This window comes from Anomaloglossus baeobatrachus, chromosome 2, assembly GCF_048569485.1.
Source record: "Anomaloglossus baeobatrachus isolate aAnoBae1 chromosome 2, aAnoBae1.hap1, whole genome shotgun sequence".
Taxonomy (NCBI): domain Eukaryota; kingdom Metazoa; phylum Chordata; class Amphibia; order Anura; family Aromobatidae; genus Anomaloglossus; species Anomaloglossus baeobatrachus.
The window spans coordinates 474,076,037-474,364,394 of record NC_134354.1 but is presented as its reverse complement, the minus strand read 5'-3'; the positions used below and the strand labels follow the sequence as shown (position 1 = coordinate 474,364,394).

The following is a 288,358-nucleotide window of genomic DNA, read 5'->3' as shown; positions in this document are numbered from 1 at the left end:
GCGTCCCAACCAATAATGGACACCGAGAGCAGCAGAAACTCCGCTCTGGACCAAAGGACAGGGATAATGAGCAAATTGGTATTTTATAACAAAGTGAGCTGAAGATCTTCTGAAAAGGGACAACCCCTTCAATTACATGAAATCTCAGAGATTGACATATGCAAAGAAAAAAAACAGAGAATTAATGCTACGTACTGTGTGTGCTGCTGGACAGCGTGAGCCAGAGCTGGGTTGGTCTCGATTGAAGTGGTTACTAGTGACGTCAGTAGAGAAAGATACCAGATTGCGGATGCATCAGATACAGACACGGCCGACTTTTTTATCTTTTGGTAGCCAACGGCTCGGAGACCATGGATCCTCGTGTCACAGCCATCACTCAGACATCGCTTAATATTGATCTGTACATCTGCACACAGGTAAGAAAACATTTAAATGACGTTAGTTAGGATTAGGCATACATAAATGTGGTGAGCACAAACCAATATACACATATCTGGAAGGAAAGCTACCAAAGACATAAGAATACGGCCTAGTTTGCCCAAAGGACGCAGTGGTCTTTTTTTTTTTTTTTTTAAATTAAAAGGGAATCTGTCACCAGATTTGTGCCACCTAATCTAAGAACAGCATCATGTAGGGGCAGAAATCCTGATTCCAGTGGTGTGTCACTTACTGAGCAGCTTAATGTAATTTTGATAAAATCACTGTTTTATCAGCAGTAGATTATCATTACAGGACTACTTGGCCTGCTGCCAGGTAGTCAACCATATTCATGACCGCAGTATAACTGCTAGATCTGCAGCAGTGAATACATTGATTTTATCAAAATGACAGCATACAGCCCCGTAAGTGACACATGGCTGGAATCAGGGTCTCTGTCTCTACATTATGCTGCTCTCAGATGGGGGAGCGAAAACCTGGTGACAGAGTCCCTTTAAGCTGAATCAAGTCTTAACTTTTTTGGGGAATATTTTCTCTCTCATTGGTAGCATTTTAGGGTATATATACTTCTCTTATTAATATTTTCATATTTTTTTGCAAAGGAGAGAAAACACAGAGACCCTGAGTTCAGCAATGTGCCATTTACAGTAGTTTTTATAAAATCCCATTTTTCTCAACAGAAGATTATCACTTGGTGCCTGGTAGTCACGCATATTCGTGAGCTCTGTATAGCCCCACATCACTGTTTCGCAGCTTTCTGTGTTCACTGCAAGCAAAAATGTGCTAATCAAAAGGTGTGGGTGGGGATATACAGAGCTCAGCATTCAGAGAACTGCTAAATCTGTAGCAGATAAAAGTGTGATTTTAACTAAACTGCAGCAAGCAGCCTAGTTACTGATACACTACGTAAATCAGGGTCTCCGTCTGTACATTATGCTGCTCTCAGATGGGTTAGTAAAAATCTGTTGACAGATTCCCTTTAACCCCTTAACGACCTTGGACGTACTGAGTACGTCATGGTGACATGGTGCTAAACGACCCATGACGTACTCAGTACGTCATGGCGAAATCGCGGTCCCGGAGCCCCGGGGAGTGAAATTTATTTACTTAAACGGTAGATTCGGGAAGGAGGGGACCTCTGCCTGACCTCAGGAGGGGTGGTGCCTCCTCCCCGAACCTACAGAGGCTGTGATTGGCTGACGAACGCCGCTCAGCCAATTACAGCCACTGTAATGTTCCAGCCATTGAAAATGGCTGGAACATTGAAATCCAGCCCTGATCAGTGCTGCTGTAGCACTGGCCATTGGCTGGAGCTGGGTGATCGATGCTTCACCCGCCCCCAGCTCTGATTGGAGAGACCGGTCTTGTGACCGCTCTCTCCAATCAATGTGGATCTGCGGCCTGTGATCGTCCCTAGAAGCCGAGGAGAGCGGTAAGTTGTTGTCCCCGCCGCCCGCCCCTGTCCCCGATCACCCCGCCGCTCGCTCCTGTCCCCGATCGCCCCGCCGCTGCTCCCGCTTCACCGCTGTCCCCGCCGCTGCTCCCGCTTCACCGCCGCTGTCTCCGATCGCCCCGCCGCTGCTGCCGCTTCACCGCTGTCCCCGCCGCCATGCTCCCGATGCACCGCTGTCCCCGCCGCCATGCTCCCGCTGCACCGCTGTCCCCGCCGCCATGCTCCCGCTGCACCGCTGTCTCCGCCGCCATTCTCCCGCTCCACCGCTGTCCCCGCCGCCGCTCCCGATCCACCGCCGTCCCCGCCGCCATGCTCCCGCTGCACCGCTGTCTCCGCCGCCATGCTCCCGCTCCACCGCTGTCCCCGCCGCCGCTCCCGATCCACCGCCGTCCCCGCCGCCATGCTCCCGCTGCACCGCTGTCCCCGCCGCCGCTCCCGATCCACCGCCGTCCCCGCCGCCATGCTCCCGCTGCACCGCTGTCTCCGCCGCCATGCTCCCGTTCCACCGCTGTCCCCGCCGCCGCTCCCGATCCACCGCCGTCCCCGCCGCCATGCTCCCGCTGCACCGCTGTCTCCGCCGCCATGCTCCCGCTCCACCGCTGTCCCCGCCGCCGCTCCCGATCCACCGCCGTCCCCGCCGCCATGCTCGCCACTGTCCCCGCCGCCGTCGCACCCACCTTTTTCAGCCGCTGCTGCCACCGATCGGCGGCGGCGGCCGCCGCCGCCGCCTCCTTCATCGGCTGCCCCTTCTCCATCGCCACACCACCTATCCCTCCATGTGCTGCAAGCCACCCTCCCCCCACGTGGGGGGAGGGTGGCTGGCTTGCAGCACATGTGGGGGGAGGGTGGCTGGCTTGCAGCACATGTGGGGGGAGGGTGGCTGGCTTGCAGCACATGTGGGGGGAGGGTGGCTGGCTTGCAGCACATGTGGGGGGAGGGTGACTGGCTTGCAGCACATGTGGGGGGAGGGTGGCTGGCTTGCAGCACATGTGGGGGGAGGGTGGCTGGCTTGCAGCACATGTGCTGCAAGCCACCCTCCCCCTACATGTGCTGCAAGCCAGCCACCCTCCCCCTACATGTGCTGCAAGCCCCCCTCCCTCCCCCTACATGTGCTGCAAGCCCCCCTCCCTCCCCCTACATGTGCTGCAAGCCCCCCTCCCTCCCCCTACATGTGCTGCAAGCCCCCCTCCCTTCCCCTACATGTGCCATCTCTCTCTCGCATCAGACTCTGCCCCCCTCCCCGATCTGCTGCCTGCTCTCTCCCATTTTCCATCTACTGCCCCCTCTCACCCTCCTCGATCTGTTGCCTCCTTCATCTGCTGCCTCTTCTGTCTGCTGTGATCCTGCTGCCTAGATCCATCCTGTAAGGTAGGTATCCCCATCTCACCCCCCCCATCCACTGCCGCTCCTCCATCCGCTGCGCCATTTCCCATCCATCCGCTGCGCCATTTCCCATCATCCATCCGCTGCGCCCTTTCCCATCCTCTGCCGCTCCTCCATCCGCTGCGCCATTTCCCATCCATCCGCTGCGCCATTTCCCATCATCCATCCGCTGCGCCCTTTCCCATCCTCTGCCGCTCCTCCATCCGCTGCGCCATTTCCCATCCATCCGCTGCGCCATTTCCCATCATCCATCCGCTGCGCCCTTTCCCATCCTCTGCCGCTCCTCCATCCGCTGCGCCCTTTCCCATCTTCCATCCGCTGTGCCCTTTCTCATCTGCCGCCCCGCCCTCTCGCATCGCATTATCCAGCGCAGTTGCTCGCTTCCAGACTGCAGTGGATGATGCGATGCGAGACTCGTGCATTGCTCTCACGTTTGGCACTGGTCTTAGTGGCAGGCGCTCTTTTTTTTTTTTTTTTACTGATGTCTGTATTTTTTATTTCGCCAAACTAATTTTTTTTGTATGGGGGGGGGCTCTAGTTTCCAAAATGGGATCACATGTGGGGGAGCTCCATTGTTTAGGCACCTCAGGGGGTCTCCAAATGAAACATGGCGTCTGCTAATAATTCCAATCAATTTTACTGTGAAATGGCGCTCCTTCTCTTCTGAGCCCCGCCGTTCGCCCAAACAATTGATTTCCACCACATATGAGGTATCGTCGTACTCAGGAGAAATTGCACAATACATTTTATGGTGCATTTTTTTCTGATACCCTTGTGGAAAAAAAAGCTACCTGTTTGAAAAAACAATTTTGTGGTAAAAAAAAGAATAAAATTTTCACGGCTGAACATTACAAACGTTTGTGAAGCCTCCAGGGGTTCAAAGTGCTCACTAAACAGCTAGATAAATTCCATGAGGGGTCTAGTTTCCAAAATGGGGTCAATTGTGGGGGAGCTCCATTGTTTAGGCACTTCAGGGGGGTCTCCAAATGAAACATGGCGTCCGCTAATAATTCCAACCAATTTTGCTGTGAAATGGCGCTCCTTGCCTTCCGAGTCCTGCCGTGCGCCCAAACATTTGATTTCCACCACATATGGGGTATATGCGTACTCAGGAGAAAATGCACCATAAATTTTATGGTGCATTTTTTCATGATACCCTTGTGATAAAAAAAAGCTACCTGGTTGAAGCAACAGTTTTGTGGTAAAAAAAATTTTTTTTCTTTTCACGGCTCAACGTTATAAACTTCTGTGAAGCCCCCAGGGGTTCAAAGTGCACATCAAACATCTAGAAAAAATATTTGAGGGCTCTAGTTTCCAAAATGGGGTCATTTATGGGGGAGCTCCATTGTTTAGGCACCTCGGGGAGTCTTCAAACCCGACATGGCGTCCGCTAATGAGTGCAGCTAATTTTGCACTCAAAAATTCAAATGGCGCTCCTTGCCTTCCGAGTCCTGCTGTGTGCCCAAACATTTGATTACCACCACATATGGGGTATCTGCGTACTCAGGAGAAAATGCACGATACATTTTATGATGCATTTTTCCTGATACCCTTGTGAAAATACTAATTTTTATGGCTAAAGTAACATTTTTGTGTTAAAAAAGTAAAATTTTCATTTTTTCATCTACATTGCTTTGGTTGCTGTGAAGCTCCTAAAGGGTTAATAAACTTCTTGGATGTGGTTTTGAGCAGAGTGAGGGGTGCAGATTTTAGAATTGGGTCACTTTTGGGTATTTTCTGTCGCCTAGGTTTCTCAAATCACTCCAAATGTGATGTGGTACCTAAACAATTTTTTTTTGTAAATTTTGTTGGAAAAATGAGAAATTGGTGATGAACTTTGAACCCTTCTAACTTCCTAACGGAAATTTTTTTTTTTCAAAAATTGCGCTGGTGTTAAGTAGACATGTGGGAAATGTTATTTAGTAACTTTTTTGTGTGACATATCTCTCAGATTTATGGGCATAAAATTTCAAATTTTGAAAATTGCAAAATTTTCAAAATTTTCGCTAAATTTCCGAAATTTTCACAAATAAACGCAAAACATATCGGCCTAAATTTACCACTGACATGAAGTACAATATGTCACGAAAAAACAATCTCAGAATCGCCAGGATCCGTTGAAGTGTTCCAAAGTTATAACCTGTCAAAGTGACACTGGTCAGAATTGCAAAAAATGGCCGGGTCTTTAAGGTGAAAACAGGCTGGGGGCTGAAGGGGTTAATGGTACCATTTTATGGTGCATATAGCTCACTGATAAACTTTCATAGAAAAAAAAAAAATCAGGTGGTGAAGAAAAAAAAAAACACAAAATTCCAGTTTCACCTTTATTATATATTTTTGCATTATAAGTGAATTTAACTGAAAGTAGTTTTTATTTTAGCTTTCTTTATTGCTTTTTTTAAACTAAACTTGTTTTAGTCGCACCATGTGACTTTACTTTGCTATTCTATTGTCACTTATATGTCAAAACAATCACTGATCTCGGGGATCGGTGATTGTTTTGTCTTGTTGGTCTACTAGGCATTGTTCCCACCTGGCCAGAATCCTACTCCACACTGATGAGGGGCAATACCCCAAAACAGCTGTCTGTGGATGGATAGCTGGCCTTGGTATTTCCCTTCTTATATCTTTAAACTTGTCAAGAGCTGGATATTGACTTAACCCCTTCACGACCGGACGATTTTTCGCTTTCCGTTTTTTTTTTCGCCATTCTTTTTCTGAGAGACGTAACTTTTTTATTTTTCAGTCAATATGGTGATGTGAGGGCTCATTTTTTGCGGAACGAGCTGTACTTTTAAATGAAACCATAAGTTTTACCATATAGTGTACTGGAAAACGGCAAAAAAATTCCAAATGCAGAAAAACTGCAAAAAAAGTGCGATAGCACTATTGTTTTTGAGATATTTTATTCACTGTGTTCACTATATGGTAAAACTGATGTGTGGGTGTGATGCCTCACGTCAGTGCGAGTTCGTAGACACCAAACATGTATAGGTTTACTTTTATATAAGGGGTTAAAAAAAAAATCAGACGTTTGACCGAAAAGAAGGGAATTTTGTTTACTTACCGTAAATTCCTTTTCTTCTAGCTCCAATTGGGAGACCCAGACAATTGGGTGTATAGCTTATGCCTCCGGAGGCCACACAAAGTATTACACTAAAAGTGTAAAGCCCCTCCCCTTCAGCCTATACACCCCCCGTACTGCTACGGGCTCATCAGTTTTGGTGCAAAAGCCCGAAGGAGGAAAAAATTATAAACTGGTTTAAAGTAAATTCAATCCGAAGGAATATCGGAGAACTGAAACCATTTAACATGAACAACATGTGTTATACAAAAACAGGGGCGGGTGCTGGGTCTCCCAATTGGAGCTAGAAGAAAAGGAATTTACGGTAAGTAAACAAAATTCCCTTCTTCTTTGTCGCTCCTTATTGGGAGACCCAGACAATTGGGACGTCCAAAAGCAGTCCCTGGGTGGGTAAATAATACCTCATAATAGAGCCGTAACGGCTCCGTCCTACAGGTGGGCAACTGCCGCCTGAAGGACTCGCCTACCTAGGCTGGCATCTGCCGAAGCATAGGTATGCCCCTGATAGTGCTTCGTGAAAGTGTGCAGGCTCGACCAGGTAGCTGCCTGACACACCTGCTGAGCCGTAGCCTGGTGTCGCAAGGCCCAGGACGCTCCCACGGCCCTGGTAGAATGGGCCTTCAGTCCTGAGGGAACCGGAAGCCCCGAGGAACGGTAAGCTTCGAGAATTGGTTCCTTGATCCACCGAGCCAGGGTTGACTTGGAAGCTTGTGTCCCTTTACGCCGACCAGCGACAAGGACAAAGAGTGCATCCGAGCGGCGCAGGGGCGCCGTTCGAGAAATGTAGATCTTGGCGGACGTAGGTTTCCTAGCCTGTCTCATAGTGGCAATGACCTCTTGAGATAATCCTGAAGACGCTAGGATCCAGGACTCAATGGCCACACAGTCAGGTTGAGGGCCGCAGAATTCAGATGGAAAAACGGCCCTTGAGACAGCAAATCTGGTCGGTCTGGCAGTGCCCACGGTTGGCCGACCGTGAGATGCCACAGATCCGGGTACCACGACCTCCTCGGCCAGTCTGGAGCGACGAGGATGACGCGGTGGCAGTCGGCCCTGATCTTGCGTAACACTCTGGGCAACAGTGCCAGAGGAGGAAACACATAAGGAAGCCGAAACTGCGACCAATCCTGAACTAAGGCGTCTGCCGCCAGAGCTCTGTGATCTTGAGATCGAGCCATGAATGTTGGGACCTTGTTGTTGTGCCGTGACGCCATTAGGTCGACGTCCGGCATCCCCCAGCGGCAACAGATCTCCTGAAACACGTCCGGGTGAAGGGACCATTCCCCTGCGTCCATGCCCTGGCGACTGAGAAAGTCTGCTTCCCAGTTTTCTACGCCCGGGATGTGAACTGCGGATATGGTGGATGCTGTGGCTTCCAACCACAGCAGAATCCGACGAACTTCCTGGAAGGCTTGCCGACTGCGTGTCCCACCTTGGTGGTTGATGTAAGCCACCGCTGTGGAGTTGTCCGACTGAATTCGGATCTGCTTGCCTTCCAGCCACTGCTGGAACGCTTTTAGGGCAAGATACACTGCCCTGATCTCCAGAACATTGATCTGAAGTGAGGACTCTTGCTGAGACCACGTACCCTGAGCCCTGTGGTGGAGAAAAACTGCTCCCCACCCTGACAGACTCGCGTCCGTCGTGACCACCGCCCAGGATGGGGGTAGGAAGGATTTCCCCTTCGATAATGAGGTGGGAAGAAGCCACCACCGAAGGGAAGCTTTGGTTGCCTGAGAGAGGGAAACGTTCCTGTCTAGGGACGTCGGCATCCTGTCCCACTTGCGTAGGATGTCCCATTGAAGTGGACGCAGGTGAAACTGCGCGAAAGGGACTGCTTCCATTGCTGCCACCATCTTCCCCAGGAAGTGCATGAGGCGCCTCAAGGGGTGTGACCGACCTTGAAGGAGAGATTGCACCCCTGTCTGTAGTGAACGCTGTTTGTCCAGCGGAAGCTTCACTATTGCTGGAAGAGTTTGAAACTCCATGCCAAGATATGTCAGCGATTGGACCGGTGTCAGATTTGACTTTGGAAAATTGATGATCCACCCGAAACTCTGGAGAATCTCCAGAGTAACGTTGAGGCTGTGTTGGCATGCCTCTTGAGAGGGTGCCTTGACCAGCAGATCGTCTAAGTAAGGTATCACTGAGTGACCCTGAGAGTGGAGGACCGCAACTACTGTAGCCATGACCTTGGTGAAAACCCTTGGGGCTGTCGCCAGGCCGAACGGCAGTGCCGCGAACTGAAGGTGTTCGTCTCCTATGGCGAAGCGCAAGAAGCGCTGATGCTCTGGAGCAATTGGCACGTGGAGATAAGCATCCTTGATATCGATCAATGCTAGGAAATCTCCTTGGGACATTGAGGCGATGACGGAGCGGAGGGATTCCATCCGGAACCGCCTGGTCCTTACGTGTTTGTTGAGCAGTTTTAGGTCCAAAACAGGACGGAAGGACCCGTCCTTCTTTGGAACCACAAACAGGTTGGAGTAGAAACCGTGGCCCTGTTGCTGAAGAGGAACCGGGACCACCACTCCTTCTGCCTTCAGAATGCCCACCGCCTGTAGAAGAGCCTCGGCTCGCTCGGGAGGCGGAGATGTTCTGAAGAATCGAGACGGAGGACGAGAGCTGAACTCTATCCTGTAACCGTGAGACAAAATGTCTCTCACCCAACGGTCTTTTACTTGTGGCAGCCAGGTGTCGCAAAAGCGGGAGAGCCTGCCACCGACCGAGGATGCGGTGTGAGGAGGCCGTAAGTCATGAGGAAGCCGCCTTAGTAGCGGCACCTCCGGCGGTCTTTTTAGGGCGTGATTTAGACCGCCATGCGTCGGGAGTTCCTCTGATCCTTCTGAGGCCTTTTGGACGAGGAGAATTGGGACCTGCCCGCACCCCGAAAGGACCGAAACCTCGACTGTCGCCTCCTCTGTTGGGGTGTTTTTGGTTTGGCCTGGGGTAAGGATGTTTCCTTTCCCTTGGATTGTTTGATGATTTCATCCAATCTCTCACCAAACAAACGGTCGCCAGAAAATGGCAATCCAGTTAAGCACTTTTTGGAAGCCGAATCTGCCTTCCATTCCCGCAGCCACAAGGCCCTGCGTATTGCCACCGAATTGTCGGCTGCAACCGCCGTACGGCTCGCAGAGTCCAGGACAGCATTACTAGCGTAGGACGCAAATGCCGACGTTTGAGAGGTTATAGACGCCACCTGCGGCGCAGACGTACGTGTGAGTGCGTCAATTTGCGCCTGACCAGCTGAGATAGCTTGGAGTGCCCATACGGCTGCGAATGCTGGAGCAAAAGACGCGCCGATAGCTTCATAGATGGATTTCAACCAGAGCTCCATCTGTCTGTCAGTGGCATCCTTGAGTGAAGCTCCATCTTCCACTGCAACTATGGATCTAGCCGCAAGTCTGGAGATTGGAGGATCCACCTTGGGACACTGAGTCCAGCCCTTGACCACGTCAGGGGGGAAGGGGTAACGTGTATCCTTAAGGCGCTTGGAAAAACGCTTATCTGGACAAGCTCGGTGTTTCTAGACTGCCTCTCTGAAGTCAGAGTGGTCCAGAAACATACTCTTTGTACGCTTGGGAAACCTGAAACGGAATTTCTCCTGCTGAGAAGCTGACTCCTCCACTGGAGGAGCTGAGGGAGAAATATCCAACATTTCATTGATGGACGCAATAAGATCATTCACTATGGCGTCCCCATCAGGAGTATCAAGGTTGAGAGCGGCTTCAGGATCAGAATCCTGATCAGCTACCTCCACTTCATCATACAGAGAGTCCTCTCGCTGAGACCCTGAACATTGTGATGATGTCGAGGGGATATCATAGCGAGCTCGCTTAATCGGTCTGGGGCTGCGGTCCGTGTCAGAGACCTCACCCTGGGATCCATGAGACACCCCGGGAGGACATTGCTGTTCCAACTGAGGGGGACCAGGGGGCAATGATTCCACAGTGCCCCTGGCTTGAGATGCCGGCCTGGACTGCAAGGCTTCTAATATCTTAGCCATAGTCTCCGAAAGTCTTTCAGTAAAAACTGCAAACTCCGTCCCTGTCACCTGGACAGTGTTAACAGGTGGTTCTCCCTGGGCAGCCCTTAGCAGAGGCTCCGGCTGAGAAAGTGCCACAGGGGCCGAGCATTGCACACAATGAGGGTCAGTGGAACCTGCCGGCAGTATAGCCGTACATGCTGCACAGGCAGCATAGTAAGTCTGTGCTTTGGCACCCTTGCTATTTGTGGACGACATGCTGTTGTCTCCTCTGAGCAATACAGGAGGGTATATAGACAAAAATCAACAGTGCACCATACAGTGTAACGTATAGTCTATAATCATGTAATCTATAAGTACACTTCTGCACTAGTGGGGCCAGCACCACAGGTGCTGCTTACCGCCTTCGCAAAGCGGGTGTGTGGGCACCAGAAATCCTGCCTGGGTCTCCCTGAGCTTGTCTCTCCTCTCCAGCGTTAGCAGAGCTGAGAGGAATGGCTGCCGGCGTCCTGAGGAGAGGGAGCCGTGGGCGTGACCCAGAAAAGTGCGGGAACTGGTGCCCCACTGTGCAGAGTGAGGGGGGTGGAGTATGCAAAGCATGCTCCAGCCCTCAGTGCTGCCGTCCTGTACAGCGTCCCGCCCTTCCCCTGACTGGAAGGGCTGGGGGCGGGAAGAAAACGAGACTAGGCCGCAAAAGCCGGGGACTCGAGTTATAAGCGCGGCCGCCGTGTAAGCGCGGTCGGCGCGGAAGTCCCCGGCGCACTAACAGTCCCAGCCGCGCCGTAGTGATAACCACGGCAGCGGCGGTCAGAGCGGCAGTCCCCCTACACGAACACACTCAGCGACGCTGAAGTGTGTAATGGCACAAACGCAGTCAGCGCTGCTGTCCCCGGTGCACTAGCACACCCAGCAATGCTGGAGTGTTGCTGTGCGCGGTCCCCACGGGGACACAGAGTACCTCAAAGTAGCAGGGCCATGTCCCTGAACGATACTCGGCTCCTATCCAGCATGGTCCTCAGGAGCTGTGGATGGAGCACGGTCTCCTGTGCCTGGAGACCGAAAAGATCCCACTTCACCCAGAGCCCTAATTGAGGGATGGGGAAGGAAAGCAGCATGTGGGCTCCAGCCTCCGTACCCGCAATGGATACCTCAACCTTAACAACACCGCCGACAAGAGTGGGGTGAGAAGGGAGCATGCTGGGGGCCCTGTTATGGGCCCTCTTTTCTTCCATCCGACATAGTCAGCAGCTGCTGCTGACTAAGCTGTGGAGCTATGCGTGCATGTCTGACCTCCTTCGCACAAAGCATAAAAACTGATGAGCCCGTAGCAGTACGGGGGGTGTATAGGCTGAAGGGGAGGGGCTTTACACTTTTAGTGTAATACTTTGTGTGGCCTCCGGAGGCATAAGCTATACACCCAATTGTCTGGGTCTCCCAATAAGGAGCGACAAAGAAAAGTGGCGCACGTTTTACGCCATATTCCGTGACCCGTAGCGTTCTCATTTTTCGGGATCTATGGCTCAGCGACGGCTAATTTTTTGCATCTCGAGCTGACGTTTTTAACGGTACCATTTTTGCGCAGATGCTACGTTTTGATCGCCTCTTAGCATTTTGCGCAAAAGTTGTGGCGACAAAAAAAACTCGTTTTGGCGTTTGGAATTGTTTTGCCGCTACGCCGTATACTGAGCAGATTAATGGATTTTATATTTTGATAGATCGGGCGTTTCTGAACGCGGCGATACCAAATGTGTGTATATATTTTTTTTATTTTTTTTTTAATCCTTTAATTTTCAATGGGGCGAATAGGGGGTGATTTGAACTTTTAGGCTTTTTTGTTTTTTTTTTAATTTTTTAAAACTTTTTTTAACTTTTTTTTTATTTTATTAGTCCCCCTAGGGGGCTATTGCAATCAGCATTCCGATCGCTCTGCAGTATCTGCTGATCACAGCTACACAGCTGTAAACAGCAGATACGCTCTCTTTCTCTTTTGCTGTGCGTGAAAGCAATTCATGTGTAGTACAGGAGTCATCACATGACCCTGTGCTACCATGACAACTAACGGAAGTCACGTGATCGCGTCACGTGACTTCCGGTATCGGGCAGTAAGTAAAAGTTTACCGCGATCGCGCTTATAATGGCGCTGTCACATATTGACAGCGCCATTTAAGGGGTTAAACGGCACGAGCAGATAACGATTCTGCTTGTGCCTAGCAGGCACACATCTCAGCTGTGAAAATCACCTGAGATGTGCGCCGATCGCGGCATGCTGCCGCCAACAGACCGCTGGCAGTAACATTATGACCACTAGGACGTAATTTTACGGCCCGCGGTCGTTAAGGGGTTAAAGGGCCACTTAATATGGTGGTTATGGTGGTCTCCTAAAAAGAGCCACACTCTGGCTAGGTCCTTCCCGGAGGGATATCTGGCTATTTTCCGTGTTGAGACTCCTAATAGAGGCTCCACGGACCCTTTTGATTTGTATTGTCACTTATATGGCAATGCTAAGCTCCAGTGTTGTGACATATTGTTTATCATTGTTTTATTAAATGCCAACTTATGTTTTAGGTCCTGCCATCTGAGAAGCAGCAAATAAAGTGGAGGAAGAAGCCTGCAGCTGCCATAGCATCCCTCCGGCATCAGATTCTTAGGCTGCTTTCCCACATCCGGTTTATGCAGTGCGGCTCAATCCGGATCAAAAACCTATGCAACAGATTCGGCGAAAAAAACAGATCCGTTGCATACGTTTTTCCATGCGGCCCATCCGGTTTTTGACAGATGCGGCTTGATACTGAGCATGCGCAGTGCCAAAGACCGCATCTAGCGACCGGATGCGGTTTTTGCCGCAGGATGCCGCATCCGGCGTCCATAGGCTTGCATTGTAAATCGCGCCGGATGACGCGCGATGTGTTTTTTTCGCCGCTCAAAAAAACGTGCCAGGCAACGTTCCATCCGCCCGCCGCATGGGCTATATATGCCGCGTCCGGCAAAAAACGGACGCAACGCAAGGCCATGCGGCACAATACGGCGCTAATGCAAGTCTATGCAGAAAAAAAAGCAATTGGCGGCAAAAAAAACCGGTTGCGTTTTTTCTGCAAAGCGCCATATTGTGCCGCTCAGCAAAAACCGGATGTGTGAAAGCAGCCTTATTGTCAAAATTCGACTGTGTATGGGGGAGCGTCGCTGTCTTTCTCAAGTTCCCTAGATGCCACAAATATTACCGGTATTGATAACGTATATCCCAGCCATTAAAGCAGTTAGCTGCTAGCTACAGAAAGAATCCACTCCTGTGTCAACACCCTCACTTTGACGCAACAGCACAGCACGTCGGTTCAAGGAAACAACCCCTTGACCGGGTTGTACTACTATCACAGGGCAGAAAAGAGTTAACGTTAATCATATTGGAAGCAGCTTTTAGAAATGATATGGCTTTTTCTCTAGAAGTCAGGTAACCACAGTACACTAATGAGATCATCCAAGTGTAGCCATAATGGCTCATCAAGAATTCTGCTTCCTCACATTACCACAAGTAGAGAAGCGAATGTGAGCGCAGGATTTGTATAGAATTTACAGACATGATGGCATCAGATCCATTCCACAAGCAGAGCTGGAGTTCAGTGATCTAAATCACATTCATATGTAATAAATAACACAATGTTACAAGATAAAGCAATGCTTTGTGAACCCATTTAGGATGTGTCCAGATAGTCCTTGAGCATCCACTGGATATATCCATTCAAACCCGTACGCGCCAAGTGTGTTCTTTTCAATTTCCTCTGCATCCGCTACCCTTAGGCTATGTGCCCACGGGGAAAGTGTCCTGTGGATATATGGTATCTGCAGGACATTCCACAGGAGCTCCCGGAAAACTGCGCACAACTTTGTCTGTTTCCATGCTGCGGTTGTATTGCGGAATGTCCTGCGGATATGCTGCGAGCTTTCTGCATTGAGGATACAGTACCATGGCTTCGGCACTGCATCCTCAATGCAGAACAAGTGCTGGAGTGATCGGGGCGTTCATACTGACCTCCATCACGCAGCACGTCAGTTTCCGACAGTGTCTGCACTTTGCAGGAGAAGGTGGGCGGGCCTGAACTAGCTTCGGCTGTCACATGACCGCAGCTCGTGCAGGCCCCGCCCACCTCCTGGCTCCACCGCGCTCCTCTGCACTGGAGGAAGTGACTCCGGTGTATTCAATCAAGGCAGGTAAGTATAGAAATCGCGTGGAAAAATCCGCAGGAATAATTAACATGCTGCAGATTTTTCTGCAGGAAAATCCGCATTATTTCCGCTGCGGAAAAAAACGTAGCATGGGCACAGCACTTCCAAAATGCCATAGAAATGGCTGGGGACTAACTGTCCTGCGGATTTTTGAGAAATCCACGGAATTTCCGCAAAAAAATTGTGGCAAATTCCGCAAATTTTCAGCAGCGTGGGCACATAGCCTAAAAGAAACTGAAGCTACTTTTTTGCTATACTATACTTTGAAAAAGTATTAAAATGAATAAGAACAACAGTATATGAGATACAGATTCAAGACTGGCATTCTATACGGGGTGCTCCTTGTACTTTTACTTTACACCCCAACTTATTTACAAATAGCAAAGCAAGACAAGAAAACCCAAAGCAGTAGATTTACTGGACAGACTCACACATCTGATTTATGTTTGCATTTTCCAGCAATGTCACATAGCCTGTATTATGGCTGGTAATGTGGACCTCGCGAACCTCCTGCAGATTGCTGGGGTTTCGTCCCACTGCAACACCCACTTGCTGGGGCATGTAACTCTGATCTGCGGAGCACACAGCGATTGATAGGTGTCTCAATACTACATCGGGCTTCATTCGCAACCTGCGGGAAATTAGCAGAACTTAAAACATGAACAATTCAAGATGATCAAAATGTATAAAGACCAATATGAACCAAATATTGGATCATACACAACATGCAAGATGTGTTCCCACGTATAGTGTATCAATAAAAAGAGAATTTTGTTACTTACCGTAAATTCTTTTTCTTATAGTTCCGACATGGGAGACCCAGAGCATGGGTGTATAGCTTCTGCCTCCGGAGGACACACAAAGTACTACACTCAAACGTGTAGCTCCTCCCTCCTAGCATATACACCCCCTGGTAGCCAGTCCTAGCCAGTTTAGTGCAAAAGCTGAAGGAGGACATCCACCCACAAGTAGAGACAGAGCAAAACCCGGAACAACCGGAACCTCTGTCTACAACAACAACAGCCGGTGAAAACACACGGAACAAGAAACCTGCCAACAGGCAACAGGGAGGGTGCTGGGTCTCCCATGTCGGAACTATAAGAAAAAGAATTTACGGTAAGTAACAAAATTCTCTTTTTCTTCATCGTTCCTTATGGGAGACCCAGACCATGGGACGTTCCAAAGCAGTCCATGGGTGGGAAATAAACAGAAAACTGAGAAGTAGGCGAAACCTAACTTCACAAATGGGCGACAGCCGCCTGAAGGATGCGTCTGCCCAAGCTCGCATCTGCTGAAACATGAGCATGCACTTGGTAGTGCGTCGAAAAGGTATGCAGACTAATCCAAGTGGCAGTCTGACAGACCTGCTGAGCCGTAGCCTGGGCCTGAAAGCCTAAGAGGCACCGACAGCTCTGGTTAAGTGTGCCTTGATCCCCGGCGGGAGAGGCACTTGAGTACACTGGTAGGTATCAAAAATGGCCGACCTAATCCAACGAGCCAGGGTCGGCTTAGATGCCGAGAGGCCCTTACGCTGATCAGCACAAAAGAGAGGTGCACCGCCTAAGAACAGCGGTGCGAGACACATAGATCCGGAGCGCCCGCACCAGATCCAGAGTATGCAACGCCTTTTCAAAGCGATGAACAGGAGCCGGACAAAAGGAAGGCAGGGAAAATGCCCCGGTTAAGGTGGAAGCAGCAACCACCTTAGGGAGAAAGTCCGGAGACGGACGGAGAACCACCTTGTCTTGATGAAAAACCAAAAAAGGGGTGACTCCGAAGAGAGTGCAGCCAAAACAGAGACGAAACAAAGAAACCTCCCTAAGAGGCTCAAAGGGGGGTTTCCGGAAGCCGTGAGGACCGGATTAAGGTCCCAGGGCTCCAGGGGCCGCCGGTAAGGCGGAATGATGTGAGATGCGCCCTGCATGAAGGAGCGCACCTGAGCCAGCCGGGCGATACGCCGCTGGCACAACACTGACAGAGCCGAGACCTGTCCCTTAAGGGAATTGAGGGATAGTCCTAGCTGCATACCGGACTGTAGAAGGGACAGGAGGGTCGGCAAGGCCAAAAAGGCCAAAGGATACTTCCGAGCTCGAGTCATAGTGGAGATGACTTCAGGAGGGATACCAGAAGTCGTCAAGATCCAGGACTCAAAAGCCACGCCGTCAATCTGAGAGTCGCAGGATTCCGGCGGAAAGACGGACCTCGTGAGAGGAGGTCTGGACAGTCCGGGAGATGCCATGGCACCACTACGGACAGACTGAGCAGGTCAGGGTACCAAGCTTGCCTGGGTCAGTCTGGAGTAATGAGAATGACCCGACGGCCCTCCTTTCTGATCTTGCGCAGGACTCTGGGCAAGAACTAGAGGGTGAAACACGTAAGACAGACGAAGCTGGGACCAAACTTGAACCAGTGCGTCTGCCGCAAAAACCTGAGGATCGTGGAGCCACGGTTTGACGGCTGAGATAATCTGCCTCCCAGTTTTCCACGTCTGGGATGTGGGCTGCGGATATGGTGGACTAGGAGTCCTCCGTCCACTGAAGAATGCGATGAACCTCCAACATTGCCAGGCGGCTGAGTGTCCCGCCCTGGAGGTTGATGTAGGCAAACCCTGTAGCGTTGTCTGACTGGACTCGAATGTGCCTGGCCGCCAACAGATGGTGAAAGGCTTAGAGAGCTAGAAACACAGCTCTGATTTCCAGCACATTGATCCAGAGGGCTGATTCGGACAGAGTCCAAGTGCCCTGCGCTCCATGGTGGAGATATACTGCTCCCCAGCCAGATAGACTAGCATCCTGGTGAGGATCACCCGGGACGGGGCCAGGAAGGAGCGTCCCTGAGACAGAGGGGCCGAAGCCACCACTGAAACGAGCCCCTGGTCTGTGGCGAAGCCACCACCCCGTGGAAGGAGGAAGTCCGCTTGTTCCAACAGCGGAAAATATCCAGCCGCAGAGGACGCAGATGGAACTGGGCAAGGGAATCGCTTCCATTGACACCACCGTCTGATCCAGCACCTGTATTAGGTGCCTGATGGAACGACGTCGACCGCCAGCGGAGGGACTGCTGTTTGACTAAGGGCAGCGTCACAAGTGCCGACAGAGTCTCGAATTGCGTCCCTGGGTGAACTTCTGGGTCGAAGTCAGAGTGGACTTGGACAGAATGACAAGCCACCTGAATTGGTTAGAGTGGCGAGAGTGAGCGAGGCACTCCGCTAACAGTCTGCACTGGATGAAGCCCAGACTAGAAGGCCGTCCAGGACAAAAGGATCACTGCCAACCCCTAGAGGTGCAGGACCGCAATCACAGCTGCCCCGACCTTGAGAATACTCGAGGGGCCGTGGCTAACCCCAAGGGAAGAGCCACGAATTGGACCACTCTGATTGCAAAACGTAGCCAACGCTGGTGTGAAACTGCGATTGGCACATGCAGATAGGCATCTCTGATGTCGATGGATGCTAGGGAATCTCCTTGGGTCATTGATTGATCGCAGAGACTCCATGCGAAAATGCCGCACCTGAACATGCATGAGAAGCTTGAGATCCAGGTCGGAAGGCACCGCCCTCTTCGGGGACTAGGAATAGATTTAAGCAGAAATCTCAGAACCGTTCCCAGTCGGGAACCGGTACAATTACTCCATTGGCCTGCAAGAATGCCACAGCCTGTGAGAAGGCGGCGGCCTTGGAGCAGGGGGGAGTTGACAGAAAAAATCTGTTTGGCGGGCTGGATAGAATTCTATCCTGTAGCCGTGGGAGATAGTATCCCGTACCCACTGATCGGAGACGTGTTAAAACCATACGTCGCCAAAGTGGGAGAGCCTGCCACCGACCAAGGACGTTGCTGGCGTGGCCAGATAGCCAGAAGGAGGCTGACTTAATGGCAGCATCTCCTGCGGTCTTCTGAGGACGCGGCTTCGTGCGCCATTTGGGTTTACGATCCTTGGCTGAGATAGTGGACGAGGCCGAGGGCTTAGAGAACGATCAGATGGAGGAACGAAAAGAACGAAACCTCGACTGATTCCTGCCCTGGACAGGTTTGTGGCATGGAAGAACTCTTCCCGCCAAGAGCTTCCTTAATAATTTCATCCAGTTGTTCCCGAATAGTCTGGTCCCAGCAAAAGGGAGCCCAGCAAGGAACTTCTTTAGAAGCATCTGCCTTCCACTTCCGAAGCCACAGGAGCCTGCGGATAGCGAAGAAATTATCCGAGGCCACCGCAGTGCGGTGAGAGTCTCCAGGATGGCAGACATGGCATAGGATGAAAAGACCGAAGTCTGGAAGTTAAGGCAACCATTTCGGGCACAGAGTCCCTGTGAGGGAATGCATCTCCTCTAGAGAAGCAGAGATGGCTTTGAAAGCCCGCACTGCTGCAAAAGCTGGGGAGAACGAGGCCCCTGCCGCCTCCATAAAGATTTGGCCAGAAGGACAACCTGGCGGACAGCAAAACCTTAAGCGAGGAGCCATCAGCCACTGATACAGCGGTCCGGGCTGAGAGTCTAAACACCGGAGGGACCACCTTTGGTGAATGAGCCCACTCCTTGACCACCTCTGGTGGAAGGGGAAAACTGTCATCAGAACCACGCTTTGGGAAGCGTTTGTCAGAGCAGACCCTGGGCTTGGTCACAGTGGCCTGAAAACTGGAGTGGTTAAGGAACACACTCCTTGTTCTCTTATGCAAGGTAAACTGGTGCCTTTTTGCCAGAGAGGGTTGCTCCTCTGATACTGGCGGCTTGAGGTCCAGTACAGAATTAATGTACAGTGCGATCCTTAGAGAGGTGCCGTCAGCCACTGATACAACTATCCGGGCTGAAAGTCTAGACACCGGAGGGACCACCCTTGGTGAATGAGCCCACTCCTTGACCACCTCTGGTGGAAGGGGGAAACAGTCATCAGAACCACGCTTTGGGAGCGTCTGTCAGGATAGGCTCTGGGCTTGGTCACAGTGGGCTGAAAACTGGAGTGGTTAAGGAACAAACTCCTTGTTCTCTTTAAGGTATACTGATGCCTTTCTGCCAGAGGGGGATGCTCCCCTGATACAGGCGGATTGAGGTCCAGTACAAATATAATGGACGCAATCAAATCATTAGCATCTGCATCACCTTCGGACAGATCAATGGTACATGAAGTAGCGTCCGAGCCCCTAGTAAAGACATCCTCCTCGTCCAGTGAGTCAGCTCGTGAATCAGAGCTGCGGGACGGGGAAGGACAGGGGACCCTGCGTCTCCATTTTAGAAGGACGGGGTCTGAGACCAGATGAAGAGTTCCCTGTGAGCGTTGCTGAGCGAGCCGTAGCAGCAGAAGCGCCCTGAGAAGGGGGCTAATGCATGCTCAGCACCACCGGAGCAGCTGGAGGGACCACTGATGAGCCTCCAGGCTGAGTGTTTATGTGCTCGGTACAGGCAGTACGAATCTACATGCAGTGCATATTAAGAACAGCCTTGCAGTCTTGCTCTGATGTGAGACATGCTGCAGAAGTGGGGGCTCTGTCCAGAATGACCCCCAGCAGAGTATATAAACAGAGAATATAAGCAGCTGCACAACCGGAGGTTGTGGCTTGCCAGACCGTTTAACATACATTTCTGTGCCCTCCAGTCCCCCAGCCCAGGCCCCCATTTGTCACAATGTGGTATCTCTGTGCCTATGCAGACATTGAGAATGCTGAGAAAATGGCGACCGGAGCGAGGAGAGGGGGCGGGGCCTACTCTGAGAGCGGGCAAATGAGGTAGACAGGGGAGGGAATCTTTCCTCAGTGAGGAGTGTCCGTTCCCTGTGCTGAACAGCCGCTGGGCGGAGCCGCACTGTCCCTCTGCATGACTGACATGCAGGGGCAGTGAAAACCGAAACTAGGCCTCAGGCGAAGCCGGGGCCTAGATTTAAACATGTGGCCAGCGTGCAGGCACCATCGGCGCGGTTCTCCAGTGAAAACTGGAGAACCGGCCGGAAATGTTAACACAGTCATATAACACACTCTCCCCAATAAATAATGTACAAGGGACCCCTGGAAAGACCACTTTCTGTGGTAAAAATGTCTCAGTACTTAGCTTGTGAGACGCAGGTGCCAGGTCCCTGGGAGGTGAGCGCTCCGTCCGGCAGGATCCTGAAAGGGCTGCGGATGGAGACCGGTCTCCTGCAAAGCAGTGAGAACCGTGATGGCTCCCACTTCAAGCCAGAGCCCCAGGGGATGGTGAAGGAGCGCGGCATGTGAAGGCTCCAGCCTTGTAAAATCAACCTTAACAGCACCGCCGACACAGTGGGGTGAGAAGGGACATGCCGGGAGTCCAGACTGGACCCGCTTTTCTTCCAAATCTTTGAAATCCAAAAAATCAAAAATCAGAGAATGCATGTGTGTGTGTGACCTCCTGAACACAAAGCATTGAAACTGGCTAGGACTGGCTACCAGGGGGTGTATATGCTAGGAGGGAGGAGCTACACGTTTGAGTGTAGTACTTTGTGTGTCCTCCGGAGGCAGAAGCTATACACCCATGGTCTGGGTCTCCCATAAGGAACGATGAAGAAAATATATATGCGTATATGACCACTTTACAATATACAGTAAACAGAAAGAAAAGGCTAAAAAGGGGAAGAAAATCCTGTGAGGCTGGATTCATCTTTAACAAATACGCTGAGAAAAGCTGCCAATATACTACAAATAATATATACATATATAGTACTGCAATTGCAATCAGTAGTGAAGAAGGGAATTTTGTTTACTTACCGTAAATTCCTTTTCTTCTAGCTCCAATTGGGAGACCCAGACAATTGGGTGTATAGCTTCTGCCTCCGGAGGCCACACAAAGTATTACACTTAAAAGTGTAAAGCCCCTCCCCTTCTGCCTATACACCCCCCGTGCCTCACGGGCTCCTCAGTTTTGGTGCAAAAGCAAGAAGGAGGAAAAGTTATAATTGGTTTAAAGTAAATTCAATCCGAAGAAATTTCGGAGAACTGAAACCATTCAACATGAACAACATGTGTACACAAAGAACAACAGCCCGAAGGGAACAGGGGCGGGTGCTGGGTCTCCCAATTGGAGCTAGAAGAAAAGGAATTTACGGTAAGTAAACAAAATTCCCTTCTTTGTCGCTCCATTGGGAGACCCAGACAATTGGGACGTCCAAAAGCAGTCCCTGGGTGGGTAAAGTAAAACCTCGTAATAGAGCCGTAAAACGGCCTCTTCCTACAGGTGGGCAACCGCCGCCTGAAGGACTCGCCTACCTAGGCTGGCATCTGCCGAAGCATAGGTATGCACCTGATAGTGTTTCGTGAAAGTGTGCAGGCTCGACCAGGTAGCTGCCTGACACACCTGCTGAGCCGTAGCCTGGTGCCGCAAAGCCCAGGACGCACCCACGGCTCTGGTAGAATGGGCCCTCAGCCCTGAGGGAACCGGAAGCCCAGAAGATCGGTAAGCTTCGAGAATTGGTTCCTTGATCCACCGAGCCAGGGTTGATTTGGAAGCCTGTGACCCTTTACGCTGGCCAGCGACAAGGACAAAGAGCGCATCCGAGCGGCGCAGGGGCGCCGTACGAGAAATGTAGAGTCTGAGTGCTCTCACCAGATCTAACAAGTGCAAATCCCTTTCACATTGGTGAACTGGATGAGGACAAAAAGAGGGTAAGGAGATATCCTGATTGAGATGAAAGGGGGATACCACCTTAGGGAGAAATTCCGGAACCGGACGCAGAACCACCTTGTCCTGGTGAAACACCAGGAAGGGGACTTTGCATGACAGCGCTGCCAGCTCAGACACTCTCCGAAGTGAAGTGACTGCCCCTAGGAAAACCACTTTCTGCGAAAGGCGTGAGAGAGAAATATCCCTCATTGGCTCGAAAGGTGGTTTCTGAAGAGCCATCAGCACCCTGTTCAGATCCCAGGGTTCTAACGGCCTCTTGTAAGGAGGGACTATGTGACAAACCCCCTGCAGGAACGTGCGTACCTGTGGAAGTCTGGCTAGGCGCTACTGAAAAAACACAGAGCGCTGAGACTTGTCCCTGAAGGGAGCCGAGCGACAAACCTTTTTCCAATCCGGATTGAAGGAAGGAAAGAAAAGTGGGCAAGGCAAATGGCCAGGGAGAAAAACCCTGATCAGAGCACCAAGATAAGAATATCCTCCACGTCCTGTGGTAGATCTTGGCGGACGTTGGTTTCCTAGCCTGTCTCATAGTGGCAATGACCTCTTGAGATAACCCTGAAGACGCTAGGATCCAGGACTCAATGGCCACACAGTCAGGTTGAGGGCCGCAGAATTCAGATGGAAAAACGGCCCTTGAGACAGCAAGTCTGGTCGGTCTGGTAGTGCCCACGGTTGGCCCACCATGAGATGCCACAGATCCGGGTACCACGACCTCCTCGGCCAGTCTGGAGCGACGAGGATGGCGCGGCGGCAGTCGGACCTGATCTTGCGTAACACTCTGGGCAACAGTGCCAGAGGAGGAAACACATAAGGCAGTTGAAACTGCGACCAATCCTGAACTAAGGCGTCTGCCGCCAGAGCTCTGTGATCTTGAGACCGTGCCATGAATGTCGGGACCTTGTTGTTTTGCCGGGACGCCATTAGGTCGACGTCCGGCATCCCCCAGCGGCAACAGATCTCCTGAAACACGTCCGGATGAAGGGACCATTCCCCTGCGTCCATGCCCTGGCGACTGAGAAAGTCTGCTTCCCAGTTTTCTACGCCCGGGATGTGAACTGCGGATATGGTGGAGGCTGTGGCTTCCACCCATAGCAGAATCCGCCGGACTTCCTGGAAGGCTTGCCGACTGCGTGTTCCGCCTTGGTGGTTGATGTATGCCACCGCTGTGGAGTTGTCCGACTGAATTCGGATCTGCTTGCCTTCCAGCCACGGCTGGAACGCCTTTAGGGCAAGATACACTGCCCTTATCTCCAGAACATTGATCTGAAGGGAGGACTCTGGCTGAGTCCAAGTACCCTGAGCCCTGTGGTGGAGAAAGACCGCTCCCCACCCTGACAGGCTCGTGTCCGTCGTGACCACAGCCCAGGATGGGGGCAGGAAGGATTTCCCCTTCGACAGAGAAGTGGGAAGAAGCCACCACTGAAGGGAAGCCTTGGCTGCCCGAGAAGAAGGGAATTTTGTTTACTTACCGTAAATTCCTTTTCTTCTAGCTCTAATTGGGAGACCCAGACAATTGGGTGTATAGCTACTGCCTCCGGAGGCCACACAAAGTATTACACTTAAAAGTGTAAGGCCCCTCCCCTTCTGCCTATACACCCCCCGTGGGATCACGGGCTCCTCAGTTTTAGTGCAAAAGCAAGAAGGAGGAAAGCCAATAAACTGGTTTAAGCAAATTCAATCCGAAGGAATATCGGAGAACTGAAACCATTCAACATGAACAACATGTGTATACAAAAAAACAGGGGCGGGTGCTGGGTCTCCCAATTAGAGCTAGAAGAAAAGGAATTTACGGTAAGTAAACAAAATTCCCTTCTTCTTTGTCGCTCTATTGGGAGACCCAGACAATTGGGATGTCCAAAAGCAATCCCTGGGTGGGTAAAATAATACCTCGTAATAGAGCCGTAAAACGGCCCCTTTCTACAGGTGGGCAACCGCCGCCTGAAGGACTCTTCTACCTAGGCTGGCATCCGCCGAAGCATAGGTATGCACCTGACAGTGTTTCGTGAAAGTGTGGAGGCTGGACCAGGTAGCTGCCCGACACATCTGCTGAGCCGTAGCCTGGTGCCTCAAGCCCAGGACGCATCCACCGCTCTGGTAGAATGGAACTTCAGCCCTGAGGGAACCGTAAGCCCAGCAGCACGATAAGCTAGAGAATTGGTTCCTTGAACCACCGAGCCAGTCTTGATTTGGAAGCCTGCAACCCTTTATGCTGGCTAGCGACAAGGACAAGAGTGCTTCCGAGCGGCGCAGGGATGCCGTACGATCGATGAAGAGTCTGAGTGCTCTCACCAGATCGAATCAAGTGCAAATCCTTTTCACATTGGTGAACTGGATGAAGACAAACAGAGGGTACGGATACCCTGATTGAGATGAAAGGGGGGATTCCACCTTAGGGAGAAATTCCGGAACCGGACGCAGAACCCCTTGACCTGGTGAGACACCGGGAAGGGGACCTTGCACGACAATGCTGCCCCGACAGACACTCTCCGAAGTGAAGTGACTGCCCCTAGGAAAACCACTTTCTGCGAAAGGCGTGAGAGAGAAAAATCCCTCATAGGCTCGAATGGTGGTTTCTGCAGAACCATCAGCACCCTGTTCAAATCACAGGGTTCTAACAGTCGTTTGTAAGGAAGGACTAAGCGGCAAACCCCCTGCAGGAACGTGCGTACTTGAGGTAGTCTTGCTAGGCGCTTCTGAAAAAAATACAGAGAGCGCTGAGATTTGTCCCTTAAGGGAACCGAGCAACAAACCTTTTTCCAATCGAATTGCAGGAAGGAAAGAAAGTAGGCAAGGCAATTGGCCAGGGAGAAACTCCCTGAGCAGAGGACCAAGATAAGAATATCTTCCACGTTCTGTGGTAGATCTTGGCAGATGTGTGTTTTCTGGCCTGTCTCATAGTGGTAATGACCCCTTGAGATAACCCTGCAGATGCTAGGATCCAGGACTCAATTGCCACACAGTAAGGTTGAGGGTCGCAGAATTCAGAAGGAAAAAACGACCCTTGAGACAGCAAGTCTGGTCGGTCTGATAGTTCCCCCGGTTGGCCTACCGTGAGATGCCACAGATCCGGGTACCACGACCTCGTTGGCCATTTTGGAGCGACGAGGATGGCGCGGCGGCAGTCGGACCTGATCTTGCGTAACACTCTGGGCAACAGTGCCAGAGGAGGGAACGCATAAGGGAGTTGAAACTGCGACCAATCCTGAACGAAGGCGTCTGCCGCCAGAGCTCTGTGATCGTGAGACCGCGCCATGAATGCCGGGACCTTGTTGTTATGCTGAGACGCCATTAGGTCGACGTCCGGCATCCCCCAGCGGCAACAGATCTCCTGAAACACGTCCGGGTGAAGGGACCATTCCCCTGCATCCATGCCCTGGCGACTGAGAAAGTCTGCTTCCCAGTTTTCTACGCTCTGGATGTGAACTGTGGATATGGTGGGTGCTGTGGCTTCCACCCACAGCAGAATCCGCCGGACTTCCTGGAAGGCTTGCCGACTGCGTGTCCCACCTTGGTGGTTGATGTAAGCCACCGCTGTGGAGTTGTCCGACTGAATTCGGATCTGCCTGCCTTCCAGCCACTGCTGGAACGCTTTTAGGGCAAGATACACTGCCCTGATCTCCAGAACATTGATCTGAAGTGAGGACTCTTGCTGAGTCCACGTACCCTGAGCCCTGTGGTGGAGAAAGATCGCTCCCCACCCTGACAGACTCGCGTCCGTCGTGACCACCGCCCAGGACGGGGTTAGGCAAGATTTCCCTTTCGATAATTAGGTGGGAAGAAGCCACCACCGAAGGGAAGCTTTGGTTGCTTGAGAGAGGGAGACGTTCCTGTCTAGGGACGTCGGCATCCTGTCCCACTTGCGTAGGATGTCCCATTGAAGAGGACGCAGGTGAAACTGCGCGAAAGGGACTGCTTCCATTGCTGCCACCATCTTCCCCAGGAAGAGCATGAGGCGCCTCAAGGGGTGTGACCGACCTTGAAGGAGTGATTGTACCCCTGTCTGTAGTGAACGCTGTTTGTCCAGCAGAAGCTTCACTATCGCTGGAAGAGTAAGAAACTCCATGCCAAGATATGTCAGCGATTGGACCGGTGTCAGATTTGACTTTGGAAAATTGATGATCCACCTGAAACTCTGTAGAATCTCCAGAGTAACGTTGAGGCTGTGTTGGCATGCCTCTTGAGAGGGTGCCTTGACCAGCAGATCGTCTAAGTAGGGTATCACTGAGTGACCCTGAGAGTGGAGGACCGCAACTACTGTAGCCAAGACCTTGGTGAAAACCCTTGGGGCTGTCGCCAGGCCGAACGGCAGTGCCGCGAACTGAAGGTGTTCGTCTCCTATGGCGAAGCGCAAGAAGCGCTGATGCTCTGGAGCAATTGGTACGTGGAGATAAGCATCCTGATATCGATCGATGCTAGGAAATCTCCTTGGGACATTGAGGCGATGACGGAGCAGAGGGATTCCATCCGGAACCGCCTGGTCCTTACGTGTTTGTTGAGCAGTTTTAGGTCCAAAACAGGACAGAAGGACCTGTCCTTCTTTGGAACCACAAACAGGTTGGAGTAGAAACCGTGACCCTGTTGCTGAAGAGGAACCGGGACCACCACTCCTTCTGCCTTCAGAATGCCCACCGCCTGCAGCAGAGCCTTGGCTCTCTCGGGAGGCGGAGATGTTCTGAAGAATCGAGTCGGAGGACGAGAGCTGAACTCTATCCTGTAACCGTGAGACAAAATGTCTCTCACCCAACGGTCTTTTACTTGTGGCAGCCAGGTGTCGCAAAAGCGGGAGAGCCTGCCACCGACCGAGGATGCGGTGTGAGGAGGCCGTAAGTCATGAGGAAGCCGCCTTGGTAGCGGCGCCTCTGGCGGTCTTTTTAGGGCGGGATTTAGACCGCTACGCGTCGGAGTTCCTCTGATCCTTCTGAGGCCTTTTGGACGAGGAGAATTGGATCTGCCTGCGCCCCGCAAGGACCGAACCTCGACTGTCCCCTCCTCTGTTGGGGTATGATCGGTGTAGCCTGAGGAAAGGATGTATCCTTTCCCTTGGATTGTTTGATGATTTCATCCAGTCGCTCACCAAACAAGCGGTCGCCAGAGAATGGCAAACTGGTTAGGCACTTTTTTGGAAGCAGAATCTGCCTTCCATTCCCACAACCACAAGGCTCTGCGTATTACCACTGAATTGTCGGACGCAACCGCCTTCCGGCTCGCCGAGTCCAGGACAGCATTAATGGCGTATGACGCAAACGCTGACGTTTGAGACGTTAAAGACGCAGCCTGCGACGCAGACATACGTGTGACTGCCTCAATTTGCGCTTGAGCCGCTGAGACCGCTTGGAGCGCCCAGACGGCTGCGAAAGCTGGAGCAAAGACACGGCAATAGCTTCATAGATGGATTTCAACCAGAGCTCCATCTGTCTGTCAGTGGCATCTTTGAGTGAAGCCATATCTTCCACTGCAACTAAGGATTTAGCCGCTGGAGATAGGAGGTCCACATTGGAACACTGAACCCAGCCCTTGACAACGTCAAAAGGGAAGAGATAACGTGTATCCTTAAGGCGTTTTGAAAAAACGATATCTGGACAAGCCTGGTGGTTCTGGACTGCCTCCCTGAAGTCAGAGTGATCCAGAAAGCGTACTCCATGTACGCTTGGGGAACCTGAAACGGAACTTCTCCTGCTGAGAAGCTGACTCCTCAGGCGTAGGAGCTGAGGGAGAAATAACCAACATATGATTGATGGACGCCGTAAGATCGTTCACTACGGTGTCACAATCAGGTGTATCCAGGTAGAGAACGTTCTCAGGATCAGAATCCTGACCAGATACCTCCGCCTTATCATAGAGAGAGTCCCCATGCTGAGACCCTGAATGATGCGGTGACGTCGAGGGATGCTCCCAGCGAGGTCGCTTAGGGGGTCTGGGACTGCGGTCCGAGTCAGACCCCTCACCCTGGGATCCCTGAGACACTCCAGGAGCACCTTGTTGTACCAACTGGGGGGGGGGGACCAGGGGCAATGAATCAACAGAGCCCATGGTCTGAGGGACCGGTCTGGACTGCAAGGCTTCTAGTATGTTAGCCATAGTCTCAGAAAGTCTGAAGTAAATACTGCAAACTCCGTCCCCATCACCTGGACCATTAGCAGAGACTCCGGCTGAGTAAGTTCCACAAGGGCCGTGCATTGCATACAATTGGGGTCCGTGGAACCTGCCGGCAGTATAGCCGTACATGCTGTACAGGCTGCATAGAAAAACCTGTGCTTCTGCACCCTTGTTTTTCACAGACGATATGCTGTTATCTCCCCCGAACTCAAGGAGGGTATATAGCCAAAATACAAAAGTGCGACCGAACAGTGCAATGTATAGCGTACAAGCATATATCTATATGTGCATTTCGGCACTAGTGGGGTCAGCACCACAGGTGCTGCTTACCGCCCGGTCACAGCGGGTGTGTGACCACCAGAATCCCTGCCAGGGTCTTCCCAAACTTGTCTCTTTTCTCAGTCACAGAAAAAAACTGACATGAATGGCTGCCGGCGTCCTGTGTAGAGGAGGAGGCCGTGGGCGTGCCCCAGAAAGTGCGGGAATCCGGTTTCACACTGTGTACAGTGAGAGGGGTGGAGTATGCAAAGCATGCTCCATCTCTCAGCGCTGCCGTGCTGTGCAGCGTCACGCCCTTACCCTGACTGGCAGGCCAGTGGGCGGTAACGAAGTGAGAGTAGGCCGCAAAAGCCGGGGACTAGAGTGATAAGCGCGGCCCGGCATATAAGCCCTGGTCGGCGCGGAAGTCCCCGGCGCACCACAAGTCCCAGCCGCGCCTGAGATAAAAATGGCAGCGGCGGTTAGCGCGGCAGTCCCTCAATCCTCTAACACACCCAGCACGCTGTAGTGTGCGATGGCACCAGTGCGGGCAGCGCCGCCATCCCTGGCGCACTAACACACCCAGCAGTGCTGCCGTGTGTCTGTGCGCGGTCCCCTTCATGGGGACACAGAGTACCTCAGCGTAGCAGGGCCATGTCCCTGAGGATACTCGGCTCCTATCCAGCAGATTCCCAGGGGCTGTGGATGGAGCACGGCCTCAGTGCCTGGAGACCGATAAGATCCCACTTCACCCAGAGCCCTAAGGGGATGGGGAAGGAAAGCAGCATGTGGGCTCCAGCCTCCGTACCCGCAATGGGTACCTCAACCTTAACAAACACCGCCGACAAAAGTGGGGTGAGAAGGGAGCATGCTGGGGGCCCTAGTATGGGCCCTCTTTTCTTCCATCCGACATAGTCAGCAGCTGCTGCTGACTAAACAGTGGAGCTATGCGTGGATGTCTGACCTCCTTCGCACAAAGCATGAAAACTGAGGAGCCCGTGATCCCACGGGGGGTGTATAGGCAGAAGGGGAGGGGCCTTACACTTTTAAGTGTAATACTTTGTGTGGCCTCCGGAGGCAGTAGCTATACACCCAACTGTCTGGGTCTCCCAATAGAGCGACAAAGAAAGGGAGACGTTCCTGTCGAGGGACGTCGACTTCCTGTCCCATTTGCGGAGAATGTCCCATTGAAGTGGACGCAGATGAAACTGCGCAAAAGGAACTGCCTCCATTGCTGCTACCATCTTCCCTAAGAAGTGCATGAGGCGCCTCAAGGGGTGTGACTGGCCTTGAAGGAGAGATTGCACCCCTGTCTGTAGTGAACGCTGTTTGTCCAGCGGAAGCTTCACTATCGCTGAGAGAGTATGAAACTCCATGCCAAGATATGTCAGTGATTGGGCCGGTGTCAGATTTGACTTTGGAAAATTGATGATCCACCCGAAACTCTGGAGAGTCTCCAGAGCAATGTTCAGGCTGTGTTGGCATGCCACTTGAGAGGGTGCCTTGACAAGGAGATCGTCTAAGTAAGGGATCACCGAGTGTCCCTGAGAGTGCAGAACTGCTACTACTGTTGCCATGACCTTGGTGAAGACCCGTGGGGCTGTCGCCAGGCCGAAAGGCAGTGCCACGAACTGAAGGTGTTCGTCCCCTATGGCGAAACGCAGGAAGCGCTGATGCTCTGGAGCAATCGGTACGTGGAGATAAGCATCTTTGATGTCGATTGATGCTAGGAAATCTCCTTGGGACATTGAGGCGATGACGGAGCGGAGCGATTCCATCCGGAACCGCCTGGTTTTTACGTGTTTGTTGAGCAGTTTTAGGTCCAGAACAGGACGGAAGGATCCGTCCTTTTTCGGCACCACGAACAAGTTGGAGTAAAAACCGTGACCCTGTTGCTGAAAAGGAACAGGGATCACCACTCCTTCTGCCTTCAGAGTGCACACCGCCTGAAGAAGAGCATCGGCTCGCTCGGGGGGAGGAGATGTTCTGAAGAATCGAGTCGGAGGACGAGAGCTGAACTCTATCCTGTAACCGTGAGACAGAATGTCTCTCACCCAACGGTCTTTTACCTGTGGCAGCCAGGCGTCGCAAAAGCGGGAAAGCCTGCCACCGACCGAGGATGCGGTGTGAGGAGGCCGAAAGTCATGAGGAGGCCGCTTTGGGAGCGGTTCCTCCGGCGGTCTTTTTAGGACGTGACTTAGACCGCCATGAATCGGAGTTCCTCTGATCCTTCTGAGGCCTTTTGGACGAGGAGAATTGAGACCTGCCCGCGGACCGAAAGGACCGAAACCTCAATTGTACCTTCCGTGGTTGAGGTCTGTTTGGTTTGGACTGGGGTAAGAATGAGTCCTTTCCCTTGGATTGTTTAATGATTTCATCCAATCGCTCACCAAACAGGCGGTCGCCAGAAAATGGCAAACCGGTTAAGAACTTTTTGGAAGCAGAGTCTGCCTTCCATTCACGTAGCCACATGGCCCTGCGGACTGCCACCGAATTGGCGGATGCTACCGCCGTACGGCTCGCAGAGTCCAGGACAGCACTAATGGCGTAGGACGCAAACGCCGACGCCTGAGAGGTTAAGGACACCACTTGCGGAGCAGACGTACGTGTGACTGCATTAATCTGCGCATGACAAGCTGAGATAGCTTGGAGTGCCCATACGGCTGCGAATGCTGGAGCAAAAGACGCGCCGATAGCTTCATAGATGGATTTCAACCAGAGCTCCATCTGTCTGTCAGTGGCATCTTTGAGTGAAGCCCCATCTTCCACTGCAACTATGGATCTAGCCGCCAGTCTGGAGACTGGAGGATCCACCTTGGGACACTGAGCCCAGCCCTTGACAACGTCAGGGGGGAAGGGATAACGTGTATCCTTAAGGCGCTTGGAAAAGTAGGATTTTTGTGTACTCACCGTAAAATCTCTTTCTCTTAGTCTTCATTGGGGGACACAGGACCATGGGTTATGCTGCTGTCACTAGGAGGCTGACACTAAGTAAACAGAAAAAGTTAGCTCCTCCCCAGCAGTATAACCCCTGAGCCGGAGGCGGGCTCAATCAGTTTAGTGCACAAGCAGTAGGAGGAGAACCAACAATCCTGGATAAAACAAGGTAAAAAACTATGACGAACAGTCGTGTGACCAGTGACCTGGGAATATGGGCACTGGGGAAACAGGCATGTCATATATAACAAAAAACACAAGCAGGGTGGGTGCTGTGTCCCCCAATGAAGACTAAGAGAAAGAGATTTTACGGTGAGTACACAAAAATCCTACTTTCTCTGTCGTTTCATTGGGGGACACAGGACCATGGGACGTCCAAAAGCAGTCCCTGGGTGGGAAGAAAACCATCACCGGAGATAGGAAGGAAGTCGCTTCCCCTTGCCGGGCTGACCCGGACCTACAAGCGCCTACGTTGTTACAGGTGTGCCACTGCCACCCGCAAACCTTACACCAAGGCTGGCCTCTGCCGAAGCTTGAGTGAGAACCTGTTAGAAACTAGTAACGGTACGCCGACTAGATCGGGTGGCGGACCAGAGGACCTGGTTGACCGACGTCTGGAGCCCAATCGTTCAAGGGTGCCCCTTGCTCGGTAGACCGCGGCGGAAGTCCGACCTTCATGCGATAGTCTTCATATATGGAGGACAGGATCCATGTGATATTCAGGCCCTTGGCGCCGGCCTATGCTTCCTGGGAAAGGGTGGAAGGATGGACTGACAGTCGGTGTAACCGACAAAAAAATGGTGTCCTGCAGACACGAAAGACTGAGGGCTCGTACCAGCCCTAGAACGAACTATGCCTCTTTCAGGCTGAGAGGGGAGCCTAGAACCGACAAAAAACGAAACCTAAAGTCCTCTTCTGGAAGGAAAGCCGAGGTGTCTCGGACAGAAACGAAGGGTTCTGGCTGGAGCCCCCCCCTTATCCTGCTGGCGGAGCGGAAAAAGGGGGAGAAAAGACTACGAGAGGGCTGTCCGCCCTGATGCCGTCTGTAAAAACCAGATGGCCACGAGGAGCCCACCTATCAAAAACAGGTGGGAGCAGGGAAAAAAGGGGTACCTTGAGCAAACTCATCACTGGATTATGGTCCCACTTTTCTAGTGAACGATGAAAAACGCCGAGCCAGATGGACGTTTCTCTGAGCGAAGGCCCTGATTGATGGAAAGTGAAAAGTCTCTGAAGATGCGGTCCTCACACCACAGGGGGAGCTCTTTCCAAGTGGAAATAAATCTTCGAGGGAACTGGATTCCAGGCCCTCCTCAATGTCTGTCATCATCTTGTTCACAGACCTGACCGAGCCAGCATCCGGGATCCACTGGTGAGGCCATGGAACCTGGGACTTCTGAGTCCTGGTAGAATCTGGTGGTCTGGAAGGAGCCACGGGGCATCTGCGAGGAGATGAGTAAGTTATGCAAAACTATGCTCGCCTGGGCCACTCCCGAGCTATCGCCTGCCTAGGTCCCTCTTGAGAAACCTCGAGATCATGGAAAGCCGCGGGAAGATGCACGAGAGCCTGAACAGGCTACACGACCGGTCTAGGGCGTCGTCCTCTATTCCAGAGCAGGTGGCGTACTCGACGCACCATTGACTTGAGAGTTGGATCGGAAGGCCAAAAAGTCACGACTGGAGGTCTTCCTTCGCCAGAGATCTGGCTGTTGATATCCCTGTTGGAGCCCTTTACCTACGCGAGACCTATCCTACCGCGGAAATCGGCCGTCCAAACGTCCACGCTCGGGATGTGCTGCCGAGATTAGCGAATGAAAGAGCCCGTCCCAGAGCAAGAACCTCTTGGCCTCTTCCCTTGCCATGACGCTCCCTGCGTCTTCCTGGTGGATGATGCACATCACTGCTGTGGCATGGTCCGACTGGAACCTGACTGGACAATACGACCCAGAGAAGAAATTGTAACCGGGCTAACCGAATGGCTCTGAGTCCGGAATGTTGAAGGGGAGACGACACTCTAGGGGTGTCCCTCGGGACCGTGCCGAGGAATGGTGGGGTAGCATACCCTAGTACGGGAGGCTGGTGACGGTTGATAATAAGCTCCAGAGGAGGAAAGGGAAGCTTCTCAGGGATGGTTGCGAAGATTGGTCCTCTAGGAGGAGATTGGCCGGTCACCCTCGAAGACGGAACCTTCCTGACCCCGTTCTTCAGTGTGTTCCGTTGGAGAGTCTGGGATGAAATCTGGTATGTGCACCATCGCTAACACCGCCACAGACTGTCGAGGACTCGCATAGCAAAAAACCGAAGGGAAAAAACGGGAGCGGGAGGCAAAGAGCCGCGGGACCCTGTGCCAGGAGGGAAACTGCTCCTGCGTGAGGAGTAGCAACCCTTGAACGGCTCGAATACCGTGCCTGAGGAGTGATGGACCGGGCCGGGTCTGGGAGGACTCCTTCCTGTAGCTCAGCTACCCTAGTAGCGAAAGGTGATGATGATGATGGTCTAAACCTCAAGGCGAGGATCCTTGAAGGGAGACTCTGGGTCTCCCGGTCGTTCCTGGGCAGAGAGAGCCTGAGGATGCGTAGGGATCGTGATCCCTGCAAGCACTGTTAGAAAGCTGGGACGGTCTGCAGCCACGCAAGGCGGAGACGGCTGTTGTAGGGATAAAGGCTCCCTGACGAACCTAGCGTGAGGGAACGAGTCCTGGTGCATCAGGGCCGATGCCGGGAAAGGGATGTACCCTTCCCTTACGTAGCCAGTCTACCCTGACGTAGCCTAGGGGATAAACTGGACTCGCCTATCTCCGAAAGGGCGATCCCGAGAGCCGGAAAGGAAGTCAGCGACTTCCTAGATGTCGAATCTGCGTTCCCGATCCCGAGTCAGAGCTCTCGACGGGTAGGTACACTGATGTTAGAGGCTCAGGCCATGTAGCGGGCAGACACCAGATTTTGTGAAGAGAGGGTACTCACTGAAGCTGATAACCAGTCCTGGGACGGCATAGGTGGAGCGCGGACCGCTGCGTAGAGTGTCCGTGGAGTCCCTGCGGAGCGTCACGATAGGGACGAGAAGCCAGGAGGAACCCAGGCGGGTCAAGTACAGGATAGCGTGCCCCTTCATCACGGAGCCCTCTACGAGGAGGGGTAAGACAATATAAAGGACTTACCGCTGGTGAGAATTGTGCCCGGGGAATATCCGTGATCACGCCGTCACACGGCGAACTGGATGTCCACTGAAAACCTGCAGGGGCCCCCACCTTCTTGTCTGCAAGGTGCCATGCCCCCTCTCTCCAGAGCCCTCTGGGGGAATGATAATGACACTAACCCGACTTACCGCAGGTAAATGCCGTGTCTGGTTGTTGTCTGTGATCACTCAGCGACTCCAGTGTGGCATGCCCATTCTCACCGAGACCCATTTTTGGAGAAGGGAATAAAGACGATGACAAGACTTACCACTGGCAAACGTCGTGTCTGGCAGTTGACTGTGAGCACGCGGTAACTCAGCGAGCTCTGGATGTCTTCTGAGCACATCAAGGGTCCGCTCCAAATGACTTAAGGGGGACCTGCGTGCATGTAGATAAGAGGGCTGTCCGTAGCCTTACGGCCTGACTCACCAATTCCAGCAGGCCTTTAGTCATGCGCCAAAACATCCAGGTCCTGCTCGGAGTCCAGCAGAGGTGGAAAGCCTGGGCCATCACCCGAGAGGTCGGAAGACTGCCGGAGAAAAAGCAGTCTGGACCTGGGGAATAAGGTGGAAAACAGGGGGGCCACAAAAGACGAGACCTGTAGGGTCCGCTTCTAGCATAGGGAAAGGTCCCTGGTACGAGACTCACCTCCCCGAGGGGATTGCGCTAGACCTATGGAAGGTATAACCGAGTATTGGCCGGGGACGCAGCGCATGCGCGCGAAGCTGAGGGACGGCGGCGAGGGGATCTATGGCCTGAGACAGGGCATTAACCCGCCGGAGGGGACTAAACTAAAATCTCGAGCTGGGAGCGCGATATAAAAAAGGTGAAGCAAAACAAGTGCCCGAAAAGTACTGTAAGAGTTAAGGTGTAAAAAACTCATGTATGTAAAATTTTTAATAAAAATCGACCTAAAATAAAAAATACCCACTAAAGAAAAGTGTGTTTTATTTTCTCCCCCGGAAAAAGAAGGTGATGCTGCGGCCTCAGTAAACCCAGACTAGTAGTCTGGAATAACTCCCATTCTCTTCTCTTTTTTTTTTTTTTTTTTTTCTTTCTTTATTTAAAATGGACGCTGTGAGCGGGAAAAAAATATCCCCCACCCCCCAAGTGATGCCTGGAGCACGGCGGAGGGCGGGAACGGAGAGGCCGGCGTCCAATAGCGCCGTGCGGGAGGCGGGCCTGGGGACGCCGAGGACAGGGCCGAAGCCGGGGGCTAAATTTTGAAGGTGCCGGGGCGGGCAGAGGCCGCGCCGGCGGACCCGGCCGCAGGCGGCGGCGGAGAGGATCCTCGGCGCGCTGTGCGGGATGCGGCCTGGGCACGCCGAGGACGGGGCCTAAGCAGAGGTACCGTCGCGGGCAGAGGTAGCGCCGGGGGACCCGACCGCAGGCGGCGGCGAGGATCCTCGGCGCGCTGTGCGGTAGGCGGCCTGGGGGACCGAGGACAGTGGCCGAGCCGAGGTGCCGTTGCGGGCAGAGGCAGCGCCGGCGGACCCGACCTCAGGTGGCGGCGGCGTTTGAAGCCGTTAAAGGTACAGGGGCAGCGCCGGCGGACCCGGCCGCAAGCGGCGGCGCAGCAGCGATGCGGGGCCGCCCGACCTCGGAGTCGGCAGGGAGCTCCACGGACGCAGCGGGGGAGTCCGGCGAGTAGGCCCAGACCGGGGCCTAAATTTCTGCAGCCGTCCGAGGGGGGAGAAGGTAGGGGTCCTACCTGATCCGCGGCGCGCTGTCCAGTGTGCAGGCTGAGACTCTGCACATGCTCCTGTGTGCTCCGCTCAGCGAAGGAATGGCTGCGGGCACCAGGAAGCAGGCTGAAGAAGGCGGGGAGTTGGACGCCATTGGGGTGGAAGCCCCTAAATGTAGCAGCGTTGTCCCATCCAAAAAATCCAGATGCGCTGCGGAGGTCCAGTCCCTGCTGTATGCCCCTTGCGACCCTTTGGGGTGGTACCGCAGGGTGAATAGGGGTGCCCAGAAAAGTTCAGCCCCGCGTGCCAACCGGGGAGTGGTACCGTGGAATTGGACGGGGGAGAGGGCCCGACGACTCAAGCCTCTGCGACCCAGGGGAGTGGTACCCACACGGGCTGCGAGAGCTGAGGTAGAGAAAAGATACCTGCAGAAAAGAAAATTACCACAGATGAGAGCGACGAGCGTCGCCGAGAAAAAATGAAAAAATAACGCAAAAAATCAAGTGGCTGAAGGGGGCCCAGTCGGCCCACATCAGCCTCCTACGACACTAAGCAAAAAACTGATTGAGCCCGCCTCCGGCTCAGGGGTTATACTGCTGGGGAGGAGCTAACTTTTTCTGTTTACTTAGTGTCAGCCTCCTAGTGACAGCAGCATAACCCATGGTCCTGTGTCCCCCAATGAAACGACAGAGAAAAACGCTTATCTGGACAAGCTCGGTGTTTCTGGACTGCCTCTCTGAAGTCAGAGTGATCCAGAAACGTACTCAATGTACGCTTGGGAAACCTGAAACGGAATTTCTCCTGCTGAGAAGCTGACTCCTCAATTGGAGGAGCTGGGGGAGAAATATCCAACACCTGATTGATGGTCGCTATAAGGTCATTCACTATGGCGTCACCTTCAGGTGTATCTAGGTTGAGAGCGGCCTCAGGATCAGAATCCTGATCTGCTACCTCCGCTTCATCATCCGGAGAGTCCTCCTGCTGAGACCCTGAACAGTGTGATGAAGTCGAGGGAATTTCCCAGCGAGCCCGCTTAGGCGGCCTGGGACTGCGGTCCGTGTCAGAGACCTCACCCTGGGACCTATGAGTCACCCCAGGAGCACTTTGCTGCTCCAACTGATAGGGGCCTGGGGTCAATGATTCAACAGTGCCCGGGGCCTGAGTCACCGGCCTGGACTGTAAGGCTTCTAGTATCTTAGCAGACCATTTATCCATACTCTCAGACAGTTTGTCAGCAAATACTGCAAACTCCGTCCCTATCACCTGGACAGTGGTAGCAGGTGGTTCCACCTGGGCCACCAGTAGCAGAGGCTCCGGCTGAGTAAGTGCCACAGGGGCCGAGCATTGCACACAATGAGGGTCGGTGGAACCAGCCGGTAGTATAGCCGCACATGAGGTACAGGTTGCAAAGTAAGCCTGTGCTTTGGCACCCTTGCTTTTTGCGGACGACATGCTGTTGTCTCCTCTGAGTACAATCCAGGAGGGTATATAGCCAAAAATCAACAGTGCGACCGTACAGTGTAAATGTATAGCATATAAGCCTATATATATATATATGTACACTTCGGCACTCAGTGGGGCCAGCACCACAGGTGCTGCTTACCGACCGCTCAAAGCGGTTGTGTGATCACCAGATTCCCTGCCTGGGCCTCCCAGAGCCGTGTTGTCTCTCCTCTCCAGCGTCAGAAGTGCTGACAGGAATGGCTGCCGGTGTTCTGTGGGGAGGAGGGGGCCGTGGGCGTGCCCTAGAAAGTGCGGGAATCTGGTGCCCCACGGTGCTCAGTGAGGGGGGAGGAGGATACAAAGTATGCTCCAGCCCTCAGCGCTGAAGTCCTGTGCAGCGTCTTGCCCTTCCCCTGACTGGCAGGCCTGGGGGCGGGAATATGCGATACTAGGCCGCAAAAGCCGGGGACTAAAGTTATAAGCGCGGCCGGCAAATAAGCGCGGTCGGCGCGGTAGTCCCCGGCGCACTAACACACCCAGCAGTGCTGCAGTGTGTATGGCACAAGCGCTCCATGCGCGGTACCCAAGGGGACACAGAGTACCTCACAGTAGCAGGGCCTTGTCCCTGACGATACCCGGCTCCTGTCCAGCAGATTCCCCAGGGGCTGCGGAGGGAGCACGGTCCCAGTGCCTGGAGACCGATTAGGATCCCACTTCACCCAGAGCCCATTAAGGGATGGGGAAGGAAAACAGCATGTGGCTCCTGCCTATGTACCCGCAATGGGTACCTCAACCTTAACAACACCGCCGACCAGAGTGGGGTGAGAAGGGAGCATGCTGGGGGCCCTGTTATGGGCCCTCTTTTCTTCCATCCGACATAGTCAGCAGCTGCTGCTGACTAAGATGTGGAGCTATGCGTGGATGTCAGCCTCCTTCGCACAAAGCATAAAAACTGAGGAGCCCGTGAGGCACGGGGGGTGTATAGGCAGAAGGGGAGGGGCTTTACACTTTTAAGTGTAATACTTTGTGTGGCCTCCGGAGGCAGAAGCTATACACCCAATTGTCTGGGTCTCCCAATGGAGCGACAAAGAAATATGTATTTACGGTTATTTCCATAGGAGTGGCATAAAGCACTGCTGACAGCACGCTTATGGCCTCCACTTAAGCCTTTCCCGACTGGGAGAACAATTATTAGGCGAGTATTGGGATCATATCCTCATTTTCATGCAGATTTTCCAGCTCCACGCTGTATCAGATCAACAGTGTGGCCGCATTCTGAAAGGGGCCTGTCCGATTGAGACATCCCCTATATTTACTGCCATTTTGGTGCTTTGACTACAGTTTGCCTGTTATCTGGGGAACGTGCCAGCTGTTTCATGACGCCCAAACAACCTGCTCCGATACTGCAGCCACATATATTGTAATGTAAGACGCTGCAGCATTTCAGTGGAAATGTCATGTAAAATGCTGGCCAGGGAGGGGATGACGAGGATGACTAGCCACAGAAGTATGTCAGGTATGACAGGTCTCTCCCTATGCATACACCAGGGAGAAGCTGCCGGGGCCATACCTCTGACTACTCAGCACATCCCAGCTGCAATATCAAGTATGAGTGCTCTAAGCACTGCAGTGTTTCATTGTACAGTGGAACCTCGGTTAACGAGTAACCCAGTTAGCGAGTATTTCGCTTAATGAGCAAAGCTTGCTGTAAATTTGTAACTAACTTTACGACCAAGCTTTGCTGTACGAGCAAAATACTCACCGCACACACTTCCGGTTCCGTACATCCACCACACTGTGACCCACTCTTGCAGTCTGCACAAACACGCACATATTATGCTCACCTTACCTTCCGTTCCATCGTCGGCCTCCTGGATCTTGTAATTCGCCGCTACAGGATGTGTATCGGTAACCATCGCGATGATGGAGGATCTTCCGCTGTCAGCCGATACTCAAAGTCAGCGAGCTGACCAATCAGAGGCAAGCGGCTCCTGCCTTTGACGTCAGTGCCCTGGCAGCAAAAGTTCCTCCTTCGTCAAGATGGTTCCCAGATACACACCCTGTACCGGCGAACTACAGGAACCATGAGGCCGGCGATGGGACGGAAGGTAAGATGAGCATAATATGTGTGTGCGTGTGTGTTTGTGGAATGGTACAATAGGGGACCAGGATGGGACATTGAACAAGTTGTGGAGGATCGAATTGTCTGCATTGCAGTTATTTCCTATGGGAAATTTTGCTTTGCTAGACGAGTAACTTGGTTTACAAGCACACTCCCAGAACAGATTGTTCTCGTTAACCAAGGTTCCACTGTATAACATATGTGATGGCAATGTGCTCTATGCACGCCTCAGCTATGTGCATGTATACTACTAGGTGACCACAACCTCCATTAAGGATTGGATTGACTGGTTGCTTTATCAGTATTTCGCCCCTGTGCTGCCCCCGGCTTCATCATGGGGTCTGCTGCATTCTGAAATGCATTGATTTTATTAACTAGTGTTGGAAGTAAAGCTGACTTTTTCCATGATGTTTTATGACTGCCGTATGATTGTGCTGAGAGATGCCCTTTAAGGCTTCTTTTCCAAAACCTTCTCCGCAGCTCTCAGTTGTTACATACGTCTTTAATACATCATTAACCTTTGCGATGCTCTAACATATCTCCAAAATGACTTTCAAGCTGTCAATTTCTGAATGGCTGCCGTACCTGAAGAGCAACATTCATGAACTGGAAGGGGGGGAACCCATAGCTTACTGAAGAGAAACCGGCTTTGTTTTCCACTCTCCTTTAAATAATAGGTTGGGTAAGATTTTCTTAAGACAGGTAGCGCTGTAGTTAGACAATATCTTAAGCCAAAAAGGGCATACCGTATCCAGTGAGAGCGGGCACTGCCGTCTGACTGCCAGTAAGAAGCGGTCTCGCCGTTCGTCATCTTGTCTATATCTGATGAGTTAGATGAGGTTTCGATGCTGCTGTAACACTTTGTTACGGTTTTAAATTTCAGAGATTCATCACTGGCACTGAGAACAGCAGACGAGTCTGGAAAATAGGCAAATATTACAAGGATTGTTGAGGAACAGGAGAAAACGCTCCAACGTTACCCTTATCATGTACGTTCCTTACACTCTCAATGCTCGTCCAGTGAAACAACATTCCATATTATGCAAGGACAGGAGTATACGTTATTTGCAATGGATGACATAACACTACAGCATACAACCATGGGGGAAGTGATATCATTATGTAGGACATATCACTGCGTCATAGACCATGCACGGCGGTGTGAAGAGACAGGCGTTCTTCTGGTGTCATACTGTTTACACCCATAGCTCTCATACTGAGGGGCTCGTCTAAGTGGTCAATAGTGATGAGCAAGCATTGCCATGCTCCGTATTAGGAGCAAACAGTTGGATGCACGGATGGGTGAGACTCGAGTACCCCAGTATAATGGAAGCCAATGGAGATCGATCATTTTTCCGGGTAATCTTCCAGAAAAATGCTCAAGTCCCCCATTGACTTCCATTATACTCGGCACTCGAGTCGAGCCCGTTGAGTATCCAACTGCTTGTTCCGAGAACCTCGAGTGGTCAAGTCTCCATTAAGATCAGGTGTTCCTTAAGTGCATGAAATGATCAAATGCTGATTAATCCTAAGGGAAAATCTGATTCAGTGATATAATGGACTACTATACAAAAATGCTAAGAAGCCCTACTGTATACAATAAAAAAGATAGATCACAGGTGTCCTAGGTATACTTAGCCCACATTCAAAATGGCTCTTATGGGTCAAAGAGACCATGCATAGCTTCCAGTGTTAAATGTAACACTTAAAGAGGTTATCCTTAGGATAAGTCATCAATTTCAGATCGTCCAGGTCTGACACCCGACACCCACGTCTATCAGCTGTTCTTTGTGACGGCGGTGGCACCAAGCGCCGGAAATGCTCAGTTCCAAAGCTGTTCCCTCTTCTGATAGTGGCCGCCGCTGGGTACTACATATCCGCCTTCCATTGATCTGAATAGGAGGCGGATGTCCAGTACACAGCAGTGGCCTCTATCAGAAGACAGAGCAACTCCGGAACTGAGCACTTCCAGCTCCCACCACAGGGACTGAGAACAGCTGATCAGCGGGGTGCTGGGTGTCGGACCGCAGTTGATCTGACATTGAGGACTTATCCTAAGGATAGGCCATCAATGTAAAAAGAGTGGACAACCTCCTTAAGTAAAAATCTCCTTACCATATCTTTGCTTCAATAATACCAGTAATGTATACACACAAATTATATATTTATGCATGCATCTTCATTATTATTCAGACTATAAATTAAAGGACAGTAATGAAGTAAATGCTCACTTTATGCCCCTTTACATAGGGACAAAATGTAGAGCTGGTGGAGGAAGGTTGAACTAAATGGACCTAGGTCTTTTTTCAACCTAAGTAACTATGTAACATAGGCACTAAATGCCCAACTTCTGTGTGTATGAGAAAATAATATACTCACAATCAACTGAGAACAAATAAAATGGTGAAACACCAGAAAGCTCACCTTTCTCTTTTTTCAGAAGCCTTTCCAGATAATCCTTCAGTACAGAAGACCTCATGATACATATATTATTGCAGCATTCTAGTATGGGATAAGGGATCACAGTACTGGAAATACGGTTCCGATGCAAAAAGCGCAGAGTCTTTGAAGAATGTAAACTGAGACGATCTTTTGATTTGGAGAATATATCAATAAAGCCTAAAAAAATAATAATAGAGAAATCTAGAATAAATGCTACTTTTTGGTCTTCAAACTTGCATACCAAACTCATATCCCTCAAAAATTAAAAGGGGATTTTCCCATGAACAAAATTCATTGTAATCAATAAATCTTGGAATAATAAGTTCCACAATTAAATGTGTTTAAAAAATGTGTTCCTGTGCTGAGATAAACTTATATATGTTGCTCTGCTATGTACAGTGTAATGGCAGTGTCTGATTGTATAGGGACAGGTCTATATTCACACCACATCTCTTGGGCTGGGGAGGAAGTTAAAAAGTATATAGATATTACGCTTCGGATCACAGCTGATTCTTTTTGTGAGATAATATATATGTATTTTGGGGAAAAAAATTGTCTTGAAAGGTGGGCAACGTCGATAAGAAGGGCTAAAGCTGGCTATAACATGAGATACAGTAGCCGCTACTGGAACATTCACATCCCTATTCCGGACTGCCACATATACTACATGAGCTATTGACTTATCCGTGCAGTCATGTATTTTCAATGGGGAGAAATGACAGTGTAGTGGTTGTGGCTAATCTTGCCTGATAAACACCACCCCGAAAAAAAAAAAAATCACGCCTTGGAACATAACATCCGCCCATCTTTGTCCTGAAATCATGAAGTTGGGAAGTCCCATCTACATCTGATGGTTGTCCGGTCGAGCCACAAATCCTCCCAATTTCCTCTTATGTGAATGAGAACCTCAAGATCCCTCAGTTCTGGGCAACACTCATTCCAAAACAGCAGTGCGGCAGTATAGATTACACGCACTACAATCTTGGTATTGGAATACATACGGTATATGATGGACTAGAATAAGGAAATCATCAGCAATATGTAGGATATTTGTTTCTGAGATTACAGAAAAGCTTCTCAACCGTAGAGACTTTTCCCTCACGAAGCCTGCAAAGGCGATACACGTGGGGTCCTCACCCCTGGCACTACTACCTATTAGCTGTGTGCCTTTAGGAGCCTGGTCATTGGTAACTTATGGGCTCTGTACCCCGGTACTACTCCCTATTCCCTGTGTGCTTCTAGGAGCCTGGCTAATTGTAACTTGTGGGATAAGTGACAACTCTGTTGAGTGAGGGAGGACCCTAAAACTATCCTTATGGATGGCTCTACATAGATAGGGGATACCACATTCAATATCCCCTCTGCCACTTATTACTGGGTTTCCTCTGTACCCTAATAATATATTCTTACCAGGACCATATGCCTGAATCACAATTTATTGTGTTATATATTTTCTCTCAGGTTACAGGAACCAGGGCGGGTGCATAATATATGGTTGATTCCACCAGACATGATATGCACATTTGACCATAGATTTATATCTACCGCTATATACTTGTGATTTCAGTACAGGTTCACACACACTACATTATAATATAATATAATATTATATATATATATATATATATATATATATATATATATATATATATATATATATATATATATATATATATATATATATATATATATATATATATATATATATATATATATATATATAATATATATATATAAATAATAAAAAAAAAAATATAATATATATTCATTTTTTATTTTATTTTTTTTTTTGGTTAATAACTTTTTGTGCATTGTGTTTTCTTTTCGTTGTGTTTAAATGGATATATGCATATTAATGCACTTTTGTATAACCAGATGGTCGGTTTCATTTTGTGTGACAGGCTTATCTGATGCTACATCGATATCATGTATGTATTAGATTTTTCATGGCACATATCTCCGAGTTATTTCTTTTATGCAATGCTCTTTGGCTAATTTATGCGTATTTATCACGCACCCTTGATGACATTGGGAGTCATTGGTACTTGGGATAGTGTGTGTTGATTTTACTATTTTTCAATATTTTTTGTCAAAGTCCTTGTTACAATTTGATATATCAGGTGTGCTTGCAGATTATGCAGTGTCTTTTTCTCCCCTTTAACCGCAGGACTTTGATCATGCATGCTTATTTCAGTAAAGTCAGAAAGGAGCATACTGAATACATTATATCTATTTTAATGTTTCGGCTCTTGAAGTACAGTATAAAAATAGAGTATCAATATTACCCGGAGTGAGAGAACAAGCTTGCAGCTGTCGGATAACATGACTCAATTCCCCTTGAAGATTGGCACCACTGGAGGTCTTGATGGCTTCTAGCATGCTCTCCAAGTCTACCACCTCGTCGCCTTCAGCATCAAACTGTGCAAATGCCTGAAAGAGATGCCCATGGTTAATCCCACATGGAAAGTGTTCTCTGCAGAAAGTTAACAAACAGAAGCAAATGAGTCATAGAGAGGAAAGTTTGCTGAAGAACATTGCTGTATATTTGTAGGTTCCCGAGATCTTTCTGACTATACTTCAGAGCCTTGACGAAGTATGATAAAGAAACAACCACTGTACACATCCATACGGATGGGCAGGCATGTTTTCACAACAATCACACACATATAATACTGCTAAAAGAACTAAGCTTCTACAGTTCCCCTATAGTAGAGGCCGTCATTGTGCTTATTAATAGGTCAGCCTTCTTGATGGGACATTATTTAGCATAAACTGCAACCTCAATTCCCAAAAAGCTGGGACGCCGTGTAAGATATAAAGAAAACAAGAATACAAAGTGGAAATCTTTTACAGCCACATTGTATTCATAAAACATAGAACTCTGATCAGAAGGTGAAAGTTAGACATTCTTCCATTTCATTAGAAATTAACTCATCGAGAAATTGATGGTGAAAACATACCGTATTTTTCGGACCATAAGACGCACCCTGGTTTTAGGGAAGAAAATAGGAAAATAAAATTTTTAGCAAAAAATGTGGTCATGACACACTGTTATGGGGCGAGGATCGGCTGCTAACACTGTTATGGGGGTAATGTCCCCAAATTCTCTACTAAGGTACCCCAGCCCGGTAATGATCCTCCTGCCTTGTATATACAGTATGTCTCTCATCCTGGTATACCCCCATCCTGCTATATACCGTCATCCTGGCATATGGCCGCATCCTGCTATGTACTGGCATATGGCCGCATCCTTCTATATACCCCATCCTGGCATATGGCCCCATCCTGCTATATACCCCCATCCTGCTCATAATATACCCCCATCCTGCTGATAATATACACTCATCCTGCTATATTCCCTCATCCTGCTATATGCGCCATCCTGGTATACGGCCCGCATCCTGTAGCTCATAAAAAGAAAATAAACGTTCATACTCCCCTTACCTCACTCCCTGCAGCATCGCTCCTCCTCCCGTCTGTGTCATAAGCAGTGCCGCTGAGTGGAGCCGGCCACGATCCCTGCAGCATCGCGATGTCCTCCTGTCTGTGCCGGCGGCTGCGTGTGGACACGTGCACACAGCGATGACGTCATCGCTGTGCGCACCGATAGTCTCCACACACAGCCACCGGCACAGACAGGAGGACATCGCGATGCTGCAGGGATCGTGGCCAGTAAGTTATACTGATTCACTGAACCCCGCGCTGATGATGATGCACGGGGGGCAGTGAATACAGCCACACATGATCACTCTAGGCTGTAGTTGCCAGGGGTGATCACATGGGCCGGCTGTTTATCCCTCGCGCATCATCCCGCCCACCTGTCAGCGCCGGCTTCAGCGCTGCGGGATGATGGGCATGCATATTAAGTGAGCGGGGCCACGTGGTCATGGCAGGCACTGCTATAGCCTACTCTTGCCACCGATGACCCGCTCCACTACAGCACCCTCATCTCCCGCAGCCCTACATTCAGACTATAAGACGCACCCCCCACTTTCCCCTAACATTTGGGGGTGGGGGGAAAGTGCGTCTTATAGTCCAAAAAATACGGTCTCTCAAAAAAGTAAGGACAGGTCTAAGTCTAGCAGGTTGCAGCATCCCATGTTCTCGCCACGACAGTCTGTAAATGTCTGAGAAGTGACCAACTGATGGGGTTTTGGGACAGGAATGTTGTCGCATTTGTGTTGGATGTAGGATTTTAGCTGCTCCAGGGTCTGGGGTCTTGTTTGCTGAATTTTTTATTTCATAGTGCACCAATTCTTTTCTCTTAGTGAAAGGTCTGGACTGCAGGCAGGCAGATCATAACCTGAACTCTTCTGTCAATCCATGCTGTTGTGATGGATGCATGATGTAGTTCAGCATTGTCTTGCTGAAATATGCAAGGCCTTCCCTGAAATAGACATTGTCTGGATGGCAGCATGTGCCATTCTAAAACTTCTATATCAAGCTCAACAGGCCTTTCAAGTTGTGTAAGCTGCCCTTGCCATAGACACTAATGCAATCCCATACCATCAGAGATGCTGGCTTTAGAACCATGTGCCGATAACAAGCTGGATGGTTATCCCTCTCTTGAGTCCGCAGGACACTGCACCCGTGTTTTCATAAAGAATTACAAATTCTGATTAATCTGACCACAGAACAGTTTTCCATTTTACCTCTGTCCAATTTATTTGAGCTTTGCCCCAGAGACAATGACAGCGTTTCGGGATTGTGTTGATGTGACGCCCTGGGCAAGCCAGGGGTCACAGGTCACACACCACCACACCCTACACCCCAGTTAGGCACACCAAAGCTAACCAAAAATCCTTGTTGCCTTCCTCCAGAGGCTGATGTTCACACCAGGGGGTGGGCCAGGCGGTTGGCTCCGCCCACCGAGGAGGACACAGCTCTGGAGGCGGGAGAAACCAGGCAGATTAGCCCAGGCAGGGCTGGTGTGAGGAGCCCAGCTAGGGACAGAAAGGAGTAAACAGCTAAGTGAAAGTGAAGTGGTAAAGGAGAAGTGGAAGGAAGGTGAAAGGTGACAGAAAGAACGCCTGAAGTAGTCCAGCTGTGTGCAGGACAGAGTCAGCGAGGTCAGCAGCGGCGGTGACTGTCTGGACGGGGACTGTTTGGAAGTTCCTGGAAGGACCGCGGACGGGTAGTGGCCCGGCAGTCTGGAGCAGTGTACCAAAGGACAGTCAGCACCAGGGCAGGGGCCTCTCGGACCTCGGCAAGGCTAGGAGTCGCCATAATTTGCCAAATCCGTCAGTGAAGGGGACGTAGATCCCCCAACAACCAAGTCCCGATTGAAGGCAACAGTCCAACCATTTTTAGGAGAAGCACCGCCACCGCCAGGGCACCAGTTTCTCAGGGCCAGCGCCTGCGGGCAAAGAGTAGAGCTCCTCCGGTCCAGCTTGAAGCCGGGGAGCGGGTTACCGGTGGGGACCCATCGCAACCAACATAGAAACAAAGGTGCAAGGAAAAGGGACATCACCGTCACCTACTGGGAGAGCAAGTGCAGCCGTCCGTGGGAACCGTCTTTCCAGCCGTGTGGTTTACCGTAAAACTGTGTCAACGTCTCAGGCTGAGTGAGTACCACAGTGCCGCAAGGCACAGCGCTGCCCCCGCGTCCCTGCGCCCACCAGGCCCTGCATCTCCCGCCTCATCACCGGGCCCCGGGATCACCAACCCCTACCCACGGAGGGGCAACACAACACCTGGCTGCTCCGCATCACCATCCCCGGGATCCCCATATTGAGCAGCGGTGGTGAAATCACCACAACCGTGGGTGGCGTCACGGACAATAAACAATCCCCACACCCAACAACCCCCTTTCACTCACGGGCGAGGAGTGCCGCTCGAGAAACCCCCGGGATCCGGCCCACAGCTCGAGCCACCACTGAGCAGCAACCGCCGGACCCGAGCAGAAGAGGTGAGCGTAGTGTGCTGACACCCTCCTCCCCGCCCGCGACATTGACATATGGCTTCTTCTTTGTATGACAAAGCTTTACCTTGCATGTGTGTTTTGCACATCAAACTATGCTCAGAGACAATGATCTCTGGACGTTTTCCTGAGCTCATGCAGTGATTTGCACAACCGAATCTTGCCTGTTTTTAATGCATTGCAGCCTGAAGGCCCATAAATCAAGATCATTAAATATTGACCATCGGCCTTTTCCTTGTGCACATGGATTGCTCTAGAATCTCCAAATCTTTTCATATTATGTACTGTAGATGGTTAGATATTTGCAATTTTACATTGAGGAACATTTTTCTGAAATGGTTCCACAATTTTTAGGTGCAGTCATTCACATATTAATGAACCTGACCATCTTTGCTTCTGAGGGACTGTCTCTCTAACATGCACTTTTTATACAGTTATTTGACAGTTAAAAATGGTCCCTCAGCTGCTTTTCATGAGTACTGCAGTACTTATTTTCTAGTCTCTTGTTAATCCGGTCTAAACTTTGAGATGTGTTGCCGTCATCAATTTTAAAAGGAATTAATTTATTCAAAGGAAATGGATAAATGTCTAATATGTGGTTTATGTTTCATTGTGAATAAAACATGCCTATAATAGATTTCCAAATCATTGACTTCTTGTTTTCTTTTTACATAGCATACCAAGTTTTTGGGACTCGGGGGTTGTAGATCCTTCTTTATTGCAGGGCTGCGGAGTCGGAGCTCATTTTGGTGGAGTCGGTATAAAATGCTCCGACTCCTAAAATATATATAATAAATTGGGACAGCAGTGCAATGCAGAATGTGCTGAATATTTTTTCATATGAATTTGAGAAAGTTATGAATGTCCTATAAATGTCTGTTCTATTCCTGATCTAAGGCTACATTCACACACGGAGTTTTTGCTGCGTTCTTTGAGGATACGTTTTTCAGCTGCAAAAGCAGATCAGCTTTATAAAAAAAACGCATCACCTGAAAGGTTTTTGAGGTCATAAATAATGTTTTCGATAGCAAAAGCAGATTTGAAAAACACCACAAACTGACTGCTCATTCTTTGTGAGGATCTGTTTTTGAGGCCTCCAGTGTCTCCAGGCCTTAGTGGATAAAGTTCTGCAAGATTACAAACTCAAAAAAGAACAGGTTCTTGCCATTGTAACGGACAATGCTTCAAACATAAGTACAATTAAACTGATGAATGAGAGTAATGAACAACAGCTAGAAGAACATTTAGGATTCAGTATGTGTGAGATGGAGCCACAGCGCTGTTCATGTAATATCTGTTTGTTCCTCAGTTACAACAGAAGAACAGCAAAATGATACTTTAGGATTAGATGATCTTGTTAAAGCTGCTTCAAAACACTTTCATATTTATCACATGCGCTGTGTTGTGCACACGCTGCAGCTGCAAATAAGAGATAGTCTGATTGGAAAAGTGAGGAAATTGGTTATTGCCGCCAGAACCCCTAAAATTGATTCCATCTTGAAGAGACGTGCTGGGAAAGGGGCAATTGTCGATCAAGTCACTCGATAGGGCAGCACTTATTTAATGATTGAGCGATTGCTTGAACTAAAACCATTTCTTATAGATATGGCGAACCCTCAGGTAACCCTAAATGAAAGTCAATGGACACAGGTGGCTGAATTGAAGGAATTGATTAATCACCCATTTACCGTGACTAACAAATTAGAAGCTGAGGATTTAACTCCTGACATTTTCATAAGGGAGTGGAAAAACTTGCTATTTTGCCTGTCCCAAAGAGGAGATTTAATTGCAGATGGCATTTCTGCTTTAATGAAACAGAGAGAGGCACAGCTATTGGAAAATAACATTCTTCTGGCAGCTGTTTATGTGGACCCAAGTCATTGTATACTGCTTGATGATCAACAGCTCACTAAAGGAAAAGATGCTCTGACTGAGGTAGCAGTTAGGATGAGCGGCTACAGGACTGCCAGGCGCAGGAGGACTTGGGTTCTAAAGTTGTATTCCAATTTAATATAGATGTTCTGTTCTATCTAAATATCTTGATTATTGTATCATAAAAATGATTAAATGTCTGATGTTCACATTGTACTACCATATATTTTTCACTTAAATATAAGCAATATTTGTGGGAGTCAAAGTTGGAGTCGTGGAGTCTGAGTCGGTGCAAAGGAAACTGAAGAGTCATAGTCGCAGGTTTGGCTTACTGACTCCACAGCCCTGCTTTATTGGACATTATTATACACTAGATCTTCCTTTATAGGATATAATTCAACGTATACTATATCTTTCTTTATTGGACAATATTTAGCATATACTGGATGTCTGTTCCTTCATTCTACCCTCAAAATTGATATCAGCTGGAGTGCTGCCATAATAACAGCACTAAACATGTGATTACAATCCACCTAGATACAAGTGGCATCCCGCCATGTGCAATCAAGGATCAACCGTAGGTAAATTCTAAAGAATAAGTTCCCTGCGCCAAAACTGGTCAGTGTGCCAGACACAAAGTTTAAAGTACAGGGCAGGGTTATTTCCACCTTATCATATCTAATGTCTTGTAAATACATTTTACCCACATACAGGGTGTGGATAAGTAATAAACTGATGACTACAAAACATGTGATCATATTCAAAACTTTCATAAGGGAATATTCCCATATAGGTCATGTAGTGCAAACATTTCTGCAATTGCTCTATTTGCTTGACCACGTTTGCAAAAAGTGATGTAGAAGCTTGTAAAAAAAATAAAATAAAAAGTCCCATTAAGCCGGAAAAGATTTTGAGCTGCAAACCTTTTTGAACCTTTCCCCTTAGGCCCTCTTCACAGATCCGTGGCTCTGGTATGTGTGACGTCCATTTTCACAGGTACCAGAGACACAGATACACATAGACCCATTAAAGTCAATCGGTCTGCGCACGTCCGTATTTTGACATAGACTGTGTGTCAGTGTCCTCCACGCGGCGATATGTCCATTTGCTGCCGGCAGCATGGATGTCACACGGACCGCACACGGATGTAATGACATGCACCGGGGGAAAAAGAGGCGACATAAAAATAAAGAATTTTAATACTTACCGGTCTCCGGCGCTGCTGTATCTGCCTCTGCTGTTGCTTCCGGGTCAGCTCATTATGCTCATACATATAAAGAATTTTAATACTTACCTGTCGCCGGCGCTGCTGTCTCTGCCTCTGCTGTTGCTTCTGGGTCGGCTCATTATGCTCATACATATTCACCGCACTCACTGCGGACCCGGAAGTAACAGCAGCATCGGTGATAGGTAAGTATACAAGGTCATGCTGTCCATGTGCTATCCAGATGTCACACGGACAGTACAGGGACAGAACACAGACACACATACGTACCTTCACCACAGGCAGTGAAAAATGTTAGTGTTTTGCATGGACGTGAGAAGGAAGATTAAAACGGCTGGGAGGTCCATAAGGACAGACTAGTGTGCAAATTGTGATTTCAGAAGGGTTCTTTCCAAGCATATACCGTATTTTTCAGACCATAAGACGCACTTTTTTTCCCCCAAATGTTGGGGAAAGTTGGGGGTGCGTCTTATGGTCTGACTATAGGGCTGCGGCCGGGAATGAGGGTGCTGCAGGTCATCGGGGGCACGAGCAGGCAGCAGCAGCGCCTGCCGTGACCACGTGGGCCCGCTCATTACATATGCACGCCCATCCTCCCGCCCATCTCTCAGCGCTGAAGCCGGCACTGACAGGTGGGCGGGAGGACGAGCGGGGACGCGCGCATAGCAAAGAGCTGGCCGCATGATCACCCCTGGCAATTACAGCCTGGAGTGATCATGTGCGGCTGTATTCACTGCCCCCCGCGCGTCATTACCAGCCCGGGGTGCAGTGAATCAGTGTACTCACCCGTCCCCGTGTGTGGAGCCGCCCCCCTGCTGCACGCGATGTCTTCCTGTCTGTGCCGGTCAGCTGATCGGCACAGACAGGAAGACATCGCGTGCTGCAGGGGAACGGCTCCACACACACAGGTCAGCGTGCCAGAGAGGAAGATGTGATCGGTGCTGCAGGGAGTGAGGAAAAGGTGAGTATAAACGTTTATTTTTTTCTCTGTGCTATAGGATACAGGCCATATACCAGGATGGTATATGAGCACGATGGGGGCATATAGCAGGATGGGAGTATGTGAACAGGCTGGAAGGGGGGGAGGGGGTATGTGAACAGGCTGGATGGGGGGGGGGGGGGGTATGTGAACAGGCTGGATGGGGGGGGGGGGGTATGTGAACAGGCTGGATGGGGGGGGGGGGGGTATGTGAACAGGCTGGATGGGGGGGGGGGGTATGTGAACAGGCTGGATGGGGGGGGGGGGTATGTGAACAGGCTGGATGGGGGGGGGGGGTATGTGAACAGGCTGGATGGGGGGGGGGTATGTGAACAGGCTGGATGGGGGGGGGTATGTGAACAGGCTGGATGGGGGGGGGGTATGTGAACAGGCTGGATGGGGGGGGTATGTGAACAGGCTGGATGGGGGGGGGGGGGGGTATGTGAACAGGCTGGATGGGGGGGGGGGGTATGTGAACAGGCTGGATGGGGGGGGGGGTATGTGAACAGGCTGGATGGGGGGGGGGTATGTGAACAGGCTGGATGGGGGGGGGGTATGTGAACAGGCTGGATGGGGGGGGGGTATGTGAACAGGCTGGATGGGGGGGGTATGTGAACAGGCTGGATGGGGGGGGGGTATGTGAACAGGCTGGATGGGGGGGGGTATGTGAACAGGCTGGATGGGGGGGGGGGTATGTGAACAGGCTGGATGGGGGGGGGGTATGTGAACAGGCTGGATGGGGGGGGGGGGTATGTGAACAGGCTGGATGGGGGGGGGTATGTGAACAGGCTGGATGGGGGGGGGGTATGTGAACAGGCTGGATGGGGGGGGGGGGTATGTGAACAGGCTGGATGGGGGGGGGTATGTGAACAGGCTGGATGGGGGGGGGTATGTGAACAGGCTGGATGGGGGGGGGTATGTGAACAGGCTGGATGGGGGGGTATGTGACCAGGCTGGATGGGGGGGGGTATGTGACTAGGCTGGATGGGGGGGGTATGTGAACAGGCTGGATGGGGGGGTATGTGAACAGGCTGGATGGGGGGGTATGTGAACAGGCTGGATGGGGGTTTATAGCAGGATCATATACAAGGCAGGAGGATCATTACCAGGATGGGGTACCTTAGTAGAGAATTTGGGGACATTACCCCCATAACAGTGTCAGCAGCAGATCCTCGCCCCATAACAGTGTGTCATGACCACATTTTTTGCTTAAAGTTTTATTTTCCCATTTTCCTCCTCTAAAACCAGGGTGCGTCTTATAGTCCGGTGCGTCTTATAGTCCGAAAAATACGGTGCATTACTTCTCTGAGGATATAACCATTGTCAGAACCTCAGTTCCTCTGGTTTGTTCTCTTACGGTAACATTAAATATTGCAGCTCAGAGCGTCAATTACCAAGATAAAAATAGACTATTTGTGCAATGCTGACTGACCAGTCAACTTTTTCTTGAATATTAAGAAATTGCATTACCAACATTTCCCTAACACAGCTCTATAAAAGAAATGACTGCTATTAAGAGTAGGAGCAATTCAGGTAATAAGGGACCGCAGCCATAGGGATATGAAGAGCACTGCTGCTGTGCCAAAACCACCAGAATACAGACATGGTTAACATGAAGAGGGTGAAGAGAATTAGGCTATGTGCCCACGTTGCGTTCTGTCCCTGCAGAAATTTCTGCAGCGATATGAACAGCACACGTGCGTTTCAAATCGCTGCAGAAACTGATTTCATGCGCTCTGGATGCAGCCCCTCCCATAGACAGAGCGGGGGCTGCATGCAAAGCACACGAAAGAAGTGACATGTCACTTGTTAGAAGCGCTGCGTTCTAAGACGCCACGTGGGCATGGATAATGCACAATCTTCATAGATTGTGCAGGGGACGCGGGACGCATGCAGTTACGCTGCGGTGCAGAACGCAGCGTAACTGCATGAAAATACGCTACGTGGGCACAGAGCCTTAGAGCTGATGGCAAGTGACAATCTATCAGGACTTGCCGATTTCCTGGCACATTGGTGTTGCCATCGCCCAATGCATGGAGAGTGGTGAGCATGTGCCAGCTCAGGAGTGGCCGGCGTTCATAGGAGATTGTGATTGGTGTCATTCAAAAGTACTACTCATCCTGCAAACAACAAGCCCTCATACGGCTGTACTGACAGAAAATAAAGGTAATGGCACTTGGAATAAGGGGAAGAAAAAAACGAAAGCGCAAAGACGAAAAATCGCCTGGTCCGTAAGGGGTTAAGCTACATGTATACTGAAAGGTGAAAGAGTGTTCTTAAAGGGAATCTGTCACCAGGTTTTTGCCACCTAATTTGAGAGAAGCATAACTTTGGGGCAGAGATCCTGATTCCAGCGGTGTGTCACTTAATAGGCTGCTTAGTGTTATTTTCATAAAGTCACTGTTTAATCAGCAGGAGATTATCATTAGAGGTCTACTTGTCCTGCTGCCAGGTAGTCAAGCATATTCCTGAGCTCTGTGTAAGGCCGGTTTCAGATGCCTATATAAGTCATACATGTGTCACGCGTATGTCACACGTGTGACATCTGCGTTTGCATATGTCACATGTACTGGAGAAAACATGGGTCTTTTAAATAAACATATTCACCTGTATCCAGCGCTGTTTTCTTCGGCTCTGCCGTCTCCTGCTCCTGACCCCCGCTCATTATATTCATTGATTATTCACTGCAGTGAGGAGCTGGAAGCCGGAGCATTGAGATAACAGCACCAGGTACAGCACTGCAGGGACAGGTGAGTATTCACAAAGCAAGCAGTGTGTGTGTGAAGTGACGTCCAGGAGGTCATTGGAGTTTTCAATGAACTCTGATGACATCCTGATGACACCCCCGGGACACCCACGCTACAGCGGGAGTCACCACAGTGACTTCATGGGTTCAGCAGAGTTCATTGGGAACGCTGATGAGTCCTTGATGCTGTCCCCGCAATGTTCCGGCTTCCAGGTCCTCACCAACCACACACACACACACACACACACACACACACACACACACACACACACACACACACACACTGTATGTATACACACATAGCAGACACATGGATACACCAAGCACATACACACATAGCGCACATGCATGTATACACTGAACACACACACACACACACACTGTATGTATACACACATAGGAGACACATGGATACACCAAGCACATACACACATAGCGCACATGCATGTATACACTGAACACACACACACACACTGTATGTATACACACATAGCAGACACATGGATACACCAAGCACATACACACATAGCGCATATGCATGTATACACTGAACACACACACACACACTGTATGTATACACACATAGGAGACACATGGATACACCAAGCACATACACACATAGCGCACATGCATGTATACACTGAACACACACACACACTGTATGTATACACACATAGCAGAAACATGGATACACCAAGCACATACACACATAGCGCACATGCATGTATACACTGAACACACACACACACACACACACACACACACACTGTATGTATACACACATAGGAGACACATGGATACACCAAGCACATACACACATAGCGCACATGCATGTATACACTGAACACACACACACACACACACACACACACACACTGCTGTATACTCCCCAGTCTCCAGCGCTGCTCCGGCTTCCGGCTCCTCACTGCATTGAATAGTCAGTGAATATAATGAGCGGGGGTCAGGAGCGGGAGGCAGCAGAGTCAAAGACAGCACCGCTAGATACAGGTAAATATAGAAAATCTTTCTATTTAAAAGACCCCTGTTTTCTCCAGTACGTGTCACACTGATATCACACGGATCACAACAGTGTGCGATCCGTGTAACACCGTGCTGCCGGAGAAAAAAAACGGACATGTCTCTGCGTGTGAGTGCGGGGTCATGAGAGGTCACACGGTCCGTGTGAAAACACGGACATGTAAGTACAGCATAGAATAGCATGGGTACGTGTTGCAGCCGTGTTGAAAACAGATGTCACAGGTACCTGAAACACAGACATCTGAAATCAGCGTAACTGCTAGATCATCAGCAGGGAAAACATTGATTTTATCAAAATGACAGCAAACAGCTCAGTAAGTGACACATGGCTGGAATCAGGGACTCTGTCTCTACATTATGCTGCTCTCAGATAGGGGAGCAAAAACATGGTGACAGATTACTGGTAAAACCGCAAAATAATCTTTCAGTGTAAACAGGATGATGATCACCTGAGGAATAAGAAAAGTGCTTGCCCATCGGGTGAATGATATTTTGGGCAGTGCAAGAGATTATCCTTCCCAGTGGTGCATCGTCTTGTGTAAACACCACTAGTGTTGCCAAGAACAAAAGCAGCCTATGTGCACGGATATCTATTCTAATACGGATCGTTTGCTTTGGTCGCAGGCAAGAAATGACGGCCAAGAGCGAAGCCTTTGCCATTCGGAGGTCGTTCAGTGCCGCCCGTCGGCTCGTGTATACAGATCCCTACAGGGCTGTTGAGTGTAGCTGTGATAAAACCACTTTCATCAGCAGGAGATTATCACTAGCCCTGCAGGCAAGTAGTCCTCCATATTCATAAGCTCTGTATAGCCCCGCCCTAACAGATTGGCAGCTTTCTGCCTATGCACAGTGTACACAGAAAGCAGCCAATCAGTGGTGGTACAGAACTCAGCATTCAGAGCACTGATATATCTGCAGCAGATAAAACATTGATTTTATTAAAACTACAGCAAGCAGCCCAGTGATTAATGGAATCAGGGTCTCTGCCCCTACATTATGCTGCTCTCAGAGGGAACAGCAAAAACCTTGTGATGTGTATGACGGGATTCTTGCTTGCTCGATCTTTGAACCCTTGCAAGGTGGCAGAACAGTCTTATTAGGTTTGCAGAAGTTGCATAACAATATGGCAGTAATAAAAAGGGCCATGACATGTGGCGGTGTGACGGTACATACAAGGCTCATTTGTGGCATATTACAGTTACACAACTTTCTAATTGACTTATTGTATGAATCCTTCATGGTCTTGGAGCATATGCCATACATCGGCAGCTCCAGCACTATGCAGTTAGCCTCTGCTCCTGATGACGCTTTGCATATCCCAGCATACCCTGGGGTACTCAAACCAACCGTCATCAGATAGGAAACAGAAAAAAAAGTAGCTGTTAGATAGTGCAGTTATGGAATTGTTAATGCAACTATATTAGAAAGTCACCTAGCTCACCATCCTACATAGGCAGGAAGGAGGAGAGGGCTGCTTTGCTGTCAGACACCGCTCCTTTATAGAAATGTGACAAGTCATGGAGTCTGTCACCAGGGTAAATGGGAACACAACATAACACCTGCCTATCCCAAGGTACATGGAAAGCACTGATGTACTGTGTCACCGGGCACCCTGGGGCTCTGTCCGCTCCTCCTGTCACCGGGGCACCCAGGGGCTCTGTCCGCTCCTCCTGTCACCGGGGCACCCAGGGGCTCTGTCCGCTCCTCCTGTCACCGGGGCACCCAGGGGCTCTGTCCGCTCCTCCTGTCACCGGGGCACCCAGGGGCTCTGTCCGCTCCTCCTGTCACCGGGGCACCCTGGCGCTCTGTCCGCTCCTCCTGTCACCGGGGCACCCAGGGGCTCTGTCCGCTCCTCCTGTCACCGGGGCACCCTGGCGCTCTGTCCGCTCCTCCTGTCACCGGGGCACCCTGGGGCATGTCTGCTCCTCCTGTCACCGGGGCACCCTGGGGCTCTGTCCGCTCCTCCTGTCACCGGGGCACCCTGGCGCTCTGTCCGCTCCTCCTGTCACCGGGGCACCCTGGGGCTCTGGCCGCTCCTCCTGTCACCGGGGCACCCTGGGGCTATGTCCGCTCCTCCTGTCACCGGGGGCACCATGGGGCTCTGTCCGCTCCTCCTGTCACCGGGGCACCCTGGGGCATGTCTGCTCCTCCTGTCACCGGGGCACCCTGGGGCTCTGTCCGCTCCTCCTGTTACCGGGGCACCCTGGGGCTCTGTCCGCTCCTCCTGTCACCGGGGCACCCTGGCGCTCTGTCCGCTCCTCCTGTCACCGGGGCACCCTGGGGCTCTGGCCGCTCCTCCTGTCACCGGGGCACCCTGGGGCTATGTCCGCTCCTCCTGTCACCGGGGCACCATGGGGCTCTGTCCGCTCCTCCTGTCACCGGGGCACCCTGGGGCATGTCTGCTCCTCCTGTCACCGGGGGCACCCTGGGGCTCTGTCCGCTCCTCCTGTTACCGGGGCACCCTGGCGCTCTGTCCGCTCCTCCTGTCACCGGGGCACCCTGGGGCATGTCTGCTCCTCCTGTCACCGGGGCACCCTGGCGCTCTGTCCGCTCCTCCTGTCACCGGGGCACCCTGGGGCTATGTCTGCTCCTCCTGTCACCGGGGCACCCTGGCGCTCTGGCCGCTCCTCCTGTCACCGGGGCACCCTGGGGCTCTGGCCGCTCCTCCTGTCACCGGGGCACCCTGGGGCTCTGGCCGCTCCTCCTGTCACCGGGGCACCCTGGGGCTCTGGCCGCTCCTCCTGTCACCGGGGCACCCTGGGGCATGTCTGCTCCTCCTGTCACCGGGGCACCCTGGGGGCTCTGTCCGCTCCTCCTGTCACCGGGGCACCCTGGGGCTCTGTCCGCTCCTCCTGTCACCGGGGCACCCTGGGGCTCTGTCCGCTCCTCCTGTCACCGGGGCACCCTGGGGCTCTGGCCGCTCCTCCTGTCACCGGGGCACCCTGGGGCTCTGGCCGCTCCTCCTGTCACCGGGGCACCCTGGGGCTATGTCTGCTCCTCCTGTCACCGGGGCACCCTGGGGCTCTGTCTGCTCCTCCTGTCACCGGGGCACCCTGGGGCTCTGTCCGCTCCTCCTGTCACCGGGGCACCCTGGCGCTCTGTCCGCTCCTCCTGTCACCGGGGCACCCTGGGGCTCTGTCCGCTCCTCCTGTCACCGGGGCACCCTGGGGCATGTCTGCTCCTCCTGTCACCGGGGCACCCTGGGGCTCTGCCCGCTCCTCCTGTCACCGGGGCACCCTGGGGCTCTGCCCGCTCCTCCTGTCACCGGAGCACCCTGGGGCTCTGCCCGCTCCTCCTGTCACCGGGGCACCCTGGGGCTCTGTCCGCAGGGCACAGTCAGGCCTAGTGTCCCCCCGCCGCTCCGGGCACGTTACCTCCTCGCACTCCTCCCGGCCGCTCGCTCTGCTCTCCAGCATTTCTATGAACTGCTCCCGGGTCAGCGCCTCTTCTCCTCGGCTTAGTCTCTCCTCCAGCCAGCGGAGCAGGGCGCTCTGGTGCCGGGAAACCACCGACTCTGGGGCTCCGACCTCCCGCAGCCGGGCCGCAGCCTCCCGCAGCCGGGCCTGCTCCAGCAATACACCGGCGGAGGGCGGCAGCAGCGGCGGGGATGCAGGCCCGGGGACACCCAGAGGAGCCGGACTCTGCTGGCTCCCCGATCCCCCTGCGGCCGCGTCCCCGGCTGCTGTTCCGCTGTCCACCTGTTCCATCCCGGGCTCATCTTCGTCTCCGCTCCCGCCGCTCACCACATTCCCCATAATGATGGCGGCGCCGAGCAGAGTGTCCGTAGGGCCTGTGAGGCCCGAGCCACCCCCCGTCTACCCCGGCCTGGTCCCGCCCTGCAGCCCGCCCCGCACTGACAGCTCAGTCCTGACACCTGTCACCAGCAGCCTGGCCCAGCACCGAGACCCTCCCAGAATCACCGAGACCCTCCCGGAATCACCGAGACCCTCCCGGAATCACCGAGACCCGCCCGGAATCACCGAGACCCTCCCGGAATCACCGAGACCCGCCCGGAATCACCGAGACCCTCCCGGAATCACCGAGACCCGCCCGGGTGACTGTCCTGTGCAGAGGGGACTTCCTGATCCGGCCGGGAGGGAAACTGCAGGGCTACACCTCGTGCAGTCACATGGGGCTACTGTGTACTACTGTGTGTATGTATGTATGTATGTATGTATGTATATATATATATATATATATATATATATATATATATATATATATATATATATATATACATACATACAGTACACATACACTGCTACGGTATGGCGGAGTTACTGTATGTACTACTGTGTGTATGTATGTATGTATATATATATATATATATATATATATATATATACATACAGTACACATACACTGCTACGGTATGGCGGAGTTACTGTATGTACTACTGTGTGTATGTATGTATGTATGTATATATATATATATATATATATATATATATATATATATATATATATATATACATACAGTACACATACACTGCTACGGTATGGCGGAGTTACTGTATGTACTACTGTTGTGTGTGTAACTGTGTAATATATATACGTATATATATATTCCAGTTGAAAGCAGAAGTTTACCTCTTCTCTATAAAGACACATCTGCATGTTTTTCTCACTATCTGACATGAAATCAGAATAAACCTTTCCCGTTTTAAGTCACTTAGTAACCAAAATTATTTATATTTGCCAAATGCCAGAATAATGAGACGGAGAATGTTTTAAGGCATTTTTATTTCTGCAAAGTCAAAAGTTTACATACATTTGATTAATATTTGGTACCATTGCCCTTAAACTGTATGACTTGGTGTCAGTGGCGTAACTAGAGTTTGATGGGCCCTGATGCGAAATTTGGACCGGGGCCCCCCCCTCGATGTACCCCGACACTTAGGGTGCGGGATAATGACACTGACACTCGGGGTACAGGATAATGACGCTGACACTTGGCTTTTACCCTCAGCACCCAGGTTTCCCATGATCTGAAATTCCTCTATCAGCACCCAGCTTTGCTATGTTCTGATATCCATCTTGTCTTGTCTTGTCCATCTTGTCCTCTGCACCCAGCTTCCCCATGCTCTGCCATACATCTTACCTTCAGCACCCAGCTTTCCCATATCTGAGCATGGGAAAGCTGGGTGCTAAAAAAGATGTACAGCAGAGCATGGGGAAGCTGGGTGCTGAGGGAAAGAGCCTTTTTCCCAGTCACCACAAAAGATTACCATCCCCTGCTTGTATCTTTGTCCTCCCTTGTATATAGTTCTCCAAATACTATAATAGCCCCCACATAGCCTTCCATATAGTATAAAGGGTCCCACATAACCCTTCATATATTAGAATGCAGCTCCATAGTCCTCCATGTATTACAATGCATTTCCGATAGTTCTTGATGTATTATAATTCACCCCATAGTCCTCCATATTTTATACTGCACCACAGTTCTCCATGTTTTATAACGCACCCCCATAGTCCGTGTATAAGGTAGGCTCCATAGTCCTCCATATATTATAATGTAGCCCCCATAGTCCTATATGTATTATAATGCAGCCCCATAAATCTTCATATTGGATTATGCAGCCCCCATACACCTCCATGTATAATGCACCCCTATATTCCATGTATAAGGTGTCCTTCATTTTGTATAATGCAGCTTCATAGATCTCCATGTATAATGCACCCCTAGTCCATGTATAAGGTGTCCTTTATGTTTATTATGCAGTCCCATAGACCTCCATGTATCATGCAGCCGCCCCCCCAGGGCCTCCATGTGTCATGCAGCCAGCCCCCCCAGGTGTCATGCAGCCAGCCCCCCAAGGGCCTCCATGTGTCATGCAGCCAGCCCCCCCAGGTGTCATGCAACCAGCCCCCCTAGGGCCTCTATGTGTCATGCAGCTAGCCCCACCAGGGTTTCCATGTGTCATGCAGCCAGCCACCCCAGGTGTCATGCAGCCAACCCCACCAGGGCCTCCATGTGTCATGCAGCCAGCCCCCGCAGGTGTCATGCAGCCAGCCCCCTCAGTGCCTCAATGTGTCATGCAGCCAGCCCCCCCAGGGCCTCAATGTGTCATGCAGCCAGCCCCCCCCCCTGGGCCTCCATGTGTCATGAAGCCAGCCCCCGCAGGTGTCATGCAGCCAGCCCCCTCAGTGCCTCAATGTGTCATGCAGCCAGCCCCCCCAGGGCCTCAATGTGTCATGCAGCCAGCCCCCGCAGGTGTCATGCAGCCAGCCCCCTCAGTGCCTCAATGTGTCATGCAGCCAGCCCCCCCCAGGGCCTCCATGTGTCATGCAGCCAGCCCCCCCCAGGGCCTCCATGTGTCATGCAGCCAGCCCCCCCAGGGCCTCAATGTGGTCATGCAGCCAGCCCCCCCTGGGCCTCCATGTGTCATGAAACCAGCCCCCCCAGGTGTCATGCAGCCAGTCCCCCCAGGGCCTCTATGTGTTATGCAGCCAGCCCCACCAGGGTTTCCATGTGTCATGCAGCCAGCCCCCCTGGGCCTCTGTGTCATGCAGCCAGTCCCAACAGGGCCTCCATGTGTCATGCAGCCAGCCCCCAGGTGTCATGCAGCCAGCTCCCCAAGGGCCTCTATGTGTCATGCAGCCAGCCCCACCAGGGCCTCTATGTGTCATGCAGCCAGCCCCCCCCAGGGCCTCCATGTGTCATGCAGCCAGCCCCCCCCCAGGGCCTCCATGTGTCATGCAGCCAGCCCCCCCCCAGGGCCTCCATGTGTCATGCAGCCAGCCCCCCCCAGGGCCTCCATGTGTCATGCAGCCAGCCCCCCCCAGGGCCTCCATGTGTCATGCAGCCAGCCCCCGCCCAGGGCCTCCATGTGTCATGCAGCCAGCCCCCCCAGGGCCTCCATGTGTCATGCAGCCAGCCCCCCCCCAGGGCCTCTATGTATCTCCTTCCAACCCCTACGACCGCGGTAGTTACACCCCTGCCCCCATATGTCACACACCCAGCCTGCACCCTCATATCACACACACTACACCCTCATATGTCTCACACCCTGCCCCACATATCTCACCCTGCCTGTACCCCAACTTACCCCTCTCAAACACTCTGCACCCCTTCACATCCGTCTGTCAAAGTCTGCAGCCCTCATATGCCCCTCACCCTGCACCGCCCCCTCCCTCATGTCCTATCTTTTTCCATTACCAGTCATGTGTCCAAATCTCGTTCAGGAATCAGTATCTTCTGCTTTCTGCCGGCCTCCTGTGTCTCCTCCCACACAGTCACATGGGCGTGACATTATCGCAGGTCCTGGAAGGATGGATTCCGTGTGCTGTGCAGGAGCACTTCTGCTCTGCCGCAGGTCAGAGAGCCCCTCTCACAGGCCGGCCACTACACAGCGGCACTACACATAGGGGCCCGGCAGCCGGCTCTGCAGAGCGGCTGCCGGGCCCCTATAACCCTGCGGGCCCGGTCGCAGTGGCGACCTCTGCGACCGCGGTCGTTACGCCCCTGCTTGGTGTTACGGTTCAGGGTTCTGTTGTGCCTCGAATCGGTCCAGTCCCATCATTGACTCCCATATTGGGTTCGGTCAACTCCACAGCGCCACCTGGCCGTCGCTTGAGGCATCAGGTGGCTAGTTTTGTACTAGTGATGGGCAGTCTGGCTCTTTTTGGTGATCCGTTTCCCATGGCTCCACTCACCAAAAAGAGTCGGCTCATTCGGATCGTTCTCGGCTCCTTATTAAATATGTGTTCACCCCAGGTGAACACATATTTAAGATTATAGTGATGCCGCCTAAACCTTGCCCACCCGCGGCTAAACCCCGCCCACTTACAAGTGGCCAATTAGATTGCTGAGTGGGCGGAGTTTAGCTGCGGGGTGGGCGGGGTTTTGACGGTGAAAAGAGCCGTTTAGATATTTTAGTGGCTCACACTAGTGATCCGACTCCTGTCGTTCACAGCAGGGAGCCGGATCTTTGTGTCAGATCGTTCGCGACCGACACATCACTATTTTGTACCATCCTGAGCCTAAGTGCTCATGCAGCCATACTGAGCATGTGCGTGATGTCATCAATGACAAGGCGGCCACTGATTGGTTATCAGTGACATCAGCGATGAAGTGGCAACCGCTGATTAGTCATCATGACATCAGCAATGACGTGGCAGCCTCTGTATGGCTGCAGGTGATGCAATTACCACATGCCATGTGGCCTGGGCCAGGGAGGTGGCTATAAAAGGTCTGTTGCGCCGCCCATTGGCGCGCGAGTGTCATACTGCATGCTGACAGCTAAGGCTGCGATCCTGGCTGTTAGAGTGTTTGGGTTCCAGCGCCATTTTCCTACAGTGCTTGGGGCAGGTGTGTGTATGGATAAGGACAGTGACTACTTCAGGGCTAGGCGTCGGTGCAAGGTATTCGTATCTGTGCACACCTGTACCTTGAAAACCAATAGAAAATGTAGCCAAAGACAATACAATAGTAAAATATGAAATTTTATTAAAGATCATAATAAAACCAATAAACTGCAAGGGATAGTAATGAAAAAAAGTGCCGAGGCACCACAAGACTCAAACAGTGAATTGCAAACAGACAATAGATACACATTTATATTTCTTTATCGTTCCTATGGGAGACCCAGACCATGGGTGTTTAGCTTCTGCCTCCGGAGGACACACAAAGTACTACACTTAAAAGTGTAGCTCCTCCCTCTGAGCTTATACACCCCCTGGAGAACCAGATCTAGCCAGTTTATCGCTTTGTGTTCAGGAGGCATACATCCACACATGCATTCTCATCTGATTTTTTGATTTTTGGAAAGAGTTTGAAGAAAAGCGGGTCCAAGTCTGGACTCCCGGCATGTCCCTTCTCACCCCACTGTGTCGGCGGTGTTGTTAAGGTTGATTTCCAAGGCTGGAGCCTTACATGCCGCGCTCCTTCACCATCCCTCCTGGGCTCTGGCTTGAAGTGGGAGCCAGCACGGTCTCCATGCTTGGCAGGAGACCGGTCTCCATCCGCAGCCCTTCAGGACCCTGCTGGACCGGAGCACTCATCCCCAGGGACTTGGAACCCTGCGTCTCAGCAAGCTAAGTACCTGAGACGTTTATATATTGGGGGTCCCTGTACTTTATTGTTGTGGGAGAGTGTGCTGAGTGTGTTTTATGACATTTCCGACGGGTTCTCTGGCTGTCGCCTGAGAACCGCTCCGATGGTGCCTGCGCGCCGGCCGCGCTGCTCAAATTTAGGCCCCGGCTTCGCCGGAGGCCTAGTTTCGGTTTCACTGCCCTCGCATGTCACTCATGCAGAGGGACAGGCTCGGCTCCGCCCGGCGGCCGTTCTGCACAGGGGAGGGATACTCCCCACTGCTGGGGCGTCCCTCCTCCCCTGCAGGTCTCTATAGCCCTCCAGTTCCCGCTCCTCAGGCAAGTCCCGCCCCCTCTCTTCGCTCCGGCGGCCATTTTCTCAGCGTTCTCTCTGCAAGCGCTGGTCTGCAGCATCTCTGCTGAGTTGCTGTGCTTGGGGGTCCAGGCTTCGGGATCTGGAGGGAACACAACACCGCTCCAGTGGTCTGGTAAGCCACAACCGGGCTCCGGTTGTGGACCTCTGATTATACTCTCTGGGGTTCATTCTCTGGCAGAGCCCCCACTCCAGCAGCATGTCTCACACGAGGAGCAAGGCTCCAAAGCTGTATTCAGTATGCACTGCATTTAAGCTCCTGCTGCCTGAACCGAGCATATTCCCACATTGTGATGCCTGCTCTAACCTGGCGGTGCCTCAGCCTGGAGTCTCACCCCCAGTGGTCTCTCAGGCTGCCCCTGCTCCTGTGGCTGAACCCCCGGCTTGGGTAGAATCCTTATCTAGGTCTATCTCCCAGTCTTTTGCTGACTCCATGGGACTTCTGTCCAGGACTTTGCTGAACATGCATCAGCCCCTTTCACAGGGTGCCTCTGCTGCTAGGGGTCTCTCAGGACCGGAGCTCACAGAGGATTCATCATCTGGTCCCAGACCCCGTCCTTCGAAGAAGAGACGCAGGGTTCCCTCTCCTTCCTCGTCCCGCGGCTCTGATTCAGGAGCTGACTCGCAGGACGAGGAGGATGCCTTTACGGGGGGCTCGGAGGTTAAATCCATGTACCCCATTGATCTGTCCGAAAGTGACTCAGATGTTAGTGATTTGATTGCGTCCATTAATTCTGTACTGGATCTCAATCCGCCAGTATCAGAGGAGCAACCCTCTCTGGCAGAAAAGCACCAGTTTACCTCGCCTAAGAGAGCAAAGAGTGTGTTCTTTAACCACTCCAGTTTGCAGGCCGCTGTGACCAAGCCCAGGGCCTGTCCTGACAAACGCTTCCCAAAGCGTGGTTCTGATGACCGCTTTCCCTTTCCACCTGAGGTGGTCAAGGAGTGGGCTCATTCCCCAAAGGTAGACCCCCCGGTGTCTAGACTCTCAGCCCGGACCGTTGTATCGTTGGCTAATGGCACCTCTCTTAAGGATTCCACTGACCGCCAGATTGACCTTCTGGCCAAATCCGTATATGAAGCGGCGGGGGCTTCGTTCTCCCCGACTTTTGCAGCAGTGTGGGCTCTCAAAGCCATCTCTGCTTCTCTAGAGGGGATGCATTCCCTCACCAGGGAATCTATGCCCGAAATGGTTACCTTAACTTCCCAAGCTTCAGCTTTTTCATCCTATGCCATGTCTGCCATGCTGGAAGCTTCTCACCGCACTGCGGTGGCTTCGGCTAATTCCCTCGCTATCCGCAGGATCTTGTGGCTTCGAGAGTGGAAGGCAGATGCTTCTTCAAAGAAGTGCCTTGCTGGACTCCCTTTTGCTGGGTCCCGGCTGTTCGGTGAACAGCTGGATGAAATTATCAAGGAAGCTACTGGCGGGAAGAGTACTTCCATGCCACAAACCAAAACCAGGAAACCTGTCCAGGGCAGGAATCAGTCGAGGTTTCGTTCCTTTCGTTCCTCCAACTGGTCCTCCTCTAAGCCCTCGGCCTCGTCCACTAACTCAGCCAAGGACCAGAAATCCAACTGGCGCCCAAAAGCGCGTCCACAAAAGACCGCAGGAGGTGCTGCCACCAAGGCAGCCTCCTCGTGACTATCTGTCCGCGCCAGCAACGTCCTTAGTCGGTGGCAGGCTCTCCCACTTTGGCGACGCGTGGTTTCAACACGTCTCCGATCAGTGGGTAAGGAATATCATCTCCCACGGCTACAGGATAGAATTCTCTTCCAGCCCGCCAAACAGATTTTTTCTCTCAACTCCCCCCTGCTCCAAGGCCGCCGCCTTCTCACAGGCCGTGGCATCCTTGCAGGCCAACGGAGTAATTGTTCCGGTTCCCGCCCGGGAACGGTTCAGAGGTTTCTACTCAAATCTCTTCCTAGTCCCCAAAAAGGAAGGTTCCTTCCGGCCCATCCTGGATCTCAAGCTTCTCAACAAGCATGTTCAGGTGCGGCATTTTCGCATGGAGTCTCTGCGATCAGTCATTGCCTCAATGACCCAAGGGGATTTCCTGGCATCCATCGACATCAGAGATGCCTATCTGCATGTGCCAATTGCAGTTTCACACCAGCGTTGGCTACGTTTTGCAATCGGAGAGGAACATTTCCAATTCGTGGCTCTCCCCTTCGGGTTGGCCACAGCTCCTCGGGTATTCACCAAGGTCATGGCAGCAGTGATTGCGGTCCTGCACCTACAGGGGTTGGCAGTGATCCCTTACCTGGACGACCTTCTGGTAAAGGCTTCATCCAGCGTGGACTGTCAGCGGAGTGTCTCGCTCACTCTCGCCACTCTAGCCCAATTCGGGTGGCTTGTCAATCTTCCCAAGTCCACTCTGACTCCGACCCAGAGTCTCACGTATCTAGGGATGCAGTTCGAGACTTTGCCGGCACTTGTGAAGTTGCCCTTAGTCAAACAGCAGTCCCTCTAACTGGCTGTGTGCTCTCTGCTGAGGCCCCGCCGTTATTCCCTCAGGCGCCTGATGCAGGTGCTGGGTCAAATGGTGGCGTCAATGGAGGCTGTTCCCTTTGCCCAGTTCCATCTGCGTCCCCTGCAGCTGGACATTCTCCGCTGCTGGGACAAGCGGTCTTCCTCCTTGCACAGGTTAGTGGCTCTGTCGCCACAGACCAGGAGCTCTCTTCAGTGGTGGCTTCGGCCCCTCTCTCTGTCCCAGGGGCGCTCCTTTCTGGCTCCGTCCTGGGTGATCCTCACCACGGATGCCATTCTATCCGGCTGGGGAGCGGTATGTCTCCACCACCGAGCGCAGGGCACTTGGACTCCGTCCGAATCAGCCCTTTCGATCAATGTGCTGGAAACCAGAGCCGTGCTTCTGGCTCTCCTAGCTTTTCACCATCTGCTGGCGGGCAGGCACATCCGAGTCCAGTCGGACAACGCGACTAGCAATGTTGGAGGTACAACGCATCCTTCAATAGGCGGGGCACTCCAAGTCCACCATATCCACAGTCCACATCCCAGGCGTGGAAAACTGGGAGGCAGATTATCTCAGCCGTCAAATCGTGGACAGTGGCGAGTGGTCCCTGCGCCCGGCAGTTTTTCAGTCAATCTGCCGCAAATGGGGCAGTCCGGACGTGGACCTAATGGCATCCCGTCACAACAACAAAGTTCCCGTTTACGTGGCTCGCTCCCACGATCCTCAGGCATTCGCCGCGGACGCTCTGGTCCAAGACTGGTCCCAGTTTTGTCTGTCCTACGTGTTTCTTCCCCCTCTAGCTCTCTTGCCCAGAGTCCTGCGCAAGATCAGAATGGAGGGCCGTCGAGTCATTCTCATTGCTCCGGACTGGCCCAGGCGAGCTTGGTACCCAGACCTGCTCCTTCTGACTGTAGAGGTGCCGTGGCATCTTCCGGACCGTCCAGACCTTCTCTCACAAGGTCCGTTTTTCCGCCTGAATTCTGCGGCTCTCAAATTGACGGCGTGGCTCTTGAGTCCTGGATCTTGACGGCTTCTGGTATCCCTCCTGAAGTCATCTCCACTATGACTCGGGCCCGTAAGTCTTCCTCCGCCAAGATCTATCACAGGACTTGGAAAATTTTCCTGTCCTGGTGTCGCTCTTCCGGCCATCCTCCTTGGCCATTTTCCTTGCCGACCCTTCTGTCCTTTCTACAGTCCGGTCTGCAGCTGGGACTGTCCCTCAACTCTCTCAAGGGACAAGTCTCAGCTCTGTCAGTGCTGTTCCAGCGGCGTCTCGCCCGGCTGGCTCAGGTCCGCACCTTCATGCAGGGCGCATCTCACATCATTCCGCCTTACTGGCAGCCCTTGGATCCCTGGGACCTCAATTTGGTTCTCACGGTTTTGCAGAAACCCCCCTTTGAGCCTCTTAGGGAGGTTTCTTTGTTTCGGCTTTCACAGAAAGTGGTCTTTCTAGTGGCCATAACTTCCCTCAGGAGAGTCTCCGATTTGGTTGCGCTCTCTTCGGAGTCACCTTTTTTGGTTTTTCATCAAGACAAGGTGGTTCTCCATCCGACTCCGGACTTTCTTCCTAAGGTGGTCTCTCCTTTCCACCTTAACCAGGACATTACCCTACCTTCCTTTTGTCCGGCTCCTGTTCATCGCTTTGAAAAAGCGCTGCATACTCTGGATCTGGTGCGTGCTCTCCGGATCTATCTGTCTCGCACCGCTGCTCTTAGGCGGTGCACTTCTCTTTTTGTGCTAACCACAGGTCGGCGCAAGGGCCTCTCTGCTTCTAAGCCGACCTTAGCCCGTTGGATTAGGTCGACCATTTCGGACGCCTACCAGTGTTCTCAGGTGCCTCCCCCACCGGGGATCAAGGCACACTCGACCAAAGCTGTCGGTGCCTCTTGGGCTTTCAGGCACCAGGCTACGGCTCAACAAGTTTGTCAGGCTGCCACTTGGACTAGCCTGCATACCTTTTCGAAGCACTACCAAGTGCATGCTCATGCTTCGGCAGATGCGAGCTTGGGCAGACGCATCCTTCAGGCGGCTGTCGCCCATTTGTGAAGTTAGGTTCTGCCTACTTCTTAGTTTTTCTGTTTATTTCCCACCCATGGACTGCTTTGAGACGTCCCATGGTCTGGGTCTCCCATAGGAACAATAAAGAAAAAGAGAATTTTGTTTACTTACCGTAAATTCTTTTTCTTATAGTTCTGTATTGGGAGACCCAGCTCCCTCCCTGTTGCCTGTTGGCAATTTCTTGTTCCGCGTGTTTTCACCGGCTGTTGTTGTTGACAGAGTCTCCGGTTGTTCCGGTTTTTGCTCTGTTTTTACTTGTGGGTGGCTATTCTCCTTCAGCTTTTGCACTAAACTGGCTAGATCTGGTTCTCCAGGGGGTGTATAAGCTCAGAGGGAGGAGCTACACTTTTAAGTGTAGTACTTTGTGTGTCCTCCGGAGGCAGAAGCTAAACACCCATGGTCTGGGTCTCCCAATACGGCACTATAAGAAAAAGAATTTACGGTAAGTAAACAAAATTCTCTTTTTTTATAATCTATCACATTCCAATTATCTGTCCCCATCAAGGGTATAGCAATAATTGAAATAGATGTAAAACTTCAAAAAGCATATACTCTAATTAACTGTTTGCATATCACTAAAAGGCATGTATGCAGGCAAAAGGAGCCAAGGACAAATACCCAGGAGATCCCATTATAGGGGTTAATTACCTGTCGCCATTAGCCACTGCTGAGCCACACCAACACGTGTTTTGGCCGTAGCCTTCGTCAGGGAGGTGTGGTAGCCTACATTTTTTTTTCATTACTATCCCTTGCAGTTTATTGGTTTTATTATGATCTTTAATAAAATTTCATATTTTACTATTGTATTGTCTTTGGCTACATTTTCTATTGGTTTTGTTGGTGCAGTAGCTCGACTCCATTTTGGAGATTATTCATTTATTATTTATTATTAATTTTGTTTAATTGTGCATATCTCCTTGTGGCGACACAAATTGGTGCTTACACCTGTACCTTGGTACGGTGAGGGTCAACCATTGTCCTACCAGTGTATATGTGTTTTAGGGCTAGGCGCCAGTACCAGGTATTCGTATCTCAGTACAGCTGTGTCTTGGCACGGTGAGGGTCAGGGTCTACATGGTCTGATGTACCCCCTATGCACATGACCAGTCTGCAGTGTCAGTGGCAGACTTGTGAGTGTGTGTGCCAGGCCTGGGTACCCAGTGATGCTAACTGGGTAGCCTACTCAATCTGACATGCCCTCTATGCACGGTACTGATTCTTTTGTACCTGTACATGGTCTGACATGCCCCTGTACGCACATGACCGGTCCAGCGGTAATGTCCTAGGTTTCCCAGTGACGTTAACTGAGTTACCTCTCGGTCTGACGGGTTTCTACACACGTGACCGATACCTGTTGCGATTCCTTTTGGTTTTGACGTGTCCCTACACACGTGGCCATTACCCGTGTACCTGTGAGGTTAACAGGGACACGGTACACGTTGGGGTGTGCCCTTAAACATCCCCTTCGTTTCCTTTGGGTTTTTCTTAGTTGCTGTACTCGTTCTCCAGTCCCATAGAGGCCTTTTCATCTGCCCGGTGGACTTCGGGTGACTATTGGTTTCACATTATTTTATAACCAATCGTCCCCTCCATAATACTTGGGTCACATGTTTTGGATATCCTTCCACAAGCTTCTCACAATAGTTGGTAGGAATTTGGCCCATTCCTACTGACAGAACTGGTGTAACTGAGCCATATTTGTAGGTCGCCTTGCTTGCACCAGCCTTTTCAGCTTTGCCGATAAGTTTTCAATAGGATTGAGATCAGGGTTTTGTGATGGCCACTCCAAAACATTAACTTTGTTACCTTTAAGCCACTCTGTAACCAGTTTGGTAGTATGCTTCAGGTCATTGTCCATTTGGAAGACCCATTTCCGCCAAAGCTTTAAGTTCCTGGCTGATGTCTTGAGATGTTGCTTCAGTATTGCCACATAATCTTCACAATGCCATCTATTTTGGGAAGTGCACCAGTCCATCCTGCAGCAAAACAGCCCCACAACATGATGCCACCCGTATTTCACAGTTGGGATGGTGTTCTTAGGCTTCAAAGCTTCTCAATTTTTCCTCCAAACGTAACAATGGGCATTATGGCCAAACAGTTCAATTTTAGTTTTCCCTTCTCCACAACAGCAGCCAGGAGAGAGGGTCCTCCCATCCCGAAGGACAGAAAACCTACAGTTTTTAATAGGTGGAGCCTCTCTATACTCTTAAGTTGTTTCCTGTCTTTCAAGGGAGGGGGAGCCTACAGCACCCAGCGCTGCTGGGAGAAGAATTAAGACTAACCGGTTGTTGCGGTCGCCAAGGCATCTAGAAAGTTTGCCTTGCCATTTGAAGACAAGGGTTCATTGAAAGACCCATTAGATAAAAAAGTAGATCACTTCCTGAAAAAATACCTGTGAGGCTTCTGCCGGAGAACTGAGACCCGCCATTGCTGCTACCTGTACTGCTAGTGTCGCGGGCGGAGGGGCTGCGCTCGCTACGCTCGGGTCCGGGGCTGCTGCTGCTCGGTGGCTCGAGCGGTGGGCCGGACCCGGGGACTCGAGCAGCGCTCCTCGCCCACGAGTGAAAAGGGATGGTTTGTTTGGGGAGATAGTTCGTGACGCCACCCACGGGTCGTGGTGATAATGGGCACCACCGCTGTTGATGACGGGGATCCCGGGAGTGATGGCAGGGAGCAGCTAGGATGTTGGTTCCCCCTCCGTGGGTAGGGGTTGGTGATCCCGGGGCCCGGTGGCGGTACGGGGAGGCTGGATGGCCGGGGTGCAGGGGCAGTGCGGCGCGGTGCCAGATGGCACTGTTGTACTCACGCAGGCACAAATTCACAGAGTCTCACTGCCGGAGTCCGCAGCCTTTGGTACGGAGGGTGTTTAAGTCCCACACATGGTGCAGCAGACGCCTGTTCTTCCCCTGCAGCCAGGTGCCTCTTTCTCCACTCTTTCTCTTTCTTTCCTCCTCAGCCGGGAACGGGGAGTCCACTCCCCTGCAGTGATCTGGGATCTCTTTCGATACCGGCGGGCCACTACCCTGCCCCGGTCACCTCAAGTCCCTTCCTCACTAACAGCCTGTCCCGGCCCTTTTGGAGCATGCTTCTGTAGCAGCCCGGGAGCTACAACTCCGGGCTCCTCTCCCTCTCCCCACACACTCTGCTCCAGCCCCTCCCTCGCTGCTCTGTTTAGCTCTTACACTGGGGGGGGGTCTGTCCTGCTGCACTGGTGTGGGATCAGGTTACCAAGGAGGAGAATGACCTGCACTTTGTTGGATTTCTGCAGGTCTGTGACACCCTGGTTTTGCCAGGGCGTCACACTAGGTCACTGACAATATGGATCGATGAACTGGAAGACCAGTTTAGATCAGAGGCACCAAAGGAGGAAATTGCGTCGTCCCTTTCCAGATTGCGGGGAGCGGCGGCCTTCCTTGCGGATGCCTCAGCGTACTCCACTAAGTTGGCAGCAAAGTTAGCATCCCTCTCTAATGTCGCTAGAAGAGCACTTTGGTTAAAATGCTGGCCGGGGGATATGCAAACAAAATCTAAGCTTTGCAACATCCCTTGTCAAGGAGAATATCTATTTGGGCCGGTCCTGGATGACATCCTAGAAAAGGCTAGTGATAAGAAAAGTGGCTTTCCCTTTCCGTCCTTTCCATCTTAACGGTGGTCCTTTCAAAAGAAGCAAGTTCGTCGGAACGCCCCACAAAGGGATCGGAATACCTGGTCCGATAGAAAGAAGCCGGGAAATGGGTTCATGTTCAAGGGACCCTCTAAAGGCCAGAAAAAATCATCCCAGTGACTCGCTTTCCTAGGTCGTAAGGAGGCTCTCTCGTTTCCTTACGGCTTGGGAAAAGACATCGTCAAGTTCATGGATCCTGGGCCTAATAAGATCAGTAACAAACCTCAAGCCTGGATCCTCTCTCTACCATAAGGGTATCAGTCAACATAAACCATAAGAGCCCCTTATAAAATGTATATACTTTATTAATAATTATATAAACACAAGTGCAAGTTAAAACTATAGGTGCATGGATTATGGTTCAGGAGTGGGTCCCTGGGCTCGTTCCCTAGTCTCGCCGCATACTTTCTTTGGTGAAGAAGAACCCGTTCACAACATCAACTGAAATCCAGAACACTCTCAGTGAAGTAGGTGTATCTGTCTCTAAGTCAACAGTAAAGAGAAGACTCCATGAAAGTAAATACAAAGGGTTCACATCTAGATGCAAACCATTCATCAATTCCAAAAATAGACAGGCCAGAGTTAAATTTGCTGAAAAACACCTCATGAAGCCAGCTCAGTTCTGGAAAAGTATTCTATGCACAGATGAGACCAAGATCAACCTGTACCAGAATGATGGGAAGAAAAAAGTTTGGAGAAGAAAGGGAACGGCACATGATCCAAGGCACACCACATCCTCTGTAAAACATGGTGGAGGCAACGTGATGGCATGGGCATGCATGGCTTTCAATGGCACTGGGTCACTTGTGTTTATTGATGACATAACAGCAGACAAGAGTAGCCGGATGAATTCTGAAGTGTACCGGGATATACTTTCAGCCCAGATTCAGCCAAATGCCGCAAAGTTGATCGGACGGCGCTTCATAGTACAGATGGACAATGACCCCAAGCATACAGCCAAAGCTACCCAGGAGTTCATGAGTGCAAAAAAGTGGAACATTCTGCAATGGCCAAGTCAATCACCAGATCTTAGCCCAATTGAGCATGCATTTCACTTGCTCAAATCCAGACTTAAGACTGAAAGACCTACAAACAAGCAAGACCTGAAGGCTGCGGCTGTAAAGGCCTGGCAAAGCATTAAGAAGGAGGAAACCCAGCGTTTGGTGATGTCCATGGGTTCCAGACTTAAGGCAGTGATTGCCTCCAAAGGATTCGCAACAAAATATTGAAAATAAAAATATTTTGTTTGGGTTTGGTTTATTTGTCCAATTACTTTTGACCTCCTAAAATGTGGAGTGTTTGTAAAGAAATGTGTACAATTCCTACAATTTCTATCAGATATTTTTGTTCAAACCTTCAAATTAAACGTTACAATCTGCACTTGAATTCTGTTGTAGAGGTTTCATTTCAAATCCAATGTGGTGGCATGCAGAGCCCAACTCGCGAAAATTGTGTCACTGTCCAAATATTTCTGGACCTAACTGTATATGGTGATTCACACACATGACTCTCACAATACTATCCGTTTATATCAGGGATACTGACAGATCTGATATCAGATTCCCCCTTTTTTTTATATATATATATATATGTATATTCTCAATATAGCAGATATAAGGTACAGTTTTTTCAGATGAAGGGAACTAATCATGGGCACAGTCTTATTTCCTATGCAGCCTCATATGAATGTATCATCTGTAATAAATCAGCTCAATGGCCTGTCCTTTGCTGTCAACCGCGGCTCTCTGACCAACGCGTTTCCCCTCCAGGACTTCCAATCAAACGGAGGTTCCTCAGGGGCTGTCCATAATGGGGTCATAAACACGATGTACTGAAACAACAATTTGTCTTAATCAATAAGCGGTCTGGTCATCATTACACCTAGATTCTCGATTTTCTCCTTGATAAATCAGTACTCACATTTCGTTTACAACATCAAGAAGTAAAGTTGGTCCTTCAGTGAGGAGTTTCTTAATCACTGTGAACACACATATGGATATAAGTTTCACTGGTATCCCCTCCCTCTAAAGGAAAAGCTCCCCATAAATCAGACCGGGACCAAAGAATCCTTTGTGGCATTTGTGGAACATCTGCATACAAACAATTTGGGTCTTAAACTGACGTATGAGATAGAAGGGGACAAAATCCCATTTTTGGATATTTTCATCCAGAAGGATGCAAATGGGCGGCTAAAGACTGATATTTATAGGAAGCCCAACTGTACAAACAGTCTGCTACATTGGAAAAGCTACCACCCCCCCTCTGAAAAGAGGCATCCCCAAGGGACAGTTCCTGAGGTTGCGCAGGAACTGTTCCTTGGCTGATGACTTTGAGAAGCAGGCAAGGCATCTAAAAAATAGATTTCTACAGAGGGGATACCCTTTGGATACTATAAATAGGGCCCATAACCACGCATGGAACAGCCAGAGGACAGAATTGTTGGTCCCGAGACATAGGGGTGAAAGTGATGCCAAAACAAGGCTAATTGGCACATTCGATGACCAGAACAATAAAGTAATGGGAATCCTAAGAAAATATTGGGGGATACTGCTGAGTGACTCAGATATTAATGCCTCAATAACGGGTACCCCGTCAGTGACATACAGAAGGGGACGAACGATCGGGGATCAGGTGGTACACAGCTTTTATACATCCCCACACAAGGCAGGAACATGGTTAGATCATAGAGAAATGGGCACGTTTAAATGTGGAAAATGTTCCTTCTGCAAATATATAACCCCTTCGAGGGAATTCAGCAGTGTAAGCACGGGCAGAACATATAAAAACAGGAATTTTGCCAACTGCAGGACGGAAAGGGTACTTATGCACATGTACCTGCCCATTGAACTATGTGGGCAAAACGAAGAGAACTAAGGACTAGAATCAGTGAACACCTGGGAGATGTAAGGAATAATGCCTGCTTTACACGCTTCAATAAATCTTTCAATCCGTCGTTGGGGTCAACTTGTAAGTGACGCACATCCGGCATCGTTCGTGACGTACTTGCGTGTGACACCTATGTGCAATCAAGATTGAACGAAAATACGGTGATCGCATACACGTCGTTTATTCCTCATACATTGGACGTTTTGTTGTATGAACCTAGTCAATTGAAACGTGTGACATCCCTCATACGATTTTGGTGTCTGAGGCTATGTGCGCAGGTGTGCGCTCTGCACCGCAGCCTAAAAAAGGTCTGCTTCAGAGCACAGCTGAAAAGCTGCGTTCTGAAGCGCCTCACAATGTCTGTCATTCACTAATCTCTGTCAGTCGGTCACTATCTCTGTCCCTCTCTCTCTGTCCATGTCAGTCTATCCCTCTTAGCCCCTCTCTCATACTCACCGATCTCCGATCCCCGGCCCGGCTCTGCACGGCATTCACACTGCTCCGGCGGCTTTTACTGTTTTGAAAAAGCCGGCCGCTCATTAAACAATCTCGTATTCCCTGCTTTCCCCGCCCACCGGCGCCTATGATTGGTTACAGTGAGACACGCCCCCACGCTGAGTGACAGGTGTCACACTGCACCCAATCACAGCAGCCGGTGGGCGTGTCTATACTGTGCACTGAAATAAATAATTACATAATTTAAAAAAACGGCGTGCGGTCCCCCCCAATTTTAAAACCAGCCAGATAAAGCCATACGGCTGAAGGCTGGTATTCTCAGGATGGGGAGCTCCACTTTATGGGGAGCCCCCCAGCCTAACAATATCAGCCAACAGCCGCCCAGAATTGCCGCATACATTAGATGCGACAGTTCTGGGACTGTACCCGGCTCTTCCCGATTTGCCCTGGTGCGTTGGCAAATCGGGGTAATAAGGAGTTATTGGCAGCCCATAGCTGCCAATAAGTCCTAGATTAATCATGTCAGGCGTCTCCCCGAGAAACCTTCCATGATTAATCTGTAAGTGACAGTAAATAAACACACACACGCCCGAAAAAATCCTTTATTAGAAATAAAATACACAAACATATACCCTGGTTAACCACTTTAATCAGCCCCAAAAAGCCCTCCATGTCCGGCGTACTCCAGGATGGTCCAGCGTCGCATCCAGCGCTGCTGCATGGAGGTGACCGGAGCTGCAGAATACACAGCCGCTCCGGTCACCTCCACACAGCAACTGAAGACAGCCGCGCGATCAGCTGAGCTGTCACTGAGGTTACCCGCTGTCACTGGATCCAGCGGTGGATGCAGCGGTGGCCGCGGGTAACCTCAGTGACAGCTCACCTGATCGCGCTACTCACCTCAGTTGCTGCGTGGAGGTGAGAGGAGCGGCGGTGAGTAGCGCGATCAGCTGAGCTGTCACTGAGGTTACCCGCGGCCACCGCTGCATCCACCGCTGGATCCAGTGACAGCGGGTAACCTCAGTGACAGCTCAGCTGATCGCGCGGCTGTCTTCATTAGCTGTGTGGAGGTGACAGGAGCGGCTGTGTCTGCTGCAGCTCCGGTCACCTCCATGCAGCAGCGCTGGAAGCGACGCTGCATCATCCTGGATTACGCCGGACATGGAGGGCTTTTTTGGGCTGATTAAAGTGGTGAACCAGTGTATATGTTTGTGTTTTTTATTTATAATAAAGGATTTTTTCGGGCGTGTGTGTGTATTTACTGTAATTTACAGATTAATCATGGAAGGTGTCTCATAGACACCTGACATGATTAATCTAGGACTTATTGGCAGCTATGGGCTGCAAATAACTCCTTATTACCCCGATTTGCCAACGCACCAGGGCAAATCGGGAAGAGCCGGGTACAGTCCCAGAACTGTCGCATCTAATGTATGCGGCAATTCTGGGCGGCTGTTGGCTGATATTGTTAGGCTGGGGGTCTCCCCATAACGTGGAGCTCCCCATCCTGAGAATACCAGCCTTCAGCCGTATGGCTTTATCTGGCTGGTTTTAAAATTGGGGGGGGGCGCACGCCGTTTGTTTTAATTATTTAATTATTTATTTCACTGCACAGTATAGACACGCCCACCGGCTGCTGTGATTGGGTGCAGTGTGACACCTGTCACTCAGCGTGGGGGCGTGTCTCACTGTAACCAATCATAGGCGCCGGTGGGTGGGGAAAGCAGGGAATACGAGATTGTTTAATGGGCGGCCGGCTTTATTAAAATAGTAAAAGCCGCCGGAGCAGTGTGAATTCCGTGCAGCGCCGGTGATCGGGGATCGGTGAGTATATGAGAGAGGGCTGCTCAATTCACTTACTCAGGAGTTTAGCGGTCACCGGTGAGTCCTTCATAGGTGACCGCTAATCAGGACGCGACACAGACAGAGCCGCAGCATGACAATGAAGTCGGGTGAGGTTCACCCGAGTTCATTCTGACAGTGCGGCTCTGTCTGTGTCTGCTGTCATCTGCCATTCAGCTCTGCTACACGGCTGTCTGTGTCTGCTGTTAGCGGCCATGTAGCAGAGCTGAATGGCAGATGACATAGTAAAAACGCATCTCTACACATTACACACGCTTGGCAAGTCAATAAATAAAAAAAAAAAAAAGGTGCCCAATGCATACGTCACAGAACACATGATCTAAAGGATCGCACATAAAATTGATCAATTTAACATAGACTACTAACGCACGTGTGCCAGCAAATGAACGACCTACGTGCAATCTCATAAGATCCCGTATGCAACCTGGGCGTGTCACATCGCAAATGCGATTGTACAACTAATTGCAACGTGTAAAGCAGGCTTTAGAGGGATACCCCCATCGCCCGCCATGTGAATAATTGTCATGGTGGGGATGTAGGATCCCTTTCCTTTAGAAGTATTGAGACAATTCCGAAATCTATAAGAAGAGGTGACTGGGACAAATCCATCATACAAAGAGAGACACGATGGATTTTCTGGTTACAATCGACCCACCCTAAAGGGCTAAATGAGCAGCTCAGTTTTGTGAGCTTCATTTGAGATTAATCATCATACAGGAATTTTTCAGCAGACACAGAGAGCACCTTCTAAGGAAGGGGAGTGTCACTTTAATAAAAGGCCGCTGTATAAAAGTAGCCATGATATTATAAACAACTTTTAACTATTAGGCTATGTGCGCACGTTGCGCAAATACATGCAGTTACGCTGCGCTTTGTAGCACAGCGTAACTGCATGCGTCCTGCGTCCCCTGCACAGTCTATGGAGATTGTGCAGGGGCCGTGCGCACGTGGCGTTTTAGAGCGCAGCGCTTCGGCTACTGCCGAAGCGCTGCGTAAAAAGAAGTGACATGTCACTTCTTTCCTGTGCTTTGCCGGCAGCTCCTGCTCTGTCTATGGCAGGAGCTGCAAGCAGAGCGCATGGAATCGGCTTCACTACGGACATTTTCTGCATCGATTAGAAGCGCACATGTGCTCTTCAGATCGCTGCAGAAATTTCTGCAGTGAACTGTACGCAACGTGCGCACATAGCCTCAGATGAAAGAGTGTAGGTTGGAACCTATTTATAATATACCCCACACCTGGTCTAGTTACGCCATGGCTCTTGGTTTTCTCCCCCCAAACACCCCCCCCCATCTCTTAACAACTACCCCTTTAATAACGGCTGGATACTGAAGTATAATACTGGCTTATTAACTAAGCCTTAGTAGGAAATACCTGTTAGTGATATTCATTCACTTTCTAAACTGATACAGAAAACAGAAATCCCTATATTTAGGCTGTGTTACTATCAAACCAAAAAAATGGCCACGAATGGGGGCAGAGTTATAAGTCACCCCCCATGGCATAAGCAGTCCTATTGGCTGCAGGAATGCCCCGGTTTCCGGATGTAAAAGGGCATTGCATGACGTCTTCCGCCTATAACATGCACCAGATGACTGCTGGCATAGGAAGTGACGAATCGCTAATTCCCATAGTAACAGAAGCGTGCAGGGACCGGAAATGACGTATCGCGATGCTCACATAGAAGCAATAGTGGGAAACCGGATATGAGGTGATTGAGCTTGTCATATGATTCCTCCTACAGCCTGATTGGCTGGTTGGAGTGACAATCAGGCATCCACAACGTCCAAGACCGGAAATGATTTAATAAGACGCCTAGATTGAGGGATATTTAAACCCCAGAGTGGCGATAATGAAAAAACCCTATAGCCTTTAGCGGGAGTTGCCATGGTCGCACAGGCATTTTCATGATTGTAGTTTTAAACAATGAGGGTGTGTAAATGGTTAATTCATTTATTTACAGTGAGGTAAGGTGACGTAATGTGGACAGCTGAGTGAGCCGGTTTAAACCAGCTGTTGCGCGCCTTTTTTCCTTTGAATATGATTGGCTGTTAATATTTTTATGCGGGAAATTCAAGTATAAATGTGAGTGACTGACCTGTCAGCTGGCAGTCCAGCTAATGAAGATTGAAGAGACAAGACATGGAAGATCTCCTACAGCAGCTGTTAAGAAGAGCCGGAGAACGAGGCGGCGAGGAGTGGCTGAAAACATGCCTGGAAGTCGCAGCTCCATCGGCATCGTCAGAGTCGGCTGAAGCGGAGCGGCCGGCGGAGGAGCCGCCGGTCGTCAATACAGGGTCGGCAGCGGAGGAGTTGGCTGACAAGAGTCTACGGAGGAAGAGGAGAAGAAAGGAGGCATACTCACCTTCAGCGGCGTCATCGCAGAAGAGCGCAGCAGAGCGGAAGAAGACGCCCGGACCCAAGTCTCACGTGGCGGCATCGCGAGATCAACAACGTCATCGCTCCGGGATGGGCGCCGCTACAGGAAGTGGCGCCGGGTCAGCTGATCCGAAGGACAGGAAGAAGATGGCGGCGCCCATGGAACGGGGGCGCAGCAGAGGCCGGAGTGTTCAGCCGCTGCCCAGTCAAAAGAGCAATTCTAGGGCAGCGGCGGCGCTCGGGGCCTGGGTGGGCGGAATGCCTACTCCAGCGGCAGGGCAGGAAGAGGAGCCGATTGTTCGGAGTTGCCCCGAAGAAGAGCCGTATGCTGTCGGGACTGGATCCAGCGATGAGGGGTCGGATGGAAGCCTCCAGCATCAGGACGTCAGGAGGGGTGAGAAGCCTTCTACCCCTTTCCCTGCGCATAACATTTTCCCGAATAACATTAGAGATGCAGTGTTCAGTACATTAAGGGACATTTACAAGGTAATAGTCAGGAGTTACGTTTAGTAAACTCATTGGGCAGTAATAGAGTTCAAGGGATTCCTGATTCTTTCCTTAAGGAGGCTATCACATGTGATTTATCGCCACTTGGCTTTCATTTGAGTGTTGCTGTTAAGGAAAGAATTTGGAATGGGGAGTTTATTGATGTATTCACATTGTTACCAGTTACTAGGGAACAGCAGCATAGATTGGATAGGAAGAATGACAAGCAGGAGAATGAGGATAGAAAAAAGCCTTTTAGGTCTTTTAATAATTGGATCCAATCCTTTTCTATATATGCTGCTGTTCTGGGGGAAAGGAGATCGGACTTATGTAGTGGTTTCTTTCAGACGTAGACATCATACTGGAAGCCTACCGAAATTTTGGGGGCACGGCATGGCTGATCTACGACGAATCGTTTAGGCAAAAAATGGCAGTACACTCTCACATTAAATGGGGGTTGAAGGATGTGAGGCTCTGGTTGAATTTGATGCTCCCACAGAGAAATACCACGGTCAGACATAACACTCAGGGTTTGAAAAAAGGGGTGTATTTCGCATATAATGAGACGTCATGTAAATGGTTAAACAATTGTCGTTTTCGACACGAGTGCTCATTTTGTGGGGGAACACATCCCATGGCTAAATGCTTTAAAAAGAATGCCCAATCTAGTGCTCAGGGATCTTCACTCAAAGAGCAGCTTAATAAAAGCATTGACGCCAGTGAAGGTGGAAAAAATGCGTCCATGGCTCGTCCTTTTCCCAGACAAGGCGAAGCGTGAGTTGGTCTTAAAGGGTTTTACGGAGGGTTTTTGTGCCAGAATTTAAAGGGTTAGGTTGTAGTATGTTTGAAAATTTGGTTTCAGTTAAAGAGTTTCCTGAGGTTGTTGTAAGGGAGAAAATTGAGAAGGAAGTTGAGGCCGGCAGAGTTGCTGGACCATTTAGTTCTCCTCCTTTTGATAATTTCAGAGTGTCCCCATTAGGTTTGGTACCCAAAAAAGAGGTCGGCAGTTACAGACTTATCCATCATTTGTCACACCCAGTAGGTGGGTCATTAAATGATGAGATTGTCCTTGCCAGTACGTCTGTGAAATACGCGTCCTTTGATATGGCAGTTAATTTGCTAAGACGGTTTGGTAGGAATGCCTTATTATCGAAAGCTGATATTAAGGCGGCTTTTCGGCTGTTGCCGGTGAATCCAGCAGGTTATAATTCGTTAGGTTTTTGTTTTGAAGTTTTATTTTGACATGTGTTTACCGATGGGTTTTTCGTTGTCCTGTTTATATTTTGAAGCTTTTTCCTCCTTTTTGCAGTGGGTGTTAGAATTTGAGTTACAGGTAGGTGGTGTTATTCATTATTTAGATGATTTTTTGTTTGTTGGTTTTAGTCAGTCTTCAGTTTGTATGGATTTGTTATTAAAATTTATGGATTTGGCTCAGTTGTTCGGTGTCCCATTAGCATCTGAGAAGACGGTGTATCCGTGTTGTAGGTTAGAATTCCTCGGGATTGTTATTGACTCTACTAGAATGGAATGTATGTTACCGGAAGAGAAGGTCATAAAATTAAAATGCTTGATTGGTGAGATGTTATTAAAGGAGAAGACAGTTTTGAAAGATTTGCAATCGTTGCTTGGATCATTGAACTTCGCACTCAGGATCATTCCAATGGGCCGGGTGTTTTCCAGAAGCCTTTATGATGCGACAAAAGGGGTTAAGTCTCCTTGGTCTCATATTAGGCTTACTGTAGGCATGAAGGAAGACTTGGCTATTTGGTTTGAATTTCTCCAAGATTTTAATGGTATTACTTGTTGGCAAGAGGACTTTCGGTCAACAGAGTCTCTATCCTTCTTTATAGGTGTGGATTGTTTGCGTGGTTTTGGGTTAGTCCTTTTTAACCGTTGGTCTGCTGGTGTCTGGTCAGAGTCATGGGTACTGAGTAGGGTAACAAAAAGCAAGATAGTGTTAGAATTGTTTTCAATTCTGGTTTCAGTGGTACTCTGGGGTCCAATTTTGGCTAATAAAAGGATAATTTTTCTTTCTGACAATCAGGGGTTGGTTTTTTCTATCAACACATTGTCCTCAAAATGTGTGTGGTCAGCAAAAATTTTGAGACATTTAGTATTAATGTACTTAAAGTTTAATATATGGTTAAAAACAGCACTTGATAGGAATAAGAGTAAGAGCACTGTGGCTGAATGTCTTTCTCGCCAGCAGTGGTTGCAGTTGCGGCATCTTTTTCCAGATGCCGACCAAGACGGAGCACCTTGCCCTCCTCACCTTTGGGATATTCTAGGGGTTTGATTGGTGGGGCAATCAAGAATTCAGTGGCTAAATAGAACATGGGTTGGCTATTCAGTTGCATGGAAGAGATGGTGTGATTTTTGTGAAGCTAGGAACTCAAGGTTTTCTGAAATTAATAGGGAGGTTGCTTTATTATTCATAGAGGGTTTATTAAATGAGAATATTAGATATGCTTCACTTGCAAGGATTATTGCTGGGGTTTCATTTTTTCTGAAGCTGCATGGCAGCCCCCCATTGAATAGTTACTTTGCAGTGAAACAAGTGTTAAAAGGATTAAAAAGATCAGGTTGCTGCCCAGACAAGCGTTGTCCAATTTCTTTTCCTTTACTTGAGAAGTTATGAAAAACACTACCACTTGTATGTTATGATCCTTTGGAAACATGTTTATTCCAAACAGGTTTTGTGCTTATGTTTTTTGGTGCATTAAGGATCAGCGAGTTGGTAGCTATTAACAAGAAACAGTTGTCTGGTTTAGCTGTCAGTGATGTAGTCGTTTCAAATGATCAATTATTGATCACTATTCGGAAATCCAAAACGGATCAATTGGGCAAGGGTCGGGTCATTTCATTAAATAAAGTGCTGGGTTTGGAGGTATGTCCGGTGAGTAATGTAAATAGTTGGCTTCATTGCCGCCCTATGGTACCTGGTTCCTTTTTGATACATGCTAATGGGGATCCAGTTACCATATTCCAGTTTAATAGCGTGTTAAGAAAATGCCTTTTGGAGTTGAACATAAGTACCCCAAAAATCTCTTCTCACTCATTCAGGATTGGACCTGCCACTGAAGCGGCAATGCTCAGGCTAGGCGATGACACAATAAAGTGCATTGGCCGTTGGAAATCAAGGAGGTTTAAGACATATATTCGGCCTAACTTATTGTTTTAATCATTTTAATTTTAGGACCTTTGACGGTATGGATTGTAGGACATTCCTTTATTTTTTGGGCTCAGAAGATAGCTAGGCACAGGAACTACACTGAGAATCTGTCATTTCAACGGGAATCTATTAACATTTTTTGGTTTGGGTACAGGGGCCTTAGGTGGTTAGACCTGGGTGAGGTGCTGAACGATTTGAATTCCAGAGCACCTTTCCCTGATTTAATCATTATTATACATGTGGGTGGGAATGATATTGGGAAAATTAATACGCTTGAAATGATATTTAGGATGCGTAGAGATGTGTTTAATATTAAAACCAGGTTCCCTAAATCTACATTGGTATATTCTGAGATGATATCTCGTTTAGTTTGGAACATCGATGGTTGTTCTTTTATGAACAAGATCAAAAAGAGGATTAATAGGGAGATGGACAAAATGTTTAAAGCCATCGGTGGTTTTTCTTACCGACACATAGATTTGGAGGATTTTTCTCCGGGGTTATTCAGACAGGACTGGGTTAATCTGTCTGACATAGGTTTAGATATTTTTAATGTAGGGTTACAGTCTGTGGTGGAGAGGTGGCTGTGTGGTTTGGGGAGGGCCACGACTTGTTAGTCGTGTCCTTGTGGGAAAAATCACCCAGGCTCCCTGGGTGGATTTGCTTGGTAATGGTGTAGTAGTGGTTGCATGATGGTGTAACATCATGCATTTACAATTTTAAATATGTTGATGAGTTTATTGGTAATTTTTGTGTTGATTAATGGATGTATTGGTTACTCTTAATAAACCATCACGGCCACTTTTCTTCCACACACTGTCTGTGTCTATTTATTTCATTAATTTATTAAATGGTTAAGTATGTGGTTTTTGAATATGCCTTGTGCTACCATGGGCAGGCGTCCACCATCTACTTACCTTATCGCCAGACGTCCAGCACACACATCCATGCAGTCGGACCTGCAAGTAAGTACTCTAATGAAAGGGGAGTTGTATCTAGATGATGAGGGGAATATTGTTACGTCCGGGTGGTGGAAGCACTGGACCGTACACCGATTTCCCCTGAGGAGGCAGCCAGGCTGGTCACCCCGCCAGAGGGTCCTGATGCACGGCAGCCGGAGCACTATAGGTAGCTGGACAGTCCGTAGAGAAGCAGGAAAGGTGGATGATGCTGAACCCATGGAGTTCTGGACGGTAGTCCGGGTGACGAGGCTCAGGGTCCGAGGCCGGGTTGTAGGGTCAGGCGGGATCCGGAACCTGCTGAGCGATGGAACGGGTCACCGAACGGAGCCAGGGACTGGAGACTGGCGGAGCTGCAGAGGTGGTGGGACATCCGCCGAAGTCACCGTCAGGGTCCAGGGATGGACTTGGTTCGGAACGACTGGCGTGGCAGGATAGGCTCTACGAGACAGGACAGGGTTAATACAAGGCAAAGCACAGGGCAAAGCAATAGGGGACCTGAACACTAGCTTGCTAAACACGTAGAACAGGCCCCGCCCACCAGGAAAGAGAAACCTTATATACCCTGTACCTGTCTATGCAATATCCTGTTTCTGGGTGCTGGCCCTTTAAGAAAGGGTCAATGACCGCGCGCGCGCCCTAATGCGCATGCGCGAGGCCCGTGTGCCAGAAGCCAGTCCAGGAAGCGGTGAGGAGGAAGCAGGAGCGCCCGGCTGGGAGTCCCACGTCGCAGAGGAGCGCCGGGAGCGGGGAGCTGGACGCATGGAGGCCGCAGGCGGGGAAGAGGAGGCCGGGACCAGAGTGGTAAGCAGGGGACGCCGCCGGGGAGCGGGGAGCGGGCCACGGGGACCGGAGAACGGAACCAGGGGACCGGGAAGCGTGACAGTACCCCCTCCCCCAGGCCCCCCCCCGCAAGCGGGACAGGAAGGCACGAATCAGAGGAGTGCCAACATTCTCCCGGGGCTCCCAGGACCGATCCTCGGGACCATAACCCGCCCAGTCTACCAAGAAGTACTGCCGACCTCGCACGGTCTTCATGGCCACGATATCCCTTACCGCATAGATGTCATCGTCAGCAATAGGAGGGGGAGCAGCACCGACCTCAGCGGAGAAGGGACCAAGGACAACAGGCTTGAGTAAGGAGACATGGAAGGAGTTGGGTATCCGCATCGTGGCCGGGAGCTGCAGCTTGTAGGAGACTGCATTGATCTTGCTGATGATCTTAAACGGCCCGATGTAGCGAGGACCCAACTTGTACGAGGGTAACTTCAATCGGACATATCTGGATGCAAGCCAGACCAGATCACCTGGGGAGAAACACGGGGGATCCAGGCGCCTCTTGTCCGCATGTCTCTTCATCCGCAATGAAGCACGTTCTAGGGACGACTTGACAGAGTTCTATATAGCTGAAAAGTCCCGAACCAGAGCATCTGCTGCGGGGACATCGGAAGCCGAGGATACTGGCAACGGGACAGAAGGCTGCAGTCCATACACGATCTGAAAAGGAGAGCTGGAGGTGGACTCACTGATGTGTTGGTTATGGGAGAACTCAGCCCAAGGTAGGAGCGTGGACCAATCGTCATGATGGATGTTGACGTAGTGGCGCAGGAAGGAGGTCAGGATCTGATTTACCCGTTCCACTTGGCCATTCGACTGAGGATGGTAGGCCGAAGAAAAGTCCAAGGACACTCCCAGATGTTTGCAGAGAGCCCTCCAGAAGCGCGAGGTAAACTGAGTTCCTCTGTCAGACACTATGTGTGCGGGGAAGCCATGCAATCGGAATATGTGCTGTATGAAGGAGTCAGCTAGCTCCTGGGCAGAGGGCAGTCCAGCCATGGGAACGAAGTGGGCCATCTTTGAGAAGCGATCCACCACAACCCATATGACCGTATGTCCTGAGGATAAGGGTAAGTCCGTGATAAAGTCCATTGCGATATGTTGCCACGGAACGGAAGGAATGGGCAGAGGCAGAAGACTTCCATAAGGTAGGTGCTTGGGTGTCTTGTTCCGGGCACAGGATGGACAGGCTGAGACGAAGGTTGCGACGTCTTTATGGAGGGACGGCCACCAGTAGTGACGGACAATCATGCTCCAAGTTTTCTTCTGACCAGCATGGCCGGCGATCTTAGAAGCATGGCCCCAGTGCAGGACTCTCTGTCTGTCAGTATCTGAGACAAAGGTTTTCCCAAGGGGTATCTGAGTTAGAGCGACAGGAGTCACCGGAATGACTTTACTGGGGTTGATGATGGGCTGGTATGTCTCCTCCTCCAACTCCACGAGCACGAAGGATCTGGACAGAGCGTCTGCCCGCACGTTCTTATCCGCAGGCCGAAAATGGAGTTGGAAATCAAATCGAGCAAAGAACAAGGACCAGCGGGCTTGTCGTGGATTTAGTCTTTGGGCAGACCGCAGGTACTCCAGATTCTTGTGGTCCGTGTATATGATTACAGGGTATACAGCTCCCTCCAAGAGGTAGCGCCATTCCTCCAAGGCCAGCTTCACGGCCAGTAGCTCCCGATCCCCAATGGTGTAGTTGCGTTCGGGTGCCGAGAAGCTCTTGGAGAAGAATCCACATGTGACCATCTTTCCGGAGGGGGAGTTCTGCATCAACACTGCCCCGGCTCCTGAGGAGGAGGCATCCACCTCTAAGGTGAACTGTCGGTTCAATTCAGGGCGATGGAGAACCGAGGAAGAAGCAAACGCCTGTTTCAAGGAGCAGAACGCGGCATCGGCCGCCGGGGACCAGTCCTTAGGATTAGCTCCTTTTTTAGTCAAGGCAGAGAGAGGTGCAGTCAAGGCAGAGAAATGCGGGATGAACTGACGGTAGTAGTTCGCAAAGCCGAGAAAGCGTTGGATAGCCTTCAGTCCGGAAGGAGGAGGCCAGTTGATGATGGCAGACACTTTCTCTGGGTCCATCTGCAGGCCAGTGTCCGAGATTACATAACCCAGGAAGGGAAGAGATGACTTTTCGAAGATGCATTTCTCGAACTTGACGTACAGACGATTCTCTCTAAGCCTCTGGAGGACTAGCTGCACTTTCTCTCGGTGGGTTTGTAGATCCGGAGAGAAGACCAGGATGTCATCCAGATACACCACGACACAGATATAGAGGAGATCTCTGAACACGTCGTTCACCAGTTCTTGGAAGACGGCCGGAGCGTTACACAGACCAAAGGGCATGACACAATACTCGTAGTGCCCATCCCGAGTGTTGAATGCAGTTTTCCATTCGTCTCCAGAGCGAATGCGAACCAGGTTATAGGCCCCACGAAGGTCCAACTTGGTGAATACACGGGCTCCTCGGAGCCGATCGAATAGTTCGGGGATAAGCGGCAGAGGGTATTTGTTCTTTACGGTGATCTGGTTTAATCCCCGGTAGTCAATGCAAGGGCGCAGATCACCTTCCTTCTTCTTGACGAAGAAAAACCCTGCTCCTGCAGGGGACGAGGACCTCCGAATGAACCCCTTAGCTAGGCTCTCGGTGATATAGGCAGACATAGCTCGTGTTTCAGCAGGGGACAAGGGGTATATCCGTCCTCGAGGAGGCGTAGTTCCTGGCAGTAACTCGATAGCACAGTCGTAGGGACGATGAGGCGGTAACACCTCTGACTCCTTTTTATCAAACACGTCCGTGAAGGACCAGTAGGCAGAAGGCAGTCCTGGTAGAGACTCTGGAACCGGAGGGCATCGGACAGGCTGGATGGATTTCAGACATCTCTCGTGACACGAGGAGCCCCATCGGGTGATTTCACCTCTACTCCAGCTGACCGATGGTTCGTGTGTCCGTAACCATGGAAGTCCCAGCAGGATCTGATGAGACATGCATGGGAGGACGTAGAAGGTGATCTTCTCGGTGTGTAGAGCACCGATCCGTACTTCCACAGGCTTGGTGAGCAGTGAGACGGTGTCAGAGAGGGGTTTCCCATCAACAGAGGCAATCACCAGCGGTTTCTCTAGTGGGAGGATAGGCACCTGGTACTTATCCACCGTGGCCTGCTGGATGAAGTTGCCTGCTGCTCCGGAATCGAGATACGCCTCTGCCGTGAACAGGGTCTCTTCTGTAGTGACTTGAATAGTCCAGGTAACGGAGTCTGAGAGAGTCCCAGCACCTAGGGTGGCCTCTCCTACCAAGCCTAGGCTTTGGAGTTTCCCGGCTTCTCGGGACAAGAGCGTAGCAGGTGTGTGCCATCACCGCAGTAGAAGCAGAGACCCTTTGCTAGTCGTTCTGCTCGGCGTTGTTCCGACTGGTTCAGGCAGTCAATCTGCATGGGCTCGGAGGTAGACACGTGTTAGGGCCAGGTGGACGGGCAGACCCAGGAGGTGGATCCGCTGGGCCGAACTCCTTGATGATGGTAAGAGGTCCGGTAGCTGGAGCACTACAGGTAGCAGGACAGTCCGTGCACAAGAGCAGAATGGAGAAGTCCCTGGGACCACGGAGTCACTGATGGTAGTCCGGGTGACGGAGCTCAGGTTCGGAAGCCGAGATGTTGTCAGGCGGAGTCCGGAACCGATGGAGCGAGATGACGGGTCACCGCAGGGATCAGAGATGGTACGGACTGTCAGGATGGCAGATAGGCAGCGTTCGGGGTGCGGGATTCGGCAGGACCGGATGGCAAGGCAGGGTCGGCTCTAGAAGAGAGAGAGGTGAGTATCTCAGAAGAACACAAGGAGACCTGACTCCTAGCTTGGGAAACACGAAGAACAGGCCCCGCCCACTTGGACACTAACCCCCATTATACCCTGTACCTGTGTGCTTCATTTCCTGTCAGTGGACGCTGGCCCTTTAAGAAAGGGTCAATGACCGCGCGCGCGCCCTAATGCGCATGCGCGAGTCCCGGGTGCCAGAAGCCAGAGCAGGAAGCGGTGAGGAGGAAGCAGCAGAGCCGGGCTGGGGCTGAGAAGCCGACGGGCGCCGGGAGCGGAGACCAGGACGCCTGGGAAGCGCAGGCAATGGAGGCTGGAGACCGGGGAGCGACGCAGGGAAGCCGGGGAGCGTGGCAGGTGAGCCGGGGAGCAGGGCAGGGGACCCGGGGAGCGTGACAGTACCCCCCCACGCCCCCCTCCCCGCAACCGGGACAGGAAGGCACGGATCAGAGGAGTGCCCACATTCTCCCGGGGCTCCCAGGACCTATCCTCAGGACCATACCCTGCCCAGTCCACCAGGAAGAACTGTCGACCCCGTATGGTCTTCATGGCCACGATATCCCTTACCGCATAGATGTCGTCATCGGCAATAGGAGGAGGAGCCGAACTGGCAGCAGCGGAGAAGGGACCAAGGACAACCGGCTTGAGCAGGGAGACGTGGAAGGAGTTGGGTATCCTCATCGTGACCGGGAGCTGAAGCTTGTAGGAGACCTCATTGATCTTGCTGAGAACTTTAAACGGCCCGATGTAGCGAGGTCCCAGCTTGTAGGATGGTAGCTTCAATCGGACGTACTTGGAAGCAAGCCACACGAGATCTCCAGGAGAGAAACACGGAGGGTCCAGACGTCTCTTGTCTGCGTGTCTCTTCATCCGCAGGGAGGCACGTGCAAGGGACGCCTTAACAGAGTCCCAAATGGTTGTAAAGTCACGGGCTACAGCATCAGCAGCAGGGACATCCGAGGAAGAGGATACAGGCAATGGGATGGAAGGCTGAAGTCCGTAAACGACATGGAAGGGAGAGCTGGAGGAGGACTCACTGACGTGGTGGTTATGGGAGAATTCAGCCCAAGGAAGAAGCGTGGACCAGTCGTCATGATGGGCGTTGACGTAGTGACGTAAGAAGGAGGTCAAGATCTGGTTGACCCGTTCCACTTGGCCGTTCGACTGAGGATGGTAGGCTGAAGAAAAGTCCAGAGTCACTCCCAGATGTTTGCAGAGAGCCCTCCAGAAGCGGGAGGTGAACTGAGTTCCTCTGTCGGACACAATGTGTGATGGATAGCCATGCAAGGGGAAGATGTGATGTATATAGGCGTCAGCGAGTTCCTGGGCAGAGGGCAGTCCAGCCATAGGGACGAGCCATTTTAGAGAACCGATCCACCACGACCCATATGACTGTGTGTCCGGAGGACAAAGGTAAGTCCGTAATAAAGTCCATCGCAATGTGTTGCCACGGAACTGAGGGTATAGGCAGAGGCAGAAGACGGCCATATGGCAGGTGTTTGGGCGTCTTATTCCTGGCACAAGAGGAGCAGGCAGAGACAAAAGAAGCGACGTCCGTGCGAAGGGATGGCCACCAGTAATGACGTACAATAGCACTCCATGTTCTCTTCTGACCAGCATGACCGGCTGTTTTAGAGGCATGGCCCCAGTGTAACACTTTTTGCCTGTCAGTCTCAGAGACATAGGTCTTCCCGGGCGGTATCTGGGCCAGGGTGACAGGGGCCACCGGAATGATTTTACTAGGACAGATGATGGGTTGGGATGTCTCCTCCTCCTGCTCCATGGGCATGAAAGACCTGGAGAAGGCATCAGCGCGTACATTCTTGTCCGCGGGTCGGAAATGGAGCTGGAAATCGAATCTGGCAAAGAACAAGGACCACCTGGCTTGCCGTGGGTTCAGTCGCTGAGCAGACCGCAGGTATTCCAGGTTCTTGTGGTCCGTGTAAATAATAACGGGGTACACTGCTCCTTCCAGAAGGTAGCGCCATTCCTCCAGAGCCAGTTTGACTGCCAATAGCTCTCGGTCACCGATGGTGTAGTTGCGTTCAGGCGGTGAGAAGCTCTTGGAGAAGAAACCGCAAGTCACCATCTTCCCGGAGGAGGACTTCTGCATGAGCACTGCTCCGGCTCCCGAGGAGGAGGCATCCACCTCCAAGGTGAACTGTCGGTTTAACTCCGGACGGTGGAGTGCAGGAGAGGAGGCAAATGCCCGCTTCAGAGAGCCAAACGCGGCGTCGGCCGCAGGTGACCAGTCCTTTGGATTAGCCCCCTTCTTGGTCAAGGCGGAGAGAGGAGCAGTCAGAGCAGAGAAGTGAGGGATGAACTGGCGGTAATAGTTGGCGAATCCCAGAAAGCGTTGGATTGCCTTCAGTCCAGAAGGAGGAGGCCAGTTGAGAATGGAGGAGACCTTCTTTGGATCCATCTGCAGTCCGGTATCAGAGATGATGTAACCCAGGAAGGGGAGAGAAGACTGCTCAAAGACACACTTCTCGTACTTGGCGTACAGACGATTCTCTCTCAGTCTTTGTAGAACCAGCTGCACGTTCTCTCTGTGGGTCTGGAGGTCCGGAGAGAAGACAAGGATATCATCCAGATACACCACCACACAGACGTAGAGAAGGTCCCGGAAAACGTCGTTCACCAATTCCTGAAAGACTGCTGGTGCGTTACACAGGCCGAAGGGCATCACACAGTATTCATAGTGCCCATCGCGAGTATTGAACGCGGTCTTCCATTCGTCCCCAGAGCGGATGCGGACCAGGTTGTAGGCACCCCGAAGATCCAACTTGGTGAACACACAAGCTCCTCTAAGCCGATCAAACAATTCGGGGATGAGCGGCAGGGGGTACTTGTTTTTTACGGTGATTTGGTTCAATCCCCGGTAGTCTATGCATGGGCGTAAGTCGCCTTCTTCTTAACGAAGAAGAAGCCTGCTCCAGCAGGAGAGGAGGATCTCCGAATGAATCCCCTTGCCAGGATTTCTGTGATGTAAGTAGACATGGCCCTTGTTTCGGCTGGAGACAGTGGATATATCCGTCCTCGAGGTGGTGTAGTTCCCGGGAGCAGGTCGATGGCACAATCGTAAGGACGATGTGGCGGAAGTACCTCTGACTCCTTTTCGTCAAAGACGTCCGCGAAGGACCAATAGGCCGAGGGCAGTCCCGGTAGGGACTCTGGAACCGGAGGTCGTCGGATGGGTTGTATGGTCTTCAAACATTTCTCATGGCAAGAAGAGCCCCATCGGGTGATTTCACCAGTGCCCCAGCTGACTGATGGTTCGTGTGTCCGTAACCAGTGAAGTCCCAGCAGGATTTGATGGGACATGTGTGGAAGGACGTAGAGAGCGATGTTCTCGGTGTGTAGGGCACCGATACGCAGTTCGACCGGCCTGGTGATCCAGGAGATGGTGTCAGAGAGGGGTCTCCCATCCACAGAGGCAATCACGAGGGGTTTGTCGAGTGGAGTAACAGGCACCTGGTACTTGTCCACCGTGGCCTGCTGGATGAAATTGCCTGCTGCCCCAGAATCGAGGTACGCCTCAGCCGTGAACCGCGTCTCTCCCGTTGTCACTTGCACAGTCCACATAACCGGGTCTGAGAGAGTCCCAGCACCTAGGGTGGCCTCTCCTACCAACCCTAGGCTTTGGAGTTTCCCGGCCTCTCTGGACAGGAGCGTAGCAGGTGTGTGCCCTCTCCGCAGTAGAAGCAGAGGCCCTTGGCGAGCCGCTCTGCTCGACGTTGTTCAGACTGCCGCACACGGTCGATCTGCATGGGCTCGTGGACAGAGACACCAGATGCCGTTGACTAAAGTACGGCGGGCTTCTGCGGGGGAGAGGAATGCCGTACCGGACGTCTCTCACGGGACACCTCTTTGGATCGCTCCTGAAAGCGAATGTCCACTCGAGTCGCTAGGGTAATCAGGGCATCCAGGGTGGACGGTACGTCCCGACCAGCCAGCTCATCTTTAATTCAACCCGAGAGTCCTTCCCAGAAGGCGGCGGTGAGGGCCTCGTTGTTCCACCCGAGTTCCGAAGCCAAGGTGCGAAAACGTATGGCGTATTGACCCACCGTCAGAATCCCCTGACGTAACCGGAGAAGAGATGAGGCAGACGCGGAGGCGCGTCCGGGCTCGTCAAAGGTGCCACGAAATGCCTGCAGGAACTCCTGGATGTTCGTGGTCACAGGATCCTCCCTTTCCCACAAGGGGTTCATCCACGCCAGTGCCTCACCCTCTAGACGGGACATGATGAAGGCGACCTTGGCTTGGTCGGAGGCAAACAAATGCGGCAGCTGCGTGAAATGGAGGGAGCATTGGTTTATGAATCCCCTGCAGGTCTTGGGATCTCCGGCGTACCGGGGTGGTGAGGCCAAACGAAGTCTGGAAGCATCCGAAGAGGCTGCCACAGGAGCTGGAGCCGTGGATTGTCTAGTGGAAGCCCGAGATGCTGAAGATGTAACTGACGCTTGTAGCGTGTTCAGGCGGGCGTCCACAGAAGACATGAATTGCAGCATGCGAGTCCGTGTCTCACGCTGGCGTGAGAGTTCCTCCTGCAAGGCTGCTAGTGCTTCAGCGGGATCCATGGCCTGTTCTTACTGTTAGGGCCAGGTGGACGGGCAGACCCAGGAGGTGGATCCGCTGGGCCGAACTCCTTGATGATGGTAAGGGGTCCGGTAGCTGGAGCACTACAGGTAGCAGGACAGTCCGTGCACAAGAGCAGAATGGAGAAGTCCCTGGGACCACGGAGTCACTGATGGTAGTCCGGGTGACGGAGCTCAGGTTCGGAAGCCGAGATGTTGTCAGGCGGAGTCCGGAACCGATGGAGCGAGATGACGGGTCACCGCAGGGATCAGAGATGGTACGGACTGTCAGGATGGCAGATAGGCAGCGTTCGGGGTGCGGGATTCGGCAGGACCGGATGGCAAGGCAGGGTCGGCTCTAGAAGAGAGAGAGGTGAGTATCTCAGAAGAACACAAGGAGACCTGACTCCTAGCTTGGGAAACACGAAGAACAGGCCCCGCCCACTTGGACACTAACCCCCTTTATACCCTGTACCTGTGTGCTTCATTTCCTGTCAGTGGACGCTGGCCCTTTAAGAAAGGGTCAATGACCGCGCGCGCGCCCTAATGCGCATGCGCGAGTCCCGGGTGCCAGAAGCCAGAGCAGGAAGCGGTGAGGAGGAAGCAGCAGAGCCGGGCTGGGGCTGAGAAGCCGACGGGCGCCGGGAGCGGAGACCAGGACGCCTGGGAAGCGCAGGCAATGGAGGCTGGAGACCGGGGAGCGACGCAGGGAAGCCGGGGAGCGTGGCAGGTGAGCCGGGGAGCAGGGCAGGGGACCCGGGGAGCGTGACAACACGCCAGGTGACGCCAACTGGGGAGCGATGGACTTCTGTGGTGGGGAGGAGTGCCGTATCGGACGCCTCTCGCGGGACACTTCTTTGGATCGTTCCTGAAAGCGAAGATCCACTCGAGTCGCTAGGGCAATCAGGGCATCCAGGGTGGAAGGCACGTCACGACCAGCCAGCTCATCTTTAATACGACCCGAGAGTCCTTCCCAGAAGGCGGCGGTTAGAGCCTCATTGTTCCACCCGAGTTCCGAAGCCAAGGTGCGAAAACGGATGGCATATTGGCCCACCGTCAGAGTCCCCTGACGTAGCCGGAGGAGAGATGAGGCAGACGCGGAGGCGCGTCCGGGCTCGTCAAAGGTGCCACGAAATGCCTGCAGGAATTCCTGGATGTTGGTGGTTACCGGATCCTCCTTCTCCCACAAGGGGTTCATCCAGGCCAGTGCCTCTCCCTCTAGATGGGACATCATGAACGCGACCTTGGCTTGGTCAGAGGCAAAAAGGTGCGGCAGCAGCTTGAAATGGAGAGAGCATTGATTGATGAATCCCCTTCAGGTCTTGGGATCTCCGGCGTACCGGGGTGGTGAGGCCAAACGAAGTCTGGAAGCATCCGAGGAGGCTGCCACGGGAGTTGTGGCCGTGGATTGTACAGTGGAAACCTGAGATGCCAAGGATGTGGCCGTCGCTTGTAGCGTGTTCAGGCGGGTATCCACAGAAGACATGAAGTTCAGCATGCGGGTCTGGGTCTCACGCTGGCGTGTGAGTTCCTGCTGCAAGGCCGCTAGTACTTCGGTGGGATCCATGGCCTGTTCTAGCTGTTACGTCCGGGTGGTGGAAGCACTGGACCGTACACCGATTTCCCCTGAGGAGGCAGCCAGGCTGGTCACCCCGCCAGAGGGTCCTGATGCACGGCAGCCGGAGCACTATAGGTAGCTGGACAGTCCGTAGAGAAGCAGGAAAGGTGGATGATGCTGAACCCACGGAGTTCTGGACGGTAGTCCGGGTGACAAGGCTCAGGGTCCGAGGCCGGGTTGTAGGGTCAGGCGGGATCCGGAACCTGCTGAGCGATGGAACGGGTCACCGAACGGAGCCAGGGACTGGAGACTGGCGGAGCTGCAGAGGTGGTGGGACATCCGCCGAAGTCACTGTCAGGGTCCAGGGATGGACTTGGTTCGGAGCGACTGGCGTGGCAGGATAGGCTCTACGAGACAGGACAGGGTTAATACAAGGCAAAGCACAGGGCAAAGCAATAGGTGACCTGAACACTAGCTTGCTAAACACGTAGAACAGGCCCCGCCCACTAGGAAAGAGAAACCTTATATACCCTGTACCTGTCTATGCAATATCCTGTTTCTGGGTGCTGGCCCTTTAAGAAAGGGTCAATGACCGCGCGCGCGCCCTAATGCGCATGCGCGAGGCCCGTGTGCCAGAAGCCAGTCCAGGAAGCGGTGAGGAGGAAGCAGGAGCGCCCGGCTGGGAGTCCCACGTCGCAGAGGAGCGCCGGGAGCGGGGAGCTGGACGCATGGAGGCCGCAGGCGGGGAAGAGGAGGCCGGGACCGGAGTGGTAAGCAGGGGACGCCGCCGGGGAGTGGGGAGCGGGCCACGGGGACCGGAGAACGGAACCAGGGGACCGGGAAGCATGACAAATATCTAGTACTTATGCCTATGCATTATAATAACAGGAAGGCGAAAATCATCCCCTGCAGCATTGGCAGACGCCCAGCAAATGCATCTTTGCAGGCTTTATCGGCTAGTAAGTACTCTGATTTATGGGGAGCTTTTCCTTTAGAGGGAGGGGATACCAGTGAAACTTATATCCATATATGTGTGTTCACAGTGATTAAGAAACTCCTCACTGAAGGACCAATTTTACTTCTTGATGTTGTAAACGAAATGTGAGTACTGATTTATCAGGGAGAAAATTGAGAATCTAGGTGTAATGATGACCAGACCGCTTATTGATTAAGACAAATTGTTGTTTCAGTATATCGTGTTTATGACCCCATTATGGACAGCCCCTGAGTAACCTCCGTTTGATTGGAAGTCCTGGAGGGGAAACGCGTTGGGCAGAGAGCTGCGGTTGACGGCAAAGGACAGGCCATTGAGCTGATTTATTACAGATGATACATTCATATGAGGCTGCATAGGAAATAAGACTGTGCCCATGATTAGTTCCCTTCATCTGAAAAAACTGTACCTTATATCTGCTATATTGAGATTATACATATATATATATATATATATACAGTCAGGGCCAGAAATGTTTGGACAGTGACACAAGTTTTGTTATTTTAGCTGTTTACAAAAACATGTTCAGAAATACAATTATATATATAATATGGGCTGAAAGTGCACACTCCCAGCTGCAATATGAGAGTTTTCACATCCAAATCGGAGAAAGAGTTTAGGAATCATAGCTCTGTAATGCATAGCCTCCTCTTTTTCAAGGACCAAAAGTAATTGGACAAGGGACTCTAAGGGCTGCAATTAACTCTGAAGGCGTCTCCCTCGTTAACCTGTAATCAATGAAGTAGTTAAAAGGTCTGGGGTTGATTACAGGTGTGTGGTTTTGCATTTGGAAGTTGTTGCTGTGACCAGACAACATGCGGTCTAAGGAACTCTCAATTGAGGTGAAGCAGGACATCCTGAGGCTGAAAAAAAAGAAAAAATCCATCAGAGAGATAGCAGACATGCTTGGAGTAGCAAAATCAACAGTCGGGTACATTTTGAGAAAAAAGGAATTGACTGGTGAGCTTGGGAACTCAAAAAGGCCTGGGCATCCACGGATGACAACAGTGGTGGATGATCGCCGCATACTTTCTTTGGTGAAGAAGAACCCGTTCACAACATCAACTGAAGTCCAGAACACTCTCAGTGAAGTAGGTGCATCTGTCTCTAAGTCAACAGTAAAGAGAAGACTCCATGAAAGTAAATACAAAGGGTTCACATCTAGATGCAAACCATTCATCAATTCCAAAAATAGACAGGCCAGAGTTAAATTTGCTGAAAAACACCTCATGAAGCCAGCTCAGTTCTGGAAAAGTATTCTATGGACAGATGAGACAAAGATCAACCTGTACCAGAATGATGGGAAGAAAAAAGTTTGGAGAAGAAAGGGAACGGCACATGATCCAAGGCACACCACATCCTCTGTAAAACATGGTGGAGGCAACGTGATGGCATGGGCATGCATGGCTTTCAATGGCACTGGGTCACTTGTGTTTATTGATGACATAACAGCAGACAAGAGTAGCCGGATGAATTCTGAAGTGTACCGGGATATACTTTCAGCCCAGATTCAGCCAAATGTCGCAAAGTTGATCAGACGGCGCTTCATAGTACAGATGGAAAATGACCCCAAGCATACAGCCAAAGCTACCCAGGAGTTCATGAGTGCAAAAAAGTGGAACATTCTGCAATGGCCAAGTCAATCACCAGATCTTAACCCAATTGAGCATGCATTTCACTTGCTCAAATCCAGACTTAAGACGGAAAGACCCACAAACAAGCAAGACCTGAAGGCTGCGGCTGTAAAGGCCTGGCAAAGCATTAAGAAGGAGGAAACCCAGCGTTTGGTGATGTCCATGGGTTCCAGACTTAAGGCAGTGATTGCCTCCAAAGGATTCGCAACAAAATATTGAAAATAAAAATATTTTGTTTGGGTTTGGTTTATTTGTCCAATTACTTTTGACCTCCTAAAATGTGGAGTGTTTGTAAAGAAATGTGTACAATTCCTACAATTTCTATCAGATATTTTTGTTCAAACCTTCAAATTAAACGTTACAATCTGCACTTGAATTCTGTTGTAGAGGTTTCATTTCTAATCCAATGTGGTGGCATGCAGAGCCCAACTCGCGAAAATTGTGTCAATGTCCAAATATTTCTGGACCTAACTGTATTTCATCTCCAAAGTCACCTTCTGCCAATAGTGATGACTCCGACTTGCATAGCCCTTCTAAGCATAAGCAAAGATTGGATACTATTTATTGCAATCCATTGCCGGTAGAGCCGAAAATGTTCACGCTTACTGAGACATGGCGAAACTCGGGTCAATTTGACTTGGAATTGTACTTGAACAAACTGATGGAAAATATCAATATTAATATCAATATAGCCTTTGAGAAACAAACAAGACATATTCAGGATACGTTTGACGCCATAAATAATAAATATATGATAAAATAAATAAATAATAAAAAAATGGATTCTAACACATTGAGGATCCAAGAAGTGGAAGATCAGACTACCTACCTACTGTTCTTTTCTCTTTTTGACTCTCTACAAATTTCACTTTATCAGTCTGGATTTCATTCTATCAGTCTGGATTTTTTTCCATCTGGGGACTATTCTACTAAACACTATTTTCAGGACATTGTACACCTATAAACTGGAATTTATAGTATCACCTATTTAAAGGTTATTGATGTGGTGCAGTTGGATTTTCTTGTTTTTTTTTTCCTTGCATTGGAATTTATTTTATCTTTTGTTGACAAGGAAATTAACCTTTCCTTCCACGAACTTATAGCCTCACACAAAGAGAGTCTACCTGATCCCCTCTTTTTTGTTGGGGAGGTAAGGCAGCCCTCTTGTAGAACTGAGCTTTGTGTTCTTCCTTTTTGGTATTTGGTTTATTGTTTTTATTTTTAATACATTTTTGCATTCCTGGATACTTCATATGGACCATTTCTGCTACCCTTCGTTGTCATTCATCTTGGTGATCCTGTTGCATATATCATCTATGCTCATGTCATGCATTCAACACCATGATCTTTTCATATACATTGGTTTTGACTTCTGCTTACAATGTATAACTTATATAGCATGTAACTTTTATGTGTAGCCATTATAAGAGCTAATTGTTATCTGCTGATATTATGCTTCAGGGTGTTTTTTCTACCTTGTCTGAGTTATTTTGTTCATTTCATTTCTCTGCTCCTTCTGTCTGGGATTTGTGCACCTGTGCGTGCTCGTCTTCATGCCTTCTGCCGGGCCGCGGCATTTCTATGATGTCTGCACACACGCGCAGGGGCCTTAGCAACCAGTTTTGGCTGCCGCGCATGTGCTTATTCACCATGACTGCCGGGGTTATGTCACGGGGATGTCTGACGCACTCGCACATGCGCCACTCCTTTCCCGGGCTTTTTGGACTCGTTACCCCGGAAGGTTGTGCTTCCGGGGAACTATTTAACGGCTGGACCCTGGACTGGGTGCATCGCTGACTACTACATTCCCCCTTGATGAAGCGGCCGGCGAATTGCTGAGGGCTGCGAAACATACGTTGGGGTATCTTCACCCTACAAATTCTGGTAATGGTTTCTTTATATGTTTAATAGGAGCGTCTCAATTGCTTATGCAATTTTGATAATGACTTTGTGACTATTTTTTCCTTATGGTATCTTATACATGGCATATTGCAGTCATTTATTTGACTAACTGTGGGCTCTTTTAGGATTGAAACTCTGCAATTGACACTTTATTATAAGTATATTGAGCTGCACTTTATTTACAATTTTGAATCTGCTATGCCTGCTACCATATTTTGGTGAACCTTTCAATCCTGATTCACCGGTCTTTGCATTATACTTTGCCATTATCTGTACATCCTTGACAACTTTTTCTGCCCCTTCCTTCTTGTTTTACATTCATTTGCCAATTCCGGTGATTTGTACCAGATCCATTTTCTCCCATCCTCTTTTTTTGCTTCTTCATCTGTATGTCTATTGGTCCTATTTACAGTGCACTGTGCACTTTTGAAAATATTAATAAATATTGTTCTTTATCAGCTTTTTTTGCTTGTGTTTTCATTCATTTAATTGTTTGTACTTGCGTATAATTGGTTGTACAGATGAACAAGGCACCTTCAGGTATCTGGAAATTGCACCCAAAGATGAACCAGACTTGTGCAAGTCCACAATTCTCTTCCTGAGATATTGCCCGATTTCTTTTGACTTTCCCATGATGCTACACAAAGAAGCAATGGGTTTCACGTGTGCATTAAAATATAGGCACAAATGTGTCTCTAATTAACTCAGATGTTGCCAATAAACCCATCAGAAGCAATCAAAGACCTGACATGATCATATGGGCTGTCCCATATTATTTAAAGGCATAGTACTTTTAGTGTATATAAACGTTTGACTTTACAGAAAGTAACAAAAATGCCTTAAAACTTTCTCTCTCGCTCGCTCGCTCATTATTCTGGCATTTGGTAAATATAAATATTTTTTGTAATCCTAATTGACCAAAAACAAGAAAGGTTTATTTTAATTTCATGTCAGATAGTGAGAAAAACATACATACTGTATATGTCTTTTTAGATAGTGTATGTAAACTTCTGGTTTCAGCTGTATATACCCCAGGCCCTGCTGTGATATGTATTCCCCAGCATCTCCAGTGATGTATATGCACCAGCCTCTCCAGTGATGTATAGATGCCCCAGCCCCTCCTGCAATGTATGTGCCCCAGCCCTTCCTGTGGTGTATATGCCCGCAGTGTCTCTTGGGTTGTCTATGCCCCCAGTGTCTTCTGTGATGTGTATATACCCCAGCATCTTCTGTGACGTACATGCCCCCAGCGTCTCCTGTGACGTATATGCCCCCAGCGTCTCCTGTGACGTATATGCCCCAGCATCTCTTGTGATGTATATGCCCCAGCTTATCCTGTGATGTATATACTCCAGCCCCTCCTGTGATGTACAACCCCTCCTATGATGTATATTCCCCCAGCATCTCCTGTGATGTATACGTAGCACCCACGGAGCAAGGGTTTAAAATACTTGTCGCTGGGCTGGTGATGTCGGGTCTGGGATGTCACGGGTAGCCCTGCGTGGCCCCGAGGTGTACACCAAAAGGGTAATGGATGATGGGATGAGGATGGGTGATGAGGATGGATGATGATGAGGATGTTGATAGTTGTCCTGTGATGCCACCTCCGGTGTGCGGCCAGGGGTTAGCCGCCGCTGCAGACACAGTCCCCTGGGGTGGCTGGTGTCGCAGCTAGGATAGTTCAGCTTCCTGCAGGTGAAGCTAGGCCCCAGGGAGGATGATAATGGTGGTAGTGGCCATTGGCGCCGGTGCACGGGGTGACAGCAAAGATGGGCTGACACCGGGGTTGCAGTTCAAGGTCTTTTACTCACAGTTCATGGGCTGCCCGGAGGTACCGGTCTCCGCTGTGATGGGCTCCAGCCGATCCCGGGTAACTCAAAGGTCAGAACCGGTGGGGTAGTCTGTGGGCCCTTTTTTCTTGCACTTTTTTTAGTGTGGATCCCCGTGACCTCTATGTTGCTACTGTGCTCCATGATCTTGTGGTGGCCAGAGAGACATAAAATCCCCCTGTCCGGCAGATTCTAGTGGCGCAACCTAAAGTATGCACCACCCTAGGGCTCTGCACCCTGAACAGCGCCGGTTCCAAGGGAGCAACAAAGCTCTCCCCTCAGCAACCGTGTTACTCCTACATCCCACAGGAGCTACCGGTAACCCAGCTCCTCCACTGGTTGCCTCCTGCTCCTTCCTGTCTGCCCGGTCCTAACTGTGGAAGCTCTGAAGCACTCTCCACAGCGATCGTGTTGTTCTGAGTCTCAGACTATTCTGAGGTAAAAACTGTATGTTCTCTCACTTCCCCTGTGCTGCCCCCACCTTCCTGATGACTCACTGGTGGCTGGGAAAAGCCTGTTGTTATGTTGACCACCTTTATCCCAATTACAGTGGGAAAGAACCTGAGCTATGTGTGTTGTGTAAGTGAAAACCAGCGGTTAACCTCTTCCTTACCCGGGATGAGTACTGCACCTTAAGTGAGATGCAACACCCTGTGGCGACTGAGCCTCAGGGGTGCCACATATATATTCTTACAGCCCCTCCTGTAATTTATATATGCCCAAGCCCCTTCTGTGATGTATGTGCCCCAGCATCTCCTATATGATGTATACGCTGCAGCCCCCATGTTTACTGTGATATACAGTTAGGTCCAGAAATATTTGGACAGTGACACAAGTTTTGTTATTTTAGCTGTTTACAAAAACATGTTCAGAAATACAATTATATATATAATATGGGCTGAAAGTGCACACTCCCAGCTGCAATATGAGAGTTTTCACATCCAAATCGGAGAAAGGGTTTAGGAATCATAGCTCTGTAATGCATAGCCTCCTCTTTTTCAAGGGACCAAAAGTAATTGGACAAGGGACTCTAAGGGCTGCAATTAACTCTGAAGGCGTCTCCCTCGTTAACCTGTAATCAATGAAGTAGTTAAAAGGTCTGGGGTTGATTACAGGTGTGTGGTTTTGCATTTGGAAGCTGTTGCTGTGACCAGACAACATGCGGTCTAAGGAACTCTCAATTGAGGTGAAGCAGAACATCCTGAGGCTGAAAAAAAAGAAAAAATCCATCAGAGAGACATGCAGACATGCTTGGAGTAGCAAAATCAACAGTCGGGTACATTCTGAGAAAAAAGGAATTGACTGGTGAGCTTAGGAACTCAAAAAGGCCTGGGCGTCCACGGATGACAACAGTGGTGGATGATTGCCGCATACTTTCTTTGGTGAAGAAGAACCCGTTCACAACATCAACTGAAGTCCAGAACACTCTCAGTGAAGTAGGTGTATCTGTCTCTAAGTCAACAGTAAAGAGAAGACTCCATGAAAGTAAATACAAAGGGTTCACATCTAGATGCAAACCATTCAATTCCAAAAATAGTCAGGCCAGAGTTAAATTTGCTGAAATACACCTCATGAAGCCAGCCCAGTTCTGGAAAAGTATTCTATGGACAGATAAGACCAAGATCAACCTGTACCAGAATGATGGGAAGAAAAAAGTTTGGAGAAGAAAGGGAACGGCACATGATCCAAGGCACACCACATCCTCTGTAAAACATGGTGGAGGCAACGTGATGGCATGGGCATGCATGGCTTTCAATGGCACTGGGTCACTTGTGTTTATTGATGACATAACAGCAGACAAGAGTAGCCGGATGAATTCTGAAGTGTACCAGGATATACTTTCAGCCCAGATTCAGCCAAATGCGGCAAAGTTGATCGGACGGCGCTTCATAGTACAGATGGAAAATGACCCCAAGCATACAGCTAAAGCTACCCAGGAGTTCATGAGTGCAAAAAAGTGGAACATTCTGCAATGGCCAAGTCAATCACCAGATCTTAACCCATGCATTTCACTTGCTCAAATCCAGACTTAAGACGGAAAGACCCACAAACAAGCAAGACCTGAAGGCTGCGGCTGTAAAGGCCTGGCAAAGCATTAAGAAGGAGGAAACCCAGCGTTTGGTGATGTCCATGGGTTCCAGACTTAAGGCAGTGATTGCCTCCAAAGAATTCACAACAAAATATTGAAAATAAAAAAATTTTTTTTGGGTTTGGTTTATTTGTCCAATTACTTTTGACCTCCTAAAATGTGGAGTGTTTGTAAAGAAATGTGTACAATTCCTACAATTTCTATCAGATATTTTTGTTCAAACCTCCAAATTAAACGTTACAATCTGCACTTGAATTCTGTTGTAGAGGTTTCATTTCAAATCCAATGTGGTGGCATGCAGAGCCCAACTCGTGAAAATTGTGTCACTGTCCAAATATTTCTGGACCTAACTGTAAAAACAACAGTCCCAGCGTCTCCTATGTGATGTATATACAGCAGTCCCAGCATCTCCCATGTGATTTTTGTACCACAGTACCAGAATCTACTATGTGATGTATATGATTTGCAAAACTTATTACCACGAAGAGCTGACTGCACTCCAGACAGAGACAAACCTGGAAAAGCAGTTGTGAGATGCAACATGATCAATATCACTGAACAACACAGCCACACCAAAGAGAAGCAGCTCCGGCCACCACAGTAGGGATGAGTTAATTAATTGTTTGACCAAATATAGCGGGGTCATTTTCAAGTTAGTAATTTTGTTCAGCCCCCGAAGGTTGGTAGAAATGTTCAAATGGCCCCCAGCAGTAAAAAGGTTCCCCACCCCTGATTTATTCAGTGCTATGAATATAACATGCCGCTCAATCCCTGCATATAATTATGAATAGTGGATTACAACCAACCAGGGTTAATACTGAAGTTGTTGGAGAACACAATAGTTTGGTAATCAGGGCTGAGACGGTGAGACTTTTCTGCTACCCGAAAACAAACTTTCACAACATATTACTAGCTCCATACATATATTGTCTACATATAGAGGTAAAGTAAAATTGTCATATATAGGCCCATAAAATTAACATGAAGTTCTCAAATAATACCTCTATTCTACACCTAAACATTACAAATATGTTTATCCCGCATGAGTTCCATAATATGCAGTCATTTCTTTGCAAACATAGAACCAACACAGTGGCAGTAGTGGGAAATATATTTGTGACGCCCTGGGCAAGCCAGGGGTCACAGGCAATGACATCACCACACCCTACACCCCGGTTAGGCTGCTTTCACACTACGTCTTTTTAACATGCGTCCTGAACGTTCTTTTAACGCAAAAACGGATCCAAATGCGTTTTTATTTCAATGCATTTGCAATGGACTCGCGTCAACATGCGTTCACCGGCGTTTGCGTGCGTTATAGTGAGGATCCAGCGACTTGCAGTTTTTTAACATCTTTCAAAAACGCTACATGTAGCGTTTTTGAGCTGCGTCCAAATTCTGCAAATTGCTGGATCCTGACTAAACAGCATGCAAATGCAGGTGAACGCTGGCATACTGATAGGCAGGATCCTGCTTGCTCTACTGAGCATGCCCAGAAACCAGCCCCGTGATCAGTCTCTCTCTCTCCTAACTTTCTGTCTCTCCCCCTCCCTCTCCTCCACCTGAGAGCTGCGGACACTCGTAACCAAGGTAAATATCGGGTAACCACTTATCTTAGTTACCCGATGTTTACGTTGGTTACGTGTGCAGGGAGCCCGGCTCCTAGCAGCTGCAGACGCTCGTAACCAAAGTAAATATCGGGTATCCAAGCAAGTTACCCGATGTTTACCTTGGTTACGAACCTCCGCAGTTGTAAGAAGCCCAGTCTGGCACGTTTAGTTCCCATCACTCCCGATCACATGACTCCAATGCCCACCCCTAAACATCCAGTGACAGGATCCTGCAAAGTAACACATGCGTTTGCATGCGTTTTTTGCTGTAAAAGCAGGATCCGCTTTTGCAGCAAAAAAACGTTCATGACGCATGTTAAAAAAACATAGTGTGAAAGCAGCCTTAGGCACATCAAAGCTAGACCAGAAATCCTTGTTGCCTTCCTCCAGGGGCTGATGTCCACACCAGGGGGTGGAGCCAGGCGGTTGGACTCCGCCCACCAAGGAGTTCACAGTCCTGGAGGCAGGAAAACACAGGCAGTTAGAGTTTGGAGGAGGAAGTGAGAGGAGAGTTAGAGTTTGGAGGAGGAAGCGAGAGTTTGGAGTTTAAAGTAGAAGGAGGGAAAGTAGTGAAAGGAAAAAGTGACAGTTTGAAAGCCTGAAGTTGGTCCGGGTGTGTGCCCCGGACTGAAACAGCAAGGTTAGCAGACGGCGGTGACCGTCTGCAGTGGAGGCTGATCGGAGTTGCCGTGAGGACCGTGGACGGGTGGTGGCCCGGCGGTACCGGACCGGTACACAAGGAGAAGCCAGCACCATTGGCAGGGGCCTTTCGGATCCCGGCAAGGCTAGGAGTCGCCGTGAATTTGCCAAATCCGTCAGTGAAGGGGACCTCCGGGTCTCCAAACAACTAAGTCCCGATTGAAGGCAACCGTCCAACCATATGAGAGAGACACCGCCACTGCCAAGGCACCAGTTTCTCAGGGCCAGCGCCTGCGGGCAAAGAGGGGCTCCTCCGGCTCATATCCAAGTCGGGGAGCGGGTAACCGGTGGGAACCCATTGCTACCAACATTGAACATAGGTGCAGGGAAAAGAGACAGTCACCGTTAACTAACGGGGAAAAGCAACAGCAGCCGTCCGTGGGAACCGTCCTTCCAGCCGTGTGTTTTACCGAGAACTGTGTCAACGTCTCAGGCTGAGTGAGTACCACCGTGCCGTGAGGCACAGCGCTGCCCCCGCGACCCTGCACCTCACCAGGCCCCGCACCCGGCCTGCCATCCACCCCTACCCCATCACCGGGCCCCGGGACAACCAACCCCCTACCCACGGAGGGGAGAAATAACAACAAAGCTGCTCCCTGTCACCGCTCCCGGGATCCCCATACAGAGCAGCGGTGGTGTCCACACAATCACCACAACCGTGGGTGGCGTCACGGACAATAAATTCCCAAAACCAAACCCCCCTTTTCACTCACGGGCGAGGAGCGCCGCTCGAGTCCCCGGGATCCGGCCCATCGCTCGAGCCACCAAGCAGCAGCGGCCGCAGCAGCAGCGGCAGCCGGACCCGAGCAGTGGGAGAGCGCAGCGTCCCCTCCTTCGCCCGCGACATATTTCTTGATAAAGTACGGTAAGACTGCATTGAGGACCGCAGGGCTCCCATTTTCCCCATATGTACGTACTATTTTGCTTACCAAAGTGAACAAGAAAACCATTTACACAGTATAATGTTGCAATCTACATGATTTAAAGGGGGTTTAATTGCAAGGGAATTATAGGAGTACTCAATGCTCATAAGTGGGATTGTCCACGACTTAGGATAGGTCGTCAATATCAGATCTGTGGTGGTGCGAGCAGCACCCTACAGCTCAGCTGTTTGCAGGTCTCACGGTGGCTGGCAGCAAAAAGTAAATGGAGCGGAGCATCACAGTTCTGTACAATGTGTAATGGTAGTTTTTGAGGCATCCAGCTCAGTTGCGATTGAAGTGAATATGATCTGAGCTGTAGTACTCTGGAACGGCCACTACACAGTGTATGGAGAGGTGCTCATCCATTTCTGTACAATGTCAACAGGCGGCCACTGAGGGCATTTATAATAGCTGATCCGCTATGGTGTCAAGTGTCTGACCCCTAAGGATCTCATATTGATGATCTGTCCTAAAGTTAAGTCATCAATATCTAAGCACTGGACTGGACAACCACTTTAGTCAGTATAAGACTATGGTGCCAAGTCATCATAAGTAAGCGCCATCTCGCACCAATGTGATTACAGAAGAGGCTGCAAATACACAGCTCTCTCCATTCACTTCTATGGGCATTTCGACAATAGGCTGCTCTCCAATACCCGGCTGCTTTCAGACTGTCCATAAAAGTGAGTAAAGATACCCCTTAATGCCAGCTGCTTGACTCTATACATGCCTGTCCATTTTCAATTCTGCAAGATCAGTGCCCACTCTGGAGACTCCCAGAAGTGCCATAATATTTTTGGTAGGGAATAGAGTACCCTTTTAAGGGGTTATAAAAATGGGGCTTTTTTATAGTAGTTTAAAGTAATATGGTTCTGACTGTGGGAAATAACAATATTATGAGGATCCTTGACACAGCTTATGTGCGTTAGAAAGAAACTGATACCTCATGTTTATGCCTTCTAGCCATTACAAAAATGAACTTACATTTTTGCTCACTTTATCTTTTACCAAATGTGTTGGGCATGATTTTGTGGCACTTACGAATACATAAGTATTACAGGTTCTCCTTGTGTCACAGATGTGTCATGGCCTGTCATGGAGGTATCACTGCCAGCCGAAAATCCAGTGGCAGCGGGTGCTAGAAGATCACAGAGATTGGCAGTACGTGTTGTTATCAGACAGTTCCTTGTTTCTGCTGCAGGCGGACTATATGACCCTGGAGAACTGTTGTCCTGCCTCTCAGTTGTTATCCACTGACTTCCTTTATTAACCTCACCCTTAGGTGGTTTGGGTGTGGTTTATAATTTCTTCCTTGCTGAGGTCTTCTGTTGCTCCAGAGACTTCTGTGGTTACAACTCCTCAGATAAGTGTTTGTCTTTTGCTATCTACCAGGGTTCTGGTGAATGCAGTATTGTTTCCCCTGTATTGTTCCCTTGTGTCTTCTTTTAGAGTTATTAGTGTTGACTTAGTGCTCATACCCTCCATCCTTACATAGGGCCCATTTGCCAGGGTAAGACAGGGCCCCAGGTTTCCAGCTCGGCAACAGGTGTGGAGCCTTTATAGCATGGGTCCCCAATTCCAGTCCTCAAGGGCCGCCAACAGTGCATGTTTTCAGGATTTCCTTAGTATTGCACATGTGATAATTTAATCACCTGCACAGTTGATGATTCCAACACCCATGCAATGCTAAGGAAATCCTGAAAACATGCACTGTTGGCGGCCCTCGAGGACTGGAGTTGGGGAACCCTGCTTTATAGGGTCGGTGAGGGCAGTGAAGGTGAGCTGCAGGTTGTTGTCAGTGGTCACCACTTACCCCTCTCCCTAGCTATAAAGAATTCCTTCCCCCTTCCTTTGTGTTGTGCTATATGGCTGGTGTAGCCTTTTTCCCCTGCCGTGACACCTTGTCATTGCAGTCTTCCTCACAGACTGTACAGTTATCCAGACCATAAAATGGCTGCTGGTGGAGGAACTTAGGGTCAGACTGGTCCATAAGCCTTCTCCAATTGTAAATCACCTCACATGGGGAAGCTGCTTTTCTATTGGAGGAGGCCGATGGACAGGTCTGGTTACATGCTCCTCAATCAGCAGCCATTTTGAGAATAGGATAGCTGTGCAGTCTGTAAGACGGCAATAAGTGCGGCAATAAGTGCGGGAGAAGAACCTATAAGGCGCCTTTCACACTGCGTTTTTTCCTGTGTTCAGTGGTCCCAATGGGGCTTATGTCCGAACCACCTTCAAAACGGGATTCAGAAATATTGACTATAATGGTGTGATGGGGTTACTGTTTGCTTTGTCGTCCACCATTTTCGGTCGTATACATCTACTGGAGGTGGACACCCAGACGAGGAAATTGAATATAATGGTGCAGACGGTGTTACCGTGCGCTTTGTTGCGCACTATGTTTGGGCGTATATGCCTAATGGAAGCAAACACACAGACTACTATGTCTAGGTGTCTGCCTCCAATAGGTATATATGCCTGAAAATGGTGCACAGCAGAGCACACAATGACTCCGTCTGCACCATTATAGTCAGTGGCTCAGTCGTCACATATGTCCGAATCCAGTTTGCGGAGTTTGGACGTAAGCCCTGAAGGGACCACTGAACGTGGAGAAGAACGCAGTGTGAAAAGGGTCCAATACTTATATATTACTAAGTGCTCAAAAATAATGTAACAAACAAATTTGGTAAAGATGGACAACACCTTTTAGTTCACAGCAAAATCTAAAGCAACTGGTGCACCACAGCACTAGGTCGGTCACATGGATGGCATAAGATGGGGATCTCATGGGCTCCAATGAAAAATCTCCAATAAAGCCCCCAACTATTGAAGGTCCTTTGGGCCCCCTAGGTTGCAGGTTCCAGGGCTCAGGTGTGATTGAAACCCCAGCACCTATTATAGGTATGCCCCTGTATATGACTCAGGAACACACTGCATGTGGCACAGCGAAAAGCCCAGCGTGTAATACCCAGTGGCGGAACTGTAACTGGTTGTGTCTGCACTTGGCGGGAACAGCGGATCGCTGGTACATAGACAACCTGGACCGATAGAGATCAAAATATCAGCTGCCATAGTGCTAACTATAACTGCAGTGATACAGATGAGCTTAGGATTGTTATTAACATTGGTTTCACTCACTAATCATGCGTTTCCTATATTTTATTGCAGAATTTCTCAAAATACAAACAGCCCTTCAATAATATGAACCCAGATACCATAAAGCAGGGTTCCAGTGGTGGGGGTAAATAATGCAGAGCCCCCAGCAATGAGCAGTGATGCTTGGACTTGTTTCCTTTCCCCAGAATTATTGATGAATGTGGGGTTGATGCAGCTGTAATCCGTATTGTTACCACTAGATGGCAGTGTGATGACTGTATTGGTTCATTAGGACACATTAGCTCCTCCCTCTAGGGCTCCCGGAACAAGCATTGTGCCTGGAAGGTGCAGCGTCTGTGCAGTGCCCAGTTGTGCCCATGCTCGGGTACCTGGCAGCCGCAGCTCTGTGCCCGGAGGGTGCAGCGTTGGTGTAGTGCCCATGCTCGGGTACCTGGCAGCCGCAGCTCTGTGCCTGGCGGCACTGCTGGTCATGCGGACGGATCCATGGTCCTTCGTTGGGATCCCCGGGCTGACCTCTCTCTTTCCCGAGACGTGCGGTGTGATGCCAGGACGGCTGCTGAGTAAGGGGGAGCTGTCCAGCTATCACGGGGGGCACGGCAGCCCTGGCTTGTACCTGGCAGTGCTGGGGCAGGTGTTTGATGTGCAGAAGGGGATCAAGCATTATGGTCCTGGGGGCTCCTACAGCTTCTTTGCAGGTACAAACCCTGATTTCTGACCAGTTATAAGGGGGCACTTTGCCATATAAATGCCACTCACTATACAGACCCTAATTTCTGACCAGTTAGAAGGAGGCACTCTGCCATATAAATGCCACTCACTATACAGACTGTAATGTCTGACCAGTTATAAGGGGTCACTCTGCCATATAAATGCCACTCACTATACAGACTAATGTCTGACCAGTTATAAGGGGGCACTCTGCCATATAAATGCCACTCACTATACAGACTGTAATGTCTGACCAGTTATAAGGGGGCACTCTGCCATATAAATACCACCTACTATACAGACTGTAATGTCTGACCAGTTATAAGGGGGCACTCTGCCATATAAATACCACTCACTATACAGACTGTAATGTCTGACCAGTTAGAAGGGGGCACTCTGCCATATAAATACCACTCACTATACAGACTGTAATGTCTGACCAGTTAGAAGGGGGCACTCTGCCATATAAATACCACTCACTATACAGACTGTAATGTCTGACCAGTTATAAGGGGGCACTCTGCCATATAAATGCCACTCACTCACTCACACAGACGCACGAGCTTGCACTCTCTCCATCCCCTTATGAGGCCATGTGTACAACAACGACTGCCCCGAATCACAACATTTCAGTTATATACAAATTGCTGGTCTCCGGGGGCTTGGATGATCTCCCCCCCTTTTGCGGAGCATGGGAGGGGGAGCTCAACCAAACATTCTCTAGAGAACAATGGGGGCGATGCTTCCACTTGTCACACAAGTCGGTGACTGCTACTAAGTCCCAGGAGACCAGTTATAAAATTATATCACGATGGTATCGGGTCCCTTCCCTCCTGCATCGGTGGTGGCCTGAGACCCCAGACAGTTGTTGGAGGTGCGGAAGCCAGGGGGGCACCATGACGCATATATGGTGGTCGTGCTTAGCCTTGCAGTCCTTTTGGGAGGGGGTGCTAGAGGCGATCAAAGAGGTTTCAGGAGTGACCGTGCCTAGACACCCTGAGGCAGTTCTGCTTTACATGTTCCCTATGCCGCAGGCTGCGTACAAAAAATCTGTTCTGCGACACCTCCTACAGGCGGCCAAGACGGTTATACCCCGTCACTGGAAGAAGGCAGACTCTCCAACCCTGGAAGAGTGGACGGACGAGGTGAATGCAATATACCGGATGGAGAGGGTTCTGGCCCAGTCGCGGGGGGATGCAGAGTCTGTGGTCACAAAATGGTCCCACTGGGAGTCTTATTTGGCAGGATCTGGCTCAAACCCATGACATGACCCAAATCCCCTTTTTGATCGGAACCTTTTACCTCCTTACATAAACATGGCGGGCAGGTGAAGGCCCCATGGCACCCTCTTTCGATACTCTTTCTCCCTTTCTGTCTTCTTCCCTTTCTCTTTCCACTTTCTGACCTTTCTTTTTAGGAGTTTCTTTTATGGTAAGTTTCCTTTAGGAGGGTGAGAGACGGGTGGAAGGGGGACTCTGTGCGCCAGGAGCTTTTCTAGGTGTTGTAGTGGATAATTGTCACAATAGCGCCTGTGTGCATTGCCCTCCAGCCCCCTCTCTCCCCTTCTTTCCTTCACCTGTTGGACCTCATGGTCCTGGTTCTCATAGTTGTTATGCAATATGTATCTGTATGACATGACCCGTTTTGTTGTCCTTTTTTTCATGAAAACCAATAAAACACTTAAATTGAAAAATGCCACTCACTATACAGACCCTAATTTCTGACCAGTTATAAGGGGGCACTCTGCCATATAAATGCCACTCACTATACAGACTGTAATGTCTGACCAGTTATAAGGGGGCACTCTGCCATATAAATACCACCTACTATACAGACCCTAATTTCTGACCAGTTATAAGGGGGCACTCTGCCATATAAATGCCACTCACTATACAGACTGTAATGTCTGACCAGTTATAAGGGGGCACTCTGCCATATAAATACCACTCACTATACAGACTGTAATGTCTGACCAGTTAGAAGGGGGCACTCTGCCATATTAATGCCACCTACTATACAGACTGTAATGTCTGACCAGTTATAAGGGGGCACTCTGCCATATAAATGCCACTCACTATACAGACTGTAATGTCTGACCAGTTAGAAGGGGGCACTCTGCCATATAAATGCCACTCGCCACAGAGGACAATTGAAGGGCTTTACTAAATTGGTGCTTATGGAATTCCATTCCTGACATCTGATATTCCTCATAAAAATAATTCTGGGGTAACTCTTAAGCGGGCTTTACACGCTACGATATTGCTAGCAATTGCTAGCGATATCGTACGCGAAAGCACCCGCCCCCGTCGTGCATGTGAACATTATCGCTACGGCAGCGTCACGCACTTACCTGGTCGTCGGCGTCGCTGTGACTGCCGAACAATCCCTCCCTCAAGGGGGAGGGACGTTCGGCATCACCACGACATCACTAAGCGGCCGGCCAATCAAAGCGGAGGGGCAGAGATGAGCGGGACGTAACATCCCACCCACCTCCTTCCGCATTGCGGCCGGCGGCAGGTAAGGAGACGTTCCTCGCTCCTGCGGTGTCACACACAGCGATGTGTGCTGCTGCAGAGCGACAAACAACATTGAATCAACCATTACCGATTTTTGGTTTTGGGATGACCTCTCCATGGTGAACAATTTTCATCATTTTTGAGGTCGCTGGTAAGTGTCAAATGCTGCGATATCGTTAATGACGCCGGATGTGCAGCACTAACAACGTGACCCCGACGATAAAACATTAACGATATCGTAGTGTGTAAAGCCCCCTTTAGGCTATGTGCGCACTAGAAAAGTGATTTATCTCAAGAAAATTTCTTGAGAAACTTCTGGGAGTTGAAGATTACCGCACCTGCAGTAAAAAAACGCACCAAAACCGCGGGAAAAACACATGCGTTTTTGCCACGATTTTGCCGCGTTTTTTCCGCAGGTTGGTCCCTGCGGTTTTTTTATGCTGAACTGCAATAAATAATATAGATAATAGATTAGATAACACTGGGGAACAATTTGAAAAAAAAAATTCTGTTGAGTTAGGTTTTTGAGCTGATTTATACTAAAATTGGCATGCTGATTCCAAAAATGTAGTCAGTTTTTTTCTATCACGTCAAGTTTTTCCTCCTCAACTTACCTGCCATAGAAGCACAATTGCACTGATTTCTGTAATAAGACTTGTTATCTGAGTACAATTCGACTCATATAGAGCTACGTGGCAACTTGTAAGAGTAGTCACAACTGAGACAGTGCCTATTTCTTATATATTTCATTTTTTTGTTCATATTTGTACTATTTAAAAAAAACAAAACAAAACACTTTTTAGGTACAGTAGTTTACATATTTTTGAGAAGACAAAAATCCTATAGTTCAAAAACTTGACGTGATAGAGAAAAACTGAGATCATTTCTGGATTCAGCATCCAAAAATTAATTAAGAACAGTTGTCTGACCTAACTCCTAAAAAATTGCGTTCCCCAGTGTAATCGATAGATAATGGGTAGAGGGAAAGATAGATAGATGAATAGATAGAGAGAGAGAGATAGATAGATAGATAGATGAGAAAGACCTATATAATGTTCCACCCCCATGCATATTCTAAGCTGGCACCCTTTAGTGACTTTCATGTGGCACTAAAGGGTGCCTAGCCTTGTATTTAGCCAAAAAACTAAATAATTAAAAAAAAAAAAATGATGTGAGGTCCCCCCATCTTTTGTAGCCAGCTAGGGTAAAGCAGACGGTTGCAGCCTGCAGACCACAGCTGGCAGCTTCACCTTGGCTGGTAATCCAAAACAGAGGGCACCCCACGCTGTTATTTTACATTAAATAAATAATTTAAAACAAAAAACGTGGGGTCCCCCCATATTGGAACACCAGCCAAGGTAAAGCGGACAGCTGGGGTCTGATATTCTCAGACTAGGGAGGTCCACTGTTATTGGACCCTCCCCAGCCTAAAAATAGCAGGCTACAGCCGCCCCAGAAGTGGCGCATCCATTAGACGTGCCAATCATGGCGCTTCGCCCCAACGCATGCCCTGTTGCCCTAGTGCGGTGGCAAACAGGGTAATATATGGGGTTGATGCCAGATGTGTAATGTCACCTGGCATCAAGCCCTGGGGTTAGTGATGTCACGCGTCTATCAGATACCTGACATCACCAACCCAGTCAGTAAGAAATAAAAAAATAGACAACAAAAAAAGTTTTATTTGAAAAAACACTCCCCACATTCCCTCTTTCACCAATTTATTGACAAGAACAATCAAATCCGGGTCCGGCGTAATCCAATAAGGAAGGGGGGTCCCACGACGATCCATACCATAGTCACTGTCCCAGTAATTGAAGAACAGAAGGTTCCCCATTGGCTGGGAGAGTAATGCAGTGACCTGAGCTAACATCAATAGGTCAGCCCAGGTCACTGCAGGGGATGACCAACGCTGACTTCAGGAGGTTAGATGAGATCATTACCTGCGCTGTCACTGCCTTCTATTCCCGCCGCGTTGTCAGCAGTATCGTGAGAGCCCGTGACGTCACCTCTAGTGACAGTCTCGGGCCGCTCGCGAGACGCGCATAGACGGCAGTGACAGCGGTGACGTCAGGAGGCAGGAGATCGTCACATCAGGTAATGATCTCATCTCACCTCCTGACAGCAGCGCTCGGCATCCCCGCGGCTGCAAGAACTGCTGCGTGTCAGTGTCTGCCTGCGCTGCAGGCTGACAAGCTGCTGACATTGCGAGCAGACACTGACACACTGCAGGGCAGGCAGCCGCGGGGCCGGAGCGGGACACAGACTGCACGGGCACCCGCCGGAGGTCACACGGAAGTGCTTCCGTGCGGCGTCCAGGGAGTGTGACATCTGTGTTTACTCTGCTTCGCTTCCTCTTCCTGGATAATGACATCGCTTCCTGCAAAACCGCAGGCAGCGATGAACATTACCGCAGGTAAATCGCGGCTATACCGGGGTATACCGCACATCATTTGCTACCTGCGGTATACCCCCGGAATTTCGCAATTACATTACAGTGAATGGAGTGAAATACCGGGGGTATACCGCAAGTACCTACGGAAAAGAAGTGACATGCATATTTTCTCAAGAAAATCTTCACAAAGAATTTTCTTGAGAAAAAAAATGCAGCGTTTTTTTCCATAGGTTTTGCTGGGAAATGACTGCAGAAAGATTTCAAACATTTCTCAAGAAATTTCCGCAGCAAAACCGCGGGTAAATCCGCGGATAAAACGGCCTAGTGCGCACATAGCCTTAGACTTCTGCACTGTGTTGTTCCTCTGTTATTCCTCTTGGCATTGTATAAATAAAGTGATAACAGGGGGTTACCTAGTCTTCCAATTCTCCTGCAACACTTAGGAGATTCCCAGAAAGCTGTCCGACTCCAGGAAGAGTTATCTAGTCTCCTGAGCATCATACAAACCCTCCTAGATCCCTCAGCGTTCCCCAGGATGTGGCATCATCTCACTACATTAGAGTCTGTGATGCTGGCATACTGGTATTAAGGCTATGTGCGCACTATGACGTTTTTGCACTTCTCAAAAACGCATGCGTTTTTACCGCGTTTCGGTGCCTTTTTTGCTGCGTTTTTGATCTTTGCGTTTTTCCAATGCATTGCTTGGGTGAAAAATGCAATAAAACGCAGGAAAGAATTGACATGTTCATTTTTGTTTTTAGTTAAAAAAAAAAACGCAGCTATTTTTTAGCTGCGTTCAGCAAAGTCTATGACTTTTCATTTTTGTTGTCCGCACACAGCTTTTTTTTTTAAAAGCTGTGTGCGGACAACAAAAATGAAAAGTCATAGACTTTGCTGGGGAAAGCAAAGTCATGAAGTTTTGAGTTCAAAAACACACCCGAAAAACGTGCGAGAACGCTGCGAAAAACGCTCAGTGCGTACTGCATGCTATCCCTGCCGCTCCCATTACTTGCTGCGGACTTGCCACAGATTTAACCACTATATATCAACGTGATAATCTGCTGCAGAACGACTATGCAGGAAATGTGTGCTATAAGTGGACGGTAGGGACTTACACAGCTGCTATTGAGTAGTCCGTATGATATTTGGAGTGATCTGTGTCGCTTACTTAAGTAAGTTTTCTGAAATGAATACGGTACATCTTTATAGAAAACCTGCTTAAGGAGTCAAATTAAAAAAAACTATATTTTCTGTTTCTTTTGCAAAGCAAGAGACGCCTCTCGAGCCTACGTGACCGGGGACTTCACAGAAGGTGGATTGGTAGATGATGTGTCCGAATTGTCACCAGCGCAGATGTTGCACCTCCACAATTGGCTTGGTTTTTATGAGAAGAATTATGCAGCGGTTGGTATGTTTTTAGTTATCCCCACTGAGACAGTGGTGCTGATACCGCTGGTTTATTACGCTGGTTACCGCTCATGGAGAGAAGCATATATCAAGAAGACAGTACTTACCATATTTTTTGTTTTTTCTTTTTTCCTTCTTTAAGGTAAGCTCATAGGACACTTTTATGATGAAGAAGGAAATCCTACAAAAGCTTTAGAAGATGCATTAGCAGTAATTGATATTGGGGTGAAGTTAAAAGAGCAGAGAGTTGAGGAGAATAAGCAATTTCCACCATGTAACTCTGAATTTAGCTCTGGTGCCAGCAGAGTTTGGTGCTCCAAAAACAGGTGAGTATGAGCCTGAGGCCAGTTTTACATTAGCGTATGAAGATAACTTTCTTAACGCTAGCTCCAGCTGATTTATCATTGTTTGTCTTTGTAGTGGTGGAATACAAAGAGATTGGGTCGGTGTCCCCAGAAAATTGTATCTAGTTGGATATGACGGATATCGCTGTGTATGTGTCAGGACTACTGGTCCTCCATCAGAAAATCCGGAGTCTATAGAACACGACAACCACGGAGATCTAGATAATCCTTCCCTGAAGGAATATAAAGACTGCAACCCTCTGTTTGACTGGTGCTTGCTTAAAGAATAAATGATATACTGTATCTGTAATTTAAAGAAGTTGTCCTAAAAACAAAGTACATTTTAATTAGTGGATCTTGTAATAAAAATAAGTTCCACAATTGGATATGTTTAAAAAAAATGTTCCTGAGCTGAGATAATCTTATATACCGTATTCGGACTATAAGACACACTTTTTTGCCCCCAAATGTTGGAGGGAAGTGGGGGGTGCGTCCTTATAGTCTGAATGTAGGGCATGGCTGCGAGGAATTAGGGTGCTGCGGTGGCACGGGCCATCGGCAGCACGAGCAGGCGACAGCAGCACCTGCCGTGACCACATGGGCCCGCTCATTTCATATGCATGCCCATCATCTCTAAGCGCTGAAGCCAGCGCTGACAGGTAGGCGGGATAATGGGCGGGGGATGCGTGCATACTAAACAGCCATCCTGCATGATCACCCCTGGCAACTACAGCCTGGAGTGATCATGTGCGGCTGTATCCACTGTCCCCCGCGTATCATCATCAACGCGGGGAGAAAGTTAATCAGTATACTCACCAGCCACAATCCCTACAGCATCGCTCGTCCTCCTGTCTGTGCCAGCCATGGCTGTGTGCGGAGATTAGCGGTGCGCACAACGATGACATCATCGCTGTGCGCACGTGTCCACACACATAGCCTTGGCCGGCACAGACAGGAGGATGAGCGATGCTTCAGGGATCGTGGCCGGCTCCACACAGGTCAGCGACGCTGCTGCTGGCACGGAATGGAAGACGAGCGATGCTTCATGGAGCGAGGAAAGGTGAGTATGAACATTTTTTTTATGTGCCACAGAATGCGGCCATAAACCACGATAGGGGTATATAGCAGGATGCGGCCATATGCCAGGATGGGGTATATAGCAGGATGCGGCCATACACCAGGATGGGGTATATTATGAGCAGGATGAGGGCATATAGCAGGATGGGGTAAATAGCAGGATGCGGCCATATTCCAGGATGAGCACATTTTTTGCTTAAAATTTTATTTTCCTATTTTCCTTCTCTAAAACCAGGGTGCGTCTTATAGTCCGGTGCGTCTTATAGTCCGAAAAATACAGTATGTGCCACTGCTATGTACTGTGTAATGGCCATGTCTGACCGTACAGAGACATGGTCTGATCATACCACAGATACTGGGCAGGGGAGGAAGTAAAAAATGTACAGATATCATGGCATGGGATCGCAGATGCTGCTTTCTGTGAAGTAGTTTTTAAAAACGGGTAGAGAAATGTTCTACGTCAAATAAAGCTCAACCTGGGATCAAGCTGATTCTATCTGTATACTCTCTTTTACTTCCTCCCCAGCCCAGAAGATGTGGTATGAGGAGACCATGTCCCTGTACGGTCAGACACGGCCATTACACAGTACATAGCAGAGGCACATATATAAGATTATCTCAGCACAAAAACATTTTTTTTAAACTCCTCCAATTGTTTAACTATTATTATTTCAAGATCTATTGAGTTAAGACACACTTTGTTCGTGGGGAAAATCCCTTTAAACATAATGGATGGATACTTGTAACAAAGATTTTTGGGATGATAGTCTAGCAGACATGAGCCCTGTGAACCTCCTCCTACCTGCCGGTATCCTCAGTGACTTTTTTTGATAATAGTCTGAGCATGACATCATCATTACAGTATGACACTAGCATGACGTTATGCCAACAATATGTATTAAATTCAAATACGAAGTGCTATTCTTGATAAAGTATCATAGTATCATAGTTTGTAAGGTTGAAGGGAGACTCTAAGTCCATCTAGTTCAACCCGTAGCCTAACATGTTGATCCAGAGGAAGGCAAAAAAACCCCCAATGTGGCAAACAAGTTCCAATGGGGAAAAAATTTCCTTCCTGACTCCACATACGGCAATCAGACTAGTTCCCTGGATCAATACCCTGTCATAAAATCTAATATACATAACTGGTAATATTAAATTTTTCAAGAAAGGCATCCAGGCTCTGCTTAAATGTTAGTAGTGAATCACTCATTACAACATCATGCGGCAGAGAGTTCCATAGTCTCACTGCTCGTACAGTAAAGAATCCTCGTCTGTGATTATGATTAAACCTTCTTTCCTCAAGACGTAGCGGATGCCCCTGTGTTCCAGTCGCAGGCCTAGGTGTAAAAAGATCTTTGGAAAGGTCTCTGTACTGTCCCCTCATATATTTATACATTGTGATTAGATCCCCCCCTAAGCCTTCGTTTTTCCAAACTAAATAACCCCAAGTTTAATAACCTGTCTTGGTATTGCAGCCCACCCATTCCTCTAATAATCTTGGTGGCTCTTCTCTGCACCCTCTCCAGTTCAGCTATGTCCTTCTTATATATCGGTGACCAGAATTGTACACAGTATTCTAAGTGCGGTCGCACTAGTGACTTGTACAGAGGTAGAACTATATTTTTTTCATGAACACTTATACCTCTTTTAATACATCCCATTATTTTATTAGCCCTGGCAGCAGTTGCCTGACACTGTCCACTAAAGTGAAGTTTACCATCCACCCATACACCCAAGTCTTTTTCTGTGTCTGTTTTACCCAGTGTTCTACAATTAAGTACATAATAATAAATGTTATTTCCTCTACCCAAGTGCATGACCTTACATTTATCTACATTAAACTTCAATTGCCACTTCTCAGCCCAATCCTCCAATTTACATAAATCTCCCTGTAATATAAAATTATCCTCCTCTGTATTGATTACCCTGCCGAGTTTAGTATCATCTGCAAATATTGAAATTCTACTCCGCATGCCCCCAACAAGGTCATTTATAAATATGTTGAAAAGAAGCGGGCCCAATACTGACCCCTGTGGTACCCCACTATGAACTGAGACCCAGTCCGAGTACGTACCATTAATAACCACCCTTTGTTTCCTATCACTGAGCCAGTTTTTAACCCAAAGATGCTTAAGTCCATCTTTATTTTTTTAAATAAAGATGGACTTAAGCAGACCCCATCACTGATATATGGTTCTGGTAAAATTGGGATACCTACAAATTATGATTTCACATTGCAAAAACACTGGGACATGTATTAGTTATTGGTGCATCATACAGTTTGTTCTATAGATTTATCAACAGGATGCGTGACAGTTTCAATATTCTCACCTAGGAGAAAACAATGGCAGGGTGCCTGTCGTTTTCCCCTTGAGCTGCAAAGCTGATTTAAAGGGGTGGATCACCCGTTTTCATTACTGGCCACATCGATATTATGTTGAGAAACAAGGTTTCTCTCAAATACCTTGTGTCAGTAATAGTGCCTGTAAGCGGCGCTATTGCGGTCCGTTCACCCCCTTCGCGTGAACCCCGGGCTCCGTGACCTCTGATGTCCGGTGATGTCACGTGAACTGAGGCGGGCCGCAGTCTTCCTGAGTGACTGGGCTGTGGGCAGCGCTTCACCGCTTGTCACAGCCCAGCATCTCGCGTGCGCTTTCCTTTGCTGCAGAGCGGTGAAGCGCTGCCCACAGCCCAGTCACTCAAGAAGACTGTGGCCTGTCTCAGTTGACGTGACATCACCGGACATCAGAGGTCATGGAGCCCGGGGGTCACGTGAAGGGGTGAGCAGACTGCAATAGGGCCACTCACAGGCACTATTGGCAACACAAGGTATTTGAGAGAAACCTTGTTTCTCAACATAATATCGATGTGGCCAGTAATGAAAATGGGTGAACCACCCCTTTAATGGTTTTTGTATTTACAAGCTCCTTGCTGTATAGCATTCACTGATACCTTTCCAGTAAGGTCTCATGTAGGGGCCCATACAGTGGCATGTGCGACTTTAGGAATAACCTCACCAACAGTTATCTAATATATAAAGCTCAGTGTATGTATATGTATGTATGTATGTCCGCTAAAGGAATCCGCACAGTCGCATTTACAATCATGAAATTTTGCACAGACGCCCCATGTGACTCAGGGAACGTCATAGACTATGTTTTGACAGGAAAATTAAACCCCGCGCTTTACAGTTACTCTCAAAAAAACATGTCTCCATTAAACTGAATGGAGGTGGGAGCTACAGGCTATTAATAGTAACTGTCAGTGGTTGCTATAGGAACAAAATAAACTGTTAGTATAAGAAGCTTATGTGTGAGGTAATAAGATGTCGGTGGAGAGACGGATAGAGAGAGACAGTATGAGACAGACAAACAGACGGAGACAGCCTGGGAAAAGAGACAGACCGACACAGAGAAAGAGAGATACAGATAGAGAGAGACAGACAGAGAAACGGATACAGACAGAGACAGACAGAAACTCGAAGAGAGACAGTTACTATCCCGGGCAACAGCTCGGGTACTACAGCTAGCTATTAAATAAATGTGAATTCTTCAGAAAGTGATTCGTAAGCTCGATCACCATACTTGCTATACCATAAATATGTAGCTCTCCTGATATTGGTAATTCTGCAACATCTTTTCTTAGTGCTCTAGACTGTATTTTTGCTCTGTATTTCTATCTACAAGTAATTAATAACAAACCAAGAGTGGCAAAAAATATATTGGTGAAACATAGAGAGGAGGTTTGGGCCTCCCAAACCGATATGCCTATTACCATGATAGTATACTCAAAATGAGCCAAAGATGGCTGCAGGAAAATGACAGATTTTCATGGTTGAAAATCGAAGAGTTCTTGAATAAAAACAAATCTCTACAAGCCTTAATTATCTCACATTTAATAGATAAAAAGAAACCTGTTCCCAAAAATGAATTATTAAAAACCACTATTCTATCATGGAAATACTTGTTAAACCTGCTTGATAAGATTCAGGATAAAATGTCTTTAAAATATATACCACTAGAAGTCTTGGAACTTATTAGACCAGGATTTAACCTGGGGGAGTGGAAAATACAAGGGATTGGTAATCTTATTGGAATCATAGAAGAGCATATTTTAGCCCCTTTTCAGACAATACAGTCTAAGTATAAAATCCCCAACTCAGAAATTATAAACTGGGAAAATATTAACCCCTTAACGACCGCCGATACGCCTTTTAACGGCGACAAATTAGGGTACTTCTTCCGATCCGCCGCTTTTTAACGGCGGTCGGAAAAAAGGGTCTAGCGCCCCCCAGAGTCAGAAAATTTCCGGGGTCTCAGCTGCCGGGGGTAGCCGAGACCCTGGAGATCATAATTCTGGCCGGTTTTTCCAGTCCCCGCTCACCTGATGACCGGTATACACCGTATACCGATGATCAGGTTACAGTAAATGACCGCGTCGGTAAAAAATAATTTATCTCCCATCTGGCATAAACAAACATGTCAGATGGGAGATAAATCTCATCCCCCGGTCCTCTCCGGTCCCCCGGTGTCGCCAAAGTGTCCCCCCACCCCTCCTTCCTCCCAAAAATCCAACATACCGGCGCGCACAGCAGCACGCCGGCCGCATTTCCCCCTTTCCTATGGTTTCTGTCGCATGTACTATGACACATACGACAGAAACCTCCCCAGGCCCTGCCAGGTCACCCCCTATTCCCACCCCGGTGTCCCCCATACCTGTCAGCTCTGATCCCCGCGGCCCCCTCCTCCTTCACAGTGCACGCCGGTCACACTGCAGAGCGCGGCTGTCAGCTTCCTGTGTCTGACTCAGAGACGCTGGCTGCTGCTGCTGCTGCTCGGCAGTTTGCAGCTGTGACCCGGGGAGGGTGGGTGCAAATTCTTTGCACCCACTCTCCTCAAATGGAGGGTCTGCACTCCTAGAAAATAGGGGATACGTTCCCTGAACGTGCCCCCCATATTCTAGAAGGTCCAGAATCGCCGCGGGACTTTCACAATGGATTACAGCAGGGACCCGATTTTTTTTTTCTTTTCAATAAATTGGCCAAAGAGGGAATGTTTTTGGGGAGTGTTTTTTCAAACAAATTTTTTTTTTGTCAATTTTTTTTTTTTATTACTGTCAATTAGTTATGTCTGGTATCCAATAGACGCTGTGACATAGCTAATTGCTGGGTTTGATGCCAGGTGACATTACACATTGGTATCAACCCCATTTATTACCCCGTTTGCCACCGCATCAGGGCAATGGGATGAGTTGGGGCGAAGCGCCAGGATTGGCGCATCTAATGGATGCGCCACTTCTGGGGCTGTTGCGGCCTGCTATTTTTAGGCTGGGAAGAGTCCAATAACCATGGCTCTTCCCACCCTGAGAATACCAGATCCCAGCTGTCAGCTTCACCTTGGCTGGTGATCTAATTTGGGTGGACCCTATGTTTGTTTGTTTTTTTAATTATTTATAAATTAAAAAAAACAGCTTGGGGAGCCCTCCAAATTGATCACCAGCCAAGGTGAAGCTGTCAGCTGTGGTTTGCAGGCTACAGCTGTCTGCTTTACCCTAGCTGACTATCAAAAATAGGGGGGACCCCACGTCATTTATTTTAATTATTTTTTTTCTTTTTGGGCTAAATACTAAAGGCTAGGCACCCTTTAGTGCCACATGAAAGGCACTAAAGGGCGCCAGCTTAGAATATACAGGGGATGGGACGTTATATATGTTTGACATCTATCTATTCATCCATTGTAGCATTTTAGGCTATGTGCCCACAATCAGGGTTTGCAGCGTTTTGGGCGCAGAGTGTTTTCCCTGCGTCCATAACGCTGCATTGTGCAGTTGAAGCACAGTGGAAGGATTTTTAGAAATCCCATGCCCACTGGGCTTCTTTTCTCCGCAGCATAAACCGACCTGTGGTGCAGCTTCCCAAGCCTCAGCATGTCAATTTATGCTGCGGAGAGGAGTGTTCTTTGCAGGTAGAATAGAGCAAGTCCACAGCAGCCTGAACCCAAATCGTGGGCATGGGCAGCTGCGTTCTCCCGTGGACAACACTCACATCTCTGCAGGAAGGCTGACACTGTGTACTAGACGCTGTGTCGCTGGATCATGGCCACATAGCCTAACAGTGAGAAATTTGTTGCACAGCAACATTTTTGTGAAGTACCTGTGGATTCAAAATGCTTACTATACTCCTGAATAAAATCCTTGAGGGGTCCAGTTTCCAAAATGGAGTCACTTGTGGGGGGTTTCTAATATATAGGTACCCAAGAGGCCCTGCTAATGTGACATGGTGTGCGCAATTTATTTCAACTTTTCCAAAATTCAAATGGTGCTCCCTCCATTCCAAGCCCTCCCATTAATCCAAACAGAGGTTTTTGGCCACATATGGGGTATCCCTGCGCTCACAAGAAATTGGATAACAACCTGTGGGGTCCACGTTTTGTTGTTGCCTCTTGAAAAAGTGAGGAATGTGATGCTAAAGAAACATTTTTGTGAAAAAAATGAAAATTTTCAATATGGCAACCTAAGCTTATCAAATTCTGTGAAGTATTCGTGGATTCAAAATGCTCAATATACACCTAGATAAAAGCCTTAAGGTGTCTTGTTTCCAGAATGGGGTCACTTGTGGGGGACCTCCACTGTTTAGGCACTTTAGGGGCTTTCCAAATGCGACATAGCGTCCACTAATTATTCCAGCCAAATGTTCAGTCAAATGGCACTTTTTCCCTTCCGAGCCCTGCTGTGCACCCAAACAGTTGATTTCCACCACACATAAGGTATCAGCATACTCAGGAGAAATTGCACAATACATTTGATGCTCCTTTTTTTCCTTTTACTCTTGTTAAAAAAAAAAACTATGTGGTTGAAGTAACAATTTTGTGGTAAAAATGTATTTTTTTTATTTTCACAGCTCAACATTATAAACTTCTGTGAAGCACCTGGGGGTTCAGGGTACTCACCAAACATCTACATAAATTCCTTGAGGGGTCTATTTTCCAGAATGGGGTCACTTGTGGGGGACCTCCACTGCTTAGGCACCTCAGGGGCTCTCCTAATGCAACATGGTGTCCGCTATGGATTCCAGCCAATTTTGCAGTCAAATTGCACTCCTTCCCTTCCAAGACCTGCCGTGTGCCCAAACAGTTGATTTCCACCACATATAAGATATCACCAAACTCAGGAGAAATTGCACAATAAATTTCATGGTGATTTTTTTTCCTGTTACCCTTGTGAAAAAAAGCTACCTGGTTGAAGTAACAATTTTGTGGTAAAATTTTATTATTTTATTTTCATGGCTCAACGTTATAAACTTCTGTGAAGCACCTGGGGGTTCAGGGTACTCACCGTACATCTAGATAAATTCCTTGAGAGGCCTAGTTTAAAATATGGGGTCACTTGTGGTGTTTTTTTGCTGTTTACGTACCTTAGGGGTCCTCCAAATGCGACATGGTGCCCGCAATCTTTTTCAGCCAAATTTCCTTTCCAAAATTCAAATATTGCTCCTTTCGTTCCAAGCACTCCCATTTGTCCATACAAAGGTTTCAGACCACATGTGAGGTATCACCGCGCTCATAAAAAAGTGGGTAACAAACATTTGGGTCAAATTTTTGAAATTACCTCTTGAAAAAGTGAGAGAATTGATGCTAAAGCAACATTTTTGAGAAAAAAATGACAATTTTCAATATGACAACGTAACGTTATCAAAATCTGTGAAGTACCTGTGGGTCCAAAATGCTCAGTATACCCCTCGATAGAAGCCTTAAGGGGTCTAGTTTCCAAAATGGAGTCACTTGAGGGGGGTTCCTGCTGTTTAGGTACCTTAGGGGATCTGTAAATGCAACATGGTGCCCGCAATCTGTTTCAGCCAACTTTGCTTTCCAAAATTCAAATATTGCTCCTTTCATTCCAAGCTCTCCCATTTACCCAAACAAAGGTTTCTGACCACATGTGGGGTATCGGCGCGCTCATAAGAAAGTGGGTAACAAAGTGTGAGGTCCAATTTTTGGTGTTACCTCTTGAAAAAGTAAGAAAATTAGTGCTAAAGCAACATTTTTAGGTAAAATGTTAATTTTTATTTTCTTTCATTCCACATTACTTTAGTTCCTGTGAAGCACCTAAAGGGTTAATAAACTTCTTGAATGTGGTTTTGAGTACCTTGAGGGGTGCAGGTTTTAGAATGGTGTCACTTTTGGGTATTTTCTGTCACCCAGGCCTCTCAAAGTCACTTCAAATGGGATGTGGGTCCCTAAAAAAATGGTTTTGTAAATTTTGTTGAAAAAATGGGAAATTGCTGATGAACTTTGAACCCTTCTAACTTCCTAACCCCAAAAAATTTTGTTTCAAAAATTGCGCTGATCTAAAGTAAACAAGTGGGAAATGTTATTTATTAACTATTTTGTGTGACATAACTCTCTGGTTTATGGGCATAAAAATTAAAAGTTTGAATATTGCAAAACTTTTAATTTTTTTGTCAAATTTCAGATTTTTTCATAAATAAAATAAAAAAATATCATCCTAAATTTACCTCTAACATGAAGCCCAATATGTCACGAAAAAACAATCTCAGAATCACCGGGATCCATTGAAGCGTTCCAGAGTTAGAACCTTATAAAGTGACACTGGTCAAAATTGCAAAAAATGGCCTGGGCATTAAGTACAAATCTGGCTTCGTTCTTAAGGTGTTAATCACTATTTAATAAAAGAGAAAATTACTTTTACACTCCCTATAGACATAACCAACCTCCTAAATAATCCCTCAAGTCTTTTATTCTGGAAAACAAATAATATATTTAATGAGGACATGGGAATTAACAAAGGCATAAACATAATAGCATGGGAAAATGAGCTCAATATTATACTTGATAAGGATCAGCTTCGGAAAGCATTAGAAATAACTTACTCAAATTCGCTTTGTATCACTCTCCAAGAGACTCATTACAAGGTACTTTCAAGATGGTATCTTACTCCCTATAAATTAAACATAATAAACCCCAATTGTTCATCATACTGTTGGAGAAATTGCGGCGAGATAGGTAATCTGTCGCACATATTTTGTTCCTGTAAGAAACACCTTTAAGCGGGCCCTAAGAACGCATTTCTTTAGACTAGCCTATCACCTCACTGCCCTGATCTAATCTAGTCCCTTTCTGCCCTTCAAAAAAATTTACTTCCAGTTCTCGTCCCCTGTACCTGTATAAATTCTCACCGACGGGTTCATGCAGCAGCTTTTGAATACCCTATTAAATCGATGGCTGGACCATATATAACAGGCTTTTCTCCCACCCATTCACCTTTTGTGTCTCCCCTATTTCCTCATAGACTGTAAGCTGACGAGCTTGGCCCTCACTCCTCCTGGTATCTTAATTTTGTTATTTTGTATTGTCTCATATTGTCTGTACATGTCCCCTCTGAATTGTAAAGCGCTGCGGAATATGTTGGCGCTATAGAAATAAAACTTATTATTATTATTAACTTGACCTTCTTTGGAGTCAAGTCCCAGTCAAATTCAGACATATAATTTGCCACATCTTGTTAACAACCAAACTAGCCATCGCTTCAAAATGGAAACAAACTCAAGTGCCCTCTATAAATGATATCATAGACAGAGTGTCCTTGCATAACACGTACAAATATAACTTGGCATTAAGAGGAAAACAAATAGGAAAATATAACACAAGATGGAAACCTTGGACTGATATCTTCACGAGTCCATTGTAACTAAAAAACATCTAGAATGATTGTTCTCTTTTCTCAGGTAATTAAGCATGGGGAAAATATTTAGTAAAACTTAGTAAATTGTTTTAAAATGTGATCATTATGTAAACTGTTCATTCCTTTCCCCTTACTGTCCTCCCCCCTTTTTTTCCCCAAAATCTTTCCCAGGTTTTCCCAATAAAGTTAACTTTCCTAAACCTCCCCCCCCCTTAAATGTTGGTTCATAAACTTTGAAAATCAAATAAAAACACTTTGTATACAAGTTAAATAATTGACATGTGTGCAACACCATAAGATGTGTCCCGCCCCACTATCGCTGTCCAATCAGTGTTAACCGCATCAGCCATTAGACACTCTCCCATCTGAAGAGAAACCGTGCCACCCAGTTGTCAATTTATTCATACATCTTCAGGCAAGAACAGGATTGGCATAAGACTAAATAATGTCCAATGAGGTATCTATCAGATCATTGCTGGAACTGCCGATTATCTCTTCTAGCTTTGATTATATGCATAAGGGTCAATCGATAAATATGGAAACACAATTTTAATTGCATCTTCCACATGAGCATCGGATGGCTGTAACTGAAGTACAAGGCTTTAGAGAAATACACGATTTACAGCTGTATGAGCTAGGACAAAAAATTACAATAAAGAGTTGTTTGACGTGGTTTTTGATGCAATTATTTGGGTGTTTTTATAGCAAGATAATCAATTGGGTAGCTATTCTTGGCTTATTAATGTGTTCTAATTAAAGGCGTTCTCCAGAAGTAGAACAAAATAAAGAAAATGTCATTATAAAATAATCACTAAATACATTTAATTAGCAAATCAAAATAGTTTTGTCTACAGAGATAATCAAGATAGAAATAAAATAGCCGCTGCATTGTTTCACCAAGAGAAAGCTGTCCTAGAATATTAGGACAGGTGCCTGTGAGCATGTGCAGTAGTAAGCTCTGTCCTCTAGATGCAAGAAGATGTGCTTCACTAATACTACTGGAGATACCAGAGATGCTGAGGTAAGAAGAGGCTGCTCACACTGCTGTCCACCCTGTCTCTTTGAATAATATGCATCTCCAGGTCTCTACTGCACATACTCCCAGGCATCTGTCCTAACATTCTAGAACAGGTTTCTGTCAGTATAACAAGGTGACGGACATTTTAATTCTATAGAGACAACCTAGAATAAAAACAAATGAGCAAATACCCTGTAGTAAGTAATTAGTAATATTACATGTAAATAACATAGGGTCCTTAATTGGCATTATATGATGAAAAGAGTATAAAAGCCATCCAACCGTGACACGCTGTACCCAATCGGGACAGTCCTATCGCTAATATTATACCTTGCTATGTTCCCATCATACTATCTATCCAAAAGTGGTATCAAAACGTTTCACCCTGCAAAAAAATAAGCCATGCTACATTGAAAAATGCAAACTTCTGATTTTTTCCACCACTAAAATAAATGAAAAAACTTGACATCTGGTATCACCGTAATCATACTGTTGAGGAGAATCTTACTGCCAGGTCATTTTTACCATAAAATGTACACCGTAAAAATAATTCTTGAAAAAAGTCAAAGTTGTGTTTTTTTTTCACAATTTCTCCTCATTTGGAGATTTATTTTCTCCTTTTTTCTATTTTTCAGTACACTATATGGTAAAATGATTATTATTCAAAAGTACAACTCGCCATGCAAAAAACAAGCCTTCATATGTCTATATGGACAGAAAAATAAAAAAACGTTATGGCTCTAAGAAGGGAAGGGAAAAACAAAAGCAAAAATGAAAATTGGCTCCATCATGAAGGGGTTAGTACTGCTGTACGCTTATTAGGGCTTCCCAATACCTGCACATTCCAGCTAATTAAAGAAATTCTATTAGCCATTTCTAGGATTGACAAATAAATGACCCGTGCCAATAAATTGTAGCTTATATTCAGATATACGTATAGATATTATGACTCTATACCAAATAAGGCGATGCAATGAAAAAGCAAAAATCTTACAAAACCTACTAAACCAGAACATAAAAAAAGTGAAGTCATATGAACTTGTATCACCTATTTGGCAAGACAAGCGGAATAACCAGTCCTCCAATGACCAGAGCTTTGTTACCACTCCAGCAACTGGCAATATTGAACATTGAGACTCTTTAATCCAGATAAAGAAAAAAAGTACTTGTGATTCCAAACCCAGAAACTAAAGTATATCTTGAACTCAATATTAAAACTTCTAAATATGGAGTTTAAAGGGATGGTCCAAAGTCAAACTAAATTTCCATCTAAAGCCCTATCTACTTAGAGCGGTAATCTAAGCTATTTTCCGATATACTTGTATTAAAAATTCACTACCGTTCCCTAACTACACTATCTAAATGCTATTATATTTTTTTTTCCTATTTCCTGTCTGATGACGCTTTGTTTGAGATTCCCAGTGCATGCTGGGATACTCAAATCATCATCATAGCAGATAGGCAGAAGCTACTGTCACAGCCTCTGCCCCCTCCCTGGAATGAAGTGTCATCAGTGATGCTCATATCAGGGGCTGTTCTGTCCCTCCCTGTGCAGACCCGGGTCTCCCTGTGCAGACCCGGTGCAATCTGCATAGTGACAGCGTCCACACTGTTGTCAGCTCAGATCAGTAATAATCAGACAACAGAGTGGAGTCAGAATACTCTGCATTCAGGTGTCTAGCACCACCCCCAGTTGTGATGTAACTTGTCTCTGCCAGGTATTGACACTGCTCTGTTGCTGGTTAATTATTACTGATCTGAGCAGACAACAGAGCGGACGCTGTCACTGTGCAGACTGCATAGTGCACAGCCCATGAAACAAAAGTCACGGATGACGCTTCATTTCACGGAGGGGGCAGGGGTTGTGGCAGTGACAGCAGCCTTTGCCCCCTGCTCTGACGCTTTGTTTGATTATCCAAGCATGCACTGAGATTCTCCAACGAAGCGTCACCAGACAGGAAATAGGAAAAAAAAATAGAACAGCATTTAGATAGTTTAGTTAGGGAATGGTAGTGAATTTTTAATACAAGTATATTAGAAAATAGCTTAGATTACCACCCTAGGTAGAAAGGGCTTTAGATGAAAATTAAGTTTGATGTTGGACCATACCTTTAAATCACTGGTGGTTGTTTCGCCTTAATTGTTGCTCATGCTGATCCATCCAGTCCATGGCATTCTGGGGAGTAATCAAAAAAACTGTATAGATCCCAATGCAGCCAGACCCAATTTGCTGGGTATAGCACTTGACTACTGAACATCTGTTGCCCTCAAACGCCTCTTAACATCATAGAATTGGAACCTCCTTTTTTGAATTTCCGCAGAGTTATCAGAATAGAAGGATATGTTCTCACCATTGATAGAAATTTTTGAATTATTTGGAGCTGAGCGGAGAATAGTATCTCTGTCTATAATGCAGCAATTTGATCAGAACAGCTCTAGGAGATGCACCCGGTGGCATAGGGCAAGTTGGGACTCTGTGTGTTCTTGTTCCACTGCATATATTGGAGATAGGTTTTGGTCTAGATATTCTATTATTATTATTATATTATTAATGCAGGACTATTCAGGGGGGTTCGCACGCTCCACCTTTTCTGGAACTCTCACAAAAGTCTAACATTATTTCTTCTTGAGGAATTCTCCATATCATCTGCATTTGCAAGTAATAAAACAATCTGATTATCAGGTCTTCATGTGTCTTTATTTAGACCTAGCTGTTTGTCCTCAATATCCCTGATCCTGCTTTCTACTTCCACTATTTATTAATTTACTTTCCTTAGATCCGGTCTCTTAAATTGGACGTATATATACATCTTAGGGTTTCCCTTTGGTAACCGCGGGCTCTGCAGGAGAGCCCACTGTAATCCTCTTATATGTCTGCTGATCCGATCACAGAAATGTGCGGCTAACAGGCGCGGGTGGATGAGAGATCCACGCGTTCCTGCGTAACCACGTAGATTGCGCTGTCAAAATCTAACAGCGTGATTTAAATGGCCACGGCGGGAATCACCCCATTCCCCGCCGCCATTGACGGCCTCGTGACGTGATCATAAGGCGTCATGGTGTTGCCATAGTAGTGTGGGGTCAGCTGATGACCCTGATGCTACCATGATGTATTTCCTGTGAGAGCTGACAGAGCGCCGGCACTCAAAGTAACACTGCATTTTCGCTGGTCAGAGCAATGCTGCTGCATTGCTCCTATTACACAAAGTGATTGCAGTGTGCAGTTATAAAGTCCCCTAGGGGGACTAGTAAAATCAATAAAACTAAGTTTAAAAAAAATATCTGAAAAAATTAAAAAAAACTAAAAAGTTCAAATCACCCACCTTTTGCCCCATAAAAAAATACATATATTTGGTATAACCATGTTCAGAAATGCCCGATCTATCAAAATATAAAATCAAATCTGATCGGTACACGGCGTAGCGATAAATAAAAATTCAAATGGTAAAATTACATTTTTTTGGTCTCTGCAACATTGCATTAAAATTCAATTACAGGCAATCAAAGAGTATCTACACAAAAATGGTATAATTAAAAATGCCAGATGAAGACTCAAAAAAATAAGCCATCTCTGAGCCCAAGATCCCCAAAAATTAGAACTCTATGGGTATATGGAAATGGTGACAAAAGCGCCTTCTGAATTTTTTTTTACCCCTTAGAAAAGAAGTAGACATGTTTGGTATCTACGAAGTTGTACGGACGTGAGGCCCCAAAACATCAGTTTTACCACATTGTGAACGTGGTAAATAAGACACCAAAACAATCGTGCAATTGCAGGTTTTTTTTTTTACATTTCACCGAGCTTGGATGTTTTTAGTCATAGGTACGTACAACTAAGAACCGATGCCTGAAACGCATCCATGTCCTGAGTTTGATCATGTTTTAAAAGAATGAAATAAATGAGCGTTTTATATACCTTGGTGCTGGATACAAACCTTTCCTTCCCTGCTTGAGGTTGGGAAGAGCAGAGTTACAATTTGTGATTGCTTTAAAGACATCACTTAGTCAGTTTATCATTTTGAGAGCCATAGTCTACTAAATTCTGTGGTTTAAAGGGAACCTGTCGCCAGTTTTTTAGCGTACGAGTTAATTGAACCAACTTCCTTAGTACCTAGGCTGCATTCTAAGAAGTGCTGTATTATGCCTTGACCCCCCTGCATATCGCCAAAAAACCTTTAAGAAAACCTCCCGCGCAGTATGCAAATTCAACCATTCCAGTCCGATGGGTATCTTTGCAGGGACTCCTGTCTCTCCTCTCCACTGGTAATCATTATCCTACCGATGTGATTGAAGTGGATGACGCATCCTGTGTCATTCACATAGCCGGACATAATCTCATGCCTGTGGGAGATTGCAGTTTGCACAGGTGCACTTTGCTCTGCACTGCTGCCAACGCATGCGCAGTTAGGCCCACAGCAAGACAAAACATATTGCATCAGCGCGAACCGTTATGTCTCTGCACAGGCGCAAGATTATTTCCGGCTATGTGAATGACAGAGGATGTATCATTCACATCAATCACATCGGGAGGACAGCGATTACCAGCGGAGAGAAGGGACAGGAGCCGCTGCAATGACAGCAATCTGAACGGTTGCATTTGCATACAGTGCGGGAGTTATTCAAAAGGCTTTTTGAGAGATATGCAGGTGGGGGGGTCAGGGCATAATATATCACTTTTTAGAATGCAGCATAGGTGCTAAGGGAGGTGGTGGGATTAGCTCATTCACTAAAAAACTGATGACAGGTTCCCTATGAAACCACCTCCTTATACGATGATTGGTGCATTGTTGCATGAGGCTTCACTTTCTCCTAAGTCATTCCTCTTTTCCCGATCAGAGGAACTCACCGCGTATTGACAGTCTGCGCTGTCTGCAGATCTAGCAAAATTTGCTAGCTTTGCCACTATTTTTCGCTGCCATTTTTCTTCCCCCTGTATGTGTTATGTGCCAAAGAGCCTGAGGAGCAGCAATGATCCCGCTCACGCATACCCGCCAGCACCTCTAGTCATGTTGCTTTGTACCAACCAGTGCACTCCTCTTCACCAGGAAGGAACACCATTCAATCCAGCCGCTGAGCATCAACTTTCCCTAGTGCTCCAGTTACCCACCGGCCCTGTAGTTTGTGGACACTAGGCAGGTGACTGAGTTGGTCTGGTATCTTAAACGATTCCACAGGCCAGTCTCTAATGCCCGATCCTGGCACTCTTCTCTCCACAGTCACAAGGTAATGCCTTTAGGCTGTACTAGTATGCAGGCTGCCACTCTTTACCTGTGTCCCACTTACATAGAGAGACTGTAATAAACTGGATCAGATACAGGCAGTCGCCCCCACCACCTTCTTCTATAATTATTATATATATATATATATATATATATATATATATATATATATATATATATATATATATATATATATATATCAGTTCAGTTTAGTTAAGGAGAGCCTATAGGCAGGTTTTCTCTATGTAATCTGAGGACAGCGTGCCGTAGTAGTAACACAGAATTCAGAGAGGTGACTTATCAAGGTACATTCTATTGTTCACTTTCAGAGGACCTTATCGTTGTTTGGAATACTTACGCACGAGCCTTAGGGTCCCGTCACACGTAGCGACGCACCAACGATCCCACCAGCGATCCGACCTGGCAGGGATCGTTGCTGCATCGCTACATGGTCGCTGGTGAGCGGTCAATCAGGCAGATCTCACCAGCGACTCGTATAATGATGCTGCACTTGGTAACCTGGGTAAATATCAGATAACTAAGCAAAGCGCTTTGCTTAGTTACCCGATATTTACCCTAGTTACCAGCGTACGCTGCTTACAAAGAGTCGGTGCTCGTTGGTCTCCCGCAGTCAAACACGTTGATGCGTGCTGCACAACGGGAGACAAACGATCAAAAAAAGGTCCTGATCGTTTTGTAACGATCAGCAACCTCGCAGCAGGGGCCCACTCGCTGCTACGTGTCACACATAGCGACATCGCTGGCGAGGTCGCTGATACATCACAAAACCTGTGACGTTTCAGCGATATCGCTATGTGTGACGGGGGCTTAAGTCTGACACAGATCTCACTATCTATTGGCCTGGTGTGGGTGAGATTAGCTTTCTAAGCTCTACTGCATGCGAAATCTAAAAACTTTGTCACAACTGCTTCACCCAGTAAACTAAGTGATACAATGTTAGAATCAGTCTTTTTTCCTACATTATGCAACTCTCAGATGAGGTAGCAAAAACCTGTTGATAGATTCCCTTTAAAGCATTAGTTCCTTTAAAGGCAATACAACAGTGCAGACCTGAAAAATTATAATTTTAGAGTTCTTAGAACCTCCAGTAATATCCCCCACTCAGAGGAACCAGAAACATTCAGGCAGTATATGTTACAGTCTATGTATTATTTTCTTTAGTGCTTGTACGTTAATATATTATAATAAGATAGGTGTATGGATAAACCTTGGAGATATTGAGAGGTTTCCTATTTGACTACTGTCACTGTAGGATCCAAATGTTGATGATCCCTTCAGCATTGGTTGCTGCCAGGTAAGGATTAAGAATTAACTCTGTTCCGGTATCAGTTAATACTGGCAGTGAGGAAAATCGCTTACTACAAAACTGCAGTCATGTATAGAGAACTGAAGCTGAAAAGTATTACCAACTGCACCACATCTATTTAATGGCCACGACGTATGTGCAAATTAAGATGGCGAAGGGGAAGCTACACAGCTCCTAGCCAGTGTTGAATCACTCTTTACTCACCCCCACCCCAGCCAAGGAACAAGGGTCTCCAAAGGGCAAAAACAACACACTGCAACTTACACTTATGAGTGTTTGTGCACAGCAGTCATAAGAGGCACAGACTTTGTCTCAGCCCAAGTCCCTTCACGGTCAGCTCCTCAACCTCTTCCGGAGGTGGCGGCTGAATAAGAGATGAAAGCCTGCCACCACCAAACTGAGCAAGTATTTGTCAGGGCTACTCTTCGCCCCACTTTTATGCCAGATATGAATGGCAATGAATGGAGCAGGGCCAGGTGACTTTGGCTGTTTATTTCTGCTGCAGACTGCAGTACGGCAAAGTGTTCAGATTCCGGGCTTTGTAGTCGAATGCAGAAACTCCAGGTCTCAAAATCGTCTGGTCTCCGGTGGTAAACCCTCCATGGCCTCAAATTGGAACAAAGTGTTTTGTGGTGTGGTGAAAAAAAAAAAATGTAATGCCCTCAACATCCAGAACTTCTGCGATGCATGTCCGCCCCGGTTAAGGTGCAGGACACACCCCAGTTTAATAGTTTTCTTTGGAAAAGATACCTCAAAAGAGTGTTGAAGACATATAATGAAGCTAAGGTTACAAAGATAAAGAACAACTTATTCCAATTTCCAAACTTATTGAGGAAAAACAAAAAAAAAAAAATCAGACTCTTCACTACCTTTGATAATGGGGCTCTGGTAGTCCAGGACATTTAGATAATATTGTCTCATCCTTGAGAGGAACAACGGGTGCTTTGGGTCCCTACTGGACCTACAATAACCTACAGGAGAGGTAGATCAGTATGTCAGTATTTCAGCAATTCAAAACCTCCGATGTGGCTATCCTCTAAAATTACAGGCTAGGTGATGTTCATTTATATATATATATATATATAAAAAAAAAATCTTTCTCGAGAATAGTTACAGTATGTGTGAGCAATTGAACAATGTTTTTATTCATTATAGGACCCTAGGTTTGACATTCAGTACCATAGACATATGTGGCTTTAAGAGGTGGGAAAGGACAAACAGGAAAAGAATCAGTGATCACATTTTAGATATCAATAATAAAGAAGGAGACTCCTCACTGTCTGAATGAGCATTTAAAAAGGATGAGCAGTTATTTTGATATGTAATCTGACAGCAGCGGGATGATGGACATAAACCCAGCGATGTATCAGTTAGTTTACTGCGTTTACTAGAGATAAAAGGCTAGTTAGTGATGAGCGGACCCGTGGAAGTTCGGTTGGTTCAGCCTGACTTTATCTAAAGTTCAGTTTGGGACCTGTACTTGACCTGAACCCCAAAGCAAGTCACTAATTGTGAGGTTCGGTCTCCACCCCCACATGCTGCAAGCTATTAACAGAACGCTTACGGAGTAGATTGGGTGAGATTTTTCCCCTTTTTTTGCTATACACACTACATCCGTTGTTGTTGTTACCCTCAGTGCGAGCCGATCAGATGCTGCAAGCGGCTCACACTGGGCTGAGCACCGAGCGTACCCGAGCACAGAGATGCTTGTGAGAGTGGTCAGCATACGTAAAGCAGCCGAACTCTAAATTTGAACTTTGTTGTTTTTTTTCTTTTGTAAAGTCTGTGTTTGGTACGAACACCGAACTTCGGGTTCGCTCATCTCACTTAAGGCCCTTATACACAAAAGACTATAGCAGCTGAGCCAACCAATACTGATGGCTTCAGGATGGTCCAATGTGTATTAGAGTGTCAGCCGAATAATGGTCAGGAAAGATGTCAATCATGCATGTCTAATTTCGGACTGCCAATTGCATTGTCCTCCCTGGGATAAGCAGCTAGACTAGTTGGTGGCTTTTTCATTACTTTGCCCTTGAGGAAGTCACTACGTGACGATACACGTGGGGCTTGGATCACCAGGAGCACTAAGTATGGACTTGGGTCCTCTCTATTAGGAATCTTATCCTCGGGCATTTAACCACATTGTGGAGATATTTTTACTGTGTTTCTCTGGACTCCTAGAGATTTTTCCTCTGTGCATTTGTAAGACCTTGCTTGATTCATTTATCTTGACTTATTGTCATGAACCTACTTATGGGGATAGAGGACTCAGTTTATTCATTTTGGTAAACATCAGACCATTTATTTAAACCCTAATTTTTATGTGTGGGTGTATTTCTATCTCTGCCAACTGATATAACCTGCTCAGTTGATTATATCATTGTATCCTATATACTGTGTTTCAATAGATATTTTGATTACCCAGTCCTGTATTATACTTGGTTGTTTTGTATTGACATTCTGGTGGTCCAAATGTGTGTGTTTTTAAATGTTTTTAATTGTATATGTTCATTGTCTGGGCTTCCTTGACACCGGGTCTGGTGTGTGTTTTTTGCAAACATCAATAAAAAACGTTTTTGATACACTTCTACATATTGTGCCTGGTTGATCCCTCATTCTATGGCTCTCTTGCTTTTCACTTGCCATGTTTTGTGCCAGGGGTGATCCCAGAGGTAGTTGTGCCCTCCGCATACTTCTTTCCTGGCTTTTTCATTAAGACACAGAAGTCAGCTGAGAAAGCTATTGGCTGAAAAATTGACTGAAGCATTGTTCAGCCGATAACCTTGCCCTGTATAATGATTGATGATGCCATCTAAATATCGGGCAACATCATACAGGGTAAAAGTAAACGTCCACATAGAAGAGTCTCTTAACACCCCAACCTTGTTCGAAGTGTCCGGTCTTATGGGAGAGAATGATCAGATAGACATTAGGCTATTTAATGTTATGAATAAGCAAAGGCCAACTGCACATCACCAACGTATCATCTCTCATTGTTCACAATCCCTCACTCTTATTTTTACTGTAACATACAACATTTACCCTGTGTTTACAGATTAACAAATATATATGACTTTTTGGCGAGATCCATCACTAATAGGTTAAAAAAAAATACAATAGTCAAATCATGTCCATGTAGCTTGGATATTTAATTTGTATAACAAATGATTAGGCTCGACATCTTTTCTTATGACATGTTAGTGTTTAAGTGTTAACTCTATTACATGGAGCACTTGGTATTAGGAACAAATGAGAAACATGGTAGGATTAAATTATCAGGAAAGATAATGACAAAATTATAGAGGCCTTTGTAATAATGATGTTGAAACCAGTTCTTATGATATGGGCATACTAAATGAGAAAGGTGCTAGAAAGATTTCATTATAATGTTGGTTATACAGCTTCTATTTTAAGGCCACAAATTTATTGGCTTTCCTCAAAACTAAACCCTGTTTTATAAAAAACTCCTCCTTTATATTCACCCACAGTTTATGGGGACACACCGCACACATTTTACAAGCAGAAGACATTATTTTAAGATCATGTAAATGAGTGGTAGTCGGAAGAGATCCCAAGAGGAAGTTACTGTAGATGTGAGACATTGATCTTCAGACCAAACTGTGAAGCCAGATCAACGTTGTATCTTCCCAAACTAGTACATATTTCTCAAGGAGTCCAGTTAGTATCTAGCAAAGCCTATACACGTACAATCAATTATTTATACTGGAATATATCATAATATGGTCCTTTGTCCGTGATGAAGTGCAAACATCTGCAGCTCAAACCAACAGCCTTTTATGCTGCCGTCCTTCATGTGGCAAGAATATGCCGCTAAGTGTACTAAGACACTCCACCCAAAGTCAAAACATCAAAGCATATGTTGCAAACTCGAACTGGTTTATTCAAGTCAAACTTGATAATGGGAATCTCCTTTGTTGAGCACTTATGACACAGGAGTCGTCCACAATGCCGACTGTAGGATGAGAAAGAAAAAAAAAATAAATTAAACATGACAATAATAGACATTACTTAAAGAAAAAAAAATTATGTTAGCAATGGGAGAACTAATTTGTTTTGGTAGCATGACAATTTTTTTTGTTTTTGGTTAGGGTTCTACTTTAATTTCTTGATTGCTGCAATACCAGACACAGCCACCAGCAGATATAAGCACAATTTTGTTCACTGTATTGCAGGGTAGGGAAAAAAAGTGTGGCCTACAGGCTCATCTGGCTGTTCCACTCCGGCTTGTGGACAGACAGACAAAGGGCTGAAAACAGTTGGTACAGGCTGCACCATGCCCTTGCCCGCATCCCGATGTCACCTCCATCTGCATCCTCCGGATGCAGGCAGAGGTTAATACACTAGTGGAAGATTGCGCTGCTGGATGCCAAAATTAAACAATCAGTGTGTGAGGCAGCAGATGTGATGACTTCACATCACTGTGTGTGCAGTACAGAGAGACAGTGCACCAGACACAGGAGAAGAGCGTCAGGAGAATGGAAGCGAGGTATGTGGTTTATTTTCCATATGTATATGGGAGGCTATGTGGGGGATCATACAGTAAATAGGGTGTTATGTGGGAACTCACTGTATATAGAGAGGCTAAGTGGGAGCTCACACTGTATATAGGGGGCTATGTGGGGGCTCATACTGTACACTGGGTGCAGAATTATTAGGTAAATGAGTATTTTGATCACATGATACTTTTTATACATGTCCTACTCCAAGCTGTATAAGCTTGAGAGCCAACTACCAATTAAGTAAATCAGGTGATGAGCATCTCTGTAATGAGGAGGGGTGTGGTGCAATGACACCAACACCCTATATAAGGTGTGCTTAATTATTAGGCAACTTCCTTTCCTTTGGCAAAAAGGGTCAGAAGAGAGATTTGACTGGCTCTGAAAAGTCCAAAATTGTGAGATGTCTTGCAGAGGGATGCAGCAGTCTTGAAATTGCCAAAATTTTAAAGTGTGATCACCGAACAATCAAGCGTTTCATGGCAAATAACCAACAGGGTCGCAAGAAGTGTGTTGGGCAAAAAAGACGCAAAATAATTGCCTATGAATTGAGGAAAATCAAGCGTGAAGCTGCCAAGATGCCATTTGCCACCAGTTTGGCCATATTTCAGAGCTGCAACGTTACTGGAGTATCAAAAAGCACAAGGTGTGCCATACTCAGGGACATGACCAAGGTAAGGAAGGCTGAAAAACGACCACCTTTGAACAAAAAACTTAAGATAAAACATCAAAACTGGGCCAAGAAAGATCTTAAGACTGATTTTTCAAAGGTTTTATGGACTGATGAAATGAGAGTGACTCTTGATGGGCCGGATGGATGAGCCAGAGGCTGGATCAGTAAAAAGAGCAGAGAGCTCCACTCCGACTCAGACGCCAGCAAGGTGGAGGTGGGGTACTGGTATGGGCTGGTATCATCAAAGATGAACTTGTGGGACCTTTTTGGGTTGAGGATTGAGTGAAGCTCAACTCCCAGACCTACTGCCAGTTTCTGGAAGATAACTTCTTCAAGCAGTGGTACAAGAAGAAGTCGTTATCGTACAAGAAAAACATGATTTTCTAGCAGGACAATGCTCCATCACATGCATCCAACTTCTCCACAGCGTGGCTGGCCAATAAAGGTCTAAAAGATGAAAAAATAATGACATGACCCCCTAGTTCACCTGATCTGAACCCCATAGAGAACCTGTGGTCCCTCATAAAATGGAAGATCTACAGGGAGGGAAAACAGTACACCTCTCGGAACAGTTTCTGGGAGGCCGGGGTGGCTGCTGCACTTAATGTTGATCGTAAACAGATCAAGCAACTGATAGAATATATGGATGGTAGGCTGTTGAGTGTCATCATAAAGAAAGGTGGCTATATTGGTCACTATTTTTTGGGGGTTTTGTTTTTGCATGTCAGAAATGTTTATTTCTAAATTTTGTGCAGTTATATTGGTTTACCTGGTAAAAAATAAACAAATGAGATGGGAATATATTTGGTTTTTATTAAGTTGCCTAATAATTCTGCACAGTAATAGTTACCTGCACAAACAGATATCCTCCTAACATACTCCAACTTCCAAAAATATTAAGCTTTGATATTTATGAGTCTTTTGGGTTGATTGAAAACATAGTTGTTGATCAATAATAAAAAAACCCCTCTAAAATACAACTTGCCTAATAATTCTGCACACAGTGTATATAGGTGGCCATGTGGGGGCTCACATTGTATACAGGGCCTATTTAGGGGCTCATACTGTATATAGAGAGGCTATCAGGTAGTTGGTAAAGTATATAGGGGCAATCTGTGGCTCATACTGTATATCGAAGTAATGTGGGAGCGCATACTGTATATCGGGGCTTTGTGGGCGCTCATACTGTGTATAGGAGGATGTCAGCATACATATAGTTTTGCTCAATTTTAATATAAAATAATAATTAATATATGTTAATATTTATATTAAACAGAATAAGTTTCAACCCATTGATTTGGTCCTCCACGACAGTTATGGCCTCTCGTGTGGCCCCTCTGGAAAATTGCCCACCCCCTCCTCTATTGTGCTTCAACTGTTATACTGGGCACAATCACTATAACATGCATGGTCCTGTGCCAAGATAACAGTAAAGGAGAGCATACTAAGTCATTCATATAGCTGATTGTTGGAGTGTCAGAATTAGGATGTAACACTGATAACCAAGCCCATCCATTCTTAACATCGTCTTGTTTCATGACCCCATGGTATGGGTGGTATTGCACCGCTTCAGGAGCAGAACCTGCATCAGCTAAGGCTGTGATCATGGGTGCTATGGGTCCCCATGGCAGACAACGGCACAAAGTTTATGCTCTTGTGAAGCTGCATGGCAACAACTCTCAGAGAAGTTGTGTGACTAAAAATATATGTGTAACTTGTCTATCACTTGTGTTCACAAGTCTATTTCAGAGCTCTATGTTTGCTGTAGAAAAAAAATAACCAAATCATTAATCAATCGCAGCCAAATGAGAATTAGAGTGAAGTCTACGGCCAGTGAGTTGTGTGTGACTTGCGACAGAGAATCTCAAACACATTTGTAACAATTCGTTGCAGTCACAGGTGGTCAGAAAGAGACAACATAGGAGATAATTTCATGCAATGTCACGTGAAACTGTGATTTCATGATCAAAACGACACGTTGACATGTAGCCCTTAAGGCTAGGTTCACATTTCCGTTGTTTTGAATCAGTCACATGCGTTGCTTCACGCTTGTGACTGATGCATTGTACAATGGATGACAAGTATTGGATGAGAAAGCGGATTTCGTCCAGCTATTGTGAACGATCAGCTGATCGCTGTCAAAAGCTGGCAGCCGGGAGATCAGCTGATCACTCTCAAAAGCTGGCGGCCGGGAGATCAGCTGATCGCTCTCATTAGCCGGCCGCCGGGAGATCAGCTGATTGCTCTCATTAGCCGGCCGCCGGGAGATCAGCTGATCGCTCTCATTAGCCGGCCGCCGGGAGATCAGGTGATCGCTCTCATTAGCCGGCCGCCGGGAGGAGATCAGCTGATCGCTCTCATTAGCCGGCCGCCGGGAGATCAGCTGATCGCTCACAGAAGCCGGCCGCCGGCTTGTGAGAGCGATCAGCTGATCGTTCATAATAGCCGGTGGACGGGCGATCAGCTGATCGTTCGGCCGCCGATGAGCATGCGCAGTGAAAACATACGGATTGCGCTGCTCAAAAAACGTTACAGGCTGCGTTCCTGCCACCCGACGGTCAGTCGTTCCACGACTGATCAGTCGGGCAGAGGATGCAACGCAGCATCATCAGTCACAATCCGCCGCTCATGCAAGTCTATGGGAAACAACGGAATCTGCCAAACGGATTCCGTTGTTAACCAGAGCCGTGGATTGTGACTGATACAAATTGACGGAAGTGTGAACCTAGCCTAAGAGATACAGTAGTGTTTAATATAAGAATTCATACAATACAAACGTTCAAACAATTGCAGTCCTTTGATCGATAAAAAAAATTGCAAATTTGACATCTGCCACCTACTTACAGTAAGCTAAAACTGATCAGCTTGGCGGGTGCACCCTAATGAAGAGGAGCCAACCTTTTTGCCTAGTGTTAGACCTTTAGTGGCAGCATACACACTTAGTTTCCAGTGTCCCTCGCCCAATGAAGTGACAGAGAAAACTGAGTTAATATATACAATAGTTCAGCACACAAAAGCCCTCATACAGGTAAAGAAATAAAGGGTCTCAGGAAAGGGTGAAAAAAATTCACTTTTTTTTTTAAGCCACTAAAATAACAAAAACTGCAGAAATGTCATATTACTGTACTGGAATTGTGAAGAATCATTTTGCCAAGTCTTTTTTTTTTACTGCAAAATGAACACCACAGAAACAAATGTAGAATGGCAGGTTTTTTTCCCCCATCATTTCATCATACTTGGAATTTTTCCCTGTTTTTCAGTAATGATGTCATTCAAAACTATAACTAATCCCACAAAAAAACAAGCCCTCATAAGGCTATGCTGGCAGAAAAATAAAAAAAACTGTATGACTCTTAGAAGAAGAAACAAAAGTGCAAAACTAAAACGGGCAGCATCCTTAAAGGGTTAAAACAGAATGTGGGTTATTTTAATGTAAGAAAAGTGATCCATCTCACCAGTGGTGCTTTCGTGTTGTAACGCCAAACTTGGCAGCACACTCATAGCAATTGGAACCATCGCACCATGGAGGTTCCTGAGTTAACATATCTGGAAAAAGAAGAAGATAGTTAAGTAAATGTATGACACGTTTACCACTAGTTTAAACTGACATTATCGTACTAGTATGACTTGCCTAAAAGTCGAAACAAAAGCTGCTTGGTAGCGACTTGATAGTTAAATATGTTGATCCCTTGGTTGTTGTTTACTCCGAGTCTGGCACCAGCCTTCACAATAGCGCGGCAGAGGTTGGCATTTCCTTTCATGTAGGCCAACAGAAGAACTAGAAGAAAAAAAAAATATCAATGACCATCATTTGCTACCAATAGTTAGCAATAATAAGCATATATGAAGACATGAACAACAGTATGGTGTTCACCTCACAGCCATTTCTCTTGTATGTCTATTGGGGTACTGGCTGACGGTGTGGCAGAGGGGGCTACAAAAGGAATTAAGAGAATAGGTTTGTCAGCTAACCTGCTCAGATTACTGACTTTGTGGTACATAATTCGTCATTGTGTGGCACGTAAGCCACTTTAAAACTACAACTACCAGAGTGATCTGACAAGAAATAGCTAAAAGCTGTGCACTAGAGCTGGTGACACATCAATACAAACCTTTCCATTCCAAAATTTGGCTGTTGGGCTAAGGGGTATTTTGCACGTTGCGACATCGCTACTGCGATATCGTCGGGGTGAAATAGAAAGTGAGAAAAACCAGCGCCGGTAACGACGTTGCAACGTGTAAAGCCTAGATGCGCCGATAACCGATCGCAAAAGCGTTGTAAATCGGTGATCTGTGCAGCGTCGGACATTTTCAAAATGTCGCACCAATAGGAGATAAGAGGTTGTTCCTCGTTCCTGCGGCAGCACACATCGCTGTGTGTGAAGCCGCAGCAGCGAGGAACATCTCCTTAACTGCCTCCACCGCCAATGTGGAAGGAAGGAGGTGGGCGGGATGTTTACGTCCCGCTCATCTCCGCCCCTCTGCTTCTATTGGCCGCCTGCCGTGTGACGTCGCTGTGATGCCGCACGGCCCTCCCCCTTAGGAAGGAGGCGGGTCGCCGGCCAGAGTGACGTCGCAGGGCAGGTAAGCGCGTGTGAAGCTGCCGTAGCGATAATGTTCGCTACGGCAGCTATCACAGGATATCGCATGTGCGACGGGGGCGGGGACTATCGCGCTCGGCATCGCTAGCATCGGCTAGCGATGTCTCAGTGTGCAAGGTACCCCTAACACCTTTAAATATTCTAAACTCACTTATATAATCCCTCCTGTGCTATTGGTCAGACAACGATTAGGTCACATCCATCATTCATGTGACTGCTGCAGCCCAGCCACTGATTAGCTGCAGTGCTCATGTGAATGATAGAAACATCATCATCACTGTGGGACCATTGGGGTCACAGGGGATTACATAGATAAGTAATATTTTTTGTTATTTTAAATCTTTTTCTAGCTGTTAGCCAGATGTAAAAAAATAAAAACATAAAACAAATTAAAAAAAATAAAATCTCAGATTAACCCTTCAATTAGCAATACTAAATCTCCTGAAAGGTAAATGGCTACAGTATGCCTCCCACAGATTGTTAGAAAATGTAGGCTTAAATACTATTCATGAATAATGAAAGCATATGGAATTTAACAAACACTACACATATATTAAAACAACACAAATATGAGAAGATTGAGGGCACTGATGGGCAGTAAACAAGTCATTACCTGTGTTTCCCTCTGAATCTGGTTTATCGAGTGGGTATTCTGGCATACATTCCAGGAAGAGTTCAAAGATAGCAGCGGCATTTTCCTTCCCATACTGCCCTAAAATGTGTATTGGCGATTGGCCCCTGTCAGAATGAATATGTTATTAGGTAAATGCAGTGTGAAAAAAAAAAAAATCGCCATTACAAGCCCCTAACACTAAACATCTGCAGTGTCCTGACCCAACGCCCCATTAAGATAAGCACATATTGTGAAACTAGCCACCAAATTACTTTCCAAAGTAATAAGTATGGTGCCTGGCTCATGGCTCTTTTCCTTGCGAATAAATGACATTCACTTCTTAGGCTAAGTTCACATTTCCGTTGATTTGTATCAGTCACATGCGTCGCTTGACGCATGTGACTGATGCGCTGTTCAACGCTGTACAACGGATGACAAAGAACAGAATTCTTTGTCGGATTCCGTTGTGTGCGGGGGGCGGAGTTCGGGGGCAGAGCCGAGCGGGGGCCGGGGCCAGGCGCTGAGGATGTCAGTAGAAGTGCTGCGGTCTGCATGGCTGGGGACAGGTGAGTATCTGTGAGTGAGCGAGTGTGTGTATGTGCATGTATGTATGTATGTGTGTGCACATGCAAAGTGCGGGAGGGGGCGGAGCCGAGCGGGGGGCGGGGCCAGGCGCTGAGGATGTCAGTAGAAGTGCTGCGGTCTGCATGGCTGGGGACAGGTGAGTGTATGTGTGAATGAGTGTGTGTATGTGCATGTATGTATGTGTGTGTGTGTGCACATGCAAAGTGCGGGAGGGGGCGGAGCCGAGCAGGGGGCGGGGCCAGACGAGGGTGTCAGTGCTTGTCTGCATGGCTGGGGACAGGTGTGTGTGTGTGTGTGTGTGTGTGTGTGTGTGTGTGTGTGTGTGTACATACATGTGCGGAGTGCGGGAGGGGGCGGGGCCGAGCGGGGAAGTGTCGGCCTCCCTGCACACGTAACCAGCCTAAATATCGGGTAACAGCAAAGCACCCGATGTTTACCTTGGTTACCCGATATTTACCTTGGTTACGGGCCTACACCGCTTAGCGCTGGCTCCTTGCACCGTAACCAGGGTAAACATCGGGTAACCAACCAAAGCTGGTGACGTGTGCAGGGAGCCAGAGAGCATGCGCAGCGAAATCCGACGGATCTCGCTGCTCAAAAAACGTTACATGCTGCGTTCCTCCCGCCCGGCGGTCAGTCGTTCCACGACTGATCAGTCGGGCGGAGGGTGCAACGCAGCATCATCAGTCACAATCCGCTGCTCATACAAGTCTATGGGAGCAGCGGAATCCGCTAAACGGATTCCGCTGTTTACAAGAGCAGCGGATTGTGACTGATAGATTTTAGCGGAAATGTGAACTTAGCCTTAAAGGGAATCTGCCAGTAGGATTTCACCTCAAACTACTCATATTCACATGTAGCTCTTTCAAAGACAAGTCCAGCAATACAATTAGGCTCCGTGCCCACGTGTGCGTATTGCATGCAGTTACGCTGCGATCTGCACTGCAGCGTAACTGCATGCGTCATGCGTCCCCTATACAATCTATGAAGATTATGCATAATCCATGCCCACGTGGCGTATTAGAACGCAGTGATTTGCATGCTGCCAAAATCGCTGCGTTCTAAAAAGCAACATGTCACTTCTTTAGTGCGCTTTGCATGCTGTCTCCATTCTGTCTTTAGGGAGAGGCAGCATCCAGAGCGCACGAATTCTGCAGTCACCGAAGCTTCAGAACGGAGCTTTTCAGCTGCGCTCTGAAGCGGACATGCAGTAACGTTACGCTGCTGTGTAGAGCGCACACACGTGGGCACATAGCCTACCAAGGCCAATGCGTTCCTCCATTACTGAGCAAACAGCACTTGTATGTCTGAAGCCTTGGTCACTCAAGCTCCACTCAAGCTTGCTCCTGCTTGATTGACAGCCTCTGCTGTGTGACTTCAGGCAAAGGAGCCATCAGTTTAGCAGGTGCTGGGTGGAGAAAAGAGCTGGAGTGACAGAGGCTTCAGATTTACATTAGCTCTGTGGCCTCATTTGCATATACATTCAATCAAGGATTTATCAGTAACGGAGGTGAGGACTGGTCATGTAAAGTTATTGCTGGATTTGGCTTTGCAAGAGATACGGGGATACTGCTGACAACTTCCCTATAAAATTAGTGTTTTAAAACATTTGTTTCATAAATCTTTATTGCCACCATGGACAGTAACACGGTCCATAGCCACAGGAAACTCCTCAGCTTCCAAGGACAAAGTTGTTTTTCAGTGCTTGGAAAACTCATGTGCTATGTAATGAAAGACTATTGCATAGTGTTGGAAACTTTCCATATACGCACATTAAATATATAATTATGAATAAATACTATATATTTTTTGACATACTGTATACATACACTAATATATATATATTAAAAAAAAAAAATTATATATATATACATATATATATATATATATATATTTTATTTATTTATATTTTTTCTAGCTGTTGTGCCCGGGCATCGCCCGAGATAGTAACTGTTTCTCTGTCTCTCTCCCAGTCTCTGTCTATCTGCCTCTTTCCCTCAAAAAAAAAAAGGCGGATGCCCAGCACAAAGAACGTCCATAGAAACTTGAAATAAAGTTAAAATTTTATTTTAAACCAATAATTGTTATAAAAGGGGGAAGAAGGCATAAAACATAACTCCTCCGATCTACGCGTTTCAGACGCGATTGTCCTTAGTCATTTTTTTTATTGACTACAGCATTCTTGACCCACGAGCACCGTCCGGATTTTCCTTCCTGGAATGACTACATGGTGTTGAACTGATTCACTTTTTTATGATCATTGGATCTGCCTCTTTCCCTGTCTGCCTCTCAGTCTGTGTCTCTCTATCCGTCTCCCCACCGACGACATATTACCTCACACATAAGCTTCTTATACTATGAATGTCCTTTGTTCCTATAGCAACCACTCACAACTGCTATTAATAGGCCGTAACTCACAGCTCCATTCACTTTAATGGAGGCAGGTTTTTTGGAGAGTAACAGTAAAGCGCCGGGCTAAATTTTCCTGTCAAAACATAGCCTATGACATTCCCTGAGTCACATGTGGTGTCTGAGCAAAATGTTGTGACTGTATCTATATTATATATATCTATCTCTCTCTCTCTATATATCTATCTCTATATATATATCTCTCTCTCTCTATATATAATCTATCTCTCTCTCTATATATCTATATTATATCTATCTATATCTCTCTCTCTCATATATATATATCTCACACGTACACTACATACACTCATACATGCAGTATTTTTTCTATAACAAACTAAAACATCTAGGTGAGAAAAAGAACCTTTACATTTTCAATTTCATTCACTTTCAAGAGAAGTAGAAATTACAATCTGATTTGTTGCCACTGAGTTATAAATTTGTATATAGGACGCCTGGTCTCTGTGTGAGTATTCTGCCCACTGTAGACCTTAGTGTATACATTTTTGCAAAAAGGTAAAAAGCTGTCTCACCTCGTCACGGTGTACCCATCTGAGACAGTCCCTAACCTACTGAAGTTAAAAACATTATCAATACCTGACTTGTGTCATGTCAAACTCCAATATGAATGGTGGCAAGTGGTCAGCTGTGTCCCAGTACACCGTGATGAGGTAGGACAGCTTTTTACCTTTTTGCAAAAATGTATACACTAAGTACCCTGTTATTAAGCACTTGCAATTTATTTATTTATAGTCAGGGTATTTTTCATGCAATTTTTCTCTTTGGTTTTTTTCTAGTCTTGAGGCTGCAATTCACATGCTTAATGTTGCATGTTTACTGAACATTGTTTCAGCTCAGGTTTTTTGTGTTTTTTGTATGTTATCTTGCTTTTTTGCAAGTTGGGGGCGCAGCCCTCCTAATACTGAGACTGAACAACTAATTGCGTCTCACTTCACTGTGTATTTAATCTGGGACACAGCTGACCACTTGCCACCATTCATATTGGAGTTTGACATGACACAAGTCAGGTATTGATAATGTTTTTAACTTCAGTAGGTTAGGGACTGTCTCAGATGGGTACACCGTGACGAGGTGGGACAGCTTTTTACCTTTTTGCAAAAATGTATACACTAAGTACCCTGTTATTAAGCACTTGCAATTTATTTATTTATAGTCAGGGTATTTTTCATGCAATTTTTCTCTTTGTTTTTTTCCACTGTAGACCTTGTAGAATGGCATATGTGCCACATGTAATTTATAATTAGGCATAGTATTAAATTCACCACAAACCCATAGAAGGAAAACACCGCATAATGCTAGTCAATACATTCTTATTTACAACTTACCTCAAGTTAAGTGCCTCTGCATCAACATTACATTCTGTTAAAAGACAGCGAATATTGTTCAGGCGGCCATGCATTACTGCCAGATGAAGTGCTGGAAAGGTGAAAAAAAACAAGTCACCTCTATGATGAGACTACTGTAACCTATGAATGTGTTTTCTTAACAGGTTATAAATAATTTAGTACATTTTTCATGCTACCTTACAAGGGTTGGCAAACAAATTATCATCTATCTACAGAATAGTTCCTAAGTGTCTAATTGTGAGACCCCATTAGCCTTATAAATATGGCTCTAGAGTACCTCTTTTAAATGGAGCAATATTCACGCATGTGCATCAGCACTCTATTCACTGTCTATGGGACAGACTAAGGCTACAAAGTGCTCTACATGGTTGTTGGACCCAAAGCTAATCAACAGATCAGTGTAAAACAGGCGTGACTATTGTTCGATTCAAACAGGGCACACAGACCCCCCCCCGTTCTAGGAACCAGGTGGGATCACAGTGGTCAAACCCCCCCCAAGAACAGATACATATCACCTATCCTATTGTCGTATGTTAAGTGGTTATGGTTGACCAGTACCTTAAAAAAAATTATATAACATTTTTTTTTACAGTTATCACATCGAAGCATTATTTGTGTTATGTGATATGTGTATGTAAATTAACGGTTTGTTTTGCAGAATTGTAAGAACACTGATGAGAACCTGATACCAATGGCAGACCTCTCGGATTTTCAAAGAGGCCAAATTGTTGGTGCTCGTATGGCAGGCGCTAGTGTAACAGAAAGTGCCCGAATGCTTGGCGTGTCAAGAGGTAGTGTCTCCAAAGTAATGACTGCGTTTGAAAGAGAAGGAAAAACGTCCGCAGCAAAGCACAGGTCCGGCCGAAAGTCGAAGTTGACAGAGAGACAGTCTGACTCTAAAGCGAATTGTGAGAGCATCGCAAGACCACGGCTCCGAAAATCACTGCGGAGCTTGATGAACACCTACAGAACCCAGTTTCCACGAAAACTGTTCGTCGGGAGCTGTACAAATCTGGATTCCACGGAAGAGCTGTAATTAGAAAACCGCTGCTCTCAATGACAAATGTGTCCAAGCGTTTAGAGTGGTGTAGAAAGAAACCTCCAGAATTGGTCCCTCGAGCAGTGGAAACATGTGATATTCTCAGACGAATCATCGTTTACCCTTTTTCCGACCGAGTGTACGATTGGAGACAGCCGACAGAAGTATTCTATCCAGACTGCCTTCTCCCAACCGCAAAACATGGCGGAGGTTCTGTGATGATATCTGGGGTGCTATTTCGTGGAGATCCGCCGGGCCAATGATATCCCTTCATGGACAAATTACCAGCCGAGATTATTTAGGCATTTTGGGCGACCAAGTGCATCCCACGATTCAAGCACTGTTCCAGAGGGGAACGCCATCTTTCAGGATGATAATGCACCAATTCATACAGCTAGAATCGTTAAAGCATGGCACGAGGAACATTCTAATGAAGTTGAGCATCTCATCTGGCCCCCACAATCCCTAGACCTCAGTAATATTGAGCATTTACGGTCGATTTTAGAGATTCAAGTTAGACGTCGATTTCCACCACCATCGTCGCTCAAAGAACTGGAGGGTGTTTTAACTGCAGAATGGGCTAAAATTCCTTTGGAAACAAATCACACCTTGTATGAATCCATATCTTGGAGAATTGAGGCTGTAACCGCCGCAAAAGGTGGACCTACACCATATTAAACTAATTGTTGTTGATGTTTTCAGGGGTTTCCATTATTTTGTCCAACCCCTGTATATACTAGATGGTGGCCCGATTCTAGCGCATCGGGTATTCTAGAATATTACTCCCTCAGCAACACCCACATCCAATCCGGAGGCAGCTGAGAAGATAGGTGGGCGGGACATGCCGAGGAGGAAATAGGAAGCAGCCGCATCTCCCAACCTGCAGGGCCAGCGAGGGGAGGGAGAAAGTACTACAGAGTATGAAAATAGAAAAAAGTGCAAGGTGAGTAGAATCGTGCTGGAGGCTGCTGCTGTGGTGTATATAGAGGCTTTGGCTTGTGGGGTGTATATGCAGGCTGCCGGGGTGTATATGCTGGGGTGTATATGCAGGCTGCTGTGGTGTATATAGAGGCTTCTGTGTGCGACGAATCAGTGAAGCGTGGATGAAATCCCACGCTAATTCGCGGCCGGACTGCGCCTGTTGCTGAGTGGTCGCGGGCGGCTGGCGCGACCAATCAGCGACGCTGGATTTCCGTTACAGACAGAATTAGATATATATCCCACCAAGGACACCATCTGCAAGGAGTTTGTATGTTCTCCCAGTGTTTGCGTGGGTTTCCTCCAGGTACTCCGGTTTCCTCCCACACTCCAAAGACATACAGATAGGGACTCTAGATTGTGAGCCCCAAAGGGGACACTGTTGCCAATGTATGTAAAGCGCTGTGGAATTAATAGCGCTATATAAATGAATACAATTATTAATTATATTATTTATTTTTTTATTTCTCTTTTACATAGTTAGATAGAATTATTAATGAAACTGAATATAAATACGAGATAGTCCCTTTAAGGGGTGTTGTACCATGTGAACACCCTTATCCATATGTGCTTTAGTTTAATCAGAGCACAGAGACATCATAAGGATAGACCCTATCTATAAGACAGCATGGAGAAGCGTTAAGTAAGAGTCGCTCTCTCGTTAGACCTGTCCCACCCATATATTACATGTGTTACATAGCTGGAGGCAACTTCCTTTGATAATGACTTGTTATTCAACTGATTGATAGGGTTCTGACTTTAAAGAGAATCTGTCAATAGATTTTTGCTATGTAATCTGAAAACACCATGATGTAGGGATAGAAACCCAGATTACAGCCATGTTTCACTTACTGGACTGTATTTTACGGTTTCAATACAAAATTAGTGTTTTATTAGCAGGAGATCACTAAAGGAAAATTGACCTTGTGAATCCTAGTCCAAATGATGGCCCAAGCACTGATTAGCAGCTCTTAGGGTATGTGCGCACGTTGCTTTTTACCTGCTTTTTACCTGCTTTTTTGCTGCTTTTTCTTCTGCGCTGTTTAATGCCAAAATGGATGTGTTCTTCTATTCAAGCAAAGTCTATGGGAATTTGGGTTTCTTGTTCACACTATGTTGTTCAAAATGCTGCCTTTTTGTGGCAGAACTTTGGTCAAAAACTCAGCTTTTCAAAGAAGCAACATGTCAATTGTTTTTGCCATTTGGGTTTTGCACTGCAAAGCTGAGTTTTTGACCAAAGTTCTGCCACAAAAAGGCAGCATTTTGAACAACATAGTGTGAACAAGAAACCCAAATTCCCATAGACTTTGCTTGAATAGAAGAACACATCCATTTTGGCATTAAACAGCGCAGAAGAAAAAGCAGGTAAAAAGCAGGTAAAAAGCAACGTGCGCACATACTCATACAATGTACACAAAAAGCTGTAGTGTGGGCGGGGTTATACAAAGTTCAACAACTGAGCTCTGGTAGATCTGAAGCAGACCTTAGAATAACTGCTGTACCCAGCAAAGTGATACATTGCTGGAATCGGAGTATCTGCCCATACATCATGGTCCTCTCAGATTACATGGAAAAAACGATTGGTAACATATTCTCTTTAAAAACAGTGTCCTATCAATCTGTTCAAAAACAAGTAAAAAGGATTCTCTTCAAAAACTACCAATTAACTACTGTCATTACCATTGTTCCCATTTTCATCTGCAGCCCCAAATTCCACACTATTCTCCAGGAGTACAGAACAGATAGTGGGGAGATCTTGCTGTGCTGCGAGGTGAAGGGCAGTCTGGCGATGTTTTGTAAGCTCATTTACTTTGGCACCTGCAAGAAGCTAAAAACAGCAAGGAAATTATTGATGTAAACACCAACAAAACGAGAGCATACAACGTCTTGTGTTTGCAGACATGGGATGTTATTTATGCCTTGTAGAGCAAACAGTACAATCCCCTCCTAAAATATTTGAGAAACCATTGTGTAGATCAGGGGTCACAAACTCAGCTGAGTAGATGTGCTGCACATAGAAAAAAAATTTGAGGGGGGGGGGCGGGGCGCATTCTTTGCAGCACAAAGTGACATTTTCATTGATTCTGGTTTTTCTTAGATACACATTTGGATCACTTTTTTGAACATTTTTTTTTGCTTGTTTATTATAACAAACCTGCACTTTATTGTTGAGTACCTCAGGAAGGCTACTTGTTTGATATTGTAGCCGAAACGCGTTGTGTTTTTATGTGGACCTACAGATGTAAAAGGCTTTTTACCTTTTTCAAATAAATAAAACTCTGAAAGAATAAAGATTGAGAAATAATTCTGGGAGCCCCAGGCTAACAAATCGGGATTTTTCTTCATGGGATTTATTATCGTTCAGTGAAGAGACTAAAATATATTATATATATTATATACAGTGGAACCTTGGTTAACGAGAACAATCCGTTCTGGGACTGTGCTTGTTAACCAAGTTACTCGTTCAGCAAAGCAAGATTTCCCATAGGAAATAATGCAAGCTCAGACAATTGGTTCCACAACTTGTTAAATGTCCCATCCTGGTCCCCTATTGTGTCATTCCACACATGCACAAACACGCACACAAACACACACAAATACACAAGCACGCACGCACACGCACATATTATGCTCACCTTACCTTCCATCGCTGGTCTCCTGGGACTTGCTGTTCGCTAGTACGGGCTGTGTATCGGGTTACCATAACGACGAGGGAGGAACTTCCCCTGCCAGAGCGCTGACGTCAAAGGCATGAGACGCTTGCCTCTGATTGGCCAGCGCGCTGCCTTTGAGTAGCGGTGACAGGAAGTTCCTGCTTCGTCGCTATGGTTGCCGATTCACAGCCTGGAGTGGAGCGGCGAACTACAGGACCCAGGAGGCCGGCGATGGAACTGAAGGTACACATATTATGCTCACGTTACCTTCCGTTCCATCGCCGGCCTCCTGGGTCTTGTAGTTTGCCGCGAGGACGTCGCAATGTACCCGGGAACAAACTACAACAACCATGAGGCCGGCGGTGGAACAGAAGGTAAGGTGAGCATAATACTATATTTGCGTGCGTGCGGGCGTATGTGTTTGTGCGTGCATGTGTGTGTTTGTGTGGACTGCAAGTGCGGGTCAGAGCGCCGTGGATGTACGGAACCGAAGTGTGCGCGGTGAGTATTTGCTCGTCCTGCAAAGCTTTCTCGTAAACAGAGTTACAAATTTATAGAAAGCTTTGCTTGTTAAGCGAAATTCTCGTTAAGTGGGTTACTCATTAAGCGAGGTTCCACCAATATATAATACATATACATATATATATATATACATATACATATACATATATATGCACATACATACACATATATATATATATATATATATATAAAAATTTTAATGGCAACAAAGCAACAAAGTCATGCTTTATTTTTATTTAGAATTTTTGTCTTTTTACATTCTATCACTTTCTTGTAATATTGTTTTACAATTAGCAGCATCATATAGTAATCTTAGCCACCATCTTGTAGTAATGTCCCCCATCCTTGTGCCCTGTAGTAATGTCCCCCATCTGGTAGTAATATCTAGAAATCCTGTACCCACTGTGCATATGTGGCCTGCAGCAAATACTGACCTGCGGTGCGGCTTTCAAAGGCCGCAGCATGTCAACTGTTTGCTGCGGAGTCGCACACATCCTCAGTAGAGTGAAGACAACGAGGAGACCGCAGCACACCGAACTCTGATTGCTGGCACGGGCAGCAGCGGTCTCCTGAAGAAGAGACTCGCAGCTCCACAGGTCAGGACCCGCCGTGTCGAAGATGCAACGGGTCCGGATCAAGGTCTCCTTGCTTGTTGCGACCTGCAGACCCCATGACAATCACAGCCCTATGCAGAGAGTCGGGGCCGGTGGGGCTTTATTTACTTTGAATCATTTGCGGTGCAGAGCAGAGAAGCTCTGTGCACTATAGCAATGGCTGCGCCAGCAGCCACTGGTATAGTGGACAGAGCTCCTCTGAGCGGCACCGCAAATGATTTAACGCTAGTAAAGCCCTGCCGGACCCTGCCCCCTGCATAGGTCTGTGATTGTCACGGGATCTGTGGGCCGCAATAAGCAGTCTCAGGGGCCACGTGTTTGAGACCTGTGGTGTAGATATCACCTACATTACTGCGTAATGTGTACTATTACATACCAGGTTACGGACAATAATTTCAGATCCAGCCTGCACCGCCAGGTGAAGAGGAGTCAACTTGGAAGCATCCTGCACTCTTGAATTGACATTAGCTTGCACACTGATCAGGAATAACACGCTCTCAATATCTGAGTTCTGCACGGCCACGTGCAGAAAATTCCTTCCTTTGTTATCTACCTAGAAAGAAAAGAAAAAAAAAAAAACTAAAGTGAACCAACAACAGATGTTAATAAATTTAAGTGATACAAAGAAAAGTCCAAAATCCAAGTTACATCTAAAAGAGATAAAGAAAAATTAGTCAAAACTTTTCGGGACATTGTGACAACTGTGATGTTATGGTCTCATGTTGCTTAACCCTTTAGTGACGGAGCTAATTTTCACCTTAATGACCAGACCAAATTTTGCAATTCTGACCAGTGTCACTTCATGAGGTTATAACTCTGGAGCGCTTCAACGGATCCCGGTGATTCTGAGATTGTTTTTTCGTCACATATTGGACTTCATGTTAGTACCAAATTTAGGACAATATTTTTTGCGTTTATTTATGAAAAAAATTGAATTTTGGCAAAAATTTTGAAAATTTAGCAATTTTCAACTTTTGAATTTTTATACCGTTAAACCAGAGATTTCTGTGACACAAAATAGTTAATAAATAATATTTCCCACTTGTCTACTTTACATCAGCACAATTTTGGAAACAAAATTTTTTTTTGTTAGGAAGTTAGAGGGGTTCAAAGTTTATCAGCGATTTCTCATTTTTACATCAAAATTTACAAAACCATTTTTTTTAGGGACCACATCACATTTGAAGTGACTTCAATAGGCCTAGATGACAGAAAATACCCAAAAGTGACACCATTATAAAAACTGCACCCCCCAAAGTACTCAAAACCACATTCAAAAAGTTTATTAACCCTTCAGGTGCTTCACTTGAACAAAAGCAATGTGGAATGAAAAAAAGCAAAAATTAAATTTTACCTAAAAATGTTGCTCTAACCCAAATTTATTCACTTTTAGAAGAAATAACACAACAAAATGGACCCCAAAACTTGTTCCCCACTTTCTTATGAGTGCGCCGATACCCCACATATGGTCAGAAACCTCTGTTTGGACAAATGGGAGGGCTCGGAACAGAAGGAGCAATATTTGAATTTTGGAAAGCAAATTTGGCTGAAATAGATTGCGGGCACCATGTTGCATTTACAGGTCCGCTAAGGTACCTAAACAGAAGAAATCCCTCACAAGTGACACCATTTTGGAAACTAGACCCCTCAAGGCTTCTATCTAGGGGTATAGTGAGCATTTTAGATCCACAGGTACTTCACAGATTTTGTTAACGTTACGTTGTCATATTGAAAATTTTAATAATTTTCTCAAAAATGTTGCTTTAGCATCAATTTTCTCACTTTTTCAAGAGGTAATTCCAAAAATGTGACCTCAAGGTTTGTTAACCACTTTTTTATGAGCGCGGTGATACCTCACATCTGGTCTGAAACCTTTGTTTGGACAAATGGGAGGGCTTGGAACGAAAGGAGCAATATTTGAATTTTGGAAAGGAAATTTGGCTGAAAAAGATTGCGGGCACCATGTCACATTTGGAGGACCCCTAAGGTACCTAAACAGCAGAAATCCCGCACAAGTGACCCCATTTTGGAAACTAGGCCCCTCAAGGAATGTATCTAGATGTTTGGTGAGTACCCTGAACCCCCAGGTGCTTCACAGAATTTTATAACGTTGAGCCATGAAAAAAAAAAAATAAAATTTTACCACAAAATTGTTATTTTAACCAGGTAGCTTTTTTTTTTTACAAGAGTAAAAGGAAAAAATTCAGCATAACATTTATTGTGCAATTTCTCCTGAGTTTGGCAATACCTTATATGTGGTGGAAATCAACTGTTTGGGCGCATGGCAGGGCTCGGAAGGGAAGGAGTGCCATTTGACTGCAAAATTGCCTGGAATCAATAGCGGACGCCAGGTTGCATTTGGAGAGCCCCTGAGGTGCCTAAACAGTGGCTGTCCCCCACAAGTGACTCCATTCTGGAAACAAGACACCTCAAGGCTTTTATCTAGGTGTATAGTGAGCAGTTTGAATCCACAAATACTTCACAGAATTTGATAAGCTTAGGTTGCCATATTGAAAATTTTCATTTTTTTCACAAAAATGTTGCTTCAGCATCAAATTTCTCACTTTTTCAAGAGACAACAACAAACCGTGGACCCAACAGGTTGTTATCCAATGTGTTATGAGCACAGGGATACCCCACATGTGGCCAAAAACCTCTGTTTGGATAAATGGGAGGGCTTGGAATGGAAGGAGTACCATTTGAATTCTGGAAAAGTTGAGATAAATTGCGGGCACCATGTCACATTTGCAGGGCCCCTTGGGTACCTATACATTAGAAACCCCCCACAAGTGACTCCATTTTGGAAACTGGATTTTATTCAGGAGTATAGTAAGCATTTTGAATCCACAGGTACTTCACAAAAATGTTGCTGTAGCAACAAATTTCTCACTTTTAGGCTATGTGGCCATGATCCAGCGACACGGCGTCTAGTACACAGTGTCAGCCTTCCTGCAGAGATGTGAGTGTTGTCCATGGGAGAACGCAGCTGCCCATGCCCACGATTTGGGTTCAGGCTGCTGTGGAGCTCTATGCTACCTGCAGAGAACACTCATCTCCGCAGCATAAATTGACATGCTGAGGCTCGGGAAGCTGCACCACAGGTCAGTGTATGCTGCGGAGAAAAGAAGCACAGTGGGCACGGGATTTCTAAAAATCCTTCCACTGTGCTTCTACTGCACAACGCAGCGCTATGGACGCAGGGAAAACACTCTGCGCCCAAAACGCTGCAAATCCCGATTGTGGGCGCACAGCCTAAAATGCTACAATGGATGAATGGATAGATGTCAAACAAATATAACGTCCCACCCCCTGCATATTCTAAGCTGGCGCCCTTTAGTGCCTTTCATGTGGCACTAAACGGTGCCTAGCCTTGTATTTAGCCCCCCAAAAAATTATTAATTAAAATAAACGACGTGGGGTCCCCCCTATTTTTGATAGCCAGCTAGGGTAAAGCAGACAGCTGTAGCCTGCAAACCACAGCTGACAGCTTCACCTTGGCTGGTGATCAATTTGGAGGGCTCCCCAGGCGTTTTTAAAAAAAAAAAACCAAAAAAAAACGTGGGGTCCCCCCCCAAATTAGATCACCAGCCAAGGTGAAGCGGACAGCTGGGGTCTGGTATTCTCAGGGTGGGAAGAGCCATGGTTATTGGACTCTTCCCAGCCTAAAAATAGCAGGCCGCAGCCGCCCCAGAAGTGGCGCATCCATTAGATGCGCCAATCCTGGCGCTTCGCTCCAGCTCATCCCGCGCCCTGGTGCGGTGGTAAACGGGGTAATATACGGGGTTGATACCAGCTGTAATGTCACCTGGCATCACCCCTCTGTCTTTTTTACAGTCCGGTCTGCAGCTAGGACTGTCCCTCAACTCTCTCAAGGGACAAGTCTCAGCTCTATCAGTGCTGTTCCAGCGGCGTCTCGCCCGACTGGCTCAGGTCTGCACCTTCATGCAAGGTGCGTCTCACATCATTCCGCCTTATCGGCGGCCCTTGGATCCCTGGGACCTTAACTTGGACCTCACGGTATTGCAGAAACCCCCTTTCGAGCCCCTTAGGGAGGTTTCTTTGTATCGTCTTTCTCAAAAGGTGGCCTTTCTAGTTGCCATAACTTCTCTCAGGAGAGTCTCTGATTTGGCTGCGCTCTCCTTTGAGTCACCTTTTTTGGTTTTTCACCAAGACAAGGTAGTTCTCCGTCCGACCCCGGACTTTCTTCCTAAGGTGGTCTCTCCCTTCCACCTTAACCAGGATATTTCCTTGCCTTCCTTCTGTCCGGCCCCTGTTCATCGCTTTGAGAAAGCGCTGCATACTCTAGATCTGGTGCGTGCTCTCCGGATCTATGTGTCTCGCACCGCTGCGCTTAGGCGGTGCACCTCTCTTTTTGTGCTAACCACAGGGCGGCGCAAGGGTCTCTCTGCTTCTAAGCCGACCTTGGCCCGTTGGATTAGATCGACCATTTCGGACGCCTACCAGAGTACTCAGGTGCCTCCCCCGCCGAGGATCAAAGCACACTCGACCAGAGCTGTCGGTGCCTCTTGGGCTTTCAGGCACCAGGCTACGGCTCAGCAAGTCTGTCAGGCTGCCACTTGGACTAGCCTACATACCTTTTTGAAGCACTACCAAGTGCATGCTCATGCTTCGGCAGATGCGAGCTTGGGCAGACGCATCCTTCAGGCGGCTGTCGCCCACTTGTGAAGTTAGGCTCCGCCTACTTCTTAGTTTTTTCTGTTTATTCCCACCCAGGGACAGCTTTGGAACGTCCCATGGTCTGGGTCTCCCAAAGGAACGATAAAGAAAAAGAATTTTGTTACTTACCGTAAATTCTTTTTCTTATAGTTCCGTATTGGGAGACCCAGCTCCCTCCCTGTTGCCTGTTGGCAATTTTCTTGTTCCATGTGTTATCAACGGCTGTTGTCGTGGACAGAGTCTCCGGTTGTTCCGGTTCTTACTCGGTTCTACTTGTGGGTGGCTATTCTCCTTCAGCTTTTGCACTAAACTGGCTAGGACTGGCTACCAGGGGGTGTATAAGCTCAGAGGGAGGAGCTACACTTTTAAGTGTAGTACTTTGTGTGTCCTCCGGAGGCAGAAGCTAAACACCCATGGTCTGGGTCTCCCAAAGGAACGATAAAGAAAGTGTCCATTTCACCTGCAGGGCCAACACAAGAGAAGAAGGGAATTTTGTTTACTTACCGTAAATTCCTTTTCTTCTAGCTCCAATTGGGAGACCCAGACAATTGGGTGTATAGCTACTGCCTCCGGAGGCCGCACAAAGTACTACACTTAAAAGTGTAAGGCCCCTCCCCTTCTGGCTATACACCCCCCCGTGGGAGCACGGGTCCCTCAGTTTTAGTGCAAAAGCAAGAAGGAGGAAAGCCAATAACTGTTTCAAAAACAAATTCAATCCGATAGACAATATCGGAGAACACAACTTATCAACATGAACAACATGTGCACCCGAAAAACAAATACCCTAAGAAAAAACAGGGCGGGTGCTGGGTCTCCCAATTGGAGCTAGAAGAAAAGGAATTTACGGTAAGTAAACAAAATTCCCTTCTTTTTCGCTCCTAATTGGGAGACCCAGACAATTGGGACGTCCAAAAGCAGTCCCTGGGTGGGTAAAAGAATACCTCGTGATAGGGCTGTCAAGCAGCCCTTTCTTACAGGTGGGCCACCGCCGCCTGAAGGACTTGTCTACCTAGGCTGGCATCCGCCGAAGCGTAGGTATGCACCTGATAATGCTTGGTAAAAGTGTGCAGACTCGACCAGGTAGCCGCCTGGCACACCTGCTGAGCCGTAGCCTGATGCCGTAATGCCCAGGACGCACCCACGGCTCTGGTAGAATGGGCCTTCAGTCCAGAAGGAGTCGGAAGCCCAGCAGAACGGTAGGTGTGAAGAATTGGTTCCTTGATCCACCGCGCAAGGGTGGATTTGGAAGCTTGCGACCCTTTATGCTGACCAGCGACCAGGATAAAGAGTGCATCCGAACGGCGCATAGGCGCCGTGCGGGAAATGTAGATCCTGAGTGCTCTCACCAGGTCCAACAGATGCAAACCCTTTTCAAATTGGTGAACTGGATGCGGACACAAAGATGGTAAAGTGATATCCTGATTGAGATGAAAGGAAGATACCACCTTGGGAAGAAACTCTGGAATTGGACGCAGAACTACCTTATCTTGGTGAAACACCAGGAAGGGAGATATGCAAGATAACGCCGCCAGCTCTGACACTCTCCGAAGAGACGTGACCGCCACTAGAAAAGCCACTTTCTGTGAAAGCCGAGAAAAAGAAATCTCCTTCATAGGCTCGAAAGGCGGCTTCTGGAGAGCAATTAGAACCTTGTTCAGATCCCAGGGTTCCAATGGCCGTTTGTAAGGGGGAACGATATGACAAACCCCTTGCAGGAACGTGCGTACCTTAGGAAGTCGCGCTAGGCGTTTCTGAAAAAATACGGATAGCGCGGAAACTTGACCTTTAAGGGAGCTAAGCGACAAACCTTTTTCCAACCCAGACTGCAGGAAGGAAAGAAAAATAGGCAATGCAAATGGCCAGGGAGAAACTCCCTGGGCAGAGCACCAAGATAGGAATATCTTCCACGTCCTGTGGTAGATCTTGGCGGAGGATGGTTTCCTAGCCTGTCTCATGGTGGCAACAACTTCATGAGATAAACCTGAGGTCCCTAGGATCCAGGACTCAATGGCCACACAGTCAGGTTCAGGGCCGCGGAATTCAGATGGAAAAACGGCCCTTGAGACAGCAAGTCTGGACGGTCTGGTAGCGCCCACGGTTGGCCTACTGTGAGATGCCACAGATCCGGGTACCACGACCTCCTTGGCCAGTCTGGAGCGACGAGAATGGCGCGGCGGCAGTCGGACCTGATTTTGCGGAGCACTCTGGGCAACAATGCCAGAGGTGGGAACACATAAGGTAGCTGGAACTGCGACCAATCTTGAACTAAGGCGTCTGCCGCCAGAGCTCGGTGATCGTGAGACCGTGCCATGAAAACCGGGACCTTGTTGTTGTGCCGTGACGCCATCAGGTCGACGTCCGGCATCCCCCAGCGGCGACAGATCTCCTGAAACACGTCCGGGTGGAGGGACCATTCTCCTGCGTCCATGACCTGGCGACTTAGAAAGTCTGCTTCCCAGTTTTCCACGCCTGGGATGTGAACTGCGGATATGGTGGATGCTGTGTCTTCCACCCACGTCAGAATCCGCCGGACTTCCTGGAAGGCTTGCCGACTGCGTGTTCCCCCTTGGTGGTTGATGTACGCCACCGCTGTGGAATTGTCCGACTGAATCCGGATCTGCTTGCCTGCCAGCCACTGTTGGAAGGCTCGCAGGGCAAGAAAAATTGCTCTGATTTCCAGAACATTGATCTGAAGGGTGGACTCTTTCTGAGTCCACGTACCCTGAGCCCTGTGGTGAAGAAACACTGCTCCCCACCCTGATAGGCTCGCATCTGTCGTGACCACCGCCCAGGATGGGGGTAGAAACGACCTTCCTTTTGACAATGAGGTGGGAAGAAGCCACCACCGGAGAGAGTCCTTGGCTGTCTGAGAGAGGGAGACATCCCTGTCGAGGGACGTCGACTTCCCGTCCCATTGGCGGAGATTGTCCCATTGTAGAGGGCGCAGATGAAACTGCGCGAAAGGGACTGCTTCCATTGCTGCCACCATTTTCCCTAGGAAATGCATGAGGCGCCTCAAGGAGTGCGACTGGCTCTGAAGAAGAGATTGCACCCCTGTCTGCAGCGAGCACTGCTTGTCCAGTGGAAGTTTCACTATCGCTGAGAGAGTATGAAACTCCATGCCAAGATATGTTAGTGATTGGGTCGGGGTTAGATTTGACTTTGAAAAGTTGACAATCCACCCGAACCTCTGGAGAGTCTTCAGTGCCACGTTCAGACTGTGTTGGCATGCCTCTTGAGAGGGTGCCTTTATCAGCAGATCGTCCAGATACGGGATCACAGAGTGACCCTGTGAGTGCAGGACTGCTACTACTGCTGCCATGACCTTGGTGAAGACCCGAGGGGCTGTTGCCAGCCCGAAAGGAAGCGCTACGAACTGCAGGTGTTCGCTTCCTATAACGAAGCGTAGAAAACGCTGATGCTCTGGCGCAATCGGTACGTGGAGATAAGCATCTTTGATGTCTATTGATGCTAGGAAATCTCCTTGAGACATTGAGGCGATGACGGAGCGGAGAGATTCCATCCGGAATCTCCTGGTTTTTACGTGTTTGTTGAGCAACTTTAGATCCAGGACGGGACGAAACGACCCGTCCTTCTTTGGCACCACAAACAAATTGGAGTAAAAACCGTGACCTTGTTCCTGAAGAGGAACGGAAGTCACCACTCCTTCCGCCTTTAGAGCGGCCACCGCCTGCAGCAGAGCATCGGCCCGGTCGGGCGGTGGAGAAGTTCTGAAGAAACGAGTTGGAGGACGAGAGCTGAACTCTATCCTGTACCCGTGAGACAGAATGTCCCTCACCCAACGGTCTTTGACCTGTGACAGCCAAATGTCGCCAAAGCGGGAGAGCCTGCCACCGACCGAGGATGTGCCTTCCATTCTCTCAACCATAGGGCTCTGCGTAAAACCACGGAGTTGGCTGACGCCACCGCCGTACGGCTCGTAGAGTCTAGGACAGCATTAATCGCGTAAGACGCGAATGCAGACATTTGAGAGGTCAATGGTGCCACCTGCGGAGCAGATGTACGTGTGACTGAGTAGACTTGCGTAAGCCCAGCTGAAATAGCTTGGAGTGCCCATACGGCTGCGAATGCTGGCGCCAACGACGCTCCAATAGCTTCATAGATGGATTTCAACCAGAGCTCCATCTGTCTATCAGTGGCATCTTTAAGTGCCGCTCCATCTTCTACTGCAACTAAGGATCTAGCTGCAAGCCTGGAGATTGGAGGATCCACCTTGGGACACTGGGTCCAGCCCTTGACCACGTCAGGGGGGAAAGGATAGCGTGTATCTTTAAGCCGTTTGGAAAACCGCTTATCAGGATAAGCGTGGTGTTTCTGGATTGCGTCTCTAAAGTCAGCGTGGTCCAGAAAAGAGCTTAATTTACGCTTGGGATATCTGAAATGGAATTTCTCATGCTGTGAAGCTGACTCCTCCGCAGGAGGAGCTGGCGGAGAAATATCTAACATCTTATTGATGGACGCTATAAGATCATTCACTATGGCGTCACCATCCGGTGTATCCAGATTGAGAGCGGTCCCAGGATCAGAATCCTGGTCAGTTACATCCGCCTCATCACCCATAGATTCATCCCGCTGGGATCCTGACCAGTGAGACGAAGTTGAGGGCCCCTCATAGCGAGCCCGTTTAGGGTGTCTGGGACTGTCGTCCGAGTCAGAGACGTCACCCTGGGGTGCGTGTGACACCCCCGGAGCACGGAAGTGTTCCAGCTGAGGGGGACCAGGGAGCAATGATTCAACAGTGTCCGTGGTCTGAGTTACTGGTCTAGACTGCAATGTTTCAAGAATTTTTGACATAGTCATAGACAATCTGTCAGCAAAAGCTGCAAACTCCGTTCCTGTCACCTGGACAGCATTCACAGGTGGTACACCCTGGGTCACGTCTAGCAGAGGCCCCGGCTGTGCAAGTGTCACAGGGGCCGAGCACTGCACACAATGGGGGTCAGTGGAACCTGCCGGTAGAGCAGCCCCACATGCGGTACAGGCAGCATATAACGTCTGTGCCTTGGCACCCTTGCGTTTTGCGGACGACATGCTGTTGCCTCCTTGTAATCTAGGAGGGTATATAGCCGAGAACACCAGCGACCGTACAGTGTCAGTATTTGCAAACACAAAATACCAGGTACACAAACGGCACAAGTGGGGGAGAGCCCTTGAGGGCTGCTTACCGCCCGCTGAACAGCGGGTATGAGGCCGTAGAATCCCGTGTCTGGGTCTCCCCGTCTCCCCTCTGCAGCTCAGCGTGCAGGCAGGAATGGCTGCCGGCGTCCTGTGAAGAGGGGCGGACCGTGGGCGTGCCACAGACAAAAGTGCGGGAAACTGCGTCCCCCTGTGCCTAGTGTGAGGGCTGGAGTATGTAAAAAAGACTCCAGCCCTCAGCGCTGATGCTCTGTACAGCGTCCCGCCCTCCTCCTGACTGGCAGGTGCGGAGGCGGGTACGAGACGAACTAGGCCGCAAAAGCCGGGGACTGTAGTAATAAGCGCGGCCGAGATATATGCATGGCCAGCGCGGAAGTCCCCGGCGCACCACAAGTCCCAGCCGTGTCACAGTGCGACTGACCCCAGCGGCCGGCCCGACCGTTCGCCCTGGTCTACCCACTCAGCCGAGCTGTAGTGAGGAAATGGCACAAGCGCAGCAGCGCTGATGTCCCCGGCGCACTAACACACCCAGCAATGCTGCGGTGTGCGCGCGTATGCACGGGGACACAGAGTACCTTGACGGAGCAGGGCCATGTCCCTGACGATACTCAGCTCCATATCCAGCGGCTTCTCCAGGGGCTGCGGATGGAGCACGGTCTCCTGTGCCTGGAGACCGGTAAAGTCCCACTTCACCCAGAGCCCTAATGGGGGTGGGGAAGGAATCAGCATGCGGGCTCCAGCCTCCGTACCCACAATGGGTACCTCAACCTTAACAAACACCGCCGACAGAAAGTGGGGTGAGAAGGGAGCATGCTGGGGGCCCTAGTATGGGCCCTCTTTTCTTCCATCCGACATAGTCAGCAGCTGCTGCTGACTAAACAGTGGAGCTATGCGTGCGTGTCTGACCTCCTTCGCACAAAGCAAAAAACTGAGGGACCCGTGCTCCCACGGGGGGGTGTATAGCCAGAAGGGGAGGGGCCTTACACTTTTAAGTGTAGTACTTTGTGCGGCCTCCGGAGGCAGTAGCTATACACCCAATTGTCTGGGTCTCCCAATTAGGAGCGAAAAAGAAATGGAGCATTCTGCAATAACCATGGAAATCTCCCATTTGTATATTGTGTGGAAGTGTTGGGGATCAATAACATGTGTAAATACAAGATTCCCACTTTGTCTACCGGCAGGTGCACGGTCATTCAAATGTGCGATAAAAAGTAATAAGACCTGCACTCCATCTCCATAGCATAAAATCATCTTCACTTTATTTCAAAAACATAAGTGCAGACCAACATACCCCACCATTTATCAAACGCATGTTAACCCCGTCACCCCCGGGCGATTGTCCGGTTTTTTTTTTGCTCTCCCTCTTCCGAGAGCCGTTACTTTTTCATTTTTCCATCAATCTTGCCATATAAGGGATTGTTTTTTGCGGGACAAGTTGTAATTTTAAAATGAAACTATAAAAAAGTTTAGGTGTACAGGAAAATGGCAAACAAATTTTAAGTGCGGAATAATTGCAAAACAAGTGCGATTCCATGATTGTGAGATATTTTATTCACAGTGTTCACTACATGGTAAAACTGATCTGTGGGTGTTATGTCTGAGGTCGGTACAAGTTCATAGACACCAAACATGAATAGGTTTACTTTTATTTAAGGGGTTAAAAAAATAATCGGAAGTTTGTTCAAAGTGGCCACTTTTTTCTGCGCCATTTTCCACGACCTGTAGCTTTCTCAATTTTCAGGATCTATGGCTCAGCAACAGCTTATTTTTTACATCTCGAGCTATTGTTTTTAACGTTAACATTTTTGCGCAGATGATACGTTTTGATCGCCTGTTATTGCATTTTGCGCAAAATTTGTGGCGACCAGAAAATGTAATTTTGGAGTTTGGTAAACTACGTAGCAGCAAGAAAAATCCAATCAGATTAATTGATTTTATTTTTTGATAGATCGGGAGTTTCTGAATGTAGCGATACCAAATGTGTGTATATTTTTTATTTTTTTTACCCTTTCATTTTCAATGGGGCGAATGGGGGGGTGTGATTTGAATTTTTAGATTTTTAAAACTTTTTTTTTTTTACCAGCTTCCCTATGGGACTATAAAAATTAGCAGTCTGATAGCTCATTGAATTGCTGCTAATCACAGCTACACAGCTGAGAACAGCAGAAACACTAACCTTTTGTCACTGACAGCGGCCGGCTGAGTGAAACAGGAAGTGACTCATGCTAGCTACAGGAGTCATGACATGACCCTGTGCTACCATGCCAACCATCAGCTCACATGAACACGGTGACATTTTCACAGCATAATTTAAGGGGTTAACAGGCATGGGCGGAACGTGGATCCACGCATGCCTGTCAGGAACACATATCAGCTGTACAAATCAGCTGACATGTGCACGGATCCCCACCGGCTGCCGGCAGCAGCTGGTGGGGATTACACTATGGTAGTTTATAATGTAATATTACTGCTGGTAGTTAAGGGATTAACTTATCAGTTAACTAATGCTACTAGTTAAAAGCGGCTACCAGTGATTATGATTAAGGGCGACAGGTTGACACACATTGAATAAATGCTGGGAGTTATTATCCAGTCCTGATGCATTTCAAATAAAGTGAAGAAAAATTTATGCTGCTGTGATTGAGTGCTGGACTTTTTGCTTTTGATCTTTAATAAAACTCATAAACCATCAAATATCAAAAACAAAAAGTCGTTGTATATGTAAAGCTCCTATAGCAATAAAAAAACAACAGCATCCAAATTCTTTAAGCTGCAATGAAAATTGTATTTACTATTGACCCAAGTACAACATTTTGTTTTAATAACGCCTGGATGCTGCAGCTTCTTATTTTGCTATAAGATCAGAGAAAGGATTACCAAGCAATCAGCCAATCTCCACAACTGCTTTGAAATCATGGCAAAAGTATGATAAAACAGGAGCTGCCCACTACTTTTATATTGCGACCTATCCCTAGGGCAAGTCAACAATATGAGATCGGTGGGAGTCTGGCACCTAGCATTCCCCATTGATCAACTGTTACCTATCCCCAGGGCAGGTCAACAATATGAGATCAGTGGGGGGCTGGCACCCAGTATTCTCCACTGATCAGCTGTTACCTATGCCTAGGGCAGGTCAACAATATGAGATCGGTGGGGGTCTGGCACCTAGCATTCCACACTGATCAGCTGTTACCTATCCTTGGGGCAGGTCAACAATATGAGATCGTTGTGGGTCTGGCACCCAGTATTCGCCACTCATCAGCTGTTACCTATCCCTGGGGCAGGTCAATTATATGAGATCAGTGGGGGTCTGGCACCCAGTATTCCCCACTGATCAACGGTTACCTATCCCTGGGGCAGGTCAACAATATGAGATCGATGGGAGTCTGGCACCCAGTATTCTCCACTGATCAGCCGTTACCTATCCCTGGGGCAGGTCAATAATATGAGATCAGTTCATACCGAGTAGATCTACGGCGAAAAAAAAGAGAATTTTGTTTACTTACCGTAAATTCTTTTTCTTATAGTTCCGTATTGGGAGACCCAGACATTTGGTGTATACCTTCTGCCTCCGGAGGACACACAAAGTACTACACTAAAAAGTGTAGCTCCTCCCTCTGAGCATATACACCCCCTGGATAACCAGATCTAGCCAGTTTAGTGCAAAAGCTGAAGGAGAATAGCCACCCACAAGTAAAGACAGAGCAAGAACCGGAACAACCGGAGCCTCTGTCTACGACAACAGCCGGTGATAACACGCGGAACAAGAAACTGCCAACAGGCAACAGGGAGGGTGCTGGGTCTCCCAATACGGAACTATAAGAAAAAGAATTTACAGTAAGTAAACAAAATTCTCTTTTTCTTTATCGTTCCTATGGGAGACCCAGACATTGGGACGTCTCAAAGCAGTCCATGGGTGGGAATAAACAGAAAAACTGAGAAGTAGGCGGAGCCTAACTTCACAAATGGGTGACAGCCGCCTGAAGGATGCGTCTGCCCAAGCTCGCATCTGCCGAAGCATGAGCATGCACTTGGTAGTGCTTTGAAAAGGTATGCAGGCTAGTCCAAGTGGCAGCCTGACAGACTTGCTGAGCCGTAGCCTGGTGCCTGAAAGCCCAAGAGGCACCGACAGCTCTGGTCGAGTGTGCCTTGATCCCCGGCGGGGGAGGCACCTGAGTACACTGGTAGGCATCGGAAATGGCCGACCTAATCCAACGAGCTAAGGTCGGCTTAGAAGCCGAGAGGCCCTTACGCCGACCTGTGGGTAGCACAAAAAGAGAGGTGCACCGCCTAAGAACAGCGGGGCGAGACACATAGATCCGGAGCGCCTGCACCAGATCCAGAGTATGCAACGCTTTTTCAAAGCGATGAACAGGAGCCGGACAAAAGGAAGGCAGGGAAATGTCCTGGTTAAGGTGGAAAGGAGAAACCACCTTAGGGAGAAAGTCCGGAGTCGGACGGAGAACCACCTTGTCTTGATGAAAAAAACAAAAAAGGTGACTCTGAAGAGAGCGCAGCCAAATCAGAGACTCTCCTGAGGGAAGTTATGGCCACTAGAAAGACCACTTTCTGTGAAAGACGAGACAAAGAAACCTCCCTAAGAGGCTCAAAGGGGGGTTTCTGCAAGGCCGTGAGGACCAGATTGAGGTCCCAGGGATCCAAGGGCCGCCGGTAAGGCGGAATGATGTGAGACGCGCCCTGTATGAAGGTGCGCACCTGAGCCAGCCGGGCGATACGCCGCTGGAACAACACTGACAGAGCCGAGACTTGTCCCTTGAGGGAATTGAGGGATAGTCCCAGCTGCAGACCGGACTGTAGAAAGGACAGAAGGGTCGGCAAGGAAAAAGGCCAAGGAGCATAGCCGGAAGAGCGACACCAGGACAGGAAAATTCTCCAGGTCCTGTGATAGATTTTGGCCGAGGAAGACTTCCGAGCCCGAGTCATAGTGGAGATGACTTCAGGAGGAATACCAGAAGCCGTCAAGATCCAGGACTCAAGAGCCACACCGTCAATCTGAGAGCCGCAGAATTCTGGCGGAAAAACGGGCCTTGTGAGAGAAGGTCTGGACGGTCCAGAAGATGCCACGGCACCTCTACGGACAGATGGAGCAGGTCTGGGTACCAAGCTCGCCTGGGCCAGTCCGGAGCAATGAGGATGACCCGACGGCCCTCCATTCTGATCTTGCGCAGGACTCTGGGCAAGAGAGCTAGAAGGGGAAACACGTAGGACAGACGAAACTGGGACCAGTCTTGAACCAGAGCGTCCGCTGCAAAAGCCTGAGGATCGTGGGAGCAAGCCACGTAAACCGGAACCTTGTTGTTGTGCCGGGATGCCATTAGATCCACTTCCGGAGTGCCCCACTTGCGGCAGATTGACTGAAACACTGCCGGATGCAGGGACCACTCGCCACTGTCCACGGTTTGACGGCTGAGATAATCTGCTTCCCAGTTTTCCACGCCTGGGATGTGGACTGCGGATATGGTGGACTTGGAGTCCTCCGTCCATTGAAGGATGCGTTGAACCTCCAACATTGCCAGGCGGCTGCGTGTCCCGCCTTGGTGATTTATGTAGGCAACCGCTGTCGCGTTGTCTGACTGGACTCGGATGTGCTTGCCCGCCAAAAGGTGGTGAAAGGCTAGGAGAGCTAGAAGCACAGCTCTGGTTTCCAGCACATTGATCGAGAGGGCTGATTCGGACGGAGTCCAAGTGCCCTGTGCTCGGTGGTGGAGACATACCGCTCCCCAGCCGGATAGACTGGCATCCGTGGTGAGGATCACCCAGGACGGGGCCAGGAAGGAGCGTCCCTGAGACAGAGAGAGGGGCCGAAGCCACCACTGAAGTGAGCCCCTGGTCTGTGGCGACAGAGCCACTAGCCTGTGCAAGGAGGAAGTCCGCTTGTCCCAACAGCGGAGAATGTCCAGCTGTAGAGGACGCAGATGGAACTGGGCAAAGGGAACAGCCTCCATTGATGCCACCATCTGACCCAGCACCTGCATTAGGTGCCTGATGGAATGACGGCGGGGCCTCAGCAGAGAGCGCACCGCCAGATGGAGGGACTGCTGTTTGACTAAGGGCAGCTTCACAAGTGCCGGCAGAGTCTCGAACTGCATCTCTAGGTACGTGAGCCTCTGGGTCGGAGTCAGAGTGGATTTGGGCAGATTGACAAGCCACCCGAATTGGGCTAGAGTGGCGAGAGTGAGCGAGACACTCCGCTTACAGTCTGCGCTGGATGAAGCCTTGACTAGAAGGTCGTCCAGGTAAGGAATCACTGCCAACCCCTGGAGGTGCAGAACCGCAACCACTGCTGCCATGACCTTGGTGAATACTCGAGGGGCCGTGGCTAACCCGAAGGGGAGAGCCACGAATTGGAAATGTTCCTCTCCGATTGCAAAACGTAGCCAACGCTGGTGTGAAACTGCAATTGGCACATGCAGATAGGCATCTCTGATGTCGATGGATGCCAGGAAATCTCCTTGGGTCATTGAGGCAATGACTGATCGCAGAGACTCCATGCGAAAATGCCGCACCTGAACATGCTTGTTGAGAAGCTTGAGATCCAGGATGGGCCGGAAGGAACAGTCCTTTTTGGGGACTAGGAAGAGATTTGAGTAGAAACCTCTGAACCGTTCCCGGGCGGGAACCGGAACAATTACTCCGTTGGCCTGCAAGGATGCCACGGCCTGAGAGAAGGCGGCGGCCTTGGAGCAGGGGGGAGTTGACATAAAAAATCTGTTTGGCGGGCTGGAAGAGAATTCTATCCTGTAGCCGTGGGAGATGATATCCCGCACCCACTGATCGGAGACGTGTTGAAACCACACGTCGCCAAAGTGGGAGAGCCTGCCACCGACTAAAGACGTTGCTGGCGCGGCCAGATAGTCAAGAGGAGGCTGCCTTAGTGGCAGCAGCTCCTGCGGTCTTTTGTGGACGCGCCTTTGTGCGCCAGTTGGGTTTTTGGTCCTTGGCTGAGTTAGTGGCCGAGGCCGAGGGATTAGAGGATGACTAGTTGGAGGAACGAAAGGAACGAAACCTCGACTGGTTCCTAGCCTGGGCAGGTTTCCTGGTTTTGGTTTGTGGCATGGAAGTACTCTTCCCGCCAGTAGCTTCCTTAATAATTTCATCCAGTTGTTCACCGAATAGCCTGGATCCAGCAAAAGGGAGCCCAGCAAGGTACTTCTTTGAAGAAACATCTGCCTTCCACTCTCGAAGCCACAAGATCCTGCGGATAGCGAGGGAATTAGCCGAAGCCACCGCAGTGCGGTGAGAAGCCTCCAGCATGGCAGACATGGCATAGGATGAAAAGGCTGAAGCTTGGGAAGTCAAGGCAACCATTTCGGGCATAGATTCCCTGGTGAGGGAATGCATCTCCTCTAGAGAAGCAGAGATGGCTTTGAGAGCCCACACTGCTGCAAAAGATGGGGAGAACGAGGCCCCTGCCGCCTGATATACAGATTTGGCCAGAAGGTCAACCTGGCGGTCAGTGGAATCCTTAAGAGAGGTGCCATCAGCCACTGATACAACGGTCCGGGCTGAGAGTCTAGACACCGGAGGGTCTACCTTTGGTGAATGAGCCCACTCCTTGACCACCTCAGGTGGAAAGGGAAAACGGTCATCAGAACCACGCTTTGGGAAGCGTTTGTCAGGACAGGCCCTAGGCTTGGTCATAGTGGCCTGAAAACTGGAGTGGTTAAAGAACACACTCTTTGTCCTTTTAGGCAAGGTAAACTGGTGCTTTTCTGCCAGAGAGGGTTGCTCCTCTGATACTGGCGGATTGAGGTCCAGTACAGAATTAATGGACGCAATCAAATCACTAACATCTGAGTCACTTTCGGACAGATCAATGGGGCACATGGAGGTAGCTTCTGAGCCCCCCGTAAAGGCATCCTCCTCGTCCTGCGAGTCAGCTCTTGAATCAGAGCCGCGGGACGAGGAAGGAGAGGGGACCCTGCATCTCCTTTTAGGAGGACGGGGTCTGGGACCAGATGAAGAATCCTCTGTGAGCTCCGCTGAGAGAGCCCTAGCAGCAGAGGCGCCCTGAGAAGGGGGCTGATGCATGTTCAGCAAAGTCCGGGACAGCTGTCCCATGGAGTCGGCAAAAGACTGGGAGATTGACCTAGAGAAGGATTCTACCCAAGCCGGGGGTTCAGCCACCGGAGCCGGAGCAGCCGGAGGGACCACTGTGGGTGCGATTCCAGGCTGAGGCATTGAGCATCACAATGTGGATATGTGCTCGGTTCAGGCAGCACGAGCTTACATGCAGTGCATATTGAGTACAGCCTTGCAGCCTTGCTCCTCGTGTGAGACATGCTGCTGAAGTGGGGGCTCTGAGCCAGAATGACCCCCAGAGAGTATATAAGAAGGTCCAAAACCGGAGGTTGTGGCTTACCAGACCGTTTGTGTGCCCTCCAGATCCCACAGCCCGGACCCCCAAGCAGCTTAGCAGGGATGCTGCAGCCAGCGCTGATCCAGAGAAAAACGCTGAGAAAATGGCGCCGGAGCGAGGAGAGGGGGCGGGACCTGCTCTGAGAGCGGGATCTGGAGGGCCAAGGAGATTTACAGGGGAGGGGACATGTACTCAGAGAGGAGTGTCCCTCCCCTGTGCCGAACGGCCGCTGGGCGGAGCCGCACTGTCCCTCTGCATGACTGACATGCGAGGGCAGTGAAATCGAAAGTAGGCCTCCGGCAAAGCCGGGGCTTAAATTTAAGTGATGCGGCCGGCGCGCAGGCACCATCGGCGCGGTTCTCAGGCGACAACCAGAGAACCGGCCGGAAATGTCAGAAAAGTTACACAGCACACTCTCCCACCATAATAAAGTACAGGGACCTTCCCAATATAAACGTCTCAGGTACTTAGCTTGCTGAGACGCAGGGTTCCAAGTCCCTGGGGATGAGTGCTCCGTCCAGCAGGATCCTGAAGGGCTGCGGATGGAGACCGGTCTCCTGCAAAGCATGGAGAACCGTGCTGGCTCCCACTTCAAGCCAGAGCCCGAGGGATGGTGAAGGAGCGCGGCATGTAAGGCTCCAGCCTTGGAATCAACCTTAACAGCACCGCCGACACAGTGGGGTGAGAAGAAACATGCCGGGAGTCCAGGCTTGGACCCGCTTTTCTTCAAAAACTTTCCAAAAATGAAAAATCAGATGAGAATGCATGTGTGGATGTATGCCTCCTGAACACAAAGCAATGAACTGGCTAGATCTGGTTATCCAGGGGGTGTATATGCTCAGAGGGAGGAGCTACACTTTTTAGTGTAGTACTTTGTGTGTCCTCCGGAGGCAGAAGCTATACACCCAATGTCTGGGTCTCCCATAGGAACGATAAAGAATTATACGAAGATTATACCTTATCATGCAGCTACCGGTGGACAATCCGGTACAGAGGGTGATAGCTTAGATAGCTGCTCATAAGGCATTTGACAGTGTGGAATGGGGGTAGCTGTGGGAAGTGCTAAGACATATGGGATTTGGCCCTAACTTTATATCTTGGATACAGCTGTTATATACTAGACCAGTGGCTAAAGTGAGAATTAATGGAATGTTGTCACACACATTGGACTTACAAAGGGGTACTCGTCAGGGTTGCCCGCCCTCGCCTCTCCTTTTTGCTCTGGCGGTGGAACCACTGGCGACTGCTATACGGCAGAACAGAGATATAGGGATTTGTATATGGCCCTCTAGAAGAAAAGATAGCCCTCTATGCAGACGACATTCTGTTATTTTTGGGAGACGCGGGAGCATCATTGAGCCATGCCATGCGGGTGATCGAACAGTTCGGAAGGATCTCTGGACCGACTATAAATTGGACCAAATTAAACCTATTCCAGGTGGACGCGGAAATAGACTGGTCAACCTCGGGTGATGAGGTCAACAGATTGCGGGTTGTGGATCAGTTTAGATATCTGGACATTCAAGTATCCTTACCGATTGGGAATTACATCACTATTAATCTAGTCCCTTTGCTAAAGCAACTGCGTAGTAAGAAATAAAGCTTATTCCAAGCAGTTATATCAGTAATAGGATGGATTAACCTTATGAAAATGGTACTTATTGCCCAAGATACTCTACGTGATGCATAATACTACTATCTGGATCCCTCAGAGTCACTTTAAGGAGATTGATTCTATGTTCCGTGCTCGAATATGGAAGAGCAAACAAGCCAGACTCAAACTTGAAACGTTGCAGAGACCAAAGGATGAGGGAGGGTTAGCATTACCCAATCCGGGAATATATTATCTAGCAGCTCAGAGTCAACATTTCAGGGGATGGGCGGATTTAGTGGTGATGGATCCAGCATCCAGATTGTTGGGGCATGTGTTACATCGATGACCATTGGTGCTAGGATTGGAAGACGGATCATTTGGGAAGCTAGGGAAAACAAGCCCCACACTTAATTTGATGAACAGAATCTGGAGAAAGATCAAGTAGATGAGGGGGATTACAGCAATAACTGAATTCACTCCGGTGTGGGAAAATGATAACTGCTCTGAGATATACAAGATAGGCAAAATTAAGGAATGAGCACGTAAAAGGTATATGGTATATGTGGCAAATTCTAGACCAGGGATATTTGAAGCCGTTTACACAAATACAAGATGAATTTGGGGTATCTCCATCCAGGTGGTACCACTATAAACGAATGGCGAATGGCACATGCTGTAACGGCTCAGGGGGTTAAGCAATCATTGCTGGTTCAGGCAGACCTAGTATTGAATGAAGTATGTGTGTAGTGGCGGACCTACAAGAGGAATCATATCAACTACATATAGGGATCTATTTCATACATATTTGCTTAACCACCCAGTAAGAACTAGAACTAAATGGGAGGGAGAAATAGATGGGATCACTGATCAGGTGTGGGAAAGTGTCCTGGAATACATACCGAAATTATTAATGAGTGAACCAGCAAGATTATCCTACCTTTATGTGGTGCATAGGGCATATAGATCCCCGCTAATTATGTGTAAAATGGGACTGAGGAGTAACTCTGACTGTCCTAGGTGTAATGGAGACGATGCCGGCATCTTCCATATGATGTGGACGTGCCCCAGGTTGACGTCTTTCTGGATAACTGTTCTAAACAAAATAGAAGGGGCTTATAGATGTGAACTTCCCAGACAACCTTTGGTATGTCTGGTAGGTTATGTGGAGGAAGAAGGGAATTTTGTTTACTTACCGTAAATTCCTTTTCTTCTAGCTCCTATTGGGAGACCCAGACAATTGGCTGTATAGCTTCTGCCTCCGGAGGCCACACAAAGTATTACACTTTAAAAAGTGTAACCCCTCCCCTCTGCCTATACACCCTCCCGTGGATCACGGGCTCCTCAGTTTTGGTGCAAAAGCAGGAAGGAGAAAACTTATGAATTGGTCTAGGGTAAATTCAATCCGAAGGATGTTCGGAGAACTGAACCATGAACCAAAAGAACAATTCAACATGAACAACATGTGTACACAAAAGAACAACCAGCCCGAAGGGAACAGGGGCGGGTGCTGGGTCTCCCAATAGGAGCTAGAAGAAAAGGAATTTACGGTAAGTAAACAAAATTCCCTTCTTCTTTGTCGCTCCATTGGGAGACCCAGACAATTGGGACGCCCAAGAGCAGTCCCTGGGTGGGTAAAAGAATACCTCAATAAAAAGAGCCGAAACGGCCCTCCTCTTACAGGTGGGCAACCGCCGCCTGAAGGACTCGCCTACCTAGACTGGCGTCTGCCGAAGCATAGGTATGCACTTGATAGTGTTTCGTGAAAGTGTGCAGACTAGACCACGTAGCTGCCTGACACACCTGCTGAGCCGTAGCCCGGTGCCGCAATGCCCAGGACGCACCCACGGCGTCCTGGTAGAATGGGCTTTCAGCCCTGAAGGAAGCGGAAGCCCAGAAGAACGGTAGGCTTCGAGAATCGGTTCCTTGATCCACCGAGCGAAGGTTGACTTGGAAGCCTGCAAACCCTTACGCTGGCCAGCGACAAGGACAAAGAGCGCATCTGAACGGCGCAGGGGCGCCGTGCGAGACACGTAGAGCCGGAGTGCTCTCACCAGATCCAAAGAGTGCAAATCCTTTTCACATTGGTGAATTGGATTAGGGCAAAATGAAGGTAAGGAGATATCCTGATTGAGATGAAAAGGAGATACCACCTTAGGGAGAAATTCCGGGACCGGACGCAGAACCACCTTTATCCTGGTGAAACACCAGGAAGGGGGCTTTGCATGACAGCGCTGCAAGCTCAGACACTCTCCGGAGTGATGTAACTGCCACTAGAAAGGCCACCTTTTGCGAAAGACGTGATAAAGAGACATCCCGCAGCGGCTCGAAAGGTGGTTTCTGAAGAGCCGTTAGCACCCTGTTAAGATCCCAGGGTTCCAGCGGACGCTTGTAAGGTGGGACTATGTGGCAAACTCCCTGCAGGAACGTGCGGACCTGCGGAAGCCTGGCTAGGCGCTTTTGAAAAAATACGGAGAGCGCCGATACTTGGCCCTTGAGAGAGCCGAGTGACAAACCCTTGTCCATTCCGGATTGAAGGAATGAAAGAAAAGTGGGTAAGGCAAACGGCCATGGAGGAAAACCGTTATCAGAGCACCAGGATAAGAAGATTTGCCAAGACCTGTAATAGATCTTGGCGGACGTTGGCTTCCTGGCCTGTCTCATGGTGGCAATGACATCCTGAGATAACCCTGAAGACGCTAGGAGCCAGGACTCAATGGCCACACAGTCAGGTTGAGGGCCACAGAATTCAGATGGAAAAATGGCCCTTGTGACAGCAAGTCTGGGCGGTCTGGAAGCGCCCACGGTTGACCCACCGTGAGATGCCACAGATCCGGGTACCACGACCGCCTCGGCCAGTCTGGAGCGACGAGAATGGCGCGACGGCAGTCGGACCTGATCTTGCGTAACACTCTGGGCAGGATCGCCAGAGGAGGAAACACATAAGGCAGTCGAAACTGCGACCAGTCCTGAACTAACGCGTCCGCCGCCAGAGCTCTGTGATCCTGAGACCGTGCCATGAATGCCGGGACTTTGTTGTTGTGCCGTGACGCCATGAGATCGACGTCCGGCGTTCCCCAGCGGCGACAGGTCTCTCGAAACACTTCTGGGTGCAGAGACCATTCCCCCGCATCCATGCCCTGACGACTGAGAAAATCTGCTTCCCAGTTTTCTACACCCGGGATGTGAACTGCGGAGATGGTGGAGGCTGTGGCTTCCACCCACTGCAGAATCCGCCGGACTTCCTGGAAGGCTTGACGACTGCGAGTGCCGCCTTGGTGGTTGATGTATGCGACGGCAGTGGGGTTGTCCGACTGGATACGGATCTGCCTGCCCTCCAGCCACCGATGGAAAGCCAATAGGGCTAGATACACTGCCCTTATCTCCAGAACATTGATCTGAAGGGAAGACTATCGGAGTCCAGGTTCCCTGAGCCCTGTGGTGGAGAAAAACCGCTCCCCACCCTGACAGGCTCGCGTCCGTGGTGACCACAGCCCAGGTTGGGGGTAGGAAGGATTTTCCCTGCGATAGAGAATTGGGAAGGAGCCACCACTGAAGTGACGTCTTGGTTGCAAGGGAAAGAGAGACGTTCCTGTCGAGAGAAGCCGACCTCCTGTCCCATTTGCGGAGAATGTCCCATTGGAGTGGCCGTAGATGGAATTGCGCGAACGGCACTGCCTCCATCGCTGCCACCATTTTCCCCAGGAAGTGCATGAGGCGCCTTAAGGGGTGTGACTGACCCCGAAGAAGTGATTGCACCCCTGCCTGCAGAGAAAGCTGTTTGTCCCGCGGTAGCTTGACTACCGCTGACTGTGTATGAAACTCCATCCCGAGGTAAGTCAGTGATTGGGTCGGTGTCAACTTGGATTTTGGGAAGTTGATGATCCACCCGAACTGCTGGAGAGTCGCCAGAGCGACGGTAAGGCTGTGTTGACACGCCACCCGAGAAGGGGCCCTGACTAGGAGATCGTCTAAGTAGGGAATCACCGAGTGGCCCAGAGAGTGTAGGACCGCCACGACGGATGCCATGACTTTGGTGAAAACCCGTGGGGCTGTCGCCAGGCCGAAAGGCAATGCCACGAACTGAAGGTGTTCGTCCCCAATGGCGAAACGCAAGAAGCGTTGATGTTCAGGTGCGATCGGCACATGGAGATAAGCATCCTTGATGTCGATCGATGCTAGGAAGTCTCCTTGTGACATCGAGGCGATGACCGAGCGGAGAGATTCCATCCGAAACCGTCTGGTTCTCACATGTCTGTTGAGCAGCTTGAGGTCCAGAACGGGACGGAATGATCCGTCCTTTTTTGGCACCATGAACAAGTTGGAGTAAAAGCCGCGACCACGTTCCTGAAGGGGAACGGAGGTCACAACTCCTTCTGTCTTCAGAGCGTCCACTGCCTGAAAAAGTGCGTCGGCCTGAGCGGGGGGCGGAGAGGTTCTGAAGAAACGAGCCGCAGGACGGGAGTGTAACTCTATCCTGTAACCGTGAGACAGAATGTCTCTCACCCATCGGTCTTGAACATGTGGCCACCAGGCGTCGCCAAAGCGGGAGAGCCTGCCACCGACCGAGGATGCGGTTAGGGGATGCCGAGAGTCATGAGGAGGCCGCCTTGGAGGCAGTGCCTCCTGCGGCCTTTTGGGGGCGTGACTTGGACCGCCACGCATAGGAGTTCCTCTGGCCTTTCTCCGGCCTGCTGGACGAAGAGGATTGGGGCTTGGCGGAGGGACGAAAGGACCGAAACCTCGATTGTATTTTCCGTTGCTGAGGTCTCTTAGGTTTGGACTGGGGTAAGGAGGAGTCCTTTCCCTTGGATTCCTTAATAATCTCATCCAATCGTTCGCCAAACAAGCGTTCGCCAGAAAACGGCAAACCGGTTAAGAACCTCTTGGAGGCCGAGTCTGCCTTCCATTCGCGCAGCCACATGGCCCTGCGGACTGCCACAGAGTTAGCGGATGCCACAGCTGTACGGCTAGCAGAGTCTAGGACTGCGTTCATGGCGTAGGAAGAAAAAGCTGACGCTTGAGAAGTCAAAGACGCAACTTGCGGAGCAGAATTACGTGTGACAGCATTAATCTCAGCCAGACAAGCTGAGATAGCTTGGAGTGCCCACACGGCTGCAAAGGCCGGGGCAAAAGACGCGCCCGTGGCCTTATAGATGGACTTCACCAGGAGCTCTATCTGCCTGTCAGTGGCATCCTTTAGCGATGAGCCATCTGCAACCGATACCACAGATCTAGCCGCCAATCTAGAGACTGGAGGATCCACCTTGGGACATTGAGCCCAACCCTTAACGACTTCAGAGGGGAAGGGGTAACGCGTGTCCGTGAGGCGCTTAGTAAAGCGCTTGTCCGGAACCGCTCTGGGCTTCTGGACAGCGTCTCTGAAGTTATAGTGATCGAAAAACGCACTACGTGTACGTTTGGGGAACCGAAACTGGTGTTTCTCCTGCTGAGACGCCGACTCCTCTACAGTAGGAGGCGGGGGAGAGAGATCCAACACTAATGCGTCCCCCTCAGGTGTATCAAGGTTAAGGGCGACGTCAGGGTCAGATCCCTGAACTGCGACGTCCGCCTCGTCCTCCAGAGAGTCCTCAAGCTGGGAACCCGAGCAGCGTGAAGACGTCGGGGAAGATTCCCAGCGAGCCCGCTTAGCCTGTCTAGGACTGTGGTCCGGGCAGGAGTCCTCCGCGTGGGACCTAGGGCCCAACCTGGGAGCGCGCTGCGGCTCGGACCGAGAGGGGCCTGGAGGCGACGATCCAACAGGGGCCGGGGCCTGTGAAAGGACCGGTCTGGACTGCAAAGCTTCTAGCAGCTTGGCAGACCATTTGTCCATAGACTGAGCCATGGATTGTGAAAGTGACTCAGAGAGTTTCTCAGCAAAAGAGGCGAACTCTGTCCCTGCCGCCTGGACAGGGGGAGCAGGGGGGTCTACATGAGCCGAGGGGCCCACTAGTGACCGAGGCTCCGGCTGAGCAAGCGAAACAGGGGTCGAGCATTGCTCACAGTGAGGGTAGGTGGAACCCGCAGGTAACAAAACCCCACAAGAGGTACAGGCCGCAAAAAAAAACTGTGCCTTAACAGCTTTGCTCCTTGTGGACGACATGCTGTTGTCTCCTAGGAGAATGATCACTGAGGGTATATGGGCAAAAAAGGGTATACAGCCCGACCGAACAGAAATATATATATAAATACGTATCTATTCCGGCACCCTAGGGGGGACCAGCACCGGGTGACCGGTGTGGCTTACCGACCGCTAACAAGCGGAGCGTGTGTGTCCTCCAGATTCCTAGCCTTAGGTCCCCCGGAGCTGCAGAGCTGTTCCTGAGAATCCTCCACCGGCAGAATGCCCAAAAAATGGCTGCCGGAGCTCTCAGGGGAGGAGTGGAGCCGTGGGCGGCGCCAGGAAAGTGCGGGAATCTGGGGTCCCCACAGTGATCAGTGAGGGGGGAGGAAACATGCAGGATGCTCCAGCCCTCACATCCGACGTCAGGTCGGCAGTCCCGCCCTTACCCCTGACAGGCAGGCCCGGGGGCGGGATTTTTGCGACTAGGCCGCGATGAAGCCGGGGACTAAATTTGAGACCGCGCCCGACAAGCAGGCACGGTCGGCGCGGAAGTCCGCCGGCCTTCTCAATTCAGCAGCTGCCGCAGCGTCCGGGAAGAAGGTGCGCTCCTGTACAGTCCCCAATGGGGACACAGAGTACCTTAGAGTTGCAGGGCCCGGTCCCTGAGGTTGAATAGACTCCGGTCCGGCAGATTCCCACAGGGGCTGCGGAGGGAGCACGGTCCCAGCAAATGGATGACCGCTCAGGATCCCACTTCTCCCAGAGCCGCTAAGGGATGGTGAAGGAGACGGCATGAGGCCCCGGCCTTTGTACCCGCAATGGGTACCTCAACCTTAACAACACCGCCGACGTAGTGGGGTGAGAAGGGAACATGCTGGGGGCCCGGTGGGGGCCCTCTTTTCTTCCAACCGACATAACTAATATGAGAATGCATGAGTGGATGTGTGCCTCCTTCCACACAAAGCATAAAAACTGAGGAGCCCGTGATCCACGGGAGGGTGTATAGGCAGAGGGGAGGGGTTACACTTTTTAAAGTGTAATACTTTGTGTGGCCTCCGGAGGCAGAAGCTATACACCCAATTGTCTGGGTCTCCCAATGGAGCGACAAAGAAATCAGAGTAGACAACATTTTTAAAATAGTGATAGCCAGACTGCTGTATGCGGCAAGGAAAGTAATTGCCAAACACTGGATGCAGGGGGACCCACCGACTAGAGGGGAATTTGTCGCATATGTTAGTCATACTGCTCGGATGGAGAGAAGCATATATGGGAAAAGGAAACAACTTGCACTTTTTGATAGACTATGGAATCCGTGGTTGCAGTATGGATAAATATTAGGGCTGGGAGATGTTGGTTTTTGAGCAGGGATAAATGGTTCTACACATTCCAATATATGTCACTGAAGGGCACAAATGTGAGCTCTTTTATATAGATGTGGGTAATATGTACGCTGAGGGGGAGGGGTGGTTGGGGAGGGAAAGTTTGTAGTTATGTTTCTTGCTGAAAATTTGACATTGGCTTTGTATATTTAATGAAAAATAAAAAATATTTGATTAAAAAAAAATATAATATGAGATCGGTGGGGGTCTGGCACCCAGTATTCTCCACTGATCAGCTGTTACCTCTCCCTGGGGCAGGTCAACAATATGAGATCGGTGGGGGTCTGGCACCCAGTATTCTCCACTGATCAGCCGTTACCTCTCCCTGGGGCAGGTCAACAATATGAGATCGGTGGGGGTCTGGCACCCAGTATTCTCCACTGATCAGCTGTTACCTATCCCTGGGGTAGGTCAACAATATGAGATCGGTGGGGGTCTGGCACCCAGTATTCCCCACTGCTCAGCTGTTATTAGCCCCTCTGGCTGCTGGATAGAAACAATGTACACAGCTCCGGTCACTGTATAGGTGCTGCTGCTGCCATGAACTTCAGATCACTTCCTTTTTTCTTGTATGAGCAGAGATGCAGTACCCAGCAGCAGCCACTACACAGTTTACAGTGCTGCGGTCTTCCTGCTCCGTTCACTGTTTACCTCTAGCCACTGTTTTGGGTAATGACGGCTGATAGTCTTAGTATAGATCATCAATACCAAGTCATAAATATAAAAAGTAGTGAATAACCCCTTTTAACAACCTCAATATTAATGCTCCTTTAAAAGGGATGTAAGAAGCTCAGGGCTTCATGGTTGAGATCGGTATAACTGTGTCCTGGTGTCAGCAACATGAGATGGGACAACAATCAGAACCATTTGTGGCTGAGCTGTACCCTTTCCGTAACTCCCATAGAATAACTGCTCAGTACCTGCTCAGCTGCTCCTGGTTCCCGTTTTAAGATGGCCTCCGCAGCTTTATTATTTTTGAATGTCATGGCACATGCGAAGGGGGTCATACCCTGTCTGTCCCTCACATTCAGCCTGATTTCAGGGTGTGAGATCATTAATTGGATAATCACACGGTGCTGGTTGCTGATGGCGACATGTATTGGAGTTCTTCCTTCTGCATCCTATAATACACATACAGGAAATTGAATTTTGATTTGATAGCTATAGTTGCCATATTTAATAAATGGACATAGCATTTTATAAGTCTTCAGGGCAATCTGCACAGATTCCTAATCTTGCACAACAGCAGCTGATAATAAATCGCCATACCTGTGAATTCACATTGGCACCAAACTCCAAAAGGCACTGAACTACTTCGTCTAATCCCCAGCTTGCTGCCAAGTGCAGAGGTGTCTGTCCATCTCTGGCCTCCTCTTCCCCTTCTCCATTTGGTCCTGGTTTTCTAGGACTGTTCACGTCACAGCCACTGAAAGAACAAGAAATGCAATGCCATGTTACTCACATTCTTACTGCTTACGGCTAATTGTATGGAATTGTAGAAAGAGCTAAGAACTATGATTAAGTAAAATGAAATTCCTTAGCAGGAGTCAGTCAGCACAAAATGCCAAGAATAGGTGCTTTGTGGTCCTTGGCGCAGTGGAGCAATTCAGTTCACTTCTCCACCTTTTTTTTTTTCATCTACAGTGGAACCTTGGTTAACGAGAACAATCCGTTCTGGGACTGTGCTTGTTAACCAAGTTACTCGTTCAGCAAAGCAAGATTTCCCATAGGAATCATTGCAATGCAGACAATTCGTTCCACAACTTGTTAAATATCCCATCCTAGTCCCCTATTGTATCATTCCACACATGCACAAAAACGTACAAACACGCACAAACACGCACAAACACGCACGCACAAACACGAACGCACATGCACGAACGCACATGCACGCACATGCACGCAAACATATTATGCTCACCTTACCTTTTGTTCGCCGGTCTCCTGGGACTTGCTGTTCTATGGTACGGGCTGTGTATCGGGTTACCATAACGACGAGGGAGGAACTTCCGCTGCCAGAGTGCTAACGTCAAAGGCAGGAGACGCTTGCCTCTGATTGGCCAGAGGGCTGCCTTTGAGTAGCGTGACAGGACCCAGGAGGCCAGCGATGGAACTGAAGGTACACATATTATGCTCACCTTACCGTCCGTTCCATCGCCGGCCTCCCTCCTGGGTCTTGTAGTTCGTCGCGAGGACGTCGCGATGTACCCGGGAACTACAAGAACCATGAGGCTGGCGGTGGAACGGAAAGTAAGGTGAGCATAATACTGAATGTGCGTGCTTGCGTGAGTCGTATGTGTTTGTATGTGTTTGTGCATGCTTGTGTGTGTTTGTGTGGACTGCAAGTGCGGGTCAGAGCGCGGTGGATGTACAGAACTGGAAGTGTGTGCGATGAGGATTTTGCTCATACAGCAAAGCTTTCTCGTAAATTGAGTTACAAATTTACAGCAAGCTTTGCTTGTTAAGCAAAATTCTCGTTAAGTGGGTTACTCGTTAAGCGAAGTTCCACTGTATCTCCATCCTTCTTTGACGCCTGTAAAGCCAAAGTTGTGAATCATGGAAGGCAGAGATAGATAGTAATCAAGTAGGTGGAAAGATCCTCTGAAGCTCTTGGCCCCAGGGGGTTAGTGGATACCTGTGCTGATTTTGAACAGTTATTTTGTCCTGACAGCCTCCCTTTAAAGATCTAAATTTCCATTTTTCACAGTCTATGAACAATTAGTGTAAGCGTAATAGAAGAAATGCCACCAAAAGCAAAGTGGTAAAGAATCCATGGCTCCAACCTGCGTACAAGGAAGCAAGCAACCTGCTCTTTGTTCTCATCTATGGCTCTGTGTAGAAGAGTCTGTAGACAGCCACTTGGGCCTGGTCCCCAAAATGTTGCATCACATCCATGTCTTACCTGGGACAGGAAAATATAGAATGAACATTTCATTGGCTGAGTCAATCAAAACAAAAAGGCAAAACCATATAATATTGTGGAACAGTGTTATCTTACCAATGTGGATGCAATATCCTCTAGTTCGTTTTCCAGAGCAATCCACAGAGGAGGGTTCCCTTGTTCATCCGTAACAGACATGTCGGCCCCTCGTGTGCAAATAGCATCAACCACTAAGGGGAGCTGATTTTTAATGGCTAACTGAAGTGCAGTCTCCCCATCTTGGGTCCTAGAGAAGACATTAGATTATAGTCATTGTTTTCTTCTCTGAATGTGTTGCACCAATAAATAACTTAAATGTACATTTCTGTATATGTGCTCTCATTGTAACAGCTTTAAACAAGCAAAAGAACAGATGTCAAGAACTTAAATGTAACAGACAAGACAGACTTAAAGATGGACTTTATAATATTAGTAATGTAATAAAAGGGTAACAGGGCTAGGAGATTTCCAAGGCATTGTCTTATAAGACAGATCAAAGGTGCATCAAACATAAATAATAAGACATTTTCATTATCACTAGGGTAATCATACCTGATATTAATATCGGCTTGGTGTTCCAGTAGGAAAAGCGCACTTTTACTGTCTTGTCTTCGTATTGCCATGTGCAGCAGGGTCTGTCCATCTGACATTATGTCATTGATTGAGGCGCCAGATCCAAGCAATTGTGCAGCAATGACGTGCATACCTAAAGATAGCGTCAGGATCGTCAGTGCCGTTCAGTGGTAGTCATTCATAAACAAGTCTATAGGGGATCTTATATGTATAGTATATGCAATAGCATCTAATAAAAGCCCACACAAGCAAGCAAAAGAAAGACACCCTTATAGTCTGATTTAAAGGGACTCGGTCAGCAAGTTTCTATTATATAATCTGAAGACAGCATGCTGAAATGGTTAAAACACAATTTCAGTGATTCCTCTCTTATCAAGGTGCATACTGCTGTTTACCTGCAATGATTGTTTTAGGACCAGGAGATTATCATTGCTAGACTTCATTGCCTTGTGCTTTGTAGTCCAACACTTCCCCTGCTGTGATTAGCAGCTCACTATCCAGAGACATTGTACATACTGAGCCTGGTGTGGGAGGGGGAAACCTTCTCGGCTCTGCTGCTTTGCTAAATCTAAAAGCTTCGAGTCAGAACTGCTGCACCCATTAAACTGATAGATCATTGGATTCAGGGTCTCTTTGCCTACATCAGGCTGCTCTCAAATGATGTAGCAAAAAACAACTGACAAATTCCCTTTAACAACATTTAACCCCTTTAGCCCCCGGGCGGTTTACGTTTTTGCGGGGGTTTTTTTTTTGCTCCCTTTCTTTAGAGAGCCGTAACTTTTTTATTTTTCTGTCAATCTTGCCATATGAGGGCTTGTTTTTTGCAGGACGAGTTGTAAATTAAATCATAAATTTACCATATAGTGTACTGGAAAACAGCAAAAAAATTCCAAGTGTGGAAAAACTGCAAAAAAAGTGTGATCGCACAATAGTTTTTGGGATATTTTATTCACCGTGTTCACTATATGATAAAACTGATGTGTGGGTATGATGCCTGAAATCGGTGCGAGTTTGTAGACACCAAACATGTATAGTTTACTTGTATCTAAGGGGTTAAAAAAAATTCACAAGTTTGTCCAATAAAAGTGGCGCACGATTTGCGCCATTTTTCGAAACTCGTAGCAAAGCGTTCTCATTTTTCAGGATCTATGGCTCAGTGATAGCTCGAGACGTAAAAAATAAGCCGACGTTTCTAATGGTACCATTTTTGCACAGATGCTACGTTTTGATCGCCTGTCATTGCATTTTGCGCAAAACTTGTGGCAACCAAAAAACCGTAATTTTAGCGTGTTTTTTGCCGCTACGCCGGTTACTGATCAGATTAATTGATTTTACAGTTTCATATATCAGGCATTTCTGAACGCGGCAGTACCAAATATGTGTATATTCTTTATTTTTTTTAACCCTTTAATTTTCAATGGGGTGAAAGGGGGGTGATTTGAACTTTTAGGTTTGTTTGGTTTTGGGTTTTTTTTTAAAAAACTTTTTTACTTTTTTTTTTATTTTATTAGTCCCCCAGAGGGCTATATGGATCAACAATCTGATCGCTCTGCCTTATCTGTAGATCTCAGCTACAGAGCAGAGATATGCAGATATGCTACTTTACTCTCCGTGCTGGCACTATGGCGGCACTAACAGAAAGTGACTCATGTTAGCTACAGGCGTCATCACATGACCCTGTGCTACCATGGCAACCACCGACAGTCACGTGATCATGCATGTGACTTCCGGTGGGGGCGGCGGTAAGTGAAAGTAATGGCTGCGCGCATATACATCTCGCTGCCAGACTGGCAGCGAGATGTAAGGGGTTAAAAGTTGCGGGTGGAATGCGATTCCACTCGTAACATGCAGGCACACGCGTCAGCTGTTCAAAACAGCTGGTATGTGCGCGGATCGCCACGACCTGCTCACGGCAGGGGGCGGGGATTAACCTCACACGATCCATAACAGATGTATACGTCATGGGTCGTCAAGGTGTTAAATGGGTGTTGGGAACATTTGCTGCTGCACACTTGATGAGTGTTCTTGTTAATATAACAAAATGAATTTAAAAAAAGAAAATCTTACCTGTCCATAATGCCAACGCCAATACGGTTTGTTCCTTTGAATCCTTTAGGCTGAAGTCAGGAATGATTTGAAGATTATTTGTTGCATGCAGAGCATTTGCTTTAAGGAAAATAAAATAGGTATTATATGGTAAACACATCAATGGGAAAAAAAAAAAGACAGGGAAGAAGGGAATTTTGTTTACTTAACGTAAATTCCTTTTCTTCTAGCTCCTATTGGGAGACCCAGACAATTGGGTGTATAGCTACTGCCTCCGGAGGCCACACAAAGTATTACACTTTAAAAAGTGTAACCCCTCCCCTCTGCCTATACACCCTCCCGTGCATCACGGGCCCATCAGTTTTGGTGCCAAAGCAGGAAGGAGGAAACTATATAAATTGGTCTAAGGTAAATTCAATCCGAAGGATGTTCGGAGAACTGAAACCATGAACCAAAAGAACAATTCAACATGAACAACATGTGTACACAAAAGAACAACAGCCCGAAGGGAACAGGGGCGGGTGCTGGGTCTCCCAATAGGAGCTAGAAGAAAAGGAATTTACGGTAAGTAAACAAAATTCCCTTCTTCTTTGTCGCTCCATTGGGAGACCCAGACAATTGGGATGTCCAAAAGCAATCCCTGGGTGGGTAAAAGAATACCTCGATAAAAAGAGCCGAAAAACGGCCCCCTCTTACAGGTGGGCAACCGCCGCCTGAAGGAGTCGCCTACCTAGGCTGGCATCTGCCGCAGCATAGGCATGCACCTGATAGTGTTTCGTGAAAGTGTTTCGTGAAAGTGTGCAGACTCGACCAGGTAGCCGCCTGACACACCTGCTGAGCCGTAGCCTGGTGCCGCCATGCCCAGGATGTACCTACGGCTCTGATAGAATGGGCTTTCAGCCCTAAAGGAATCGGAAGTCCAGAAGAGCGGTAGGCTTCAAGAATCAGTTCCTTGATCCACCGAGCCAAGGTTGACTTGGAAGCCTGCGACCCCTTACGCTGGCCAGCGACAAGGACAAAGAGCGCATCAGAACGGCGCAGGGGCGCCGTGCGCGAAATGTAGAGCCGGAGTGCTCTCACGAGATCTAACAAGTGCAAATCCTTTTCACATTGGTGAACTGGATGAGGGTCAAAAAAGGTAAGGAGATATCCTGATTGAGATGAAAATGAGATCCCACCTTAGGTAGAATTCCGAGACCGGACGCAGAACCACCTTATCCTGGTGAAACACCAGGAAGGGGGCTTTGCATGACAGTGCTGCTAGCTCAGACACTCTCCGAAGTGATGTGACTGCCACTAGGAAGGCCACCTTCTGCGAAGGGCGTGATAGAGATAACCCTGAGGACGCTAAGAGCCAGGACTCAATGGCCACACAGTTAGGTTGAGGGCCGCAGAATTCAGATGGAAAAATGGTCCTTGAGACAGCATATCTGGTCGGTCTGGGAGTGCCCATGGTTGACCCACCGTGAGGTGCCACATATCCGGGTACCACGACCTCCTCGGCCAGTCCGGAGCGACGAGGATGGCGCGGCGGCAGACGGACCTGATCTTGCGTAAAACTCTGGGCAGCAGTGCCAGAGGAGGAAATACATAAGGCAGTCGAAACTGCGACCAGTCCTGAACTAATGCGTCCGCCGCCAGCGCTCTGTGCTGGTGGTTAATGAACGCGACCGCCGTGGCGTTGTCCAACTGTATTCGGATCTGCCTGCCGTCCAGCCACCTCTGGAACGCCTTTAGGGCTAGATACACTGCCCTCATCTCCAGAACATTGATCTGAAGGGAGGACTCTGTCGGAGTCCAGGCTCTCTGAGCCCTGTGGTGGAGGAAGACCGCTCCCCACCCTGACAGACTCGCGTCCGTCGTGACCACCGCCCAGGATGGGGGCCGGACGGATTTTCCCTTCGACAAAGAAGTGGGAGGAAGCCACCACTGAAGAGAGGTTTTGGCTGTCAGTGAAAGAGAGACGTTCCTGTCCCATTTGCGGAGAATGTCCCCTTGAGTTGGACGCAGATGAAACTGCGCAAAGGGAACTGCCTCCATTGCTGCCACCATCTTCCCTAGGAAGTGCATGAGACGTCTCAAGTGGTGTGACTGGACCCGAATGAGAGAGTGCACCCCTGTCTGCAGCGAACGCTGTTTGTCCAGCGTAAGCTTCACTATCGCTGAGAGAGTATGAAACTCCATCCCGAGGTAAGTCAGTGATTGGGTCGGTGTCAATTTTGAGTTTGGGAAATTGATGATCCACCCGAACCTCTGGAGAGTCTCCAGAGCAATGGTCAGGCAGTGTTGACATGCCACCCGGGAGGATGCCTTGACTAGGAGATCGCCTAAGTACTGAAGCCTAAGGACCGCCACCACTGATGCCGTCACCTTGGTGAAGACCCGTGGGGCCGTCGCCAGGCCGAAAGACAGTGCCACGAACTGAAGGTGTTCGTCCCAGATGGTGAAACGCAGGAAGCGTTGATGCTCTGGTGCAATCGGCACATGGAGATAAGCATCCCTGATGTCGATTGATGCTAGGAAGTCTCCTTGGGACATCGAGACGATGACAGAGCGGAGAGATTCCATCCGGAACCGTCTGGTTCTGACGTGTCCGCTGAGCAGTTTGAGGTCCAGAACGGGACGGAATGATCCGTCCCTTTTTGGCACCCCGAACAAGTTGGAGTAAACACCGCGACCACGTTCTTGAAGGGGAACGGGGATCACAACTCCTTCTGCCTTCAGAGTGTTCTCTGAAAAAGTGCATCGGCTCGCTCGTGGGGCGGAGATGATCTGAAGAAACGAGTCGGAGGACGAGAACTGAGCTCTATCCTGTAACCGTGAGACAGAATGTCTCTCACCCATCGGTCTTGGACATGTGGCCCCCAGGCGTCGCAAAAGCGGGAGAACCTGCCACCGACCGAGGATGCGGTTTGGTGATGCCGAAAGTCATGAGGAGGCCGCCTTGGAGACGGTTCCTCCGGCGGTCTTTGTAGGACATGACTTAGACCGCCATGCAGAAGAGTCCTTCTGGCCCTTCGCTGACCTGTTGGACGTGGAGGAACGGGACTTGGCTGAGGGCCGAAAGGACCGAAACCTCGATTGTATTTTTCGTTGCTGAGGTCTGTTTGGTTTGGACTGGGGTAAGGACGAGTCCTTTCCCTTGGACTGTTTAATAATTTCGTCCAATTGCTCGCCAAACAAACGGTCGCCAGAAAATGGCAAACCGGTTAAGAACTTCTTGGAAGCAGAGTCTGCATTCCATTCGCGTAGCCACATGGCCCTGCGAACTGCCACCGAATTGGCGGATGCTACCGCTGTACGGCTCGCAGAGTCCAGGACGGCGTTCATGGCGTAGGACAAGAAGGCTGACGCCTGAGAAGTCAAAGACACAACTTGCGGAGCAGAGGTACGTGTGACCGCATTAATCTCAGACAGACAGGCTGAGATAGCGTGGAGTGCCCACACGGCTGCAAAGGCCGGAGCAAAAGACGCGCCTATGGCTTCATAGATGGATTTCATCAGGAGCTCTATTTGCCTGTCAGTGGCATCCTTGAGCGATGAACCATCTGCCACTGCTACTACGGATCTAGCCGCCAGTCTAGAGACTGGAGGATCTACCTTGGGACACTGCACCCAACCCTTAACTACGTCAGGGGGGAAAGGGTAACGTGTGTCATTAAGGCGCTTAGTAAAGCGCTTGTCCGGAAATGCTCTGTGCTTCTGGACAGCATCTCTGAAGTTAGAGTGATCGAAAAACGCACTCCGTGTACGTTTGGGAAACCTAAACTGGTGTTTCTCCTGCTGAGACGCCGACTCCTCTATAGGTGGAGTTGGGGGAGAAAGATCTAGCACCTGGTTGATGGACGCTATAAGGTCATTTACTATGGCGTCCCCTTCAGGTGTATCCAGAATGAGAGCAACGTCAGGATCAGAGCCCTGAGCTGCGACCTCCGCTTCATCCTCCAGAGAGTCCGCATGCTGAGACCCCGAACCGCGTTATGAAGTCGGGGAAGGTTCCCAGCAAGCCCGCTTAGCCTGTCTGAGGCTGCGGTCTGTGTCGGAGTTCTCACCGTGGGATCTGGGTGCCACCCCAGGAGCCCTTTGCTGTACCGACCGAGAGGGGCCTGGGGGCGAAGAACTCACAGTGCCCTAGCCCTGTGTTACCGGTCTGGACTGCCAAGCTTCTAGTACCTTAGCCGACCATCTGTCCATAGACTGAGCCATGGAATGTGAGGCGACTCAGAGTTTCTCAGTCAAAAATGTAAACTCTGTCCCTTCCATCTGTGCAGTGGAAACCGGCGGTACCACCTGAGCCGAGGGTCCCACCAGTGCCGGAGGCTCCGGCTGAGTGAGTGCCACGGGGGCCGAGCATTGTCACAATGAGGGTAGGTGGAACCTGCAGGTAACATAGCCGCACAAGAGGTACAGGTTGCAAAATAAGCCTGTGCCTTGGCCCCCTTGCTTTCTGCGGACGACATGCTGTTGTCTCCTCTTAGAGATATAGCCAAAAGCAATAATGCTGCCGAATAGAGAAAATGCATACAATATATATACATATATATACATATATATATACATATATATATATATATATATATATATATATATATATATATTATATATATATATATACACATACACACACTTCTGTACCCAAGGGGGGCCAGCACCTGACAACTGGTGTGGCTTACCAACCGCCCCAAGCGGTGGTGCGTCCGCCAGATTCCCTGCCTGGGACTCCCAGAGCTGCAGAGCTCATTCTGAAATCCTCCACCGGCAGAAGAGATTATAACAATGGCTGCCAGCGTTCTGAGGGGAGGAGGGAGCCATGGGAGTGCCTAATAAAGTGCGGGCATCTGGTGCCCCACAGTGTTCAGTGAGGGGGGAGGAGGATACCAAAGCATGCTCCAGCCCTCACTGCCGACGTCCAGTCGGCCGTCCCGCCCCCACCTCTGACTGGCAGGCCCGGGGGCGGGAGTACCTGGTACTAGGCCGCAAAAGCCGGGGACTAAAGTTAAAAGCGCGGCCGGCCAACAGGCGCGGTCGGCGCGGTAGTCCCGGCTCACAAACCCCACAGCAGCCGCTGCGGCGTCTGTAACACCGACGCTGCCTGCACCGTCCCTAATGGGACACAGAGTACCTCATGGATGCAGGGCCCTGTCCCTGATGATATCCAGCCTCCTGTCCGTCAGATTCCCCCAGGGGCTGCGGAGGGAGCCCGGTCCCAGTGCGACCGGTTAGGAACCCACTACTCCCAGAACTGCGGAGCTCGTTCTGAAATCCCCCACCGGCAGCAGTGATTATAACAATGGCTGCCAGCGTTCTGAGGGGAGGATGGAGCCGTGGGCGTGCCTAATAAAGTGCGGGAAACTAGTGCCCCACAGTGCTCAGTGAGGGGGGAGGAGGATACCAAAGTATGCTCCAGCCCTCACTGCCGACGTCCAGTCGGCCGTCCCGCCCTTACCCCTGACTGGCAGGCCCGGGGGCGGGAGTATATGGTACTAGGCCGTAAAGGCCGGGGACTAAAGTTAAAAACGCGGCCGGCAAACAAGCGCGGTCGGCGCGGTAGTCCCGGTCTCACAAACCACACAGGAGCCGCTGCGGCGTCTGCAACACAGGCGCTGCATGCGCCGTCCCTCAGGGGACACAGAGTACCTTATGGATACAGGGCCCTGTCCCTGATGATATCCAGGCTCCTGTCCGTCAGATTCCCACAGGGGCTGCGGATGGAGCTCGGTCCCAGTGAATGGTGACCGGTTAGGATCCCACTTCTCCCAGAGCCTCTAAGGGATGGGGAAGGAAAACGGCATGTGGGCTCCAGCCTCTGTACCCGCAATGGATACCTCGACCTTAACAGCACCGCCGACTTAGTGGGGTGAGAAGGGAGCATGCCGGGGGCCCCGTGGGGGTCCTCTTTTCTTCCATCCGATATAATCAGCAGCTGCTGCTGACTAAAATGTGGAGCTCGTTTGCATGTGTGCCTCCTTCAACACAAAGCAATAAAACTGATGGGCCCGTGATGCACGGGAGGGTGTATAGGCAGAGGGGAGGGGTTACACTTTTTAAAGTGTAATACTTTGTGTGGCCTCCGGAGGCAGTAGCTATACACCCAATTGTCTGGGTCTCCCAATGGAGCGACAAAGAAATCAATTTTTATATATATATACAGTAGAACCTTGGTTTAAGAGTAACTTGGTTTGAGAGCATTTTGCAAGACAAGCAAAGCTTTTTACAAATTTGTAACTTGGTTTAAGAGCAATGCTTTGCAATAAGAGCAAATACTCACCATACACACTTCTGGTTCTGTCCTTTCACCACGCACTGACCTGCTCTAGAGGTAACTTTCTGTCCATATGTACTGTATACTGTATACAGTATACTATTGTACAGTGCAGTATATACTATACAGCAGGTCTATCAATTTGTATTTGTGGATACAGTATTGTATTTTCTTTTTGTTAACCAGTACAGCACGTTGCTAATACTGTACCTCTCGCACACCAATAATTCTATTGTAAGCTAAAGTGCAGTTTAATTAGTTTTTTTTTTTGGAACGAATTGTCTGTGTTTCAATTATTTCCTATGGGAAAATTCGCTTTGCTATAAGAGTAACTTAGCTTAAGAGCACACTGCCGAAACCAATTATGCTCATAATCCAAGGTTCCACTGTGTGTATATATATATTATATATATATATATATATATATATATATATATATATATATATATATATATATATATATATATATATATATATATATATATATATATATATATATATATATAATAAAAAAAAAGTAGAGGCAATGTGTGCAATGTACTTTATGCTCACCACAAGGTGGAGCCCTCACCTTTCTGTTCTAATATGACGGTCACTACGTCTGGATGATTATAAGCTATTGCCATGTGCAGTGGCGTCTGTAAATATGTGCTGGAGGACGGGCTGGTTGGTGGAGATCCTTTGGGAGCAGGGATGGCTTCTTGTGTCTGTAGGTTTGGATTGGCCCCTTGTTGTAAAAGTTCTGTAGTAAGGTTGGAAAGCCCATGGCGGCAAGCGGTGTGCAATGGTGTCTCCCCCTAGGATGAGAACATAGCCACAAAAAAAGATCCTGTTAACATTTGCTTTGTTGGCATTTTTGTTGGATTTTAAGATGGGAATATTTGCAATATTTTAACTATGAGAATAATGGAACGACAATACAACCCAGAAGACTACACTATAAACACCAATGAGGCTTGTCGTATGACAGATCTGTCACAGCATTATGGCTTTCATAATAAATAGGAACCATGATGGAGACGTGAGCACAGCCGTAACCTCAAAGGGGAACTTCATAAACCTTTGAAGAGAAATATGGTAATCTTGAGGGAACATATAAGACATTTGTCCAGTCTGCAATATAACTGGTGATGGCCGGCCCCGGACTGTAAAAGTCTAGATGCGCATGGGATCAAAAGCACCTGTGCACTGACCTCCGATGCCCGAAGTTCTTAGGGAACTCTGGGTACTGATCCGGATCCGGCCGCCTGGGTAATTAACCCCCTTCACCCCAGGGCGATTATTTTTTTTTTCTTTTTTGCTCCCCTTCTTCCGAGATCCGTAACTTTTTCATTTTTCCATCAATCTTGCCATATGTGAACTTAAGTTTTGCGTTGTACTTTTGAATGAAACAATTAGTTTTCCCATATAGTGTATTTGAAAACGGGAAAAAAATTTTTAAGTACGATGAAATTGCAAAAAAAAAAAAAAAAGAAGTGCAATTGCACGATTGCTTTAAGGGCATTTTATTCACCACGATCAGTGTGACTTCGCAGATTGGTACGAGTTCGTAGACACCAAACATTTATACTTTTATCTAATGGGTTAAAAAAAAATTCAGAAATTTGTCCGAAAAAAAAAAGAATTGCGTTTTTGGCACCAGTTTCCACGACCCATAGCATTCTCATTTTTCGGTATCTGGGGCTCGGTGACGGCTTACTTTTTGTGTCTTGAGCTGATGATTTTAATTACTGTACTCCATTTTTGCGCAGATGCTATGTTTTAATTGCCTGTTATTGCATGTTTTAAAAAAATTGAGGTGACCAAAAAACATAATTATGTTTGGAATGTTTTTCTCGCCATGCCGTGTACCGATCAGATTGATTTTATATTTTAATAAAATTGGGCATTTCTGAATGCGACAATACCAACTATGTGTATATTTTTTTAACTGTATTTTCAATGGGGCGAATGGGGGTTGATTTGAACTTTGTTGTCTTTATTTTTTTCATATATTTTTAAAAACTTTTTTACATTTTGTTTATTTTACTAGTCTTCCTAGGGGACTTTATTGGTCAGCAGTCTGATTGCATGTGCATTTCTGTTGATCATAGCTGCACAGCTCTGATCAGCAAAAATGCACTGTTCCTTTAAGAACCGCCACTCTGTTGGCTCTTAGAGGAAGTACGTCATGATAGTGACAGGGGTCATCACGACACGTCGTTACCATGGCAACAGTCAGCTCCTCGTGATTGTGTCACAGGGCTACCGATGGCGGTGGGAAACGGCGCGATCCCCGCCGTGGCTATTTAAATTGCATTGTCACATTTCGACAGCATGATCTAAGTGGCAAACAAGCGCAGAGGATCACAGACCCACCCGCGCCTGTTAGCCCACTGTTCAAATAAGCAGACATGTGCGGGAATCACCGCAGCAGCTGGTGGTGATTATCGCTACATGACCGATGAAGTACAACTGTCATCGATTGTGAAGGGGGTATAAGAAAAAATAAATAAATAAAAGGGGGGGAGCAAGCACAATATACTTACCAGTGTCCTGCACGCCTGTAACGTTACTTCCATGGCCACACATACTACTTCCGGGGCCACTCATTATCCCTCATGCACATGCACTGCTTCCCCAACCCACTTACAGTCCTGGCGTCTGATTGATTGCAGTCCGACGCACCCCTACCCAGCGTGTCTGACTCCTTTCAATTAAAGATGCAGTCTGTGTGTTTAGAGTGTAAAAATAAGTAAAAAAAAAAAAAAAACTGGCGTAGGGTCCCCCATATTATGATACGCAGCACAGATAAAACATATGGCTGCAGGCTGCAGCCCCCAGCTATGCACTTATATTGGTTGTGTATCAAAGTAAGAGGGAATGAATGCAGCTTTTTTTATAATATTAAAACAAAAAAAAAAAAAAAAATAAATGGCGTGCGTTCTCTCCTCAATTTTGATATCTAGCTTAAAAAACAGACAGCTTGGGATTGGTGTTCTCAGGCTGGGGAGACCCATGGCTATTGGGCCCTCCACAGCCTAAAAATAGCAGTCTGCAGCCACCCAGAATTGTTTCAACCAACCTTATTGAGACAAAAATGCATGTAACAAAATATGCATTTAACAAAAGAAAGCATGTGCCAAACAACGCAAGATAAAACCAAAAGTAAACTAAAAAAAAAAAAAAAAAAAAAAAAGATTGTGAGAATGTACCCCAGCAGTTGCCTTCCGTACACATTTTTAAAAATACAGGACTCACCCATTTATTTTTATGATTGACTTTAGCCCCATGAGTTGCCAAAAAGAGAGCAGCAGCTTCATTCCCTGTCCCGGAAGCTCTTTGTAACAAGCAGTTACCTAGGAAGAACGTGCAGATAACAGTTTATTATACATGATCGAGTTTATGTAAAACAGCAATATGCTTTGATTATGTTAAGACTTTCTAGTCCGTTATCAGTCATGATAGGTTAGAACTAGATCTAGGCAACAAATATTTTCTTAAAACTAAAACATTTTCATGCAGTTGTCTGTAATATATTTAAGAGTTTAACACATATTCCTTATTAGCGGCTCCAATTCTGGCAGACTCGCACACTATTGTCACACACTGGAGAGTTCAGTATTAGATGAAGATATAATATTGGTGTTTCTTCACTATTTACAACAATTCCATCATTAGACTTGACCGCATTATAAATCTTTTATAGACCTCCATGATATCTCCAGCCAAATAGTTCTTCTCCTTTGCACTGATGAGGGGCAAAAATGCTAGAAACAAGTCTGCAAATGGAGCTTTATGTTTGGCTTCCTATCCAAAGTCACTTTAATGCAGTGTTTCTCAACTCCAGTCCTCAAGACCCCCCAACAGATCATGTTTTCAGGTTTTCCTCAATCAGGTTTCTAGCATTTCCTTAATGTTGCACAGGTGGTGGAATTATTCCCTGTCTAATATTGAGGAAAACCTAAAAACATGATCTGTTGGTGGGTCTTGAGGACTGGAGTTGAGAAACACTGCTGTAATGGGTTCAAATTGATTTAAGAATGGCACCTTTTTTATTGCTTGATAAAGAGCCATTTTCAGATTTATGTTTCCAGGGGAGCATTGGATGGTTTCTCCTCAAGAAGAAACTTTACCCGATAGACACCCTATATCTGGAGCCATAGTCTTCCAGTATATGCTATGTGGAAGCTTGAAATCTAGATCACATGTCATGGAGCCCCTTATAATGCTTTCATACCAGTAACTGGTAAAAAGTGGTTGCAGTGCGTCACTTTTTTTTTCTTATTATTCAAAAATGTACCAAGTTGTCACACTTTTACCTAAAACTACTAAACTGCTTAACAAGTCAAGTTGACTTGGATTTAAAGCCCAACTATAGCTTGTTTCTTTCAATCCCTTTGTTAGGGATTATATACATTAGTGTACTGAATCTAGTTACACACTCACCAATCGGCATCTGTTTTCAACCTCACTCCGGTTACTCTTACACCACATAAAGGTTTTTGTAAGCTGCCGGATCGCTGCATGTTCTGGAAGTCACTTTCTCAATAAGCGTTATTAAAACTTTGTTCTTTTGTTCTGAATCCCCATAGACTTGCATTGAGAATTTGTTTTAAAAAAAGTGACCTCCACTTCTCACAGTAACCACTGGCAGGTCACGACTACAAACACGTGGGGTCGGAGCGGGGTTGATAATGAGTGAAGACTTCTGCTGGTGAGTATGAGGCTACATACAGTATACCAACGCTGTAGTGGTGCTTTAATATATGCATACCATACTTTTGATTTTGTTTTACTGAAACAGATTAAAAAGCGTTATACGGGCCATTAATTTTTATTAATCAGCAGCTATTGGACTTATTTAACAAATAAACGAGTAAAAATTGTTAACTTTCCTCACTCTCAGGCTACTCCTCAGCTCTGCAAGCCAACATATGGCTCCTAACACTTGAAGCATAAGGAACTCTGTGTGTGATGGTATTGGAGCTAAAAGGAGCCCGAGAACAGGACTTAAAGGCAACCCGTCAGCAGATTTGGGGCCTATAAGCTGTGGCCACCACCACCAGGCTCTTATATACAGCCTTCTAACATGCTGTATATAAGAGCACAGGCCACTGTGTAGAACGTAAAATTTACTTTATAATACTTACCTAAATGGTCGCTACGGTGGAGTTGGGTGATATGGGTGTCTGTTCTCCGGTGCCAGCGCCTCCTCTATCGGCCATCTTTGTCCTCCTCCTTCTGAAGCCAGTGTGCATGATGCATCCTACACACTCACCAATCCCGCGCAGGTGCACTACAATACTTTGATCTGTCCTGCTCAGGACCTCAATGAAGGCAAGAGTGGATGACATAGGGATCCTTAGTGTGTTGTGTGAGCTTGGGCACAGGACCTCTGACCTCTAATGTGATACCAGAGTCCCCTGATGATTCTAAAGAGATGAAACGCGTCGGGACGGGGCCCAGGAACATTATAGGGGCACCAAGAGAGGGTTAGATGTGGTCTGCCCTTGTTAGGGCGGAAGCTACTGGGGTAACAGGTGTTAGTTTCTTTAGGGATATTGTAGGGTCAGTCATGGTGCAAGAACCCGTTCAGAGGAAACCCTGTTATACCCCAAGCTGCAAGGAATGGGTGAGATCATTTACAACTCATTCTAAAATCTTGACACTAGTGGATTCCCCCTTGAGGACCACTATGCACTATATAGTTTGATTATATTGGAGTTATTTTTGATAATTTATTGCACTCATATTGGACCACTGTCCTTTTTTGAGTGACATTATCACACTCAATTTTTGTTATGTATTTTGTGTTTTTTTGTTAATTTTGTTATATGTTTATAGGCTCCCTGGATATTGTGCCTGAGGCTGAGCTTGTCCGCAATCCAAGGAGCTTTGGGTTACTTATTTACCTAATCTAGGCTTTTATCGATATTAGGATTAAAAGTTACATTTTAGCCTCTTAAATTTGCTTCTCTATATCATTTTAAAGAGAATTAACAGAGTTCTAGGAAAAGATGTTATAAAAAGTGCAATTTTGCATGGATTTTAGTAAAACAGGTATGTCAGCAAAATCTTTAATTATGTATTGTACCTGAAACAATGTATGTGCAGTAATCTCTTGTACAGTCTGCAGGATTTTAATATTCTACACAGCATCTGTACACACTTAGTATCTAGCACTATATGGCAGCATTAGTAGCTCCATTAAAGGGAACCTGTCATCAGATTTGGCAACTATAAGCTGTGGCCACCACCACTGAGCTCTTACAGCATTCCAGAATACTGTATGTAAGAGCCAATGCCACACTGTACAGTAGAACGTAAAAAATGGATTTTTGTGTACTCACCGTAAAATCGTTTTCTCTTAGCCATCATTGGGGGACACAGGACCATGGGTGTTATGCTGCTTATCCATAGGAGGACACTAAGTAGATGCAAATATGTTAGCTCCTCCCCTGCAGTATACACCTCCTAGCCCAGCCAGGCTACTTCAGTTTTAGTACACAAGCAGTAGGAGAACAAGTAACAAAAAAACGTGAGTGAATACTCATAACAAAAAAGTACTGAGACAGAAAAAAACTAAGGCCCAACAGGGCAAAAGGGAGGGGTGCTGTGTCCCCCAATGTTGGGTAAGAGAATGATTTTACGGTGAGTACACAAAAATCCGTTTTTCTCTGACGCTTCATTGGGGGACACAGGACCATGGGACGTCCTAAAGCAGTCCATGGGTGGGTAAACAATAAACAACGCAACCCAAGGACTAGGAACCAGTCCCAGATAGCCAGGAGCGCCTACTGAGATAGGTACTCCACTATCGTTTGCAGAATTTTCCTACCTAGGTTCGCCTCAGCCTGGGTATGGACTCGGTAATGCTTTGAAACAGTATGTAGGCAAGACCAGGTCGTAGTCTTACACCTCTGTTCTACTGAAGCCTGATGCCTAATGGCCCAAGAGGCGCCAACTGCTCACGTGGAATGAGTCCGCAGCCCACTAGGAATGGGCTTGAGTTGCAAGCGGTAGACCTCCTGGATCGCAGAGAGAATCCAGCGAGCCAGCGTTGCCTATGAAGCTGCCTCTCCTTTCTTAGGCCTTTCAAGAATGACGAACAAGGAGTCTATGTTCCTAAAGGGGCTGTCCTGGGTACGTAATATCAGAGAGCCCTCACAAGGTCTAGCGAATATAGAACCCTTTCCACCCCATGGACTGGGTGTGGAAAAAAGGAAGGCAGAACAATGTCCTCGTTCATATGAAACGGGGAAGTAACCTTCGGAAGAAAATCTGGAAGGGGGCGTAGAACCACCATGTCCTGATGAAAGATCAGAAAGGGTTCGCGGCAAGAGAGTGCTGCCAGTTCTGAAACGTGTCTGATGGACGTAATCGCCACTAAGAATGTTACCTTCCAGGAGAGAAGAGCAAGAGAAGATTCCTTAAGAGGTTCAAAAGGGGACCTCTGGATACCGTCCAAAACGAGATTGAGGTCCCATGGGTCCAGCGACCATTTATACAGGGAAACTAGATGGGAAACACCCTTGAGGAAAGTCTTGACTTGCGGATTGCAAGCTAGGCGGTATTGATAGAATATTGAGAGAGATGAAACCTGCCCCTTAAGGGAGCTGAGGGCCAACCCCTTTTGCAACTTGACTGCAAAAAAAAAAAAATCAAGAATTCTGGGGATCGCCAGAGGCATAGATTGGACATTAGATTCCCTGTAATGGGAAAGGAAGGTTTTGCACGTACGATGGTAAATACGGGATGAAGGCTGGCTTTCGGGCACTGTACATGGTGGAGATGACCACAGGAGAGAATCTAGCTCTTGTTAAAGTCCAGGTCTCAATGGCCAGGCCGTCAGCTTCAGGGCTCTGGAGATCTGATGGGAAATGGGCCCTGGGATCAGCAGGTCTGGGATGCTTACGAGGCACCATGAGCCATTGTACTAATTCAGCATACCAGGCGCACCTGGGCTAGTCCGGTGCTATTAGTATCACCAGGACTCCTTCTGCCTTGATCTTCCTGATTACTCGCGGCAGCAGGGGCAGAGGCGAAAAACATGTAAGGCAGACGGAAACAACTTCAGGAGACTAGAGCATCCGCGCCAATGGACTGTGGATTACGTGACCTGGCTAAGAACGCGGTTACCTTTGCGTTCAACCTTGAGGCCATTAGATTCACGTCTGGTGTACTCCAGTGAGTGCAGATGTGTGGGAACAATTCTGGGTGGAGAAATTACTCTCCGGCAGCCAGGCCTTGGCGACTTAGAAGGTACGCCGCCCAGTTCTCTACTCCCGGTATGTGTAACACTGAAAAACACGGACCCCCGTCGATTAGGCCCAGGCGAGGATCCTGAGGACCTCGAGATAAGCTGTCTTGCTGCTGGTACCTCCCTGCCGATTCACATAGGCCACAGCTGTTGCATTGTCCAATTGGACCTGAATCAAACGACCTGCTAGCAGAAGGGGGGAATGACCTGAGCACGAGAAGATCGCGCTGATTTTCAGGATGATTTCTGGGAAGGGAAGACTCCTGGGGTGTCCAACGTCCCGAAGCAGTGTGGAGCCAGTACACTGCTCCCCAGACTAAGAGGCAGGCGTCCGTGGTCAGGAGTAGCCAGTCCACTTGGGGGAGAAAAACTCCCTCTCGATATGGAAGAGGACTGAAGCCACCAGCATAGCGCATACCTGACTAAAGGTGTCAGGTGAAAAGTTCGTCCAAGGAAAAGGGGCTCTTGTCCCAGGCAGCTAGAAGCGCAAGCTGCAGTGGGCCGGTGGGTGTGGCTAAGCGAGCAGCACTGCCTCTATAGCCGCCGATATCCTACCTAGCACTCATACTGAATCGTATGGAGCGAGAGGAGTACGTGGAGGGCAGTGTACCGCTTGTTGTAGAGAGATCGCCTTGTCTTGAGGGGAAAATATCAAGCCCCGAAGAGTGTCCAGGGACATGCCCAGGGAGGTGACTGATTCTGACGGGACCGGGGATGATTTGACTGGAGTCAGAAGCCGCCCTAAGCGGGATAGGGTGCCCACAGAGATCTGCATGCTGGTTGAGCCCTTGATGAGGAGGTCATCCAAGCAAGGCAGAACAGCCACTCTCCTGGCGTGAAGGGCACTCATGGCAGCCGCCATGACCTTAGTTAAGACCCTTGGTGCTGTGGCAGAGCCGAGGGTAGGGCCACAAATGAAAAAAAGAAGTCCTGAACCGCGAAGCGGAGGAACGTTTGGTGAGCTGGAGCGATGGGTACGTGCAGGTACGCGTCCCTAATAGCTAGGGAGGCAAGGAATTCTCCTTCGACCATAAAGGTAATAATGGACCCTAGGAAGTCCATTCTGAATCTCCTTACATGCACATGTTTGCTCAGGTGTTAGAGGTCCAGGATGGGACGAACTGACCCGTCCTTTTTTGGGGACCACGAGAGGTTGGAATAGAAGGCCTTGAACCTCTTGCCGTCCAGAACAGTTATCATCACCCCCGCAGTTTGGAGGGAGTGGATTGCTGAGAAGGCTTCGTGGTGTTTTGGAGCCTTTGGGGGGGTTTGAGAGAAAAGACTGACCAGGGGATCGGGTCCAGAATTCAATGTGGTAACCGGAAGACACAAGGTAGCACACACCCATTTGTGGTCTGAGGCGGCGGCCCAGATGGAGGTCGACAAGACTCCTCGGTCTTTGTCTAGACTGCCAGGACGAGGTGGACTCGGGGAGGGCTGAGAAGGTCGGGCCCTGCGTGTCTAGTAAAAAACATCCTGGGCTAGAGTTGGGGGAGAGAGGTACTCTTTTCCTCCCGTGGCATCAGACAAAAAAAAGAGCCTGTCCAGACGATCGGCAAACCATCGGTCTGGAAAATGAGTACTGTGAGAGGCTTCTTAGAGACAGAGTCCGCTCTCCATTATTGGAACCAGAGGGCCTTACGGATGGCTATGGTATTTGAGGCGGCAATAACTGCACAGGTAGCAGCGCCGAGGGAGGCCTGCATGAGGTACTCTGCCGCCGCAGCAATGTGAACTGTTACATCTGTGAGGGTCTGAGGGAAACTGGCAGTCCCGGTGCCTATGCGACCCACACGGAAGGGAACTGGGACCCGCGGCCTCGAGGCAGAGCGATCGAGCTGCTCCACTTGTCTGTCTGTCGGGTCCTTGAAGGAGGATTCATCAAGTAAAAAATACAGGAGGGTACTTCAGGCAGGTGAAAGCCGGGTGAGGGTCCACCGAGGCCGGATCGGCCCAGCCCTTAGAGACAGCTAAGCCAAAGGGGTACCGGGACTCCATGAGTTTACGGATACCGAAGCGGCGTCAAAAAAACTTTTTTTTTTTTTTTTTAAGTTTCTTCACCCTTTTAACCCCTTCACGACCATGGACGGATATATCCGTCATGGATCGTGTCCCGGTAAGCCCCGCCCCCTGCCGCTGGCAGGCGGCGTGGATCGGCACACATATCAGCTGTTTTCAACAGCTGACATGTGTGCCTACATGTTCCGAGTGGAATCGCATTCCACCCGGAACATTAACCCCTTAGATCTCGCTGCCAAAGTCTGGCAGCGAGATCTATATGCGCGCGGCCATCTTTTTTTCTTACCGCCGCCCCCTCCGGACGTCACGTGAGTGATCACGTGACGTTCGGTGGTTGCCATCGTAGCACAGGGTCATGTGATGACGCCTGGTGCTACGAAGTTTCACTTTCATTCTTCCTCGGCACGGAGCAGAGGAAGAAAGAAAGTGACTATTTCTGCTGTTTACAGCGGTATAGCTGTAATCAGCAGATAGCAATCAGCAATCGGATTGCTGATCGCTATAGCCCCCTAGGGGGTCTAGTAAAATAAAATAAAAAAAGTAAAAAAAAAGTTTTAAAAAATTAAAAAAAAAACAAAAAACCTAAAAGTTCAAATCACCCCCCTTTCCCCCCATTGAAAATTAAAGGGTTAAAAAATAAATAAATATACACATATTTGGTATCGCCGCGTTCAGAAATGCCCGATCTATCAAAATATAAAATCAATTAATCTGATTGGTAAACGGCGTAGTGGCAAAAAAATTCCAAACGCCAAAATTACGTTTTTTGGTCGCCGCAAGTTTTACGCAAAATGTAATAACAGGCGATCAAAACGTAGCATCTGCGCAAAAATGCTACCATTAGAAACATCAGCTCGAGACGCAAAAAATAAGCCATCACTGAGCCATAGATCCCAAAAAATAAGAACGCTACGTGTTTCGGAAAATGGCGCAAAACGTGCGCCACTTTTATTGGACAAACTTGTGAATTTTTTTTAACCCCTTAGTTACAAGTAAACCTATACATGTTTGGTGTCTACAAACTCGCACCGACCTCAGGTATCATACCCACACATCAGTTTTACCATATAGTGAACACCGTGAATAAAACATCCCAAAAACTATTGTGCCATCACACTTTTTTTGCAATTTTTCCACACTTGGAATTTTTTTGCTGTTTTCCAGTACACCATATGGTAAAACTTATGGTTTCATTTAAAAGTACAACTTGTCCCGCAAAAAACAAGCCCTCATATGGCAAGATTGATGGAAAAATAAAAAAGTTACGGCTCTTGGAAGAAGGGGAGCAAAAAACAAAAACGCAAAAACGGAAAGTGCCCCGGGGCTGAAGGGGTTAAAGAAGACCGCAGGGTCAGTAGTAGTGGATGGGAGATCTTCCACATGCAGAGTTTTGGTTGATTGCTGCAATAAGGGAGTCCATCGCAGCTTGATCGCTCGGGGAGGTTGAAACCAAGGAATCATCCCGGTACTAACATCATTCCCCTTCCTCCGGCTCCTCAGAGACCGCGGAACATGTGGGAGAACCCCATCTGTGTACCCCAGAGGGAGAACCATGGGGGACATGCCCTTTTTCTGATCTGCAACCGGTAAAGCAGAGGGCTGATTCTTATCAGAAGGACCCTCTATAGAGGTGTCATCAGGCTGCGTTCTGTCCAGGGGCCCCGAGGGGTGTGAGGACGATGTTGCATAGCCAGCACCAGGTTCTGGGAACTCTGCCCATTCCGGGGGACTGGGAGCCGTAGACTCTGGGCTGGCAGCGGTTGCTGCGGTGGTGGCGGGGGGGGGTAAGCTACAGGGGCACTGGACTCACAGAAGGAAGAGGTGCTATCATCCCCTAGTAGCTCAGCGTGGCAGGATACATTAAAAAAGTCTTATAGTTGTTGCTGTAGTTGTGCAGGGCATAAAACATGTAACTGCAGCCCCTGGCTGATGAGCCACAAACTCTGATTGTAATGAGGGAGCAATGCTCTGCACAGCTAATGTGGAAGTGAGGCTATAACTCACCCAGAACCCTGATGGCCCTTCCCCCCTCCTCCTGCGTCCCAGTTCTGGGAAGGAGGAAGCCAGCTCTGAGAGACGCCCACAGGCTCTGATCACAACAAGAGGGAGCAATGCTCTACAGATCCTGTGTAAGGAGGGTTCGCGCGCTTTCTTATCGAGTCTTGGAGGGGACGGGGCTTAGCTCTGACAAGAAGGCATGAGAAAATATAATAAAACAAAAAAAAAAAAAATGGTGGGAAGGGACTCTCCTTCCCCCCTCCAGCCCTGCACAATAATGGTGGACAGAAAAAACTCTATAAGTGTACCGCAGCTACGGCTGCACTGAGCCCAGGGAGCTCTCCCCTCCCCCCGCCACAGGTGGAATGCTATGCAGGAGTCTGCAATCACAGCTCATGTGCATCCAGTCAGTGTGACCTTTGCTCCAATTCAGTGTGGAGAGTCTGACGCCTGCTGGCAGAACTTGTATCAACTCAGAGCCTGCTAGAGGGACTGAGGAAGCTTTCATCTCCTCTGGGCTCTGGAAAAAAATCAGAAGGATCTCACCTCAACTCCTGTGGAGATGGCAGTCTGATGCCTGCTGCCTGGTAACACTGGTGCGGAATGTGTATCAACTCAGAGCCTGCAAGAGGGACTGAGGAAGTTTTCCATCTGCTCTGGAAAATCATAATGATCTCACCTCAGCTCCTGTGGAGATGGCAGTCTGCTGTGCCTGGTCACACTTGGTGCAGAACGTGTATCAACTCAGAGCCTGCAAGAGGGGCTGAGGACGTTTTCATCTGCTCTGGGCTCTGGAAAATCAGTGCCATGAGACCTGTCATCCAGTGAGTAACAGCCCAGGATCCAGCGTCGCAGGATGGGGTACGGGGAGGCAATATCCACGTTCCCACCTGTTGATGGTTTTGGAAAATCGGTCCCCGAAGGAAACTGTCGCCCTCTAAAAACAAAAAATTCTTGCTGCAGTAGTCTGCAGAGATGTGCCTCCTATAGACACGAAGCTAAAACTGAAGTAGCCTGGCTGGGCCAGGAGGTGTATACTGCAGGGGAGGAGCTAACATCTTTGCATCTACTTAGTGTCCTCCTATGGATAAGCAGCATAACACCCATGGCCCTGTGCTCCCCAATGAGGCGTCAGAGAAAAACACTTTTACAATACTCACCTGCGGGGTGCTCTGGTCCGATGGGTGTCACTGCTCTCCGATCCGGCGTCTCCTCTCTGCTACGATCTCCATTTTCCTTCTACCCAGCCCAGTGTGGATGATGCTTCTATGTCATCCATACAGGTCGACTTTGATGTCCTGTGCAGGCACACTTTTTTATCTGCCCTGCTGAAGGCAGATCAAAAGTAGTGTAAAGTGCAGGCATGAGGAAAGTTTAAAGACCGCCCACTCATGCACACTTTGATCTGCTCTGTGCAGGGCAGATTAAAGTGCAGCTGCACAGTACCGCAATGCTGGCTATTGTGCATGACGTAGGACGCGTCATGCACACAGGCTTCAGAAGGAGGAGGACAGCGACCGCCACAGAGAGAAGGCGCTGCATTGGAGAGAGGAGGCACCAGACCGGAGAGCAGCAACACTCATCGGACCACACCGCACCTTAGGTGAGTATTATACAAGTTTTGTTAGGTTCTACATTATGGCCTGAGCTCTTATATACAGCATTCTGTGGTGGCCGCAGCTTATGGTCGCCAAATCTTTTGACAGGTTCCCTTTAAAAGGTAACGCCTCAAGGGTAAGAGGGAAAAAAACTCCTAGGGAAGTCCAGCTATTTTTCCACCCTCTGATTCCCCCAGGGTTTCAATCCTGGAACCACCCGTCGAGTAAGTACACTTATAAGACAGACTTTTAACACACAGCAAAATACCTGAAAATCAACCTTTTAAAAAATTCATGTTAAAAAACTGCCTGTGATACTCCTTGATGAAGGAAAGTCTGAGTAGTAATGTTGAATAAATCTCTAGCTAATCCCCACAGAAAATAATGTGAACCCTTGGAGCGTGAAGTTTCATTATTGAAAACATAGCTCTGTAGTGAATACAAACCTCTTGTTTTTACCTGTTACTGTGTCGGGGGCATCGGTATTGCTGCCTCGTTTTATCAGTCTGGCCGCAAAGCTATTCTCATCAAATGAAGTGCCATTTACAACAGGGACGTCCTCAAAAGGGTTCACAGATTGATCAGAGGACACTGTGATGTACTGGACAGCTAGCCACAAAGCTGTGCTTCCTTCATGATCCTTAAGTTCTAAATCTAATCTAACAAAAAAAAAACGTATTGTCAAAGCCTAGTGACCAATCCGTATCCTAAGAGGACATGTTAAATGCAAGGCAGAACATACAAGTACAATGAGCTGCATCATCCATTTAAAAACTACTATTCATATCACATCTCATACAGCTCTTTGGCAATGTAGTAAAAACTACCAGGCAATTATACACTCCTATGGACTACAGATCTCATATATAAAATACTAGTTGCACTACCCGGCTTCGCCCGGGTTAATAACTGTTAAAAAAAATTTATTCTGCACACAAAAACCACAAAACAAATAGAAATGTAATTATTAAAAGGTCTGTCTCTTTCCCCGTCTGCCTGTCTCTGTCTCTTTCCCAATCTGTCTCCCCGTCTCTTTGTCTCTTTCCCAGTCTCCCCGTCTCTTTGTCTCTTTCCCTGTCTGTCTCTTTCCCTGTCTGCCTGTCTCTGTCTCTTTCCCTATCTGGCTGTCTCTGTCTCTTTCCCCGACTGTCTCTTTCCCCATCTGTCTCTTTCCCAGTCTGCCTGTCTCTGTCTCTTTCCCAGTCTGCCTGTCTCTGTCTCTTTCCCAGTCTGCCTGTCTCTGTCTCTTTCCCAGTCTGCCTGTCTCTGTCTCTTTCCCAGTCTGTCTCCCCGTCTCTGTCTCTTTCCCAGTCTGTCTCCCCGTCTCTGTCTCTTTCCCAGTCTCCCCGTCTCTGTCTCTTTCCCTGTCTGTCTCTTTCCCTGTCTGCCTGTCTCTGTCCCAGTCTGTCTCCCTGTCTCTTTATCTGTCTCTTTCCCAGTCTCCCCGTCTCTTTGTCTGTCTCTTTCCCTGTCTGTCTCTATCAAGGTCTGGGTCTTTCCCCATCTATCTTTGTCTGTCTCTCTGGCTGTCTCCTCATTTCCTGTCTCTGCATGCGTGTCTGCCTCTTTCCAGGTCTGCCTCTTTCCAGGTCTGCCTCTTTCCAGGTCTGCCTCTTTCCAGGTCTGCCTCTTTCCAGGTCTGCCTCTTTCCAGGTCTGCCTCTTTCCAGGTCTGCCTCTTTCCAGGTCTGCCTCTTTCCAGGTCTGCCTCTTTCCAGGTCTGCCTCTTTCCAGGTCTGCCTCTTTCCAGGTCTGCCTCTTTCCAGGTCTGCCTCTTTCCAGGTCTGCCTCTTTCCAGGTCTGCCTCTTTCCAGGTCTGCCTCTTTCCAGGTCTGCCTCTTTCCAGGTCTGCCTCTTTCCAGGTCTGCCTCTTTCCAGGTCTGCCTCTTACCGTCTCCCCACCGACATCTTATTACCTCACATATAAGCTTTTTATACTATGAATGTCTTTTGTTCCTATAGCAACCACTCACAGTTCCTACTAATAACCTGTAGTTCCAGGCTCCATTTACTTTAATAAAGGCATGTTTTTTGGAGAGTAACTGTAAAGCGCGGGGTTAAATCTTCCTGTCAAAACAGTCTACGACATTCCCTGGGTCACATGAGGTGTCTGTGCAAAATTTTGTGATTGTAAATGTGACGGTGCAGATACACTTTTCGTTTCACTTTTTCCCCCATTATGTAGATAGGGGCAAAATTGATTGGTAAGTTGGAACGCGCGGGGTTAAAATTTCGCCTCACAACATAGCCTATGACACTCTCTGGGTCCAGACGTGTGGGTGTGCAAAATTTTGTGGCTGTAGCTGCGACGGTGCAGATGCCATACATACACACACATACACACATTCAGGTTTATATATTAGATGTCTGCAGCCAGAGACAGATTTTAGGTGAATTCATAACATGGAAAGATAATAGTTTGTATCCGGTCACTAAAATACACTAGTCGTCTGATGGACTATAATGAATAGAACCGGAAATCAGTCTGTAAAAAACATCTAAATAACTGGTCATTCTCACTTACTGTTTGCATTGAAGTAGTTGGTTAAAGACATACTCATTTCTAGAAAGAATCGCTGTATGTAGAGGAGTCCTAAAAATAAGAATACAGAGAAATATCTATTTAGTAGCGGTTCCTCAGAGGAGGTGAAAATATTCAACATCTACTATTAATGGTAATATAACTACATTACAATGTAAAGTTTTAATCATTTAGCTTTTTATTTGGACTTTGCTTAACTATGAAAAATACTGAATGTTCCTTTTCAGTCATTTCATTCAGTAAGGCCAAAAAGGAAATCCTAACCAGTAAGTAGTTGCCCTTTCTTTTAATTTATTTTTAACCAAAATTACTTTATTGAGCTATTCACATAACAATGAAACATTCACCAGATCTAATGAACTTAGGAGAATTTACAGAAAAAAAAGAGCAAATAAGAATCTTAGCAGAATACATAGAGGAGTATTTGTTACAATCTTGGCTACTGTAAAAAACAAAGCCATTTACTCCAGCCCATTTATTCCCACGCCAACGTCTCCCCACCCATTTGGAATACACATAAAAAGCAAACAAACACATATACAATTATAAACCAATGTTACAATACTTAAATATATCGGGTCTTTCCCCAAAACTATAAAAGGATTATCCTAGAATTAACAAATTTAAAATCACATCCCTAGCAAGATCTTTGGATACCACAGTAGGGCATCTGATCCAGTCTCTCCACTGCTTCCCAAACTTGGCTTTAACTCCCTTTTTAATGTAAACCTTTTTCCCCCATTATGATAATTTTGTTTAGGCACTGAACTACTTCCTCTATTATAGGTGGACAACTGAACATTAGAGATGAGCGGAGGTATTGAAGTTCGGTTCAGCAGGTGCAGCCGAACGTTAGATAAAGTTTGGTTCGGGACTCGGACTAGACCTGAACCCCAATAGAAGTCACTAATTGGAACAGTTCTGGTCTCCGCCCACACGCAGCCAGCAACTGATCACTTCCGATGGCAGAGTTTCTCTCCCTTTTTTGGTAAACACTACATCCGATCACACTGTTGTTATTCCCCCAGTGAGAGCCAAACACTGCAAGTGACTCGCACTGGGCTGAGCACAGCAAAGCTCGCACAAGTGGTTTGCATACGTGAAGCACCCAAACTTCAAACCCAATATCCGTTTCTTGGGAAAAGTCTGTGTTCGGTGCGAAAACCGAACCTTGGGGTCGTTCATCTCTACTCAACAGCCAATGTTTAGCAATAGCCTTTCTAAAGAATTTTGCCAATGGTCAGTTGTATTAAGTGGGAGCGAAGAAGCTCCACAGTCTCCCACATACCCTAATATGCAAGATATGACATTCATAACTAGGTGAATGTTAAATACCTCGCTGACCAGCCTATCTACACTGTCCCATAATCCCTTGAGCCTGGGACATGCCCAGAACATATGGACCAGATCTGCTCCCTCTTCACTACATTTTGTACATGTGTTGTGCCTCCTGAAGTTCACTTTTACTCTTTGGAGTTCTCTAAGGTCTATGAATGAGAAATAGCTGTGATGTCTTTTATGCTGCATTTATTGACACCTTTTCAGGAGACTCCAGGATATCCTACCACTCTTCTGAGGATATGTGCCCCACCTCTTTATTAGTTCTGCCAAGGACAGATAAAGGTAATTTACCACATGCTCCAATGTGGTTTCATGATTTAACCATCAAAGGGTTCAGATTTAAAGGTACGTAGTCATTAACCTCCTTAGTAACAAATACCTAAGTACTTGAATTTTTGGACCACCAGGATTAATAAAGATTCACTTAATCAAAAATGGACATTGATATACAGGGGAAGCAAAGCTGAGCTACCAATTAAATATTTAGGCCCGAGAACAACCAAAATCTAGAGATGGAATCCATTATCATGAGGAGACATGCATTCAAGTTATCAACAAATAATAAATTATTTGCATATAATGCAATTTGCTCCTCTTTCCTTGCATATTTAAAGCCCTTAATCTACAGGTGTTGTGTAATATAGCGACCTTGATAGTAACCCCTCACATGCACAATTAGTCATATCCATATAATGTGAGAAAACTTTCTCCTGAAATATTTTAAAGATCTCTACCAGAAGGCCCTCAGACCCAGGGGCTTTATCACTTGGCATTCCCCCTACCACTGAGAAAAATTGGTGGCTCCAAAAGATCTCACCAAAAAAAGAGCCAAGACAGATTATGTATGTGCGCACACAGAATGTGGTGAGCCTTTGAGGTATGACACATTTTCTCGATTTTTGCAGGATGTGTGTTGACCTGAATTCAAGGGGTTAAATGGTGAGCCTGTCATGTGTTATGCACTCATAGTGCTAACTGACCCGCCTGACCTGGTGTTGTGCATCATTTATAGGCCACAATTCAGACACTGTGCATCTCACGTATCCGTGTGAGATGCACTTATATAAAGTGCTGATGGGCCCGCCTGACCTAGGTTTTTGGCGTCATTTATAGGTTACAGTTCAGACACTGTGCATTTCACCTATTATATGATAGGCTCCCAGTGCAAGCCTTATGAGTGTGCATGTTTTATGCTAAGCAGCCGCCCCTACCCTCTAGTGTGGAGGCTGAGTGGCTGTATCATCAGCATCATGCACCTGGGCTGCAGCCATCTTTATGAGGAAGCCTCACCACATTCTGTGTGTGCACATACATCATCTGTCTTGGCTCTTTTTTGGTGAGTTTTTTTGATAGTTCTATGTGGTTTTTCTGGCTCCAAAAGATCTCTATAGCCTTCCCCCAGAGTTGGAAGTTTGATTCCATTTAGATAACCGCTAGTTCCTCCCATCAATACTTTACCCCAGATGAATAGAGCTTAGCATAGAAAATATGTATGTTGGATTTAGGCTGGCATCGCGTCTTCCCACATCCCCTCCTTTTTGAGAGTGTTAGGACACCACTACAGCCCAGAGAACAGCTCCCCGGAATCTACGCACTTCAGGGTAGCGAGTGAGTCCCTAGTTGATCCTCTCCTCTATCTCAATACGGTTTGGTCAGGATGAGTGCATTGGGAGCTCATGGAAGGCACGTCTCACTGCATACACAGCTTGGCCATGTCCCAAGTAGTTCCCCATTCTAATTATTCATTCTACTTCTTATTAAAAGAAAACATGTCACTTGATTCATGTTGCCCAAACCACAAGGAGCATGAATGAGATCTTGGCAGCAGGTATATTTTTCTCTGAAACAGATTGCAGCCAGGTATACCGTATTTGTTTTTGAAACACTCCGGTGTTTCATAGAAAATATATAGTTTCAAGATCTGGCCGGGGACCATTGCCAGAGACTTGACTAGTCAGGCTCCTTCCATGTCTTCTCCCAAGATAGTTACAGAAGATTGACTGGTCTCTCCAATAATGAAAAAACGATCAACACCTATAGCAGCGCAGGGAGAAGGCATCTGGTGATTGAGCCAGACTAGACTCGTATCTGCCAATAGTCCCTGGTCGAGACTTTTACTAGCACTACTGCAGATGATTGACAAGCTTTTCCCGATGTAAACACATGGAAGAGAACTATTAATTAAAGCATTGTGGTGACAAGCTATATTTTTACTGCAACACCAGAATATTTCAGAGAAGGAAAAAAACCTGGATGCAATCATGCACCCAGGCTCCCATTCATTCTCTTCATAGTCTGATCATAAATTGAGTGACAGGTTCCTTTTTAGTACAATAATCCTGGTCATTACTGATTTAATGGTAGCAAATCACACAGATTACTGACTCTCCAAATCAGGAGCAGAAAACCAACGACCCAAGAAAAAAAAAAAAAGACATTAGCATTAAAATGTACCGATTTTATAAGAATATTTATGATTTTTAACATAGGAACAAAGTACAGCTATTTGAGACCTCATTGAACACCCAACAACTAAGACCAGCAAGACAATATTATGGGATGATTTTAGCACATAAGAAATACCCATTTTAGTCAATGTTACTTTTGAGGAGCAAGTCTTCAAAGGTCTCTTAAATTCTGTCTATTTATCATATAGAGTTAATCCATAAGGAAACAGATGCCCTGATTTCAGACACATAAATCACAGTATCCAATTTATACAAATTCCAAATATGCATATTAAAATTTTGCTGTTCCACCACTTGCTTTCTTCAAAGCTGTCACCCGGTTGAGCATGGAAATCAATGAGTTCTGCCATTTTGATCTGTGGAATGTTGGCCCACTAATCACGCGAAAACTCTAAAAGATCATCAGTGAAGCAGATTTTCATGGATGTGATCTCAACGCGAGATCAAGCACAGCCCAGACATATTGCATAGTATTTAAGATAAGTGACTGGCCGGCCCGCAGAAGCTTCCAGATGCCTTTTTACCCTTGCTAATCTTTTGGGTCTTTTTAGCAATGTGACACGGAATCTATCAATCATGAACATTGGATATTTTGCTCAGCAGCCTACCTAGCATATTTTAGATCAGCTTTATTCACATGGGTGACTGCCATTTGCGCGTCGTCCATTTTTTCTACTGACAGCACATAGACACATGAAATTCATTGGGGCTAGTCACATGCCAGATTTTCTTTACTTACTGGGGGTCTACAGATATAAATAGAGAGATGGACCTACTGTGGTCCATTTTGCATGTACAAGTCACCTAGTCAAGTAAATGGATCAGTGAAAAGAAAAAAAAAAAACCCAAACAAACGGGGGTCGCAAAATAGTCATCAACATAACTAGATAGCCCCTTTAAAAAGTCCCACAGTAAAGGGATAACTTACCTTCCTTTACTGTCCTGCATGTTGGGATTAGCTCCTGCATGCAAAAGTGCCTCAGCAATTTGTGCTATATCAGACATCACTTCTAAAGAGCGGTCCTTCATTGTGCAAGCAGCTACCAGATGCAGTGGAGTCTCTTGTTCCCCTATTGTAGCAGCATTTACAAGTGCACCGTTTTTAATGAGGAAATTGGCAGCAAATTTATCATCTATAGAAAAAAAACAATATATGACAAGCATAACACATCCAGTAGGAATGGAAGCCCAAAATATACAAGAAAAACTAAAGTCTACTCACCCCTTTGGATTGCTTTGTGCAACAGACTCCAACCTTTCTTGTCTACCATATCAACATCTGCTCTACTGTTAACTAAGGTGGTGGCTATACCCTCTAGCTTCCGAGACAGTGCAAGATCCAGGGCAAGATCTCCATTTTGGTCCAGCTCATTTAACTTAGCAGGCAACTAAAAAGAAAATGGAACACTATGATGCGGGTCTGAATTCTCATGGTAAAGTAATGCACCTAGGCTGGATATTGCTACATACACATTAAAGGGAAAATATACCAGGGATTACAGAACAGTAAAACTTGGGTATGCTAAGTACAAGTAAGCTGAGCAGCAGTACTAAGTGTCAGGCAGCAGCTGCAAAAGCAAACGAAATTTGAGGGTGTATATAAAAAAAAAAAAAAAAAAAAAAAAAAAAAAGATAAAAATCACAAGATCCCACATTATTATTACCCCACTATAATTCCCCTGTAAGGCCATATCTAGAATATGGGGATACAGGTGGTTTGAGCACCATATTCTACAAATATTGGAAATCTAGGAAGCGGCCATTGATTTTACATGGGATGGAAGGTCTCTCCTATAATGAGAGGTTAGAAAAGATGGACTTGTTTACCTTAGAAACAAGAGACCTTAGAGGCCATCTCATTTATACACTGCTCACAAAAAGTTAGGCATATTTAACTTTCGGGTGAAATTTCAGTATGATCCCAAAAAGGAACTCTAACCTTTCCAGGTGAACTTAAAGGGAACCTGTCACCAGATTTGGGGGCCTATAAGCTGCTGCCACCACCACCAGTGGACTCTTATATACAGCATTCTAACATGTTGTATATAAGAGCCCAGGTAGCTGTGTAGAACGTAAAAATCACTTTATAATACTTACCTAAACAGTCGCTGCGATGGAGTTGGGTCATATGGGTGTATCCGTTCTCCGGTGCCTCCTCTTTCGTCCATCTTTGTCGTCCTTCTTCTGAAGCCAGGGTGCATGACGCGTCCTACGTCATACACACTAGCCGGCATTGAGGTCCTGAGCAGGCGCACTTTTATCTGCCCTGAGCAGGGCAGATCAAAGTATTGTAGTGCGCCTCTGCAGGAACGACGAGTGTGTATGATGTAGGACGCGTCATGCATACAGGCTTTAGGAGGAGGACGAAGATGGCCAAAAGAGGAGGCGCCGGCACCGGAGAAACAAAGACGCCCATATGACCCAACTCCACCGCAGCGACCATTTAGGTAAGTATTATAAAAGTGATTTTTACGTTCTACACAGAGGCCTGGGCTCTTATATACAGCATGTTAGTATGCTTTATATAAGAGCCCACTGGTGGTGGCTGCAGCTTATAGGCCCCAAATCTGCTGACAGGTTCCCTTTAATGTGACCTTCTCTAATATTTTGAATCCTCATGTCCAACTGTTCAATATTTCAGTACTTTTTGCACAACTTGCTGTTCTCCAACAAGGAGCGTAATGGCAAAATTCACAAGCGATGTTTGATCCAAAAATTACCCAATAAATGTCAGAATTCAAATAGAATTGGTATGTAAACAGTCCTCTCATCATGCGATTCACATTTTGACATAGTGAGACCAAGACGACACCTAACAATTGATCAACAGTACCTCGGCACTGCAAGGTTTCAAACAGAATGTTCTCACACGGAAGTGGCTACTGAGTTTAGAATATCATCAGCAGGTTGCAACAGAGATACAGAGAGACTGGAAGAGTCACAGAAAGGCATAGAAGTGGACATCCTTTGTCCACATCCCACACTGATGACGGCTTCATTGTGAACAATGCCCTTCGGAATCAGATGATGAATGCCACACAACTTCAGACACATTTAAGGGAGATGAGAGGCACTCAAGTATCACGTCAGATGATTCAAAACCATTTACATCAGCATGTTGTGCGTGCTAGATGACTTGCAAGGGTACATGACCACACTATCAAACGCAGGCGTCATTACCGTGCATTGGCCAGGGAGCATCTACGCTGGACTAGGGACCAGTGGGCCTCATTGCTGTTCACTGATGAAAGTCGATTCACGCTGAGCAGAAATGATGCCTGCCAACGATGTGGGAGACATCAAGGAGAGTGATGTGCATCAGCCCGTGTTGTCACCAGACAAGCCTTTAGTGGTAGTGGTGTTACAGTATGGGCAGGTGTGTATAGTGAACACAGAACTGCCATGCACCTTGTGAATGATACAGTGACAAGTCCCGACTACTTGAATAACATCATTAATCTAGTCATTGTGCCTCTACATGAACACCACAAGCCTAATTTCTTCTTCATGGAAGACAACGCTCCAGTTCATCAAGGTTGCACCATTAGGGAATGGTTGTTGGGAGACTGGGGTACCTCAAATAGAGCCGCTTGCACTTTCTCCAGACCTGAACCCCATAAAAAACCAATAGGATCAGCTGAGTTGCTGTGTAGAGGCTTGTAACTCTGTACCTCAGAACCTCAATGACCTGAGCGCCGCACTTCAAAAGGAGTGGGATTGCCATGCCTCAGTTGACAATAACAACTTGTGAACAGCAGACGTAGAGCTGTAATTGATGCTCAAGGCCACATGACAAGTTATTGAGACAATAACCTTCTTTGCAGAAAGAGCGGGGGGGGGGGGGAGGTATACCCACCATTGTTGTTGGCTTTTGCTGAAATAAATTGTTTGAGATGAGGAAATCACCATTGCACGCTTCTACTCAAATGTCCTACTTGCATATAAAATATCACTGTAGAGTGATTTTTTTTACATTTTACATAAATTTTACCTGAAAACCAAATACCCTAAAATTAAGTGAGTAGTGTATATTTAAATACATGGATGAAAGGACCTAAGAGAAGTACTCCTATTCAAATTTTTGTGGGCCAAACCTGTGTGTATGTATATGTAGTGTAGCGTAGTGTTGTTGCATTAATGTACTCACTGATCCCTGTATTCTCTGGCTACCAGTGCCACACTGGTCCCTTTTTTCAATCACATGACTGCAGTTCTGACTCTACAGATCACACAGGGCTATATGTGTGGGATGGAAATCGCTTTTACAATGCAAAAAATCAGAATGAGTGTGTACCAGCAAGTTGGAATAGTCATCACATGACCCAAAAGAGGACCAGAGCAGTGCTGGCTCAGTGAGTATAATGAAGGGAATTTTGTTTACTTACCGTAAATTCCTTTTCTTCTAGCTCCTATTGGGAGACCCAGACAATTGGGGTGTATAGCTTCTGCCTCCGGAGGCCACACAAAGTATTACACTTTAAAAAGTGTAACCCCTCCCCTCTGCCTATACACCCTCCCGTGCATCACGGGCCCATCAGTTTTGGTGCCAAAGCAGGAAGGAGGAAACTTATAAATTGGTCTAAGGTAAATTCAATCCGAAGGATGTTCGGAGAACTGAAACCATGAACCAAAAGAACAATTCAACATGAACAACATGTGTACACAAAAGAACAACAGCCCGAAGGGAACAGGGGCGGGTGCTGGGTCTCCCAATAGGAGCTAGAAGAAAAGGAATTTACGGTAAGTAAACAAAATTCCCTTCTTCTTTGTCGCTCCATTGGGAGACCCAGACAATTGGGACGTCCAAAAGCAGTCCCTGGGTGGGTAAAAGAATGCCTCGATAAAAAGAGCCGTAAAACGGCCCCTTCCTACAGGTGGGCAACCGCCGCCTGAAGGACTCGCCTACCTAGGCTGGCATCTGCCGAAGCATAGGTATGCACCTGATAGTGTTTCGTGAAAGTGTGCAGACTCGACCAGGTAGCCGCCTGACACCTGCTGAGCCGTAGCCTGGTGCCGCAATGCCCAGGACGCCCCCACGGCTCTGGTAGAATGGGCTTTCAGCCCTGAAGGGACCGGAAGCCCAGAAGAACGGTAGGCTTCAAGAATCGGTTCCTTGATCCACCGAGCCAAGGTTGACTTGGAAGCCTGCGACCCTTTACGCTGGCCAGCGACAAGGACAAAGAGCGCATCAGAACGGCGCAGGGGTGCCGTACGAGAAATGTAGAGTCTGAGTGCTCTCACCAGATCTAACAAGTGCAAATCCTTTTCACATTGGTGAACTGGATTAGGACAAAAAGAAGGTAAGGAAATATCCTGATTGAGATGAAAAGGGGATACCACCTTAGGGAGAAATTCCGGGACCGGACGCAGAACCACCTTATCCTGGTGAAACACCAGGAAGGGGGCTTTGCATGACAGCGCAGCTAGCTCAGACACTCTCCGAAGTGATGTGACTGCCACTAGGAAGACCACCTTCTGCGAAAGGCGTGAAAGAGAAACCTCCCTCATCGGCTCGAAAGGTGATTTCTGAAGAGCCGTTAGCACCCTGTTAAGATCCCAGGGTTCTAGCGGACGCTTGTAAGGAGGGACTATGTGGCAAACCCCCTGCAGGAACGTGCGTACCTGCGGAAGCCTGGCTAGACGCTTTTGAAAAAACACGGAAAGCGCCGAGACTTGTCCTTTGAGAGAGCCGAGAGACAAACCCTTTTCCATTCCGGATTGAAGGAAGGACAGAAAAGTGGGCAAGGCAAACGGCCAGGGAGTAAAACCCTGATCAGAGCACCAGGATAAGAAGATCCTCCACGTCCTGTGGTAGATCTTGGCGGACGTTGGTTTCCTGGCCTGTCTCATAGTGGCAATGACCTCTTGAGATAACCCTGAAGACGCTAGGATCCAGGACTCAATGGCCACACAGTCAGGCTGAGGGCCGCAGAATTCAGATGGAAAAATGGCCCTTGAGACAGCATGTCTGGTCGGTCTGGTAGTGCCCACGGTTGACCCACCGTGAGATGCCACAGATCCGGGTACCACGACCTCCTCGGCCAGTCTGGGGCGATGAGGATGGCGCGGTGGCAGTCGGACCTGATCTTGCGTAACACTCTGGGCAGCAGTGCCAGAGGAGGAAATACATAAGGCAGTCGAAACTGCGACCAATCCTGAACTAATGCGTCTGCCGCCAGCGCTCTGTGATCTTGAGACCGTGCCATGAATGCCGGGACCTTGTTGTTGTGCCGGGACGCCATTAAATCGACGTCCGGCGTTCCCCAGCGGCAACAGATCTCTTGAAACACGTCCGGGTGAAGAGACCATTCCCCTGCGTCCATGCCCTGGCGATTGAGAAAGTCTGCTTCCCAGTTTTCTACGCCCAGGATGTGAACTGCGGAGATGGTGGAGGCTGTGGCTTCCACCCACAGCAGAATCCGCCGAACTTCTTGGAAGGCTTGACGACTGCGTGTGCCGCCTTGGTGGTTGATGTACGCCACTGCCGCGGCGTTGTCCGACTGAATTCGGATCTGCCTGCCTTCCAGCCACGGCTGGAACGCCTTTAGGGCTAGATACACTGCCCTTATCTCCAGAACATTGATCTGAAGGGAGGACTCTGGCTGAGTCCAGGTACCCTGAGCCCTGTGGTGGAGGAAGACTGCTCCCCACCCTGACAGACTCGCGTCCGTCGTGACCACAGCCCAGGATGGGGGCAGGAAGGATTTTCCTTTCGACAGAGAAGTGGGAAGAAGCCACCACTGAAGAGAGGCTTTGGCTGCCCGAGAGAGGGAGACGTTCCTGTCGAGGGACGCCGACCTCCTGTCCCATTTGCGGAGAATGTCCCATTGGAGAGGACGCAGATGGAACTGCGCAAATGGAACTGCCTCCATTGCTGCCACCATCTTCCCTAGGAAGTGCATGAGGCGCCTCAAGGGGTGTGACTGGGCTCGAAGGAGAGATTGCACCCCTGTCTGTAGTGAGCGCTGTTTGTCCAGCGGGAGCTTCACTATCGCTGAGAGAGTATGAAACTCCATCCCGAGGTAAGTTAGCGATTGAGTCGGTGTCAATTTTGACTTTGGGAAATTGATGATCCACCCGAACCTCTGGAGAGTCTCCAGAGCAGTGTTCAGGCTGTGTTGGCATGCCACCCGGGAGGGTGCCCTGACTAGAAGATCGTCTAAGTAAGGGATCACCGAGTGTCCCTGAGAGTGTAGGACTGCCACCACTGTTGCCATGACCTTGGTGAAGACCCGTGGGGCTGTCGCCAGGCCGAAAGGCAGTGCCACGAACTGAAGGTGTTCGTCTCCGATGGCAAAACGCAGGAAGCGCTGATGCTCTGGTGCAATCGGCACGTGGACATAAGCATCCCTGATGTCGATTGATGCTAGGAAGTCTCCTTGTGACATCGAGGCGATGACGGAGCGGAGAGATTCCATCCGGAACCGTCTGGTTTTCACGTGTCTGTTGAGCAGTTTGAGGTCCAGAACGGGACGGAATGATCCGTCCTTTTTTGGCACCACAAACAAGTTGGAGTAAAAACCGCGACCCCATTCTTGGAGGGGAACAGGGATCACCACTCCTTCTGCCTTCAGAGTGCTCACCGCCTGAAAAAGAGCATCGGCTCGCTCTGGGGGCGGAGATGTTCTGAAGAAACGAGTCGGAGGACGAGAGCTGAGTTCTATCCTGTAACCGTGAGACAGAATGTCTCTCACCCATCGGTCTTGGACATGTGGCAACCAGGCGTCGCAAAAGCGGGAGAGCCTGCCACCGACCGAGGATGCGGTTTCGGGAGGCCGAAAGTCATGAGGAGGCCGCTTTGGGGGCGGTTTTTCCGGCGGTCTTTTTAGGACGTGACTTAGACCGCCATGAATCAGAGTTCCTCTGGCCCTTCTGTGGCCTGTTGGACGTGGAGAATTGAGACCTGGCTGAGGGCCGAAAGGACCGAAACCTCGATTGTATCTTCCGTTGCTGAGGTCTGTTTAGTTTGGACTGGAGTAAGGACGAGTCCTTTCCCTTGGATTGTTTAATGATTTCATCCAATTGCTCGCCAAACAGACGGTCACCAGAAAATGGTAAACCGGTTAAGAATTTCTTGGAAGCAGAGTCTGCCTTCCATTCGCGTAGCCACATGGCCCTGCGGACTGCCACTGAATTGGCGGATGCTACCGCTGTACGGCTCGCATAGTCCAGGACGGCGTTCATGGCGTAGGACGAAAAAGCCGACGCCTGAGAGGTTAAAGACACAACCTGCGGAGTAGAGGCACGTGTGACTGCATTAATCTCAGACAGACAAGCTGAGATAGCTTGGAGTGCCCATACGGCTGCGAATGCCGGAGCAAAAGACGCGCCTGTGGATTCATAGATGGATTTCATCAGGAGCTCTATTTGCCTGTCAGTGGCATCCTTGAGCGACGCACCATCTGCCACTGCTACTATGGATCTAGCCGCCAGTCTAGAGACTGGGGGATCCACCTTGGGACACTGAGCCCAACCCTTAACTACGTCAGTGGGGAAGGGGTAGCGTGTGTCATTAAGGCGCTTAGTAAAGCGCTTGTCCGGAAAAGCTCGGTGTTTCTGGACTGTATCTCTTAAGTTGGAGTGGTCAAAAAACGCACTCCGTGTACGTTTGGGAAACCTAAATTGGAATTTCTCCTGCTGAGAAGCTGACTCCTCAATCGGAGGAGCTGGAGGGGAAAATTCTAACACCTGATTGATGGACGCTATAAGGTCATTTACTATGGCGTCCCCTTCAGGTGTATCAAGATTGAGAGCGGCGTCAGGATCAGAGCCCTGATCTGCCACATCCGCTTCATCCTCCAGAGAGTCCTCATGCTGAGACCCTGAGCAGTGTGATGAAGTCGAGGGAAGCTCCCAGCGAGCCCGCTTAGCCGGTCTGGGACTGCGGTCCGTGTCGGAGTCCTCACCGTGGGACCTAGGAGTCACCCCAGGAGCACTTTGCTGCGCCGACCCAGGGGCTGCGGAGGGAGCCCGGTCCCAGTGTATGGTGACCGGTTAGGATCCCACTTCACCCAGAGCCCCTAAGGGATGGGGAAGGAAAACAGCATGTGGGCTCCAGCCTCTGTACCCGCAATGGGTACCTCAACCTTAACAGCACCGCCGACCAGAGTGGGGTGAGAAGGGAGCATGCCGGGAGCCCTGTTAGGGGCCCTCTTTTCTTCCATCCGATAAAGTCAGCAGCTGCTGCTGACTAAAATGTGGAGCTTGCGTGAATGTGTCTGCCTCCTTCAACACAAAGCAAAAAACTGATGGGCCCGTGATGCACGGGAGGGTGTATAGGCAGAGGGGAGGGGTTACACTTTTTAAAGTGTAATACTTTGTGTGGCCTCCGGAGGCAGAAGCTATACACCCCAATTGTCTGGGTCTCCCAATGGAGCGACAAAGAAAATAATATTTATTCACTTTATAGCACTATTAATTGCATAGCGCTTTACATACATCAGACACTCTATCCCCATTGGGGCTCAGAATCTAAATTCCTTATCAGTAGGTCTTTAGAGTGTGGGAGGAAACTGGAGAACCTGGAGGAAACCCACGCAAACACGACGAGAACATACAAACTCCTTGCAGATGTTGTCCTTACAAACCTATATAATTATACAGGGTTAGCCCATAAAATTGGTTAATGAGAGAGCTTCTTAAAAAAGACCAGGGGACATTCATTACTGGTGTGGAAAAGGAGATTCTGGCAGCAAATAAGAAAAAATGCTTTAGAAGTACAAGCATTCAGATTGTAGAATGCCGAGCTCAAGAATTCGTAATGGCACACACTAGATCAGCAATTAAAAAAAAGAGAATTTTGTTTATTTACCGTAAATTCTTTTTCTTATAGTTCCGACATGGGAGACCCAGACCATGGGTGTATAGCTTCTGCCTCCGGAGGACACACAAAGTACTACACTAAAAAGTGTAGCCCCTCCCTCCGAGCATATACACCCCCTGGATGACCAAATCTAGCCAGTTTAGTGCAAAAGCTGAAGGAGGACATCCACCCACAAGTAGAGACAGAGCAAAACCCGGAACAACCGGAACCTCTGACTACAACAACAGCCAGTGAAAACACACGGAACAAGAAAACTGCCAACAGGCAACAGGGAGGGTGCTGGGTCTCCCATGTCGGAACTATAAGAAAAAGAATTTACGGTAAGTAAACAAAATTCTCTTTTTCTTCATCGTTCCTTATGGGAGACCCAGACCATGGGACGTCTCAAAGCAGTCCATGGGTGGGAAATAAACAGAAAACTGAGTAGGCAAAACCTAACTTCACAAATGGGCGACAGCCGCCTGAAGGATGCGTCTGCCCAAGCTCGCATCTGCCGAAGCATGAGCATGCACTTGGTAGTGCTTTGAAAAGGTGTGCAGACTAGACCAAGTGGCAGCCTGACACTCCTGCTGAGCCGTAGCCTGGTGCCTGAAAGCCCAAGAGGCACCGACAGCTCTGGTCGAGTGTGCCTTGATCCCCGGCGGGGGAGGCACCTGAGTACGCTGGTAGGCATCGGATATGGCCGACCTAATCCAACGAGCTAGGGTCGGTTTAGAAGCCGAGAGACCCTTGCGCTGACCTGTGGTCAGCACAAAAAGAGAGGTGCACCGCCTAAGAGCGGCAGTGCGTGACACATAGATCCGGAGCGCCCGCACCAGATCTAAAGTATGCAACGCTTTCTCAAAGCGATGAACAGGGGCCGGACAAAGGGAAGGCAATGAAATGTCCTGGTTAAGGTGGAAAGGAGACACCACCTTAGGAAGAAAGCCCGGAGTCGGACGGAGAACTACCTTGTCTTGGTGAAAAACCAAAAAAGGTGACTCCGAAGAGAGCGAGGCCAAATCAGAGACTCTCCTGAGAGAAGTTATGGCCACCAGAAAGACGACTTTCTGTGAAAGTCGAAACAAAGAAACTTCCCTAAGAGGCTCAAAGGGGGGTTTCTGTAAGGCCGTGAGGACCAGATAAGGGCCGGTAAGGTGGAATGATGTGAGATGCGCCCTGCATGAAGGTGCGCGCCTGAGCCAGTCGGGCGATACGCCGCTGAAAGAACACTGACAGAGCCGAGACCTGTCCCTTAAGAGAATTGAGGGATAGTCCTAGCTGCAGACCGGACTGTAGAAAGGACAGGATGGTTGGCAAGGAAAAAGGCCAAGGAGCATGGCCGGAAGAACGACACCAGGACAGGAAAATTCTCCAAGTCCTGTGGTACATTTTTGCCGAGGAAGACTTCCGAGCCTGAGTCATAGTGGAGATGACTTCGGGAGGAATGCCGGAAGCCGTCAGGATCCAGGACTCAAGAGCCACGCCGTCAATCTGAGAGCCGCAGAATTCTGGCGGAAAAATGGACCTTGAGAGAGAAGGTCTGGGCGGTCCGGGAGACGCCACGGCACCTCTACGTACAGACGGAGCAGGTCTGGGTACCAAGCTCGCCTGGGCCAGTCTGGGGCGATGAGTATGACCCGACGGCCCTCCATTCTGATCTTGCGCAGGACTCTGGGCAAGAGAGCTAGAGGGGGAAACACGTAAGCCAGACGAAACTGGGACCAATCCTGAACCAGCGCGTCCGCTGCAAAGGCCTGAGGATCGTGAGAGCGAGCCACGTAAACCGGGACCTTGTTGTTGTGCCGGGATGCCATTAGATCCACTTCCGGAGTGCCCCACTTGCGGCACATCGACCGGAACACTGCCTGATGTAGAGCCCACTCGCCGCTGTCCACAGTTTGACGGCTGAGATAATCTGCCTCCCAGTTTTCCACGCCTGGGATATGGACTGCGGATATGGTGGACTTGGAGTCCTCCGTCCACTGCAGGATGCGTTGAACCTCCAACATTGCCAGGCGGATGCGAGTCCCGCCCTGGTGATTGATGTAGGCAACTGCTGTCGCGTTGTCTGACTGGACTCGAATGTGCTTGCCCGCCAACAGGTGGTGAAAGGCTACGAGAGCTAGGAGCACAGCTCTGATTTCCAGCACATTGATCGAGAGGACTGATTCGGACGGAGTCCAAATGCCCTGTGCTCGGTGGTGGAGAAATACTGCTCCCCAGCCGGAAAGACTGGCATCCGTGGTGAGGATCACCCAGGACGGGGTCAGAAAGGAGCGTCCCTGAGACAGAGAGAGAGGCCGAAGCCACCACTGAAGAGAGCTCCTGGCTTGTGGCGACAGAGCCACCAACCTGTGCAAGGAAGAAATCCGCTTGTCCCAACAGCGGAGAATGTCCAGCTGCAGAGGACGCAGATGGAACTGGGCAAAGGGAACCGCTTCCATTGACGCCACCATCTGACCCAGCACCTGCATAAGGTGCCTGATGGAATGACGGCGGGGCCTCAACAGAGAGCGCACCGCCAGATGGAGGGACTGCTGTTTGACTAAGGGCAGCTTCACAAGTGCCGGCAGAGTTTCGAATTGCATCCCTAGGTACGTGAGTTTTTGGGTCGGGGTCAGAGTGGACTTGGGCAGATTGACAAGCCACCCGAATTGAACAAGAGTGGCGAGAGTGAGCGAGACACTCCGCTGACAGTCTGCGCTGGATGAAGCCTTGACAAGAAGGTCGTCCAGGTAAGGAATTACTACCAACCCCTGGAGGTGCAGGACCGCAACCACTGCTGCCATGAACTTGGTGAATACTCGAGGGGCCGTGGCTAACCCGAAGGGGAGAGCCACGAATTGGAAATGTTCCTCTCCGATTGCAAAACGTAGCCAACGCTGGTGTGAAACTGCAATTGGCACATGCAGATAGGCATCTCTGATGTCGATGGATGCCAGCAAATCCCCTTGGGTCATTGAGGCAATGACTGACCGCAGAGACTCCATGCGAAAATGCCGCACCTGAATATGCTTGTTGAGAAGCTTGAGATCCAGGATGGGCCGGAAGGAACCGTCCTTTTTGGGGACTAGGAAGAGATTTGAACAGAAACCTCTGAACCGTTCCCTGGCGGGAACCGGCACAATTACTCCGTTGGCCTGCAAGGATGCCATGGCCTGCGAGAAGGCGGCGGCCTTGGAGCAGGGGGGAGTTGACAGAAAAAATCTGTTTGGCGGGCTGGAAGAGAATTCTATCCTGTAGCCGTGGGAGATGATATCCCGCACCCACTGGTCGGAGACGTGTTGAAACCCCACGTCGCCAAAGTGGGAGAGCCTGCCACCGACCAAGGACGTTGCTGGCTCGGTCAGATAGTCAAGAGGAGGCTGCCTTGGTGGCAGCAGCTCCTGCGGACCCTTGTGGACGCGGCTTCTTGCGCCAGGTGGGCTTCTGGTCCTTGGCCGAGTTAGTGGACGAGGTCGAGGGCTTAGAGGATGACCAGTTAGAGGAACGAAAGAAACGAAACCTCGACTGGTTCCTGCCCTGGACAGGTTTCCTGGGTTTAGTCTGTGGCAAGGAAGTACTCTTCCCGCCAGTAGCCTCCTTAATAATTTCATCCAGCTGTTCACCGAACAGCCTGGACCCAGCAAATGGGAGCCCAGCAAGGTACTTCTTTGAGGAAGCATCCGCCTTCCACTCACGAAGCCACAAGATCCTGCGGATAGCGAGGGAATTGGCGGAGGCCACCGCAGTGCGGTGAGAGGCCTCCAGCATGGCAGACATGGCGTAGGCTGAAAAGGCTGAAGCCTGGGAAGTTAAAGCAACCATTTCAGGCATAGAGTCCCTAGTGAGGGTATGCATCTCCTCCAGAGAAGCAGAGATGGCTTTGAGAGCCCACCCTGTCGCCTCATAGACAGACTTGGCCAGGAGGTCAACCTGGCGGTCAGTGGGATCCTTGAGTGAGGTGCCATCAGCCACAGATACAACTGTCCGGGCTGAGAGTCTAGACACCGGAGGGTCCACCTTTGGTGAGAGAGCCCACTCCCTGACCACCTCTGGTGGAAAAGGAAAACGGTCATCAGAACCACGCTTAGGAAAGCGTTTGTCAGGACAGGCTCTGGGCTTGGACAAAGTGGTCTGAAAACTGGAGTGGTTAAAGAACACACTCCTTGGTCTCTTAGGCAAAGTAAACTGGTGCTTTTCTGCCAGAGAGGGTTGCTCCTCTGATACTGGCGGATTGAGGTCCAGAACAGTATTAATGGACGCAATCAAATCACTAACATCTGCATCCCCCTCAGTCAGATCAATGGGGCACATAGAGGTAGCGTCCGAGCCCCCAGTAAAGACATCCTCCTCATCCTGCGAATCGGCTCGTGAATCGGAGCCGCGGGACGAGGAAGGAGAGGGGTCCCTGCGTTTCCTTTTAAAAGGACGGGGTCTGGGAGCAGATGAAGAATCCTCTGTGAGCGCTGGAGAGCGAGCCGAAGCAGCAGAGGCACCCTGTGAAGGGGGCTGATGCATGCTCAGCAGAGTCCGGGACAGCTCTCCCATGGAGTCAGCAAAGGACTGGGAGATAGCCTTAGAAAACGATTCTACCCAAACCGGGGGTTCAGCCACCGGGGCCGGAGCAGCCTGAGGGACCACTGGGGAGACTCCAGGCTGAGGCACCACCATGTTAGAGCAGGCATCACAATGAGGATATGTGCTCGGTTCAGGCAGTACGAGCTTACATGCAGTGCATATTGAGTACAGCCTTGCAGCCTTGCTCCTAGTGTGAGACATGCTGCTGAGGTGGGGGCTCTGCAGTAAGAACACACTCCTTCAGAATGACCCCCAGAGAGTGTAAAATAAAGTTCACAACCAGAGGTTGTGGCTTACCAGACCGATTTGTGTGCCCTCCGGATCCCACAACTCAGACCCCCAGACAGGTTGCAGAGATGCAGCAGCCAGCGCCGATCAGTGTGAGAACGCTGATAAAATGGCACCGGAGTGAGGAGGGGGGGGCGGGGCCTAGTCCAAGAGCTGGAACCGGAGGGCCAAGGGGATATACAGGGGAGGGAAACATCTCCTCAGAGAGGAGTGTCCTCCCCTCTGCTGAACGGCCGGTGGGCGGCGCCGCACTGTCCCTCTGCCTGACTGACATGCAGGGGCAGTGAAACCGAAAGTAGGCCGCAGCTGAAGCCGGGGACTAAATTTTACAGTGCGGCCGGCGAGCAGGCACCCTCGGCGCGGTTCTCAGGGGAAACCCAGAGAACCGGCCGGAAATGTCACCAAAATAACTAACACACTCTCCCCAACAATAAAAAATGCAAGGGACCCCCTGCAATAACGTCTCAATACTTAGCTTGTGAGACGCAGGGCCAGGTCCCTGAGGGATGAGTGCTCCGTCCGGCAGGGTCCTGAGAGGGCTGCGGATGGAGACCGGTCTCCTGCAAAGCAGTGAGAACCGTGCTGGCTCCCACTTCAAGCCAGCGCCCGAGGGATGGTGAAGGAGCGCGGCATGTAAAGGCTCCAGCCTTGAAATCAACCTTAACAGCACCGCCGACACAGTGGGGTGAGAAGGGACATGCCGGGAGTCCAGCTTGGACCCGCTTTTCTTCCAACTCTTTAAAATCAAAAATCAGATGAGAATGCATGTGTGATCCTCCTGAACACAAAGCATTGAACTGGCTAGATTTGGTCATCCAGGGGGTGTATATGCTCGGAGGGAGGAGCTACACTTTTTAGTGTAGTACTTTGTGTGTCCTCCGGAGGCAGAAGCTATACACCCATGGTCTGGGTCTCCCATAAGGAACGATGAAGAAAAGGACTATCCTTTTGTTGTGAGCATTGAGTCCTTTACGAACTCTTGCGCTCGGCATTCTACAATCTGAATGCTTGTACTTCTAAAGCACCTTTTCTTATTTAGCTGCCAGAACCCATGGCATTGTGGGTTATAAACCAGCCAGTGATAAATAAATGTACGGTTAGTTGAAAAATCATGGACCCATGTCTAGTGATGGGTGATTGGAGGGATAGTCGGGATCGGGGAGCCTCGCCCGATTGTTTTGTAAAGATCGGGATAACACGATCTTGCGTCTGATCACCGATCTTGGATTTTACAGTTATGTGATGGGGCAGGAGGGTATAAAATAAAGAATATAGTTAATAATAAACATTGTCATTATACTTACAGGTCCCGCGACGCATCCTGCAGACCCGCTATCTCCCGGCCGCTGCTTCCGAGTCCAATCATTGCTGTGTCCTCCCGGTACCCACCGCTGATTAAAAGGACCTTCCGTGACGTCATAACCATGTGACCAGTCAGATGTGAATGTTTTATTACCTCATTGGCTACAGACTGGTCACATGGCTATGACGTCTCGCAGGTCCTGTTATCTGAACTTGGATTGTCACGTGTCGCACTCGCAACGTATCACGGCGCACCATCTCCTAACAGCAGCTGATGCGCTCCTGTCCGGAGAGCGTCAAGTGCGGGGTGATGCAATGCGAGACTGCTCGAGTCATACCCTCACTGTCAGCCTGCTTGATGTAGCAGAGCTGACATGGCTCTGTGCTTCTCACTGTGTATTGACACTGTCTGTGCACAGTGATGAAGTAGAGTTGACATTGTTCTACCTGTGGATTACGTCGGACTAAGGATTTTTTTATAATAAAGATGGAGTCTCTAAATGTTTTTTTGTTTTATTTCTAACAAACAGAATTTTTCTCTGTGTTGTGTTTTTTTTTTTTTTTACTGTTTACTAGAAATTCATGGTGGCCATGTCTAATTTGGCGTGACACCATGAATTTTGGGCTTAGTACCATCTCAGAATACAAAGTTGGTATTAACCCCTTTATTACCCAGCGTGCCACCCGCCATCAGGGCCGCTGGACGAGCTGGGTAAAGCGCCTGGAAATGGCGCTAAGAAACAATGCGCCATTTCCAGGGGCGGCTGCCAAGAATAAAAGCCCCCAGCTGCCTGTCCTAACCTGGCTAGCGGAAAAAAAAAAAAAAAAAAACTGCGGGAGCACACTTTTTTTTTTAAATTAACTTTTTAAATAATAAAAAAAAAAGTAAAAAAAAAAAATTAATAGGATTCTCTGTATTTTCATTGCCAGCCAAGGTAAATCCAGGCAGATGGGAGTAGCAGCCCATAGTCGTCTGCTTTATCTGCGCTGGGAATCAAAAATACCACGGAGCGCTACGTAATTTTTTTTAATTATTTATTTAATTTTAGAGTACTGAGATGTGAGGCAATCACAGCCCCGACACAAAGAATGGGCGTCTGTGATTGTCTGTTTGAGGAGGGGACAGCAATATAGTCTTGCTCAGCTGGTCACACCCACTAACCTGGAGGCAGATCATACAACCATAAAATCAATATATATATTATAGTACAGAGAGTTGTATAAAAATAAATAAGTTAAAAAGAAAAATGGCGTAGCGGTCCGCGGTATTTTTCATTCTCAGCGCAGATAAAGCGTATGGCTAGGGGGCGCTACTCCCATCTGCCTGGCAATCAAAATACAGGGAAGCCCATTCATATATATATATATATATATATATATATATATATATATATATATATATATATATATATATATATATATATATATATATATATATATATATATATATATATATATCTCTATCTATATATATATATATATTATATATATTATATATTTTTTTTTTTTTAAATTATTTAAAAAAAAAAAAAAAAATGCATGGACTCCCACCGTATCTTGATCACCAGCCAGATAAACCCAGGGAGCTGGGGACTGGGATTCTCGGCAGCCCGCAGCCGCTCCTGGAAATGGCGCATTGTTTCTTAGTGCCATTTCCAGACACTTTACCTGGCTTGTCCAGCGGCCCTGATTGGGGGTGGCATGCTGGGTAATAAAGGGGTTCATACCAGCTTTGTATTCTGAGATGGTACCTGAAATTCATGGTGTCACGCCAAATTAGACATGGCCACCATGAATTTGTAGTAAACAGTAAAAAAATAAAAAACACAACACAAACATTTTTATTAGAAATAAATAAAAAAAAACATTTAGAGACTCCATTTTTATTATAAAAAAATCCTTAGTCTGACATAATTCACAGGTAGAGCATTGTCAGCTTGATCACTGTACATAGACAGCGTCAATACACAGTGAGAAGCACAGAGAGCCATGTCAGCTCTGTTACATCAAGCAGGCTGACAGTGAGGGTATGACTCGTGCAGTCTCGCATTGCATCACCCCGCAGCTGACGCTCTCCGGACAGGAGCGCATCAGCTGCATGGAAATACATGCAGCTGACTCGCTGCTGTTAGGAGATGGTGCGCCGTGATGCATTGCGACACTTGCACAGTGACAATCCAAGTTCAGATAACAGGACCTGCGAGTCGTCATAGCCAATGGGGTAATAAAACATTCATACCTGACTGGTCACATGGTTATGGCGTAATGGAAGGTCCTTTTAGTCAACTGTGGTTATCGGTAGAGCACAGCAATGATCGGCCGTGGAAGCAGCGGCCGGGAGATAGCGGGTCTGCAGTACGCGTCGCGGGACCTGTAAGTATAATCATAATGTTTTTAATAATGTACTTTTTTTTTTTAATTTCAGCCTATGACCCGATCTGGACCCGATCTTTACCTGATCTGTAACACGAGCTTCCCAGGAAAGCTCGTGATCTGGATAGTGTACACGATCACTGTGTGATCGGTACGATCCCCGATCTTTACATATCGGGATCTTCCATCACTACCCATGTCTCATCAGTATAACCATCACCTAAAATTGCAGTCTAAAGCAATAATATGCATATATTTACATTATAGAACCTGGAGAAAAAAAAAAAAAAACAGACACACACAGCAGGCCAAAATATCCATCTGCACCTTGATTTATAGGAAACTAATGACAGAAGTGCAATACTTCTTATCTATAGCAAACTCTTTCATTGATCTGTCTAAGTTGTAGTTGTTGCCATATTATCATACCTGGGAATCCATCTCTATCAGGTACAAAAAAACGACATCTTCTCTTTCCACTTTAATTGCTTTGTGTAGAGGAAATTGAGTCTTTGATTTAAACATTTTGTACAACAGCTGAGCACTCATTGAGCTGAAGTCTTCCTTCCTTAGGTCATCCTAAAAGTACAAGCAGAGAAAATGTAAATTATTAGTACACAGTTTTATTACAATACTCAGCATAAATGAGTGCAACCCAACAGATTTGTCAGAAAACCCTTTGTTTCCTTTTAGAATCAACATTTTCTATGGGATACCATACTACAGAATACTTCCACAGATGTGTGCCATTGATTTACAAGATTTGTTATTTTGCACAGTCAATACTAATTTTCTAAAGAAATCCAGTCAAGACCATGTTGCAAAAATAAATACACCCTAATAAATATCTCAGGAGCAAAGCTAATGTTTGGACTGCAAAATTCTAATTAACAAGAATTCAACCACAGGCAAGTCTAATTATTCATTAAACAGATGTCCAGCAAAATGTTGACTATAAAAGGAAGTTAAAGAAAACCCCTTCCTATTTTATGTTGTCAGCAATGGCACAGCATGGAAGAGAAATGTCACAAGACCTGAAAAAGAACATTTCTTTATTCAAAAAAGCTGAAGGCTACACCTTAAGTTTTATTTAGTCAAAATACTAACAAAGATGGAACTGCAACCATCTCAAAGAGACATTCAGGCCAACCACAAAAATTCAAGGGAATCTGTCAGCTGTTGTTTGCTAAATCATCTGAGAGCAGAATGACGTAGGCAAAGAGAGCCTGAATCCACACTTCATTTACTGGGTGCAGAGGTTCTTCTAACAATCAAAGTTTTTAGATATAGCAAATACAGCAAAGCGCAGAAAGATAACTCTGTCCACACCAGGCTCTCTGTATACAATGTCTATATACAGTGATCTGTGAATCACAGAAGGGGCACAGTCAGAGCAGTGCCCACGCACTAGCTAGTCTCAGCAATGATAAACTCCTGGTGCTAAAATAAACACTGCAAGTAAATAACACCACAGACCTTGATGGCATTGTTGTATTCTGTGTGTTACCAATTAGGCGGGCTTTGCACACTACGACATCGCAGGTGCGATGTCGGTGGGGTCAAATTGAAAGTGACGGACATCCGGGATCGCATGCGACATCGTAGTGTGTAAAGCCTAGATGATACGATTAACGAGCGCAAAAGCGTCGTAATCGTATCATCGGTGCAGCGTCGGCGTAATCCACTATTACGCTGACGCGACGGTCCGATGTTGTTCCTCGCTCCTGCGGCAGCACACATCGCTGTGTGTGAAGTCGCAGGAGCGAGGAACATCTCCTACCGGCGTCACCGCGGCTTCCGTAGGATATGCGGAAGGAAGGAGGTGGGCGGGATGTTTACATCCTGCTCATCTCCGCCCCTCCGCTCCTATTGGCCGCCTGCCGTGTGACGTCGCAGTGATGCCGCACGACCCGCCCCCTTAATAAGGAGGCGGGTCGCCGGCGAGAGCGACGGTCGCAGGGCAAGTGAGTCCATGTGAAGCTGCCATAGCGATAATGTTCGCTACGGCAGCTATCACAAGGATATCGCAACTGCGACGAGGGCGGGGACTATCGCGTGCGACATCGCAGCATGGGCTTGCGATGTCGCAACGTGGAAAGCCCGCCTTAGAGCATACTGTCTTCAGATTTCATAGCAAAAACCTGCTGACAGATTCCCTTTAACACCTAAACAGGAGTGTCTTCTGATAAGGAGAGATGAAGAAAATTGACACACAAGTACTCCGCAGTTAACTAAAGAAGTATAAATCCAAAACTTGGGTGAGTGTTTTTTACAACACATTATGGCAAATACTGCAGAGGAATGACAGGCATGGGTGAGGTCCACAAAAGGAAGCCTCTACTGAAGCTCATGTGTAAAAAAAGTCCGCCTACAATTTGTCAGGGAAAAGCTGAAAAAAGAGAATTTTGTTTACTTACCGTAAATTCTTTTTCTTATAGTTCCGTAATGGGAGACCCAGACCATGGGTGTATAGCTTCTGCCTCCGGAGGACACACAAAGTACTACACAAAAAAGTGTAGCCCCTCCCTCCGAGCATATACACCCCCTGGTTAACCAAATATAGCCAGTTTAGTGCAAAAGCTGAAGGAGAGTAGCCACCCACAAGTAGAGATAGAGCAAGAACTGGAACAACCGGAGCCTCTGTCTACAACAACAGCCGGTGATAACACGCGGAACAAGAAACTGCCAACAGGCAACAGGAAGGGTGCTGGGTCTCCCAATACGGAACTATAAGAAAAAGAATTTACGGTAAGTAAACAAAATTCTCTTTTTCTTCATCGTTCCTATGGGAGACCCAGACCATGGGACGTCTCAAAGCAGTCCATGGGTGGGAATAAACAGAAAACTGAGAAGTAGGCGAAACCTAACTTCGCAAATGGGCGACAGCCGCCAGAAGGGTGCGTCTGCCCAAGCTCGCATCTGCCAAAGCATGAGCATGCACTTTTAGTGCTTCGAAAAGGCATGCAGACTAGTCCAAGTGGCAGTCTGACAGACCTGCTGAGCCGTAGCCTGGTGCCTGAAACCCAAGAGGCACCGACAGCTCTGGTCGAGTGTGCCTTGATCCCCCGGCGGGGGAGGCACTTGAGTACACTGGTAGGCATCGGAAATGGCCGACATAATCCAACGAGCTAGGGTCGGCTTAGAGCCGAGAGGCCCTTACGCCGGGCTGTGGTCAGCACAAAAAGAGAGGTGCACCGCCTAAGAACAGCGGTGCGAGACACATAGATCCGGAGTGCTCGCACCAGATCCAGGGTATGCAACGCTTTTTCAAAGCGATGAACAGGAGCCGGACAAAAGGAAGGCAGGGAAATGTCCTGGTTAAGGTGGAAGGAGAAACCACCTTAGGGAGGAAGTCCGGAGTCGGACGGAGGACCACCTAGTTTTGATGAAAAACCAAAAGAGGTGACTCCGAGGAGAGTGCAGCCAAATCAGAGACTCTTCCGAGGGAAGTTATGGCCACTAGAAAGACCACTTTCTGTGAAAGACGAGACAAAGAAACCTCCCTAAGAGGCTCAAAGGGGGGTTTCTGGAAGCCGTGAGGACCAGATTAAGGTCCCAGGGATCCAAAGGCCGCCGGTAAGGCGGAATGATGTGAGATGCGCCCTGCATAAAGGTGCGCACCTGACCCAGCCGGCCGATATGCCGCTGGAACAACACTGACAGAGCCGAGACCTGTCCCTTGAGGGAATTGAGGGATAGTCCTAGCTGCAGACCGAACTGGAGAAAGGACCGGAGGGTCGGCAAGGAAAAAAGGCCAAGAAGCATGGCCGGAAGGGCGACACCAAGACAGGAAAATTCTCCAGGTCCTGTGATAGATTTTGGCCAAGGAATACTTCCGAGCCCGAGTCATAGTGGAGATGACTTCAGGAGGGATACCAGAAGTCGTCAAGATCCAGGACTCAAGAGCCACGACGGCAATCTGAGAGCCGCAGAATTCTGGCGGAAAGACGAACCTTGGGAGAGAAGGTCTGGACGGTCCGGGAGATGCCACAGCACCTTAACGGACAGATGGAGCAGGTCAGGGTACCAAGCTCGCCTGGGCCAGTCTGGCAATGAGAATGACCCGACGGCCCCCCATTCTGAACTTGCGCAGGTCTCTGGGCAAGAGCTAGAGGGGGAAACGCGTAAGACAGACGAAACTGGGACCAATCTTGAACCAGCACGTCTGCTGCAAAGGCCTGAGGATCGTGGGAGAGAAGATCCACTTCCGAGTGCCCCACTTGCGGCAGATTAACCGAAACACTGCCGGATGCAGAGCCCACTCGCCGCTGTCCACGGTTTGACGGCTGAGACAATCTGCCTCCCAGTTTTCCACGCCTGGGTTGTGGACTGCGGATGTGGTGGACCTGGAATCCTCCGTCCACTGAAGGATACCAACAGTGCCAGGCGGCTGAGTGTCACGCCCTGGTGTTAATGTAGGCAACCGCTGTGGCGTTGTCTGACTGGACTCGAATGTTCTTGCCCGCCAACAGGTGGTGAAAGGCCAAGAGAGCTAGAAGCACAGCTCTGATTTCCAGCACAGTGATCGAGAGGGCTGATTCGGACGGAGTCCAAGTGCCCTGCGCTCTGTGGTAGAGATATACCGCTCCCCAGCCGGATAGACTGGCATCCGTGGTGCGGATCACCCAGGACGGGGCCAGGAAGGAGCGTCCCTGAAGAGAGAGGGGCCGAAGCCACCACTGAAGGAAGTCCCCGGTATGTGGCGACAGAGCCACTAACCTGTGCAAGAAAGAAGTCCGCTTGTCCCAACAGCGGAGAGTGTCCAGCTGCAGATGGAACTGGGCAAGGGAACCGCTTCCATTGACGCCACCATCTGACCCAGCACCTGCATTAGGTGCCTGATGGAATGACGGCGGGGCCTCAGCAAAGAGCACACCGCTAGTGGAGGGACTGCTGTTTGACTAAAGGCAGCTTCACAAGTGCCGGCAGAGTCTCGAATTGCATCCCTAGGTACGTGAGCTTCTGGGTCGGAGTCAGAGTGGACTTGGGCAGAATGACAAGCCACCCGAAGTGGACTAGAGTGGCGAGAGTGAGCGAGGCACTCCGCTGACGGTCTGCACAGGCTGAAGCCTTGACTAGAAGGCCGTCCAGGAAAAGGGATGCCAACCCTTGGAGGTGCAGAACCGCAACCACTGCTGCCATGACCCTGATGAATACTCGAGGGGCCGTGGCTAACCCAAAGGGAAGAGCCACGAATCGGAAATGTTCCTCTCTGATTGCAAAACGTTGACAACGCTGGTGCGAAACTGCAATTGGCACATGCAGATAGACATCTCTGATGTCGAGGATGCAAGGAATCTCCTTGGGTCATTGAGGCAATGACTGATCGGAGAGACTCCATGCGAAAAAGCCGCACCTGAACATGCTTGTTGAGAAGCCTGAGATCCAGGATGGGCCGGAAGGAACCGTCCCTTTAGGGGACTAGGTAGAGATTTGAGTAGAAACCTCTGAACCGTTCCCAGGCGGGAACCGGTACAATTACTCCGTTGGCCTGCAAGGATGCCACGGCCTGAGAGAAGGCGGCGGCCTTGGAGTAGGGGGGAGTTGACAGAAAAAAAATCTGTTTGGCGGCTGGATAGAATTCTATCCTGTAGCCGTGGGAGATGATATCCCGCACCCACTGATCGGAGACGTGTTGAAACCACATGTCGCCAAGCGGGAGAGCCTACCACCGACCAAGGACGTTGCTGGCGCAGCCAGATAGACAAGAGGAGGCTGCCTCAGTGGCAGCAGCTCCTGCGGCCTTCTGAGGACGCGGCTTCGTGCGCCAGTTGGGTTTTTGGTCCTTGGCTGAGTTAGTGGACGAGGCCGAGGGCTTAGAGGACGACCAGTTGGAGGAACGAAAGGAACGAAACCTCGACTGGTTCCTGCCCTGTACAGGTTCCTGGTTTTGGCTTGTGGCATGGAAGTACTCTTCCCGCCAGTAGCTTCCTGAATAATTTCATCCAGTTGTTCACCGAACAGCCTGGGACCAACAAATGGGAGCCCAGCAAGGTACTTCTTTGAAGAAGCGTCTGCCTTCCACTCTCGAAGCCACAGGATCCTGTGGATAGCGAGAGAATTGGCCGAAGCCACCGCAGTGCGGAGCCTCCAGTATGGCAGACATGGCATAGGATGAAAAGGCTGAAGACCTGGAAGTTAAGGCAACCATCTCGGGCATAGAGTCCCTGGTGAGGGAATGCATCTCCTCTAGAGAAGCAGAGATGGCTCTGAAGCCCATACTGCTGCAAAAGATGGGGAGAACGAGGCCCCTGCCGCCTCATATACAGATGGCGGACAGTGGAATCCTTAAGGGAGTTGCCATCAGCCACTGATACAACTTTCCGGGCTGAGAGTCTAGACACTGGAGGGTCTACCCATGGTGAATGAGCCCACTCCTTGACCACCTCTGGTGGAAACGGAAAACGGTCATCAGAACCACGCTTTGGGAAGCGTCTGTCAGGACAGGCTCTGGGCTTGGTCACAGTGGCATGAAAAACTGGAGTGGATAAGGAACACACTCCTTGTTCTCTTAGGCAAGGTATACTGATGCTTTTCTGCCAGAGAGGGGTGCTCCCCTGATACAGGCGGATTGAGGTCCAGTACAAATATAATGGACGCAATCAAATCATTAGCATCTGTGTCACTTTCGGACAGATCAATGGGGTACATGGAGTGGCGTCCGAGCCCCCAGTAAAGGCATCCTCCTTGTCCTGCGAGTCAGCTCGCGAACCAGAGCCGCGGGACGAGGAAGGAAAGGGGACCCTGCGTCTCCATTTTAGGAGGACGGGGTCCGAGACCAGATGAAGAATCCTCTGAGTTTTGCGGAGCGAGCCTTAGCAGCAGAAGCGCCCTGAGAAGGGGGCTGATGCATGCTCAGCAGTGTCCGGGACAGCTGTCTCCTGGAGAGAGGGATTCTACCCAAGCCGGGGGTTCAGCCACCGGAGCCGGAGCAGCCGGAGGGACCACTGGATGAGCCTCCAGGCTGAGACACCACTATGTTAGAGCAGGCATCACAATGTGGATATGTGCTCGGTACAGGCAGTACGAGCCTACAGCAGTGCATATTAAGTACAGCCTTGCTCTGATGTGAGACATGCTGCTGAAGTGGGGGCTCTGGCCAGAATGACCCCCAGCAGAGTATATAAACAGTGTATATCAGCAGGTCCACAACCGGAGGTTGTGGCTTGCCAGACTGTTTGACATAGAGACATCTCTGTGCCCTCCAGATCCCACAGCCCGGACCCCCAGAGAGATGGCCAGCGCCGATCGCTGTCACAATGTGGTTATGCAGACATGCATGAGAACACTGATAAAATGGCGCCGGAGCGAGGAGAGGGGGCGGGGCCAACTCTAAGAGCGGGATTGGAGGGCCAAGGAGATATACAGGGGAGGGAATATTTCCTCAGAGAGGAGTGTCCCTCCCCAGTGCTGAATAGTCGCTGGGCGGAGCCGCACTGTCCCTCTGCATGATTGGCATGCAGGGGCAGTGAAAACGAAACTAGGCCTCAGGCGAAGCCGGGGCCTAAATTTAACGATGCGGCCGGCGAGCAGGCACCATCGGCGCGGTTCTCAGGTAAAAACCAGAGAACCGGCCGGAAATGTCACAATAGATACACAGCACACTCTCCCCAACAATAAAGTACAAGGGACCCCCCGATAATAAAGTCTCAGATACTTAGCTTGTGAGACGCAGGGCCAGGTCCCTGAGGGATGAGTGCTCCGTCCGGCAGGATCCTGAAAGGGCTGCGGATGGAGACCGGTCTCCTGCAAGGCAGGGAGAACCGTGCTGGCTCCCACTTCAAGCCAGAGCCCCGGAGGGATGGTGAAGGAGCGCGGCATGTAAGGCTCCAGCCCTGAATTCAACCTTAACAACACCGCCAACACAGTGGGGTGAGAAGGGACATGCCGGGAGTCCAGGCTTGGACCCGCTTTTCTTCAAACTCTTTCCAAAAATCAAATCAGATGAGAATGCATGTGTGGATGTGTGCCTCCTGAACACAAAGCATTGAACTGGCTATATTTGGTTAACCAGGGGGTGTATATGCTCGGAGGGAGTGGCTACACTTTTTAGTGTAGTACTTTGTGTGTCCTCCGGAGGCAGAAGCTATACACCCATGGTCTGGGTCTCCCATAGGAACGATGAAGAAAATATGTAGACTACTGGGACTCTATACTCTGGAGTGATGACACCCTTAACAAAAATACCGGTTTTTGAATGGCGTTGAAAAGGTGAGGCGTACAAAGAAAAATGCAAGGAGCTGAAAGTGAAAGATGTTGGTGACAGTGTCCAGATGTGGGGCTGCATGAGATACATTTCATTAATGGTATCATAAAATTACACATGTATATTTCTAGATTGAAAGAGAAGATGCTACCATCACTCCGTGCCCTTGGTAGATGTGCACTTTTCCACCATGACAATTGCCCAAAACATACATCTATTGCATTTCTCAAGAATAACAGGATGAAAGGGATTCAGTGGGCAAGTATGTCTCCTGATCTGAGCCCAATAGGACACTTATGGGGAATTCTGAAGAGATGTTGATCATCACTCTCTATCCAGCATCCAGGCTCTAAAAGAGGTTCTTCTTGAAGAATGTGAAGAATGGAAAAAGATAGATGTTGCAATATGTTGCTAACGTGTTCATTCAATGCTGAAAATAATTGGTGCTGCCTTTAATCATGGAGGCCATACACAATACTAGATGTAGTCGTTTTTGATGTAGGGTTTATTTATTTTAGCATCAACTGATTTGAGTAAACCTTAAGATTTTTCTTTATGAAAATTATATTAACCTTACTTTCATGTTATACGTTTAACAACAAATGTCCTATGAAACTCTGTCTACTACAAATTTTGGAAATTGTTCTCTAATCAGTGAGATATTGATTAAAATCTTACTTTTCAAATGGGCGGTAATTATTTATGCTGAGCACTGTACATAAAATGCTAAATATTACAAGTTAATTAGCACAGCCTAAAGTCTGTGTGTATGGTATAATCTGGTATAATGTGGAAAACCAGTGGCAATATTGTAGCTGTATGATGTATAGGAGTAGAAAAAGTTGCATTGACCAGAAAAATACAGCATGGCTATTTATTATCTTCATACCCAGTGACTGGCAATAATCTCGGCACAATAGTTCAACAGTGTGGAGGCGTTGAGTTCCTCTGCCGTCTGGTAGAAGCGGATGCAGTTCCTCACATTCACCAGGGACATGACACCCTTCTCGCACCTGCGGAAAAACACAAAAAAAGGAGCCATCCAGAAAAATTGGATATATGTTTCACAAAAAAGTAGAAACTTACTAGACCATATGCCGCACCAGATAATGATGGGATATAATCATGATATAGTAGGAAGTAATATGACAGTGGTGTGAACCATGTACCTTTCTCTCAGGAGCTGAAGCTGGAATCTATTTGCAAGTTTCATCAATTCTGTTAAGTAGATATCATCTTCTCGCAGGTCCAGCTCATCAGTATAGATCCATCGAAGCATTGCCATGGTCACCTCGGGGTTAGAATCTGAGGACAGATCAGGCTTAGTGAAATATGGTTTTACCAAGTACACGCGAGCCACAGAGAGAAGCCTCGCAACGAGCAACACATTACTATTACACTACTGGAAAGACGATTTATTGTTACCATAGTCGTTTGAAAACAAAATATAGGCCTTCTGGCATTAATCATTTACACAATAGGTACCATTAACCCTTTAAGATCTAGGGAGCTTTGCCTTTTTTGCCCTCTCATTATTTCCTCCCCTTCCTCCAAGAGCCACAACGTCTTTTACTTATCAGTCGACCAAGCTGTATGAGGGCTTGTTTTTTGTGGGACAAGCCCACATTAGTTTTGAAGGAAAGCCATACAATATACTGAAAATCAAGGGGAGAGGGGAGTGAAAATAATGTAATTCCGCCATTGTTTTTTTGACAAAGTTTTTAAGACATAGCTTGGCAAGGACTGTCCAGGTGAGTGTGAATATGTAGAAAGCAAACTTGCATTGTTTTTTTTTCTCCTGTTTAAAAAGGCAACCTGACAGCAGATACATGGTGCTTGATCCACAGGCCGCATGGGGCAGGCACTAACTGAAGATGTAAGGGTGGTTGACTCGGAAAGTTGCGGCGCTAGACACTAGTTAGACACTAGCTATTCATGCATGTATAGAGAGACCCCGATCACTCCAGGGAGAGTAAAATACATGCTACCCATGCTTCAGACAGCATGTATCAGCTATCAGGTTCACTAAGTGAAGGGAAAAAAAAAAAAAAAAAAAAAAAAAAAAAAAAATCAGAATTTTACAAAATAAATGTTTTTTTGCTTTGGGTTTCCATTTATGCTATGTGCGCACGTTGCGTATTTGCATGCAGTTACGCTGCGATCTGCACCGCAGCGTAACTGCATGCGTCCTGCGTCCCCTGCACAGTCTATGAAGATTATGCAGGAGCCGTGCGCACATGGCGTATTAGAGCGCAGCGCTTCGGCTGCTGCCTGAAGCGCGCATTCTAAGAAGTGACATGTCACTTCTTTCCTGTGCTTTGCCGGCAGCTCCTGCTCTGTCTATGGGAGGGGCTGCAGTCAGAGCGCATGGAATCGGTTTTTTTTTTCACTACGGACTCTTTCTGCAGCGATTTGAAGCGCACGTGTGCTGTTCAAATCGCTGCAGAAATGTCTGCAGGGACAGAACGCAACGTGCGCACATAGCCTTACGAAGAACATTTTAAATTTTCTCTTGATAAAGCTAGGCAAGGGCTTTTTTTTTTTGCATGGTCAGCTGACATTTTTATTGACACCAATTTCATGTACATACAACGTTTTGATTGCAATCTTTTTTTATAAAGGAGGAGAGGTGACCAAAGGTTTCTGTGTTATTCCCAACATTGAAAGTCATCCCCTATCCAAAAGCTACGTTGCTGGGCATTTTCTAGACATCCCACAGACAATAAATTGAGGCAGTAATCTACCCTGGAATCAGAATACAACAGTGGCTCTATTCATTCTCTGAGGGACTGATGGAAAAATACAAGTGCTGCATGTTTGGATAGGGGATAACCCTTTAAATTGAATCCCCATCCTTTAGAATCTTATTTTTACTTCTATTCTTCTGTGCTAATTAATTTCTTTGCATACATTTTTTTGTGTTCCAAGCTTAGTTTTTAGCAATATAGTGCTGCAAATTCCTTGCATAAAGATAAAGGGGGACATGCAGGTTGCCTTCAGCTGCCACTAACAGGAGTCTAGCAGTTCTGAAACATACTATGCTATATTGAGCACAATGTGTAAGCAGTATGCGTTTAGCTCCACAGCACCATCTAGTGGTGGATTCAGGCAGCGAGCATGTCATTTTTAGATTTCAATGTCTGCTGGGTATTTGGAGCTCAGTTTTAGAATCAAACAGAGGTCTGCCAACTATAAAGATATATTACTCAATTAATGTGCTTACATAAGTAAAGTATGACATTTACAGAAAGTAGGAACATAGACAACAGATTACGTTAATCTAGTGTTGTAGAGCAGAACTCAGACTTTCCTCACCTGACAGGTTTAGTTCCTTTGTAGATGCTAAATTGGCCAAACTCCAGACCTCACTTCTTGCAGCCATCACAAACTTGTGAGCATTGATGTTTTGGTCTCCAACTTTTATTGTCAGGTCACTAAGGCACAGAAAGAAAGCAAATGTATAAAACCTGCGTTATTGGCTTAAAGTAATTATTTTAGCATGGCTCATAATTTCTTCAGCTATAAAATGTAAGAATTGATGGCATTTCTTTCAGTACCTAAAGGTTTTCCCTCCAAGCTAAGGCTGCTTTCACACATCCGGTTTTTGCTGAGTGGCACAATACAGCGCTTTGCAGAAAAAACGCAACCGTGTTTTTTTGCCGCCGGTTGCGGTTTTTCCGCATAGACTTGCATTAGCGCCATATTGCGCCGCATGGCCTTGCGTTGCGTCCGGTTTTTGCCGGATGCGGCATATTTAGCCCATGCGGCGGCCGGATGGAACGTTGCCTGGCACGTTTTTTGTGCGGCGAAAAAAACGCATCGTGCCGAATCTGGCGCGATTTACAATGCAAGCCTATGGGCGCCGGATGCGGCGTCCTGCGGCAAAAACCGCATCCGGCCGCCGGATGCGTTTTTTTGCACTGCGAATGCTCAGTATCAAGCCGCAACCGTCAAAAAACGGACGGGCCGCATGGAAAAACTTATGCAACGGATCCGTTTTTTTCGCCGCATCTGTTGCATAGGTTTTTGAGCCGGATTGAGCCGCATTGCAAAAAACGGATGTGGGAAAGCAGCCTTAGTGATGGTATCTGGCATAGATTGGCCACCTCTACCTGCTCAGGTGCTACTATGGAATTTACAGGACCTCTGAAGGCGTCCTGTGATGTCCAACACGATGCTAGCAGATCTTTTAGCCTTGGCAAGTTGTGAGGTGGGATCTGTATGGAAAGGGCTGGTTCTCCCATCACATCAAGAGGATGCCCAATTTGGGGAAATGATGAATAAAAGGTGCATGAGTGTGTTATCAGTAGGGGGTGTGTCCCTACACATATACTGTCCAATCAGTACTAAGCATTTCAGACTGTATAGGGACAATACTCCCCCTCACCAAAGGCGTGTAACACCCAGATGTCATTTTACACTTGAATTTCTAAAATGAATAACAGAGGAACAGCAAAATGGACAGTTATAGAAAAATATTTGACCCAGAATTTTATATTAGGGAACAAACAAGTATCTACTTAGAGACACATCAGATGAGCTGACAGATCCTGTTGTACGCAGTCAGCTGAAGTTCAGTCATTTACTTTAAGTATCTCATTTTATATAACTTATCTCTATTAAAATCCCAAACTTGGAAGGTTACAAAATTCTGCAGGCATGAAAGGTTATACTGGGACTCTAACATCTACAATGAAAAATCACTGGACTTCATACAATGAATGAATGAATGGAAGGAATGCAGCAAGTTATAGGGCAGGAAACATGACTAGTGTAAAAAAATCATGGAGAACGCAGAAATTGCCTCCACCGCAGGGAAATCAGCTTTCTCCCAGTATCCTGTGATAATGCTTCTTTCCCGGAAAGGCACACAGGAACTAACTTAGCAATAAATCAGTAGTTATACTGCTTAGTAGTCCAGCAGACTCTGCAAAACATGCTTACCTTTATTTTCCCAGTGAAAGAGCTTAGTCACACTACAGTTTTTACTGCTTATGACTAGTAATGAGCGAGCACTGCCATGCTCGGGTGCTCAGTACTCGTAACTAGTAGTGATGAGCAAGCACTACCATGCTAGATACCCGTAACCAGTGATGAGCAAGCACTACCATGCTAGTACCCGTAACCAGTGATGAGCAAGCACTACCATGCTAGATACCCGTAACCAGTGATGAGCAAGCACTACTATGCTCAGGTACCTCGGTACTTGTGACGACTAGTGATGAGTGAGCGCTACCATGCTCAAGTGCTCAGTACTCGTAACAAGGAGTGATGAGCGACCACTAACATGCTCGGTATTTGTAACGACTAGTGATGAGTGAGCACTACCACGCTCGGTATGTGTAACGACTAGTGATGAGTGAGCACTACCACGCTCGGGTGCTCAGTAGTTGTAACTAGTGATGAGCGAGCACTAGCATGCTCGGTACTCCTAACATGCAGTTGACGCTTGGACAGGCACGACTTGTGTACTGAGTATAACAGAAGTCAATGGGGGACTTGAACGTTTCTCAAGGAAATCTGGAAAAATACTTGAGTTTCCCATTGACTTCCATTATAGTTGGGTACTCGAGTTGTGCCCATCCAACTGCTCATTATGAGTACCGAGAACGTGAGTATGGTAGTCTTGTATGTGAAGGAGATAACCATATATCAGAATATAAGCAGTCCTATGAAAATCAGGCTGAAAAAAAATCATGCTCTGCGGTGCAACTGATGTATCAGAGTTTATGAACATTGGAGTAGAAGAGAAAAAATCATCAGGCACTCACCAGAGTTTGCTTGTGCAGATTTCCGATTTATTCAATCGTATAGGTTACACGTGCATAAGGGTTGGTGGGGAGGGAGAGGACGCTAGACACGTCCAACGACGACGGCCGTTTCGCACCTGTCTGGTGCTTCAGCTGGTCTTCAGCTGGTGAGTATGGTAGTGCTCGTTCATCACTACTTGTTACGAGTACATGAGCATGGTAGTGCTCACTCATCACTATCATACATCTACATACTGCATTAAAGGGGATATACAGAGCGTCTCACTTCTTCACCATGAAGCGAGAGCGCTACTGGAAAACATCCTTTGGCCTCTTACCAAGTCTCATGCACAACCCCATTGGTATCAAGCACCTGTCCTATCAATTAGGCTAGGACACATACACAACATCTGCCAATACCTGACAGACCACATCAGCATCACATCTCACTTCCTGATGTAGAAGTGAAAGACACTGGATAAACCTTAAGGCCCAGTGCGCACTGGAAAAAGGAATTTTCTTAAGAAATTTCCGCAGGCACTGAAAAATTACCGCACCCACGGAAAAAAAAACGCAAAAAAAAACGCACCGAAATCCGCATGCGTTTTGGTGCGGTTTCGATACGTTTTTTTCGCGGGTTGGTACATGTGTTTTAATGCATTTAATGCAATAAAGCACATTGTAAAAAAAAGGCAATTTCCTTCTGATATAGATGGATAGATAAATAGAGAGATAATAGATAGATAGAGTCCCTGTGAAGACACTGCAGTTCTCACAGTCGGTAGTGTGTTCACATTACCGGCCGTGAGAAATGACCTGTGGTTACCTCTGCAGGTTCGTTACGAGGCTGCATTCTGTACAGTGTCAGTCGCAGCCGGATGCAAGCGTCGTGGGACCTCGGTGGATTACGCCGGAGCGGTGTGTTGGGAGGGGGTAATAAAGGGTTGAACGAGGGGGCTTTTTTTCCTTTTATTTAAAAAAAAGGATTTTTTGGTGTGTTTATTCACTTTACTTATGGGCTAATCATGAAAGCTGTCTCATAGACGCTGCCATGATTAAGCCTGGACTTAAATGGCAGCGATGCGTTGCCATTTAACTCCTTATTACCTGGATTGCCACCGCCTCACGGCAATCTGGAAGAGCCGGGGACACTCCGGGACTGTCGCATAATGGATGCGACAGTCCCAGGGCAGCTGCGGGCTGATATTCTCGGCTGCGGGAGGGAGGGGGGGGCATTAACCCTGGCCCTCGCCCTCCCCAGCCTGAGAATACCGGGCCGCCGCTGTGTGCTTACCTCGGCTGGACGGTAAAAATACAGCGGAGCCCACGTTTTTTTTTTTGTTTTTTTTTTTTAATATATGTACGTTTGATTTCTATGTGTATTCTATATGTCTGTGTGTTTACTCTCTGCTCCGCTTCCTCTTCCTGTCATAATGACATCACTTCCTTGCAAGACGCAGGGCAGTGATGAACATTATGTCCCGAAATCGTGAAATACAGCAGGGAATAACGCAGGAAAATGCAATGAACCGCACAGAATTTGCTACCTGTGTTATTCCCTGCGGGATTTCACGATTACAGTCAATGGTGTGAAATCCTGCAGCGACCTGCGGAAAAGAATTGACATGCAATTGATTTTGTTGCAGGAATCCCGCAGCAAAACATGCAGCTGTCAAAATCCGCATAGTGCGCACAGCATTTTTTCCCATAGGATTTGCTGGTGAATCACTGCAGAAATGTTATGAACATTTTCTGCAGCGAAACATGCAGCAAAACCGCAGGAAATCCGCGGCAAAAACCGGCAAGTGCGCACAGGCCCTTAAAGTGTAACCGCCGTTTTAATTTTTATTTCATAAATCAATCAAATCAACAAACATGATAATAAACAACTTTGTAAGATATCTTATCAGCCAACATTTGCTTCTTTCTCTGCCAGAATTCATCAGTCATTTTCAAAGTAAAGTCTGTATTCAGTAAAGGGTTTCCCGTTACTGAGCTGAGAGATGGCAGTTAGTACTGATGAGATTCTATGTAGAGAGAAAGAAGGGACGAACTCTGCTTATAGCTCCTCCCTCTACCTCTAGCCCCTCCCTATATCTCAGTCCTCCGTCATAGAATCTCATCAGTAACAACTGCCATCTCCTATCTCAGTCATGGGACAGTCTGTTTACTAAGATATATTACAAAGTTGCTTATTTTCAGGTGTAATATTGATTTCTGAAATATCAATGAAAACAAGGTTTACGCTTTAGGATTGTGAAAGACTGAGGTTCATACCACATTATGCCTGGTTCATTAATGGCACATGTTCACAGCTGATTTTTAAGGGTTTGTCCACTTTTAAGGACAAATGTTTTCTTAAATACATGTATTATTGGCTTTAAAAAAAAAACCAAAAAAAAAACACTAAACATTTTTTGTAATTGGGTTTAATTAAAACATTTGCATAGTTTACTTTCTATAACCTATGTGTTGCACTGTCTATTGCTTGGTGCACAATGGATTAACTGAATTCTTCAGTATTCTTGTTCTGAGGTTCCCATTGGAGAGTTTTTAACTCTTATCTGTTATCCTCTCAGCTGCTAAGCTGCAATGCCCTGCACATGAGGTAAGAGATATGGCTATACTGCATCAGGACTATACTACTTTTCTAACTGGAGGTATTTGCTAATATTATTACGCCTAAAACATATTGTAATAGGATCTTTGAGATGGGAATAACCCTTTAAGTGCCAAGCCTTGGAAGCACCATCAATGGCAATACCACACTAGTATAACAAAGTAACGGGGCACAATCATACAGTTCTAATAACTTAGCATTTAGCGTGCTTCTAGTAGCTTTTGCACAAAGTTCAACTAGCCGCTTGAGGACTGGTGCAGACACACTACATTGGGGCATGATCACTGCACAGAACTTTGCCTATTTAGAAAAATAAAAGACATTTTACGCAAGTGTTGAAAAATAACATGTTACTTCTATAAATATACAGTGTGTTCTGTCATTTTAATCTTTAGAGACAGTTCTAATAAAGGTTCCCTATGAAGTCACTATGTACATTTATTTCTATAGTGTAACCGTAGCTGTGGTGCCTGAGATCGTTCTTCGTGACCTCTAATTTAACAAAACCATGAATACTACTAAAGGGTGCTTTACACACTGCGACATCGCTAGCGATCCCGTTAGTGATGTGACAGCAGATCGCAGATGCAATCTGCCAAGATCGCACATAGGTCATTTTAATTGCGCCGATCACATGTGCGATCTCGGCAGATCGCCTCTGCGATCTGCCGTGTCACATCGCTAACGAGATCGCTAGCGATGTCGCAGCGTGTAAAGCACAGACAGCTAGAAATGGAAAGAGATAGGTCTCCTTGTAAATGAATGCATCAGAGGTCCATCTTAAAATCCCTGAGGGACAGTTACTAAATGTGGAAAAGATGGCCTCGTTACTTCATCATCAATCCATTACAATTGTGCTTTTTGACTCTTGACCTTCACAAAGATCCAGCAGTATCAAAGCAAATAGAGGAGCAACCGTATCCCTTTGTTTACTCATGAGTGGGGGGGGCGGGGGGTTGGAATCGGCACGAGAGGCCAATCACAACTTCTGACATCTCTATTTATGAAAGGACAATGACCCTTTGTACTGCTGTATCGAAGTAAAGTAAAAAGAGTGAGTGACAAGTTTTAATGCGATATACTATCCAATGGATAGGGGACAACTTAGATTGCTAGGAGCCAGAGAAATGGAACCCCCAGTTCTCCCAAGAATTGGGCTCTGCAGAGCCCCATCTGAATGGAGTGAAGGTTGAGCAAGCACACTTTTTATTCATCCGACAGTGGACTGCCAGAGACAAGGGGCTCTGTACTCGATTACCTCCCACATGAATGGAGAGAATGAAGGAGAGGTTACATGTGCGGACCCTCTGCTCCATTCGGATGCGCTTTGTGGAGCCCCATTTGAGGGGTTCCAACGATCTGACTGCCAGTGATTAGTAAGTTATCTTCCAACTTGGCACAACCTTCCTTTCAATATATACATTTATTTAAGATGGGAGTTATTCCATCTGGAAAAACCCTGACGGATGTTCCTGAGTAAAGGGGTTTTTTTTTTACATCTGTATCACTATTGACTAATAATGGGGTCCATCAAGTACTGCCAAATTGTCCACCATGTTTTTGGGGGAGGGGGCTGAAGTGCTGCATGGAGTATTACTTTTCCATGTACACAAATGTCAATCTATGAAAAAGGCTCTGATGCAGATGTGAACACAGTTTAAGGGTATGTAAACACATTCTGTAATTGCAAGAATTTTTTTTTTAGATTTTTAGGAAGTCCCCCCCCCATTCATTTTAGTGGGGAAAACGCTGCAGGATGTTTTTTTAATCGATACCATCAATGCAAAAGGAAATCAACTACAACTTTTATATTATTCTCTGTGACAAGTACCCAGACCTGGAATGCAGTTTTGGATAAAAAAAAAAAAAAAAAAAAAAAAAAACCACAAAAACCCTATCAATACAATATCTATATGTGTACAAATTAGAAAGAAATGTCAGGCTTAGTGCAGGAGGTAAATATATTCCTCTGCAAAAGTGTGAATCAGGATAGTTACACAAGTTATAAACGATATATCAATGGTCTTAAACAGAAATTTGAGAGCAGCATAATGTAGAGACAATCACCGATTCCAGCGATGTGTCACTTACTGGCCAGACTAGTATAGTTTTGATAAAATAACTGTTTTATCACCAGGAGATTATCACGGGAGGACTAGTAAAACTGCAGCCACGTGAGCCTTTATATTCATGAGCTCTTTACAACCCGACCCCCAACACTAATTGGTAGCTTTCTTTGTTCATGGTGCATAGGCAAAAATCGGCTAATCAGTGGTGTGGGTGGGGTTATACACAGCTCAGCATTTAGAGAACTGCTAGATCTGCAGCAGATAAAACAGCGATTTTATCAAAAGGACAGCAAACAGCTCAGTGAGTGACACTTTATTGAAAGCAAGATCTCCGATTCTAAATCATGCCGCTATCAGATAGGGTAGTAAAAACCTAGTGACAGGTTCCTTATAAGTGACTGCAGTGAGGCATAAACATTATATACAATGGGCCAATATAGCAGTTTTAGTAGTAATATGATAAAATCCTAACTCCGTTCCATGAGCTATCCAAGGACACATTTTAAAGGGTTATTCCCATCTCCAAGATCCTCTCCCAATATGCAGTAGGCGTAGTAGTAATAATAATATTAGCAAATACCCCTAATTAGAAATGCAGTATATAGCCATGTCTCTTAAGGCCCAGGGACACACAACGACTTACCAGCGATCCCGAAAACGATGCGACCTGATAGGGATCGCAGGTAAGTCGCTTGGAGGTCTCTGGTGAGATGTCACACAGTCAGATCTTACCAGCGATGTAGGAACGATACAGGTCGCAGTAGCGACCTGTATAAGGATCTCAGCAGTTACTGTGACCCTGTCACACAGTGTCAAACACAGCGATGTGTCCTGCCCAGCAGGACATCGCCTTTGAAGAAAATGACCTGGACCATTCTGCAACGACTAGAGATCTCACAGCAGGGGCCTGATCGCTGGTAGGTGTCACACATAACGAGATCGCTAACAGGATCGCTGTTGCGTCACCAAACCGTGACTCAGCTGCGATTTCGCTAGCGATCTCGTTATGTGTGACGGTACCTTTACCTCATGTGCAGGGCATAGCAACTTAGGTGTTACATCAGCTTAGGTTGCGTCCACTAAGACTGTGTGCACACAGTGCGTTTTTCGCGGCGTTTTTTGGGTGCGTTTTTGGCCTCAGAACTGCATGACTTTGCTTCCCCAGCAAAGTCGATGAGTTTTCATTGTTGCTGTCCGCACACAATTTTTTTTTAAGCTGCGTTTTTGAGCTTAAAAAAATGGACATGTCAATTCTTTCCTGCGTTTTTCTGCGTTTTCCCCCCATGCAATGCATTGGAAAAACGCAGAAAAACACAGATCAAAAACGCAGCAAAACGCAGCCAAAAACGCACCAAATTGCGGTAAAAACGCATGCGTTTTTTGCCGCGGGTGCGTTTTTAGCGGCCAAAAACGCACAAAAACGCAACGTCAAAAAACCGCAGCGTGTGCACATAGCCTTACATAGTGACAGTAAGTTGCTGTGGTTGTAACCATAAATACAAGGTAAGCGACATGGCTACATCAGGAGAACTATAGTTTTGGCTGTCAATGTTTTACACCAATACAGCAGATTTCTTTATATTTTTTTCATTGGTCTCAACCTACAGACTTGACTTTGTCAAACCATTTTTGCATTTCTAATTTCACTTGTATTTTTTTTCTTTGTTTCAAATTTTAGCTATGGGAGACAGAAGAAAAAAGTGTTCAAACAAAACATTCTTCCATTAAAATGAAAAAATATGCAGAAAATTGCAAATTTGGAAATTTGCTTTGCTTTATATATTATATAGTGAATTAAAGGGAACATGGTACTTGCTTCTTGGGGCCAAATCGCAGGCAGTGGAAATCACTGAGACTGCACGATTGCAGCCATGTAGATTTTTCTCTGAAACGTCGTGGCTTTTCAGAATCGGATTGGAGCGACGCCGGACTAGTATCATCTGGTTCCCTTTAAACAGATTGTCCGATAAAATGGCGCAGAGGTTTCTGCTACAGCTGCTCTCAACTGCATTCCCACTGGTCACGTCATGTGCACAGCATGTGTCCACCTCATCCAATCCCTGGGCCGAGCAGTATCATGCAGTCTTTCTTACCATGATCGCTCAGCCCACTGATTGGAGGATAGAACCGCTGCAGCCAAACGTGGGTATAGATAAAAATAATTATAGCTAAGCATTCAAAGAACTGAAATGGCAATGAAAACACTCAACTCATACTGCAATATATAAATTAAAAACTATTCCCATCTGACCTGTATTGCTCCTGTCGGTACAGCTCTGCAACAATAGCCAGGAGGCGGCTGATGAAGGAGTCGTCGGAGGCCTCCTTGTTTGTCTGGGCTGCTAGAAGGGTGCATTTCTTCTCTGTTTCTGCCAGTTTCTTCTGCAATTTAACATACTCCTGGCGTAGAAGAGCCAAATGCTTCTGCAATTTGCCCACTTCCTCTTTAAATAAATAAAAAAAAATAATTTGTACATTTTGCTGTTTATAAAGATTTGCTCCACTGGTCAAAACCTTGCAAATTATCTAAAGAGAGATTCCAGTAAAGGGAACCTGCCTTTAGAGTCACGCTGTCCTGGTTGCCTACCCTTAGATTTATATATGATATATAGTGATGATTAGCACTACCATGCTCCAGTGCTCTGTACTCGTTAAGGCGGGCTTCACATCAGCCGTATTCTGCTGCAATGCCGGATCCGTCAGAAATGCCGTACAGTTCAATACAGTGGAATCGCGGCGACATAAGATCAGATGCGGTCACATGCGGCCGCAGACACATGTGACCTTATCTCGCCGCAATTCCACTGTATTGAACTGTACGGCATTTCTGACGGATCCGGCATTGCGGCAGAATACGGCTGATGTGCACGCAGCCTAAGGCTAATTTCACACATCAGTTTTTTTTCCACCAGGGACAATCCGGGTAAAACGGATCCGGCGCCGGATCCGTTTTATCCCCATTGATTTGTATTAGCGCCGTATTGTGCCTGATGGCCTTGCGTTGCATCCGGCTTTTGCCGGATCCGTCATAATTGCCTAAAGCGGCAGCTGGAGGGAACGTATCTTGTAACGTTTTTTTGCCCGGCAAAAAAAAAAAAAAACGATCCGGCGCGCTACGGCGTGTTTTACAATGGAAGCCTTTGGACACCGGATCCGGCGTAATGCGGTAAAAAAACGGATGCGGCCGCCGGATCCGTTTTTGTAAACGGAGCATGCTCCAATGTATTGAAAAAAAAAGGATCCAGCAAAAAAAACGGACGAAAAGGATGCAAAAACGGATGCGCCGGATCAGTTTTCTGACGGATCAGGTATATTGGAACCGTCAAAAAAAGGATCAGGCACATCAGTTTTTGCATATTCTGCGCCGGATCTGTTGAATCAGGCACACGCTTTTATTGTGCCTGATGCCAAAAACTGATGTGTGAAATTAGCCTAAGAGGAGTTGGATGCTTGGATGAGTGTGACTTGAGTACCCGAGTATAATGAAAGTCAGTAGGGGACTAGGGCATTTTCCTGGAAGATTTTCCCTACAAATGCTCGCGTTCTCCATTGACTACTCGGGTATTTGAGTTGCGTCCATCCGAGCATCTAACTGTTGTTGACGAGTACGGTACTGCTCGCTCATCACTAATGGTATACTGTTACACTGTCTTCTGATAAGGCAAAACATTGTATAAACACGCCCCTGCCACGTCAGATCGATGGCAGTTTAAAGAAAACCTGTAACTAGATTCATGTGGTCCAACCCACGGGCAGCAAGAATCAGAGCCTGGCTGCGCAAGTGCAAACAAGTATGACATCTAGGAAACTCCGGAATTTAGAGAGACCATCATAGTATAAAAAGCCGGCTGGTGAGTACAGGGAGAAAACTGACTAGTCCGCTGTGGTCCCCATCTGGCTTCTCACCACCCCAGTTTGACAGGTCCATCCCATGTGTACAGAGCGAGAGACCTGTCAATCAATTGGAGTGGGGAGAGGTTTTCTTTGGTAATTCTCTGACAGGTTCCCTTTAAACTGACATTGGAGGGACCTGGCAGGTCTAAAAGACTCTATATAAGTATATAATTCTAAGGAGAGACAATCTGAAATAAAAAGCTTACAAAGTAATAGCTTCATATTTAGTGTATTATAAGTGGTCATCTCGGCTCATACAAATCGTACTGTGTACTTAAAAGGATGAATGATTCAGACCATAAACATCATTTATAATAATCTGCCAAGGACAAATTTGCCAGAAAATGCAATGATCCCCTTGGGGAAGCAGTAAAAGGAATACAACATCATCATTCAGAAATGCGAAGCTACATAATCACAATTCATCAAAATTACTGCTCAATTATCAAGTATAGCGGAAAGTAAAGAGAAGCCAACGGCTGAAACCACAGTGGAGCTGACATGTTTCATTCCCTCCACGTGATCACACATTCTCATCCTTACGAATAACTCAAACATGCTTCTAAGGAAAGACTGCTCCTCGCAGAGATCATTACCTTCATTGCATCATGCCAGTAACCAGTATTATATTTCATTGCAAAGGAAGCCAGCAATTATCAGTTAGCGCTGTGCTGTCTTAATGAGCTGATCGTACCATCAAATTCCCTGTGCAGAAGTGATCAGAGAAGCAGGTGACTCATGCATCACGAGACACCCGACAAGGAATAGATGTCTTCTAGAGACCCTATAGGGTACGTGTGCAAACGATGTAAAGGCCCATATGAACAGGCAGCTAAATGGCAAAGATAGCACACGCACACACGGTCCAATTCAGTTTCCTATGCAATTTTTGCAATAGATCCATTAAGGCCTAAGCCACATGGCATGAAAATCGGAGCGAGTGGAATGCTATAAAACATCGCATTACACTCGGACCAATATTAGCTTGTGTGCCAGCACCCATGAGCGATCATTTTCTCAGCCGTAATAGGACCGAGAAAACAATCGCAGCATGCTGCAACTGTAATGCGTTCAAGTGTATGGGGCGAGAAAAAAAAAAAAAATAAAATCACAAAGCACTTGCAGTACACGGGTGTACCACGAGTGCAGGGCGAGAATGGCAATAGCCTGCAACTGAGGAGAGCGGGAGATAAACCCCTCCCTCCCCTCCTCAGCACTGGCCTTCCCCTCCTCAGAGCCAGCCCGCCACCCGCAGCTGAGGTCCGATCTCATGATTGGACCTCAGTCGCAGTGACACTCTGCTCCCGCTGTGCTGCAAGTGTGAGCAGAGTATCATGCGAGGATCACATTAGACCCCCGTGTGGCCCCGGCCTAAAACTATATGACGCATGGATGAACCCATTGGAGTTCTGAAAGCCATTTTCTTCCAAAAAAGTAAAAAGATTGTCACATGAAACTTTTATTCTTATTTTTTTTTTTTAATACACGAAAACTCCGTCCATGTGGAAAACGCTCACCTGCACTTACCCATTCAGTTGCATTGGTCCGTGTGTTATGAATTTTAAACACCGACATCATAGAAACCAAAAATACATGTAATCGAGGCTGAAATTACACTGCACCAAAATCCACAATATCATCCATGTAATAAGCAGATTTCATCAGGAGATTAAAAAAATAAATAAATCACCATTTCGGTAACAGATAAAGCGCGCTTCAGGTTTGGAAACCCATAACATGCCTACAATACTTGGCAAATTTTTTACATTATGCGTTAATGGAGTATGTTCAATTTCCAGCCTAAAGGTGACTTTACACACTACGAGATCGCTAAAGCGATCTCGTTGGAGTCACGTAATTTGTGACGCACATCCAGCCGCGGTAGCGATGTCGTTGCGTGTGACACCTATTAGCGATTTTGAATAGTTGCAAAAACGTTCAAAATCGCTAATCGGTGACATGCCCCCCTCTTCCCAAATATCGTTGCTGCTGTAGGTATGATGTTGTTCGTCGTTCCTGCGGCAGCACACATCGCTCCGTGTGACACCGCAGGAACAAGGAAGCTCTCCTTACCTGCGTCCCGCCAGCAATGAGGAAGGGAGAAGGTGGGTGGGATGTTCCGGCCGCTCATCTTCGCCCCTCCGCTTTGATTGGGTGGCCGCTTAGTGACGTTGCTGTGACGCGGAACGAACCGCCCCCTTAGAAAGGAAGCAGTTCGCCGGTCACAGCGACGTCGCAGAGCAGGTATGTGCATGTGACGCTGCCGTAGAGATAATGTTTGCTACGGCAGCGATCACCACATATCAGCCGTATGATGGGGGCGAGTGCTATCACGCTCGACATCGCTAGCATCGGCTAGCAATGTCGCAGCGTGTAAAGCGGCCTTTAGGGTGAATACAGCTCATCCATGTACAATGAAATTGTCCTGCAGTACAGATTTCTAAGGTGAGGGTGTCACAACCATAGATTCTGTCATCCGAGAGAATCTGGTCGATTATGCGTAGTACACTTTGATAGAATCTGATCAAACTCTGATCCGAGTTCAATCGGATGACAGATTCATAGCACACTGCAGAAGAAAATGGAGAATAAAATATCACTATCTTCTCCAGTGTGTCAGTGCACAGAAATCCGATTACACTCAGAACGTCATCCAAGTGCAGTCCGATGATTTCCATGTACTCATAGACATGAATGGGTGAGTCTGATCCGATTCCATAGTGAAATTGTTGCAAATTCTGTTGGTGGGAACACTGGGAAGAAAAAAAAAAAAAAAAACATAAAATTGACCATCAGCACTGCCCCACTGAATAAACATTGGTCCGAGTGCCATCTAATAAAAAAAAAAAAAAAAAAAAAAATAAGAATTATTCTTACCGTTAATTCGGTTTCTAGGACCTTCCACGACAGCATAGGAGGTTGTCTCTCCACGCCCTAATTGGGACAGGAAGTTCAAGAGGTTTAAAAGGACCCTCCCACCTCCCATAGCCAGTGTCTTACAAAGAACCCATTGCAATTGAGAAGCACAACATATCCATGAATATATGAATATAAAAGGGGAGGGAATTACCTGCTGTCGTGGAAGGTCCTAGAAACCGAACTAACGGTAAGAATAATTCTTATTTCTCTAGTCCCTTCCACGACAGCATAGGAGGAATACCAAAGAATTGATACCTAGGGGGGGACCACAGCCTGCAGGACTTTCCTGCCAAAAGCCAAATCCCTGCTGGAATCCAGACGATAATGCTTCGTGAAAGTATGGAGGGAAGACCACGTAGCCGCCTTGCAGATCTGCTCAGGGGAAGCCCCTGCCCGTTCAGCCCAGGAGACAGAGGTAGCCCTGGTGGAGTGCGCCGTGAATCCGGTAGGTGGAGAGAGATGCTGAGCGAGGTAGGCATCTCTAATTGCCCGCACAATCCAGTTGGCGACGGTACTCTTAGCCACCTTCCTGCCCTTATTGCGGCCAAAGGGCTGGATGAACAGGTTAGAATCAAGGCACCAAGAAGCAGTAACCTCCAGGTAGTGCAACACTGTCCGACGAACATCCAAAGAATGAAACACTTCCTCACCCGGAGTCCTAGGATTCTGACAGAAGGAAGGCAGGATGATGGACTGAGAACGGTGAAAATCCGAAACCACCTTGGGAAGGAAGGAAGGGTCCAGCTGAAAAACAATGCTGTCATCTCTGACGGTCAGGTAAGGTTCCCGAATAGACAAAGCCTGAAGTTCTCCGACTCTGCGAGCAGACGTAATAGCCACAAGAAAAGCAGTCTTGTGAGAAAGAGAACGAATGTTACAAAAGGACAGTGGCTCAAATGGTGACTGAGATAGTCCGGTAAGGACCACATTGAGATCCCAGCGAGGCGTCAGGACCCTCTGACGTGGACAGAGTCTACTAGCGGACACAAAGAACCGACGGATCCAACGATGATCTGCCAGAGCCGTGTCAAAGACTGCACTGAGGGCTGATACCTGAACTTTCAGGGTGCTAGGCCTAAGGCCTAAGTCCAATCCACTCTGGAGGAAGTCTAGAATCTGCGCAACATTAGGCCGAAGTGGGTCAGGAGGCCGAGAACCACACCAGGAGGAAAATCTCTTCCAGATTTTGTTGTAAATACTATTAGTCACTGGTTTACGGTTCTTCTGTAGGGTAGCCACAACTTTGTCAGAAAGCCCTTGGGCCTTCAGTGCCCGGGCCTCAGAAGCCAGGCAGCCAAGTTGAGTTTCTGGGGAGCCGGATGGAAAATCGGACCCTGGGACAGTAAGCTGGGGTCCGAACCTAAGAGGACTGGGCCATCTATTCCTAGAGTCATGATCAGGCTGTACCAACTCCTCCGAGGCCACAGCGGGGCTACCAGTATAGTTAGGACCCCCTCGTCTCTGATCTTCCTCAGGGCCCTTGCGAGAAGAGGAAGAGGGGGGAACGCGTAAGCGAGGCAAAAAGACCAATTGTGGCAGAAAGCGTCTACCCCTAACGCCTTGTCCCGGGGGTTCAGGGAGAAATATGTTGCGACCTTGCGATTTCCTGCCGAAGCAAAGAGGTCCACCTCTGGAGCACCCCACCTTGCCACCAGAGAGCAGAACACCGCCTGATCCAGACTCCATTCCCCCGGATGAACATCCCGACGACTCAGGAAATCCGCCTGAAGATTTAGTGAGCCCTTCAGATGGACCGCAGAAAGGGATAGCAGTGATTGTTCCGCCCATGGAAAGATCCGGGAGGACACCGACTTCAGGGCGCCTGAGCGTGTACTGCCCTGATGGCAGAGATGTGCCACTGTTGTGACATTGTCTGAATATACCAGGACGTGAGAGTCCCGGACGAGATCCTGAACCGCAAGGAGGGCTTCCCTGACTGCCCTGAGCTCCCGGTAGTTGGAGGATTGGGAGCTGACATAAGGACTCCAGACCCCCTGAAATGGGGAGTTTGCCACCATTGCACCCCATCCTCGCAGGCTGGCATCTGTGGTCAGTGTAACCAGGGGTGCATGCGTCCAGGCAACCCCCACCTGTAGGTTGTTGGGCCGCAGCCACCAGAGAAGGGATGAGGAGATGGGCCCCGAGAGGCGAAACCGTCTGTTTAGGGAAGACGGGAGTCTGTCCCAATGCGCCAGGATATGATCCTGGAGACACCGAGAATGGGCCTGAGCCCACCTGACTGAGGGAATGCAGGACGTCATAGAACCTAGAGCAGACATTGCTGCTCGAAGCGTCGGGCGAGCCTGCCTGCACAGCTTTGATATTTTGGCTAACAGAGCTACCCTGTGGCCCTCTGGGAGAAAAGATGCCTGTCTGTCGGAGTCCAGCAGCACTCCGAGAAACTGCCGAGTGGAGGAGGGGGTTAACTGTGATTTTTTGAGATTTGGAATCCATCCCAGAGACTGAAGGATCTCTAAAGACTTTGCCACATGGCTCCGGAGGATCTGAGCAGAGGGAGCCATGAGAAGAAAGTCGTCCAGATATGGAACGAGACAGATACCCTGCAATCTTATGAAGGCGACCACCTCTGCCATGATCTTTGAAAAGATCCTTGGAGCCGAGGAGATCCCGAAGGGAAGTACATTGAATTGGAAATGAAGCACTACCTCCCCGTGCAGAATCGCAAACCTGAGGTATTGCCTGTGACCCGGATGGACAGGCACATGGAAGTAGGCATCCTTCAAGTCTATAGAGGCCATCTGGTGGTGAAGACCTATCAGGGGGATAGCTGATTTTATTGACTCCATCTTGAACCGCCGGTACCTGACCTGTCGGTTGAGACGTTTTAAATTGATTATTATCCGGACGTCGCCCGATGGTTTCTTGACAAGAAAGAGGCGGGAGTAGTGTCCTATCCCTTCTTCCTGACTCTGGACTGGGGAAACGACCCCCGAGTGCATAAGCTCTAGAATCTTTGTGTACAACAGAGCCTGTGAAACCTGCGACGCCAGAGCTGTGACTCGGAGACCCGGAAGAGGGGGGGAGATGAATTCTATTAAGAGACCCTCTGAGACGATCTTCGGAACCCATTGGCAGGTGGTTATGGACCGCCACTGGGGAAGAAACGCCGAGAGTCGTCCCCCCACCCGAGCCGAGTCACTGCTTGTCCTGCTGGGGACGTTGCTGATGGGGGGGGATGAGGATGTTTCTTCCTCTACCCTTAGGATAGCTCCACCGGCCCGCCTTCCCTTTCCCTCTAGGCTGGGAGGCTGGAGGCATCGAGGGACGAAAGGATCGCTTCTTGGTGGGTCTAGGATCGGGTAAGGCCTTACGATCAGTTGCCTTGTCCAAAATATCATCCAGGGCAGGCCCAAACACCAAATCCCCTTTAAATGGAAGGGAGCAAAGCCTCATTTTGGAGGTGGAGTCTCCACTCCAGGCCTTGAGCCAGAGGGCACGTCTGGCAGAGTTAGATAGAACCGAGGTCCTGGCCGCCAGGCGGACTGATTTCACTGAGGTATCTGCCAAAAAACTGGTAGCCTTCCTAAGTAAGGGAAGGGATTCCAGTAACTCCTCCCTAGGGGTACCCTGGGAAATATGAGCCTCCAACTGGTCTAACCACCTAAGCAGGGACCTGGATACACAAGTGGAGGCAATATTAGCCTGAATGGAAGAAGACGATGCCTCCCAGGATCGCTTCATTAGGCCTTCTACCTTCCTATCCATCTGATCTTTAAGTTGGGAAGTATCTTCAAATGGAAGCGCCGTTTGTTTAGCTACCCTAGCCACCTGTACATCTACTTTTGGGACCTCCCAATGTAATTCAGAAGGTTCTAGCGGAAACCGGCGTCTAGGGTCACTCCGTACCCGCCTCTCAGGAAATTCCCATTCCTGAGAGACAATATCCAGAATATTAGCATGAACCGGAATCCCTAATTGTTTGACTGTTTTTAGGCCAGCAAACATCTCATCCTGGATAGAGGGAAGAGACTGTACTTCCTCTAACCCCATAGTACTCCGAACCGCCCCAATAAGATCCCCCAAATCCTCTGAGGGAAAGAGAAAGGACTGGTCAGACCTCCCAGAGGGAAATCCGTCATCAGGGCCCTCTGAGGCGGAATCAGCGTCCTCATGATCAGACGGGGCTGACTGGAGTTTCTTCTTTTTTGGAGAAGAGGGGCCAGGAGCAGGGAGGGAGGCTAGTGAGGCCTGAATCTCCTGCTTCATCATGGACCGCAACTCGTCTACCAGGGACGGTTGTTCGGCCCTAATAATCTGGTCCGTACATTGTTGGCAAAGCTTTTTATCCCAGGCAGTAGGGAGCTTCTTAATACAGACTGGACATTTTTTGATTTTTTCATATCTGTCAGGTCTATCCGGTTTATCTGACTTTTCTGACTTCTCAGACTTTTCTGATTTGTCAGTTTTGTCAAGTTTCTTAGTGGCCTTGTCCTCCTAGAAAACACAGACCAGAATTCCATAAATATCTGCCTGAGATCTATGCCTGAGGGACCATCCCCCTCTGTACTTACTGTGGTAGGGGGCACACTGGGCTCTGCAGATGCAGCTGCAGGGGAAGACATGACAGGGAGCACGGTCGAATCTCTTACCATGATCTGACGTCTTCACGGCAGCCCTTATGCAGAAGGGCCTGCCCCCAGTGACAGCTAACTTTTTTCCCCGCCTCCTGCATCTGGTCCCGGCAGGCCGATCAGTGTCGGCGTGTCCTCCACGCTGCCTCCGCGACCGGAAGTGCCCAAACCGGAAGTTCGCTAAACCGGAAGTCCCGCCTCCGGTAGCACTTCCGGATCGCTCCAGCAGCGTGCATGCAGGAAGCGACCGGTGGCTCAGGGAGGACGCCGGCCGGGGAGCTCAACAGCCTGCATCACCCCAGAGGAGGTTCCGGAAGGCTGGAGCAGCGGTCCCCCACAGCGTGAGGGAACAGCAAGGGAGGAGCGGTAAAAGGCCCGACCGATACTGTCCGGCTGCAAGTAAGATGGAAAAAAAAAAAAAAAAAAATCTTATACTGTAGTTCGCCGGCCACCACAGCATAGGAGAACGAAAAAACCTCTCCATGCCCCATGGGGACAGGAAAGACACTGGCTATGGGAGGTGGGAGGGTCCTTTTAAACCTCTTGAACTTCCTGTCCCAATTAGGGCGTGGAGAGACAACCTCCTATGCTGTCGTGGAAGGGACTAGAGAAAATCAGACAGCACTCGTCCGTTTCATACAGTGGTGTGAGCGAACCCTAAATGTTAATTCTAATTGTCGATTTCCATGCATCTCATAACCCCTTTTAATATAATTTTAATGGTCGTTTTCCTTGCAAATCCACGACAAAATACAGATTATACTTTTTTTTTTCAACTTTGTACTTGTATCCTTAAAGAGGTTGTCTCATCTTATTAAATGGGAATAATGTCAAAGTGCTTGTAATAACAAGCAACCTCTTACTAACAATCCTGTCTGTTCTCAAAAACTGGGATATTTTTTATTCTATAGTTTACGTCTCTTACTAGGTTACCAGCCACTTCTGCAGTCTAAGGCCATGTGCACAGAGTGCGTTTTTGTATGGGGATTTTTGGATTCAGTTTTGTCACAAATCTGCATGGCTATTCTTATGGCAGCAAAGTCAATGAGAATTCTGAAGTATAGTGTTATTTTTTCCTCGTAGATTTGGTGCAGAAAATAATCTGCAGCATGTGAATTCTTTGCACATTTTTGGCTGCATTTTACAGCCGCATCCACACTGAGCGGCGTCATAGCGACGTCACACGGCAGGCGGCCAATAGCGGCGGAGGGGCGGAGATTAGCAGGATGTAAACCTCCCGCCCACCTTCTTCCGTCCATATTAGCCGCCGGCGGCAGGTAAGGAGATGTTCCTCGCTCCTGCGGCTTCACACACAGCGATGTGTGCTGACGCAGGAACGAGGAACAGCATCGTACCTATCGCGGCAGCGTAATTATGAAAAAGTCGGAGCCTGCAACAATGATACGATAACGACACTTTTGCGCTCGTTAATCGTATCATCTAGGATTTACACACTACGATGTCGAAAGTGACGCCGGATGTGCGTCACTTTCGATTTGACCCCACCGACATCGCACGTGCGATGTTGCAACGTGCAAAGCCGCCCTAAGGCTATGTGCCCACGGGGCAAGTGTCCTGTGGATATATCCGCAGAAGCTCCCAGAAAACCGCAGCACAACTTTGTCCGTTTTAATGCTGCGGTTTATTTGCGGAATGTCCTGCGGATATGCTGCGGGCATTCTGCATTGAGGATACAGTACCATGGCTTGGGTACTGTGCATCCTCAATGCAGAACAAGTGCTGGAGTGATTGGTGAGTTCATACTTACCTCCATCACGCAGCACTTCACTTTCCGGCCGTGTCTGCACTGTGCAGGAGAAGGTGGGTGGGCCTGAGCTAGCTCTGGCTGTCACATGACCGGAGCTCGTGCTTGCCCTGCCCACCTTCTGCTCCTGGCTCCACCGCGCTCCTCTGCATCGGAGGAAGTGACTCCGGTGTCTTCTATCAAGGCAGGTAAGTATGGGACCCTGCGGAGAAATCCACTGGAATAAGTCACATGCTGCAGATTTTTCCCCAGGGAAATCCGCATTATTTCCGCTGCGGAAAAAAACACAGCATGGGCACAGCACTTCTAAAATGCCATAGACATGGCTGGGGACTCGCTGTACTGCGGATTTTTGACAAATCCGGGGCATTTTGCCGAAAAAATTGAGCGGATTTTCCGCAGCGTGGGCACATAGCAAACCAGCAGTAACTGTTAGGCTACGCAAGGGGCACATAAGCCCGTTTCTCTAGTTTGATCTGACCAGCTTTAGTTCCTCTACACTCCGGCAACGCTGCAGAAGGAAAAGAGCCTCTGCTTGCATCAGGCAACACAGATCAGGCCAGCAGCATGACCATGTCGAGTGTCCAGTCAACCATTTATTGAGTATGTGGGTGTCCGTACTATCTTCTGGATAGCAGATGTAAGAAATAAGGATCGGGCCATTCAATTTCAACAAGACATTATTTGTTCCCATATAAAATAAGCCACAGTATTTGGCGGATAATTCCCCTGTCCCCATTGTGGAAACAGGCATGTTCAGCTGAGCTGCATAAGTATGGGATGTAGGAAGGAATAGTGGTCAGCCAGAAGATCAATCGGCAAATAGCTGTAACAGGTGTATGCTACCTTTACTGTTCCACTAAACCCTATGAAATCAACATTTGCTGATGAATCAAACACCTCTAAGATAAATAGGGTCTCGTTTCATCACTGTCATTTTTAAATCACTTTTTTTTTTAACTTGGCATTAGAAAGAAGTGAACTCGAGATCGGTGTTTGTACAAAATACAGACTTTGCAACAACAAAAATAAAATAAAAATCAAAGTTAGAGTTCGGGTGCTTTACATATGCAAACCACTTGTGCGACTTGCTTGCAGTGTTTGATCGTCTCACACTGGGGGTAATCGCAACGTGATCAGATGTAGTGTGCACCCAAAAATAATAAGTAAATGGAAAAACCCTGCACTCCCTTCTCCGGTAGTGTTCTGTTTAGGGTAGAGTTAGGCTATGTCCGCACGTTGCTTTTTACCTGCTTTTTTGCTGCTTTTTCAACTGCAGCGTTTAATGCCAAAATGGTTGTGTTCTGCTTTTCAAGCAAAGTCTATGGGAATTTGGGTTTCTTGTCCGCACTATGCTGTTCAAACTGCAGCCTTTTTGTTGCAGAACTTTGGTCAAAAACTCAGCTTTGCAGTGCAAAACCCAAATGGCAAAAACAATTGACATGTCAATTGTTTTTGCCATTTGGGTTTTGCACTGCAAAGCTAAGTTTTTGACCAAAGTTCTGCAACAAAAAGGCTGCAGTTTGAACAGCATAGTGCGGACAAGAAACCCAAATTCCCATAGACTTTGCTTGAAAAGCAGAACACAACCATTTTGGCATTAAACGCTGCAGTTGAAAAAGCAGCAAAAAAGCAGGTAAAAAGCAACGTGCGGACATAGCCTCATACTAGCGTATGACTCACACGAGTGCAATGCGAGAGACGTGTTACTCACACCCATACAAGTCTATGGGTGCAAGTGAAACATCAGACTGCACTCGGATGTCATCCAAGTGCAGTGTGATATACGCAGGCTAACATCCATTGTGGAGATGGATTTTATAAACTTTACTGTATTGAATTTCAAAACCTAAACATCCAATCTGACACCTAAAGGTATGTATAGAATCAGCCTGATAGTGCCATAATAGCACTAGCTTTAGGTTACATACGAAAATCCTGGTGATTGGTTCCCTTGAAGGTCAAGTCCAGATCCAAAACCGAATGTTAAAGTACGGCTGAACCAGCAGAACAGAGTTTCCATGGGTCCGCTCATCTCTACTTGGTATTCATTGTAATTTCTGCTCAAAATGCTTAGAAATTGTGCACACGGTTCATGATTTTTGCACAAGAACAAAATTTCTGTTTACCGGTACTTCTGTCTTTTACCTTTTTGACAGCTTCCTAGAGCAAAAAAGTTGCATTGAATTTTTTTTGATGGTTTGTCTACAGAAATGTTAAAGTAACATTTGAAAAGTTAAATCAGGGAAATGGGCAAGCAAACAGCCACCACTCAGGCCACAGCACTGAATGGGCGTATAAAGGTGGCTTCTGGACAGTTGGCGGCTCTGGTTTTTGCATAATTGTGCAGATTAGCAGTTCAAAAGTCTGGAAAGCAGAAAAGCAAAGCATGTTACAGATCTGAGCCCTCAGAAAAAAACCAAGAGCTTGACAGATAACAGTTTAAGGGTATGTGCACACATTCAGGATTTGCAGCAGAAATAATGCACCAGGTTCTTCAGAGGGTTATCCCGTAGTTTCTGTGAAGTCTTTTCTCCTGTCATTTTTTCACTCCATACAATAATGAAGCCATCATTTTTCCTCAAACCCAAGAAAACAACCAACAAAAACAAGAGCGGTTTCAAAAATATTTATAAGACAACCAGGCGCCTTTTGTGATTTCCCATTGACTTGTATTTAATGTACAGAGGGGTAATGCCTGAAGAATGGTCATATCACTACTTTTAAGTGCTCGGCATTAGTGATGAGTGAGCCCTACTATGCTCGGGTCTCATAACAAGCTTTGGATGCTTGGATGGGCTTGAGTTGTGTACCAAGTATGATGGAAGTCAATAGGGGACTCAATCATTTTTCCGGAAGATCTTTTGGAAACATGTTCAAGTTTGGGCGCTCTCACACATCCGGCTTTTCGCTGGTTTGCCGGTTCCGGCGCACACCAGTACAGTGGCAGCGCGAGAAGCTCCGGTCACATGCTGTCATGTGTCAAAGCGCCATTTCAAATTGACTTCCATTATACTCCGTCTACGAGTGGCGCCTATCCGAGCATCCGACTGATCGTTACAAGTACCAAGCACCTGAGCATGGTAGTGTTTGCTCATCACTACTCTGCATCTTTGGAAACCTGAACAGGTGTGAACCTGCAGCGGTTAAAAGACATTAAAAAACCTGAACATATCAACAGCAAAGGGTTTTTTTTTTTCCTTTTTTAACTCATAGAAATGCAGATGATTATTCTTTCGAGCATTTTCTGACCAGTCTGGAAAAGACGTTGTATGCACATACAACTGCATCTCAATAAATTAGAATATCATCAAAAGGTTAATTTCAGTAATTCAATACAAAAAATGAAACATTCTATAGAGTCATTACAGAGTGACCTATTTTCAAGTGTTTATTTCTGTTAGGCCCCTTTCACATGTCAGTGATTCTGGTACGTTTGTGCTTTTTTTTTTTAAACGTACCAGAATCACTGATATACGCAGACCCATTCTAATGAATGGGTCTGCTCACACGTCAGTGATTTTTCACTGCACGTGTCTCCGTGCGGCGTACCCGCGTGTGCGTGATTGCCGCACGGAGACATGTCCATTTTTTTCTGGCATCACTGATGTCCCGCGGACCACGCAGTGGTGTGGTCCGTGAAACACGTGCCAGAAAAAAACGTGCTTTTAAAATAAAAATCATTTTTACTCACCCGGCGTCCATCGATGTCCTCTGCAGCCCGTTCTCCCTGCTGCTTCTGAGCCGGCTCATCATTGTCGCGCATATTCATTATGCGCGACACAGCCGACCCGGAAGCAGCTGTTGCGGGGGTCACCGCCGGCCGGATGCTGCACCGCGGGAGCGATCAGCACCGTGGACAGCGGGAGCGCGCACAGGTGAGTTGTTTTCTAAGTGCAATCACGGGCCACGGAGGACGGAGCCCGGATTGCACTTAGACAACCCACGTGTGCCGTGAATCACGGCACACACAGGGACATGTGCGTGTTTTACACGCCAGTGAAAAACGTCACTGTTTTTCACTGACGTGTGAAACGGGCCTTAATGTTGATTATGGCTTACAGGCAATGAAAACTCAAAAGTCATTATTTCAGAAATTAGAATAATTACCACAAAACACCTGCAAAGGCTTCCTAAGTGTTTAAAATGGTGCCTTAGACTGGTTCAGTAGGCTACACAATTATGGGGAAGACTGATGACTTGACAGACGTCCAGAAGATAGTCATTGACACACTCCACAAGGAGGGTAAGCCACAAAAAGTCAAGCCACAAAAGGTCATTGCTAAAATTAAACTGGCTGTTCACAGAGTGCTGTATCTAAGCATATTATTGGAAAGTTCAGTGAAAGGAAAAAGTTTTGTAGAAAAAGGTGCACAAGCAACTAGGATAACCGCAGCCTTGATAAGATTGTTAAGAAAAGACCATTCAAAAATTTGGAGGAGATTCACAAGGAGTGAACTGCTGTTGCAGTCAGTGCTTCAAAAGCCACCACACACAGATGTATCCAGGACATGTGCTACAACTGTCGCAATCCTTGTGTCCAGTCACTCATGACCAATAGACTACGCCAGAAGTGTCTTACCTGGGCCAAGGAGAAAAAGAACTGGACTGTTACTCAGTGATCCAAGGTGTTGTTTTCAGATGAAAATAAATATGGCATTTCATTTGGAAATCGCGATCCCAGAGTCTGGAGGAAGAGTGGAGAGGCCACAATCCAAGCTGCTTGAGGTCTAGTGGGAAGCTTCCACAATCAGGTCTAAAACACACTTCCGCAAAAAAAACGTCCGTATGACACGGTCCATTTTTCGGGTCCGTGTTCCGTTTTTTTTGGGGCGTTTCTCCGGTACGTATGGCATCCGTGTGATGGCGTATGCGAGCCGTGTGTACGTGTAAAATGTCCGTGTTTGTGTGTAAAATGCCCGTGTATGTGTACGTGGAATGTCCGTGTGGAATGTACGTTTGTGTGTTGCACAATGTCGTTGATACATGTCGGCTGACAGCAGACAGAGTTGCGCGATGAGAATGAACTCGGGTGAACTTCACCCGACTTCATTGTCATGCTGCGGCTCTGTCTGTGTGCCGCGTACTGATTAGCAGTCACCTGTGAAGGATTCACCAGTGACCCCTAAATCCCCCGAGTGACTGAAGTGAGCGGCCCTCTCTCATACTTACCGCTCCCCGACCACCAGCACGGCGAGGAACAGCTGTGCAGAGAATACGCGGCAACAATTACTTTGATTAATGAGCGGCCGGCATATTCAATCTCGTATTCCCTGCTTTCCCCACCCACAGACGCCTGTGATTGGTTGCAGTCAGACACGCCCCCCACGCTGAGTGACAGCTGTCTCACTGCACCCAATCACAGCAGCCGGTGGGCGTGTCTATACTGTGCAGTAAAAGCGCACACACGTACTTACCACACGGTCACACGTTCCGTGTGATTTTACGTGTGTGTGCCATCTACTATTGAATAACATGGGTCTTCGTGTGTACGTGTCTCCTGTACGTGCAAATACGTACCGCACACGTACAAATTAAACGGATGTGTGTTGCGGGTCTCAGTGATAGTTTGGGGAGCCATGTCATCTGCTGGTGTAGGTCCACTGTGTTTTATTAAGACCAAAGTCAGTGCAGCTGTCTACCAGGAAATTTTAGAGCACTTCATGCTTCCCTCTGCCAACATGCTTTTTGGAGATGAAAATTTAATTTTCCAGGAGGACTTGGCACCTATCCACTCTACCAAAAGTACCAATACCTGGTTTAATAACCACACTATCACTGTGCTTGAATGGCCAGCAAACTCGCCTGACCTAAACCCCATAGAGAATCTATAGGGTATTGTCAAGAGGAAGACGAGAGACAATGAACCCTACAATGAGCTGAAGGCTGCTATCAAAACAACCTGGGCTTCCATAACACCTCAGCAGTGCCACAGGCTGATCTCCACGCTACAATAATAATAATATTAATGCAGTAATACATGCAAAAGGAAACCCGACCAAGTATTGAGTACATTTACTGTACATATTTTTCAGTAGGCCAACATTTCTGAGGTTAAAATCACTTTTTTCAGTTGGTGTTATATAATATTCTAATTTTCTGAGATAATGACATTTGGGTTTTCATTGGCTGTAAGCCATAATCATCAGCATTAATAGAAATAAACACTCTGTTATGACAATTAATATATGTGTTTCCCATTTTGTATTGAATTAATTAAATAAACTTTTTGATGATATTCTACTTTATTGAGATGCACCTGTACCTTAAGGATTTATATTTAGAGGTTGATACACCTGATTGTATGTAACTGTGAATGTAAAGAATTTATAGTCTTATTGCTGACATATTTAGTTAAAGCGACTAACAAATGGTTAATCAACGAACATGTTACAGTCCAAAGTTCTGTGCATTCAGCTGTGAGACCCTGTGATCACCATCACAATAACCTGCTGACAGTCCATGTATTAATAGTGACATCAGTACTACATATTATTGGAGTAAAATGGTGACAAAACAGTGTACAAGGATCAAAAACCTAGTGTGCGCGCCCACAATCAGTATTTGCAGCGGTTTGGACGCAACCTACCTCAGCTACGTCCAAACCGCTGCGGGGTACAGTACAAGCATAGTGGATGGATTTCTAGAAATCCCGTGCCCACTGTGCTTGTTTTTTCCACAGCAAACACTGACCTGTGGAGCGGCTTTCCAGACCGCAGCACGTCAATTGTTTGCTGCGGATTCGCATGCGTCCTCCGTAGGGAGAATACAAGCGAGAGACTGCAGCGACCCGAACCCTGATCGTGGGCACCGACAGCTGCGTTCACCTGTGGAGGAGACTCACAGCCCCGCAGTCCAAGACGCAGCGAGTCCGGATTGTGGGCACAGTTAAAAAAAAAAAAAAAAAAAAAGACACAAATCTCCTCTAGACAGACACATTATCCACGCACAAATGATGGCATGACCTGCCCATGTATAACACTCATCACACAGAGGAAGGTGCCAAGTAAACCCCTTATTTCACCAGTATTACTTCATGTCTCAAAGATTTCACGGTTGCAAAAGTACCGTAGTTCCTGTCCAAGACACAATACTGTTATCCCTATCTGACATCAATGCTACGGCGCAGTGCTCTGTCCTACTACTGAAAATAAGCCAGTGGCACCGCTGCTGTACAGTACCGATAAGCAGCAGCTGCCAACGGTATTCACTGAATGAAAGCCTCGCAGTCCCTCTGAACGGCATTACAGGGTTCAGGGCCAAACTGACAGGGGCTAACTCATCAAGCAGTAAAAATGGCGTGAAATGCAGCAAAATTTGAGTGCAAGTAGTACTTCTACTCCACTCCTGACCAGCTCCCCCCACTTGACAAAAGTGGCATAAATTGCAACAGACATTTACATAAGCCCAGACGTATGCATTTGTGGTCACACGCAAACTAATCTCATCCAATTTCCCTCAATTCACTTTTTTTGACAGAAGCCAAAGTCATCTAGTTGGCCCGTGATTCCAAGTGAACAGATAGCATACATGTGGTCATGTGACCGCTAGCACCGGAAATACAAGGGAACCATGTGCACCATATTGCGAGTCAAGTATATCTCCATGTACCCCATATACAAAGTTCGGTGTATTCCTACGGACTGTTGCTATGACACCACAGCCAACCGGTGTATTCCTATGGACTGTCACATACAGCTGACTGGTGTATTCCTATAGACTGTCACATACAGCTGACCGATGTATTCCTATGGACTGTCACATACAGCTGACCGGTGTATTCCTATGGACTGTCACATACAGCCGACCGGTGTATTCCTATAGACTGTCACATACAGGCAACCGGTGTATTCCTATAGACTGTCACATACAGCCAACCGGTGTATTCCTATAGACTGTCACATACAGCCGACCGGTGTTCTCCTATAGACTGTCACATACAGCTGACCGGTGTACTCCTATAGACTGTCACATACAGCTGACCGGTGTATTCCTATAGACTGTCACATACAGCTGACCGGTGTACTCCTATAGACTGTCACATACAGCTGACCGGTGTACTCCTATAGACTGTCACATACAGCTGACCGGTGTATTCCTATGGACTGTCACATACAGCTGACCGGTGTGTTCCTATAGACTGTCACATACAGCTGACCGGTGTGTTCCTATGGACTGTCACATACAGCTGACCGGTGTATTCCTATGGACTGTCACATACAGCTGACCGGTGTGTTCCTATAGACTGTCACATACAGCTGACCGGTGTGTTCCTATGGACTGTCACATACAGCTGACCGGTGTATTCCTATAGACTGTCACATACAGCTGACCGGTGTGTTCCTATAGACTGTCACATACAGCTGACCGGTGTGTTCCTATGGACTGTCACATACAGCTGACCGGTGTGTTCCTATGGACTGTCACATACAGCTGACCGGTGTACTCCTATAGACTGTCACATACAGCTGACCGGTGTACTCCTATAGACTGTCACATACAGCTGACCGGTGTGTTCCTATGGACTGTCACATACAGCTGACCGGTGTATTCCTATGGACTGTCACATACAGCTGACCGGTGTGTTCCTATAGACTGTCACATACAGCTGACCGGTGTGTTCCTATGGACTGTCACATACAGCTGACCGGTGTATTCCTATAGACTGTCACATACAGCTGACCGGTGTGTTCCTATAGACTGTCACATACAGCTGACCGGTGTGTTCCTATAGACTGTCACATACAGCTGACCGGTGTGTTCCTATAGACTGTCACATACAGCTGACCGGTGTGTTCCTATGGACTGTCACATACAGCTGACCAGTGTTATCCTATAGACTGTCACATACAGCTGACCGGTGTATTCCTATGGACTGTCACATACAGCTGACCGGTGTGTTCCTATAGACTGTCACATACAGCTGACCGGTGTGTTCCTATAGACTGTCACATACAGCTGACCGGTGTATTTCTATAGACTGTCACATACAGCTGACCGGTGTATTCCTATAGACTGTCACATACAGCTGACCGGTGTGTTCCTATAGACTGTCACATACAGCTGACCGGTGTGTTCCTATAGACTGTCACATACAGCTGACCGGTGTGTTCCTATGGACTGTCACATACAGCTGACCAGTGTTATCCTATAGACTGTCACATACAGCTGACCAGTGTTATCCTATAGACTGTCACATACAGCTGACCGGTGTGTTCCTATGGACTGTCACATACAGCTGACCGGTGTGTTCCTATAGACTGTCACATACAGCTGACCGGTGTGTTCCTATGGACTGTCACATACAGCTGACCGGTGTATTCCTATAGACTGTCACATACAGCTGACCGGTGTATTCCTATAGACTGTCACATACAGCTGACCGGTGTGTTCCTATAGACTGTCACATACAGCTGACCGGTGTGTTCCTATAGACTGTCACATACAGCTGACCGGTGTGTTCCTATGGACTGTCACATACAGCTGACCGGTGTGTTCCTATAGACTGTCACATACAGCTGACCGGTGTGTTCCTATGGACTGTCACATACAGCTGACCGGTGTATTCCTATAGACTGTCACATACAGCTGACCGGTGTATTCCTATAGACTGTCACATACAGCTGACCAGTGTTATCCTATAGACTGTCACATACAGCTGACCGGTGTGCTCCTATGGACTATTGCAGTCTGTGCAGCCCCAGTGACCAGTGCCGGGTGTGCAGCGTGTACCGGGCACACAGCACCGCGCCCACTGACTGAAGCCCTGTGCAGACTGACACCAACCCAACACACACAGCCCAGGGGTCACCTGACCAGCCTGCGCCACACGCGCGCGCACACCACACTTGCGCCGCCTACTGTCGCCAGCTTTAGCAGCCCTGTCACTGAGGTATCTGCCGCCAGCCCCTGCCCTGCAGCTCCCTCTTAGGTCCCCCCAGGGCCGCTTCTTTACCTTCCGCCATGATGGATCCGCCCGGCTGATATCGCGAGAAGAGCGGGTAGATGGGAAGTTACACAGGCAGGCGGGGTGAGGTAGATCCCGGGGGATGTGAAAGAAAGGAAACTCATTGACTCATTCGCTGCCTTTGTGTTTACGCCTTGAGAAGCCATTCGGCGCCATCTAGCGGCGGAGAGGAGGCAGTGCTACAGCGTCTATAGTAGAGTGGGATGATTATATGGCCGCTGTCTGTGGAGACGGCGGACGCCTCAGAGATGTCCATGTGGCTCATACGTGTTGTATCCGGAGTCAGTATAATCTCTGGTGCTGTTCACGTGTCTGCATCTTTTTCAGAGACCGTGTCCGTGCTAAACAAGTCCGGTTTTCCCCAGCACCGTGAATGGAAAGTGACTAGGAGTGAGAAGCATGCACAGCGCAGTGATGGCGTCTGCCTGTTGTCTGTATGTAACATTGTACAGTATAAAAACACCTGCTGGAACCAGTGTAGTCACTGATGGCAGCCGCCCACCTGTGGACCCCCTGATGGTGTCATGGAGTCACGTGTTGGCGTCTATCAGGGCACCATGTTTTTCACTAGGCCATGTTGCCCTGTCCTTGCAATGTGGCAGCACATCCCTCCTCTCAGGGTTACATTCTTGGACAGTCCCTATATCTTGGCCCCATTTTTCCTGTGGCTTCTTTAGCCTGGAGAAGCTGTGCAGGTTATTCTGCGTGTGAGGTAATGATGGGTGCGGTAGTGCCGAGGTATGTGTGATAATGATGGGTGCAGTAGTGCCGGGGTGTATGCTGTGATGACGAGTGCCGTAGTGCCTGCGTGTGCGGTGATGATAGGGGCGGTAGTGCCTGTGTATGCGGTGATGATGGGTGTGGTAGTGCCAGTGTGTGTGTGATGATGATGAGTGCGGTAGTGCCTGCGGGTGCAGTGATGATGGGTGCAGTAGTGTCAGGATGTGTGTGAAGATGATGAGTGCGGTAGTGCCAGTGTATGCGGTGATGATGAGTGCGGTAGTGCCGGGGTGTGTGTGATGATGATGAGTGCGGTAGTGCCAGTGTGTGCCGTGATGATGGGTGCGGTAGTGCCGGGATGTGTGTGATGATGATGAGTGCGGTAGTGCCTGTGTGTGCAGTGATGATGGGCTCTCTCTTTCTCGCGACTAGAAAACTTAACGCAACGCGTTATTTCCCTGGAATCCGTTGCCTTTATTATCACACTATTTGCAAGGCATCCGCCACGTGCGTCACACAACGCAATGCAATGGATGCCATTCAACGCAAGTGTGAAAGTAGCCTAAAGAAGTCAGTGAAAGGTGGTGGAGGAAGTGTCATGGTTTAGGGAATGTCTGCAGCAGGAGTTGGACCTCTCATACAGTTACATTGCAGAGTGAATGCAAGTGTGAATCAGATCCTTCTTCACCAACATATGGTTCCTTACTTGAGTTCATCACTCAATCAGCCAGTAATTTTCATGCAGGACAGGGCCCCCTGTCACATAGCAAAACGAGTAAAACAGTTCTTTGGAACAGAAAACATTGAAACAATGAAATAGCCAGCCCAGAGTCCTGATCTAAACCCAATAGAAAATCTCTGGAAAATCCTTGGTGACAAAGTTATGGCCAAGAAACCCACAACAGTCAAAGAACTGTGGCAGAAGAGTGGACCAAAATCACACTAGAGCAGTGTGAGAGACTAATGATGTCCTATGGCTGCAGATGTGCTGAAGTCATTCAAAGCAAAGGCCTGTACACTTCTTACTGATTGGTGACTGTTGTTACTTTCAGAAAATGTACTTATCTTTCTCTGTGCTACAGTCATTGTTGTTCTCTAATTATGAACATCACATTTTGGGCAAAATAAAGGTTTTATTTTGATAAACTTTGGATCTTTTGTAAAACACTGTTCTAGTGGCATGGTGTACCCCTTACAAAAAAACACGTCAAATGTTAATCAATGAAGATTACATTATTTCTGAAAAAAGCAATTGATCAGATGTGTGGGACCTTGTAGAGTTCTAAATCCTATAAACACGTGTTGTCTCCCATCGTGTACTAATGCTGTCAAGGGAGAAATTTGGGTAAGACTGCTTAGGAGTCTTCATACAGGGTATCCAGAGACCGGTGCCGTATTAGCTGTATATCAGTGTCGATATTAATGAATCAGACAATGAACACATGAGACATATTCTCTTTGAGCCAGCGTCAGCAACTGAACCTCATGTATTGGATAGATTCAATTATACAGTATGCATCGTTAACCTTGAAGCTAGAACACAGAGTCTAGGGAGGATTCCACTCCCCAATTTCTCCCAGCATGTTATGAAATACATCTCTTGTTCGTTATACATTCTTTCTGTATGAAAACTACTGATAAGACTTTTGCTCATCATTATAAAAACTTCCATGTTTGTACATCTGTTCACTTATCCTTGGTAACCCCTTCATGAATATACAGCTTAGAATCATATTATAGGTCTGTGCAATTGCAACATAGACAGACAGATAGTTATGCAACTACATCTATATTTTGATTAATTACATACACAGATATTCTTATTACGGTTAAACAAACAAGCTATAGCTCAGGCCACCTCCACAATGCAACCCATCCTGGTCCCATTCCCAGTATATATGTCCCCCATCTTGGGCCCATCCTGGTATGTATGTCCCCCATCCTTGTATATATGACCACCTTTCTGGGCCCATCCTGATTTATCCTCATGTACAGCACCATGGATTTAATGGTGCTCTAAAAATAAATAAATATGTCCCCATTCTGGTATATATGTCGCAAATCCTGGTGAATATGCCCTCATCCTGGTATATATGTTCCAAATCCTGATATATATGCCTGCTATCCTGGTATATATGTCCCCATTCTAATATATATGTCCCAATTCCTGGTATATTTGGCCCCCATCCTGGTATATCTGTCCCAAATCCTGGTGAATATGTCCCCCCATCCTGGTATATATGTACCTCATTCTGGTATATATGGCCCAAATTGGTATATATGTCCTCCATCCTAGTATACAGTACAGACCAAAAGTTTGGACACACCTTCTCATTCAAAGAGTTTTCTTTATTTTCATGACTCTAAAAATTGTAGATTCACATTGAAGACATAAAAACTATGAATGAAAACATGTGGAATGACATACTTAAAAAAGTGTGAAACAACTGAAAATATGTCTTATATTCTTGGTTCTTCAAAGTAGCCACCTTTTGTTTTGATTACTGCTTTGCACACTCTTGGCATTCTCTTGATGAGCTTCAAGAGGTAGTCACCGGAAATGGTTTTCCAACAGTCTTGAAGGAGTTCCCAGAAATGCTTAGCACTTGTTGGCCCTTTTGCCTTCACTCTGCGGTCCAGCTCACCCCAAACCATCTCAATTGGGTTCAGGTCTGGTGACTGTGGAAGCCAGGTCATCTGTCATAGCATCCCATCACTCTCCTTAGTCAAATAGCCCTTACACAGCCTGGAGGTGTGTTTGGGGTCATTGTCCTGTTGAAAAATAAATGATGGTCCAACTAAACGCAAACCGGATGGAATAGCACGCCGCTGCAAGATGCAACAGGTGTCACTTCAAGGGCAGTGTCCAGAACTGTGGCAGCTGACCCCCAAGGCAGGCACTGGCTCAGGTACCGGCAAATACAGCATCAGGTACAGCTAGGATAGCTGATGAGGAAAGAATGGCTGATTCAGGTGGGTATAGAGGGTACTGCAGATACTGACAGGAATGGGAAGGTGGGCACAGGAACAGGTAACGGACAAAGGGAAGTAGAACCTGACAATTAGCTAGCTAGAAACTAACTATGTTGCACAGTATGTCTTAAATACCTAGTACCTCTCAGCCATAGGCTGAGAGGCACATCCGGGTAAAAGGGCGCCAGCCCTTTACGAGGAGGGAAGGTGAGCGCCTGCTCACCCTAAGCGCACTCCCATTAGACCTATGTGGCTAGCGCATGCCCAGGAGCACACATGGAGAAGCGGCGGAGGACACAGGCCGGCCATGGTGGTAAGTATGCCAGCGTCCCTGCTGCGGGACGCTGGCGTTACATGAGGCAAACCTAGTAATTGAAAAGGGGTTGTCCAAATGGTGAACAATCGCTTTAGGTTTGCTGAACTGGAACAACCAATAATGCACATTCTCATAAAACGAGTTACTTGTAGTGGTAGTTATATTTTACTTATTGTTTTTAAATGATTGTAGTAAATGTATGTATAAAGACATTCATAGCATTCTTCAGTGGAATAAGAAAATAATGCATTGACATAACTGGAATGTTTCTTGCACAGGTAGCTTAGAAATACAAGAAAACTACATTTCCTCTTCCCCATCACCTTTGAGATTTCTTCAGATCTTCCCAACTCAAGAGCCGGTAGGTGATATCAGCACCATAGCGCATGACATTATTGCCATGCACCCCTAGCTACTTACTGCACGCCAACGTCACCTACTGGCCTCTGATTGTTCGGCAGCGTGTATAGCAGCACAGGGATCTCATGGGTCTCTGAACCACTATACACTTCAGCTGGATATGCGTCCACTGAAAAAGACCAAAATATGTTAAACTTTACATTTTTCAAAGTACCTTTTTATTCTGATGACGGCTTTAAACCCCTTTGAGATTTACTCAAGCAGCTAGTCCTGTGCAATGGCTGCCAATGAACAAATATAACTCATGAAGTGTTAATCTGTGAAGTCAGCGGTCTTCAGAAAGACTCAACCATCAGGTGTGTTTTGCAGAGGCAGTATTAGAATAGCTGTGGAATAAGGCTCAGCACTGTATGGAACTACAGTGCCTTGCGAAAGTATTCGGCCCCCTTAAATTTTTCAACCTTTTCCCACATTTCACGCTTCAAACATAAAGATAAAAATTTTAATGTTATGGTGAAAAATCAACAACAAGTGGAACACAATTGTGAAGTTGAACGAAATGTATTGCTTATTTTAAACTTTTGTAAGAAAGAATAAACTGAAAATTGGGGGGGCGTGCAATATTATTTGTCCCCTTTACTTACAGTGCAGCAAACTCGCTCCAGAAGTTCATTGAGGATCTCTGAATGATCCAATGTTGTCCTAAATGACTGATGATGATAAATATAAGCCACCTGTGTGTAATCTAGTTTCCGTATAAATGCACCTGCTCTGTGCTAGGCCTAAGCTACACGGCATGAAAATCGGAGTGAATGGAATGTGTTGTTTTATCGCATTCCACTCGGACCAATATTAGCCTATGTGCCAGCACCCATGAGCGATTCTTTTCTCAGCCCTAATCGGACTGAGAAAACAATCGCAGCATGCTGCGACTGTAATGCGAGTCTTGTTTCTCTCACACCCATTCAAGTCTATGGGGCGAGAGAAAAATCGCACTGCACTCGCAGTACACCAGTGTACCGCGAGTGCAGGGCGAGAATGGCAATAGCCGGCAACGGAAGAGAGAGGGAGATGAATCCCTCCCCTCCACAGTGCCTGCCTGCCCCTCTGCAGAGCTGGCCCGCCCCCCCTCAGATCCGCCCTGCACCCCGCAGCTGAGGTCCGATCCCATGATTAGACCTCAGTCGTAGTGACACTCGCATGACACTCGGCTCCTGCTGTGCTGCCAACATAAGCTGAGTGTCATGCGGGGATCGCAGTAGATCTCCATGTGGCTTTAGTCTCAGTGTTCTGCTGAAGCGCAGATAGCATTATGAAGACCAAGGAACACAACAGACAGGTCCGTGATACTGTTGTGGAGAAGCTTAAAGCTGGATTTGGTTACAAAAAGATTTCTACAGCTTTAAACATCCCAAGAAGCACTGTGCAAGCGATCATATTGAAATGGAAGGAGTATCATACCACTGCAAATCTAACAAGACCCGGCCGTCCCTCAAACATTTCATCTCAAACAAGGAGAAGACTGATCAGAGATGTAGCCAAGAGGCCCATGATCACTCTGGATGAACTGTCTGTCTCTGGAGTCTGTCCATAGGACAACAATCAGTCGAACGCCGCACAAATATGGCCTTTATGGAAGAGTGGCAAGAAGAAAGACATTTCTCAAAGATATCCATAAAAAGTGTCGTTTAAAGTTTGCCACAAGCTACCTGGGAGACACACCAAACATGTGGAAGAAGGTGCTCTGATCAGATGAAACCAAAATCGAACTTTTTGGACATAATGCCAAACGATATGTTTGGCGTAAAAGCAACACAGTTCATTACCCTGAACACACCATCCCCACTGTCAAACATGGTGGTGGCAGCATCATGGTTTGGACCTGCTTTTCTTCAGCAGTGACAGGGAAGATGGTTAAAATTGATGGGAAAATGGATGGAGCCAAATACAGGACCATTGTTGAAGAAAACCTCTTGGAGTCTGCAAAAGACCTGAGACTGGGACGGAGATTTGTATTTCAACAAGGAAATGATCCAAAACATAAAGTGAAATCTACAATGGAATGGTTCACAAATAAATGTATCCAGGTGTTAGAATGGCCAAGTCAAAGTCCAGACCTGAATCCAATCGAGAATCTGTGGAAAGAGCTGAAAACTGCTGTTCACAAACACTCTCCATCCAACCTCACTCAGTTCGAGCTATTTGCAAAGGAAGACTAGGCAAGAATTTCAGCCTCTCGATGTGCAAAATTGATAGACACATACCCCAAACGACTTGGAGCTGTAATCGTAGCAAAAGTTGGCACTACAAAGTATTAACTTAACTGGGCCGAATAATATTGCATGCCCCAATTTTCAGTTTATTATTTTTTATAAAAGTTTAAAGTAAGCAATACATTTCGTTCAATTTCACAATTGTGCCCCACTTGTTGTTGATTCTTCACCATAAAATTTTAATTTTTTATCTTTATGTTTGAAGCCTGAAATATGGGAAAAGGTTGAAAAATTCAAAGGGGCCGAATACTTTCGCAAGGCACTGTATGTACTAAGAACCACCCATCTAAGTAAAGAGAAATTGTTGAGGAGAGCCATTAGATCAAATACTTAAATAACCTCTGGACATAGAGGACTGTGGGAAGTGTGTTCAATGAAATCGATTCTCTATACATAAGCCAGTCAGTCTTCAGAGATATACAAGATGGCCCCCGATGATGTCATGGACCTGCCCATTAGTGTCATCATGGACCCACCCATCAGCATCACCACAGATACACCCCGATGATGTCATAGACCCGTCTAAGATGACGCCCACCAATCAGCTCATGGACTAACACATTGTTCAACCTACTGACCAATGGACACATCTGGGCATGCCCACTGTAGAGCCGACCATGCCCCTTTCCTATGTTATTGTCATGTCTCCAAGGCCTGCTCCGGCGACATCTGCCAAGCTCACCAGGCACCACCCTACTTTCACGTCTCCACCAGGGCCTGCTCCAATAACGTCTGCCCCGGTCACCAGGCGCCACTCTACTGTCACGTTTCCACCAGGGCCTGCTCCGGTGACGTTTGCCCTGGTCACCAGGCGCTGCTCTGCTAACACTGCAGGCAGTGCTGGGGATGGGGGAGAAGTCAGCTCCAGTGGCTCTGGTGGGCTTAGTCATCGCACATTCACCAAGCTTGGTCTGGCTGGAACTTGCAGTACTACTGACTGACTGTAGCGGTGTGTGCCGTGCAGCTAGTATCAGCTCCTACTTCAGCCTATGGGAAGGCACCACACCCTTTTTTATATCCTTCAGTGTTCTTGGACCTTTGCCAGATATAGTCTTGTGTTGCTTTTAGGTACATCCTTCCTGGTACTGTGCACCTTGGTTTATGTCTCATATGAACTTGGCTTTGTTTTTTGACGTCCCTCCTCCCTGCTGTTTTGTACCTCGTCTGAAATATCGGTTTTGACCTTGGCCTGTTTTCCAGACATTCCTCCTGCTTGCTATTTTGTACCTTGCCTGACATCTCGGTTTGACCTCGGCCTGTCGACTATCCCCATCTCTGGACTGCAGCCCACCATAGGCAGTGAACCCCTGGACCCTGCAGTAATTCCAGATCACTGTATAGGGGTTAAAGGGTTTCGGGGTACCTCAGGGTCCTGCTTAGTGGGTGGCTTGCCATTACAGTTATGTAAGGACGTTTCAGTTGAATTAAACTCTGTTCTGGGCCAACCTTGATCGAAGAAAGATGAATATCTGACTGTTGGTCTGATGTCATTTTTCAAGCATGCACTCGATCCAACATTAATTAGAATCAGGCAGTAGGCAACATGAGTGAACCCTGGTTAAGTGTTCACCCTAACAAAATGACAGTCCATACTTGAGGGTATCCTAAAGTGCACTCATGAACACCATCAATCGCTAGGATGAAACTTGTTCTAAAGACCACTCCAGGAAATGAATACGAAGTATTGACATTGCTACAGAGGGCAAGTTCAACATAAGTGACCAGCCTCAGAAACCACAAATTGACAGCATCATAGATACCAGCCCTTATAAATGATGCACAGACATCAAGTAGCAGACACATTGTAATGTTACTGGCATCCCTGCCCCTCATCCTCCCAGCAGCAACACTGGCAAAGTCACCCTCCTGGCCGCACAGTGGAGGCGTCTGTCCCGGCTCCTGCCTCTGGCTCTCAGGGTCTGCGCACTCAATGCAAGTTTCCTGGGAGTGTGCTTAGGGCGCACGCGTCTTCTCTAAAAGGGCCACCACGCCCTAACTTGGAAGTGCCTCTCAGCCTATGGCAACCTCCCCCTATGCCTGGGCAACATGGTCTATTCCTAGAGACGTGTTGCCAGTTGTTAGGTCCTGTTCCCGTGTGCTGTATTTTAAGCTGTGTTTACCAACATGTATGTGTGTCCTAGAACCTGCTGTATGTATCTATACCAGCCGTGCCAGTTGTACTTGCCATATCCATAGTACCTGCCACAAGTGCTATACCATCGGTACCTGCTGCACTTACCTGTATCAGCCGTGCTCTCCATACCAGTCTGAACCTGCTATCCAGTCTGCATCAGCCATCCTGACTGAACCAGTCTGCAGCAGAGACTGTACCTGCATGTATCTGTGCCAGTGGCTGCATTCCCTACTCCTGGGGTCAGCTGTCACAATACCATGTCTGCCTGAGTAGCACCTGGCGGCTACCTTCCAGTACAGCCTATCCTCACCATCAGAGGCTCTAGTGAAGACAAGGCTGTCTCTTATTTACGCCGCTTGGGTCAAGCTGGTACTGTGGGCCAATGGGTCTACTCCCGCTCGGACCCGCTAGCATCACAGTTTGCCCATGCCATGGATCTTTCTGGCTCAAAAACTCCCCAGATCGCAGGTTTGCAGCAAGAGACAGTTTGTCAATGGAACAACAAGACCGAATGCTAATCTACTTACAGTGGCGATACCTACTGGAAGGGGCGATGCATCCCGTTGTCATCTACACCGACCACAAAAACTTGGCATACCTACAGTCGGCTAAAAGGCGGAATCCATATTAAGCCTGATGGTTGCTGTTCTTTGCCCGCTTTGACTTTGTTCTACATTTCTGGCCAGCCGAGAAAAATGCCAAGGCGGATGCACTCTCCAGGTCCTTTCTGTCAACCTACCAGGAGTAAGAGCCTCAACACATCATTGAACCCTAGAAGATGCTCATGGTAGCTCCGATAATGTGTCTCGGGTACCACCTGGAAAAACTTTGTTGTGGAGGCATACAGGAAGCGTGTGTTGCAGTTGGGTCACTCCTCTAAGCTAGCTGGTCACGCCAGACAAAAGAGGAGAACTTTGCTCATCTCAGGACACTAAAAGATGTTGTGGAATTTGTTTCAGTCTGTCCCTCTTGTGCCCACAATAAGACTGCTAAAAAGGTTCCTGCTGGGCAACTACTACCTCTAACCATGCCATCGGCTCTTTAGCAACACATATTTATTGACTTCACTGACCTGCCGGTGTCCTCTGGTTTTTCCTTCAACTAGTTAGTAGTAGACAGGTTCTCTAAAATGCCCCACTTCACTCCATTGTCCGGCCTTCGTTTAGAGCCATTGCTCACTGAGTATTTCATCCAGCACATCTTCTGCCTGCACGGCCTACCTCTCCACATTGTGTCCTATAGATGCGTCCAATTTACAACTTGGTTTTGGAGGACTACCTATAAGTTGCTGGATGTCACCTTGAATTTCTTGTCACTCTACCATCCGCAGTCCAATGGTTAAGTGGCGTGGGTCAACCAGCTCCTGATGAATTTCCTGCTACAGTTGGTCAACAAACACCACAACAAGTGGGTCAAGCTTCTACCATGGGCGGAAAAATTAACATTTATTCAAATATGGTGATATCGCATTCTGGAACATCAACATAACTCTCCAAACCCCTCTATTATCTATAAATTTATATCTCCTATATATCATCTGTTTATCTATCTCTCCTTCTAATATGTATGTATTATTTATCCTTCTCTTATCCATCCATTCATACATCCATCTGCACGTACACACACAAACACACCAACCTGTTTAGATTCATGCAATGACCTTTGGTCACATGATGTGATGTCACAAAGGTCCTCTTGCAGTGTTATCAGTATATAAACCATGGGGCATCTAGGAGAATGGGGGCCCTGTGAAATTTCCCAGTTTGCTATCTCATCCCCCTAATGACAGTTCTGCATACCAGCCTGTCTCCTGTTCAGTTCTTTTGGACTCCTGCAATTAGGAGACCTGCGGTCACATGGGCGGCACGGTGGCTCAGTGGCTAGCACTGCAGTCTTGCTGGGGTCCTGGGTTCAAATCCCACCAAGGACACCATCTGCAAGGAGTTTGTATGTTCTCCCCGTGTTTGCGTGGGTTTCCTCCGGGTACTCCGGTTTCCTCCCACATTCCAAAGACATACAGATAGGGACTCTAGATTGTGAGCCCCAATGGGGACAGTGTTGCCAATGTATGTAAAGTGCTATGGAATTAATAGCGCTATATAAATGAATAAAATTATTATTATTATTATAAGTCAAAGATCCTTAAACAATCTGAACCTTGGAATACAACTGCTCGGGCCCCTAAGAGAGTGGTGCCCTGAGAAATTGTGAAGTTTGACTTCCCCTAACACCAGCAATGACTGTAACTAGGGATTATTTTTGGAGTAGGGCTTTTATTTCAAGCATACTCCAAGAATCCTGTAAAAGCATGCTAAGGCTTATTTTCGGGATAGGGTTTATTTTCGTAGAAATAAAGAAGCTGTGCCCAGTCTACCTACCTTACCCGCTGTACCTGCCGCACCTGCCATACACTCCATACCAGCCTGAAACTGCCA

General features: G+C 48.0%; 3 protein-coding genes across 3 annotated transcripts in view; 1 reads left to right on the top strand and 2 right to left on the bottom strand.

Moving 5' to 3' along the window:
* The window catches only part of ZZEF1 (zinc finger ZZ-type and EF-hand domain containing 1), a 337,771-nt gene extending 277,588 nt beyond the window's left edge, over nucleotides 1-60,183 (bottom strand). Inside the window, exons 1-6 of the mRNA XM_075336372.1 lie at nucleotides 59,496-60,183; nucleotides 44,627-44,771; nucleotides 42,324-42,518; nucleotides 40,646-40,817; nucleotides 14,997-15,196; nucleotides 196-406 (exon numbers count right to left, since the gene is read on the bottom strand). Coding sequence (XP_075192487.1) covers nucleotides 196-406; nucleotides 14,997-15,196; nucleotides 40,646-40,817; nucleotides 42,324-42,518; nucleotides 44,627-44,771; nucleotides 59,496-59,876 — 1,304 coding nt within the window. The 5' untranslated portion in view covers nucleotides 59,877-60,183. The remainder of the gene's footprint in view (nucleotides 1-195; nucleotides 407-14,996; nucleotides 15,197-40,645; nucleotides 40,818-42,323; nucleotides 42,519-44,626; nucleotides 44,772-59,495) is intronic.
* A 51,619-nt stretch (nucleotides 60,184-111,802) lies between these two features.
* CYB5D2 (cytochrome b5 domain containing 2) lies at nucleotides 111,803-121,752 on the top strand. The gene is made up of 4 exons (XM_075334236.1): nucleotides 111,803-112,194; nucleotides 118,383-118,523; nucleotides 118,665-118,848; nucleotides 118,943-121,752. Exons 1-4 carry the CDS (start codon nucleotides 111,918-111,920, stop codon nucleotides 119,154-119,156), a joined length of 816 nt encoding a protein of 271 aa, XP_075190351.1. The 5' UTR covers nucleotides 111,803-111,917; the 3' UTR covers nucleotides 119,157-121,752.
* Nucleotides 121,753-140,186: 18,434 nt separating this feature from the next.
* Nucleotides 140,187-277,234, bottom strand: ANKFY1 (ankyrin repeat and FYVE domain containing 1). The gene is made up of 25 exons (XM_075336371.1): nucleotides 277,136-277,234; nucleotides 256,262-256,454; nucleotides 246,887-247,005; nucleotides 244,741-244,876; nucleotides 244,461-244,584; nucleotides 235,795-235,944; nucleotides 218,260-218,425; nucleotides 217,966-218,170; nucleotides 213,211-213,279; nucleotides 211,147-211,346; nucleotides 200,071-200,168; nucleotides 197,402-197,627; nucleotides 190,590-190,688; nucleotides 188,502-188,655; nucleotides 188,028-188,196; nucleotides 187,813-187,931; nucleotides 186,299-186,455; nucleotides 185,950-186,150; nucleotides 158,158-158,334; nucleotides 155,672-155,819; nucleotides 151,954-152,044; nucleotides 147,614-147,738; nucleotides 146,031-146,177; nucleotides 145,855-145,945; nucleotides 140,187-141,182 (listed from the first exon to the last, which is right to left on the bottom strand). The coding sequence occupies exons 1-25, from the start codon at nucleotides 277,143-277,145 to the stop codon at nucleotides 141,050-141,052; spliced, it is 3,507 nt and encodes a 1,168-aa protein (XP_075192486.1). The 5' UTR covers nucleotides 277,146-277,234; the 3' UTR covers nucleotides 140,187-141,049.
* Nucleotides 277,235-288,358: the final 11,124 nt, after the last annotated feature.

Excerpts from the sequence above, each read along its gene's own strand:
- CYB5D2 (XM_075334236.1), top strand. The coding sequence starts at position 111,918 with ATGCTCGGGTACCTGGCAGCCGCAGCTCTGTGCCTGGCGGCACTGCTG. Across the intron at positions 112,195-118,382 it reads CTCCTACAGCTTCTTTGCAG|CAAGAGACGCCTCTCGAGCC; the intron begins GTACAAACCCTG and ends TCTTTTGCAAAG. Across the intron at positions 118,849-118,942 it reads GTTTGGTGCTCCAAAAACAG|TGGTGGAATACAAAGAGATT; the intron begins GTGAGTATGAGC and ends TTGTCTTTGTAG.
- ANKFY1 (XM_075336371.1), bottom strand. Across the intron at positions 188,197-188,501 it reads CAAGCCGATATTAATATCAG|GACCCAAGATGGGGAGACTG; the intron begins GTATGATTACCC and ends TGTCTTCTCTAG. Across the intron at positions 186,151-186,298 it reads GTGCCAATGTGAATTCACAG|GATGCAGAAGGAAGAACTCC; the intron begins GTATGGCGATTT and ends TGTGTATTATAG.